Source organism: Lemur catta, chromosome 8 (genome assembly GCF_020740605.2).
Source record: "Lemur catta isolate mLemCat1 chromosome 8, mLemCat1.pri, whole genome shotgun sequence".
NCBI classification, from domain to species: Eukaryota; Metazoa; Chordata; class Mammalia; order Primates; family Lemuridae; genus Lemur; species Lemur catta.
Window position 1 is genome coordinate 73,290,027 of NC_059135.1, and position 288,358 is coordinate 73,578,384.

General features: G+C 35.8%; 2 protein-coding genes across 7 annotated transcripts; one reads left to right on the plus strand and one right to left on the minus strand.

Moving 5' to 3' along the window:
• Positions 1-25,250: 25,250 nt before the first annotated feature.
• Positions 25,251-150,547, minus strand: MBD5 (methyl-CpG binding domain protein 5). Of its 6 annotated transcripts, none has more exons than XM_045559493.1 (12): positions 150,426-150,547; positions 90,599-90,772; positions 79,140-79,812; positions 75,565-75,667; positions 74,348-74,528; positions 67,896-70,031; positions 54,625-54,951; positions 52,130-52,338; positions 47,443-48,651; positions 36,936-37,009; positions 28,696-28,771; positions 25,251-25,846 (listed from the first exon to the last, which is right to left on the minus strand). In XM_045559493.1, the coding sequence occupies exons 3-12, from the start codon at positions 79,250-79,252 to the stop codon at positions 25,775-25,777; spliced, it is 4,500 nt and encodes a 1,499-aa protein (XP_045415449.1). In that variant the 5' UTR covers positions 79,253-79,812; positions 90,599-90,772; positions 150,426-150,547; the 3' UTR covers positions 25,251-25,774. The 6 variants fall into 6 exon arrangements, with proteins under 6 accessions (XP_045415449.1, XP_045415448.1, XP_045415446.1 ...); XM_045559492.1 differs by having other exon boundaries at positions 36,936-37,048; XM_045559490.1 differs by having other exon boundaries at positions 53,926-54,951.
• A 27,709-nt stretch (positions 150,548-178,256) lies between these two features.
• On the plus strand, positions 178,257-178,579 carry LOC123644137 (zinc finger protein 320-like). The gene is given in 2 exon segments (XM_045560296.1): positions 178,257-178,385; positions 178,388-178,579. Coding segments are annotated over 2 exon segments (321 nt in total).
• The last annotated feature ends 109,779 nt before the right edge of the window (positions 178,580-288,358 follow it).

The following is a 288,358-nucleotide window of genomic DNA, read 5'->3' on the forward strand; positions in this document are numbered from 1 at the left end:
ATGCTCATAATTTAGATCAATTTGCCCATAAATAGCAATTTTAATTTCAAAGTATTTCTCCTTTTCCATCCTAACTGTAACTGTCATTACAGTTAAGGGAACAGAGACACGTGAAAGTAGAGGGCATTTAGAGGAACTTCTACTCTGGTTTTCCAGATGTAATTGTTCCTTCATTCTGTCTGGGTCTGATTCTTTTTTTTTTTTTTGAGACAGAGTCTCACTCTGTTGCCCAGGCTGGAGTGCCATGGCATCAGCCTAGCTCACAGCAACCTCAAACTCCTGGGCTCAAGTGATCCTTCTGCCTCAGCCTCCCGAGTAGCTGGGTCTACAGGCATGTGCCACAATCCCCGGCTAATTTTTTCTATATATTTTTAGTTGTCCAGATAATCTCTTTCTATGTTTTTAGTAGAGACGGGGTCTCGCTCTTGCTCAGGCTGGTCTTGAACTCCTGACCTCGAGCGATCCACCCGCCTTGGCCTCCCAGAGTGCTAGGATTACAGCCGTGAGCCACCGCGCCCGGCCTGGGTCTGACACTCTTAAGACGAGTGAGTCTCTTTCCAGATAATTGGCACATCTTCCATGGTGCCTGGCCTGGAGTAGGCATTCAGTAAACATCTGATGAATGAATGAATGGATGGATGAACGAGCAACTGAGTGAGTAAACTCTCATTTGGAGTAAAGTACAGATGTTCTTATTTAACACTCGGCCACCCAATAACTCAAAGTTTCACTTAGAACAGTGCTGTGGAAATGTTCTCACCAAGTGCCCCATTGGCAGAAGAGGCCATAATCTTGGTGCTCTGGGCCAGGGCTCAGAGTGTCCCACAGCAATGAAACTCTCTCCGAGGCCTCTCGTTTGATGCTAAAAATTTATGTGGATTGTGCATCTTACTCCCCAACATAGCCGTGTTCGTGTCTGCACTGAACTATTCTGAATTACCCGTCTCCGAGTACAGCTGATGCTCCATGAGGACATCATGGCTGTTGTGGCTCCCGCCCGTGGCTGTGGCCTTCCAGGTGTCTGTGCAAAGGGGTAGGCAGGGGGTGTAAGCCAGTCCACTGAGTGCAGGAAGAAAACAGTAGAATTCCTCTTGTATGTATCGTTAATGTTAGCATTTTAGTGTATATTTTATATTATTAATACGTTATATGTTATAGTATATAATATAGTACATGTATTTATATGTCACTAAATAAATATACACATAATGTGGGTACCTGTTCAAGAAGTTTTCACTAGATGGAGGGTTTGGCACTATCTGGAGTGTCTGGAGACCATTAGCCTAGACTAAAAACCAGCTGTCCCTGCTCAGCCCAGTTTTGGCAGCCAGCGCTGGGTCTGGGCTGTCCCCCATTGAGATGGGGAGCTCCTCCTTCCCTCCCTCCCCTACTACCTCCCTCCCCTCCTCCTTTCCTCCCTCGCTCTCTTCCTTGTCTCTCAGTGGTAGCGAGAGCTGGGTGAGAAAAGGCAAGGGCGGCACAGGGAACGCCATGGGCAGCTCTCCGGACGACTTGCTCTGCCTGTCCAGAAATCTAGAAGGGCTGCTCCTTCCCTGCAGAGGCAGCCCTCACACTCGGGGCCTCGGAAAGAAAAGGCTTTGTGCCCTCATGGCCCCCAGAGCAAGCCTGGGCTAAAGCCTCCTCATCACCATTCCCCTCTGCAATGCGGATCACCAGGAGGGTGGCCAGAAGGCCCCTGTGCCTGCCCGCATGTGGGTGAGGAGGGTGTCTCAGGCCTGCCCCACAGCAGCCGGTGAGCTGAGCCTCTTGGGGCTGGGCTCAGGCCTGCACCTCTGCCCAGCCTGTGCCGTGCAGCTGCTGCTTCCTGGAGAGCTGGGCCCAGGCCTCTCCCACCCTCCTGTCCTGACACCCCCACCCCCCACCCCCTGCAGGCCGGGGCACAGGCCTCTGCCCCTCTGAGGCCAGCATGACCCACTGCTGTCTTTGTCCCTCTAAAGTTCCAAGCAGGGTACCCACCTCTAGGCAGGGCACACTTTGGGGTACAGGACAAAGTGACTGAACTTTGATGTCAGACGGTTCTGGGTTCAAATCCTGCCTCCCAGACACTCGAGAGCTCTTTAATCGTCAGTGAGTTGCTGGCACTGAGCCGCCATCAGCCTTCCTTCCTTCCCATGAAGCAGGTGTGAGGCAGGACCTGGACCAGCCACTGGGCTCAGTGCCAGCTCTGCCACTCTCTTCCTGTGCTGGCCTCGCGAGGCCACAGAGCCCCTCAGTGTAATCACAGCCCCTGATGCCTTAGGTGGTGCTAGACTCAAATGAGATGACACTTCTGGCTGTCATAACCCTTAGCTGTCATCACTGTTGCTGCTGAGAGCCCCCGTGGAGAGCCTGGCACGCAGGCGGCATCAAACAAGTGCTGGTTAAGCGAGTGTGGGAGCTGCTCTGATGCCCGAGTCCCTGCCCTGGTCCTCCCTGGCATGCATCAGCGTCACCCCGGGGCCTTGGCCATGAGACCAGCATGGAGCGCGAGGCTGTTATGGGCCTGATTCACACTTTCTGAGGCTCCTTTTGGGGGCTGAGAAGCAATGGGGAACGAAGGTCTTGACCTCATAGAGGGTGGGGGAGGGCATTCTCCATTCTCCACCCACTGCTGGGTTTCTGACTTGGGTATCCCTGTGGGATTGCAGACAGTGGCACTGCCCTGCCTTAAGCCTGGGCAGTGGGACCCAGTCCTTGTTTGTGACACCCAGAGGTCACCAAAGGAGGCAGCTGACTGGCAGGAGTGTGCACGAAGGTGGGAAGAGCTTAATCTTAAATTGGGTGCATCCAGTTGTGTTCTTAGTTCTGTATCAACAAGATTCTGGAGGCACAACCTTCCCTGTGGGTGCGTTCCCAGGGCCCAGACAAGGCCAGCTGGGCTGTGGGAGAGAGAGCGCCGACAGGACACACACACGCATACGGACATACGCACACACACACAGACACACAAACACAGACACATGCACATTCACACAGAGACATACATGCACACATATACACAGATACTCATACATGCACACACAGACAAACACCCACACACGCACAGGAAGAACAAAGTCAGGGGCTCCCAGCAGCTCTGTGCAGCTCTCTGGCGTCAGTGTGCATCAGAATCCCCCGGGCTGGGCAACTTGCTACAGACACAGGTTTCTAAGCCCCAGCCCAGGGACTGTGACCTGGTGGGCATGGGGTGGTCCCAGGAAATCTGCATTTTACTTGAGCTCCACAGGTGGTGCTGAGGGGGTGATCTGTGGGCTGTACTTTGAGAAACACTTTTTTTTTTTTGAGACAGAGTCTCACTCTGTTGCCCAGGCTAGAGTGCCGTGGCGTCAGCCTAGCTCACAGCAACCTCAGACTCCCAGGTTCAAGCGATCCTCCTGCCTCAGCCTCCAGAGTAGCTGGGATTACAGGCATCCACCACCATGCTCAGCCAATTTTTTTTCTCTATATATTTTTAGTTGCCCATATAATTTCTTTCTATTTTTAGTAGAGACGGGGTTTCGCTCTTGCTCAGGCTGGTCTCGAACTCCTGAGCTCAAATGATCCACCCGCCTCGGCCTCCCAGAGTGCTAGGAATACAGGCGTGAGCCAGAGAAACACTTTTTTAATGTCCAGAATTGTGGTGAGGAGAGTTAGGATTGAGAAGCAAGGGAACTAGGTAATTTTGGAGCCTGGGTCGCTTCTGGGGGAGGAAGGTCTATCCCTCCCCAGTTGCTCTGGAACACTGGGAGGGGGCACGGGGCGGGGTGTGTTAAGGAGATGGGGTGCCAGGAGGACTAAACAAGAGGAACCCAGTTTGGGAGTCTGGGGATGAAAAGATGGCCTCTCCCAGTCCTTCGATGTGCCCTGCCCTTCTCCCTGTCCCTCCCCCATCTCTGGGATCGCTGTGGGGGAAGCAGGGCTGGGACCCACCATCCCACAAATGGCTCTGAGAGAGAGAGGCCAGGCCCGGCTCCCACAGGGCACTTCCTCCCTCCCCCCCGAAACTCACCAGGCCCCTCCACCTCTCCCCACACACCCCTGGTTCTGGTTCTTTCTTGAATTTTCCACTCCATCTACCATGCCATCTACTGTGCCTGACTCACCTACCATCTTCCCCCCTGGAAAGGCCCCCAATGGATACTTCCTGGCCTTGCTCTCCTGGGGACAAAGGCGGGTTGGGAGAGAGCGGGTGGGTCACGGGCTCCATCTTTACCAGCTGGTGGCCTTGGGCTGACCGTGGGACAGCCGGCCTAGCCCAGAGTGGTGCTGTGGGGCATCACATAGAGGAGGTTTGCTAAACAGCAGTGGGTACAGGAGCATTTCAAACACCTTCTGGTAACATTTTCCATGTTAGATGCCTGTGGTGTGAAAAATTTGGGGGGAAAATATTACATTTTTCTTCCTGTTCTATAGAGTCTCCTTTCTCTTTTCTTTCTTCTGTTTTTCAAGCAGGTGGCCAAGCTCTGTGCTTTTGTTTTTGAAAAGCCCTTGGTATACATATACCACATTTTACTAATCCACTCATGTATTGATGGGCATTTGAGTTGTTTCCACATCTTTGCAATTGTGAATTGTGCTGCTATAAACCGGGGGAAGGAGGGAGAGAAAGAGGAGAGAGAAGTGCCTCCCTAGGAAACAGAGAGGCCCACGTGCAAAAGCAACTCGCTCCTTTTCACCTGAGGGGAGGAGAGGACGTCTGTGGGTTCTGTGAGTCCCTGATCTCTGCCTTCCCCTGGCAACACCCGTGGGGTGGACACGACCCCACAGAGGCTCCCAGCCCCAAGCTGGCTTAGAAGAGATCCACAGACAGGGGACCACACGGGGCCTCTCAAGGAACTTTTCCAAGCCCCCCAAAAAGACTGGATTGAATTTCCCACCAGTCCTGCAGAATTTAGGGATGGGGTGCATTCAAAATTGGGTAAATTTAATGAAAATAAAGGAATGCTCCATTGCTACTCCTCCTGGGTTTGTGGTCTGAGAGTTACACCTACATTTGCATTTTAACTGTTAAATTCTAGAGATACTATATCTTCAGTCAAACAGTCCTATTGGCAGAGATTTCTGAGGGGCAGGCGGGAATCAGCTCACTGTGGGGGGACGTCAGGGGCTGGTGTCTTCCTCACCCATCTGAACTGGTGCCGGCTGGTTTTCCTCCTTAATGGGGTGGCCATGGGGTGAGGCAGTGTGACCATATGTGAAAAGGGGCCCTTCTTCTAAATGAAGACTCAAATATCCTTCCTCCAGGCCACCTTCCTCATCTTCTGTCCTCTCCTGAGACGGGGTGCAAGGCCAGCAGGAGCAATCTCTCAGGTAAATGAGCAGCATGGAATTCTGCATGTCTGTCCCCCAAGCTTCTCCCTGTTAACCAGGCCGAGGCTCAAAATAAACACAAATCCATCAACTTGGCCCTTTCTGGCTTCTTTATCTGAATAAAGAGCTTTCCAAAGTCAGCCTTGGAGCTGTGGGAAAAGTCAGGCCTGCATCTCTGAAAGCAGCAAGGGGAAGCCAAAGCCAGACGTACAGGAAGTGGACCCACAGGTAGACAGTGGAGCCCGGGGGTCTGGGGTCCGGGCAGCACCAGCCTGGGCCACGGGAAGTGTTGCCGCAGAGCCTTTCCCTGCAGTGAGTGCATTTCAAGGACGCCCATTTGGCCCTGGAAGTTCAGACAGGCAACCAAAGGACTGGCTTGGTCTGTCCCCAGAGGCGTCATTCACAGGCTGGTGTAAGCGGACCTGCAGGATCCCAGGTCAGGCTGCCCCATCACAGGTGCTGCTGGCAAACCACGGCCAGACACGGCAGCCAAAACTCAGCCTTAGCTAAGCCAGCCCCGGCCCGCGCACCACACACAGCTGGTTAATGGCAAGGTTTCTTATGTGTCTTTAGAAATGGTTTGGTCTAATTAAAAAGAAAGAAAGAAAGAGAGTGGTATATGAAACAAGCAGCCTTGCAAAAATAACAGGAAAATACCTAACCCTACAATTTCCCCAGTAGCAGCTACAGATCAATCCTACCAGTCTCTCACTGACAGCTCCCTGCAGGAGTTCTGTTTTGCACAACTTCTGAAAGGAGCTGAATGGATGGAGAAGAGATGTAAATCTCTCTCCCTCAAAATTGTTTTTGAGAATCTGCTTTTACAGAGTTCCCGAGTAAACAGCGGAAGAACCAGCTACAGCCTCAGCCATATCTTGAGGACAGAGTCACATCTCCTGTGATAATCCCTTCTCCAAGGAAAGGCAGGAAGCCAACTCTTGGACTTTGACATCCTGCTACTGCTTTTGTTATCAACTGGCAGTCATCATTATTTTTTTTTCTCTTCGTCCCCCTTAAAATCAGCGAGCCACTTGGCCTCACTGCTGGCACCCCCTTCTCTTTCTTTGGGATTCCAGGCTGTCTCCTTGCTCTCCTTCTCCCCACCCACTCCCCTGTCCTTCTAAAGGATAAAATAAGATTTTTTACTATTATGTCTTAATTTCTGCATGAGAAATCTTTCTCCACCTGTGCTGTGAGCACCTACCAGGCTTTCCACCCTAGCAGTATAAAAAGTGGAGGAGATACAGGGGGCAGAAAAAGATGGCTGGATAGAAAGTTCTGGCGATCGTTCCTCTGCCCAAACATGCGATGCAACAACTATCCATGCAAACAAGAACCTTCAGAAGAACCAAAAATCAGGTGAGCAATCGTACTGCATGGTTTTACATTATATCAAGGAAAGAGGCACTGGAGAGGGCAGAAAGACAGTCTTGCGTTGCCTGCGCCACCCCTGCCCACCACCTGGCAGGCCGTGCCAGCACGCTGAGTGGAGAAGCTGAGTGCCCCGGGGGAGGGAGCAGGAAGTGATTGTGGGATTCACATTGAAACTCAGGGCCACCCTGGCACAGGGGACCACAGCACAGAGCAGTGCTGGAGTTTTTTATTATTATTATTACTTCAACCTCTCTGTTAAATTTCTCTGATAAATTTCTGAATTGATTCTATTTTCTTGAATTTTGTTGAGCTTCCTTGTAACAGCTATTTTGAATTCTTTGTCTGATGGATTGTACATTTCCGTCACTTTAGGGTTGGTCTTTGGTGCCTTATTTTATCCATTTGCTGAGGTCATATTTCCTTGAATGTTCTTGACGCTTGTGGAGGTGCAGTGATGTCTATGGATTAGGTGTTTATTTTAGTCTTCACAGTCTGGCTTTGTTTGTGCCTGTCCTTCCTCAGAGGGCCTTCCAGGGATTCTAAGTAGACTGACTGTTTTATTCCCTGAGCTTCTACACACTGCAACCATCTCAGCACTAGAGGATGCACTAAGCCCAGGCTTGCCGTAGGTCTCACAAGGGCTCTGAGGTTGATGTGGCTTTCAGGCCCAGGTGGACCTGGGGAAGACTCAAGGAGGGTACTGGGGCTGTGTAGGAATGCTGGCCAGGACTCTGAGTCTAGGAAAACATTCCACTGCCCCCGACAGGCATGTCTTCCAGCAGGTCTCTGCATAGGCAGAATGGGTCCCTGACTTCAGTGAGAGGAGCTAGAGTTGAGAATGGGCCCCTTAGGAATCTTCGGTGTGAAGGAGGCTGGTGGACCTATCTTGTTGGCTCAGATGGATGTGTTTCACCCAGCTTGTCCCTGCACAAGTAAGGTAGTTTCTTGACTACAACAGAAGCAGCCAGAGATGAGACTGGGCCCCCTCAGCATCTGCCGTTGATGGAGGCTGGTATGCCTGTACATTGGTGCAGATGGGTGTGTGTTGCCTAGCAAACTCCTTTGTAGATAGAATAGTTCCCCGACTGCAGCAGGAAGGGCCAGAGCTGAGACTGGACCCCTAGGGATCTACTGTGGGATGGAGGATGGAGAGCCCATCTCATTGGCCCAAGCAGATATGTGTCTTGCAGCAGATTTCAACATGGAGAGGACAGTTCCCCAGTAAAAGCAAGAGGGGCCAGAGCTGAGATTGGGCTCCTTCAGACTCTGTTCTGAGGTAGAGGTTAGTGAGCCTGTCGGGAGGCCTAGGGTGAGTCTCCCTCTGGGGCCTTGTGTGAGCAGCTGTCAGCTGGGACCTCAGGTGAGGAAGGCTGGAGCAGTACCTCAGAGCAACTTTCAGGTTCAGGTGAGACCGATGTCTGTGGGCAGACGAGCTTTTTCACCAAGGCACTAGTATGTGGTTCCTTCTGGACCCTGAAGATCTTTTTGTTCAGAGTTTTGTTTGATCTCTCATGAGGAGAGAGACACATTTGCCTGCTGATTGGAAAAGGCTGGTAGAGAAGGAGAGGCTAAAGGTGGCTGGGAGAGATAACGCACCTGGGGAGCGTCTCCAAATAGCTTTGGTCTTGGGAGGTGAGTGAATTTTCATCTGCTGCTTCCACCTTCTCTGTGACAGGATGTGCCATGTTTTGACCCACCTCTCTTGTTTTTCTATGGAGGAACTGCAGGGAGCCCACCTGCCCTGGCCTCTCTTCTCACCTAGCCCTGCCCCCTGCTGTGCTCAGTGTCAGCAGACAGATGAGCTTGGAGAAGGAGCTGAGGAAGCCTGCCTGGGCCCAGGCTCTCTAACCTCCCTGGGGAGCCCCTGCACCTGCTCCCTGCCTGGGGGTGGAGGTCCCCATGCTCCTGGTGACTGGCCCTGAGCTGACTGGCCAGGTTACATCTGGGCATGTGAGAATATAACTTTTCATAGAGCCACAGACAGGAGGCTGGAGGAGCATGTAGGAGATGATAGTAAAATGCCTTTTAGACTTGGCTCTGCAAAGCCCCACGTGATGTGGCCAGGATTCTGGAACTCAACCTTTTCTCCCCTTTTGATCCAGGCAGCTCAATCCTTACATACCTCCCTTGTTTCTGCTTCCTGGTAAGATACTTTTTTTTTTCTTGCAGAAAGGTTTCTTATAGTTCAAAACAAAACCAAACCAAACCCGTTTTGTGAATCACTGCACTCTAGCCTGGCTGAAGTGATACCCTGTCTCTAAAAAACAAACAAAAACAACTTTTAAAAACCCACAAATCTAGTGCAACTGCCTTATTTTTCAGATGAGTCTCAGAGAGTCCAAGTCTTTCACCTTCTTAGTTTTCAGTTTTGATTTAGGCATTGGAAATTTTCTTAAATTGGATCACACTTTTTTTTTTTTTTTTGAGACAGACTCTCACTCTGTTGCCCAGGTTAGAGTGCAGTGGCGTCATGATAGCTCACTGCAACCTCACACTCCTGGGCTTAAGCAATCTTCTTGCCTCAGCCTCCTGAGTAGCTGGGACTGCGGGTGCACACTAGCAATGGGCTAATTTTTCTACTTTTAGTGGAGACAGAGTCTCACTCTTGCTCAGGCTGGTCTCAAACTTCTGAGCTCGAGCAATCCTCCCGCCTTGGCTTCCCAGATTACAGGCCACCGCGCCTGGCCAATTACTTTTTAATCTAAATTCTGAACTGGAACCAAAAGAATCACAGTGAAACAAATTTCTTTTGAAAGCTGAATTCAGGTCAGTGACATTGGCAATGGCGAAGCAAGCCAGCAGTGGGACCGAGGAGGCCCCTGTGCGAAGCTGCTCTTCCTCCCTCCACTGCAAGTTCGAGCAGCCAGCGCCAGGCCAGCAGCTGGTGTTTGCCGATGTGCAAAGCAACCCAGGAGGTCCTGATTTCTGGCCTTTAACATTTATTTGTGTGTCCAGAATTCATATTTAGCCTTGGAAACCTGCCTCTGCCAGGCGTTCCTGCCTGCTGACCAGCTAAGCCCCTCCAGAGTCCGACTGTGAGTCAGGAAAGAGAAGAGAGACTAGGGTGAGAATGCACAGGTTGGTTTTGCTTCCAGCACCAACCTTCTTGCCCTGCGGGGGGCCTGTCTCCCAGTCTTAGCTCAGGCTGCCAGAACGAAATCCCACAGACTCGGGGGCTCAGACAACAGTGTCAGCAGGGTTGGCTTCTCTCAAGGCCTCTCTTCTTGGCTTGCAGACGGTGCCACTGAGAATTAGGGCATCAGCGTGTGACTTTGGGGAGGACACGATTCGGTGCACTGTGTTCCCTGAACCCCCCGAGGTGAGGACGCTTTGGGCAGAGGCCTATTGTCTCACACATCTCTTCCTGTGCTACCTGAATCGGCCTGGCACGGTTCTCAGCGACTCCACGGCTCCAGGCATGGGCTGGGAACACACGCGCCTCAGACAGCACCGTCCTTCTGTTTTGCTCTTTGGGGTCAGAAATCCTCAAAACCCAGCCGGATGAGAAAGCTAAATGCTCGTCTCATACGGCACTTTGGCCTCCCTGCCCTTCGGAGATTTAGGTTAAACCGATCGTGTGGCCTTCCTACAGCTCCCTGCCTCGTTAGCACAAGCTTCTCTCTGACTCCTCGCTAAGTTCCTCGGGCTTCCAGGCCTCAGGCTCAGAAGTCCATCCCTTTACAGCAGCGGTCCCCAACCTTTTTGGCACCAGGGACCGGTTTCATGGAAGACAATTTTTCCCCCAGAACGAGGCAGGGGATGGTTTCGGGAAGATTCAGGTGCATTACATTTACCGTGCACTTTATTTCTATTATTATTACATTGTAATATATAATGAAATAATTATCCCACTCACCATACTGCAGAATCAGTGGGAGCTCTGAACTTGTTTTCCGGTGACGAGACCAGATGAAGCTGCTTGCTTGCCAGCCTCTCACCTCCTGCTGTGTGGCCCGGGTCCTAACAGGCCACAGACTGGTACCCGTCTGCAGCCCGGGAGTTGGGGCCCACAGCTTTACAGTTTCTGCAAGCTCACGGACAGACACATTCAGCATTTTCACAGGGCACTGAACTTCCCAATGGTTTCAGGTGGAGACAGAGCAGGATCATATCAGCGATCTCTTCCTGGCTCCTATCAGCCCCCCATCTTCTCCAAGGCCCAGGCTCCCTACCTTATCTGGCTTCTGAAAAGTGTGGTCCCGCTCTCGGGTGTAGTTGATGCTGTGTGACGTGCTGCCCAATCCCTCCTTTCAGGACCGAGGAACTCATCCCCTATCTGCGTGGGGTACTATTGCCCCCTGAAGCTTGCACAGTTGAGTTCTTCGCCAGGAACTTCCCCGGACTGAAGGGAGCTGCCTCACCCAAGAGGGCGTCCTAGACCCAGTGCCTTCTCCATGGAGTGTGGGGTACAAAGACATGGCCCTTATGCCTCAGTTTAGGACACTCTGAAGGGCCACCCCAGCTCAAGTTCCCTGTGGAATTGGCCGATGACTTTGCTGCAACTTCTCCCTCTGCTCGGTGTCCTGCCGCCTCACTCCTCACAGGTGTTGGCCCTGAGAACATTCCCTGATAAACTTCCTGCACCAATCTCCCTCTCAGAGATGTCTGGGAAAACCTGCCTCAATTCTCTAGGTCTGGCTGCTTTTGGGGGTGATCTGCATTTCCCCAGCCTCCGTAGAGTCCTGGTAAGTCCAGTTCTCTCTGTCTTTTGTCATCATCCCCGTTTTATTGACAGAGAAACTAAGGCTTAGAAGGAGGAGGCATGACAGGCCCAACCTCACTCATTCCACTAGTGGCTGAGCCAGCAGGACAGGCACAGACTCTGGGTTATGTGTCACTCCCTGTGAGTTGGTTAATTAGTTGACTTACCAGGTGGCACTGTGAGTGCCTGACGGTAAAACTAAGCCAGATAGTGCTGGCTGTGAGAGAAGACAAATCTCTCCCTGTCCATGAATCCCATCCCTTTGTGCTTCCTCGTGGGCAGCTCTGCTTCATAACAATCCTTACTCTAACATCTTCGGTCTTTCCCACCCAGAAACCTCAATGTCCTCATCTGGTTTGGTTAGGGTTTTTTGGTTGCCAGGAAATGAAACCCATTTGGGATAAGGAGCTCAGATAAGCCCAGGTGATTGTAGGAAAGTCCAATAAATCCATAGCACCTGAGCTTAAGAAGGGCTGGATCCCAGGTGCCTTCAGGATCACCTCCCTCTCATCTCCCTTTTGAGAGGCGGTGATGCATGGTGGCTAAAAGGAAGACTCAGGAGTCAGCCTATGTCGTTTACATCACAGCTTTACTGTGTATCATCTTGGGCACAACTTCTTTGCACCTCAGTTTCCTCATCTGTAAAATGAGGATAATCATAGTACCCATCTCATAGGATTGCTATGGAGTCATAGGAATCTAAAGGACTTAGTATAGCACTTGGCATGTATGAAGCACTATGGCTTAGTTATTGTTACCTCTCACTCCTGGTTTCTTCACTTTTCTCCCTGTCTGTCGTTCTCTTCTTCTCTCTTTCCAAGACCCTTCCTGTGGGTTCCTGTAACGTATGCACGCACACAACCCAACGAGAGTCGCTTTATTCTCATCAATTTGACTTTCAACTCAAGGATCCATTCCTTTTAGGGCATCTCTTATCTGTGCCTCTTGGTTCAGGGATCCTATGGGAAGGAATCTGATTGTTCTGTATTCATCTTTTTGAATACAATCAGCCAAGTGACATGTCACTGGAAACTGAGGTTGACACTTCTCAAATCAGGTGCCCACTTCAGTGCAGTCATCTGAGGCTGGAGAGTGGGGATAACCCTCACTCTCTCCACTCAGCAGGCCTTGGGTAGGGTAGACTCTGTGAGCGGGGCGAGCAGGGAGGGCAGAAACCCCTAAATATGCCTGCTGTATCGTCCGTGAAGCAACCTCAGTCCCTTGCCTTTCCCATCATTACGGTTTCTTTCACTGCACGGCATGTTGCAGAAATAGTCTCCTTGGATGGCTTTGCTCCCTCTCTACCTTTCTACCCCCCTGTGTCGGACTGCTCCCCCTGCCCACGCGCCTGGAAGTATTTGCTTGTCGTGCGTATTTATCTCCCGGAAACAAGTTCACACACAACTGTCCAACCCCTTTTCTACTTGAACCCCCTGCATCACTGTGCTCTTCCTCTATGCACCTCCCCTCTGTGTCCAGGCTGCTAACAATCCTCACTCTCCTCCTGCCTGTCTCTTCAGCTTATCTACTTCTGCTCCTTCAGCACACACTTGGGTGTCTAATCTTCTGTCTTAGATTGTAAGCCTCTAGAAGACAGAGACAATATTCCACAAAGTGGTGAAACAGTGCAGTTTAAGTGACCGAGGGCAGGGAGAGGCTTAAAGGTATTGTGTTGCAGTGTCATGGCACCCATATTTCTACACAGTGAGGGATTCATTTTAAGTTGTGACTCCAATCTGTACATAGCTAACTCTTTCCACAAAAGAGGGTATAAAGCCCTTGTTATTTTTGGTGCTGTGAATGTTCATCTGTTTCCAAAGAGAAAGCACAACAATCATCACAATGTGTAGGTGACAGAGACAGGAAGCTACAAAACCCACAATACCAGCAGATGATACTAGAAGAGAACAGCACAGGGAACCCAAAGTTGGCCTAGATCCAAGTGGAGCTATGCCTTCAGCTGTATTGCCAGCCACTTTCCTTATGAAGGACAGCCAGAGACAAGTCTTGAGGTTCTTTGTTGTTAAGCACAGAGAATAAAATTTATTTGGTTCTAACCGTGGAGTGTTGGCTTAGTCTCAATAAATACTTGGATTTGGTTTCATAGACTCATCGAGGAATTGTTATAAACCTGGACTATTAGATGCCTGGTATCCAGAGTGGGCAAAATAAAGCAAACAATCCCTCTGTGCAGAACTTAGGCTCACTGAGGTGTGTTTACACCTGCGAATGACAGGTGTTATGGGCACTCAGTGAGCCGGTGCATGATGGAGCAGATTCATTCTTCCTGGAACAGACTGGGCCTGATGCCAGTTCCTGGGAAGGACCAACGGCTCCTACCGAGACTGAAACTAGGTAATGAACTTGATCACTTTGTCAGGAACATGAACTTCTTGTTATAGGCTGTGATTTAAGAGCCCAGAGGTCAGCTTCCCCTTTATCAGTACGGGCTGGTTCTGAGTCATCCTTGATATAAATAAAACTCAGCCCCTAAACTAGCTACAACAACAAACCCAATCACAGTAAACCTATCATGATTTTTTGCAATTTCAGTGAAGATTTTCAGGGGCAAAGGGAGAGTTTACGTTGCACAGTACATAGCATCTTTCTTATAAATGTCTTTTCAAGAAAGAAATCTCTTTTAGGTAAGTCTCTTCTCCCCAAATCTCCTCCTAACCCTCCTGGAGATGACAGGGTGGGTTGGAGAGTGGAGGAACTGCCCCCTTTTCTCTTCCCCTACAACACCCAGTAACTCCCTTTTCCTCCAAGAAGCTCCCTCCTTCCGTGAAACCTGGCTAGGGAGGCTCCCTTTTACCCGACAAAGGAGTTATCCCAGCATCTTTCCCTCAAGTCCAACCACCTCTCTCCAGAAACCTTCACATAATAACTACCAAGAAGAAGATACTTTCTCCATATCATTATGAATGTTTGGGTTTTTATTGTGAGGTTGGAAATATCATTATACACCCACTTACTAACTTTGAGAAATCTATTTCATGCACCTGAACTTCATCCTACATAAAAGAGCCTGAGGAAATGTGACAATTATGGCTTGGTGTATAGGTGCCTGTACCCTGAACCTGCCTGGGCTCCTATTCTGGGGCTACCACTTTCTACCTGGGTAACGTGGGCAAGTTACCTAAAATCTTCAAGCTTTAGATTCCTGGTATAAAATGTGGGAATAACTGTACCTATCCCACAGAATGGAGGAGCAATGTGTCATTTGACTCAACATGTAGAGTGTTTAGCATTGTTCCTGGCACATGATAAATACTACAAAAATATTAGCAATATTTTTATCTTAATACTTATACAAGCAAAGAAAATATGATCCAATCACATATTTTGTTAAGCACTTGTGTGGTGGTTTTAAATATCTCTGCAAATTTTTTTGCTACTCCATGAAGAGATGAACTCCCCCTCTTCTAGAGTATAGGCTGACTGTAGGGCCACGCTTCTAATTAATAGAATTTGCCAGAAGCAATAACATATGACTTCTGAGGCTAGGCTAGAAAAAGCAATACAGCATCCACTTGGCCCTTTCTCTTGGGACACTTGCTCTTGGAACCCAGACACCATGCTGTGAGGAATCCCAGGCCACATGAGAGGCCATGTGCCAAAGGTGCCAGTTGAGGTCCCAGTGGACCAGCATCAACCAGCTACTGGACATGTGAGGGAGGAAGCCTTCATCTTGACTCCTCTGTCACCATCTGACTGCACCTGAGACCCTAAATGATGGCCCCCTAGCTGAGCCTGGGGTAGGTGCACACAGGTTGTGTGGACATAGAGGTAGTGAATCATAACAGGAGTTGCCATTATGTTCTTTGTTTTTATTTCCTATCACAAAAATGGGTAAATGTCACTTTTGCAGAACAATGTATGAGTTATGTGTCACCATCTAAGTGGCCTCACTGCGTGGGAGGCGTGTTGACAGGTCCACCACCTGTTTGACTTCTAGAATGACAAGGTGTAGCCCTGGGATATCCCACCCCCATCTTCCCTGCCATCTTTGCTGCAACTGTCGGGCCTTCAGGTAATTTCTTTGGCCTTACAGGAGTTTGTAAATCTTGGCCAGGGAAATTACAGACTTTGTGATGGGCCGTGGAGAGTTTCTGGTTCCCCTCAGAGCTCATCCTACTCAGCATTATCTTCTTGCCTCAGGAGTTTTGCCTCAGGTAATCTTTTGCAGTAAAAAAAAAGAAAAACAGCAAAGTCCATGAGGTATAAGGACAAAGTGTACACATTAATTGGGCTGTTCCTTGTTACCTCATCTATTTAATTTAATTCAGTCCCACAAATAGGACAGCGTTTTGTGCAGGGCTCAGGGCAGGGGAGAATGGAGTTACATGGAGAAAGTGCTTCAGGAGGTGGTCTCTTCATTGTCAGCCCATGAGTAGGTAGATCTTACAAAGATCAACACAGAAAACCCCAGCAGAGGTGTCCTTAGTAAGCACGGATTGGCTAGAGAGCATGCTGATTACTAGTCCTCATCAAAAGAACTTTAGAATATGAGTCTGGAAGGAACTCTATTGTCTCCTTAAAATCTTTAGCCCAGTGAGTGGAGTGACTTGCCCAAAGTCACATGGATATCAGGAACAGAACTGAAACCACAGTGCAAGCCTTCTGACTTCAGTCTTACAGCCCTGGGTTCTAAATATAACTCTATTGCTGACTTGGTCCTGGCCACTGGAACACAGTTTAGCTCCTGTTCCATGACCTTAGGAATGAGCTGCCTAGAACCACACTCCTTGGGTCCTTGTCAAGAAAGCTCCAGAACTATCCTGAGGCTGGGAGTGAATGGAGTACACATGCACATGCACAACTAGGGTGCTTGCCCCAGGTTTGTGGACTGGAAGTTTGGCAATGGCTTTGGTGTGCCCTACCAAGTAGAAGTGCTGAGTCTATGGCCATTCCCTTGCATACTGGTAGGTGACGCTCCTGAGCAGGTGACAGAATGTGGCACTGACCTTGTCTCAGATCCAGAGAGATATATTTGGATAGAAACTTTGAGCTTATAGAAAGATCAAGATTATTCACATAACCTAACATAAAGCACAGATTCCATGTTATCTATCAGATTTTCAGGAGTTCTTTCCTTCTATTCTTTTCTTTATCATTTAATTAGAATTGAGCATACAAAGTTAAATAGGAAAAACTGGGTCCCTCTTCCAGGAGCTCTCTTTGATGGTTTGGTTCCACCACTGCCTCTGCTGATTGGAGCAACATATTAATATTATGACCTTCCAATATCTTGTCACTCAGAGCAGGCATCTCCAAAGTTGCATGCACACTCCCCAGGCATGATGCAAGACAATCCACTGAGGGGAGGGAGGGAGATATAAAAAACTTCTATGAGTACATCTCAGGACTTCCTAATTTCTATTTTGTGTGTTTATAACACATGGTATATTAATTCAGTAGGACACATAAAGTACACAGGCACATATGTATATGTATATAGTATGTCTTCAATTTTATTTTTATTTTACTGATAGGAATTTCTGATAAAAAGGTTGGAAACCATTGCCTTAGAGAAAGGAAAGCTATGCTCTGAGGCAGGAACCACACATCTTTTTCATTTTGTTCTCCACTCAGAAAGTGCTGGGCACCTCATGGTGGCAAGTGCTAAGGCTTGATTTCTTTTGGCCACCACGGGTGCCTTAAAAGGCACAGTGCACACACTTGCCCCTCCCAGGATGCCTCACCCCCTGCATGATCCCTTGGACATTTGGGAAGAGCCAGCAAGCCCAGAGAAAGGGGAGGAAGCAGTCCCTCCTTGCCTTGCCGACTCCTGCCCAGACAGATGGCCTGTCCAGAGAGAGCCTGGTGCATTTCTTCATTCCAATTCTTGCATGCTTTTTTTCCCCCCAGCTCCTGTGAATTTTTTCTTCCCATTCTTTGCCAAATAAATAAGAACAGTGAAATCACCAGCTCCTGACTTCCATGCTTATTTTGGAATTTGAAGAAATCGACCGATTCTAAATAATCCCCATTTGATTGGAAAAGGGGGACAGAGACTGTAAAAGGTCACAGGAGATTTCCTAAGGATATCTTCTTAACCAGGAAAGTGATTTAAGTAAGATTAACTTGGCAGGGAAAGCTATGTTCTGAGGGACTCAGTCACAGTTCAGAGACCAAAGCCTCAGGCCACGAGTCCTCCTGGCAAATGTTCCGCATTTGCAGTGTTCTGCCAGCAGTTCTGCCAGTCGCCCAGGCTGGAAGGACAGGAAACCCCGCAGAGGCCCTGCCCCTGGGAGCTAGGCATTCAGCTAAACCTACCCCTCCATCAGTGTTTAACACTTTCTGCCCTCTCTTTTAGCAGGATGTGCCTAAGTCTTCAGTTTGAAAAAGTCTAGGTACAGTATTTGGACACAAACTTCCAATTATTTATTTAAGAAATAAATAACAATCCTTAATAGCACTTAAAAATACCACCATTTGAGAATATTCCTTTCTTCTCCGTTTTTAAAAGCATTCCTCAGTATATTATCTCTTTTCATCTTCATGCTAGTCTTTTGAGTACAGCTAATCCTAGGATAGTTACAAACACCCCTCCTAACCCCTCACACTCTCGAGTCTTCTGGGAACTTCCTGATTCTTGCTTGGTTCAGAATCTTACTCCTCTCAAGAGTACAGATTTTTAAACCACAGAAGGGAACTAATAATACATGGTTAAATGTGAACAGCAGGACCCTCTTCCGTGACCATTCCACAGAAGACTGGTTGTCTCTTTAAGGTACAGGAGGGCTGTGTCATTGCCACCTATGCATGAAGGAACAAAAAGTAAGACTCAGCCTCTATTATTAACACTAATAATAATAACAACAGCTAAACTTACATAGCACTTACTGCTAAATATATGCCTGACACTCTTCTAAGTGGTTCGTCTATATTCATTTATCTAATCCGCCAACAATTTTATGAGATAGTTTCTATTATCATCCCCCACTTTTCAGGGGAGAAAGCCAAGGCACTGAGAAGGTAACTGCCTGAGGCCACACGGGCACTACATTCACAGCCAGAGTCTGGCTCCAGCATCTTTTTAGTGATTTGTCCTAAATCCCAGATCACAGAGCCAGTCCTAAGACCTTGAATTTCAACGTCTTAAGTCAAATACACTTTTCCCTGTACTAAACTGTGCATTATGCGTTGACTGATTTTAGGTTGTTTATGCCTTTCAAGTCTTGAGCTACTTATTTGTAGAGCTGGTTCCAACTTTACTCTGAGGCTGAAGGTTAGAAATTCTCCAGTTCTACCCAATTCAGATTCTGCCCTGGTTACCAACAGCCAACTCACTGACTTAACTTCTTGGAGAAATAATTTTCTAGACCAGCTTATTGAGAAATAATTTTGCTGATCCATTTCTGCACGTGGCATCACGGACAGTGGAAATAATCTAGGAAACACTCTCGATAGTAGATCCAGAAACTCGGGCTAGAAGGAAAGACCCAGAAGAGGCCTCTACAATGCTGTTCCCTTTTGGCAGAACTGCCCTGAACAGGTAAACTACTCTCCTACCTTGAAAGGCTACTCAGAAAGATACTGCAACTCCAGACACAACCGTCCTTAGGTTTGATGGCCTTTCACTGGCAGCAGGTTCCCTTTGCTAGGCTAAATCTTTCCTACGCAGTTTGATGATAAACATTCCTGAGTGCCTGCCACGTGCCAGGTGCAAAGAGCTTTATCTGCATTATTTCATTCAATCCTTAATCAACCCCACGAGAGAAGTGCTGTCATTACTCCCCTTTGGTGGATGAGGAAGCTAAGAACAGACAGGCTGAGTAACTTGCCCAAAGTCAGGCTGGCACAATTTAGATGTGACTGTATCTAGCCTGAGACCCTCAGGGCCCAGTTTGTACCCACTACAATGGGCTGCTTCTCAGGTGAGGGCCCATTTCCTGTGGGCAGGACCCTGTGCTAGAGGGAAGGGCTACTTGCTGGGCTCAGGATCACAGGATTGGAGGCCTGTTATTGCATTGCCTCTGTTTGTTTGTTTTTTAAAACTGATAATTAGCTTTAAAAAGCCCTCAAGTTCACTGTTCATTGAGTGTAGGAGGTGGCTGATTGGGATGCTTTGGAGAGCATGCACATAATCACAGGCTGGAGTGGATGATGAAAGGCCACTGTGGTCTCCCCTGCTGTGGGGCAGAGATCCCGGGAGCCAGCAGGCCTTGTCCTGGGCCTGACCCCTGTGGTCCTGCTTTCCTGTGCTTTCATAATCCTGTGCTCACCTGGTACCTCTGGCATCTCCAGTGCTCCACGGAAGCTTCCTGCTTCCCGGGGAGGTGTGAGGATGAGGTGATCACATCAAAGGCCCATACCTGACCCGCACTTACCTGTGCGTTCTGGTTAGCAGGCCTTGCTTCCTACCACTTCAGCAAGATGCTCCGGGGTTTTCAACCTTCCAGACCTTTAATCATCAAAGCAGGAACATGGTTGCTTTCCCATTTGTGTAGAAGAAATAGAGAATGATGTTCTTGGCAGTGACTCTAAGTGTACCGAATAGCATTTCTTCACGACTATTAAAATGAATTTACACATATATATTTATATATATACCTCAAGACTGGGATGGAACTTGCTCAACAAATATAATATGAAGAATTATGGTGGACCTGAATTTTTTTTTTTAATTTTTGAGGAAGTACATGCTTTTTAAAGATGCTGTACTTTAAATAAGATATACGTACTGTATGCTTTTCAGTCTTATCTCCCCCCAATTGCCCACCCTTAATGCTGCAGCCAGAATAATATTTCTAAAACGCACACCTGATCATATCACCCCCCCCAAACCCTGCGATAATTCCCCATTACCACCGCGTGAAGCGTGTGCCCTGCCCCGCAGCTCTCCAGCCGGCCCTCTCGTGCCTCCTCAGACCTTCACTCGGATCACGCTCTTCTCTCTGTCTCTGACACATTCCTCCTCACCCGCCCCAATGCCACACACTCCTCCTTCGCCTGACTGATGCCTCTTTGCCTTTCTGTGATCCTTGCTCGAGCTGCCCCCCCCAAACTGAGCCAGCAGCCCTGAGATGTGCCCCCCACCCTGAATCATCCTTTATTGCACTTTGGAATTTGTGTGGCTCTTTGTCAGCTCCGTGAGGGCAGAGATGGGCCTGTCTTAGTCACCCAGCTGTCCTCATTGCTGCACACAGGTTGTGGCACACAGTGGCACTCAGTCAATATTTGCCCTGTGAATAAATACATCAGTGATATCTCCAAGATTGACTGAGCTGCTTCTGTCAGAACTTGTAAGAGGATCACACGGAAACGTCTGATACCTGGACCAGGCTGCTATAGAAAGCTGTGGAAATAGATACATAACGTGGTCCCCGTAGTCAAATTCCTCATCGTGGCCCCATGGAGGCAGCTACACTATCATCTGGAAGCCTTCCACTGCCTGATGCTCCTCGTGTCGCCACCTTGCAAAGTGAGCGATCCCGTGCAAATTCTGAGCCACAAGAATTCTGGTAACTCTACAAAAGCCACTACCTGGGAGTTCTCGAAACGTGATTGCCCTGGTCTTATGATCAAAAGTGCCAAATGTGTTCGAAGTGAAGCTGACACTAATGTATTTACTTCCTTAGCTACAGACTGAGAAGCACTCCTTTGGCAGAGATTTTGGCCATTTATAGGAATCAGTTTCCTGTTGATGACAGCAGGCAAATATGCCCATATTTCACACAGGCATACCTGATTCCCTACCTGATTCCACTAAGGCAGTGGTTTTCAAATCCCACTGTGTCCCCTCCATCACCACTCACCCCAGGGGTAATGTCTGGAGTCATTTTTGATTGTCGTGACTTGGGAAGGGGTGCTATTGGCACCTAGTGGGTAGAGGCCCGGGATGCTGCCAAACATCCTATGATGCACAGGACAGCCTCCATGACAAAAAGTGATCCGGCCCCAAATGTCAATATTGCCAAGGTTGAGAAGACCTGGTTACCCAAGGCAGTAGCCCAAGGTTGAGGTAAAACTCTGTAGCCACCTTGGCTCACAAAAACTAGGCCCTATTTATCAGTGTGATACTTTCCAGGACATGTGGAAACAAAGAAAACAATAAGTGAAAAAGCAATAAGACGGCTAGGGCTCTTCCCTTGCCTACTATTAGCAAGAAAGATGTACAGCCTGTCTCTCAAGAAGAATAATTAAGTTTGGGGAGCTTTCCCAGGTAGATCCCTGTTGTGGATCAATGAATCTCCTATGGAAATCTCACAATGTAAAGCATTTAGCATGGAATTGAACAGATTCTTGGGCGTGAAAAGGAGTTTTGGTGAAATCAAAACCATATTTGTTTTTCACATTGAAAATGTTCAAGTTATTTTCTTTTCCTAATAGTATAACCATTTAGACAAAGACATCCATTTGAAATGCAGGTGAAATGTAAACTGCTACTCTTCTACATAGACAATCAAGTGTATTTATACTTAATCCATAAAGGCATGATGTTACAAAACACATTTGTATATTATGAAGCCATCTGGCATCAAATTTTCCAATTTATAGACAACTTTGTATTTACATAACAAATTATTAAATCAACCATTTTTCCGGTTTATAAAAGGTCACTGAGGTACACACACAGTGTGTATAAATGCAGATAAGGCTGATAATACATATTTACAGTAGATACAAATTAATTTCATATTTGAAGATAATGCTTTTTATATATTTTTTCTATATCAGACTCCCCACTGTTAGCAGGATTTCCCATGCTTGAGTTGTTTATTGCTTTTTGGCTCACTGATTTAATATTCATTTCTGGGTTGTTTACACATATGAATTACTAATGTTCTTATCTCTTTGGCTAATGCAAATGTGATAGAGTGAATGAAAGAAGAAGATAAACTATTTCAATATTACAATTCTGGCTGGTTGATATTTTTTGTTCATGTCTCCCAAATGGATCAAGTAATGCACTACTCATTTCATATACTGCACTGAAAAGTCTTGAGTCTTACATTACACCATTTAGGCATAAATGGCAAAAGTAAACGAGATATCAGATTTTGGATAAGGTCTAGTATCTTGGCTTTCTTATCAGAAACAGCAATGCCACAAACATCCTAAGCATCTTAGATTTTCAAATCTTAATGCAAATATGCTTGTGACTTGCAAGGGAACACTGCAAGCTGCATGGAAGATTACCAGAGTTAACAACAATGTGCTATCGTGGTCTGAAATGAAAAAGGAATCACCTCATTGGATATGAGAATCTTCATAAAACTTACAGAAAGTGAAATAACTGCCTTCTGCTCCTCCCACACTTCTACTGTGTTATGTTCAAATAAGAAGGCTGTATTTACTCAAAAAGCAGACATAGCAAAAACTCAAAGTTAGGGTCCAAATAAAAGACTAACAGTGGCCCATGATATCACAAGGGATGAATGTTCTTCTTAAAGCATTTTCATACATAATGGTATGGAAAAGTACAAACCAAAAATGTTCCTTTAAATAAGTAAAAACCCTGGATTGCTTTTAATGCCACAAACATGACAAATCACACAAGAGCTGCTTAGCTAATTTTCAATCATTGGAAATAATCTTTAAAATCTAAAAAACTACTTGGAGGTGTAGTTTATTCTCCTTGTGCTTCCTAGGACTGTTAAGGGACACAAAAATAAAATCAGATTTACTTTTCCAGCAGAGAGACTATTATATTCTTTAAAGAAGCAGAAAATTTTCATTCTGTTTCCATTCTTGGGTTTGTTTTTTTTAAAAAGGTTTATTTTAGGGAATAAAAAATTTACTAACATAGAAGGGCTAGCCTTCATTTTGAAAAAATAAATTGGCTTCAATACAAAGAGAAAGAAATGGCTCTATGGGCAAAATAGAAGCGTGAGTGACCAATTTTTTAATTGTAATGTAGGTGCAACATTTTAAAAAATGTTACAGCACTGCATGACCTGTAATGCTAACAATATTTACATTAACTGCTTACATGAAACCATATGGCTCTAAGAGAGAAAAAGAAAAAACCCATGTGGACTGAAACAACTACACCTAGCACCCACATCAAAGCCATAAGTAACCAGTGAAATCATGGGCACAAACATACTTTACATGGGCTACTGATGTAAAGTATACAATGCTGGGGAAGCACAAACCGAATCAGCTCAAAATATCAAAAAGAAGCCTTGGTCAACACACACTCAGTCTGAAGACAAAAAAGCAAAGGCTAAAAAAAAAATCTGCCTATCAACATACACACACACACACACACACACACACACACACACACAAGCAGACACATCCAACATACATATATACGTCTGTGTGAATAAACACAACTGTGTTGAAAAAAACAGTAGAAAAGCAGTTTGGTGCAAAAAAAATGGACATTAATGGTTTAAATATACCAAACACAGCAACTTGTAACAAAAATATGTCAACTAAACTACACAAAAGATTACTTCGTGTAACTACATGAAGAACTGGGCAGGCAATCCCCATTACAAGAAAGACAAATGAACCTACCTCCTGAAGGAAAGGTTCCCACTTCCAGGCCATGAAGCCCAGGGTGGCCAGTTGTATTCCATCAGGGTGGGGGGTAGGGGTGAGGGTGGGAACGGAAGGGACAGAGAGACACAGGAGACCTAGGGGGATAACTAAGAGCTGTTGCTATCAAAAGTGAGCCCAGGTGGCATGCTCTGTGCTGTGGCCCCAAGAAACCAACTCGAGGAATGACCTTGGTCTCCTTTTTCCTGAGTTACTGGAACTCTGCTACATGACAGGACTGAGGAGCTTGGGGGGTAGGTGGGAGAGGAGGAGTGCAGGAGGTGGTGGGCATGTGGGGGTCCAGAGCCTGCTACTGGAGAACCTCCCAGCAGCCTGGGCATTAGGCTGTCATGAACCCCAGGCAAGAGGACAAGGCAGTGCTCTCCAGAGGTTTACGGGTTTGGGGTAGAGGCTGGGGAACTGGTGGCTCCAAAAATAAAGGGATAATGGATCCCTTCTTTTGACAATCCATCAACTGAAGCCAGGCTGGGGGCCTGAGACTTCGCTTAACTGCCTGGAAGATCAGGTTATACCACCACCACCAAAATTGTGAAAAAAAGACGGAAAATTATGTTGTGCTACATTTCTTATTAATTACCTTGTACTTTACAATGGCTCACAGTTTTAGGTTTGTATACTTGTAGTGTAGTATTTTCTCTCTACATTTGTTTCACATTTTTTTCTTACTTAATATAATATAAATAATTTGGTTAATAGATTTAACCTGCACATTTCAGCCACATTAATATATATAAGAATCTGTTAATGGTATAAATAATTCTTTAAATAAAATAAATCTGATATGTTACACAATACTGATAAAAAATTACCATTGCTAATAATTTTGTAAGCCACCTTTAACTTCTGGGTTAAGTAATACTGAAGAATGGATTATGAAACTTGTTTTCACGATTTGTATTTAGTTTTGCTACTACAAAAAAACTGAATTATAATCAACCTTACCTCGGATAATGGTTTCATAGTGAGGCTTTTGCCTGAACACCAGTGTTGGTGCAATAGAAGCTATCTGGTTCAACAGGTGGCTATCAAATGTTAACTACAGAAATGGCTGAGTAAAATATTCCATCTAAGACTTTTTTTTATAAAACCTATTCTATTTTAAAACTTAGGTAAAAAAAATATGCAACAAATGGTTGCAGTTTCTGAATTCTTAATTTAGACCTGTGAGCCCTCATCCCTTTAGAAATCTTCAAGGTTGCAATTTCCTAGACACCCAAAATTGACTCCAGTGCTTCCAGGCAAGGTTCGTTCCAAACAAACAATATAAATGGATACTCAGGGGTGCGCGGTGTATGTCATAATTCAAATATTACATCTTCATGCCTTTTCTCTGCTGTTAAATACAAAAACAGCATCTTTTACATTATCATAGAAAAGCATTTAGATTGTATTTTTATTTATCACTTTACACTGGTAGTCTCTGGTAGGTGTACTCCATAGAAACCAAAGAATTTTGTACACTATTTCTTTGTACAATAAAAGATAAAGTGTGCATTAGGTACGCTTGTACATGACAATATTGTACAATATTTACATTTCTGATATCACCATGAAATTCTGTATTTTCTATATACAACATTGAAAAGTCTTCAGAAACATTTGGACTATTTCATATAATCACGATTTTAGTATTATAGAAAAAAAGTTTCTCAGTAATCTCTGGACCATTTATCACTCTCATCAGACAGGAATTTTGATTGGTTTTTCCAGCATTCATTATCCTTCCTGATCAAAAATTTTCTATCACTGTTCTTTTAGCACCCTGTGGTGGTGGTAGCTATCTGCCATAGTGTAAATATTGATATAACAGTGGCTATATCAATACCTATATACAGATACATCTGTGCACGTTCCTTTGATAAACACTGCGCATTACTGGAGTAGTCTCTGTTATCTGGAGATCTTCCTCCTCTTGGGCTTGGGGGGTCTCATTTGTCTGTCTCCTTGTGGGATTTGGTGTACCTGGAAATAAAAAGGTGAAAAAAAAAAACAACAACAACAGAGGATGAAATTGCAAACACCATATGATTTCTGACACAGAGCATGGTAGGTAACAGACTCCTGCTTTTGCTTTCAATTATTGATATCCTGAGGCATTTAACATTTTTACCAAGACCCCAGATCTCAGTGTCACTACAAAGAATGAGGAATACTAGAAAATGATAAGCAAAGCAACCTTCTGGGTTCTCCAATAAACAGTGCAACACAAAGGATGAACTGGAAACAATCAAGTGTGAGAAACACAATGTGCAGTTGCTACCCCCACTGTGCATTTGAAACACAAGTAAAGCCTTCCCAGAGATCCCTAGATCACCAATTTCACTGTAGCCTGGAAAAGTGGATAAATACATACCAAACATGCTTTTTTTTTTTTTTCACTTTACCACCCTACTTACTTTACAACTACTAAGATGGGTCAAAGATTATGAGAACATGCACACATAGCTCAGCCCAAGGATGCTTGTTCATAAGATGAATCAGAAAAGAAAATATTAACAGCATACCACTATCATCTGTTGGCAGATCTGTGCTTATACTCTGGGAAGGGCAATTAATACAACTCATCCTTATATACTAATTCAGGAACTAGTAGCATTAAGTGCTGTTCATCAGATTGAACAGGGATTGAGCAGTATCAGAGCATTAGTTCACAGGTGTGGTTTTGAAAGGTGGCAGGGAGGTGTGATCAGGAGCCCCACATTGTATTGTGGCTACTGATAGGAGCGGACAAGAAGGCTCAAGACCCAGGAAAGGCAGGATGGACACAAGGCAGTGGTACAGCAAATGCTTCATCAGCATTTGGACACACGCCCATTTGCCAATTTCTGTGGTGTAAATATTTTCACCATGGCCAATTTCAAGCTACTGACCTGAAGTCACAGAACTTACAGTTAGGAAGAGATGTACACAAGCAGCTCTCAAGCCCCACTACGAGTTTGCCCAATTATATGTTTTAAAAATAATGTTTTAGACAATAGCAAAGGCCAATGATATTCAGAGTCAAATGTAGAACTCTTTTAAAAAATAATATTTAAAAATTTAAAATAATGTTTATGAGTTTCTCAATCTGTCTATTACTCCTAATCCTCTCTATATACATTTTTTAAAACCACCAGTCTCTGGTAAAGAGCCATAACTTAAAACTTTTTATAATTAAGGAAACAAGTCTCTATCCAAGACTGCAAACTAGTAATTTGTAGACCAAATGTGGCCTGAAAAGGCACTTCGTTTAGCCATATGGCATTTTCATATTTTAAAGAGTAGTTGTCAACACCTAAAAATGAGAAATTTTACCTTCAGACTTTTATCTTCTCATGAAAAATGGGAAGATCTTGCAACACCAGCGCAATTTCCCACATGTCTAAGATCTGCTGGAGCATGGAAGAAGAAACTCCTGGAGAGAACACATGCACCCCTGCCCCCAGGTTGCTGAGATCTTTATCACTCTTGACGGCCTGCTGGCCACAAAGGCCAAATGTCCCGAGGCAGAGACTAGTCAGATGATTGCCAACCCCTTTTTCTCTTTTTCCTGGGCAGGCACATTCTATACTACATTTCCTAGTCCACTTGAGTTAAGGAGGCCATGTGATGGGGTCAGGCCAGCAGAAAGTCAACAGAAGTAAAAAGCTTCCAGGCCTCGTGCATAAAACCTATGCTGCCAGTCTTCTGCACACACTCTTTTCTTTCACCTGCTGGGCTGAATGCAAAGGGTATAAGGGAGCACTCTGAGGTCCTAAGGAAGGATGGACACTAGATATAGAAAGAATCTGGCCTCCTGATTCTTCCTGGGGAAGGAAGCAACTCCTTCCCCAACCAGCACCAGACTCAAGTGAGCAATGGCCTTTCACTGCGCTGAGCCTGTGAGACTGGCAGCCTACCCTCCCCCCTGCATTTTCATTGGCATTTCTCAGTCCACTCAAATTGCTGTTTTTCTCATGCCTGATCCACTTTACTTATTGACATTATTTGCCTGGCCCTAGAAGACATTTGAGTTTATAACCCATTCCCAATCTAGACTTTTCTTAAAAATTTTATCAGGAAATTTAATGCCTCCGGGCTTCATTTCACCCATCTGTGAAATGGTAAGGTTGGATTACAAAATCTCTAAAGCCCATACCAATCCCAACATTCTGTGAATCTATGACTTATACCTATTATTCAATTGCCATTGGATGGATTGTTGGGATTCAGATAACCTTGTAACACAAAGTGTCAAGTGAAAAAAATTATTTTTCATTGCTAAATAGCCTTAGATAATTCACATTATTTAAGAGATTACCAAAATTATTTTGAGTGTCTGCATCAGCCAATGTGTGAATTAGAGGATAATGATGAAACTTCTCACATTCAATGCTATTATTAATATATGCAAGCTCAATAAAAAGGGGAAATGAGAGCTCTATACACTCTTGGTCTTGACCCTACTGTTTAATTTCACTTTTTTGTTCAATGGACAGAGTGAAATTTGCATTACTGTATATTTAGGCAACAGTAATGGCCACTGCTATTCCCAGAGTCAATTGCAGAAAGCTGTGGTCTGAACTTCAATATTTTGCTGCTCACATTTTAAAAGAATGTTATGTGGGAAAACAAAAGTTACTTATCTCTGAAAAAAGACATAGTTAATACTGCTAGGTTATTTTTTCTTAAATGGCTTTAAATCTTTTCTGATATTAATCTTTTTTTTCCCAGCTTAGTAATTTAGTATTGCTACGTGAGTTGCTTGGCAATATTCAAGAGACTTTACCAAAAAGTGTAATACAATTTATTTTCAAAGAAACACAGTATAATGGAAAAATAAATTAACTTACAGTCCCAGACATTTTGTCCAGTTCACTCATGGCCTCATGAATAGCAGCTTCTAAATGGTTATTTAGCTTTCCACTTCTGGAATTAATGAAAACAACACACTCGATTAATAAATTAAAGAAACAAAATCTCAATTTAATTCCCTAATCGGAAAACAAAAGTACCAATTCCACCAGAGACAGCCAATTTATATTCACATTTGGAAAATTCAGATGACAAAACACCACTCTAGGATTCTCACCACTGAATACTAATGATTAAAGTCACAGAACTACTAAAAAAAAAAAAAATGAACAGATTGGGGGACGCGGAGACGGATTCTCTCCCCTTCCACATGTTTCTTCCACAACCGGTGATTTGGGAAGAAAGCTGGGCCTCGGGTCCACCTCCCCCCGGTGCAGCCTGCCCGGACTGCAGGCTCCGGCCACTAGGGAGCTCTCTCTGCCCTCGCTGGAGCGTCTCGGCTCTGGAGTGGAGCAAGCGAAGGCTGAAATCCTGGTGCAAGTTCCAGGTGGGAAACAGCTTAATTCACGGCACCTGAGCCTCCGAGCCTGGCCGCCGCCCCCGCCCCCGCCCCCCACTACGTGTCCCCAGACACCAAAATGACGTTACTATTTGAGCAGAGACAGAATGCCGGTCTCGGGGTCTCAGGGTGCCTATCGCTCCTCTGACCTTTCCTCACCACTTAGCATTGCATGACACTTGCTTGGCTTAAATAATACACAGGGTACATCTGCTATTTTTTGAAACTTACATCTATGAAGCTGCTGAACTAAAATCAGACACATCTACCCTGCCCACATCTGTGGTTAGGTACCCTTTGCTCATCCCGAGTGTTAACTTGTTTTTCCTCCTTTGCGCATATAAATAATGCCCAATTATTCTGAGTACGAAGGTGATTCCTTTCACTTACACTGTCAGGACAATTACTAGAAAAGCTGCGGGAGCAAACAGGCTATGAGCATGGTTTTCTAAGAGTTAAGTCCTATCTCCGCCGCATCGACATGGAGCTTGGAAATTTGCAGTTGTGGGAGAACCTGGCTCATAGTTTCAATTAGTTTGGCTAGCACAGTGTTTAAAAACATTTTTTAACTTTAGTGGAATGCCTTTAGACAGGCCTTTCGGTTCCTCACAGCCTTCACTAGGTCTTATTCTCATACATCAGGATAGGACAATTCCTACATTTAGTTCCTGTCTACAGCTTAGGGAACTCTGAGTTTCCCACCCCGGAGTACTTACACTGCTAGACATACCACACATGCTCTACATATTTGCTAAATAAAAATATTTGTCCAAAGCTGGCATGGATGGTCCTATGTTTTGAAAAACATATAGGTACATCAGTTAGTTTAACTGAAAGGAGAGATTAGTGTATTGGTTTTAAACAAATTGTAAGGGTAATATGGCACCAACTCCCTTCCCCTCACCTTTTTTGGGCCTTCTAAGCTAGCCTCTAGCTTTCATATTTATCCCATTTATACTTAGAAGTTTAAAAATACCGAGAAGTACATAGAAGAAAATAAAACCTAACATCCCACTTCCCAGCATGAAATGTTAATAAATGACATATTTCCTTTAAGTTTTTTTTATGTTTAAAAAAAGCAAGCTGTAGTTCCTATTTGTTATCAATCCTGTGTCCCATTCTCTCCTCCCCTCCTCCCCAACTTCTAGTCTGTTTTTACATTTTATATGATATCTCCATGAATAGTACCTAGTATTGTTTTCTGTGTTTTTATATATATACACACAAAAGGAGTCATGATATACATACTTGCTTTGTTTCCCTTACTACTGTTTTTGAACAGTGTCCTAGTTGATATACTGTATTCATTCCTTCTAAATGGTATATAGTAAGTATTTCATCATATATATGCCGTCTTTAACTTATTTACCCATTCCAGTTTTAAGGGTCCCTGGTCATCTTTGGGAGTCTGAATTGTTTTCCCAGTGAGGAGTCTGCTAAGCAAGACCCTGGGTGACTGGGTAGGAATCCAATCCCAGGACTGCAGGGCCATCTAAGTTTCACTGAGGTTGGGCTGGGGCTCCTTTCGTGGGCTGTTTGGCGAGAGTACTGATGGTATCATCACTGCTGAGTTGCCCAGGAATATCACACTTTGTGTAATGTGTTAAATAGGTTCATTGCTACTATTCTTTTGTATTGAGATGTATGAACATAAGTTTTAAAAGATATTTGTTATGTATTTTGATAAGACCTTTTGAGTTTAAAATTGACTAAATTTCTAAATATCTAAAAAGAAGTCACAATGTCTCAAAATTTTTACCTAACTATACAAAAGGGCAATAACATTACCATCAAAGTACAAAAATTATGGTCGGGTGCAGTGGCTCACGCCTGTAATACTAGCACTCTGGGAGGCCAAGGAAGGAAGATTGCTTGAGGTCTGGAGTTTGAGACCAGCCTGAGCAAGAGTGAGACCCTGTCTCTCCTAAAAATAGAAAAAATTAGCCAGGCGTGGTGTCCCACCTACTCAGGAGGCTGAGGCAGGAGGATCACTTGAGCTCAGGAGTTTGAGGCTGCAGTGAGCTAAGATGTCGCCACTGCACTCTAGCCAGGGTGACAGAGCTAGACTTTGTCTCAAAAAAAAAAAAAAAAAAAAATTCAACATTATTTGTTGAAGGAAAAGATAGAATTGTAAGTGTTTTGTCATCTCATTCTTCAACAAGATATTTAAAATATTTGTAAACATCTTACATTAATTTAAACTAAATTAATAGATTGTTTTATTTTTAAAAAATTTAAATAGTTAATAGAGGGAGAAATGACTACTTCTCGGAGAGAAGACAAATAAATAGATGCGAGGCATGAAAGTATTTGTATACATCATGAGATCAAGAGGTAAAGAGAGACTCTCCCTGGTTTCAAATCTGTAGATCAATTTTTATAGTAACTAGTCAGGTCAGGGGAGAATGAACTTAAAAGAGGAAGACAAAGCTCCATGAGCTCAAGAAATGAACAATTAGTCAAAATTCAGTCTTCCAGTCCAGAGGGCCTCCCTGTGGAGTTTCTTCTACTATTTTCTATTCCCTGCTGACATTTAATGATAAACATTTTTACTAGTGGACACTCTAAACCCTACTTGATTAAGCAATAGATGTTCATATAATCACATGTCTAATTATTAATGGAGATAATTGCCACTTCTCATCTTCATTGCCTATATTGTCACACATCGTCTTTATCGTCACTGATTTAAAAAAAAAATGCCAGGTACGCATCTGTGAATGGTACAAGGAATAAGAGGGAAACAAGAAACTGCATTTTGTTTACACTGTCAATTTGGAATTTAAGGGACTCACTTCATGTAGAACAGAACAAATTTGAATGAGACCTAAAAGTCAAGAACCCTACACTCTGAAAACCTAATATAAAGTATGCAGATTTAAGAAAATTTAACATGCTAAGTATGATTTCTTGGTTTTAAAGTGAAAGTATGAATTAATTAATCTCTTTATCATTTTCCAGATTCATAAAAAATCAGTTTTCCAAAGAAATTTATATGTACATATAGACAGAAGATTTGATCCTCACATGGAAATCATAAAATATCTAAAAGCTATGGATTTTTTCTTTTAGTAAAGCTATTTTGCTTTTAAGTACAAAATTACTCTAAGTAATGTGTTAAATATGTTAATATTTCTTATGTGATTAGGATGTAATTAGAACATCAATTTAAAGATATTTATTTACCGTACAATTTGATTGAGGATATTGAGGATTAAAATGACTAAAGTTCGGCCGGGCGAGGTGGCTCATGCCTGTAATCGCCTCGGCCTCCCAGAGTGCTAGGATTACAGGCGTGAGCCACCGCGCCCGGCCGAACTTTAGTCATTTTAATCCTCAATATCCTCAATCAAATTGTACAGACTCTGTCTCAAAAAAAAAAAAAAAAAAAGACTAAAGTTCTAAACATCTAATATGGTGGTAGAATGTTTCAAATGGCAAAAATATCAGATAATTTTGTTTCTTTCACCTGTATCTTTATAGTAAAAATGGCTATTTACTAAATACCATGTGCCAAGTACTGTGCTAAGGCGTTCTCTCTGTTATCTGTAACGATCCTAAAGTAGGAATTATTATACCCATTTTAGAAATAAAGAATTTATGCTCGGAAAGATTAAGCAACATACCCAAAGACACACAGCTATGAGGTGGTAGAAACAGGATTTGAACCCAGGTTAAAAACCAATCTCTTTATTTATTTATTTATTTATTTTTTTGAGACAGAGTGTCGCTTTGTTGCCCGGGCTAGAGTGAGTGCCGTGGCGTCAGCCTAGCTCACAGCAACCTCAAACTCCTGGGCTTAAGCGATCCTACTGCCTCAGCCTCCCGAGTAGCTGGGACTACAGGCATGTGCCACCATGTCCGGCTAATTTTTTTTTTATATATATATTTTAGTTGGCCAGATAATTTCTTTCTATTTTTAGTAGAGATGGGGTCTCGCTCTTGTTCAGGCTGGTCTCGAACTCCTGACCTCGAGTGATCCACCCGCCTCGCCTCCCAGAGTGCTAGGATTATAGGCGTGAGCCACCACGCCCGGCCTTATTTATTTATTTATTTATTTTTTGAGACAGGATCTTTCTCTGTGGCTCGGGCTAGAGTGCAGTGGCATGATCATAGCTCACTGTAACCTCAAACTCCTGGGCTCAAGTGATCTTCCTGGCTCACCTCTAGAGTAGCTAGAACTACAGGCATGCACCACCACTCTTGCTAATTTTTCTTTTCTGAAGAAATGGGGTCTTGCTATGTTGCCCAGGCTGGTCTTGAACTCCCTCCCTCAAGAGATCCTCCAACCTTGGCCTGCCAAAGTGCTAGGTGCCATTGCACCTGGCCAAAAACCAATCTCTTAATTATCTTGTTCCAAATGCCACCTACCTGCTTCAGCCTTTTCCTCTTTTGTTCTTCCCCTCAGTAAAAGCAGTCAAATCTTTGTCATCTTAAAATTCTCCTATTGTTATTTTTTAGGAACTTTTCACATTGAGGGTAGAAAGAAGAGTAAATAATCTACATCGGCTCTCTCTACTTCCTTATTCTTATTCACTCCTCAACCCATGGCCACGTTGTCTACCCTTCACTATACTGGAAACTGTTCTCACTAAGGTCACTGGTGGCCTGCAAATTGTCCAATCCAATAGAGACTTTTCAGTTCTTGTCTTACTGGATCTCTGTTGATCATTTTATCACCCTGGAAATTTTCAGTCTTGACATGAAAAACCTTTCTTCCCATCTTCGTTCTCCCTATTAAATGTTCAATTATCCCGGCATTCAATCCTTAGCCCGCTGTTCTTCAAATTGGTCAAAGTATCTGTGTGACTGCAGCCATTTGTACACTGTTGAACCACTTCTTCCCAGATTCAGGCTCCTGTGTCCAACCTATCCCACAGGCACCCCCAGCTGCATCAACAGCACCCCCCCATATTCTCTTTTCAGTCAGTGTTTCTACCACCCACAAAGTCACCCAAGCTAAAAACCCAGAGTTGTCCTTGATGGTTCCCTTTCCTTTACATTCTGATCAATTACCATGTTCTGTAAATTTTACCCCCTGTGTATTTCTTGACCACATTCCTTCTCTTCCATCTTCATTGACCCCTCTTGGTTTGGGTCCTCATCCTCCCTTGTCTTCTGCCATGGCCCCTAAATGATCTCCCTGACTCCAATACTGTTCACTTAAAATGTGTGCTCCTACACAGCCATACCTAAGGTGAAAACCCAACCCCCAGCCTCTTTAGGAAAATAAAGGACAGGCCCTTACTAGGCCTGTCACGATCTGCTTCCTGCTTACACCTCTGGCCACATCTCTTACAACTTCCTATTTCATACTTTACAGTCCACCCAACCCAACTGCTGGTCTCATCTAAACACTGCGCCAGCCCACCTCATCTGGGGCTTCATGTCCTTTGTGTGGCTAGTAGCTGTGCAGTGTGTAAGGCTTGGCTCAGATACCATCTCCTCTGGGAACACCTGCTTTGCCTGGGAATGCCATTTCATTTCCCTATGATCCCCAAGTACACTGTACACACACACACACACACACACACACACACACACATGCAAACACACACACACGCAAACACACACACATGCACACACAGAGCTGTCACTGCAATTTTCACATTTTAATTATTTGTTTCTGGATCTGTCTCTTTCACTAAATAGTGAGCTCCAGGGACTATGGCCCTGTGCCTGGCACAGATTTTTTTTTTTTTTTTTGCTAAATTAGTCTCCTTAAATTGGGAATAAATGAATAAATTAAAAAATGATTTGGTCCAACATATCATTTATCAGTTATGTGACTTTCAACTAATTATTTAAGCTATTTGGGTCTGAGTGTCCTCATCTGTAAATGGGCTAAGTAATTCTGGCCCATCTTGTGATAGGGAGAATAAAATAATGAATTTGAAATCACATGTGCAAAATGTGGAGCATTCTACTGGGCGTCTACACGGCAAGTCAGTCCGGATGGCCAACAGTATGGTAGATAAAGCTGTCTTTACTAATGTTTGCTTCATCTTTTCTTCTTTTACTTCTCCAATCCATACTCTAAGTTTATGGTTATCATGAGGAGAATTTTTTTAGATAGTGCCCACATTAATTCACCACAAATAATAAACTGGCTTTGAAGAAAAATTTTTTAAAATTGTGGTTTGCTACTCATTATCTTAATAGCAAGCATACAGGAAAAATAGCTCATTTCAAGGTAGCTACCTAAATATTTGGAGGAGTCATTTTATTTTTGTATTATCAGCTCTGTTTTGCAGGTAATCCAAGTAACTGGCATACTTCAGTGAAAGAAACATTTTAGGGATCTTTTACACCAAAAAAAATGGGAACTGCTGAATATTCTATAGCAACTGACCCTCTACAAATTTGTGATGTAGGTAATTTGCAACTTTCTTCCTTTCATCTAGACCTTGTATTAATTTTACTGGTTTTATCCTGTTACTTAGGTCTGCTCAGCAAATGTCACTTAAGTAAGAGTAGAACAGACTTGCTCACTGTATTACTTATCAGATCTAGGAGGAAGTTATCTGGCAATTCACTGGCCCTTCCCACAACACCAGTGCCAATTTGCTACCTCCCAAAGGAGTCCTGGACAAAGAGGCACAAGAGTTTGCCCCCTGTGGTTGTCATCTCTCTATTGGGGTGAATAGTCTCCCCAAAGTTTGTTGACTTCTAAAATTTGCCCTCTGGCAAGAATTATTGGAAACAGCACAAAGGGAACGAGAATGCCTTTGATAGATATTACTAATATCATCATATAAGCCTTTTATGCAAAATACACTACTAATCATTCTGATCTCCACTTTATAAAACTTGATATACAAACATAAGTTAAAGAGACATTTTTACAAAGATGATAATGTATAAAACATTAAGCTTATGTATCAATATTTGAGGGGAAATGTGAGAACCATTTTCCAAACGAATAAAAATTAATTAGTATTTAATTCTTGGTTGTTTGCTAAAGTGGAAATTGCAGTAACTGAATAGGTATGTCAATTATATATTTTAAAATAACTTTCTATGTAGATATACAGAAGCACATTTGTAATTCTTTACCTTATCATTAAATAATAGTCACGATATATAAAACTACATTTATAACAGCAAAAATTATGTTTCTAATAGTATCAGCTTCTCCACACTACATTTACTCAGAAAATAAAGATCCAGAAAAACTTGAATAAAAATGGCCCAAAGTTCAACTTTTTGATATAATTCTAAAAAAAAAACACCCTATTTTCAAGTCCACGCCCCCGCTGCAACAACAAAATCATTACTTAGCATCACTTTGACTAACAGTTAATCTGCAAAAATTATTTACACGTGTACAACTGGGGTTATTTCCCCACCAAAGTATTTAAGTGCAAATGTATAGACCCACTACACTTCCAGATCCTATTTAGTAGCCACATGTTGAGAATATTAATCCTATTTTCTCTCCCGCTAAATGAGAGGAAGAGAGATGGAGGGAATGAAGAAAGAGATGATGAAGAGACAAATCCAACACACAGTGTAAACATAAATTGCTAAGACAATACTTTCTGTAATAGCTACTTTGCCTTATCTGTAATGATCCTCTTTGGTGCTAACTATTAAGCAGTACTCAGGCAGCCCACAACATGGACAGAATCAGCAGAATCAGTGAGATATATTGTCCCTTTGAAGGAAAACCAGTAAATTATATCCTTGAAAAATAAAATGGGAAAAAAAAGTGCTTACTTTCTGTTTCTTTTCCGGACTCGGCTGTAGGCTTCCAAACCTTCTGTTAGTGTCTTCAACTTCTCGGGCTCCACCTGAGTGAAGGTATGAAGACCAAACCACATTACCCAGACCTGCAATCGTTAAACACGGTTTTTACTTTGCTGCTGTACAAGCGGGTGATGCACTGGGGGGAGGGGAGCTTTAACCTTCACTGGCCTGTCAAAGGTTCTGTCCTCACTCAGTCATCAGAGGCTGATTCTGTGGCTCCAGCCTGTGACATCAGTGCAAAGGAAAGACTGTTTTTGAAATAGTCAACATTTTGAAAATAATGTTTTGGGAACAAAACCTGGAATTTAAACAAACTTCAATTCACAAAATCATATAAATCAGATTCTGGCTCACTTTCTTCCCTGCCTGCTGCTCAGCAACTGCAAATCTGTAGCATCCTGTCAAAGGAAGGCGGACAGCGGTGGTCAGTGAAGGGGTGGGCCTTGGAGCCGACAGGCCAGAGTTGGAATCCTACCTCTTCACTTCCTTGCTTGAGTAAAACACCTAACATTTTCTGAGCCTCAGTTTCCTCCCTTTTAAAATGAGGACAATAATACCCACCTTCCTGCTAGAATTGCTGTGAGAGTTAAAATGTGACAAGTCGCGTTGAACACTTAGCCTAGTGTAGAGCAACTGTCACGACCCGGTATGCATTTGGCTCTGCAGAGGACACAAAGCAAGAGGGGCACGGCCGTGCATGACCCGCCCTGCTGTCGGAAGAGGGTGTTGCTAGACCTATGAGTGTGTCCTCTGTCCTGTCCTGCCTTATCACTGTCAGTCTGTGTGAAGTCCGCCATCCCAACGGAGTTTGGCCACCAAGTGCGGCTGGGGAATTTGTGCGTGTGTGTTGTTGGGGGGGTGTGCAGCTTTTGCCACCCCCACCCTCCAATAATCTCTATCATGGTTCTTGAAGCCACTCCCCTCAAGAAAATCAATTAATAATTAGCAAAACTTGTATAAGACTTGTGACTAAAAACACCTTTAGGAAAAACATTACTATTTTGATTGATCTGTAAAAAATTTTATAAGAAAAAACAGTGTTGCCTGCTGTGTAAACACGGCTTCAAGGCAAGGACCCCAGCGTTCCTCACCCCAGTTCCCCCCCCAAGCCACTTTTATATAAAATTTCAGTGTTCACCAAAATGCCTCATGGGTAAGAGCAAAGAAATTATTATTAACTTTTGTCTTTACATAGCTTCATGACTGATGCATGAACAACATTTATACATAATTTCTCTATGACCCCTTCAAATCTAGTATACAGTGATGATTAACAAAGGGTTTCCATTATCAAGTCTGAAAACAAGCATTTCTAAAAATAGTCAAATGATGGAAATGTTTTCCTGTTCATATATATTTTTAAAATTTATTACCTTTACTGGTTCGACCTTCTCATATTTTTGTATTTTTGTCCTAAAGAATCCAAATATCTCACACATGTTCATTGGGGATCCCTGATGCCTTGTGTGCTAGAACAAGAGACAACTTTGTTCCAGTAACACTTCACATTAAAAAAAAAGTGTCCTATTGGGCTATAGGGATGACTAGAAAAGCTTAAGTAAGCTGAATGTATCCATGTGTTGTTAAAAAAATAGTGCCTGGATACATGTTCACATTTCATGTTAGAAATGTGTATTCACATCGTGTATTCACTAACACGAAGGGAGTATGAAAGATGTTTTGCATGTTACATGTATGTAATCAATAACTAATTCCACTTATATTTAAATGAACTTCTTGGCAGTAGGAAGGAAGCTGTCCTATAACATAAAGTTCTATCAGACACAAACTGGTGTAGTGAGAGATCTCAGAATGTGTTGATCAGGCCACACAATTCAGATTCACATGGAAACAAAGCAAGACAGCAATGAAAACTTACCCCATTGGTCTTAATTTAAAAAACAAAGTTAGATCAAATTATTTTTTTAAGTCTTCAATTTTTATTTTTAATTAAGGGATAAGGGACAGTAAAAACATTTCTTGTGCATTTATTATGTAAAAGGCACTGTTTTATCATTTAATATGATAATACTGCAAACTGCTATTATTTGTGTATTACAGATGGGACTCAGTGAGTTTAAGTGACATGGCCAGAATTGAAACTCAGGTCTGACTCCAAAGTACTCAACCTCTCTCCACTATACGAGCTCCAACATACATTGAAACACACAGTCATTTTATATATATAAAGCTTATATATATAAAATTACACCCACATATATAAAATATACACACACAGGCACACTTGAAAAATGAAGTCAAACTATTTAAAATTAAATTATATTTTTACAGAAATTTAGATGACAACTTGCCCAAATTCATCTTCAAAATTTTTTTAGGCTTGGATAATTTTCCAGTTATATTTTTCTGAACAAATTCTCTACCATTTTTTCTTCATTTAAATCTGTCTCTAAGGTTTTAAGGTATTCTCACAATGAGCTATATTATTTATAAAGGATTCAATGACCTCAAAACAGAAAGCAATGATGTTGCTTTCTGAAACTAAATATAAGATATACAACACTGTGCATTTCTGGTATGACAAAATCATATATATCTGGAAGAAAATGTTTAGTTTGTTTTAGAATTTTAATACTTCACTGTATTGTAAAATATAAATATATATGAACAGTGTGTTGTTTTGGGGGAAATACACTTGACCAATATGTAAGAAATTCTTTAAAGATACCCCAAAAAATGGTATCAGAGAACAAAATAAATTCAATTTCTAGTCCAATAGAAATCATGTTTAATAATCTAATGAACATTCCCTTGTAAATTACTTAGCTAACTTGTAAATCAAAAAAGTACTGAGAAATCAAATACATAAATGTAACATTAAAGGTCAGACACAAACAAATATTTTTATAAAATTTACACTGAAAGAGGAATTTAAGATACATAATACTTTTATCTGTAATTATAATCTTGCATTCTCGTAGGTTCACAAGCCAAGAGTTCCATAAATTATTTAATTACTATCTTCGTGAGAATTTGGGAGAGAACTTTATAATTTATCTTTACTCATAATAATCTCAGTATTATAGTTTCATCCTGATACTAATAATGCTAATAGTAATGGCCACCATGGTATAACTCTTTACACATATGTCTTTTAAGAACTATAAAAAGATAACTGGAATTATATGTACTTATAGTTCACATATTACCTCATGTCTCAATACACACATGTTAATATTTTTTGATTCCTTAAACTCTTGTTGAATTCAAATTCTTTATATATAATAATTCTTCAACACAAGTAGTCTCACAGGTGGTTCAGTGGGGTTAGAAACATACTCATAAGGCCAGACACTATTATATGGGGGAGGATTAAGAGTTTTCCTGAATATGGCTGAGTCTCTGGTTGCTTATTTGCTTATTTTGTTCACAAAGTACATATTAAACATTTGAAAATTTAATTAAGTTTGATTTGGGGTCAGAACCATGACACCTTGTGTATCTCAGAAGTAACTTAGAGTCTGTGACAAAAGGAGACACAAATCTTTCAGAGAGCCAAAGCAACCTTCTACAGTGAAGTATAGTACATACTAGAAAAACCTGCATCAATGATAGAGCCAGTTCACTAGAGATGATGCTACAATTTCCTGCAGGCTTTAATCCTTTAATCTTTGTGAATCCTTTGCTGCTACTTAGTGTTGAGGTAAAGCTGTCACACAAAGGTCAAATGATGGAGCACAAGCTACATCACAGATTTCATAACAGAGATAAGACGTTGACCTCAAGCTCCCCTTTTCATTCTTCACTTCCCCATTCCTTTTCTACAATGTCCTGTTGTGGGGGAACAGTATATTGCAAGGAGTGTCAAGCTTAGAGTTAGAAGACCAGGACTGGGGCCTGGCTTAACTGCCTGTGATCTGTGTCCTTAGGAATACCATTTCTCCAAGCTTCTGGTCTGTCATTTATAAAATAGCGATAATTCTGAACATCTTTATGGGTCATTGAGAGGATCTAAAAAACCATGAACATGAACATGCTTTATGAAACACCAAAGCAGTCTTTGCTAAAGTGCCACTGCGGGAATGTGAAGTTATTTTAGGTGGAATATGGACAAACTTTTAAACATTTTTAATAGTTATACAGTCACCTAAATTTATATTAGAAAAATATAAATAACATAACTATGATTTCATACATAAGATCTTAGGATAAGACTAAAGAAGTTATTTAAACTTAAAAAGTGGTATAAATAGCATCCTGTACATATATGCCCAATAAATATTTGTTTGTTGACTAAATTAACAAATGAATTTAAAGAAAAATTTTAAGTGAATAATAATATAGGTAATATGCAGCTTAGCTGAAGTCTGGGAAATATAGCTCTGAAGCAATAAGCAAATATGAGGTATTTATTAGGTTCGTTATTATCAAACATTTATTAAATAGTAAATACTAAAAATGATAGTAAGTTTCTCAAAAAAGTAACATCTTTAGACTGAAAAAATCCTAACTTAATTGCAATATTTTAATACTTTTTAAAGAATGGGAATTAATGACAATAAATAATTTAGGGTAAAAAGCTGATTCACCTGTGACAGAAAGAATGAACCTAATTTTCCAACAACAGTACAACAGTACTCATGGAAAAGTACTAATCATTCCCTTAAATGAACCGTAATTTTTGCAAATGAACTAACCAATTCCTATTATTACAATTTTAGTCAGTGGCACCATCTGAGACTTTTTTTTTTTTTTTTTTGGTTTCCTCTTAACTTTGGATAGCAGTGTTTTTAAATGCTAGAAAACTACAGGACGGGGGTAAATCTACTCTAAATGTGACAACAAATTGCATACCAATCCACAACACGTAAATAGAACTAAATATTTTGGATAAACTTGTATTTCTAAGGAAACTGTTTAAAAGCTCATATCGCAGAAGCATGTATTTGCCACAGACGTGAGATTCCATTTGCCACTTTCTGTGTGAAAATAGTATCTACAAGTGCACGAACTCTGTGTTGGGGCTCAGCTACCTGTGTGAATGGAGACAGGCTTCCCATCCCTCTTTAATCTCAGGAAAAAAAAGTTCACAATATTTCACAACTCACTAGTCTTTTTACTTAGGTTAGTCTTTTCCTTGATATTCACATTTTTGGTCTTATCCAGTTCTTCATCTTTATTATCTTTCAAATTCTGATCAGGAACTGACTTTGTTAGCCTGGATTTTATCTTTCTTATTACTTTTCAAAAACTATTTTGCTCCCTTTTCCAGGAGATGCTGGTGCTGGCGGGGTACTGATTGCCCCTGTCACACCACCAGCCAAAATGTAGCCCAAATATTGCGAATATTGCGGTACAGAGAAAAGGATTCGTTTTCAACAGTAGTTAAGAAAATAGAAGAGGCAAAGTGAATACACAAAGAACACTGTCGACAGAGAATTATAGTACCAAAGAATGCAGACAGCTAACACTGATAATCAAGCACAGAAAGAATGTTCTTCAGAGTAAAATGTTTAAACATTACTGGAGGGTGCACCTCCTAAAGTCAGTCACCAGGCTCAACTTCTTAAGTTACACACCCACAGAATGCAAGGCAAGCTGTCTCTGCTCAGGCTCCACACTGTCAAAACACGTGTGCGTGTGATGCTGAACCGACATACAGAAAGTGTATTGCCCCCAAATAAATTTGGTGATGAGTTTTAATAATGATGAGTTTTGTCAGCTTTGAATGACTACTCAGAGAGCTATTTTTATCTCTGCCTGACAAATATAACTACGTGGAAAAAAATAGAAGTGTGATTCCAAAGAGGGAGCACCCTCCACACCGACGATTTTAAAAACATGTCTTCATTTACTCAGGTGATGTTGCATGGAGAGGCAGAACTTTTCTCAGTAATGAGGAGCTGTCTCTGTACCTGCCCAGCAACAAGTGTTTCATTGAAAAGAAACATTTTGGTGCAGGTCTAGTAAAAAGTCCTTTCTTAAATTTGGCTTGGGTTGGAATACACATCAAAAGTAAGAGTAATGAAATATGAAGACCAATGGGACAATGTTCAAAAAGAGGAAAAAAATCTATGCAGGAAAAAAAATTTATTTCTGATTATTATTGCTTGAGAGGCAACACTTTTAGGCTAGTTAATGTAAAATCAAAGATGACAGATGACAATTATGAAATAAATTTTAGAAAACAACAGCATTTTCCCTATTTTTAAATAATTATTAAAATAAGTACATAAAAATAACCATTTTCCCCCATAGTCACATAGGCTTAAAAATGTTTGCACATTAAGGCATATAGATATAAAGCCAGGGGTAGCCATTTCCCTTTCCAAGAATTCCCCAACGCTATGCCAAGAGCTGGAAGTGCAGCTCTCTGGCCATGACTATGTTCCAGAGCACAGCACTGAGGTCTTATCCTTGCACTTGAACCACAAAGGATAAGGGGTATATGGTTCGGAGAGAAACCTGCACTATTGATTTAGAACAAGAGCTATCTCCCAGAATGCACTTCATTACAAACTGTTAACCAAGGGAAAAAACATACTAGTAAGCACTTCCTGAATGGTATAATACAAGGCACATAATAATCTCCAGTGCTGTCACATAACTTCAAAATTAGGACAGTAATACATGTAGGCAATTCAGCCCAACTCTTCACAGACTGTTAAAAACATCTCTACTAATAAATATTGTTGTATGTGTGTGGAGGGGGGTTAGGTAGGAAAGTAGAGGAAGAAAGTTTGAGTTGATATTTTTAGAAACATTGGGGGAAGAGGGGCTTTCAAGTTCACTCAACAAACTCAGTGCTTTAATATTAACTTACAATCAGATATGCCAATTTGTACATTATATGCTGAAGATCATAAAAATAGTTATGAACTACTTTATTCATTGAATATATTCCTTATAATCCTTTTACCCTCAACCCTGGTTAGTCAATCCTTTACACATGGATGATGCATAGGTAAACAATAATGAAGGTCAAATTACCACAACTCTATAATGGTGGAATCCAAATGAATAAGATTGTCTAACATAGAGAACAGAGACCAGGAGGCGAATATTTACTGAGCCTCTTTGGTATGCTAGATAATCGATCTGTGGTATCTCATTTAATTCTTAAAACATCTTTCTGAGTAGAAATTAATATTCTCACTTGAGAAGTGAGGAGACTGCAGCTTCTGGGAGCTTAATATACCTACCCAGGACCACTTAGGTAACTGGCAGAGCTAGGATTAGGCTCACATCCAAGTGCCCAAAACCCATGCCACATCCTGCTTTCTCCTTATTTCTCTGTAGACCGTGTTCACATAGTATTTGATGTCAAGAAATCATACTTTTCAGGAAATCATCTCAGAAACTACTGAACATTCCTAATACAGACCAGTAATTCTATTACAAAATGCCTTTCTAAAATCATAAGTTGACCTAGTCATTTACTGTCATGACCAACAGGGTCTGCTAAAACATTAACTTATGGACAAGGTGGAGGTCTCAGCCCTTGGCAAATATCAGTGCTCCGGTCCCAGCATTGGCCTCTCTGATATCAGAGATGACTCATGCCACCTGAAAACAGGAGAGGCGCCCAGCTTGCTTTGAAATAGTAATCTGCGATCCTGTCAATTAATTATTTATATTTTCTACTTGGCCCTGTTTCCAAAAAGAATTTGAAGTGGCTTTCTGAGAACAAAGACCGTAATTGAAAATAATAAATGATAGGTTGTGGGATGGAGGGGCATAATAAGTCTATTCTAAAACTTGAGTTAACGTGGATTTTATCTGGTGGGATCTGACAGAATCTTGGATTAATTTACTTTGGTGGACACAGAAATAGGATAAAAGCTGAAAGGCTAAGAAGGTTTGATGACATGTACAAAAATTATTTGGTAAATCTTTTCATATGAGACACTACAAAGATAAACACTGTGGGAAATGATCCCACAGTCCACATCAACAAGGTAGAATTAATAAGGTTTTACTATAATAAACAAATTGTTTATGGGGTTAGTTTCTGTCTTTCTCTCTAGACTTGTAATGTTAGGCATTGCCACACCATATAGAAGGGAACCTAAGTCACTGCTTATCTTTTTAAAAGCAGAAGTCTGGTTATTAATGTACAAGGCTTTATTTATCCAACATTGCTGAGCATTAAGGGGTTCTATGGAAATAAAATTTACACCATAATTGGTTCACCTGAATAAGAGTAAACATTTTTAAAAATGTTTTACTAGAGATCTTTCTGGAAAAGATCGTGCTCATTGTCTTATACAGAAATTAAACATAGTTTAATGTTTTTCTTGATGAACTAAGGTTACCAGTATACCAGGTAGTTGGCTTGGAGTCAGACAGACCTGTGTTTGAAATTTCACCTTTTCTGGTATTATGAAATGAGCACTCTGGCTCACTGGGCATCATTAAATAAGGTATGAGGAAGTTCTTTGTTTTATGAACTATCAGAGAAAAAAGGGTGTTTATGAAGTAGTGCTTTGTGTTTTTATGTGCAAAAGTGAGGTGAGTCCTGAAAGGACCAGAGGTTTTTAAAAATGTTAAGGGGCTTAGAGCTCTTAATGCTGTTATACCTTGCTTTTTAATGATGGATAAATGTTGCATGTATTATCATTAATACTTCATTACATGTTTTCAGTTTTTCACTTCTAAATGTGTGCTTTAAATTATGTTTTCTGAATAACTAAGAATCCTTTTAGTGTATCTTGATATTAAGGTTTTTCTTGAGAATGCAAAATTACAATGTCAACCAATGGGAGAAAGAATATTTGAATTTATGGAAACAATTATTTGCTCCCTATTAGGAATTCATCTATTGCCTAAAATAAGGAAGAAGAATCTGGATTTTAAAAACACTATGATTTTGTAGTGAATAAATACCACTTTGCTTATTTAAATGAAGCAAAATAAATGTTTTTTGGACTCTGAGATGATTTTTTTTTAAAGTATATCTCCCCTAACATCAGTGAATAACTCAATCTCAGGAGATTTCAAACACAGATTAATCAGAAAATTCAGATCATTGTTTAATGTGAAATGTGTTAAAAATACATGCCTTTATTCTCCTAAGGACATAAAAAGATATTTAGACACAGCATTTAGGACAGGAAGAATGTTTCCGGAGAAGGGAGGCCATAATCTTTTCTTTAGTTAAGCTTTTTGTAAAATGGCACATAAAAAAGACTTGGTTCGTTTGCACAGAGATTGTAAAACAGTTCAATGTCTAGATCTTGTATTTGTAGCAGTTCCATTTATATCATAAAAGCCCACTTTTGCTGTTTCTAATTATTGCTTGAATAAACTGTCAAGAATATTTAGGTTTATCAAACTAAAGAATGTTTGTCTGGTCTCAGAGAATATAGAGAATAAAATGTTTTGTGAGTAGGAGTATGGAATTCATTTTCTTATCAAACATAGAAACATTATGCCCAGAGTATACCCTGACAAGTATATATTAGGCAATATAAGCAAGGTTTAAGGACCTCCTGGTCGTTTGGAGAAAGACAATCCTTTTATTGTGTTGGCAAAAATGCTTTTGGTTTCCTGCCATTAAACCTAAGTGCCAGTGAAAGTTTGAGCAGAGTTGAAATAGCTTTATACAATATACTCTTTAAGAGAATAATATATACCTGTAAGAGTAACTTTTATTACCTAAGAAGATGAAAAATCATATGCTTCTTCCCCATATAGGGGAATGTGCATAATTATCTCTTCCTGGTCAGATATAAATTTTTCTATCTACTTTAAACAGTCTGTGTGTTTCTTGCTTAGTGAGCCAATTTTACCATTTATAAGAGGGGGCAGGGGAAGCTCAGAAGACCCCTACTAATTTCTTTTAAATTGAATGGTAGTTTCATGGAGAAGTTTTCATTTAATTTATATGATCAGATTGTGTTAAGTAGAACCAGACTATGGGGTTAAACATTTCCATATGTTATAAAGGCCTAGAATTTTCCTGAAAGGAGACACCATTGTTAACTCAGACATTACCTGCTGCTTCCAGAAAAGGCTGCAACTCCACCCAGATTTTACCCCCTCCCCAGCTCTGTGTGTCACATGCAAGCACATGGAAGAGACACTGTCCCCTGGTACTTCCAGTTGCCTGGGAGGACCCTACTCTGCCATGCTCCTGGACCTCCAATGGCTACCAGATTTTTTTCCCTAGTCATTGACACTTGCCTTCCTCCTCTGTGTATGGAATGAAGAATTAGGTAAATGCAGAGAAGGAAGGCAGAGTTGACAAAATTCTGGAAATCTGGTTCCTGGCTCAGAGCCACCCTGAGCCCTAGTGTGATCTATAAATGCTTCATAACTCACCCCTTGTCGATATGACATTTTGGTGACTATAACCATCCCCTCTTCATTTTATGCTCCAGAAGCTTGTGAGACCTCAATCAGTCATGGAGAATCCTAATTTCAAATCCAAAGAATCCAAAGTGATGATAACAAAAAACAATAATTGATATCTGAACAAAGGTTAGTATTTGACAATGGATAAAGATTGGTATACCTTCCCTTCCTCGGGGCTTTGTTGACATGAATTGTGAACGTCGTCTTCTCTTACTAATTTTCCAGGCCAGGAAGTCAGTCCTTTGATTTGGCCCCAGACCAAGTCACCAACATTGAACGTCCTTGGTCTATAATGTATCAACTCATTTGAAGAGGGGGAGTCTGGATTCCTTAGGTCATCTTCACTACTAATGCTTTTAGCGTCTGAAGGGCTAGGCACACACCCATTAATGCTTTTGGCATTAAAGTCTCCATTGTAATGGATGTAGTCTTTGACCAGAGAACTTTCCAAACTATTTGAGGAACTTGGAGACTGCTCCTCTAGGACCAGGTCTTGCTTTGCAGTGCTTAGCAGCTCTCCAAATCCCCGACTCTGTCGAGGTCTATTCCCATTAATGTGTGCACATCTTTCCACAGTGTTCTCTAGTCTCTCCTTAAAACTCATCATAGTTCTTTTGTAGTTATTATACCTGAAATTTTCCTCCAGAATTTTATCCCCTTGACAGTTTCTTGGTGGTAACAGTATTGGGTGCTGTTCCCCAGGCAGAAATGGCAGTGTAGAGACATTGTTGGACCTTTCATGACAAGGACTGTTGTGGATATGGCCTGGATGATCTAAAAATTCCTCATACTTCCACCTGTTTCGCTCCCCTCGGGGGCTTTGTTCCCCGTCCCACTGTTTTTTGGACGTGTGGCAACTTGCTGACTTGAAATACTCAAACCCATCTCCTTCATTTGAGGTTTTCCCATGGTCTAGATTCTTGGGCAGCCGAGCCCCTCTTGCATTCCTCAGCCTACCATCATGATCCACACCTCCCATGTTTCGTCCATGAATGACCGCACTGACAGCACTGGAGAGATTTAATGGGTCACCAATTGAGGCAGTGAAGGCACTCATGGCACTCAGAGCTGGAATGGGGCTGATCTGAGTTGTACTGTTGACTGCAGTGGTGATGACAACCTGCATTCCTTTGCTGGCTGCATCCACAACTGCTTTGTAAATGGCATCCACAGAAGCATCGCCTTGGCCACCCACAACAAGGCCATCCTTCACCTGCTGACCAAGAGATGGGTCAATCCTTGGTTGCAACTCACAAGGTGTATCTTGGAAAGGTGGAAGTGTAGCGTTTGGATTCTCAGGAAGTGCTGTGAGCCCCGGCTGAGTGCTTATTCTTTTGTTTAGGAGAGCTGCATCTTCTTGCATTCTCACCTTAAAGAAATAGACAGGAAGCAGTGAGAGAAAGGGAAATAATTTTAAAGGCCTCAAAGAGAAAGACCATAATTTTAAGATTTCCCAAAGACAGACAGATAATCGCTTCTTGGCCTTTTGGCTAAGATTAAGTGCCAAAGACAAACAGACATAACAAGGAAGGAAATACAAAGAATGAGACTCAAAACTGAAATAAAAAGTCACTGTATAGAAAAGCTTATGTCTTGATTATATTCGGGCACTGTTTCTTTGGTTAAAATCATTCAGAAGACTTTTTAAAATAATTATCATTACTAAACATTCTCTACAAAAATTAAACTTGAGGTGGTTGGACACAAAATGTTCTCAGGTGATGACTCCACTTATTTAGTGTCATTACAGGTCTTTGCAACTTAGGATTCGAAGAGAAAGTCAAGTCACAGATAACCAAATCAGCACTGTTCAAATTACAAAGAAAACTAGATTTTGAAAATGATTTCTAACTCACTGATGTTTCTACTTAACTAAGCGAAATACAATATAAAAAATAAAAATATATATATTCCTTTTTTAACAATAATATGACACCATAATTTTGAAGTCTTCACATGGGGTAGTAATACCTGCTCCTCAGCTTTATCAGGCTACAGTCTAAGGGACATCCCCATGCTGTCAACAGTGACAATGGCTCTCTATAGAAGTGATTCTCCACTGGGAAGTGGTAAAGGCAGGAATGCCTACCAGGGGAGCATATCAAAATTTCAGTACAGGAAGGATGAAGGCAGTTTGAAAAAGTGCCCAAGTTTATTCTGATTTCACCAACCCCATCTAAGAATTAGTACTCCTGACCCTTGATACTTTGGATTTTCCACCTGGTGATCACTCCCTTTCTGTCTTTACATCTCTCCCTACTAAACAGGAACCTGGGATCCATCAGCACACATCAACCTCTCTCTTGCTATTATTCTCTTCTTTACACCTACCAGATAAAATCCCAATCTGGGGTCAAGTCAATTTCCTGCCTCATCTGTATTGACAGTGAGGATGCTAAATATTTGTCTAGAGGAATTTATGGCTTCCACCCTCAGCTGGGGGCTTACTCCTGCCTACAATCCTGTGGTCTTCTAGTTAGATATCACTGTCATTCTCCACAACTATTCAAATCTTCATTTATTTCCTCAAGCCATCTCCTGCACTATTCTTAGTAGATGACCTTACTTAACAGAGAAAATGGAGCACATCGGGTAAGAATTCTCATGATTTCTTATGCTCTGATACTCCCTGCTCTTGTCAGTACACACTTCTCCACAACTATACCTATCCTAAATCCTTTCCTGCTTCCCAGTGTAAGAGGGCCCCTTCTGCTCTCTGAGCGTAAGCCCCCCATTTATGCTCTGGATCTCAACTCGCTCCTCAGGGATCTTGCCTCATCTATTACCGCTTCTCTTCTTTATGGTCAATCTCTTCCCCTTTTTTCACTCTCTCCTTTAGCAGATGATATGTGCATGGCTTCCATATATTAAAAGTTTGCATTCAACCTAACACCACCTCTGGGCACTGCCCTATTTCTCTTATGTCTTCATAGTTAAGTTTTTTAAAAAATAAATTTCGTTGTGTGTATTTGAGATTAACAACATGGTTTTATAAGATTCACATAGATAGTAAAATGGTTACTACAGTGAATCAAATTAACATACCTATCATCTCACATAGTTACTTTTTTTGTATGTGTGACAAAAGCAGCTAAAATCCATTTATTTAATCTACACTCCTTAATTCCTAACCTCCCATTCATTGTTCCATCCCTTGAAGCCTGGCTCCTGCTCCCAGCACTCCACCAAAACTGCATTCTGCCAAGTCACTGGTGACGTCTTAATTGCTAAATCTAATGGATTCTCTTCATGCTTTATCTTGTTTTCTCGGTGACATGGTTGGGCACTTCTTTTTTTTCAAATTATTTTTTTACATAAGAGATATATAAATATTTTATCATTGTCAAAAAAAATAAAGTTTTTCTTCATCACTACTCTCCACCCAAAACCCACACTTTCCCACCCCATTCCAATCCCATTTCCTTTCTCAGAAGTAACCAGTGCTGGAGTGCATCCTTTTAGACACTTTTTAATACATTAAAGTGTGTAGGTGTATAGTTAGTTTCCCTTCTGCCCTTCCTTCCTTCCTCTGTCTCCTTTCTTTCTTTCACCATGAATGGGATTGTACTGTAGTACTGTTCTACAATACTTTAGCAGTGGAGTCTTAAAGTCTTACAGATTTTTCCATATTAGATAATATAAGTTGACCTAATCTTTTAAACTGCTAGGAAGATGGATATAGTGTACCATATAACATATTTTACTATTTCCCTGTTGTTGGATACTTAAATGGTTCAAAAATTTTTTTCATGAGCTTCCTCACCAAGATTTATAAGTGGTTCATAATTTTTGACACTACAAATCATGTTGTAATGAATGTTTTGATATGTGTTCTTTTGTTCACATTTGAAGATTTTTCTAAAATAGATACACAGAAGTTGAACTTCTGGGTTAGAAGGTATTTATACTTAAAAATCTGATATACCATCAAATTATGCTCCCAAAGGATTGAATCAGCATACAAACAGACCAACAAGCTGAGAGATCCCATTTTCTGCACCCTTGTCAGCCACGTGTATCATCAATCTGATGGACACATTCGTGTTATAATTTGTGTAACTCTGATTATTCTTTTCCTACGTTTATTAACAATCTTTCCCTTTCTATGAATTGTCTGTTCATCTATTGCTCATTATTCTAATCAATTTGGCATTTTCTTCCAGATTTGTAGGAGTTCTTTTTATATTTATAGGAAGTAATTATTTGGTATGTATTATGCAAGTATTTTCTACCAGGATGCCATTTGTCTTTAACTTTGTTTAGAATATCCTTGTCAATGAGATTTAAAAGTTTTAGGTATTCAACTCTGTTACTTCTTTTCCTTTTGGCATCTTTGGTTTTGTGCTGTGCTCAAAGCGCTTTCTTTACCCCAAGGTTATTTTCAAAAACGTTCCATCTTTTCTTCTTATATTTATTTAGTGTTACTCTTCTCATCTAGCTCCCTAATCTGCCAGGAACTTAGTCACTTTGAAGAACTAAAGAAAGACCATATGGCTGAAGCCAAGGGGAGAGTGGTGGGAGCTGGGGCTGGAGAGGAGGGCCGGGCAGGCATGTTAAGGCTGTGGGTCTCAATCACGAAAGCAATGAGAAATGACAAAAAGGTTTAAGAGGGTCACATTATCCGTTTTTACTAACAGCTCCAAAAGAACTACTGAGGTGCTTCAGACAAAATAAAATAAACTTCACACAAAAGACTGGAATATTTAACAATATTCATGATAGAGAAATAACAGTATAATAGAGGTGAAATGGCACATAACCTACTTTTTTCGCCCATTCCCCAAATTAAGTGCTCAAACAAACCCAGACATTGTTTTCTTCTAACATGACCCGGGGAAGGAGAGTACCTGAAAGTTCTGAAACAGACAAGCCATGGGGTTATTGTTAGCTGGGCAAGGAATTGTGGACTGCCCTTGGAATGCCTGGAGGTTCTGGTACCCCTGGAGAAGTTGCTGCTGTTGCTGATTTGGAGGAAACATCTGATTGTTGTTTAACAGCGACTGTAGATGAGTCAGTTGATGGTTATTCAAAGTATTGTTTATTGATGACATATCACCTACAGTTTGAAAACATAAAATATAAGTCAATATGATTCTTCAGAGATTCTATGCCTCTCTTTGTACCTGACAATTCCTGAAACAAAAACTAATAGCTAGACCTGATTGGGTAATTATTTTCTTTTTTTTCTCCTCAAAGTCTTACTAACTGGTAAGGAAATAATATCTTTATTATTTAGTTTTATCTTGCATAATTAGGTTTTTGGTTTTATAGCATGGAAAGGCTATGTAGTCCTTGTTCTATCCATTAACAAATCTTTATATACTGAGCTTTAGTGTTATATGATTCCTTGAATCTATTTTTGTTAGAGTACCTAAAATTAATCCTAAAATGTTTTAGCAATTATATTTGACCAAATGATTAAAATGAGTGGGCCTGATCAGGCCTTGTTTAAAAAATTTAGTCCTCAAGCCATGATCATCAACAAATACCAACAAATAAAATCAGAGATTTGGTTTAGAAATATGCATTGTGTTTTGGAGCTAAAGGTTGGTCACCTAAAATTAAAATTGTAAAAAAAGCTAACAACACAAAAGAATTCATTGTAATAATCATTAAAAATAAGTATTATATAATCAATAAGATTAATTAATAACTAAATTTATATTCAAAATTCAAAATTGTCTTGAAATTACTCTGACAGTATCTTGAGGACCATGTCATAAAAATTGTCCTATAACTTGAAGCATCTAAATCTGTAATGCTTTTTAGGTTATTTAACTCCAGTGATTTCAATGACAAAAAGAACTAATTACAGTATATTATAAAGGTGTCCATAAAATCTAAATACATAAATTAAAAATTATTTTTTACATATTGAAGATGACTTTGACAACATCATGTATATCCTCCTATGTTTCCAGACTTTATGAACACCATTCCTGAACTATAACTATATTATAGTTACCTGCATCTATCAGTTAAATATACTTGGCATTATTTGCCAACTTTTTTGTGACAGGATAATCTATATGAAGGACTCTGTTTTTAAGCCACAAAGGTCTAAAAGAGCAATACTTTCTGAGGAAATATAGCAGCAGCTAGAGGGGCTGTCTGTTTCCTTGAGCTTGGGCAAACTTTAGCTTTAAGTGTTTTTACACCTTGTTTCTTATTTTGCTGGACAAGCATTTAGTTTTATTTATTTAAGGTTCACCTGGAAAACACTTTCTCAAACTGTTTCCATCCACGGTGCAGCTGCTCATACTAACCCTGTGATGCCACACCAACTAAAATTCAAATAAAAGTTATTTTTAAGATGTACCTGTGCTTTATTATTTGAAAAATAAGACTCTACTTGGGTTAAGAAATGATGAGTAGGTTAGGTTTAGGTGGCATCAGAATTAGAAGAGAAAGCAGATTAAAATGATATTTAGTATTGCTAGCACAGGGGAAAAGGAGAAAGTCATTTTCATGTTTGTATAACTATGGTTGTATGTGGGTGTTGTTATATTTAGTTCCTTAAGCAAGCTGTGACATAACAAAAACATTTTTAAAAATAGTGTGACAAAATGGAGTTTTTAAAAAGGAGAAAATAGAATTAGAAAAACGTTTCTTTCGTAAAAATTTGTGAAAAAATGTAACTTACCAAGCAGACCTGTCCCCAGTAGAGGGTTAAGTAGCTGTGGCACCACAGAGTTACTGTTGAGTTTAGCTGGACCAGGTGTATTCCCAGCATTATTAGATATATTCAGCAATGTTTCTGCCATTGACACCACTGCTGTCCCACCAAGTGTTGAGACAGTCAGTGCTGCCACTGCTGATGATGTAGTGGTTGTGGTAGTGGTTGCCTGGGAGGAGGTTGCTATGGAAACCTCTGGATGATTAGCAGAGTTGGCCGATGCCGAGTTCAGGACACCTCCCAACAGCTGGGGATTCAAGGCCATTAATCCTGAGGCCCCAGTGACAGCTGGGAGGAACAGGGGGTTAAAAGTAGTGTCACTGCCTGCAAAGCTTGGTAAAGGGTTCCCCAGGGGGCTGGTTAAAAGGGTCTCAGCTCGGCTGTTGTCTGACTGATTGCTTGGCAAATGGTCTGGTGGGGCTGTCATCTGTGTTAATGAGGGTAAAGGGGTATTTTGCTGTTGCAAAAGATCTGAGATGGTCAGATTGAAAGATGGCAGGGGAAGCATGGCAGCTGCCGGGGCTTGGTTCTGAAGCAGGGCTGCTAAGAGCTGAAAGTGAACAGGCTGTAATACCTGCCCATCCATGTCACTGGAGAGAAAAGCTAAAGCAGCGTTTACATTCGGGTTGAGAAAACCTAAAGGGTGGAAGTTGATCTCAGACTTGCCTTCTCCTGCTGAAGGCTGGAGGATATTTAATAGATTCTGGTTTAGGAGATGCTGTTGATTCACTGGCAAAGAGATAGGTAGAGAACTGAGGAGGCTGGGGTTCAAGGGGTGTGGAAGATGGTTGTTTGAAGTGCTGTTGGATGGAAAATGAAGTGCGTGCTCCTGGCCAACAAAAGGAAAATCACTCCCAATGGGCAGCTGACTCTGCAGTGGGTTTCCAGCTGCGGTGGTGACTATGACGCCATCTTGAAGAACAGACGTTGTCTTTGTGATGGCAGGGTGGTTGGTGCCTGCTATGGCTATGGAAGATGATGGTCCTGAACCTCCTAAAATGAAAAAAAAAGTCATTAATTATGGAAATTAAGCAAGCTAGCCATTAAAATTCATTAAGATACATTTCAGTTTATTTGGTACACGGTACATTCATTGACTGTAACCAAATTAATTGTAATCAGAGATGATTTGACATCTAAGTTAATGGGATTTAAGTTTAAATTTATACCTCCTAACCTACTTAAAAACCAAATGTATTGAAGAAATTCAGCATATTAAGAAATAGCTGTTGGTAACTACCAAAGAGCTTGTTTTTCATAGCTAGAGAAGGTGAAGATGGGAGAATCTGTGTTGTAGTTCATTTGCAAAGATAAAAGTAACAAAGTTTCATTTTTCAAAATAAATATTTTTTTTCATTTTTAAAAAAGTTTTTGGTCTTTATTTATAAAAATAGTACTTGCTTTTAGTGGAATAAAAAGCCCCACAATATTAGAATGCACATGAAACTATAAAGCAGAAAATAAAAGTACCTATGGAGATAATTATCAATATTTAAGTGTATAGTTTTCAGAGTTTTCCTCACCTGCACGTATGTACATATGCAGACACATATATTTACATATATCTACACACACATATTACATATATTTTTAAACAAAAATACAATCTTGATATAATGCTATATTGTAAATTTCTCCATTTATCAATATATTGTGACTCTTTCCATGCTAACTTATATATAGCTATAGAACCATTTTATAGTATTATGTAGGGATAGATCATAATTTAATCAACCCACAGTCATGGATATTTTGCTTATTTACAATATTTTACTATTGTAAGCAACACGTACTATTGTAAGCAACACTATAATAAACAGACTTATTAGCATATCTTTGCCAGTTTGCCTAATTGTTTTCTAAGGATAAATTCTTGAAAGTGGAATTACAGGGACAAAAGAGTTTATATATTTTAAAACCTTTAAATACATATTGTCAAACTACCCTTCAGCAAAGATGATCAACACATATTCAATTTACATTCCTGTAAACAGTGTATTACAGTGCTCATTTCTCTCACCAATACTCCATTTTATCATTATTTTTAACAATGAATAAAAATAATAATAATCTTTGCCATTCTGATTGTATATATTTTATACTTATGGTTCCTTAAATTAAACCAGTTTTTACCCAAATTGTATTCTTATTCTTGAAAGTCTCACACTAGAGATGAAAATTCGGGGAATTTAATATTTGAAAATATAAAACTTTACTTATTTATAATTGCATTACTGGTTCTCAACCCAAGTTGTACACTAGAATTATCTGGAGAAATTAAAAACAAAAACAAACCAATACCTGGGCCCCAACCCAGACCAGTTGAAAACTCATCTCTTGGGATACAGCCTGGGCAATAGTGTTCTTTGAAATCACCCCGTTGATCCAGACACGCCAGGGGTGGGGCAGGAAGGGTGAGAATCATATTCTATTGAAAAGGAACATACAACCACTTTTTTGTAAAAGGTCTTTCCCTGTAGAGAGGCATTGTTTCACGTAATACATGCATTTGACAGATATCTTATCATTATTATAAATATATGCATTTAGCTCGGTGCGGTGGTGGCTCACGCCTATAATCCTAGCACTTTGGTAGGCCGAGATAGGAGGATCACTTGAAGCCAGGAGTTCCAGATCAGCCTGAGCAACACAGCGAGACCCCATCTCTACTAAAAATAGAAAAATTAGCTGGGTGTGGTGGTGCACGCCTGTAGTCCCAGCTACTTGGGAAGCTGAGGCAGGAAGATCAATTCAGCCCAGGAGTTTGAGGTTGCTGTGAGTTTTGCTGATGACACTGCACTCTAGCTGAGGCAACAGAGAGAGACCCTGACTCAAAAAAAAAAAGTATATGGATTTAATTTTATTTTAAAATATTAAACATGTATATGGTATAATGAACAATACCAGTGTCACTGAAAATCTAAAATAATTCAAACATTTTACTGCTATGCTATGCCATCATAACCAACTTTACATTTGACCATGTTACCATTGGGGCTTTGTTCAAATAAATACACAGAAATGTTTCCAGGAGTACCAGTATAATTTTATATTCTTTTTGACTTCACTTAATAGAAAAACACAAGAATTTTCTGTTTTGATACACAGACTTTGTATTTGTGTTTTTAATGGTGTACAATATGTATTGACCATATTTATTGAACCATTCTGATAAAGTTTGGCATTTTTATTTTGATTTTTCATCATTATATATAACATAGTGATGAACATGTTTCTGCATATACTTTGCTACCTTTGAATTTTTTCCTTAGAAAAAATGCCATGATTGTTGTGAGGATCAAAAATAGGTAAGTGAAAGGTTTGTAATGTGTGCAAGTTTACACAAATAAGAGGAATTATCATTATTATTGACATTAGTGGTCACAGTAGTGGTGCTATGGTAATGGTAAGTATAAATCAGCACATCCAACACACCTGAGAGAATATCTTTGTAGCAAGGATTTGTAATTTTTGCCAGCTGTCATGGTCTGCTTTTTTTTTTTTAAGTTTTCTGTGTTTCATTTAAAGAATCAGATTAAAAAAAAAAACCTCTCTCTGAAAATAGATAAATATTTATGAAATATTACCATGAAATTATGACTGTGTTCACAAAGAGTAGGGTAAGAAGACATACCAAATGCTGAAGTGGCTCTATGGTATACAATTCTTTAAATATTAATTCAGATTTGTTACACAAAAACAATCAACACCTTAAACATTTCATTGCTTCTGAAGTCTTGCTATTTCCATAAATAGGTACTGTGAATTATTTGCATTTGGAAACCATCTTTTTAAATGAGCTAATAAAGAGTCTTATTTACGAGCAATCACTATCTGGCAATTTTTCCTATCTGTTAAATAATAATGGCATATTTAAATGTAGAGATCTCCATTTCTCTAACCATAGGCAAAGCACATTTTCAAAATACTCTACCATGTACACAGCAAGGCTTTGTAGAAGAAGGTTTTCCTTAGAGGTTATTATTATTTTTTTATCTTTAATTTACAACAGAGAAGTATACATATTTATGATTCAAGGAAGTAGCCATTTGGGGAGAGCATTATTTTTAAAAGCTCTCTATCTAAATATTCTTGTAGAATTATATTAGAGAAAGTATAGTTACTCTGGGTGTATTTTTATCTTACCAACAAGGAAGTGGTGAAGACCACTAAGGGTAATATGTGAATCAAGACGTATTTTTTTACTTTCTCTAATTTTCAACAAACCAATGCAACAAACAGGTATACTCTGCTGGACAGTAAGATAGAAATGGTGCTATAAATTTAAAATAAAAAAACCCCAACCTGGCTTTTTCCTGCAGGAACTTGGAGTTTAGGCAAAGTGATAAACACAGAAATCTCCCTGTCTTTCTTTTTCTTCTCTCAAATATATACTTATGTAGGGCTTATTATGAACTAGCGAATTTTAAATCTCTTTTCACATACTAGCTAGTATAACTATAATGCAATATGTTAAGACCTGTAACAGGTATATAACAAGGACACAATTATAAAACTGAAGGTGTCAGGGAAAACTACACAAGTGGTAACATTTGATCTGGGATTTGAGAGATGAAAAGGAGATAAAAAGGGCTTCTCAGTAGAAGCAAAGTCATTTTCAAAAAAGACAAGGCGATAATAAGGTGAATGAAAGGTAATGAAGAGTCCTGTGTTTCCCCAAAACAAAGAAAATATGACTGAAAAATATTGTGAGCTGTTTTCCCAAGCTCCCAGCTCCCCCTAGCCATGGTCAAACCTGCTGCCGTAGATAAGCAGTGAAGAAATTTGAAATCATCCTTCTAAACCATTAAAGGCAAGAATCATTTCTTACTTCCCTTTGTATTTCCAAGACCTAACACAGTCTCTGACACATGGTTGGTATTCAAAAACGGTTTGTTGGTTGAACAAATCTATTAAAAAGATCATAAAACTTGCACTCAGCTTTTAGAGGTCAGATAATTTGATGCTGTGTGTGGGTGCTTATGTGGAGAACAGGAAAACTAAATCTCTAGTATATTGGTCCGATGCCAGGAGGTAAGGGACACTGGAAAGGAGATGGCTGGAAGATGACAAGTTACCTCAGAAGGCTTCTAGATATTTTAAGTAGTTAAAATCACCTTATAGAAGGAAAGATCCACCCCAAAGTACTCTGAGTTCTTAAAGTCACCATTAATGCTTGTAGTTATTTAAAGCAGACCTGAATTTGTGTGAATTTGAATAGCTGGAGGGAAATTTGGAGATTGCTTATTTCTGAACCAACTGATCTTGAAAAGGCACTATCTGGTGAACCTATTTCATAGGTCTGCAGAAAAACTTTATGGTCCGTTGAAGCATGGGGGGAAAAGTGTTTTGTCAAAGCTGGGGTTTTTTGTTTGTTTGTTTTGTTTTTTGTGGCCAAGATGTTTTGTGCTTAATCTAATAAAAGGGGCCATTGCTGACTTTTTTAAAAAGCAAATCATTCATTAGATGTTTAGCAGTAAATAACCACAATGCAGCTAGGAGCTTGGAACAAGTTAGTAAGCTGAAGAAGTACTGTAATTGGAAAAAATGATTATTCCACACCAGCCAGCAGGACAATGAACTGGCATAATGTTTTTCTCATTGTCTCTGTTGCTTTTAAAGAGTAGGAGAGAACACTGGAAAGCCACCCAAATAAACCTAGCTGGTGTAAGATCACATGCCTAGTCACCCAGAGATTGAGACTGTCTAGTCCAATGAGGAAGCAACAGTGGCAGCTTGCCCGGTGGGGTAGATTTCTGGATATAAACAGTAGTCTGCACACACTTATAATTTATAATATATATGTGTATACAATGTGTGTGTATATAAAATAGCATCACTAAATTTTTTAAGAATATTTTCCTAATATTATTAATTCAATTCTTGAGATGTTTTATCTGTCTCATTTTTTAAACTGCTTTTCAAAACAAAGGTAATGTCTACCTTTTCAAATTTATTTCTCTTCTTCCTGGTCACCAAGTCATTGTTTATATTATGTTAAACTCTTACATGGCTGGTATAAACCCTTATACGGCTGGCTCTTGAATATTGGTAATATTGTTATACACGTCTTTGTATATGTACAAGATAGGGCATAAAGTTCATACCAAGGAGACCAATGAAGTGTTTTTAAAATGTCATTATACCAGTTTGATCTATATCTCCAGTTATGAATAAACACTACTTTATGTTAGAAGCTTTTTCCAAATTGATATGCCCCAATACTCATTTTTATCCATAAAATTGAAAAACCTAAGAAATGAGTCATATAGAAGGTATTCTTTCACCACTTGACCTTTATCATTTGCTCTGGTAAGTGTACTTTCATTGCAAACAGGGTCAATGGTATCCCTTAATAAAAATGAATGCTTCTTGAGATAAGAAAAAAATATCATGGCTTAGTGAGTCTAATAAATATAATTCACTTTTCAATCCCATTTAAATAGTGAAATTTTCTCCTCTGTATTTAAAGGACTGATTTTTAATGATAATCATAATAATATATTGGAAAAATAACAGTTTTAAAACTAGATCTTCCAAAACTTTATTTTCTCAAGCCTTAGTAACAGGGCACAAAAATACAGCAAATCTCTATCTTTGTGCTTTGGATTCTGATATAAATTGCTAATGGTCCTTTATCAGCAATAGAAAGAAAGCCCTAGGGACTAGTGGCTATTTTGTTCTCCATAGGAACGGGAAGGAGAATCCCAAAAGCAAAGCATTTAGGAGAAGGTGGAGAAGATGGGGAAGGGAGAAATGGCAGTACCTGAGCAAATGCTCTGCACACTCAAGGGGCCAAGCTGCTTGGGAGGAGAAAGAACTGTGGAAGGGAGGCAGCCTGAACCTTGGAATGTGAGGTCTGCACAGTGAGGACTGTATCCAGGAGGCCAGTATTTCAGTCTTGTGGTGGTAATGGGGTCAGAAAAAGAGGCTTTTTTTTTCTTTTAATTCTATCATCATGTTTTGTTTCCTTTCTTAATACATGGAATTACTCTGAAAACTGCTGGAGTTCATTTAAAATGCCCGAGATTTTTTTCAGTTTATTCAAGTAACAGGGTTTCCTGCCACTGCCCCCCACAAAAAAGGCCTCTTTTATAATTTTTCTTAATATTTATTGTGAGGAAACCAATGTTGAGAAAAAAGTATAAGTCCCTTGTTTGGTAGGATTTCTGTTCTTTGAATATGCAGTAGCATGCATAATAGTTAAAATGCTCCATCAATATTCCAGTCAGAAGTTTTATCTCATTTTGTTTAACGAGCAGAGCAAACTGAGTTTCTAGATTATTAACATGGTTAACTTTGTACACTTCCATTGTACCCTATTTTATCGGCAATGCTAAAACAGTGCATAGAACATTCTACGTGCTCAATATATATCTGCTGAACTAATTACCTCATGAATGTTCTAAAACAGTACTTAGACCTATTAATGGGCTGCAAAATCAATTTAGTATGCCCCAACCAGTATTTTTTGATAAATGAAATAGAATAGAAAAGAAAATGTAGAGAACATTATTTCGTGGAAACTCTTGTTAGCTTACACACATGAATGCTAGGTCATGATTTGCTAGTGGATGATAAAGTTATTTTAGTGAGTGATGACTGTCATTTAAAAAAAAGCAGAAATAGAATAAGATAGGATATAATAAAATGGGATAAAAAATATCAGACAACATCACATGTAATAAGTATTTTTTCCATGAAACTCTTACTTGTTATACATTAAAAATATATATCTAGTGGATTGTAATGCAAGTTAATTTCTTACTGTGAGAAGTAAAAAAAATTGAAAAACATTGCTTTAGGATCAGGCCTCTGTGTTTTTCAACTGTTTGGGAGATGGTCTATGGAGCTGTGCTTCAGGGAGCATATTTATCAGACTATAGTGTGAGAGGGGTCCCTGTGGAGTTGTCATTCTAGAGCCTTGCTCTAGAATATCTGATGAATACACTCTCTCTTATACCTGTACCCACAATCTGGTATAGATATTCTGGAGTTCTCTGGACTAGTTCCAACCCCAGGAATACCTCAGCAACTCCTTCAGACTTCTGTTGTCTAGGTCCACTTTTAATCTGTAAAAAGGTGAGTTGTTACTTTGAATTTTCAAGAAGTATAATGCTTAGAAAATAATTTTTACTCTACTCTTTGCTTGGCTGGTGTTTATGTTGTTTGATATAAGTTCCTAGAAGATACAAACTTTATTTATGACTTATTTAGTATTACATGCATGTGAAAATGAAATCCATTTTGATCACACCATAGGAATATTTTTTAGCATTATTTTTATCAGTCAAATTTTTGTAGAGTTAACATTACTCCCTAGAATCGGGGTACTTTTTGAAACTGCTTAAATGATTTTGGACCATTTGATTTCAGTAAATAATAACTTAGGCATCTCCTAGAGAACTGAAGGATTTCTAGTGGCTTTATAAGTGAATTTAATGTATTGCAATGGAATAAAATTCTCCCATTTGTACACTGGGACAATTTATTTCTTGAAAAGTACAAAATAGATCATTGAATCAGCAAACATATCACACCACTCTTGAGTTCCGTTATCACCTTTGATTACACAAACTCAATGTCTAAAGTCAAACATTTTTAACTCCTTTTTCTGTACACAAGAAAATGTTAAACCTGAAGTATGTAAACAAAATAAGTGGTGTAACCCTGATACTAGGAGACCTTCTTAAACAGCAAGACATTGTCTGCAGTAAAAATATCTTACAGCAAAGAAGAAATGGCTCATTTTGCAAAAATTTAACTAAATGAATAGACATAGATTTTTATCACACAATCCATAATTTAATATAGTTTGGTTAAAAAACAAGCACAGAGGGTGATTTTTAACCTATAAGCTTTGCACATCAGATGGGGAATAAAAACCAGGATTTAAAAACTTCGGTGGAATACTTTCAATAGCAACTCTTATTTATTCAGTCACAACCTTCAACAAACCTCTGCCTCTTCCTGCAGTCTACATTAGTCTATATAACTCTATTTCCACACAACCCTCCCATGTCCTGAGAGGGCTAACATACATAGTACAATCCACCCTTGAGTATTTTCATCCTCTGATCTTTCTACCCCTGTAGCCTTTTCTAGACAATGTAGAGATGACAACTCCCTTTATTTTGTTTACTGGCATGTTCTGAGAATAAATGAACACACAGAACAAAAACCCAAACTCATAACTTTCAGTCTTTTACCCAAAGTGTTCTTTTGTGGTTTCACTATGTCTTTGTCTTACACCTACCATATCAATGGCTGTCCTGAGTCTCAAGCAAGTGTATTTTGTGCTGAAAGAAAACTTTCTTTTGCAGAGTTTAAAAAAATATATGTATATAAAAATACCCATGAACATTTATTTGTAGGTTTATTTATATTCTTGTTATGTATATCTTTAAGAGTTAAGGCAAATAAATGTTTGAATTATTTTGTCTTCTGGCACAAACCCATACTCTGCCCCTCAGATGATAATATTTTGATGTGTTTAGAAGAGTAGATTAAATGTTTTTTATTTAAAAAAATAAGAGAATATAAAAATGATTTTAAGTTGAAAAAGTTATGTTGTATTTAATGACTTCATATTTGAGGAAGGTAGTGTTGTAATAAGTATGTTAGCAGAATAATCTAAATCTTTTTTCTTCTTTGAAAATTGTGAAAAACCACAGGGCTACGGAAAGGCTGGATTGTTGTGTGGATACTGATAGGACTAAGTCCTCTGCAGAAGCCCAGTTTACTGGCATATGTGTTTCTGATATCTGTAAGCAGGTAAGCAGTAGTCAGAGGCCTGAGGAAGTGTAGGTCTTTGAAGTATGCTAGTCAAGGGCACTTAATTTTGGATTCCTCTCTAAACCAGAACACTACAAGATATGTGCTGGAACCACTTACATGTTGAAATTTATCTCTCTTTAAACACTGCACTTTGGGAGGCCGAGACAGGAGGATTGCTTGAGCCCAGGAGTTTAAGACCAACCCGGGCAACATAGTGACACCCTGTATCTACAAAAAATTTAAAAATTAGCTTGGCACAGTGGCATCTGGCTGTAGTTCCAGCTAGTCACGAGGCTGAGGTGAGAAGAATCCTTGAACCCAGGAGTTCCAGGTTGTGTGAGCTATGATGATGCCACTGCACTCTTGCCTGGGCAAAAGAGTGAGACCCTGTCTCTAACAAAAACAAACAACTCCCCCCCACCCGCAAAAGAAAACCCCTGAAAGTTGCTTTACATGTACACTATTGGTGGATTTCCAGAACATACCTGCGTTTAGCAGTTTGAGTGTTTGGTTTGAGAATCAGGAACTTTGGGGTTTGGTTGCCAGGTCTGCCAGAGATTTGCTTTACAACTTGAGGAATGCCGTCAGGTATCCTATTGGTCAGTTTCTAAATCATGTAAACCTGTTACATGTGACTATTAAACTTTACTTGTAATTTCATATTCAAAAAGCCAATAGAAACCTGTAAACTTTACAAAGCAAAGTATTCAGACAATTTAGGGAAAAGACAATTTGAAAACACCAAATAGAATCAATAAAGCCTGTTGTTATATTCTTAGGTTTTAGAAATGGTTTCTAAGCATTTCACATCTTTTACCTGATTTTGTTACTATCTTTGCCTCCAATTGGTTGAGTTGTAGTGTGTTTTAAATGTGCTTCACAGAATTCACAAATAGCCTAAAAAATCAATATTTAGATTGTTTTAAGTAGAAAAACTCTCTTTAAAAAAACTTTTGAAAAATTATCAGTTGAATTAAGCATGTTTAGAGCAAGTTATTTCTTGTCTTAATTGATGTCTTAAGGTAGTATTTTAAAACTTCTGCTTAGGAGAGTGGAAAAAGGCACTGGATTGAGTAGGCAGGCACCTGAGTTGTGTCTAGGCTCTGTTACCACAGGGTACAGTCGGACCATGTTACCTGTTGGTCTCTTTTGCCCTCACCATGCTACCATGCTTGGAATGGCAGGACTAGCATCTGCACAGTCGCCTCTTTCAAGGGTCTATTGACACGTCATCCACTAGGAAACCCATTCTTATCTGAGTAACTGAGGTGATAATTCATTAAAAGAAAGGCCACCAAATGTGACTCATAAATAAGGGGCAGTTCTCTTCATATTTTTGACATTTCATCTGCATTGACACAAACATTCTAAATATCATATGTTGTGATAGCAGAGTCCAAAGAGAGAAGGCAAAACTGACTTTTGTCTAAAAATATACCAAACGTTTACAAATGTGGCTTCTAACATGCATTAATGTGCTCTAATTCATTACCTTTTGAACATTTTAAAAGATTTTGAAAGAGAAAACAATATTTTTGACCACTAAATGTTTCAGATGAAGACCTTATGCAGCTGGGAAGAAAATGGATTTTAGAATTAGAGGAACCTGAGTTCAAATCCTGATTTAGTTATGTATGATCCTGGACAGTTATTTAAGTTCTCTGACTGAGGCTCAGTTTCCAATTGTAAAATGGGACAATAATATTTTATACTTTGGAAAACTGCACATATTATAAATAATATAGGTAAATCACCTGGCACGTAATAGGTACTCGATGATAGCTATAAACATTTTAAGAATAAAATGTGTTTTTTTAATATCTTACTGGTATGATAGGAATAACTGGCAATACTCTTACAGGGAGAGCTGTGACTGTTATCTGCTGTATCATTCTGAACGCCCAGCCTTGGCAGTCAACGATTATTTGATGAATGAATAAATGTCAGTGTAAATAGGTATGTAGGCTAGGCAATTACAATGACAGTACATTCAGTTGACACAGTTCAGTATACAGCAAAAAGAAACATGGCATTAGAAACTGCTTCAATATTTAGCTCATCAAAAAAGTTGCATTAATTAGTAAATCAACCCGTTTTCATAACCAGCTGCACATCAGACCTATGCACATTAATTAGTATTTAATTTTATTAGGTTTAATATTTTTAAAATTCTTACTTAGATTTTCATTAAGCATATGCTTCCCGTTAGCTTACACTGATCGGTCACATCCATATTATTACTGGACATTTATTCTTGTCCCTTTTAGCTATTTATATGCTTATACTTTTCTTATATTAACAAATTCTTAACCTGTGTGCTTTGACGCCCCCGACAGTAGCAATACAGGTCAGGTGTTTTACAGAGATACACGAAACAAGAAAATAAATGACCAAGACTATATGAAATAAGCCTAAACTTGATCATCAGAAGAAACAAAAATATAAATAAATGTTGGTCTTTTCCATTATAGATGAATTGAAATACATCAATAAAATACATACATTTTGCACATACGAACTTAGACCTGAAATGAAATAAATTGAGGTAAAGGGTATCAAAATTATATAACACAATGAGACTAACAATGTCTCATCAAAATGATTGAAGGTATGCTCAATAAATATGGTATATTTTTAAATAGTTATAGACTTTGTATACATTTAATATGCTAAATGCATAAGATTAAATTTTCATTTGTGTGGAATTATCTAAAAAAAGGAATATGAGTCAGTGAAAAGTTGGAAGACCTTTATGGGAAAAGTATCCTGGCAAACATATAAAAAATAAAGTTTCATGAGATTCTTTAAACTAAGAATATTAAGAAGGCACTAGTCATTTCAAATATCTTCTAAACCTTATATTCTTTTAACACAAGAGGTCATTGAACAGTTCTTCATTAAATACTGACATCAAAATATAACACATAACACAAGATATGAAGGATGGCAGGTGTAAGTGGCAACACCAGGAAGGAAAATACTTGATTTTTACCATCAGCAACAAAGATATGTAGGTTATGATGTTTTTTAAGCATGGTGGTATTATACAGTCTATACATATCTACACACTAGCTTATTATTAAATGCCTCAGCAGTTTTCTCATTTCCAGTAGCAATCTGGTTTTCAAAGCACGCCGTTTTCATATCTGAATACTATCTTTACAATTGTCTTTTATTTCCTCCCTGTCATTTCCCACAAATCATTAGTGTTGGGTTTTGAGTATTTTTTCTAAAGTTTTCACGGTCAAATTTTTGGATGTCTTAATGTATATATGTCTTAAGTGCTTCTGTACAGTTTTTATAACAATTTCTGAGGACACTATTGCACAAAACATAGATCTTTTTCCAATACATTTACTTTTAAATACATCTGTCTCCTTCATTAATAGTGGATGAAGACATACAATAAATTTGGGTTCAAAACCTACTGTCAATGGTAAAAAGGGTTTAGTTCTACAAGAAAATCGTATAACAATTTCAAGATTAAAAATTCTGGAAATCAGATTTTCAAGCCTTTTTTTATTAGAAAACTTAAATTATTACTTTTTTTTTTTAAAAAAAGGGAGTAGCCAATATCCATTTTTGACTTTTCTCAAACAAATAATAATAAAGGATAGAAAACTAGGATAAGAAAACACATTAGAAGACAGCTTTCTACTTTGTACAACTTCTAGTTACCTTTTCCTATTCATTCACCTATTTCTGTTCAGCAGCAAGAAAAAAATATCCATTTATTTTTGCCTTTTTGGGTTTTCCAAGATGAACTTCATTTACCTGAATACAAACAAAAGCTAGGGAAACGGCTTTTATATTGGCATAGGCCAAGGACATGTCTCATGAACCAGGAAACCCTGCCTTCTATGGCTTCTTTTGCAGTTTAGAGTCCAATGGTTATACAACCAACTGAATATCGAACAATATCCAAAATGACACAGATTGACAACAAATAACGGAAACACATGGAATCCTCTTAGCTATTATTCTTTCCAACAGACAAATCCCTAGCATTCTGTAAATAAAATTATAAATACTAAAGAAATGAAGAGAATTTCACAACGGGGAAAGGACCATTTCTTATCATAATAAATATTTTGGTACAAATTTTTAAAAAAGTAGAAAAGTTTAGTACCTTTGGGTACTTTTTTCTAATAAAACCATACCTGCTTCAGAACTTGTTTGATTATAGCTGCTAACAATGCTGTTTGGTATCACTGGAGTGGAGGACGTTGAAATTCTTGACTGAGGTGGATTGGGATGTAATGAATTTCCTAAAGCCATGCCCGACTGACTGAGCATCCCACAGTTCCCGCTAGCCTGAATCTGATTTATTAAACCTGCAAGATGGTGGTTGGGGACTGGACTGTTACTGTGAACAAAGTTAGTGTTTGCGTTATGGCAGTGCACGGCTTCCCCTCTTAAAGGTATGTTCTGTGTCAGTGAATTCTGAAGAACACTGGAGTTCATATTGGGATCTGTAAAATGCAGCTGGTTAGCAGAGCAAGGCAAAGCAGGATTTGAGCCCCCGCAACCCGGGGTACTATTGCTACTCAAGTGAGAGCTTTGACAACTCATAGATTGTAGTAACTGAGACATTGAACTGATGGGAAATGAACCTTGACCCTGCTTCCTTAGCAAGTCGGGTCCAGGTTTAGGAACTGCAGAACTATCCATTTGAGACTGTCTGAGCAAACTCAACACTGTGGTAGGTGGCTGTTTTCTTTTCCGCAATGAGTCTTTTTGCTGAGACATCAGTTTATCTCTTAGTGCTGCTCGACCACTTTGCCCTTCACCTGATGGGAGAAGCATGTTGGCAGTAGGAGGGAACATGGTGTTTAAAGTGCTATGTCCTTCAGTGTTGCCACTGCCGGCAACAGCTCCAGAATTGCTACTGCTGCTACTGTTGTTACCAGCAAGTTTGTTTTGATTTGCTAGCTGTGCTTTGGCTGCTGCTGAGAGTAAACTACTTGCTGGAAAGGAGGCAGCATTGTGCTGGTTCAAGATCTGATTTAAAGGCATTCCCAGCAAACCAGGCTGACTCTTTACAGAACCACTTCCAGCAGATGCAGTAGGAAAAGCTGCACTGCTTGGGGTATTTAGTACATTACTCATTCCAGCAATTAATGGGTTAGGGATATCCTTGTATTGGTGATGTCCATCGGACTTGGTAGAAGGGCTTGATGGCACTGATGGCCTTGGGGACCCTATTGTTGACCTTGGTGACCTGGGTGGAACCTTAATACCACTACAAGTGGCCTGGGGTCCTACAGGTGGCATCATAAAGTTTCCATGGTCTGATGATGTGGAAGATGAGCGTGATCTTTGGGGCGATGCCTCAATCCTTCCAATTCCAGTCCCCATCATGTGCACTGGGGATGTCACTGGAGAAGGGGACAGGGAGGTTGAAGCTGAATGCTGTACTCTTTGTACGTGACTCCCATGATTCATGTGACCAGGTTTTACAGTTGGCAAAGGGAGATTACTTGGCAAAGGAACAACAGCAGGAGGCATGCTTACATTCATCACAGGTACCTGAGAGTGGACATTTGAATGGAAACTGGTTGGATTAATGATAACAGGGTTCTGATTCACTGGTTTACTAGGAATAGGGTCAAGAATGCCAAGTGGATCTTTCTCAGATGTTAATGGCTTTTTCTGAAGAGCACAAGAAGGTGGAGGAGGGGGAGGTGGGCCTTGGGGTGGTTTGTGGTGGAACATTGCTCGTGGTATTTCCATGTTAGTTGAAAAATTACACATTGGTTTTTTCATTACTGGACTCTTTGTAGTCAAGGTTGGGGAAAGAGGTATATTAGTCCTTCCAGCCATTGCACAGGATGACTGTACAGGAGAACCATGTAGCATTACTGAAGGTGGCGAAAGAGGAGTCCTATTCAGGTGAATAGGACTTGAATTGGGAGCTCCATGAAAACCAGGATTATTTCTTGTGAAAACATCAGGACTTCCAAGTGGGTCAGTCCTTGGAGAGATTGAGCCATCTCCATAAATCTGGGAACCTGATGACGCCGGGCTGGGCAGGCCTCCATGGCTGCCACGGAATGGAGACTTCTGTCCGTGTTCACTGCTGCCCAATCTCTGTCGGGGGTAGACAGGGTGGAGTTCTTGCTGTTGGCTTCCAGGCAGTTCTTGTACACATAGCCTTCCCATGGCATTTGATGATCCAATCATTAACTTGAAAGGATTCTTACATTCAGGCATTACAGAATTTGTAATTCCTTCATGAGACTTATTTCTTACGGATCTTGGAGTTGCTGCCCTTGAAGGTACTACTGGAGTTGCATCTGATGTGAAAGAGAAAAAGAGAATTCTGTTAATGTTCCAATTCTTTTGTGTTGGGAGGGAGGAAAGGAAAGGAGGAAATCAGGAAGAGAAAGAGAGGAAGGGCATCTGGAAACAAATTAGAAAATAAAAGCTGTGATTCTATGTAATTAAAAAAATGTTCTACATGCTATATTAAACTCTGATTTAAAAAATGTACATTATTCTCCTTTAGTTGATCAGTGGTTCTCAGTAACTACTCATTATGCTTGTTTACTTCTTATCTGTTGAGAAAGCATGGGCATCTAAATCAGTACATAATGACATTAGCCATTCTAATAATATTTAGAATATGCAAAATCAAGATTGGCAGCCCAGATAGAAATGGTGCTGTTACTATCTTGTTGGATTTGAAAATTTTAAGAACACAGTTACAATAGAAAATCGTAATCTGTATGGCATAGTATTTTCTTGGGTAATTTAAATGAATTGTTATTTCCACCAGAAAATTTGTACACTATAATGTTTCTGTAACCTTACTGAAACCTTCTTAGAACAGCTATAGTAATATTTCCTTATCTCAACATTTTCACTGTAAGAGTCAGAATCTTAATTTCTGTGAATTAAATGAAGGAGATTCCAAATCTTTTATAATTGGAGCAATAACAAGAATAAATGCAGTGATATTACAATCATGCTTATCTTCACATCATGTCTGTAACACTGTCATTTCTTTGCCCTTAATTAGTCATTATTGTTAAAAAACAGCCTTAGTCAACTTAGGTAAAATATTGCAATTCTTTTATTAGAATTCTCATATAAAATTTTGTGGGAGTGCTAAAACCTTTGGTACTGCATTCCAATTGAGTATTCTCTTTTTACATGAGTGCATTTCTCTTTCTCTGGCTTTTTGGAATCCCTTCAGTTTCTTTGGAGATCAGACAGAATACAGGCAACAAAAGAAAGCTGGCTCATCATACAGAATTTTTATTCTATCATGTCAGAATTCTAGTTTAAGTTTTCTAGCCCCAAAGGATGTTTAACTATTTTATAAAGTTGTGGCCTCTAAAACAGAGATGGCAAATAAAATTTATTTTGTATGCCAATTCCTATCAATTGGTGGTGGCTGCTTATAGAGTTGTGTTGAAAAGGATGCTGAACTCTAGCTGGGCTCCATGAGAAATTACCAATGAGTCTATTACACGCATAGGAGATGAGAGTGGCATCTTTCATATTATATATTTGCCATACCTATTTTGAGACTTACAATGTATTAGCAAGTTTAGTTACATTCATTTGCAATCAGAGGTATACTTACTTAAATGGATAATTACACATTTAAGATAAATATATTTCTCCTATCTCCTACAGAGTATACAGGTCAAATCATAATAATTTCCAAGATAGTTCTCAACCTGGAGTACACAGAAGTTTACATAGGGTGCATTCAAGTAGTTAGAGAATAAAGTGAATATATGTTTTTTTGGACTTTCTGATTCTATCATGGTGGGGGTTCTTTGATAGAGTGATTTCTGGATATAATATATGAAAAGTTGAGGGCCAATGATATAGGAGAATTGCAGCAGATAAACTCAACTGAAGTTTATTTTCTTGTTAAGGAGAGATTTCAGTGATTAAAAATATAGGCATTGGTATTTTTATATTCAACTAACAGAATTTAGGTAGTAGCTGTGGTTAGAAAGGATTTCTTTCATACCTGGGGAAAAATAGTTACCATCTTTAAAATAAGAGAAATACTAAATAAACAAACAAAAGCCAGGCTGATGTTATGTTACAGTTAGGAACTAAAGTATGCAAGAGTTGGCAAGTGTAAATACTAGGCACCCATCAAAGTGTTTTCATGGGCACAGCATGGTGGCTCATGCCTGTAATCCCAGTGCTTTTGGAGGCCCAGGCAGGAGGATTGCTTGAGGCCAGGAGTTCAACACCAGCCTGGGGAACAAAACAAGACCCTGCCTCTACAAAAAAAAAGTGCTATAATGTATATTCAAGTAGACCTTCCAAAAGAATAAACATAAACAAAATAAATGTTCACATATTTAAGTAAAGAGAGGTGAAAACTACTATGTGAGTCTTCTGAACTTTTATTTAACTCTCAATCTTATGATAACATAGTTTAAAATTAAGAAACTAAAATAAATGCTATTTCTGAAGCTAGTAGCTAGTAAAAGTAATTAATCAAATAAAGTGTACCATTTTAAAAGAGGGTGGAGATGTACTAGTTAAATATTTACCTTTAATTTCAATAATTAAACTTGTATGTATAGGTATGACAAAGTACCTAGATCTAGATTTTGCTGGGGTCTTTGGAAAGGCAATAAGGTAGACTCTGTAGAAATAGATAAAACCATTTGATATAATGTGATATGAAAACAGCCACAAATAAGAGTATGTGCAAACACATGTGTAAGGTAATATGCAAAAATGAAAACAGTTACATCAAGCTGGCAGGACAAAGGTAAATTTTAAGTAATTTACGACTATTAAATATGTCTTTAAATTATTGCAATAACTTTCAATTTAAAAAATGTAGCTTATTAAAAGAAAAAGAAAAGTTCCCTAAAAGATTTTTTTTTCTTACATACCTTAGTGGAGCAAATTTTTTCTGATTATTCCTGTTAAAGTTTAAAGGTTAGATGGTTATTGGAAAGGAGCTCTATGTTAATAATCACCAAATTTGTCTTTCCCTGCTTCTTCATATGAGTTCTAAGTGCAAATCTTTAATTACCTGTATGATGTGGCAACTGTTCAACTGTTCTTTGCATCCAAGGTGTTCAATAATTTGGCCCCAATATGCCTATACATTTCTAATCTTCCACTCAAGTCACTTTCCACATCATTCCTTAATTATACTACTCTCATTCAAGAGATTTTTTCTATTCCCTTTGTATGTCTAAATCCTATATTTTCCAAGGCTGGTCCAAATCTGAGTTCTGTCATGAAGCCTCTCTGATCACTATAGGCTACACTCATCAGCGCTATTCAGAATTCTGCAGAACAGTATCACTTATCCTTCATAAAGAGATGCTTTGTTATTTAGTCATGGTTTATTCTGAGTTATTATTCAAGTGTTAAGTAGATTATAATATTTTGGATGGAATTCATATTCTAGCTCTCACAAAAGAGGTTCCTCAGTCTCAAAGTATAATTCCAAAGAGTACACAATAATCATAAAGGGAAAATGTTACCTTAACAATGGAAAAATTGATGGATAAAATCTTAACCAAGCAATCAAACTTAATGTCATCAATGTGGGATAACCTGCCATTATGTGCCTCCTGGTGAGGACCTAACATCATTGATGCAGTATTCCTACCAAAATGTGTTTAGACTGAGCATAAATATGAGGAAACAATCAGGCATATCCAAATTGAGGAACATCTTGCAAAGAAGGCCTGGACTCTTCAAAAATTTCAACGTCATGAAAGACTTAAAAAGCCTGGGGAATTGATGTAGATTAAAGAAATTTAACAACTAAATGCAGTGCACAATATTTGATTGCGTTCTGGATTTGAAGAATAGACTGAATTTTTTTTTAAAAAGCTATGAGACATTATTGAGACAATTGGACAAATTTCAATATAAACTGCATATTAGACAATAACATTGTATCAGTGTTAAATTTCCTGAATGTGATAATTAGGTTGTTGTTATATAGGAGAATGTCCTTGTGTGCTGAAAGATTTAGGGGTTAATTGTCACAATATTTGCAACTTCTACGATACAATGTTAATTGGTGGATCTAGGTGAAGGGTACTCAATTAACTAGTCTTGTAATTTTTCTGCAGCTTTGAAATATTTTTAAAAAGAGTGTGTTTGTGTGTATGTGTTGAAGGGGCAGTATAAAAAACTTTGCAGTAAGATGACTTCTGTTTAGGACATGTCCAATAAAGAGATATTAAGTAACTGAAAGAATAATATCGCAAGCATCCAACAATATTGTTAGGTTGCTTTTGGGGACTTGATACCACGCATTCCAATCCAGCCCTGGGAAAAAGGCTACATTTGTTTCCCAAAAACCAAGGGCACTTTTTCTTTCCTTAGTTCAGCTCTACACACCTGCAGAGCATTTGTATGTACCAATCAGTGTTTATTCTGATTATTTAGCTAGATGATAAGGGTAAGAAATGAGGGAAATAACCTCATGGTAATTTTCCAGAACTAATTTGCTATTTGTAATAACATGATAGGACATACAGAATTTTAAAAGCATTTGCATGCTTGAAAAGTAGAATGGGAAAATGCTTGGCAAAGTGATTTCTAGCAACTCCTTCTCTAGAGGGAGGAGAATTCCTAAACCCTTCACCATATTACATACTTGTTCCTCCTCCGGGACTGGTGAGCACCAGAGAAGGATGTGGGGCTTCCATGCTTTTATGAAGTGTGGCCACTGCAATGATTTTTCTTTTATGTATGCATAGCTTTGTGACATCTTCATCTGCCTTAACATCTTCTGCAGTTCTCTGTTTCACAGCAGCTCCAGGATCAAAATTAAACACCTGGAAAAAGCACAGCCTTTGTTTAGAATATGTCTGTAAAAACATTTAATAAAAAGATCCCTTTATTTAAAAAAAAAGTTGTGCACAGATTAAGCCATAAATTCTCAAGTTTTTAAATTTAAGAAAGCAACTTTATATAACTAATAAATACTTCTGCTGAACTCATGGTTTTTAGTGGCAAAGTAAATAATGACTATTATCCTAACTCTAAGATAGCCAAGATTAATATATGAAAAGATATAGTATCTGATAAAGTTCTGAGACTTCCTGATGTTATAACAGTATAAAAACAGATGAGGTACAGTTAAAAAAATAAAAAGCTATGACATTTCTACATGCTTTTTCTTTGGCATCATTTTATTACTATATTAGTATTACCTTTTTACTGATTTTAAAAATCTATTAATTTACTTTTTAAAAAAATCTTATTTATTATGTAAATCCTTTCTTGGGAATGTGGTGACATACATATAAAAAGGAAAAAGTTGTCTATTAACCTTTTGTTTTAAAATTAGCATTATAATAGACATTTGGAGAATAATGATGTGTTTCTATAGCAAATAATGTTTTGCCATTTTAAATGATATTACTTTTTATCTTACAAAGGAGTAAAACAGCTTCATATTTTGGCTACGAGGGTTCAGCTTTGTGATTTCAGGAATATTTGTGACAGATTTATTAACACCAGTGCTAAAAATAACATTGCAGATTTGAGCAGTTACAGAAGTGAAAGAAAATATTGCACTATTAAATGCTAAGCATAGGTATAGCTCTAATAAAATGGTGCAAAGGTGGTTTTAATGAAATTTTTAATATGCATATAGGGTTTGACACCTTTGAAAATGACTCTTGGATATGCACTATTTTTCATAATCTTTAAGCATTCCAAAATGCATGCAAAAGATGTCTAATTAGATAAAGAATTAAAATGTATGATCCGAGAAGTAATAAAAAATAAAATGCCAAATGAGAAAAGCAAATATACAAAGTACCTAAAAAATAAAAAACTGCTGTAGATCTATTGTGAAATTGTTACCTTGGGAAGAATAAGAGGACATTCCAAGCCACACTTGCATGTTCCATCAGTAAGCAGGTATGTTTTAACCTGCTCCAAGCAAGATAACAAAGACCCACTGGGACTGTAAAAATAGTTTTAAAAAACATCAGGAAATAATTTTGACTGCACATATTATATGAAAAAAAGGCATAATTTATATTCTTACTGTCCTTCACAGGATAATATTTTCTTACTCGGGAAAAGCATTTTCTTTGTCAATATTATGTTAGCTACTAAATTATAGCCTTTAACAATATTGCTCTTTCTTTTGAACCAAAATATTTCTCAGAAAAATACAGATCTTCATAGAAAATTAAATAAAAGTATTTTGAAAGCCAAGAGTAGATTAAAGAGGGTAAAAATGCTATTCTTAAGAAAGGATAGAAGCAGGCAGAAAGGAAGAAGGTACAAGAAAACTACATAAAAGTAATCACTATCATTTTAAACTAGAAGATCTACTTTTAAAGCTCTTTGAGGAAAAACTGAAATTTAGGGACATATTGGGGTTCAAACCAGACATTTGGCAAGTCAACAAAAGTTGGAGCTAAGAAGTTCTTCCTGGTTTACCTTGGAATCTAGAACCAAGTTGTCCCTACGTAAAAACAGGTTTCTCTTTTCTCCCCCTCACCCGTGTGTTTCTTTGCAGATAGACCAGTGCAGCCCAACTCAAATTATTCTGAAGAGCCAAACTGTACAGAGAAGGACAGAGGAATCAAGCAGAGCTGACAAAAGATAGGAAACTTTTGAGGAAATGGGGTTTTAGGTGGCAGAAAGGTGCCTTGCAGGTCTTCAGTATGGTAACTGCGTAGGTGTGTCACTGTTACCACTCTTCAGACCACAAAAGTCAGTAAGATATGTGAATACTGATAAAGTTGAAGTCCACACATTAACTGCTAATTCAGATGACAGGTGAAGTCTTTGATTTTTATTTAAAATGGGGTTAGTTTAAAATGGGCAATTTGTGTTTTAGGACTTTTATTATTAACATGTCAATTTTATAACTTAAATGCATATTACTGCTTGAAATTATATACTTTTCATTTGAGAATATCTTTTATTTATGACTAGTCAGCAAAACTTTCACTTAAGCCCTTTGATCAAATTCATCCAGAAATAATACTCTCCATTTCATATACAAAGCAATATACTACTGGACATAGAATATTCTGTCTCTACAAAAACACAGGTATTCTATTCTATCATTTTTATCTATAAATGAACCAGCTTTAAAATGTAATTCATATTTTGTTTATGGACAGTCATACAAGTGACGTATGCTTATAGAATATCTAAATTAAATTCTCAACTTTGTCCAATTATTCATTTATTTGGCTACATTTTTCATATGATATGCAAAGAATAATAATTTCCACATTACGGACTGGAGTTCCATGGCACTGAGGGGCAACAAAATGTTTTTGGAGGTCTTATAATTTTAATAAAACAAAGTCACCAAAAAATTTTTTACTGATTTTTCATGTGAAGAATTCATGAATTTGAGGAAAAGGAAATACTCAACATTTTCACTTTAAAGAAAGTGTACGGATTGAATCTTAGAGGAATTTAATTATAAAATTAAATAGGAACGTAAGAATTCCTAAGTTGTATTAGAGTACTCCAGACATTTTAAAAACACTTCTCTCAATCAGTCAGTTGGGTTCTTTCCTTCGGTTGTAACTCTTTAATTAACTTTTTGGAGTAATAATTAATGTAAAAAATAGTTACAAGTCTTATGGCACAGACAAAGCTTAGAAGATTGGAAGTAGATGGAAAATTTAATATGTAGCCTCAATGCCACCCCGAGGCAGAAGCAGCCAGAGACTAACCTAAAAATTACTAGCAAACTGCACATTGAGAAGGGAGCTAAAAAGGAGGGCTATAGTCCTATAAATGTTCAAGTAGTAATTTAACCAGTTATATACAAACAAATAAAATCTAATGCTGGCTTAATTTAATTTGAAAGTATTTTACCTATTCTGGGAAAGTTAGTTTCTAAAATAATTTTCAGTGTACAGATTTGGATTTGGAGAACTCATACTAACAGGGTTATAAGACAGTTAAAGTCTAGTCAGACTTGGAAAATCATGACCTTAACTTTGTTTTTGATTCCTAGAATTAATTTGGTTTTTGTTCTCAGAAATCTGAAAAACTGATTTATCTTTCACAGAGATGAAATTAAAAAAAATTAATCAGATTTTAGAGTCATTTGCTCTAAGCTGAATACATATTCACTCTTTACAAACCAGAACAACCATAAATATAAACATGTAACACTGATACTTTACTATATTACATTTATAGCAAGGTATTTCTGGCACTTTGTTAATGGCACTGGCAATGGGAACACATTGAAAAAGTGATCCCATGTGTCCTTGCCCATCTTACCTACCATGGGATGAGGTCTACATTCCCTGCTTCCTTATCCCTTCACCCCAATTAATATAGAGCACATCTTTAACATTACGGAAATGAAATTTATGTGACAAAAGAATTTCAATTGGTAATTAATTTTGCCTTAGGAAATGCCTTACACAAAACAAACTCAACAAACTCAGAATAGACTCTGAACTGACTTTCTGAGTTGTTGTGGCATGAAATCGTTTGTGTTTATATAACCGAAAATACCTCATTTCTATAAATAACATCTTTGCAGAACTGGAGAATTCTGTTGAAGCTGGGATACAAATAGTCACACTGAAAGTAATGACATCAATTTAATGATGCAGTGTGATATCTTTTTAAAAGTTTGAGGCTATTTCTAATAGTTTTTTATTACATCACAAGGAAAATTTATGATATCCCAACCTTTCAGATACTTATTGAGAAACTATAAAGTAAGGAATTTGGATGCCAATTATTTAACAAATAAGACTAAAAATCCTTGTCAACAATTCAGATACTCTGTTCAACTTATTGTACAACATATATATGCAATCAGAATTTATAGGAGTAGGCATTTTATTTGTATGATTTTTACTTTTAAGATGAAGAGCCATCTCCATCATGTCTTTTTCATTTTTACTATTACCTGCAAGGAAATAGATTAAAAACTGTGCAGAAAAAAATGAGAAATTTATTTTTAGTTACTATCAGGCATTAAGAAGTCTAATAATCAAAACTTCTTATAGATAGAAACACTCAATGTTATTATCAAAAAAGTCAGGGGAAGTACCCTGAAGGACAGAGTGATACTGTCAAGTGATATTGGGTCTATTTCTAGTATTTTACATTCTACTGTGAATGTGGTAATGATGCTTGTATGTTTCTTTTAGAAATCATATTTTTCTTTATCCATGTTACAGAGATAAGCAGAATGACACCTTATGTAAACACAAACAATGCATACAAATTCTCTCTGGTAATCTAAGGCAATTTACCTTGCAAAACAGTACAGAATAAAAATGCATATTTTTCTAGCACAAAAGTCATTTATTCAGATTTATTTGAGATGCTGTGAGTCACAATATTTTGTTTCCTTAAGAAGGAAAAGTCTCTACCTCCTTAATCTTGGGACTGCAACTTTGGAGGTAACAAATGTAATAATAAGGGCTCACCTGACATAAAGCACTCCATTTTGATCCACACGACGCTGCCAACCCACAGGAACTTGTATAGCTGGAAGGCCTCCTTCCTTGTCCCCTCCGTCACACTCCTTGCCTCCATTCATTTTCTGTGTCTGCTTGGGACTCTCCAAAGATATCAGCAATAAGATGATATCCTTATATTACAGAGCATGATGGCCTTCAAAAATGGGCCAGTGCAGCATAGTTTTTCCCAGACCGTACAAAATGCATGGGGAAGCTTCGGCTCAGTTTGGAACCAAGTCCTTGAAATCTGCCATTGTGGAAAAAATCAGTTTCCCATTATAATCTACATTAAATAACCAATATTTAATTCCTAAGGATGGTCTACATGGGTAAAAATGAGTGCTTCCGACTAAGGAAAATCATAATTCACCAATGCTGGTACCTGTCTGAAGTGGGGGAGGGAGGAGTGTAAAGTTTTTAGTTCAACATTTTGTCTTGAACCTCGATGTTGGACTAAAACAACTTCTATTATTTAGAAACCTCTCATTTTTACAGTGTGAGTCGGTTAATATTTCCAGGTACTACCCGCCTTTATAGGCCACATTCTTTAAACTTTCTCTTTATCTTCCAATCTGAATCCAACGTGTTGCAGGTTGGTTCATCTGATGTTTTCATGACTTCAAAATTCCAATAATGTAGCCTGAAACATATGTAAATATGTAAACTGTATATTTAATGCTGAAAAACTAAGAAGCTGCAAAATTTTAAAACAGAATAAACTATTAAGTGTGCCCAACCACTTTGATGTCTTCTGCCATCAAAATCACATCAAATTCAACTTGTTTTCTTCTTCCAACTTAATCTACTTATGCCAGTTAAACCAATTTACTTGCTCTTTACCACATGCAACTTTCTAATTACTAGAGATAGACCCATAATTATGGCATTACACACACACACAAACATGCAAACTCACACACACACAGCCTCCTTCCAACCTGAAATAAAAATATATCCATCACCTCTTATGACTTGTAAACTGGAAAGTTGTGTGTTAATCCATTCACCTTTGGATCACTCCTTAATACAACATGACCCTTTGATTCTGTTTTCTTTTCTTTTTTTCCAATTCATTTATTTATTTTCTTTTTTTTTAAATTTCAGAATATTATGGGGGTTCAAACATTTTGGTTACATATAATGCCTTTGCAATGCCCAAGGCAGAGCTACAAGCATACTCATCCCCCATACAGCGCTCTCAGCACCCGTCAGTTAGGAGTTTACCCATCTCCTCCACCTCCCCCACCTGCCTAGCACCCGATGAATATAATCAGTATATGTAGCATTGGTCTAAAGAAGAAAAGGTTTCTTTTTTTTAAAAAAAAAGAAAAAGAATGAAAAGTAAATAAACCTCTAGTACATTTCCAAATACAAGAGAAGGTTTTCCCCAGTATTACTAAATATAATAATGGGAGTTGCTTCACAGTAAAGATTTTGACAAAATCTCTTATATTATGGGGTGCTCTCTTAATTATCTTGTTAAATCACAAGGTGCTGTTTGGGGAAGACATACTAGCTTGAAACAGCAGTAATCAATGATAGTGTGGAATGCTTATAGAGGCTACCTTGATAGAGCTGTTAAATAAAAAAAGATGGCAAGTAATTTTTAAGATTTAGTTCTTAATTCTGTGGGGAATGTGATGCCACAGTTGCTAGAATTATTTATAGCTGTTAAGAAGCCTTCTTATGATCAATTTAATATCTAGTATGTAGTTACATTGTGGGACTCATGAAAATACACTAAAGGATTAATGAAAAAAAATTACCCTAGTGTTAAAAGAGTGGGACTTGTGGTTCTGTGATAAGTATTTCCAGTGACAGCATCATCCACAGATTCAAAAAATATATCTCAAACAACTAAAATGGAAGTGAAGATGATATGCCATGGAAAACTATTAAATGACTTAAGATTCATATAGAAGTATTAAATTAAAGTGGTTTTATATAAAATTTAGATGAAAAAATTGATGTATTATTTTAGACAATATGTGTTTTAAGTATGCATGTAGAACTTAATTAACAAATTAAATAATATAAACAGACACATAACTACTTCATCTACATTCCTAAAAGTCTACATATTTAAGTTGGCCCAAAACCTTTATTTGGATCTTCTCATTAGGGAAACAGGAGATTGCCCTAAGGCCATCATGTATTCAAGCATATGTCTTATTTGCAGCCTTGGCTCTGAGACAGGTTAAGGGTGCTATAGGGAAGCATATTCTTGTTTAACTGAAAACCAGAAACTGTGGGTATGGGTGTGGCAAATGCTGGCAGGCAACAGGAAAAATAGCAAACATTTACTGGGAAAAATTCAGGGTACAAAGAAAAGTGACAAGTGGTAACAGTTCCAGTCAAGCTGGTAATTTGCATCACTGGGCCCACTCCACCATGTTATGCTTCTCTCAGAAATGGCCCATTTGCAGGTATAAATTCTTATTTCTGTCTTTCACTCACTGCACTTCTGACCATGACTCCTGCTGGCCAGGTATATGTTTATTCACATTTCGCTCAACAGTTAGTAACTACTATGTACTAGGTACTGTGCTTGGTACTAAAAGTACAAAGATGGTAAGAAGTATGATTTGAATGTTTGTATCCCTCCAAAATTCACAGGTTGAAATCCTAACCCCCAAGGTGATGGTATCAGGAGGTAGGGTCTTTGTGGGGTGATTAGGTCATGGGGGCAGAACCCTCAAGAATGGGATTAGGGCCCTTGTCAAAGAGGCCCAAGAGAAACCTCTTCCACCACATGAGGTTGTAGTGAAAAGATGACCATCTATGAACCAGAAAATGGGCCCTTGCCAGACACTAGATCTGCTGGTACCTTGATCTTGGACTTCCCAGACTCTAGAATTGTGAGAAATAAATTTGTTGTTCATAAGCCGCCTAGTTTATGGTATTTTGTTATAGCGGCCCAAACTCACCAAGATAGTAAGACACCACTTTATCCAAAGCCCAGTGTAATGCTTAATGAGGGGCTTGATGTGGAAGGACAGAAGGGACAGAGGAAAGAGGAAGATGTCAGTCAACGTTCTCAAGGAGTTCCTAATGGAAGTCCCAGTGCTTGTGAAAAAAGCACAACATAAACTTTGTGCCTTTCTGGACTCCCAGTTTTGTCAAATGGCTGCAGACCCTGCTGACTGACCTTGTTTTTTTTTTTTTTTTTTTTTTAACAGAATCTTTCATGCCTGTTTTATTATCTTGCTTTTCCAAAGAAATCTCTTCATATTCTCCAATCATTAGACTGCATCCACTCCCATTTTCCCTACTTTTGAGCTTTCTTACTATTTTGATGCCTTTTTTTGTTTTTGTTTTTGGTCTGCCTGCTCTTGCATGTGGTTCCAACTTTCTCGAGACTGGCTGGCTTGCTCCATCAAGTAATTTGTGGATCTGCCAGATAGTAACACTGGAGTGATTCCTGCCAAATGTCTCCCTCACATTTCAGTAATCAAAAATACTAATATCTGGGTTTTACTTAAATCAGCAGTTCTCAAACATGGTCCTGGGATAAGCATTATTATTGCCAGTAATTTGTCAAAAATGCAAATTCACAGGCCCAATCTCAGACTTACTGAATCAAAAACTCCAGGGACAATCTATTTATTTTTCAATAAGCCTGCTAGGTGATTCAGATGCCCATTCAAGTCTGATGCCTGCTCAAGTCTGACACCCTAGTGCTGGTGCCTTCCTTCCCAGGACAAAGCTGGTTTTACATTTCTACATCTTGCAGGCAGCCAGCCCTCTACTTCCTTTTGTCTGGGGTCAAGGGAGGGGGTCATCTCTTTTCTTGCTGCTACTTCAGTCTTTCAGAGGTGGTGCAATTGTAAGGGCCTTAGGGCCCCCTTATAGCAGAGATCTAATAACTATATAATTATCATTTATCTGTAAGTGGCATTGTTTTTCTCAACATTCATTTTGTGCATTTGGAAAATACAGAGAAGTTTGAAGACAAAAACTGAACTGTAATCTCACTGCTGAATAATAACGATTGCAAACATTGATATATTTTTCAATCATTTGTTTTCAGAAAGTTTTAAGAGCTTGCATAAAAAACAAGTTTAATATAATAAACAATGTACCACCACTCTAAATTTACAATGTAAGCATTTTGCTGTTTTTGCTTATTTTTTAAAATAAAAGACTTAGAAAATATCACAGATGAAGATAAATACTATCCCCCACCCCCACCACATTTCCCTTTTCAGCCGCACTCCACTTCCTTTCACCATCACGATTCTGTCTGTGTCCACCCAGGCCATGCTTTTATATGTTTATTTCCTATATGTGTATACATAAACAATTTTGGTATTGTTATATGAGTTTTGAAATTTTACATAAATACTATTAAATAGTATATATAATTCTGCAACTTGCTTTTTCAAATTCAACATGTTTTGGGAGCTATCTCTGTTGAGATATATAGATCTATCTCTGTTGCAGAAATATAGGTCTAATTCACTAGTTTTTCTTTATTTTTGAGATAAGATTAATATTTATTTATTTATTTTTTATATTTCAATAGATTCAGGGGGCACAAGTGTTTTTTGTTACATGGATTAATTGTATAATGGTGAAGTTAGGGTGTTTAGTGTACCTGTTACCAGAATACTATACATTGTACCTAATAGTGAGATTGCAATTCACTGATTTTTAACATCTGAACAGTACTGTATCACATTAGAAACTATTCACCTACTGGTATATCAATCTTACTAATGTTGGGTTTGGGTTGTAGAGTCTGCACATTTTCAACTTTAAAAGTACTACCAAATTGCTCTTTGAAGTAGTTGTATACTGATTCCAAATATTTTCTTTGTATAAATGTGTATCTTTTGTCTTTTACATACTGAATTATTACTACTTTGTATTTTTTTTCTTTCCTGGCCTATGACATTAAATATTTTTCCAAACATGACCTTTAATTGATGGCTAGAGTTTTTTGGGATAGATGTATATAATTTATTTACTTATTTCCTTTGGTGGACATAAAATTTTCTCCCAAACTTTCACAATTACAGATAAGTCTGAAAGAAATAGTCCTGTACATAAACTATGCCTGTCTTGATAACTCACTTAGAATGACTTGCTAAAATAGAATTGCATTACTTTAGGGCCTTTGATACATTTCTTAAAGTGCTAAGGAGGGTAGTTTTAGGAAAGCATCTCAGGCCATGTTTCTCAAATTTCTGAAACCCATGCATACCTTCTTCTGCTAAATAATCTTAAAGTCTATTCTACTTGCCTCCATGATTCTGATAACTTTATCTTCTATATAAACTCATCACCCAAGATGTAGTTAAGTTTTATTTTTATAGTTTGTATTATAAAAACTGAACAGTTTCTCTTGTTTTCGAAATTTAACACTTTAATATTACTATGCTTTTAAAAAACTTTTTTTTTTTTTTTTTTTGAGATAGTCTTGCTCTGTTGCCCGGGTTAGAGTGAGTGCCGTGGCATCAGCCTAGCTCACAGCAACCTCAGACTCCTGGGCTCAAGCGATCCTCCTGCCTCAGCCTCCCGAGTAGCTGGGACTACAGGCATGTGCCACCATGCCTGGCTAATTTTTATATATATATTTTTAGCTGTCATATAAAGTCTTTCTATTTTTAGTAGAGGCGGGGTCTCGCTCTTGTTCAGGCTGGTCTCGAATTCCTGAGCTCAAACGATCTGCTGGCCTCGGCCTCTCAGAGTGCTAGGATTATAGGCATGAGCCACCACGCCCGGCCTAAAAAACTATTAATACACATTTCACAACATCTTCCTCTCACTTACCCTAATGACCCACTCGGTTCATACGCCTTCTTTTATGTCCAATAAACACAAGTTAAAAACATAAAAGATACTATGATATAAAAGGCACCCTCCCTCTCACTAACACTCAGGATCTGGATAGATCTTATACTTAGGACTTAATTTATATTTATTTCACAAACAGTTCTGTAGCAATAATAATGAAATCCAAAAATGTGTGTGTGCGTGCACATGCACGTGCATGTGTTTGAGGGAGATATCTGCCTCGATTGCAGCAATGTTTTCATTTTTCCTGCTTCCTTTCAACATACAAATTAGTCTCTGAATATTGGCTTTTGGTGAATTGAATTTTAGTGACCTGATGTTCTTGTTTGCATTGGCTTCTTCAGAATTCAAATTAGGTATCACTTCCTCAAAGAGACTATAAAGTAAACCCTAGGTACTCTCTCATACTTCGTTAATTCACTGACACTTCTCATTATCTGATTATTATTATTATTCTTGCTATCATTTATTTGTGTGTTTACTGAGTATCTCACCCCACAGGAACGTACACTCTCAGAGCAGGGACCTTGTCTCTCTAGGTCCCTCCTATATTCCCAGTTCCTAGGATAGTCCCTGGCATAGAATAGATGCTTAAATATTTCACGAAGATTGTGCATATTCTAGTTAGGCAACATAATTTACATTCTAATTTTTACCATGTATGCTTATAAAACTTTACAAATACATATATCTAAAATGAAAGAGAGAGTTTTAAAAGAAGCTACTCAGTATGCACGATGATAAAATAGAAAAAGGACCTTTTGCTCTAGATTTTTCCCTAATGATCTCATAATCTTTTTGTGATAATTTCTGTGCAGAAAATGTGTGATAGGCCTTCTAAGAAAATTAGTATGCTAACTTTAAACTTTATTTGTAAAGTGTATCAAGAGCTTTATTTATTAAGTGGTTTATATACACATTTTAATTGGATTAATAAAAGAGCCCCTAAAATAAATGCAACAATATAAAAATTAAACTTATGTTTCAACAGAATGTTAATTAAAGTAATAGATCATTTTTCTTGATATGCTTTACTGACATTCCCAGCAACCTAAGGAAAAACTCACTACTTTATGCAGTGTTAATTATGTATTTTAAAAGTTACACTCAAAACACCATGAAGACTAAATACTAGAGACTACAACTTCATGTAAATAATAGCCAATCCTCATAAATCTTTCTAAGTAATGTCACGTCTTAAATTCTTCTGAATAATGTTAAACAAACTTGAATTGGTCTTTGAGTCATGTGATATTGTGAGTTAATTCTATTAAAATGTTGATAATGACATCACACATTGATCTTGTGCTCAGTGGGGATACTTGGATACACAGTGCGACAAAATTAACACACTATGAATTATTGATTTATTAAGATAAGACTATGCAAATTTAAGTAAAACATGGATATTTGATGTTATATAAGTCTAAATCATCATTTATCCTTTTAAATTATGATTATAAACTTAGTTCATAAATTATTCAAAGATAAAAAGAAGTCCACTCCATTTGTACATTTGCAAGAGTAAATACCTCATGTTCTCCAATTGAGAACAGGTCCCACATAAGACTTGCCTCTATCATTAAATTCCAAAACAATACATACATAGAGCAACAGATATGATTGGATTAAAAGTAACATTAGCATTAGCATTTTGGAAAGTAAAGTCTGAGTGGCTACAACATAATTATCATTTGATCGTATAATAAATGAACACACTCATAATCTTTCCATCATTATTGGTTAAATTATGCTTGTTAGAGTAACCCTAAATGACATTTCCCCTTCGCAATTATCCTTCACCCACATATTAACTATTCAAACAGCTCCTTCACGGCACCTAGTCAGTCGCCCATCCAACCTTCCCCCATCTGTTTCACCTTTCACCTATTTATTCAAGTCATGTATTTTTATTTATGAGCATATTTATTTTATAGTTATATCTTCTTTCATTTTTTTTTAACCATGCAATAGACTAGCCTCATTTTTGCTATCATTTCCATTTGCTTATCTTCACTGTGCAGTCACTTCTTCCAAAACATACCTCTTCGTAAGAAGACCCTTCGTAAGAGACCCAATCACTCTGCCAGGGTCCACTTATTCACCCAAACTACTCCAGCTCATTTACATTTGTTTTATACAGTTATATCTGGAGACCCTAATTAAGCATATCTTTCCTGCTCTGATAACTGAAGTTATCTAGTTCCAGATGTCCTTGCCCTTTCAGTGCAGAAGACCGAAAAAGTTCACAACCTGTGAATAAGGGATCATCACATTCGTGTAGGAAGGTTATATTTTTCACGAACTCTGAAGGTGTAGAGACAGGCTCCTGAGGGTGAGGCCAGTGCTCAGAGTCAAGCTAGCAAGCATCCTGGCCTGTGCTTATGTATGGTCATGAAGATTATTTACACCAGGCCATTTTTTGCTACAAAAGTTCAGCAACTTACACATTCTAGTCACATAAAAGTCTTCAGAGAACTAAACGCTAAGTGTGGTAGATTGCAAAAAGGCCACAAATACTTGGCAGTTCCTTTCATCCAGAGATGGAATTTATTACTCCACACCTTGAATCTTGGCTAGCCTTGTAATTTGCTTTGACAAATATAATTCAAGGCATATGATAACTGTTCAAGTTTTGAGCCTAAACCTCAAGAGACCTTGCATCTTCTAGTCTTCTTTCTTCTAATGCCATTACCATGCGAACAACCTGAGCTAGCCCTTTTGAGGATGAGAGACCACGTGGAGACAGACGTCCAGCTGCTCAGCCAGTCCAGCTGCGACCCCAGACGTGTATGTAAGCCTTGGCAACACCGTGTGGGACAGGAAGGAGCTGGCCCAGCTGAGCTCAGCCTAAACTGCCAATACACAGGATCATAAACATTATTTCAAATAGCCAAAAACTATACTAAAAACATTTTGAAAGTCTAAAATAGGTGTTAACTTTAATTATAGTATTTGGAGGCTATATAGCACTATTGGTTAAGACTGGGAGCTCTAAAGGCAGACTGTCCAGGCTTGAACCTTGGCTTTACTCTTTATTAGCTTGTGACCTTGGGGAAGTTTTAAAATTTCTTATAAAATGAAGATTATAACCTTATATGATTGGGAAAAAATAAGTTAATGTGTATGTGCTTAGCACATAGTAAGTATCCAAATTGTGATTAGTTATATACAGGTATTAAAATTATGTTATAGAAATTTTAATAGCACTGGGAAAAGATTAAGATATTGTTAAGTGGAAAACATACTATAAAAGTCACATGCAATTATGATCTTTTTAAAACTTTAAAAAAATTTTTTTAGGGACAGGATCTCACTCTGTCACCCAGGCTGGAGTGCAGTGGTGTAATCATAGCTCCTGCAGTCTTGAATTCCTGGGCTTAAGCGATTCTCCCACCTCAGCCTCCTGCCACTTGCTAATTTTTTATTTTTTGTAGAGATGGGGTCTTGCCCAGGCTGGTCTTGAACTCTTGTCTTGGTTTCAAGCGATCCTCCTGCCTTGGCCTCCCCAAGTGCTAGGATTACAGGCTTAAGTCACTGCACCTGGCCCTTAATTTATAAAAATGCTACTATTTACGTAGACATAGGACTAGAACACCGCTATCCTCCCACTAACTACTATATATTCTCTGGTAGTAGGAACACATTTTCTTCATTGCTTTTCTGTATTTTCAAATTTCCTAAAATAAACATGTATTGGCTCTGTAATCAGGAAAAATATTACTTCCAAAAAATTAAGTGTTATATCTAAAGAAAGGCTAGTAAATGTTGCCCTGATCCTTAAAAGCATTAGGGAAACTTTTTATTGGAAATAATCACAACGTTTGTGCCCAGTAATATGCTATTATTCTTTCTGTTTTAGTCAAGTGAAGAAAAAGATATGGAGAGTCAGAAAGAACACTGCATTAACCTGGATGATCTAAATACTAGACAGAAAAATTGAGGCTGTCCTTTAGATTGGTTTTAAAATGCCTCCAGCTGTCATTCCTACTTTTCTGCTTGAAATACCATCTCCCATCCCCATCTCTTGTTCTTCACTACACTAGCTCTTATTTATCTCAGTTTAAATGCCACTTTCTCAGAGGGGTATTCCCTAGTTTCCCCAACCTTTATTTGACTTTTTGTGTCTAAATTAGGTCTCTCTTGTAATTCTACCTTATAATATCCAGTTCTTTTCCTTCATACAAATTATTACATACAGCTGAGATTTCTTTTTGCCCTTGCTATCCTACATGATTGCAAAGAAAAAGCAGTTGAGACAGAAAACTTCAAGTTAAAACCTCCCTTTGTGCCTTTAAAAATACATAAGGAAGTGGTAAGTGAGGGTCTGTTTGCATATGTAGAAAATGCTTACTATAAAACATCTCCTTTCTTAAAAGCCAAAAAGTGAAAAATCCCCAGCTCTCAAACACACATCCTAAAAAAATTTAGAGAATTGTTTTAACAAATAGAAATAGGTCACACCAGAACATCTACGAACTAATTGATAAACTTACTATAATTCTGAAGGAAAAATTATTTATGATTTATTTCTGTATACTAGCCATCAGCATAGTTTGTTTCTCACAGGGAATATAGATTAAAAAAATACTTGTCTGCATTTACATAATCTATTTTAGAGTATGCTAAGCAAGTTTAGGGGGTAATTTTCACATCTTATCCTTGCATTGTTAGCATTTTGGCTCAGGACACAGCAGACAAAATTTTTTCCAAAAATTATACTGTGAGATTAAATTAATTATAAATTAGATCTATTTGGGGCTGTGTAATATATCAAAACAGCTAATATTTATATACTCTGTTACTATAAGAATGTTTAGCACTCTTCAATTCATTTGGCAGTGGATGGCAAGTTCCTACTTAGAGTAATCAGTACCAAACAGAGATAATATAATATAATGTTCCCCCAGTGACTTTGAAGATCAAGGTTACTCTTAAAGTGAAAATCGAATAGCTCCTCAGCCACTGAAGAAACCCACCCAAAGGCACTGTCTCTGAATGTGGATAAATATCTAAGAACACTCAAGTCCAATCAATCTCTCCAACAAACATAATTAAATGTAAAAGAATAATTATAGTCTAATAAAGTATCTAATAAGGTCTGTCAAGAAACAAGAGGAAAAAATTGTCTCTGTGTAGGTTTTAGAAAGGGGAGCCCAAAAAGCACTTGTATTGTGTTTATGCAGCTCACACATTAGGAGTGAAACAAGTAATAATACCCACACAGATCCTTAGTGGCATCACAGGAAAAGTATCTCAAGGACACTCCATTTACCATTTGATAACTGCTCACTGGAATGCTGAGGTTGGCAGAGAAATTGTAGCAGCCAAAGAAAATATACGCACAAAGTACTCAGGTTGGAGAGGAAGGGAGTTTCAATATCACAAAATGAGGTATAGAGTATTTTAGAGATGTACTGAAGAAAAGCAAAAACTGTAGAACATAAAGTCTCTAACACACAGATAAACAAAATATAAAACCAATTATAAACAGGAGGACTTTGGGCCCAATCTTATCTGCGTAAGTGTTTGGCGTATACATGGTATAAGAATAATGATACAAGCAAATTAACTGACAATATTTAAATCAAAAGATTGCACATAAAGATGTTGATTTCCTGCTTTACCTGAGAAACTGGACAATGTGGTAACACTAGGTCAACATTCCTGCCTTGCAACAATTATCTGGAACGGAGCAGTGGCTGCTCCTCCAGAAAGGGTTTGGCTCTCCGGCTCACTGCAGTGGCTTCCGGCTTCTTTCCCACCAGCCTGGCCTCTGTAGGCATTTGGGGTCCCAAAATCTGGAACAGAAAGGATCTTGAGATAAAGGTTGAAGGACTCACTGTAGCCATTGACAAGAGGTACAACTTACTTTTTTAATGACAATTTATCCTACATTTCATAGTTTCTTCAAAAGAGTGGAGGATGAACTTTCAGTAGATCATCATGCATTATTAGCACGTGTACAAGTACCAGTAAGTTCGCTAAAACCATAAGCACGCAGGTAACTTTCTTAATGAAACTGACTTGACCCTGAGATTGTGATGATTCCTAAATTAGAGGAGGTAAAGTGTACAGAGAACCCATATCCCATTTCAATCTTCTGTCTTTCTTTGTTTCTTAGCACCATCATTGGCAATACTGCATTGTCATTATCTCAGGAGCTCATCCTGGGATCAAAGAATTGTGGAACCCAATTGTACAATTATTCATAATTAAGAACATATAAAATGCCACTGATTTAAAAACTTTTTTTCTTTTAGCAAATTAGGAAAACATTTTATAAGGTCATTCAAAGGTATCCTTGAGACCTATGACCCCTTACTCTATTTTCTCCTAGTCTTCAGGGAGATACTGCTATACTCTGTTGTGTGACAAGGTTCTTCCTCAGCCTGGGTAAAATAATCCTTGCTATAGTCTAACTTATTTTTCTCTGTTTCCATGGCCACTGGACAACCTTCTGATTACTTGACAGATTTCACAGGTGCTCTGATATCCTTAAGTTAGTGACTTGGATAGCAGGTACAAGCATCTCAGTTACTGAAAACCAATAAACACACACACACACAAATAAATAAATAGGTCACCTGGTATATAAATTAAGTTCTTGTAAATACTGATGGTCTGTGTTAGACCCCGGAAGCCCATCACTCTTGAAAGAACTAGCAAAATCAAGTTTTTGACATGGCAGCGCTACGGACCACAAATTGCACCACAGTCACTGTGCAGGGTATTCCTGAAGCCAGCCTACTGTTTGTTCCCTTGATTGTTTGTTTGCTTTTTGGGTGCCACCTTCCCCTGACTACATTGTTACTACACAAACTAGAAAATGATTTTGCGCCAGAGGAGAGGGGAATGAATGTACAGGACAGCGGCAGCACACTTGAGCCTCATTGGTCCTCAGAAAGCAGCCAGGAGAGACAAAGAAAAAACGAGGGACTGAACCGAGGTTAAATGACATTTCTATAGTCCTGATATACAAAAAGTACTCCAGGCACTATGCTTAAGGTTTTAAGTGCTTATTGGGCACCAACTATGTGTGAGGCGCTGTGATAAATACCGGGATCCAAACATGACGAGAACACAGTCCCCACCTCAAGGAGCTTACTGCCTGGGGAGTGGAGGGCTGGAGATTTCGGAAGTCAGGTAAATAGGTGATTATGATGTTGAATGATAGCAGTTATGATAGGGCCAAGGATGCAGTGCTAAGTAAGCATAAAGTTAGAGTTACTCTAGTTTTCAAGGACTGGTGGCCAGGGTGGGCAGGATACATCTAGGGATGCACAGAAGTGTTAGATAGGCAAAGAAAGGTTAGTAGGAGACCTGAAACTTCACCTAATCCCTGCAAATGATCTTAGTTCCAAAAAATTAATATTGAAGATTTTACATTTCCGTCTGTTAATAACATTTCCAATACTGGACTCATTTTTAGCTGGTAAGCAAACATAAAGGTCTCATTTTGTCAGACCTTTTAACCTTGAGATGTGATAAGTGATAAAGTATTAATGAATATTTTCTGCAGGAAGATGTGGATGCCTGCCTGATGCCTGAAATAGAAATGATGACTGGACATCTAGATAAGCAAACATTTTCTAGAAAAAGTACTATCAAATAATAATGATTCACTTCAATAAGAGAGGAATATTAGATGTGAGTGGATTGGAAGCAGAAGCCAAAAAGAGCAAGACATGGGTGAGGGAGTATTCGCCTTAGATAAAGCAGTTTAAAACTACTGAAAAGTGTATCTCCTAATAAAAGAAGTTCATAAGTGACTAGAATAAGATGACTATGGTGCTAAAGTTATTTTAGCCAAATGTATAGATAAGATTAACTAACATTATCTTACCATCTTCTAGGAACTGCACTGAACAATTTATATTATTTTATATATATTAACTCATTTAATCCTCTTTGCAACCCTGTAAGGCAGGTACCCTTATTTTTTCTGTTCTAGAGTTAAGGAAACCGAGACAAGAGAAATTAAGTAACTTTACATTCTTTTTCTCTCTCTGATAATTTATATCCACTTTTCCTACTTTTTTCCTCCTTAGTATTTATCAGTATCTACCATATGTTTTACTATTTATTCTATTATTGTCTGGTTTGTCTCCTCTGACAGAAATGTAAGCTCTGCGAACACATGGTATATAGTAGTTACCATAACAGACAAAAATCCCTGCTATTTTTTGCTTTGGGTTCAATAGCTATTTGAAGGCTGGCTTTGTATCACATTGTATTTTAATTTCCTATAGCACAAAGAACAGAACCTTGCATATGTTGGAGCCAAAAATGTTTGTTGAGTGAATGATGGACACAATCATTAAGCATATACTGAGCCCTTTGCCATGTTTAGCACTGAGCTAGTCACCATAAGATAAAGAAATACAAAATATAGTCCCTGTTCTAAAAGAACTTAACAATTAGGAATAGAAATAAGGTAGAACATGAGGAATACCTAGGGCGTAAAATAAGTTCTTACATTCTATTATTTCCATTCTCAATCATCTAATGATTCCTAAAAACGTCTCCTTACCACTCCCCCCAGGACACCATAGTATTCTGCTGCACTAAACTTTCTTAGAAATGCCTGAACAATGTATTCACAACTCTATGCCTATTCATGTGCTGTTTCCTCAGCAGAGAAAGATTCTCCCACTTTCCTAAAGCAACGCTTTTTCCTCCTGCCTAGAGTTACTTGTTCATTCCCCTCTCATCCTTCCTGTATGTGACAGCACTACCCACACTCATACACACACTCCTTGTTCTATTACCTTTGTGTTTGTGGGTTACAAACATATTATCAGACACATGCTATGCAAATCATGTGCTTTATGTTGAATTACTCATTTTTCTCACCTTTCCAAATACTACGAAAATTTATTTTTTTTACTCCCCCAAAATATAACCATAGATAGAAAAGTTCTTGTTAAAAATAAGTTAAAATCACTCAGCGGTACACAAACACATACATGATGGCTAATTGCAGGTGTGCATTGAACCAAAATTGAATGGAGGCTGAATAGAATCTACTTTTCTTACTTTATTTTCAGCACAATTTCCAGATTCAGGGGATGTCCCCAGTGCCTAGAAAAGTGCCTGGCACACAGGAAATGACTTGCTGAATAAGTAAACAAATGCCTACATACAAGCCATGTCATTACATACTAAATGGCATGGCATGAACTAGACGTATTGTAGGAACTCAGAGATGAAATTAACAAATCATAGACAAGCAGCGAACTAAGAATTAGAAAATTTGATATCTCCAAGACACTTAAACTGAGTGTTAATCTCTTAATTTGTAAAATTAATAGATTGGACTAGATCAGTAGTTTTCAAATTATTTTATCAGTAGTCTTTATTGCCAAATAAAATTTAAATGGAACCTCCATTATATAAAACAAAAAAAGATTTGTTAGTACAAATTCATTTCATAAGACCAAATTATAATATTACTTATTAAAATTTATCAATAAGAATGAGCTATTTTGATTAATAAAAAGTATGAAATCAATAGGTGATAATCACAATTTTAAATCATCTTCATCCATAAAGTAATTTCTGTATTTTTGACACAATTCTGATTACCAGAGATATGCTATTAAAAACAGCAACAGTATTTTTAATAGCTAATGTGGCAATATTAAGATTTCTGCAATTAAAACAGTCTTGAAGTTTGAAGGAGTAAAGAAAATCTTGTTTCCAAAACTGAATGACTATGTTAAATCATTATTCATGTTTCTTGTCATGAATACAAAAAATGAGCAAGAACTACTCAAAACTTAAGCAAGAAATTTTCTTTAATAGATGTTATTACATAAACTTGCCACTGCAAAACTGTTGAAGAATGGTAAGGATACACGGCAGGCAGAGGCCCTACATCTTGATTGTACGTGCTCAATGTGGCACACAGGTGCCATTCATAATTCCCAAAGACACAATCTTGAATGCTACAGTTCTGAATGCTGAAATCCTAAAAGATCAAAATCTCTAGAGTCTAAAATCTCAAAAATTACAAATATAAATGTTAAAATTCTGAATGTTGAAATCCTGAAAACCGAATTCTGCTTTAGTGCATTTTCGTTTGTACACAGAATAGTTGCATCATGTTAGTTGCATCATGTTAGGTGGAACTATTACCTCATTCTTGTCTTTATTTGGAAATTAAGTATGGTCTAAGGAGATGCATATAGGTGCCAAGTTAATAAGGGGTGGGCTGGTGGACTTAATTTTAGGTGTCACCTTGACTGGATTAAAGCATACTTAGAAACCTGATAAAGCATTATTTTGGGTATATCTGTGAGGATGTTTCCAAAGGAGTTTAGTGTGTGAGTCTGAGTGGACTAAGTGAGGAAGATCTTCCTTCAGTGTTGGTGGGGGCCAAGAGAGAACAAATGTGAGTTGGTCTCTCTCTAAGAGTGGGGACAGACTTTGCTTCTGTTGCCTTGGATATCAGAACTCCAGGCTTGGTAGCCTTTGGACTTGAGGATTTACACCAGTGGCTCTCTGGGTGCTGAGGCTTTTGGCTTCAGAATGAGAGTTCCTGCTTCTGAAGCCTTCAGACTTGGACTGAGCCACACTACACCCCAGGGTCTCCAGCTTGCAGACGGCCTACTGTAGGACTTCTCAGCCACCATAACTGTGTGAGCCAATTCCCCTGATAAGTCCCCTCTCACATATCTGTATACACATCCTATTAGTTTTGTCTCTCAAGAACCCTGATTAATACAGATGTGGTACTGGGGAAGCTGAACATCATTCCTTCTTACCGTGTTGGTTATCACACAATGGAAGAGAGCTGCAAAATTGTTCCCTTGCAAAAAGGCTGTGGTAAGTTAAATACACAAGGCTACTTAATGGTGAAAGAGAAAAGTTTAAAAGCTAATTTTTATTGGTGCTGTGGAAGCAGAAAATTGCTTAAGTGCAATGGCTGAGCAATAACCAGACTTTCAAATGGATAGCATGCACTTACAAAATTTGTAGACTACAACCACTCTCCAAATACAAGGGCAATGAGTGGTTCGAAGATCACAGAAGTGAAAACGTAGGCAAAGTATTTTCCCTGCCAAATTATTCAATCATGTATGACTTCTGCCCCTTCACATATAGTGCTAATTTGCTATGTTATGTGTTTAATTTTTGTGTTATTTCCAATACTGGAGGGATAAAGTGTGTAAAAACTTTTAGATAGTTCTAATTTGTTTATGCATTTTTTGCAAGTTTTGACTCAATGGAAGTACATTATCACAAGTTGATTTTGTTTGTAGACATTATTTTTTTTGCCCTCTTCTTTTTTTTTTTTATTCAGAATAGTATGGGGGTACAAATGCTTTGGTCACATAAATTGCCTTTGCACTGCCTGAGTCAAAGGTATAAGCATGCCTATCCCCACGACAGTGTGCACCACACACATCAGGTGTGAATTTACCCGTGCCCTCTTCCCTCCTCCCACCTGCCTGATCCCTGATGAATGTTACTTCCATATGTGCACATAGGTGTTGATCGATTAGTACCAATTTAATGGTGTGTACATGTGGTGTTTGTTTTTCCATTCTTGTTTATGCACATAAAAACGTTGAAAATTCCTCAATAAATGAAGAGAGGTCCTTTTTGTACACCTGTATTTGTGAAAGAGAAAATTTCTTGATATCTTGGCTCATTGGGTGACTGCATATGCAATGGTGACTCACCAAGGGTTTTGGTTGATCTCATCAAAACACAGGTTGTCTGTGATGGTATTTCAGATGACCACAGTTATAAAGCAGGGTGCACACAATTACCAACCATAGTGATACGTGTTTATACTTTAACTTTTTGACCTATTTCCTTAGGAATACAGTTTGTCTGTTCATAACTGTTATACCCTTGTGACTGTCATTAGTATACCTGAGTGGTTATGCTTGCAAAAATATGTACATTATTATTGCCTAGTTTATTGTGTAAAGTGGCCTATGAAGTGTTCTGATGTGTTTTTATGTGTTTCTCAAACAAATCCCCTTATAAAAATGTAAATAAATGTTTTTTAAAGAATTTTAAAAATTATATTTTTCAGAATTGGCTGGGTGCAGTGGCTCATGCCTGTAATCCCAGCACTTTTGGAGGCCAAGGCAGGAGGATTGCTTGAGGCCAGGAGTTCAAGACCAACCTGGGCAACATGGTGAGATGCCACTCTACAAAATACAAAAAAATTAACTGAGCATGGTTTTACATACCTGTAGTCCCAGCTATTTGGGAGGCTGAGGTGGGAGGATAGCTTGAGCCCAGGAATTCGAGGTTGCAGTGAGCTATGATTATGTCACTGCACTCTAGTTTGGGTAATAGAGTGAGACCCTGTCTCTAAAAAATAATACTAAATTTTAAAAATTAAAAAAAATATTTTTTCTAGAATTATATTTTCAGGATTTTGATATTTTAGGATTGTGATTTTCAGGATTTTAGACTTTAGGGGTTTTGATCTTTCAGGATTTCCATACTTGGGATTATGATATTCAGTATTCTGTCTTTTGGGATTATGGCCCAAATCTGTGGCATACATATGCTGCAGCAGAGTTTCTGTTTGCACAATTTGATTCATATATATAACATCAGACCCAAATTTTACAAAGGCCAACTATAAACTTAAAAATAAAAACACATCCTCATAAGTAATTTGAATATCTACATAAAATTTAGTAGGAAAGCTTTAGTCAGCAGTTCATAAAAATATCAACTAGCAGAGTTGAATTTTTGTTTTATGATCTCTGATGTGTCACAATTTGGTATAACACATTTGGTGGAGTGTGCATGTTATTTTTATTACAGTTTTAAAATACTTAATATATTTAAAAAGTTTAAATGTTGTGTCCAACATTCAGAAAACCTTCAAGAACCTCCTGTGAACTGGATGTTCTTTCTGGTCCTTCCAATTCTATCATTTCTACATAAGCCAGAAAAGCAAGAAAGAATTTATAAAGATGACTTCAATTTTTTCAGATCAATCTTGTACATGTTTACTGAGATTAGACACTCGTGAGACAGGGAAAAGCCTGATCAGACAGAAGTGGAGAACTTGTGTTACGGAATATCAGGAAATATAGCTTTAAAAATACATGTCAATCTTCCTAGCACAGGGTAACTCCCTATGCACATAAGATAAAAATAGCTTTAGTATCACAGATCCATGACACCTCTAACATAAGCATGGTTGGTCTACAGATATCTTAACTTATAAATGTAATTTCATTCCTACATAGTTGTTTTCTGATAATGACATCTGTCAAATGTGGAATAACTTTTCAGTGATTTTGCCTTTATTTACTCGAAGAACATATTCTGATTTGAACAATAGAGAAAATTCTCTTAACGGATCTCCATTTAAATAAATCACTGAATTAATAATAAAAGCTGCATTTCCTTTTCAGAAAAGATGAAATGTTTACCTCTGCTCTTACCAGTTGTATGATTTTCTGTATTAGTTGTATTGTTTCCAAAGCTGAGGCAATAATATTTGTTGGTTCAATTTAGAAATTTAATAAAATATTTTGTAAACTGATGAAATATGATTATAAAAAGTGAATGATTGTTTCCACGAAAATCAAGTTGAAAGCAAAGTTTTAACACCAACCTTTTAAAAAATAAGATTGAATGAGATGACAGAGAAGAGAATCCTGGGGGGAAGAACCCTAAAAATTGAATAATTCTGTATTCAGATAACTGTGCAAGTGTCTTTGAGTTCTTGTTCCTCTCCAAAGTGGAAAAAAAAAAAGAAAAAAGAAAATATTTGCTGTTATATTATTGGTGTAAAGACAAACTAACCAGTAAACTCATAAAAGGCTTTGATCTAAAAAGACCATTGACTGAATATACATTTATATAAGTTTAAAGACAATGTTTAATTGTAAGTATTTTTATGATTCTCTGCTTTAACAAATCTTTCCAATCAATAAACCTACTATAGGTTCAGATTGTGTTGGATAAGCGGACTTTTCTTGCTGTTACAAAAGTAGTATCTGTTTGTGACTGAGAGTCTGAATTTCATGTTGAAATGATGAAGCTGTTTAGGGTCTAGGGCTTATTTTTATTTTATCCTCTTATTATTTTAAAAAAACTGATAAAAATTATTAATTATTAAATGGAAAATATACTAGTGAGACATAAAAACTATGAAAATAGATATAACAATATCCTAAAAATAGTTAAAATTTTAAAATGACAGAATTACAATGAGAAATTGACCAACCCACAGTTGAGAAACATTTCTCAGAAACTGATAAATCAAATAGGCAATAAATTAATAAAGATATACAAGATCTGAACCATACAACTAACATGCTCAATCTACTAGAAAGACACAGGGAACTACATAAATCTATAAGAATTATAAATACGTATTTTTAAAGAGAAACATATAAGACTGGAAAAATTAGTGCAGTATGTTGGTTTAGAACATGAATTCTGGATCCAAACTGCTGAGATTAAAATCCCAGCTCCTACTTGATCAGTGAATTTAGGGCCAGCTACTTCTCTGTCTCTCAGTTTCCTTATCTGCAAAATGAAGGTAACAATAGTACCTACCAGAAAGGGTGGTTCAGAAATTGAATAAATGAAGATTTGTGAAGTGCTTAGTGCCTAGTACCAAGCAAGCCCACCAAATAGTAAGCACTAAATACATTATTGGTAAATACATACAAATAGGTAGCCATAAAAGAAATCTTAATGATTCTAAATAAGTGAAGTCACACAGAATATATCATCTGATCAAATTCCCATAAAAATAGAATGCCATAAGAAAATGAAATCTCTAAATAACAAGATGTTTGCAAATTTAAAAAATAGTTATTCATATACAGGAATTATTGAGAGCCAATGTGAAGTCAGGGATCATGAATTTATGGCAGAATCCAAAGTGTGACCTTATCTAACAGAACATAATTTATCAGACATGAGAGCAATATGGGTATAGTTGGACCTCTGGCTTACTGAGCATAGGCAAGGAAAAATCAAAAACAAAACATCATGTAATGTTTCCAATTTAATATCAAAGCGTTTTAAAAAAATGTACATAAATGCATACACAGAGGGGGCAGAGAGGAAGAATAATAAAGAAACTGTGGCAAAGTGTCAACAATTGCCGAGTTTGTGTTGAGTTCTTTGCACTATTGCAACTTCTCTGTAAATAAAGTTTTTAAAATATAAGAAAAACACCAGAGTTTTGGAGGTAGGTGGGCAAAAGACAGGGGCAATGACATTTGAGATATGGCAACTGTGTTATTAAAGAATGGAAAACAAAATCAGTCTAAGCTATAATAAAGGTAAACTTGAAGTTAAAGAATGCGCAGTAGGAGTCTAAGGGGAAGAAGGAAAGGAACTCTGGGTATATAAGAGGCAGGAGAAGTAGTCTGATATAAAGCAGATAAAATATTGGGGAAACAAACATAGACCCATGAAAAGCACAATGAAAAACTAATTAAATGGTCATATAAATAAAGAGGAAGGAAAAATAATACTATATTAGGTCCTAAAAGGTTTAATATCATAATGGGCTATTCTATTTTTCCATGGCTTCCCTACCTCCTCCAGCCTCACATAGGGGTTGGAATAACTCAAGCTTTATATATATATAATATAAATTGGGAAAAATAAGTCAAGTCCACCCTGGATAAATGGAGAAGGACTGAATCTGGGTTGGGGATGGGTAGGGAAGGATAAACCTTTTTGAATAAGTTGATAGAAATGGGTCCCTCCACAGGTGATTATATGGAATTTGATTAGTCTTGAAGGTTTAGCAAGATAAATAACTCATATGAGTTATAATTAATAGAAATAAAAAGATAAAATTGTCAGTACTTAAAGTCAATATGATTATTTTACCTAGAAAACCCAAACTGAAAAATTATTAGAACCAATGAGAACAGTAACTAGAGGGTGGCTGGATATAATACTAACATAGAAAAACAAGGGGAAATTGCCCTATCCAATAGTAAAATATATTTTAAAAGTTGTAGTATTGCTTCAGGAATAAGCAAATAGTGTAACAGAGTGGCCACAAACTCATATATATGCAAATTTAGTTCATGATAGAGGTGACATTTTAAAAGGTGAAAGATTTATAAGATCTGAAGAAAAACCACAATATAGAGGTGACATTTTAAATCAGTGGAAGATGGATAGCCAATTCAATAAATGATATTGGAGCAACTGGATATCCACTGGAAAAAAAAATGAGTTACTTCCATAACTTATGAAATTCACAAAAATGCATTCCAGATGATTCATGACTTGAAAAACAAACAAAAAACACACTAAAATATAAATGTATTGAGAAAATATAAAAGAATATGTTTATTTGTAGCATATTTATGAAGATATTCTGAAAGAGACATAAAAAGCAAATGCCATAATAGAAAATCTTGGTGAATTTAACATGAAAATGTAAAACTTCTGTTTGGCCAAAGAACCACAAAAAACACTTAAAATTCAATTTATAGCTTGGGGAAGACATTTGCAAAATTTATAAAAGTCAAAATATTAATATTTGAAATGTATAAAGAATACCTACAAACCAATAAGAAAAGATTAAAAAGCCCCAAAGAAAAATCAACAGTAAATATGGACAGACTGAGAATAGAAAATGCAAAAAGACCAGTAAGCAAAAGAAATGACGCTCAATCCTTAGTAGCAATCCTAAATGCAAAATAAAGTAATAAGTATTGCTTTTTACTCACAAGATTTGTAAACATTTTAAAAAGATTTCTAATATCAAGTTTTGTCAAAGGTGTGGGAAAATATCTAGTGTCATAAATATATTCTTTTGGGAAGGTAATTTATCACTATATGAATTTAAAGTGTACATATCCTTTGAAACAACAATTCCTCTCTTCACCATGTCTGAAGAAATAATCAGATATATGTACAATGAGTTATGTAAAATGATATTCATGGTAGCATTGATCATTAGAGAGAAAAATACAAAAGAACCTAAATTCCTATTAATTAGGGAATGAATACATAAACTATAAAACATTCATACTACAGAGAGAAAACAACACTTATAAGAAGTAGTTCTATAGTAATCTGGAAAAATTTCCAAGACATACTGGCAAGTGGAAAAAAAATGAGTTGAAGAACATGTTGAGTGTAAAAACATTTAAGTGACATTTAAATATCACACATAAGACTGTAGTATTTTAGTATCTATATATGGTAAAATTGGGTTCTTCTTCACATAAAATCCTATCAATTTCCAACCTTTTCTTCCTTGGGTGGCCTTAAAGTTTTCTTTGTATCTTAATCTTCAGACACTACAATTACATGTAGTTCAAAAAAATTATACTGTGCATCTATTGTATGTCTAGGTGCTCTAAAAGAAATAATACATGGTATGTTCCCTCAAAACCTGTGGAATAACTTTTGGAAACCACTTCGGAGCTACATGTAGGTGGCACAAAGCAATCACACTACTTAGAAAGAACGAAATTATGTTTATTCTAGACAATATACAAAAGTTGAATACAGTCATCTCTTGGTATCCATGGGGAATTGGTTCCAGGATCTCCCAAGGATACCAAAATCTGTGGCTACTCAAGTCCCTGATATAAAATGGTGTGGTATTTGTATGTCCTCCTGTATACTTTAAATCACTTCTAGATTACTTATAATACCTAACACAATGTAAATGCTATGTGAGTAGTTATTATACTGCATTGTTAATAAAGAAAAAAGTCTGTATATGTTTAGTACAGATGCAATTTTTTTCCCGAGTATTTTTGATCCAAGCTTGGTTATATCTGTGGATGTGGAACCCATGTATACAGAGGGTCAACTATATTTACTTTTTATTTTTAAATTTTATTATGATTATTTTTTTAGAGACAGGGTCTTGCTCTGTTGCCAGGCTGGAGTGCAGTGGCTCTATCATAGCTCACTTAACCTGAACTCCTGGGCTCAAGCTATTCTCCTGTCTTAGCCTCCAAAAGTACCTGGGACTACAGGTGTATGCCATGATGCCTGGCTAATTTTTAAATTTTTCTGTAGAGATGGGGTATCGCTATGTTCCTCAGGCTGGTCTCAAACTTCTGGCCTCAAACGATCCTCCTGCCTTGGCCTCCCAAAGTGCTGGGATTACAGGTGTGAGCTACTGTGCCTGGCCTATATTTACTTTTTAAGGACAAGTTTTAACACATAACATAGAAGTGTATGAAGTCAAATTACTCAAATTAAATACTGTTTTTCCATGTTCATTTGTATAATTTTGATATTTCATAGCAAAAAAAGGCTAGAACACTAAATAGAAGCTTTTAAAAAAGCATTTGACTTTCTTTCTTTTTTTATTATGTAAATGTCCTTAGAATTCTTCAGTTTATAATTCAAAGTTTTTCTCTGATTACTTAAAATGCTTAAAAAATTTTTTTGCACCAGTACAGAATGAAAACATGACAGCAACCTTGATACTAACATAGAACATATCAGTGTGTCTTATTTGAGTTTCAAAAATACTTAGCATGGCAGAAACTCTTGGGATCTGGAATGACTTACAGGTTAAAACACTAAAGTTGGCTTTAGGAGGCTTTAGGAACATTAAAAGATAAAATGATGCGAGCAATTTTATCTCTGGGCAAATCAATCTAAAGTTAATGAAGAAATTTCCATGGCAACCTGACACAGAAGGAAAGGTGCAGAATAAAAAGATAAAGATTTCTTTATTTCTAACTATAGGTACCATTTTAAAATTTTGCTCTTTACTGAAGCTTTTTGTTTTTAAACATCAATAGGGATATGTTTTAAAATTTTTATTATTATAGTTCTCAAGATGAATACTGATGAATGAGACTAAGCAATCAGCTGATAAACTAGGCTCTAATAATCTACACAGTCTCTGAAATAGGTTACATAACGTTTGGGAGCATATATATAGCTCGTGGCTAAGCAGTATTACTAGCTATTGATTCATTGTTTCTGTCAGAAAAATATACAAAATAGAATCAGAAAACAGATGTTGATGTATAAGCCATCTATTAAACCCAGTGGGCAACTGCAAAATATAACTATGCATTTTTATACTAAAAACAAGAGGGAAAATGAAAGGAATTTAGTAAATTTCTAAGAAAATAATCCTGAAACCCTCAATAAACTAAATTTAGACTATCAGATTATTTCTTACTAGTAATAAACAATTAAATAAATCCAAAGATATGTCTGCAATGATAATTCTAACGTTTGAAGTACATACACTTCAACAGACAACTGCAGTGGAAATTTGTATCTTTTAAGCATGAACACTTCAACAGACAATATTATTTTTGGGAAAAAAAAACAGGATATTGTAATATAAGTGCTGTGATTTACAAGTATTATGTGACTAATGCTTAATAATGAACAGAAAAAAAATCTCATGCTATTTCATAGTTTCAACCATGGTTTTATTATACATCAGGCATTATCAAACATCTTACTATCATATACATTTTATTTTTCTAAGAAAATTCCTTGCAGCTTCAATCTACTTCAGGGATCAGAGCGCCACTGGTAAATTTCACATTATCAAGTCTTTACTAATCTTACAGAATACAAAAGGAAGATTTGTCATAAACAATTAAAAATGAAATTATATTTAGTAAAATGCATGAACTAAGACAATAACATTCATGTTAATCTTTTTCATCTCGTTCAGCAATAGATTCACAAGAGTAACTGGGTCACACTGAATCAGTAATTTGGATAATGAGGATTTTACAACACTGATATGTCCTTTTTCCCTTACTGGACTTTTAAATACTTCAGTATTAAAGAAAATCTTCACTGAAAAGTCAATTTTATTCTAAGTTTTATGATTTTACTTCTAACATGTTTATTCATTCATCCATTCAAAAACACATAAACCAGGTATAAACTCAAATAAAATTATGTAAATCTTTCATTAGGGCCTACTATATATCAGACATGGTGCTGGGCACTGGGGATACTGTCAGGAACAACGGAGATCTGGATCCTGCTCTCCTGAAGCTTGCATTGCAGTGATGGATATAGATCAAAACCAATAAACAAATACATAAGTAAAATAACTGCAGGTCATGTTAAGTGTTATGAAAGAAATAAATAAGGGCCTAAGAAAGACTATGGGTGAGGAATAGGAAAGACCTCCGTTAGGCGGATGGGAAGTCCTTTCTGAGGAGGTGACATTTAAGCAAGACCTGAAGGATGAGAAAGAAGTTGGCCATGAGAAGAGATCAGGGGAAGAGCATCCTAGGTAAAGGAAACAGTATGTGAAAAACCCCAGAGCTGGACAAAAGTTGGGTGTGTTATAGAAACTGAAGGAAGAGTTCAGTGTTAGGGAGTGTAACAGGGGGAAGCAGGAGTGGTATGAGACATGGTTGGAGGAACAGGCAGGGAGAGAATCATGTAGAGCCTTATTAGCCACAATCATGTTTTGATATTTATTTTAATTGCAATGAGAAGCCATCAAAAGAATATAAGCAGAGGAGTGACAAACTTTATTTGCACTTTAAAAAGGTATCTCTCATTGCTTTGTTGAGAATGAACCGGGAGAAGCAGTCTCCTAGAAGTCCTTGTGATAAAAGCTGGCAACCTGACAAAATTTTGGATGCCTTGTTCACAGCAAGTGAACTTCAAACTACTTCTTTGTATATAACTCTGACCAATAATAATATACATAATTGGAATAATGGGATATATTTTCTTGGAGTTTGTAGCAGCCTAGGAAGTGTATGCTGGAGTGGTCACACAATTATCTTACACATTGGAAAACCATATTTCAAAGTATTCAAAGTCAGATAAAAGTACATGGCCAGCACCTATTATATGGAAGACAAATGAGGTTTTGAAGTTATTTTTTTTTCAAAAGGACACTCTGAATATACAACAAGCCTAAGCCTAAAGGTGAAGACACCAGAGGAATATGTGTACAGCCTCAAATGGTTGCCCAGGGAGATTTCTAAGTGTCTCAGGTATAAAGAAGCCATGTTTCAAAAGTAAAACGCAAGGCGCATAACCTACGATTCAGCCATTTAGGCCTTATGTGATTTTTCTACCACTCTTCTCTTCATGGATGACTTTCTAGTCATGCTGTCCTTCTTTCTGTTCCTTGAACATGTCAAACTTATTACTGGCTTTGGGCTTTTGCAGTTGCTGTTTCCTTTTGCTGGAATGCTCTCCAGCTCTTCTCATGGCTGCTCTTGTTTATTACTTCATAACTCATGAGGTATAGGATAGAATATTCAGAAGTGCCTTATTCAGTGGTGGGGAAAAAGCAGACTTATACTAAACATTGTTCTGGTGCTCATTACTAATATTTCAGCTCAAATATCACCCCACAATGCATGTTATTTTCCTCATACCACATATTTTTAACTAACATAATTTTGTTTATGTGTTTATCTTTCTCTCATCACTAGAACATAAGCAAGAGATCAAGGATTTTTGTCTGTCCTTTTCCTGGCATTATTTTCAGTGCTTAGCATAACATGTGGAACATTATATGCCCTCAAAAAATATTTATTGAATAGAAAGAAGGAAGAAAGGTAGAAAGAAAAGGTATATGAGGACAATATTAAAATGTTTATCAAGTCCAGAATGAATGATATAAAAGAAGCCTTTAAAATTATGATTGGAACAATTAGAAAAGTAAAGGAAAGACTTTTACTTGGATGAACACTCTAATAGCAACATGAAAATAAAAGACCATTAAATTTCAATTTTGGTTCCATATTCTTTATGAAAGAGAATAAACCTCATGTCAAAATGATCAAATAAATTTGATTCAAAATAAATAATGAGGACTTTGGCTTCTAGTCAAGATAGAGAAATATGGGTCAGATTTGCCCTCTTGCCTGAGACAACCCCCCAAACAGGCAAAATACATGAAACAATGGTTTTTAAGACACTGGACAGCAGTCAACGAAGAACAGAAATCCCTCAGAAACAGGAAACAAGTGAAATGTGCCCTAGAACTTCCATAGCTTATTGTCTTGATTTTCCAGGCTGCATGCAGAGAGGGTGAGCCTAGTAGGAGTTCAGCAGACACTCTAAGTAGAGAAAATGTATCTGAGGAGTCGGGGAGACCAAGGCAGCGTGAGCCTGCAGGACAGGACACTGGAGAAGAGAGATCCACACACAGAGAGAAATGCAGGCGTCTAGAGAAGGTTCCCTTTGAGGATGCAGCAGGTTACTGATCAGTGCATACATGCGAGGAGACTAACCGAATCTGAGGAAACAATGACCTGAAAGGACAGAGGGAACAGTGCTTGGTATTCACACCAGGCTGGGAACTAAAATACTGCATAACTCATGGGTATAGGGTAGAATACTCAGAAATGTCTTGCTCGGTAGTGGGGAATAAGTGGACTTACACTAAACACTGTTCTGATACCACCTAATAAGTCTTAGAAGCAAAACTCGAAAGGATCAAATTGTTTTTTCTAAGCAATTTAACTGGATCCTAGAACAAAGCTGAAGAATATTTAAAGGCATAAACAAATTCCCAGGACCCAAAAAGAAAAAAAACCCCACAATATCTAGCATCCAATAAAAATAATCAGGCATGTAAAGAAGCAGGAATATATAACACATAGTGAGGAGAAAAATCAACCAAATCTTGGATGAACCTCCAGGGAATTATGTTGAGTGAAAAAGCCATTCTTCAAATGTTATATACTCTATAATTTCATTTATATAACATTTTTGAAATGACTTTTAGAAATGGGGAACAGATTAGTTGTTCCAGGGCTTAGGGATGGGGGTGTAGTGGGGGCGAGAGAGAGGTGGGTGTGCTTATAAAAGGGTAACATGAGAGATTCTTCTGGCAGTAGAACTAATCTATACCTTGATTGTGAAGGTAGATACATGAATCTACTATGGGACAGAACTGTATTGAACTAAATATACACACACGCACACAAATGAGTATAAGTAAATAAAACTGGGAAAATCTGAGTAAGATCATTGTATTGTATCAATATATCCTGGTTGTGATCTTTTACTAAAGTTTTACAAGATGCTATCATTGGAGGAAATTTAGTAAAGGGTACACAGGATTTCTCTGTATTATTGCACTACTTCTTATAATTGCATGTGAATCTACAATTAATGAAAATTTCAGTCATAAAAAAATCAATCAATTAAAACTGATCTAGAACTAACACAGATTTTACAATGAGCAGACAAGAACACTTATATACTAGATGGGATTAACAGCAGATTAGACAGTACAGAAGAAAAGACTGGTGACCCTGAAGACATAACAATAGAAAAAAACCCAAATTAAAACAGAGAAAGAAAAGAGATTGAAAATAAAATGAACAGAGCATTAGTAATCCATGGAACAATTCAAGTGCCCTATTCTATGTATAACTGGAATTGCCAAAGGAGCAAAGAGAGCAGGGAACAAAACAAGTTTTGAAGAAATAATGGCTGAAATTTTTCAGAACTTGATGAAAACTATAAATCCATATTCCAAGAGACACAAAAAGCAGAAAAAAAATACCCCAAGGCACATCATAATCAAATTGCTCAAAACCAGTGATAAAGTAAAAGTCTCAAAAAGCAGCCAGAGGAAAAAACACACTATGCACAGAGGAACAAAGTTAAGGATGATAGCAGATTTCTCATGAAAGCAATGCATATGAGGAGATAGTGGCCTCCCATCTTTAAAGGACTGAAAAACAAAACCAAACTTTGTCAACCTACAATTCTATATACAGTAAAAATATCTTTCAAAAATGAAGGGGAGATAAAGCCTTTTTTGGATATGCAAAAACTGAAAGATTTTATCACTAACTGATCTGCTCTACAAGTAATAGTAAAAAGAAGTTCTTTAGGCAAAAGCAAGATGATACCAGATTGAAATCTGGATCTAAGACAAAGGAATAAAAACACCAGAGATGGTAATCATATGGGTAAACACATATGATCTTTTTCTTATATGTAAAATTTTTACAAAGAGAATTGACTATCTTAATTAAAAAATAATAATGTAGTGTAGGGTTTATAACATATAAAAAAGTAAACTATATCATACACATAGCACAAAAGTCAGAGGGGGAGACATGGAAATACACTTAATAAGGTTCTACCACTATAAGTGAAGTGACATCATATCACTTCAATATATATAGATGGTGAGAAGTTAAAGATGTATAATATAAACCCCAAATAACCAATAAGATAACAAAACAGTTATAGGTAAATAGCCAAAAAAGGGAATAAAAATTGAATCATAAAAAGTACTCAATTCAAAAGAAGGTAGAAAGAGAGGAAAAATATAACAAAACAGATGGGACAAATACAAAATGGGAAACATGGGACAAACAGCAAAATGATAGACTAAACTGAACCATATCAATAACCATATTAAATATAAATGGTCCAAACAGTCCAAATAAAAGGCATAGGTTGTCAGATTATATTTAAAAAGCAAGACTCAGTAATATGCTGCCTACAAAAATTGCACTTCAAATATAATGACACCACAGGCCCAAAGTAAAATTATAGACAAAGGTAAATTTTGTTAACTCCAATCAAAAGAAAGCACCCAAATATCCATCAACAGGTCAATAGATAGATAAACTAGTTGTGGCATATCCCTAGAATGGAATATAACTCAGAAAGCAAAATAACTATTGATCCATGAAACAGCAAGAATAAATCTCACAATAATTATCCAGTGTTAAAGAGGCCAATTGAAAAAAAGAATACAGGCTGCATTGTTTCATATATATAAAATTCTAGAAAATGCAAACTAATCTACAGTGACAGAAAGCAGTACAGTACTTAGGGACAGGAAGGAAGATGGGGAGAAGTTAGAGGAAGGGATTAGAAAGAAATATAAAAAAAAACTTTTGGTGGTTGTGGGTATTTTCATTATCTCGATTGTGGTGATGGTTTCACATATGTTAAAAGATCAAAATATACTCTTTAAATATGTACATATTATATCTTAATAAAGCTGCTAAAGAGAGATAAATAAATGAAGAAAAAACCCTTCCTTACAGAAGAATTCCAATTAATAAATGGAGAAGGAATGAGGGAAACAGAAAATCACTATTAGAACCCCACAGTAATAATTATAGCAGGCATGATCTGTTAATGAATGCTAAAAATAGTTGGTGAAAGTTTAAGAAGGGGATATTTGCAGTCTTAAAGTATCTCCTTCCAAATACTAAATAATTACAAAAGGGAAAATAGCAACTTTACAGTACAGAAACCTGACAGACACCCCTGAAACAAATTGTTCAAGGTTAGTATCACCAGTAATAAGACACATTAACATCATCTGCCCCCTGGTATAATGCACTGAAAAGGGCACATCACTTCCAGTATTTGTTCCCAGAATGCATAATCTCAATCTAATCAGGAAAAAACATCAGATGACCTCAAATTGAGGGACATTCTACCAAATTCCTGGATAGTACTGACAGTGTCAAGGTCATGAAAGATAAGGAAAAACTAAGGAATTCTAATAGATTGGAGGAGACTAAGATGAAAATTAAATGTAATATAGGATGCTAGATTGGATCCTGAAACAGAAAAAGTATATTTATGGAAAAACTAGTGAAATCAGAAGAGAGTCTGTAGTTAATAATCTTGTATCAATGCTATTTTCTTAGTTTTGATAATTAGATTATGGGTGTGCAAGGTGTTAACATTAGGGGAGGTTAGGGAAAGGATATACAGAAATGTCCTGCACTATTTTTGTAACTTTTCTTGAAGTCTAAAATTGTTTCAAAATGTAATTTTTTAAAAAAAAGAATAGATCACAAACTCAGGTGAAGAAACAGTAGCAAATCTTTTACCTGCTTTAAATTAGGCCAAGCATCTTGACCCATATGATTTCCTGAAAGAAATGAATGAGAGAACGTAGAGATGAAATAAATGACTGGATTGATGATGGTATCATTGAAGAACAAGAGAGACAAAAGTGATGCTGGAAGACTAGAGAATAAAACTATTTCTACTATTTTCAAAAAGGAAAAGAATGTGGAGAACTTAAATTATAAACCAACTATGCTTTAAACTGTGCTGCTAAACTTTGCAAGATTTCTAGAAGGCATTAATAGTTTTACCTGTGTTTAGAAAGAAAGGCAGTGATAACTATGAGCTAGCTTGGCTTCACCAAGAACAAGACATGTCAGACTGACTTCAATCATTTTCTGAAAATATTACTTGGTTGGCATATCTGAAAAATGTGCTAGTGATAGTTAATGTGATTTTAAGAAGGCATTTGGCAAAGTCATTCAAAATCTCCCTGTGGCCAGATGTCAAAATAAGAGCTAGATGGTTCCTCCAAAGTCAGATATACTTATTATTAACTAAATGACCATTCACAGATTTATGACTCAATGTCCATGGTCAGCCTTGTAATAGATGGTGTTCTCTACTGGCAGATCAAAAGGCTTTCTCTGCAGTTCTATTCAAATAAACACTATTTTCCATTAACTAGGATGAAGACAATATCAGCTATACAGACACACTGAGTCAGAAGAATGGATGCAGAACAGAATTAGAATCCAAATATCCTTAAACGGGTTAAAAAAATCACCTTAAAAATAAGGGTAAATGAAAGATGGAAGAGGTATCATTTATAGTAAATGATGTAAAAAAGACTTTTTTGGCTAACTGCAAGTTCAGTAAGTCTAGTCATACAATATAGTTGGTAAAAGGGCTAACAGTATTATACTTATCAGAGAATGATATTCAGCTTACATTAGAATGGGAAATTCTTTTGATAAACTGGAAGTTTTCCCACATTTCTTTCATTAAATTTCTTTAATTCATATAGAAAAATGAGAATAAATTAATCTTCATGCTGGATGGAAATTCAAAATGCCTTTGAAATAAGAACATTTCTTGAAAAATCAACCTGACCAGATGGAATAGGAGCCAGGATCTCATGACAACCAGTTTTTGATTATGTTGGTGAATACGGGTAGGACAAACTCTCTGTTAGTAAAATGGAGCAGACTATTTATTAGTGTATTATGGCTAAGGTTGAGTGAGAATATTTCATACATGCCAATTTGGCACAGGGCCAGGATAGCAATAAAGTTGAGCTGGAGAAAATAAATGGGAGAACACCAATACTTGTTTTTATTAAGCACTGGTAATAGATGCTGAGAAGTAATTTTCCTATTGTGTCTTAGGTTCTAAGACTGCTTTAACTTGAACTAGCTCCACTTTCATTTATTTTATGTTAGGGTTCCATTTGAGATTCCACAAGATAAAAGCATTCTATATTTATAAATAAAACAAAACTAAAAAAAATGATCTTTTAAAATATAAGGATTATAAGACAGAACCACAGGGGCTACAAAATGCACATTCATGGATTCACCAGAGAATAATAAAACCAAATATAATCAAGTAGACCATGTAATCAGTTTGCTAGGGGTTGATGACCTTTGCTAAATAGTTTACCTCAATGTCAATCCTTTTCTATTTCACACATTTTTTAATTTCACAGAGATACAATGAGAACCTCTAGGATTTTGAGAGTGAGAATAGAGAGAAGGCATATACTTGAGTAATATTTGGAATCTGAAATCAGCAAGTCTTAGTAATTATATGGCTATGTTGGGCTTGAAGACAATGTAAGGAGTGTAGGAAAGGGATAGCCAATAAGTTTTAACTTATATGCTATGAGTCAGGATCCTGGCAGAAAATCAAACAGTACACTTAAACTGGGCAATTTGCATAAAGTTTATCTACAAAGATATGGGCAATATTTTGGGAAACTGACATAGGATATTGTGTGATCCCAGGGCTGGCAATACTGGGGTTATTGCTATTATTACACCCAAGCCAGAAAAGAACACTTTCTGGGTGTTGACAGGAGTTGTGCCCTTCAGTAAAGGGATGTAGCCAATCAGTGGCAATCCTGTAAGATTACCCCAATCTTACTCTCCTCCCACTTTCTGATCTCCAAATGCCTCTCAATGGGCCAAACCCAACTGGAATCCAGAAGGCAAGAAGGCTCTTTGATGTAGTTCTAAAGGTGACTACACAAAGAGGAAAATGGAGAATAAGCGGGGCACCAAACCTAACTGATTGACAGTGGTTGCCTGAAACACCATGTAAAAAAAAAATTCTGTGACGTTATCCAGTCTCATTAGGACTGGCAATGAATGACATGTGCCTATTCTGAGAATGGAATGAGGTAGCCACAGCATGGGTGTTCAGGAGTCCTATATCTGTTCTGAGCACAGGATGGAGAAAGGTAGCATGTGTGTCATATGTTTTCCAACCCTGGACTATGAAGATTTCCATACTTCTAGTTTGCCTGACTGGTGAATGGCTAAACCAACAAATGAAACAAAAAATGCAGGAGGTACAAATTTGGAATTGGGAATAATAAACTCAGTTTAGGACATGTTGACTTTGAGATGCTCAAAGACCATCCATGGCTATGTGAATCTTAAGTTCAGTGGGGAAGTCTAGGCTGGAAATGCAAATTTTGTAATCAACAGCTTATAATGTGATAGTTCAAACTACAAAAGTGGAGAGTACACAGAGTAAAAAGAGTAGGAGGTAATTATGTAATCTGAGGAATATCAACATTTATGTGAGCAACATAGAACAAACCTACAAAAGGAAAAAAAAAGCAAGGATAGCCAGAGGTTATAACCAGAATTGTGGATTCATAGAAACCTAAGGGGTAGAACATTTCTAGAAAATAGTTTTCATGAATGTTAGATGTTGAGAAAAGGGCAATGCAATTGTATTCATAGCCACGTTGGTGCTGTGGTTGCCAGCGCCACCTATGGCTGGCTGAACTCCAGCTGAAGAAGCCGTGTATACAAAGAAGTGTCTATAACAGGGTTCCTAGACCATGGTTCCTAGAAAGCCCACTACCCACAAATGCACTGGAAGTAAAGCACCCAGGAAGCAACTGGCTACAAAAGCCGCTCGCAGGAGTGCGTCCTCTACTGGAGATGTTAAGAAACCTCATAGTCACAGGCCTTGGTATTGTGGTACTGGTGAAATCAGAAGTTACCAGAAGTCCCCTGAACTTCTGATTTGCAAACTTCCTTTCCAGCATCTGCTGTGAAAAACTGCTCAGGACTTCAAAACAGATCTGCACTTCCTGAGTGCAGCTGTTGGTGCTTTGCAGGAGGCAAGTGAGGCCTATCTGGCTGGCCTTTTTGAAGGCACCAGTGTGTGTGCTATCCATGCCAAACATGTAACAATATGCTAGAAGACATCCAGCTAGCACATTGCACAAGCACACTGTAAATGCTTAAGAATCCACTGTGATGGGAAACATCTCATCTAAAAAAAATTCTTTTTTCTCTTCTTCTTGTTATTGGTAGTTCTGAACGTTAGATTTATTTATTTTTTTGCCATGGGGTCAAAAGGTACCTACCTATATGATTGAAAAATAGGGGACAGAAATCAGATTTTGTCAGTTTTTCCATTTTCATTTGTATGTTAATTTTTAATATAAATGCAAGGATGTAAAGCATTAATATAAGTCAAAATGTTTCAGTGAACAAGCTTCAGCTATTGAACTTTGTAACAATTATAAATAAACCTGTTAAGTTTTTCTGGAAAATGCCAGCATTGGGACTTTTAAAAAACAAGTAAATTTCTCATTGATAGCAACTGAATAATATTTGCACCATTTTTATCATACAGTACTTTCCTACCTCCTTTGTCCTACATACATGTTTTAAATGTTGTCAGTCTTCTGTGCTGTTCCTGTAAGTTTGCTATTAAAATACATTACACTATTTTTAAAAAAGAAAAGGCAGTCAAATAAGGACTGAAAAATGTCCACTAGATATGACAATTAGAATATCACCGATGCCCTTGGTAAGAGCAGTTCCAGGAATATAATAGAAAAGCAAGCCCAATTTTAATGGGATGAAAAGTTAATGAGAGGTGAGGATGTGAACACAGCAAATATTACTCTTTTGAGAACAATGGATGAGGTAAAAAGAAGAATGAGTTGAAATATTAAATAGCTAGCCAAAAACAGGATCAAAAGAGGATTTTTGTTTAGAGTGACAAGACAAAATTAAAGTATGAGGTGAAGGAACTAATGGAGTGAAACTGTATAAGAATGATAGGTCCATTATAGAGTGCTGGAGCCTGTTCTACCAGTATGTCTCTAAGGGGAAATGCCTGGCTCACAACCCTGGCCCATGACAGCATGGCATATATGATGTGATTCCTCACCCCTCAATACAGGTAACTGACAAATGGTAGGTGTATAGATTGGTTAATGATCTGTTACTTATTACGAAAAGATGAGTTGAACCAATTAGATTCTCTTTGTTAGGAATATGAACTAATAAATGTGGAAATAATTGGCTGGTTAGTGGTAGAAACTGAGATGTAAGCGTGGGGTATAAAAAAAAGGATAGTGTAGCAGTAATGAGCCATGTTAAAGATGAAGTCAGACAAAACAAAAACTATGAGTGGCTAAAGAAGGCATCAGTAAGGCAGAACATGAGGAAGCTAGGTTTTAGAGAAAGCAGAACAGGGCAAGTATGTGTGGAGAGAGGCAGAGGCTCCATGAGAGAGAGATGGGTCCCTAAGGAGAGAAAGACAGAAAGAGAACTGCTTTGGTATCTGATAGCTTTTCAGTTATGGTTCACTAGTCTTCTTACCGTAACTCCTCTTTTCTTTTAGCATGAATGGGTTTTCTGCTCCTCACATCCCAAACTCCAGCACTAAGACTAAGACTAAAAACAAGGCCATAGAGGAGACAGGAAAGGAAAAGTCAAAGTGGAAAAAGGTTGGCCTTAAACAGGAATAGAAAACCTAATCTCCAGTAATCTTAGGAAAGAAGGGACAGATGTTGATGTAGGAGTTGGAAGAAAGTTAAAAGCTCAAATATACTTATCAAGAAACAAAAAAGGTTAAAATGTTATGAGTTAAGCACACAAATAAAGAAGTTAGAAAAAAGTCACAGAGCAAGCTCAAGAAGGAAAGAAATAATAATGACAGAATGACATAGAGAACAATATTAACAGTGACAATCATAACAAATAGGAAACAATAGCAGCCCAAAAGTTAATTATTTGAAAGGATGAGTAAAATAAACAGATTTCTGTTGAGACTGAAAAAAGACAAAAGAGAGAATGTACAAATACAGTATGGAATGCAAAAGGGGAAATAACTGTAGACACTACAGAGATAAAGGAACATAAAAATGGTTATTATGAACAACTACATACTAAAATGTTTGAAAACAGAGATGAAATGGATAAATTCCCAGAAAAGTATCAAATATCAAAGTTACAAGAAGAAATAAAGAGCTTAAATAAATAATAAAATATTGAAGTAATAGTCGAAGACCACCTCTCTCAAGATACCCCAGGATGACTTTGATAGTAGGTTCTACCAAATTTTCCAAGTATAGTTAATTCCTATTTCAAGTTATTCCAGAAAATATAAAAAGAGCAAAAGCTACCCAAGTTATTTATGAGGTGAATATAATCTTGATTTCAATACAAGATTAAAATAATACCACAAAATATTACCACAATTCAGCCACACAGTGAAATTAGGATGTCAGAAAACAAGAAGACCCCATATGCTTACTGACTGCAAAAATGCAGTTGCTATTTTTACACCCTTTTTTTTTTTTTTGGTAAACACAGGGTCTTTGCTATGTTGCCCAGGCTGGCCTTGAACTTCTGGCCTCAAGCCATCCTCTTGCCTAGGCCTCCTACAGCGCTAGGATTACAGACTTGAGCCACCATACCGGCTATCTGTAAATCTTAAGTCAGAAAATATGTAACGTAAACTAATAAAAAGTGTAAATAACATATGAGACAGCAATATGTTAATATTGCCTAAATGTCTACCTTAGTTATAAGCATGACCTCTACCTTCCAATTCAAAATTACAAAGTATCCTCAGTGATTGTCAACTAGTTTTCTTCTTACTCTCAATTTGCCAGTCTCCTTGTGTCACTGCTACTAATCCCTCAGGTGTGTTAGAGTTGAACATGAACATCAAGCACATCTGCTCTATCTGCAGTTCATCTGGTTAAAGCCTCTACTTTATTAGAGTTGGTGAACTTGAGGCTAAGATGAGACTTCCTGAACCAGGATAAAAGTGAGAAGAGACCAAAGTCATGGTCAAGGAGATGTCTGCTGTTGGCCTCTCAAATCTGGTATGTCTTGTTAATTTGAGTTAGAATAATTTAGAAGCACTGGTTTCTAGCATTGGTGCCTGGGAACCAATATAATCAGTAGTTTGTTCTTTTTGATTTTGGGGGTGCACAATCTGTTTCTCAATATGGTTTCAACATCAACTCCCTGATAATCTGTTAAGATATAAAGTGAGAGATGTCTTTGGAAAAAGTGTCAATTACAGACTATGTTACTTTAATATTTTGTTATTCTAACTAGTTAGGGGAACAGAGAAGTCTAAGGAATATACTGTTTAATTTCCTTAATTTCAGACTGTTGACTACTGGAAGTGATTTACTTCTTCATATTAATATCATAGGAAGTTGAAAAGGAGATTCTGCAATCTATGGAAAACAGATCAAGTGGACACAAATTTAAAAGATTACAAAGAAATACTTTCCCACAGGATTGCCAAACTACTTTTCAATTTCTCTAAAATATGCTGGTAGTTTTCTTTTTTCCTTTATCCAGAAACTCTTACAAGAATGAGAGCTGAATAATTTGTTAGAAGGCCTTTATCTTTAGCTCCCTTGGGCTCTATATAACAAAGGGAATATCAAAAGGCCTGTAGCCTATAATGTTTCTGGAACTAACTAAATTCCAGAAATTCAGAACAGAAATAAACTGTAAGTCCTAGCAGAGAATTACAGGCTATATTGAAGAGACTGAAGGACAGTGAATTTTTTTAAACATCTCCCATTTGCAATTACATTGAATAAAGGAATGAAAGTGAATCTTTCATTGTAACTATTATCCCCTAAGTTACTAAAGGACTGAAATAGTTCTTAAAATAAAATATTCTCGACAGAGAATAATAAAGCTCATTGCAACAAAGAAACATGAGTTGGATTTTATGAATGCTGTTTATACTCTAAGCCTGATGAGGACAAACACAGGGTAGTAGCAGGTTGTAAAGTATGGAGAGAAGCTCCTCAGGTAACTAGAGCAGAGAAGGCCATTTAGCACAGAGCTAAAGCTGAGGCTGGTTCTCCTTGGTTTAAGTTGCTATTTGATTTAAAACAAGGCATAAAAGAACTGTCAGATGTAATATTTTTAAGAAGTGATTTGGAAAAGGAAACACACCAACAGAGGCAAGGAACAAAGCTTGTACAGTACTCAGGCTATAGTGTACATTAGTGGTTCCTGAACTGTAGAGTCCTTAAGAATCACTGGCATTGCTTGTGAAAATGCAGACCTCCAGGATAAATTGAAAATATTCTGATTGACTAGGTTAACGGTAGCATTTAGGTATCTGTACTTTTAACAAGCATCTCTAGGTAATTTTGATAGAAGTGGAAGACTAGATACAACATATTGAAAAACACTGATGTACTGTATAATACCAAAAAGTATTTGGCAGTTCCTCAGTTGATTTTGTTATAAAAACCAATAAAACCCTATAACAAAGATTTAGAATTTGGATTCATGCTATGTTATTGTATATTGTCTACATTGTTATTCTAGAAATAACTATGGCAATAATGAAATGTGATAGCATGTCTTCCAAAAACCCTATTCTAATATGAGCTTTGTCTATATTACTTAAAAAAATAGACATTTGCAATAAATAACACTACTGATATTCAGAAAAACAATTAACTAATTTCTGTTTTGTGAGAAAAAAGTAAAACAGAAATTTACATAATGTACTATACCATACTATGAGGTAAGATACAACAAAAAATTATTAAGTGTTCCATTTGTTTTCTAATAATTCAATACAAGTCAGAGAGAACAGAAAAAAAAGTGGATACATATAAAGGTCAACAGAAATATCCTTATATAGAATACATGTTGTATATCTTTATTCCTTGAACAAAAATGTAAAACCTAAGACAAATGAATATTAACTTATCTGTTTCCAGAACAATAATTTGTAAATATTTGCTTTTATCTGACAACTTTATCAACATATCTATTAGCTTTCAGGCTCTTAAGCTTTGATAAGATACAGAATTGAAATATGCATATTGTAAAAACATCTGGAAGCTCCTATTAATTCTTACATACTTTCTAAAATCAGGAAGATGAACATATTAGATGAGAATGCTGTCTGCTGATAAGAAACCTGTTCCTTGTTTTAGGTAACTCCCAAAGTACATTACTTGTGAAATACGTGATGTCAAAAGAAAAGTATTCTAAAGTCAAACATTACATTCAGGCAGGAAAAAGGTTTAAATAGTATAAATTACACGAAAGCATCCTGGTATTTGATAAAATCCCTAGTATTTGGTGCAGACAAATATTAAGTCATTGAGTCATTCAGTCTGAGTAAAGCAAGAAAATGTTAAAAATATAGTTGTAAATTAAACCCGTAAATTTTTTTGTGTGCTAAAATATAAACTCATGTGATAAAACTATTTTTAGGTATGTATTTTTTCCCTAGTAAGTACTGTTCTTTAACATTGTTTTCTAAAACATCTAAAAAATAATCAACATCTTTCTAAGCCCTTTATGGAAGAAAAAAAAAAAACCTTGAAATATAATTTGAGACTATCTAAGATTAAATAAAATATTGAGAAACCTCAGAACATTTCCTTGTCTCTTCTATTACAAGGTTTATTTAAAAGTCCTGGGCGTTTCAATTCACTGGCTTGAAATGTAGACTTCAGACTTATGCAGAGTGATTTGTGAATATGCCTGTTAAATGATGTTACCATTCCTACCCTGTAAAGGCCTTTTTAATTGCTTTTCTTAAAAAAAGAAATTCTAAAAGGAGTTAATATTAAGAACTTCAGGACACCAAAAAGGATAAGTGTGGGGGATGCATGTTCTATTTAAAATTTTAATTAAAAATTATTGTTACAGACTAAACTGAGTAACCTCAAAATTCATATGTTGAAATCCTTACCCACAAAGTGACTATATTTGGAGACAGGGCCTTTAAAGAGGTAATTAAGGTTAAATGAAGTCATGATGGCTTGATCCTAATCCAATAGGAGTAGTGTCCCTATAAAAAATAGGAGCAGACAGCGTGGGTGCCCACACACAGGGAAAAGGCCATGTGAGGACACACTGTGAAGGTGGCTGTCTACAAGCTAAGGAAACAGGCTTCAGGAGAAACCAAACCTGCCAGCACCTTGATCCTGGACTTCCAGTCTTCAGAACTGTGAGAACAGAAAATATCTGTTCTTTACGCCACGCAGTCTGTGGTTTTCTTTATAGCAGCCCTAGAATTGAACTAATATATTATGTATAAAATACGTATAAATACATATGTGACTTATGAAGCATAATAATATAAATGCTTCATGAACCTATACTAACTATAATCTCAAACTCCCTGCCCCAGAGGGAATCATTATCCTAAATTTTCTATTCATCATTCCTTTGCTTTGGAAAAAAAGTTTTATCACATATTTAGGTATTTGAAAACAATACATTTTATTCCTTGGTCAAGCTGACTGTTCTGCCAATGTCACACTTTCTTAACCCTAAAGCTTTATAACAAATCTCGTATTCTGACAAAGCAAATTCATCCACCTTATTCTTCTTTAGGAGTCTCTTGGCTATTGTAGGTTCTTTGCTTTTCCATATAAAATTTAGACATAAGTAAAATTCCTCCAAAATCCTGTTAGGATTTTTCACTGGAATCACATTAACTTATGAATCAATTTAGACAGAACTGATATCTTCACTATATTGAATCTAATATATTAGTGTAAACTCCATTCAAATCTTTAACGTTGCTCAATAGCTTTTTCATAGAGATCTTGTATACTTTTGTTATTTTTATTTCTATGTACTTTACATCTCTGTTGCTAAATAATACCTTTTCCAACTTTTTTTGTATTAGGAATGTAACTTTTGTATATTGATTTTACAGTCACTTTTCCAAACTCTATTTTTTCTAATAATTTACCTGTAAATTATTTTGCATTTTCTGTGTAGACAATCATGTCATTAAGACAAGTGAAGGTAGTTTTATTTCTTCCTTTCCAGTGCTTATACTTTGTATTTTCTTTTCTGTTCTTGTTGTGGAGACTCTGAGCTCCATCCACTAAAATATTAAATTGTATTGCTCTGATTTTAAAGAAAATGCTTCTAGTATATCATTGGGAAGAACGGTATTTGCTGCATGTTCTCGACAGACACTCTTTATCATGGTAAGGACTTCCCTTCTATTCCAATTTTGCTAAGAGGTTTTTTTCTTTTTATTGTACCCTTGAATGAGTCCAGTGAAATTTTAAAAAATTTGTTGAGATGATCATTTTTTTTTCTCCTTTATGCTAACATGCTAAATAACACTTACAGATTTCCCCCAACGTTAAACTGTACTTGCCTTCTTTAGATGCTCTCCTTGATCATGATGTATTTTCTTTCTTTCTTTTTTAATATACATTGTTGTATTCAGTTTGCTAAGGTTTTACTTAGGATTTTGTATTAATGTTCATGAATGAGATCAAATTGTACTTTTATTTTCTCTTGCTGTCTTTGTCCAGTTTGACTATTAAGGGTTTGATGTAGACATATGTACCTTACTGAGTTTGGAGGTATTCTTTCTTTTTCTATTCTCTGGAAAAGTGTGTAAGTTTGAAATGACTTTTATTTGAAAGGTCAGAGGTCAGTTGTAAGCATGTAGGTCTAGTGCTTTTTTATGAGAAGATTTTAAGTAAATATTTGATTCTTTAATGGTTACAGGACTATTTTGGCTTTCCATATTTCTTGAGTCACTTCTGGTAAGGTATAATTCTTAAAAGTGGGGACATTTCATCTAAGATTTCACAATTTATTGGCATGGAGTTGTTCATAGTATCCTTTTATCTTTTAATTCTCTACTTAACCTGTAGGTATGTACCCCTTTTTTTCTTTACAATATCATTTATTTTTGCTTTTTCTCTTTAATTTTTAACTGATTAAACTTTGAGAGATTTGTCTTTTTTATAGGTCTTTTAAAAGAACTAATTTCAGGTTTTGTTGATACCCCTGGCTGAATGTGTTTTCATTTCATTAATGTCAACTCTTAATTATCTGATTCTTAATTTTTTTTAGGAAAAAACCCTGTTGTTCACTTTCCAATTCATTAAATCGAAAGCTTAAGTCATTAATTTTCAGCCTTTCTCTTTTTCTAATGTAAGAATTTAAGGCTATCACACAAAACAATGGTGAACCCTGTTGTTCACTTTCTAATTCATTAAATCGAAAGCTTAAGTCATTAATTTTCAGCCTTTCTCTTTTTCTAATGTAAGAATTTAAGGCTATCACACAAAACAATGGTGAACCTCTTGTGTTATCCTGCATGGTGCTGGAGCCCATTCTCCTAAGTGAAAAGTATCACAAGAATGGAAAAACAAGCACCACATATATTCACCATCAAATTGGTATTAATTGATCAACAGATGTGCACATATGGAAGTAACATTCACCTGGTGTTGGGCAGGTGGGTGGGAGAGGAGAGGATGGATATATTCATACCTAACGGTTGTGGTGTGCACTGTCTGGGGGATGGGCACGCTTGTGGCTCTAACTCCAGTGGTGCAACGGCAATATATGTAACCTAAACATTTGTACCCCCATAATATTCTGAAATTAAAAAAAAGTTAAAAATAAATAAATAAATAAAAGAATTTAAGGCTATATATCCTATAAGTTTTATATGCTCAGTTTTAGTTCAGCTAAAAGTATTTCTTTTTTGGTTCAAGAGTTATTCAAAGGTCTTTTGAAAAAATTTCCAAATGTATAATCATTTAAAAACTTATCTTTTTGCTACTGACTCTCATTTACTTGTTAGGGAATCTGGTCTTTCAGACAATTCTTTGAAATAAACTGACTTTTTTGGTAAGACTATGGCCAATTTTTGTAAATGGTTAATCACTTGAGAAGAATGCATATTCTCTAATTGCTGGATGCACAGTTCTATACAAAGGTATGTTAAAATTTATTATGATATTGAATGTGTCTTTTTTTCATTTAATTTGATTGAATTGCATATATTTTTAGGCTATGGTATTAGAGGGGTATAGAGGTTTACTATTATATTTTTCTAGTGAATAGAACTTATGCAGTGATCCTCCTTGTCTCTAGTCATGCCTGTTACATTAAAATTGATGCCCACCTTTGGTTTGGTTGGTGTTTGCCTGGTATAACTTTTTACTATCCTTTTATTTTCAAATTTCTTGTATCTTTATGTTTTCAGAGTGTTACTGACTGCAATTGCTAATGTATTTAGATTTTCTTCAAGTATCTTATCTTTTGATTTCTATTTGTGCCACTTTTAAGCTTAAAAATATTTCCCTTATTGTCTTAAAAATTGACTAATAATTTTTATTTATTTGAAACATTTCATTTTCTCTCTCTTTTGGATTGGACATCATACATTTCTTTTATAATCTTTTAGTAGGTTACCTTGGAAATTTTACTTGGGATCCTTATGATTCCTGGTATATCCCTACCCCTGGCTTTCTTGCTATTGTTGTCTAACATTTTATTTTTGTCCCTCTTATCAACCTCTGAACTAGATAAAATAATAATACTTATTATTAGTAGTAATAACAGTAATGTTATTTTATATAGATTTTATTGGATTTACTCAAGGTTGCTAATTTTTTCACTTACCATTCCTTCTAGCACCTCAGACTTTCCTTTGGAATTATTTCCCTTTTTTCTGTCACTTTACTGAATTGTTTTCTTAATCATTACCTTTTAGAAGTTCCTTTAATTTATGTCTGTTGGTGGTAAACTCTCTGCTTTTATCTATCTTTTTTTTACCCTTGGCTTGAAGGCAAGTTTTGCTAGGCATCCAATTTTAGGTTGATCAAGTATTTTCTATGAGCACTTTCAAAATATTATTCCATTAATTTCTAGCTTCCATTGTTGCTATAGAGAAGTCTGTGACTTATTTCATTGTTTCTTTTCAGATTATCTGTTCTCCCCCCCTCATCAAGCTGCTTTTAGTATCTTTTCTTGTCTTTGATAACCTGCAGTTTTATCACATTATCTCAAGGTACAGATTTCATTTTATTTCTCTTGTTTGTTACGTACTGTGTTTCCACTGTCTGTAGACTCCTGTTCTTTACCATTTCTGCAAAATTATCAGCCATTAGATCTTTAAATATTATCTGTCCTTCATTTCCTCTATTTTGTCTTTGGGGGTCTTTGATTAGTCTCAGAATTTCACATTTTAGTGTACAAATCTCTACCTTTCTTTCATATTTTTCACGTATTTGTCTTTCTATGCTGTATTCTGTGTCATTTTTAAACATATCTCTCTTTCAATCCACTAATTCTCTCTTTAGTGTTTCCAAACTGCTGTATAACCTACTCTGCCAATGATTAGTTTACTCTTAAAGCCCTTATTCCTACTGTTTTAGGCTCTGCTATATATTGTATGGGACTAGGAGTCTTCATATGCCTGGCTCCTCTGACAGTTTCCTATTCAATTCTTCTAATGAGAGGCACTGGAGGGAGAGTGTAAGGAAGGAATTGCTGTTCTAGAAGTAGGAATAAGGTGATTTTAGAATCTAGTAGTGTGCTAAAAGGCAGTAACTTTTGGTTGTTCCAGCCCTGATTGAGCCGACACTACTTTGGTTGATCCAATACTGACTGTAATCGCATTTCAGAGGATGTAGGCTTGTGGAGTCCAACCAAGGAATGTTAGCAGCTTCTGAGCTCTGGATATTACCTCTTTTACCTTTTTATTTGCTGTAACAGTTCTCCTCTCTTTTACCCTCCTAGTTTTTTTTAATAACCTTTGTAACCAATTCCCTGTGTTAAATTTTCCATGTTTAAAATAATCAGAATAATTTCTGTTTTCTTGGCTAGATACTGACTAATATATTTATCCATTAAGGCTTTCTTTTTCACTTCAACAATTATATTGTCTACTTTTATAAGTTCAAATATGCCTGATTATTTCTTTAAACATTTCAGATTTGTTTTTATATATTCTATATCAGCTAATTTCAATATCTGTCCTTGGGGGGTCTAAATCTATAATTTATTATTTCTATTCTCACTCATGGTGGCATATTTCCTTATATGTTTGTCGGCTTTTGTGAACTCACACGTGGTTGACATAATCTGTAAAAAAAACAAAATAAGACAAAAAAATCACCGCCTGGGGGCCTAAAGGGAGAATTATTTCTTTCATCATGCTACTGGCCTACAGGTGTCTTTCAGGATTAAGTGTTGTTATTTTCATTTGCCATTAAAATGGCTTCACCTGTCTTGTATACTTATTGCTCATGCTTCAGTTTCAGTCCAAGTTTTTTTCCCCTTTCCTCACTATTGAGATTTTACTTCTACCTGTGGAAACCAGCAATGAAATAATATTAAGTTCTATGCAGGATTTGGTAGTTTTGAATTAGGACAGCCCTTCAGAATAACTGTGTTATACTGCTGGAGATAAATGTCCTGATAGTGATTTTCCACTTATTCCATTTCTGTGCTACTTGAATATTTTCAAAATGAGTATTATTTTTATAATAAAATTTCTAATTGTTTAAAAATATAATAATACAAACTTTAGCAACATTATATTATGCCATCTTCCTTCCAATTAAATATTTCCTTTAACTTTAACAATATAGTATAAATACCAATTTCTTTTGTTTAAATGTAATATTTTCAGATGATGTAACTCAATCTCTCTACATTATTTCCACTTGGTGCAATAATGCAAAATTTAAATCACACTTAAATTAAAAATAGTAAAGCTGAGCACATTGGTGTGTGCCTGTAGTCCCAGCTACTCGGGAGGCTGAGATGGGAGGATTCTTTGAGCCCAGGAGTTTGAGGCAGCCTGGGTAACATAGTGAGACCCTGTCTCTAAAAAAAAATAATAATAATAAAATAAAGATTAAAAAAATAGTAAGATTGAAGGCATAAAATATTTTGTTACATTCCAAAAGAGTCAATGGAAAGCCAGTAACTGTGTTTGTAATTACCTAATCACATATTTGTAAATAAGTATTTTTACTATATGTATATATATAATTAAAATACAACCTAAGATGCACCAAAATGTAAGTGAATTTTAATTAGAATAATGGGCACTATGTAGAGACATTAAAACAAAGCTAGCCAAATGAATAATTAAAAAAATTACTGATTATAATTAATAACATTTCAAGACAGAATAAGATAAACATTTTGTTTCTCTATCTTTTTTTTAAATAATGTAAAAATCTTGAGTATTTCTGGTAAGGAAAAAAGTTCTCTTTAACATAGCTGATGAGCTATTTATGACACAGTATAAAAACTGAAACTACTCTGATAAAAAAGTGAATCATTTATACTACTTAAAAGCAAGAGGAAAAAAACTTAATCATGCCCTCATACTTGCAAAGCTATAACTTATTAAGCAGTAAAAGAAATGTCTAAAATAAGGAAATGAAATGTTACTCTTCAGTTTTGGAAAGGCATGCTCCTAAACTTTTAAAACAAGTTACCAATTTTGGAGGTTAATATAAAAAAGTAGCAATAAGATTCAGGTCAACTTTGAAATTTATCAGGGAACCAAGTGTGATTAAACTGACTTTTTACTATTTTATCTTTGCTTATAATAGTTAAGGATTAACATATAAAATCATTTTACTCATACAATGTCATTTTTAAGGAGCAAAAATATGTATAAATTAATGAATACTACAAAATGCATTAAAAGAAGAAGGAGATTCATATAGCTTATCTACAGTTCCCTGGGTATACTCTGAATTACAAAACGAAACACAAGAAGGTTATTGGTTTCTAGGCTCAATCCCAAATCTTGACTACATAATAGCTAGTTTCTCTATACGGGGAACACCTTTTCATGTAAAATTAATGTAATGACAGAATGAATACTTTTATTTCATTTGTTCCCATGATAACCTTAAGAAATATGTACTCACTCAATTGACACCAAATTTCTGAAGTACAAAGTTCAAATTCAAAGTATGAACTCAACTTTCCTTCTCCTCCTTTCCTTCCTGTAGGTCCCTACCATCAAGACTATCCTTGAAGAAGGAAGAGGATGTGGAATATTTATACTGTACATAAGGGGTAGAGAACAAATAGAAGGGAAGTATTGGAGGAAGCAGAGTGAATTACTGGAGGCATCCACAGAAGAGATAATTTTTTAGGCTCCTTTTTAGATTTATATGATTCCTTATGTTTTGATAATAAGAATTTAGGGGAAGCAGTGACAGAAACATAATCATAACATCAGTGGTCAAACTCTAAGAAACACAGGGAAAGTAGTCAAAGGAGTCATCTATTTATTTGCTTAGTTGTCCACTAGGCAAGGACACAGTTGTTCTCAACCAGCAGTAATTTGGTACCCTAGGGGACATTTGTCAATGTCTATAGATAATTTTTTTCTTCATAAATACATTTTGTTGAGATATAACATGAACATTTAAAAGGTGTACATATCAGGCCAGGTATGTTGGCTCACACCTGTAATCCCAGCACTTTGGGAGGTTGAGGTGAAAGGATTGCTTGAAGCCAGGTGCTTGAGACCAGCCTGAGCAAGAGCAAGACACTGTCTCTACTAAAAATAGAAAAATTGGCTGGGTTTGGTGGCTTACACCTGTAGTCCCAGCTACTCTGGGAGGCTGAGGCAGGAGGATCACTTGAGCCCAGGACTCTGAGGTTGCAGTGAGTTTTGCTGATACCACTGCACTCTAGCCCCAAGCAACCAAGTGAGACCCTATCTCAAAAAAAAAAAAAAAAAATTAATTGAATTAAAAAATAAAGTGTACAAATCATACACATAGAGCATGATGAATTTTTATGAAGTAAATACACCCATGTACACCCATGTAACCAGTATAACCAGAATTTTTATGAAGTAAATACACCCATACACCCATGTAACCAGTATAAGATCAAATAACAGAATAGGACCAGTACCCTGGAAACTTCCCTTAGAACCCCTCCTATGAAGAGTACACGCACATGAGTGTGCATGTACTCTACTGGCATCCAGTGGGTAGAGGTGAGGAATGTTGCTAAACATCCTACAGTGCTCAAGAAAGCCCCTAATGACAAAGAATTATTCGTTTCACAATGTCAGTAGTGCCAAGAGTAAGAACCTGTGTCATATAACTCCAGATGTGCTTCTCTCTTTCAGTTCAATCATGAATGATAATAGTTAGAGGGGCTAAACTTTGGTGGAAGTGATTCACTGAGAAAATAATTTGAATGATTACTGAAGGCAAAAATTGGGGTAAAGTTCCTAAAGAAACACAGTGACCTGTATATGACCCCTAGAAATTTTAAATACTGCAATGAAGATTTAAGATGAAAATTAATCTAGTTCATTGGTATTTGTGGACATCTGTCCCCTGTGGCTGCCCCAAAGTTTTGATCATTTTTCTTATATTTTGGTAATGTTTTACAAAATGACTCCAATGTTCTTAAGGTAGAAATCAGAAAACTAGCATTCCCACATTGTTTACAACAAGGCAGGTACCCTAGGTCACAGCAATCAACCCCACAGAGTATGGTTTGAAATTGGAAGCAAACAACCTGAGGATGCAACTCTTCTTGGGGGACCTGATTTGTTGGAGGGGTTGTCGAGTTCTTTGGGGATGACAGTGGTATTCAGACACATGCACTGTAAGTGCTGGGTACAGTGGAAATAGTGTTTTTGCTAGAGCAGCTCCTGGAAGGCACTTGTACAATGTTACCGACTGGGCAACTTCAGGACAGCTCTCTGGTCCTGTTGATGTCTGTTAGCTACTTAACTGATAGCTTTTAATATGTCCCTTTTATTGTTAAACTAGATAGAGAGAAATATGTTTATAATAAAGAATGTTGATCAGTAGAAAAATATAAAATGTAAGAAATATTTCTTCCCTAAATTCTTTTGTATATAGTTACTAAAGATTCAGCAGTAGGCCTATGACATGCTATTAAACGAGGGTGTTTTAGAGCTGGTGAGTACAGTATTTTAACTAATGACATGTATTATACTCTGAAGAGGATGCTAAAATATGAAAAGTCCAGGGTTGTGACATTCAGGATCAATATTTAACATAATATTTATACATAGCAGGCATTAGATAATGTTAGCTAAGAAGTTAAATGAATTCAAAATAATATCACTAAGTTGGATGAATGATCAATTACTTAAAATAATATTATTTTCTAATGTTAAGAAAAAAGCACACAAAGAAGTAAAAAGAAAAGAAATAATCTAAAATGTAAGTATAGTCATATGCATGGCAGAAAGGAAGCTAGATATGATAATTCAAGAGGACAGTATAATTTGGACTATTATTATTTTGTATTGATTGTATCAATTTGCATATCTGCCTGAAAGATCATCGTCCTCAGTATCCCAGAGTCCTGAGAAGAGCTACTCTGTCCTCCCCACCTTAACTTCAGGGTGAGGGAGCGAGCAGACTGGTCACCTTCATGCTCTCCTACTGTGGGAAAACACTGAAATGGAAGGTCAACAGGGGCTAGGCCTCGATTTTCTTCTTTTTAGTATCACTTTAAATTTTAGATTATACTTAGAAAGTGTTCAATAAGCACTTATTAACTAACTATAATTTATGGCAGTTAAAAAAAAACCTAGTGGAGATCTTAGAATCCTAGCAGTTAAAAAAAACCTACTGGACATCTTAGAATCCTAACAAGAAAAATAGAACCTAGTCTCATATTGCTCAAGGGTCTTTCACATCATAAGGGATAATTAGATGACTGAGGATTGTTAAACATCTACATATACATTCAGAATTGTTCCACCCTCTGTCTGACTTTGTATTAAAAGATATGTGGGCATATGCATTTTCATGTGTATGTATACAGACAGACATAGACATATTTACTTTGGAACAAGTAAATGGGCCTTGTGTGCAACATACTGAGTTCTGTACTTAGTACTTGTACTTGTGTGCAATGTGCAACATTTTGAGTTTGGCAGATTGGCATCTAGTAAGTCACTCTAACCCAATCAAACATTGCAGTATATAGGTTGAGTATCCCTTATCTGAAATGCATGGGACCAGAAGTGTTTTGGATTTCAGGCTTTGGAATATTTGCATTATACATACTAGTTCAGCATCCCTAATCCAAAAATCCAAAGTCTGAAATATTTCAATGAGCATTTCCTTTGAACCTCACATTGGTGCTTTAAAGTTTCAGATTTTGAAGCATTTTGGATTTTCAGACTAGGGACACTCAACCTGTATTATGTTACTACTGAAATCAGGTAAGCCTAGATTCATTACTTAAAAGCAACACACTGAACAAGGAGAGAGGGTAGAAGGCCACAAAGTCAGATGAAGTATTATGAATCATTCTAATTTATAAACATAAAAAAGGATAATAGTCCCCTGATCACTAATGAGAGTAGCTTATTTGATTTGTGTTTTCATTAACGATCTTTTAATAAATGTCACTCATCATAAGAGTCTCTAAAAAAGATGTACATATAGACAGAAGGCTGTCCATTTTTTTGGTTTAAACCATCATAAATATTTATGCCACATCTGTACCATTAGTTTGAAATTTTGAAAATCTTAAAGACTCTAACATAGTATGGTCCAGACAGTCTTATGGTTTATCTATTACTGAAAGGATAATATATATAATGTAAGATAAATGAAAGCTAAAATGGTATTTGTAAAACTTGTCCTTTCAGTAACAAATATAGAAGGACATGTCTGTATTGTTCCCCACGACTGATGCAAATCAGCAAAGATCATTACTGTGTTATGCCATTATCTCATTATCCAATATATACTTCTCACTGTAATGCAATGTTATCACTGAACAAGAACTATTATACCCTGAATTGACTGAAATTTACCAAAATCATGAGTGGAAATAAAATATAAATCAATAAAATCTTATCAAAGATATTGATTCTGTTAGCTCTCTGAAAGCTTTGAATATTGATGCCTATTCAAAAATAGGCCTTCTTGGTTTCCTGTGGTATTATAGAACTGATTTTTCATTTTTTACTAAAGTCTGTTTTTTCACCAAAGTTAAAATTCAATTTTGTAGCCACGTCAAAATATAATTCGTTAAAAATGTAGATAAGGAGTATATACAGGTAACTATGTGTTTATTACAACATGTAACCAAAAGAAAAGATGCAGGTCTTTGTTACATTACAGAGAGCTAATTAGAACAACTGCTCAGAGGCTAAATTACTGTTCCTCAGTTGCCTTGCTAGCAGAGTTAGTGGAAAAATCAGAGGAAGAATTATAGAAAATAACAATGACGGTCCAACATCCCAACTTTAAGAACAAGTGACTTTCTATGAAGTCTTTTTTTCATAATCTTTAACTATTAAACTATCCAAGCTTCCTAAGCCCACTATATTGTCTTCCACTTACCTCATTTCACTTAAATTCACATTCTCTTTGCTCAGCTTTCTCAACCTCTTATCTTTCATCTTAATTCTACATTCCCACTGTTTCTTATATTTGGCAATCTCCCTTTCTGTTCAAGGTCTTTTCTCCAAGGTCACCACTACTACCTTTCAGAAACAATGCATCATAACGCTTTTCCTACTGGTGAAGGCTCATGGTATAAGCATGAATGTACTGTTCTTGTCACACAAGGATGAAGCTAATGATCTAACAACCATTTAGTAGGCCATGAATCTGAGTTGTGTTTCTAGTAGTAAAAGATGGATTTTCACTAATAAACCCATATTTTTTCCCCTGCATCCTTCTGAAAGCCAATGCTATGTTTGTGTGGCCTGAACTGGTGTATACCAGTTAACCCACAAAGAGCCCAACAATCAGAAGAAATAGAAAAAATATTTTCTTAGGAAAAATACCTTTGTTATTATTTTAAGTATCTAATATAAATAAGATTATATTTGTTGTTAACATTTTACGACATCCTGGACATTCAATGAACTGGTAAGGTTAATAAAACTAATGTTTATTTTGACCTAAGCTGATGTGGATCACAAAATTCACTTCATATTTTTCTAATCCTATCTTTGGTAATCTAAATCACTGACTTCCACAACTACCCAGTATGGGTTAGGAGTTCTTACTACATATCTCCATAGTGTATTTTGCTTACTTTGATCACATTTATTATATTGTATTGTCATGGTTCAGTTTGCTTGTCTCAAAAAACTTGAGAATGGGAACTGTATCTTCCATGTGTATAACTTTAACCACAGTAGGAGGCACATATGTATATGATTTAAGCTGAATGAATAAAAAAATACAAGCCAAAGCAGCTTTCTCAACAGGGCATTCCATCACCAACACCAAGGGTAAATTTAATATGTTCATGTTTTTACAGGAAGGCCACTAGGTGTATAAGAGAATCATACTATGGGTAGAGGGAAAAAAATCATTTTTCTATTCCTGATGGAGTTATTTTTTTGGACTTACACAAATCAGGAGTCCAGAGAACCAAAAATAGCTCTCTCATTAAGTGAAAGAAGATGATGAAACCATCTGATACAATAAACAGGCTTCAACTTGAAATTCTGTGCCCTTCTTACCCACTCTAAGTTATACATTTCTTACTAAAAGATCATACAGTTTAGGGAAGCTTTAACAAAATCTTGAAAATCTTGGAAGTTCTGGAATTAACCTAGTATTTATAGCCCAGCTTCCTAGAGTATTCTTTTTCTCCATCTGCTGGTTGTTGATATGGTGTAACTGTATAGCCAGATTACAGAGAAAGAGCAAGAGTTTCTCCCTCTTAACATGTTACAATAAAAATTCCAGCTTCATCTCCTCGTGTGAGACAGTCATTCTCTTGCTAAAAAAAAAAAAAAAAAAAAAAAATCTAATTGAGAAAAAAAAAAGTAGGTCAACACTGATGCTTAATTCTTTCTATTGTAAATAAGAGCTCCAAGATTTAACTCCATATAATAATTTTACATAATGGTACATGACCATTTTCTCATAGAAATTATATGGTCATTAATAGGGAAAGAATATTAAAATGTTTTGTCCAGTATATTTTGAATGCAGACTTTAAAATTCTTGGTGGAATTTAAAAAAGTAAGATACAGTGGAAAATAAAAATATTCATTTGTGATTGTAAAAGAAAAAAGAAAAATTATTAAAATATTTATTTGTTGAAATGCTTATACATTTACTTTTTGTTGGAAAGCTATTAAATTTTCCATGAGGAAACAATCCTTTATCTCTTTTAACATTTACAGTGTTAACAATAATAATATTCCTTCTTACAAAGAAGCATCAAAACAATTTTAAAATCCTGCTTCAAATATACTCATATTCACAATGACTTGGTTCCTAGTTTATCCCTCTTACATACACTTTTGCTTTGTTTTAGAGGCTCATTCAAAAATAATAGCAGGTGATATATGAATCTATAATAATATTTTTTCTGTGGATTATCTATTAAATGGTAAATGTCTTTTTAAAATTAGGTTATAGTACAATTTAGTCATTTGGAATTTACTTTGACTTATCAACCCGCATTGTCAAAATAACCAAAAAGTACTATTTGACTTCTAAACAGAAAAGTATAATACCACATATCTGGGAATAAAGGCCAGATAGCTCCTAAGTACAAAGAAGGCAGAATTTATATTTTGAGAAAGGTAAAGGAAGTAAAACATAATGTAAATATATATATTGTGCCAGGCTTTTAAAAATTGTGATATACTTAAAATATTTAAAATTGATATATTAATAATTATCCCATTTTAAAAATAAAAACATACTATGGCAATTTATGACACAAAGCAAGTATCAACAACTAGGCAATCTCTGGTACACAGAAAGTCTTAAAAAACATGTTTCTCAATTTAATACATAACTTATCACTTTTCATACATTTAACACACTTATCACCTTTAATATGTAACTCTATAACTTTATAGAATGGTGACAATGATTTAGTATAAAATGTAGAAGAAAAAAAATGTTCCTGGATGAAGCTTTTGTTACATTTGAATTAGCCAGGTAAAGTGAGGGATGAAGAATGAGTAAATGTGTAGTAGGAGGCACGGGAGTTGGGGAGAGAATGTATATAGCAGTTTTATGTATCTTTTGAAATAACTATTTATTGTGCATCCTCTAAGTGCATTCACTTAAAATATTAGTATTCTGAATTCATATGGTATATTGAACATAAAGAATTTAATATGGCTCACAAATATACTATAAATTACCTTTTCTTGAGGGAGGGAAATTAGTCACCATAATAATTTGCTTTATAATTTTATTGATTTGGACAAAGACTAAGGGATAAATTTCTAAGGTTTGGCCTTCTAATATGAATGTTCTTTTCTCACATATCTGGAACAATGTGACCCAGTACATTGAAATAGATTCGGGAAACACTGATTTGGAAGAAACGAAGAGCAAATTCAACCAGCAGCTGGAAACAAACCAGACCTAGATTTACTATTCAATTCTAGGAAGTTTCTAGTCCCAATAACTCTTCCATGCCCACTCCCAACAAGGTATTACTATGCTCTGTCCCATACTTTGTTTAGAGACTTCACTTTGGGTTACTCTCTTGCATTTGTTTATTGTTTATTTGCTGGTTGCATCTGATTCATTTCAGCTTCTGCCTCACCCTGGTGCATTCCTTACTTATTTCTGTCTCTCCTTAAATTCAGATTTGATTCTGGGCTCTGAGTTTCCAGCTTATGGCCTTAAACATCTCAATACTGATTCTGGTCATCCGCCTTTTTACTTTGCATTTCTCCCTGGCTAAACAAAGAAACCTATGAATTTCTTTGGCAAGCTAATCTTCTTTCTGTCATCAAGAGTACAGACAAAACTACAGAGTTGATCCTTAGCATATCTGTGCTTTAATTTTCTCATCTAAGAATTGTGACATTATCATTTTTATTTTATAATTTTTTGCAATAAATAAAGAGAAAAAATAGATTCTTTCAGTATATATATGATTCTCTACCTCAAAGTCAATTACCTGTGCATATGCCTTAACTCACTCAATGCTTTCCTTTCAGGGTTTTATTTTTCATACAGAAGTATTAAAGGATGAAATAGCTTTCCATACTGGGAGAGTATGACTTCTTGATGTAAAAGCTGATTTTTAGAAAGAGATGTTGTACTCCAACAACTCCATAGGAAAAAATAAAATAATCCAATTAAAAATGGGCTACAGAAATGCAAAGACATTTCTCAAAAGAAGACAAACAAATTGCCACAGGGATATGAAAAAGTGCTCAACATCATTAGTCGTCAGAGAAATGTAAATCAAAACTACAATGAGATATCCTCTCACCCCAGTTAAATTGGTTTTATCAAAAAGACAGGTAATGCTTGAAGCTCTGATTCGGTGAGGGCAGGGGCAAGGGCAATATACGTAACCTAAACTTTTGTACCCACATAATATGCTGAAATAAAAAAAAGAAGAGGAAAAAAAAGACAGATAATAACGAATGCTGGTGAGGATGTGGAAAAATGAAACCCTCCTACACTGTTGGTGAGAATGTCAGTCAGTGCAGCCACTGTGGAAAACAGTATAGAGGTTCCTGAAAAAACTGAAGATAGAACTACTATGTGACCCAGCAATTGCTGAGTATATATCCAAAGGAGAGGAAATAATTATATTGAATGCACACTCATGTTTATTGCAGCACTATTCACAATAGCCAATATTTGGAATCAACCTATGTTTCCATCAATGAATTTCCAACCTATGTTTCCATCAATGAATCAACCTATGTTTCCAGCAATGTTTCCACATTTCCATCAATGTGGTACATCTATACAATGGAATATTATAAAGCCACAAAACAATGAAATCCTGCCATTTGCAACAACATAGATGGAACTAGAGAACATTATGTTAAGTGAAATAAGCCAAGTGCAGAAAGACAAATCTCGCATGTTGTCACTCATGTGTGGGAGCTAAATATTAAAAACAATTGATCTCATGGAGACAGAGTGGAGTGATGGTTACCATAGGCTGGGAAGGGTAGTGGAGAGTGGGGGATAAAGTGGAGATTGTTAATGGGTGTAAAAATATAGTTAGATAGTTAGAATGAACAATATTTGATAGCACAACAAGGTGACTATAATCAAGAATAAATAAGAGTATACTTTAAAATAACTAAAAGGATGGAATTGGAATGTTCCTAACATAAAGAAATAATAAATGCCTGAGGTGACGTACACCTCCAATTACCCTGATTTGATTAATTCACATTGTATGCCTATATCAAAATATCACATGTACCCTATAAGGATATACAACTATTAGGTACCCATAGGAATTAAAAATAAAAAAAATTAAAAAAAAAGAAAGACACTTGAGGTCAGAAGTTCAAGACCAGCCTGAGCAAGAACAAGACCCTACCTCTATAAAAAAATATAAAAATTCATCAGGTGTGATGGTGTGTGCCTGTAGTCCCAGTTAGTAGGGAAGCTGAGGCAGGAGGATCGCTTGAGCCTAGGAGTTTGAGGTTGCTGTGAGCTATGATGACACCACTGCATTCTAGCTAGGGCGACAGAGAGAGAGAAACTGTCTCAACAACAACAACAGTGAAAGATGCTCTATACCAATTTGAGAGATGATAAAATTAGCTTTTCTTGATGAATATAATTTTACAATGCAGACTCTGGATAATATTTTATTTTTTAAAAATTCAACAGAATACAGAATTCACCTCAAATTAAGAAATGGCAACAGATCAATTGTGCCCTATTGTGGTCAAATTTCTAAATTTAGCAGATTAACATAATTCAAATACAAAGTAAATAGTGAGGGGAAAACCCATAAGTCTTCCCATGATTTAAAACTAAAAAATGAACATTGATTGCATATGCATTTTAACTGAAATATGAAAGCATTACATTTTTTATGTAGTTATTTTTTGAATATTTCTAACAATATTTTAATGCCAGCTTAAAAATGATTATATAGACTATCAGAGACCTTTTAAAATACCAGCAATATTAAACAGTGTGCACCCTGCAATTCTAGCATGTGGAACCAGAATGTTTCTGCGGTTTCACAGTAAATATCAGCAATGCAGCACACTCCACCTAGATTTTCAATATCTAGGTCACATGAACTACTTTGAATACTGTGAATAGGAAAAAAAAAAGCAGGAATATTTCTGTATAGCCACCAAAAATCATAATAATATTGAAATTATGAAAAAACCTAGCATACCATGATTTTTAAAATAATAATTTTTACATATAAATGAAGATAGTAGCCTAAAAAAAATGAACCTCTCATCTATTATGTAAACTGAATAAAACATTTGAGGAGTGTTATGTACTTACTGAAATGTTTTTTATTTTTTCTGCTCTCTCAGATGTGTATGTGTATACTGAATGAATGGTCAGGAGCAGATAAGAAGTACATATCCTAAAAATAAAAGTATTGTTAATCAAAAAGCATATGCAATTTAGGGGAAAATCCTGCAATAGTTAGCAGTAAACAGAAACTATAGCTTGCACTTAAAGGCAAATAAATATGATAATATTTGAAATTATAATCTTTTTTATTGATATGAAAGAGACATAGAAGGTTTATAATATATTTTAATTATGAAAAATGCACAATGCTTTTATAATTTCTTTTAGTCATAATCACATAATTACAGATATTTGCAGACTGGACTGGTCTTTAGTCTAATTTTGTTATTTTCCTTGAAATTTACTGAATTTATTAGGTTACAGATTTAAAGTTTCTCCTTGCTCTTTCTCTAAATTTTCATGTGAAGGACAGGAAGCAAATATGCTTTTCAGCAAAACAAGAGTCCCTAATAGTCTATAATAAAACTGCTACCACATATAAGTTTTACAGACATGTAGTTCTCTTTAAGGGAGATAGAAGTTAAAACAACTTGTCCAAGTGCACTTTTCTTAGTCTATTTGAAAGGCAATAAATAAAGGGCAATCATATGTCACTACAACAATTATGATGGGTAACAATGAAAAGCCACATTTAAATGAGTAAGATTTATAGAGATAGTACTTTGATAAAGAGATTATCTATATTATCAAAAAGATCTACACAACTGGCTATAATCAATGGCTGTTTCTTTAATGGCATGAAAACTTTCAAGTTTCTTTTAATCAAGTACACAAAGTAGCTCCTTAAGACTGCAAAGTCTTAAGACTTAAGAAAGCAGGAAAAATACTTTTTTCATGTAACAATCCATTAATTGGCAATGGTTTCCTTTTAAAGCACCAAAATTTTCATATAAATACAAGTTAGGGGATTTTGATTAGAGAATTCACTCTAGTTATGGAGATATTTTAGAGGTGGCTTAAAAACAGGTATATTGGGCCGGGCACAGTGGCTCATGCCTGTAATCCTAGCACTCTGGGAGGCCGAGGCGGGAGGATTGCTAATGTCAGGAGTTCAAGACCAGCCTGAGCAAGAGCAAAACCCCGTCTCTAGTAAAAATAGAAAGAAATTAGCTGGACAAATAAAAATATATAGAAAAAAATTAACCGGGCATGGTGGCGCATGCCTGTAGCCCCAGCTACTTGGGAGGCTGAGGCAGAAGGATTGCTTGAGCCCAGGAGTTTGAGGTTGCTGTGAGCTAGAGTGACACCACGGCACTCTAGACTGGGCAACAAAGTAAGACTCTGTCTTAAAAAAAAAAAAAAAAAAAGAAAAGAAAAACAACAGCAACAACCAAAAAACAAAAACAGGTATATTGTATATAGAAAAGGGCAAAAATGAACATTATATATTTTATCTCATTTTAGTCATCACTGCCACCCTATGAGATAGAATTTTGATCTTCATTGCTGTTAACTAACTGTAAGTAAAAGACTATACATTTCTAGAAGCCCAAGGCTGGTTTAATGCTAATTTTTTGCTATTCAGTGCAAAATAACATTTATGTTCAAGGATAATAGATGGGCTGGAATCAAGTGATAGGCAGAAAGCACTGGTAAAGTAGGTAGGGATTAAATTATTTCTGAAAAAAGTCACTTTGGTTTTGGCCTGGGGAATAATTATATTTTGCTTTCAATAGGAGAAAGTACTGTATTTAACTTGTTCCTAGGTGACTGCATTATTTAAATATTAATGCACTTATTTGTTTATATCTAAGAATATATTAATAATGTCATTATTTTAATAAATAGCTTAATTAGCTATGTCTTGTGTGGTGTTGTAAGCATCACATAATTACATGCAGGAAAACCAAGTTTGTTAGTGTATGCTGCTATAATTAAAACCCTATTTAGAGTGATTTTTGTGAAATGCCATTTGATCTGGTCATTTTTCTGCTTACAAACTTTCAATGATTTCTAGTTAAAGATGGCAGGTAGACTGCACGTGTTTTTACTTTTTTAAAGACCCATTAAAATGATAGTACAGGAATAAAAAAACAAATTATAACACAAGAGAGGGAGGATAGGCCATCAACAGATGAGACATTTCAATACATTAATGTGAGCAGGAAAATAGAGAGGAACTGCTGACATGGGCACAGGAAGCCTAGGTCTATAGTAGACAGGACTTGTCAATCTGTAGAACCTCAGAGAGGTTCAGGGACTTAGAGATGCTTGGTTAGAGGGCAGCAGTGAGAGGTGGGGCCAAAAATGGGGAGATTAACTGAATATTTGTATTAATATAAGGAATAGCATCTCCATCCATTGGAGTAAGGCATTTATTTCCCAAGCAAAAATTAAAGGGTTCCTTTTGGAAGAAATCAATCCTAAAGTAAAGAATAACTTGGTGTCTAGCCTGGAAAGGACTCTCTAATGTCTATAATGGCTAGTTCCCTGGCCCAAGCACCCCAAAGCACCTGAAACCAGGAAAAGCTGATTTTGTATGCAAAGTTTCCAATCAGCCACTTATTGTTTCACTGTTAAATATGAACCTGTAAGTAAGGGTTGCCAGATAGTTCAAGAAAGCCTCCTGCATAAAAGAAAGAGAAATAATGATAAATAAACAGAAAAAGAAGATAAACCATAAGAAAAGTTTTATTTAGGGGAAAAAAGTGAACTTTAAAAAGAACTCTATGGGACTTGAGTGTGCATGGATTTGGGTAAAAAGAAAGAGGAATAAAAAGTAAAAAAAATAAATAAATAAAAGTAAATAAATAAATAAATAAAAGTCTACTATTATGTACCCATGATAAAAAAACAGAAGAAGAACTCTAGCTAGTATCTTCAGGAACAGTGAGAAAATATCAGATGCATAAAATAATAATGATGATGGGGCCAGGCGCAATGGCTCATGCCTATAATCCTAATATTCTGGGAGGCCAAGGCAGGTGGACTGCTTGAGGCCAGGAGTTTGACACCATCCTGAGCAAGAGTGAGACCCCATCTCTACTAAAAATAGAAAAAAATAGCCAGGTGTGGTGGTGCACACCTGTAGTCCCAGCTATTGGTGTGGCTGAGGCAAGATCCCCTGAGCCCAGGAGTTGAGGTTGTAGTGAGCTATGATGATGCCACTGCACTCCACCCGGGGCAAGAGAGCAAGATTCTGTCTCCAAAAAAAAAAAAAAAACAAAAACACGATGATGATTGTAATAGTAACGATAATAGCAAATACATACAAGGCCTACTACATTCCAGTTATCATCCTTAGTGTTTTACATTTATTAACTCAATTCTCAGAATTCTGAGATAGGTATACTATTATTATCTTCATTTCAGAGGAGGACAGAAACAGAGAATTTTAAACTGCTCAAGATCACAGAGATGTGGGAGATGGGTATTCAAATTCAGTCAGTCTGGCTCCAGAAACTGTACTTTTAACCACTACCCTCTTCTTCTTAAAACAATCAAACAAACAAGTGACAAACAGGAACCAAAGAGAATATTAAAGACTTTTAAAAAATGAAAACATAATTTTATATTTCAACCCTTCTATGAAGCTTTTTTTCTTTTGCTTTGGGAGTTGAGAACATTTCCAAGAAGTAGATTAAAAAAAAAAAGGAAGAGAAAGTATCATTGAAAAGATGAGACTTTAGATGGTCATTTCATGTGCTCCATCATAGAATAATGGAATTTACAGAAGGAAAGAACAAGAAAAAGGTGGGGGGGGGTGGGAGGAAATTACTAATAAAATAATAAAAGGTAATTTTCTAGGGATGAAGGACACAACTTCTTAGAAGAAAATACCCACTGAATAAAACATGAATGGAAAAAAGCCTACACCTAGACACATATTAGGGATTGCAAAACATCAAGAAAAACAAACAAGAGTAGACCTTAAAAGCCAGAGGAAAAGAGCAGATGATCTACAAAAGACTAAAGCTAGTATCAATGAATTTTAGAAGACAATGAAGCATTAACTTCCCATTTCAGAGGGGAAGATGATTTGTAACCTGGAATCCCAGAGAAACTAGAATTAAGATGACAAATACTTAGATGGTAGTAAAATCATAGTCTTTACAGGTGTTGCCTTTTCTACAACTTTTAACAGAATGGTTGTTAAGACTATACCATAAACAAGAAGTCAGCAGTTTTTAGACAGTCTCTGATATAGAGCAGGTAGCCAAAAATAGCACCTTCTAAATGTGTGCTAAAATTTAAATTAGAAAAATTGAAAAATTACTTAGGTAATAAATATAACCAAAAAAGACTACTTGGCACTGTAATTAATCATTAATTAAAATAATAGTTCTTGCCAGCTGGGTATATGGCACTGTTTTAGCTACTAAGATTACAGTAATGATGAGAAAAATAATAAAGAAAATCAAACAAATTAATTAGAATAGATAATCCTACCTTCTTGAATCTGACAGTCCAGTGAGGGAGAGTGACAATCATTTCATTAAGTAAAATAAAAATATGTAATTTATATTAACAACAAGGACCATGAAGAAAAATATAACATGGAAAGCAGAGCAAGAGTCCCAGGTAAGCGAGTTGCTATTTAAAATAGGATGGCCAGGGAAGGCCTTACGGAACAGCTACCATTTGGGTTAAGAACTTAAGAAAAAGAGGAATCAAGTGATGTGATCATCTGAGTGAATTTATGTTTCAGGTAGAGGGAATAACAAATGGAAAAGCCCTTTGCACATGTAAATGCTTAATTATGGTTATAAAGTAGATATAAATGGCATAATTTGAGAAATACAGAAATGAAAGAACTGATAACAAAGCCATGAAGGGAGAGCAGCTGAAGAAGAAGGTGGGTTTACTAATATCCTCATCTGACAGAGGGGATAATCACAAAGCAGCATTGATAGTTAATGGGACAAATAATAAAATAATTATTAGTTTATAATTCATATTTACAACAGAGAAACTAAAAACAGAGATAAAACTAAAGGGAGATTGATAGGGACAGAAAGGTGGAGGTGGGGTAGGGTGAGTCAGTGTATAATACCTCCTTTATGTGTCTGTGTTAATATATGATGTCTAAAAGTGATAAATAAAAATTTTGAGGTAGAAGCAAATTACTTTTGCCTGGATAAATGAAGATAAATAGCAAAGAAAAAGTGGCAAGAAAAGTGAACCTTAAGTGGGAAAAGCTGGGTCAAAGAAGCATTGATTTTTTAACCAGGTGCATATATTAATTTGATTTAAACACACACCTACTCACACACACACCCTCCATCACTCCTAGGATAAAGGTCAGAATCCTAAGCATGGCCTACAGGGCCCTGCCTACCTCACCAGCCTCCCTCATGCCACCTTCCCCTGCACTCTCTCCTGTAACCATGTTGGTTTCTTTTTAATTCCCCGAGCAAGTTAGGCCCTGGAAGCTTCCCTATATGCTATTCCCTCTATCCGAAATGTTCTTGGCCCAATGTTTCCCATCTCCAGTGCCAACTTATCCATTAAGCACAGTAGGCACAGTGCCTAGGGTTCACAATATTTTAAGAGGCCCACGAAAATGTTTTAATTTCTTTTAAAATAAGAAGGAAAAAAAGAACTTTTATGTCAAAGGAAAAATTTTTAGTATACAATATTAATATGTTCATCTTTATACCACAGAAGTTACAAAACATAATTTTTAATTTTTTTATGGAAGGGGCCCATGAAGGCGAAGTATCTAGAGCCCGTAAAAATCATAATGCAGCCCTTGCCTATACTACTCTCCACTGCTACTTTACCTAATGAAATCCTACTCATCTCTCAGGTTTCAGTTAAAATTCCCCTTCTTCAGGGATGCTTTGCATGACTCTCCCACATTATGTAGGTCCTTCTCCCATCACCTTGTACTATGCAAGTGAAATAAGTAATTGTGTAATTTTGTGTTTAATAAAATCAGGAACTGTGACTACCTTCTTTATCTCTACATCCTTAGCATGAAGGATGCTTTGTATGGAGTGATATGAGACCCTGAAGGACTGAGAATTTTCCACTTTGACTCTCTCACATCCTGTCTCCAGTGGTTGTTCCTCCCCATCTCTTCTTGCACATAACTTTAGCCTCTATTTGTTCTACTCCTCCCCTCTTGATAAAATCCAGATTGCCCAAACAGTGGCTACAAATCTGCAAGAACAATTCCTTCCTCTTGCAAGAACCATCCCTGGTCAACTCTTTCCAAAACTAACTGAACTTTGGCTGAACCCTCCTATTAAAGCCCTATACATTCTGATCCTCCTCCAAATTAGAATACACCTTTGAAGGCTTCTCATGCCCAGCATTTTCAAATAAATGCTGGTCAATTTTCTTCCACAGTGGCCATTCAACGAAGTTACATAGAATGAATGGCTGCTACTTTAATTATAGGCTTGGTGCCTTGGAAGAATTAAGAAATTTTTTTAGAGCAGTCTTGCAAATCTAACCATACTAAGTAATAGTTAACATGACAGTGAGAAATAATCCTAATAATTTAAATCTGAATAGATCCAACTATTTTTATTTGTGCTAGCAGAAGAGGATAGTGGTACAGGCATTCCCACATTGTGAGCAATATCCACCTAGTTCTGCAATGGATTTTTTGTTCATGCATTTGAACTTGCATTTGAAGTTTTGGGAAGACTTTATAAGTCACTAGAAAGTTGTCCAGTTTTCCTGTCTTGCTCCTAGTTCAGAACTAATTTGTTTTCAATTTAAATAACAGCTCCTAGAATAATGTTTGACACACAGTAGGCCCTCAGTAATTATTTGCTGAATGAAACTTCAATCATTTCAAACTAGTGAGCCTCAACTAGGAACAGAAGGAAAGAGGGGTAGTTTAGGAGACATCAGTACTCTCTACCATTGCTTTGATTTAGTTTTAGTCATTATATTTGACTTATTGTAAAAACTGAATAGAAATAGAAATGATGAGATTTTACGTTTTGTCAAGGAAAATAGATTTCAAAAGGTCAAGAAAAATGGTATTAGCAGATAAAAAGCACTACCCTAAATTCTAAGTTTTTATATGTAGGGTACATTTTGAGTACAGTTTTCAAATCCTGGATTTACCAATTACTACTTAATCTCTTACATAGTCTCCTATGGACTTGGTTCCTCTCTGTGAAATTGGGGATAATAATGGAGTTGTGAGTTAGAATATGAATCAGAATAGTACTGACATATAGTAAACACTATTTCAAGCCTAGTTATTCTTCATATTATCAGATGATTACTATTACACTGCTATTTTTATTACTATTATCATCATTATTATCCCATAAATTGGGTGAGTTAAATAGTGTTTTGGTTTGTTAATTTCCTCCTTTTCACTATTTATTACGTAACTGTTTTTAAAAAGGGAGGGGATCATTCATACAACTCAAGTCAAAAAGTTTTCATGGAAGACTTACAGAAGGAAATAGCTATAAAGAGAGAAGGAAACAGGTTTTGATAAATAAAAATACATGATTAACCATGATTTTCAGACTTTAGGGCTTTTAAAATATCCCCACTAACCAGTTCATAATTTTGTATGATAAGATATGGCTAGAAGAATATTTTTGTCAAGAGATAGTAAATCAGAATTCTCTCAAATAGAAATTTCCCATGAAAATCTAACGAGAGATGAAATTTATTCTCTTTTTTAAAAAATCTTACCTTACCTCCCTTGAATAGATGCTCAGCACAGTGGAACATAATTTTCAATAGTGATTACTTTCTTGGGGTTACCATTTTCATACATAATTCCTTCTGCAGGTAAATAAAAATATATACCCAAACAATAAAAATAACAAAAAGTAGTAGTAAATAAAAGTCTACTAAGGCTTTTTGTTTAGGTAAACATTTTTCTTACCACTAAAGCTTCAGACTCCTGAGATGACCCTTGGGATAAAGTGACAGACTTAGGTTTAATTCCCCCTGGCATTTCAAACAATATCCCATAACCTAAGGATCATTTTTTGAGGATAAATGACTAGCTAGGCACACTAATGTCCCGAGGCTTTGCCTGGGGCCTATAATCTCACCTAATCATTATTCACAATCCCCCGGAAAAGCCTCAAGCTAAAATTGTGATTGCTATTTAGAACTAAACTTGCAAATTCATTTTTGAATTTCCTTTCTTCTGTTTTCATGGCTTCATTTTTTGTTTAATTCACATGCACTTTTACATACCAGCTGCAGTAAGCATTAAAGCCTAGAGCAATAATCAACCTGTTTTGAGGGTTGGCTTTCTTTACCCATTTATAAAAAGATATTCTAATAACAAAAATGCCTAAGGACTACATTGTATAATATATGCAACTGGATATATAAAGTCCTTAATGGGGATATGAGAAGCAATGATAATGGAGAAGAGTTCGGTAAAAGAATTTTGTAACACAGTTTTCATAAGCCAGCTTTTATTTGAAAAACCAAAATAATTTTTATAAATACTAAAATGAATTTAGGAATGCAATGGTCTTTGAAAACCAGGCGGTAAGTTCAAGTCAAATTATACCATAAATTTCTTTAATTAGACCTTTAACTTTTCTTACATAGGATGTAAAATATATTATTTCTTGCTTATTATTATAACATAATAATATTGCTGGTTATTATATAATATATTATTTCTTGTTCTGTCCTGCTGACATTTTCCATTCTTGCTTTATTTCTGGGATTGACCATTATGGTCTTCTTGTTCTTCTACCAACTGTCTGCTTCAGCTGACAGTGAAATGCAATTTCTTACTGATTATCACATTTAATAATTTCCTTTCTCAAACCGTAACGAGCTATCACCTCACACTTGTTAGGATGGCTATTATCAAAAAGACAAAAGATAAAAAGTGTTGGAAAGGATGTGGGAAAAAAAGAACACTTGTACACTGTTAGTGGGAGTGTAAATTAGCACGGACATTAGGGAAAACAGTATGGAGATTCCTCAAAAAATTAAAAATAAAACTACCAAATGATCCAGTAATCCCACTTCTGGGTATATATCCAAAGGAGATGAAATAAGCATGTCAAATAAAGCCTTAGTGTTAACTGCAGCACTATTCATAAGAGCAAGATATAGAATAAAAGTATCCATCAAAGGATGAATGGAAAAGAAAATGTGGTGTATATACAAGGTGGAATACTATTCAGCTTAAAAAAAGATTTGTGACAACATGGATGAACCTGGAGGACATTAAGCTAAGTGAAATAATCGGCACAAAAAGCCAATATTGCACGATCACACTTATATGTGGAATCTGAAAAAGTTAAACCACAGAAGCAGAGAATAGAGTGGTAGTTGTCAGGGGCTGAGGGTATAATTGTGGATGAGGAGATGTTGATTAAAAAGTACAAAGTTTCAGTTAGACAATATGAATAAGTTCTGTAGATCTGTTGTATAGCATCGTGACTACAGTTAAAAACAATGTATTATATACTTGAACATTGCTAAATTTCTCACCACAAAAAAAAGTATGTGAGGTGACAGATATGGTAATTTGCTTGATTTAATCATTTCACAATGTATACTTATATCAAAACATCATGTTGTATACTATAAATAATTTTTATTTGTCAATTATACATTTATAAAGCTGGGGGGGGAAGAGAGTCTCCTCTCTCAAGAACAGTGATTAAAAGTGAGAGTTATGTGTCTCAGACTGCTTGGGTTAAAGTCAGATTCCTTTCTTTCATAAAAGGGATATTAACAGGAATATTAATAGTTGTTACCTAAAAGAGATATTGTGAGGATTAAATGAGACAAATGATTTAAAATACCTGTATTTAGTAGATTGTCTCATACATAGTAAGCACAAACTTTTTTTACTTCTCAAATGTCTTCTGAGAATATTGGAAAAAAAATTTGTGTGATTTTGGACAAATGAGTTAAACTCTCTGCTGTTTTGTTTTCTCAATCATAACATGAAATGGTTTGACTATATTACCCCAAAGGTTTTTCTTAACTATAGAAACTTACATGATTTTATATAGCTATGAATAAGGTTCAGACTTATTTTCCCTCCTTATTTTTCATATGTAATGCCAATTCTTTCTGTAGTTGAGACTAATTTTGTTTTTGTATCTTTCCTCTTAGTATCAAAACAACAACTCATGCTATTTTGAACTCTTTCTGGCATTAGTTATCACAAAATATTTTCCTAATTTCCTATGATGGGCTATTATTAATAGATTCACTATCACCCCATGGAAGGCCTTGAAAAGGTATTGCCTTCTTTTGAACTGATACCTTAAAAATCAATCAGATATTAGTCACATATAATAAAACATGAAATTTTATATTCTATCTAATACAAGGATTTTTTTTTAAAAACCCAAAACCATTATGTTTCTAGAGAAAGCATATACAAAGTTTTACTCAAAACTCAAAAGCCTTGGGAAAGTCCATGGTAGTATAGTAACACAATTGAAAATTTAGGACAGTACCTTCTGAAGATAGAGAGATAATGGTGTAAAGAAGAATTATAGTTTCTAATAAGACATAACTTCAGTAAAAAAGCAAACTGAGGCTTTTTGTGTATGTTAAACATTCTGCTTTTGATCCATGAGAGATATGCAATTCTTTCTTGGTCATAAGTATTTAGTATAATTAAATTCTTATAGAGACCATTTAAAAATTATAAATTAAGTAACACTAACCTTAGCTAATGCTAATGTTTGATGTAACGCTGTAAGTATGTTGTAGTGGAAGTCAGTGATTCAGCCAGACAAATTATGGCAGATATAAACTATGGGTTAGGTAAAATTACATCTAAAGTCAGTGTACATGCTGAAATATTAACAGATGAAATGATATAACGTCTGGGATTTGCTTCAGAATAATACAGGTGGTATACATGAAACAAGAATAGCCAAGAGTTCTTAATTATTAAAGCCAGACTGAGGTACTTGCGGGTTCATTTAACTATTCTGCCAACTCCTCTATGTTTGAAACTTTCCATAATAAACAGTTAAAAATAAAGCCAAGGTACAGAGAAACACCAAAACCAGAAGCCATGAAAAAAAAATGATAGATTTAATCTCATAAAAATGCTAACCTTATATGGCAAAAATAAAGCACACAAAACATCAAAACAAAATATAAAAAAAACCATAATTGATGTATGACTTACATATCTAATATTTTTAATATGATTCCTGATTTTTATCAATCAAGAAAAAAAAATCAAAGACCCCTGGAAAAATTTGGCATGGCTCATGAATGGGATATTCATAAAAGAACTTAAAATTCAAATAAAAATATAAAAAATTCATCTCATTATTAATAATGTAAATGAAAATTAAAATGCCACATAGTCATATCAGATTTATTTAAAAATAAAACAGTTAATACCAAATATTGACAAAACTATGGAGAAAGTGGCAATCTCATACTTGCATATACTGTCAGTGCGCATGTAAATTGGTAGAGCCTTTCAATTTATTTATCCTTTGATCTACCAATTCCATCTTTAAGAATATACCATAACAGAGGGTACAATGATGGTTACCAAAGGCTGGGAAGGGTAGCAAGGAGGAGGGGATAAAGTGGGGATGGTTAATGAGTGCAAAAATGTAGTTAGATAGAATGAACAATCTTTGATAGTACAACAATGTGACCATAATCAACAATAAGTTAGGGTATACTTTAAAATAACTAAAAGAGTGAAATTGGAATATTCCTAATACAAAGAAATGATAAATACCTGAGGTGAGGGATACCCCAATTACCCTGATTTGATTCACATTGCATGCCTGTATCAAAACATCACATGTACCCTATAAATATATATAACTATTAAGTACTCATAATAATTAAAAATTAAAAAATTAAAAAAATACTAGTTTGCCAATTGATCAACACTATTATGCACATATGGGAAGTAACATTCATAGGGTGTCAGGCAGGTGGGAGGGGATGGGTAAGTCCACACCTAATGGATACGGTGCATGCTGTCTGGGGGATGGGCATGCTTGTTGGGCGGTGCAAAGTCAATTTATGTAACCAAAGTGTTTGTACCCCCACAATGCTGTGAAATAAAAATTTTAAAAAAAGAAACAAGGGGGAAATATATATATGTATATATATACACACACACACACATACACACACACACACACACACACAAACACCGTAAGTTAGCATTTTCAAAAGTGTTCAGTGGGATGTTGACAAATGTTATTTGTGCATGTGTATGTATAAATCTAAATGTAGTTTTAAATGTAAGTTCACACAATGATATTTAAAAATTTTTTCCTCTTTTTAAATTTTTTACGTTGCTTTTTCAAAAAATAAAGTTTATTTTGCAGAGTGGTGTTAGGTTCATGGAAAAATTGAGTAGAAATTATAGAGATTCCCATACACCCCTTGTTTCCACATTGCCTTCACCATTATCAACAACCTGAAGACAGATGCTATTTTAAGAAAGGATTCTATGGCCAAGTAAGTTTAATTCCTAAGACCTTGGTATATGGTACTAGTATACACTGGTACATACATCTCTAAGATAGTGAATAACAGTCCTTCCTTATGTCATGGAACCCTTTCATCAGAGAGCATGTTTAGGAACTAAGGTTCTGCAACATTTACTTTAGAAATTGTCTTTAAAAAATCATCAGACATGAGTACACATATGTACATACAAGGGTGTTCACTGAAGTCATGTTTACCACAAGGAAAAATTGGAAATATCCTAAATATTTAATAATAGTAAAATGGTTGCATGATTTATGCTATGTCTTTATACTAGAATATTATACAACCATTAAAAATGGTGATGTGGATGATATTTACTGACATAAAAAATGCTGCAATAAATTGCTAAATAATAAAAGCAGGGTAGCCACGGGGCATTCATATCCTATGGTTTCTAGTCATAATTATTATAATTATATGAATGTACATATTATGTATAATACACATATATATCAACAAGTTCAGAAAGACATACAACAAAATACATAGTTACCTCAAGTTGGTAGTATTACTATATTTTTTTGTATTATCTTTTTTAACAGTGAACAAGTATCAATTTTATACTAGAAATATTTTTTAGAGGCAATGTGTTTAAGCATCTTAACCGTTGGAGACATCTGGCATTTTAATTTATAGATGTCAGATATATTCCATATTTAATAAAAATTAAGTCCAATGACAAGAAAACTATAATTGTATGAAGAAAACACAATTCCTACCTTCTGGAGAGAAGTGATGAAAACATAACCAATGTTGTGTGAGATCCAGCAGTGTGATGGAAGCAGTAAATCTCCAGATGCTCTATGCCTTTATGAGTCCCTGTAAAGGATTATCTCTGCTCTCTGTAACAGAAATAACATAGGTACCCATATTTATTTAAAGGTTGAGTTTCAAAATTATTTAATAATATTATTTGGTATTTTCCTATTTCTAAACATCAATAAGTCTCTGGCAAAGAACCAGGGAGGATTATGGTACCAGTATCTTCGTATTTCAGAACACTATAACTACCTATTGGGAATAACTAAAGCAAATTTTATACTTTTTATTATCAGGTGTATTAATAAAACCAGAAGAAATATGTTTAATAATTTAAAATGTATCAATATAAATAGAAATGCAATTTTTGTTTATGTACTATCTGCTAGACAGTGTGCTAGATCCTTTACATCTCATTTAATCCTCCCAACATATTTTTCATTCAAAATTTATTCAACATTATTTATTAGGTGCTTACCCTGTGCCAGGCACTGTGGGGAGCACTGGAAATACAAGGGTGATCACAATCATGATACAAGGTAGCCATTTACATCCCCAGTTTCAAATGCGGCAGTTGAGGCTCTAGGATATGATCCTACATAGCCTAACTTCAAAGCTATTCTATTATAGCCCAATTAAAAAGAGTTTGGCTAACTCCAAGTCTTACCACCACTGCCTTCGCCCCATCAAAACTCCAAAACTCCAAACCTTTTAAATTAAAATGGAGAAAATATCAAAGAACAATAACTCATTTAAATGTAGTATGATATGCACATAAAATATCTATATGTAGCCTTTATAATTTGCGACATCACCTAATTTAACCCTCACACAGTCCCATGATATAGGTGTTAGTATTCCCATTTTGTAGACAAGAACACTATGGCTTAGAGAGATTAGTGGCATAGTCAGATTAAATCTGGGTCTGCCTAATACTAAGGCTTAAAAATCTGAAAAGGAAAACAAGAAAAAAAATCTTATATATTAAAATGGAGAATGGAACAAAGTAGTAAGACTAACAACTCATTTAAGCAGTCTGATATATGTGTACACACACACACACACACACACACACACACAATCTACACAGACAGTCACACACCTGCATGGCTTGTAGTATTGTCATAAATAATCACGCATCCACCATTGTATGGTAAAATAGTCTGGGCGTTGATAGGGGGAGGCCACTATCTAGGAAGGAGAAGCTGAATGAAAATCATCCTCAAATACAGATCACAGTTATTCAGGCTGCTTGCTTTCAAGTGGGGTCTCATAGATAAACATGAAGAAATACTTGCTCATTTACTTGCTGTGTGATGTGAGGAAAGTTATTAATACTTATCCTCTCTGGGCCACAGTTTCCTTATCTGTAAATGAGGATAACAATAGTACCTAACTGGTAGGTTGTTATAAAGATTAACATTCATAAAGCACTGTAAGTACCAGGCACAACAGTAAATGATATATGTGTGTGTGTTTAACCTGTGTAGGGTTAATTATATTCATAGAGCCCCTTCACAGAGCATATTACTGTCAGTTATATCTCATACCTGTTACCATCACAAGTAATCCTCACCTCAACCCTATGTGAAATAGATATTACTATCACCTGGCTTTGAAAGTCAGAAACTTGATTTTATCAGCTCCCCAAATTGTTAGAAACTGATTAATTTAAAATGGAAATATTTTTTTGTTCCAAAATGATAGCTGATGGATTGGATAAAACACTATTTACTGATATTAAGTCTGTATTAAGTACCAAAGCAATTAGAAATTGCTTCACTAGTATAAAATTAAAACAAGGAGAATTGAAAACTCAAATTAGACCTTCCATCAAGCCATAGTAGTATGCTTGTCTATTGTGTTAAGAATTTCCTCTTATGTGACAGGATACCTTGAGAAGACACAGCATTACCAATGTAGTATTCTTGCCAAGAATGTTTAACCTAAATTTAACAATATCATCACCTGCAGTATTCAATTACAAAAAAAAAAATAAAAAAATTCAGAAAAATCTAAATTAAAGGACATCTTGCAAACAATTGGTCCAGACTCATCAAAAATGTCAGCGACATGACACAAAAAGGCTGGGTGTTTTTTTTTTTTTTTTAGATTAAAGGTGATTAAATGGATATGAAAACTAAATATAATGTATGAACTTTGGATCTTAGATCAGGGCAAAAAAAAGATTATAATTAATGGACTAGTGGGAAATTTTAAATATTGACAAAGAATCTCTACCAGTAACCTATTTAAAACTCTCTTAGGTGGGTTAGTCCTATAGATAAAATTATTCATTCATGAATTTATAGTCATAATTTATTAAATGCCTACTCAATGTGATAACCCACAGGTAAAAACTCTTACAAGTAACAGACCCTAAAATATAGACTTGGCTTGGCCAAGGGGATTAGGTGAAGAGTAGTGAGGACCCCTTTATCTCAGTCTGGCAAGTTAACAAAATGTCTAAACTATCATCTGTTACATTTTGGTACTCAGACCATCTGCCTACTGAAGTATTTTCCCTTCTAATGGAAGGGAAAAATTCAGAATGTTGGAGCAGGTTGGCAGCTTTATGTAGCCTTCAGTAAAGTCCTACAAGAAAGAGTGGAAGGTCAGCAAGCAATCGGAAGGAATGAAGGAAAAAAAGATGGCTTTGCCAAAAAGGCAACTTTCTGTCTGTCACCTAGAACCAAGTGATCTGGAGCCTAGCAAGATTGAAAAAGTCAAATTATAAATGCTTTATAATTATCTTGTGTTTAGTTTTTGAATAGGTTATTCACATGATGTAGAATTTGAAAGATATAAAAAGGCAGAGAAAAATCTCTCTTCCAGTCTTGTCTCCCAGCCACCTCTTTTCCCAAAGGCAACCCCTGTTACCAGTTTCAGGTGTCCTAGAGATGTTCAGTGCATTCCCATATCTACACACATATTTACACAAATGGAGCAGGCTATACATCCTCTTTTATACCTAGATTTCTTCATGTAATAAATGTTTTTTTAAGTGATCGTATCAGTACATACAGAGCTGCTTTATTATTTTAAGAGCTTCATTGTATAAAGCTTACATGATAAAAACATAGAGTAGATAAGAATGCAAGGAGATATAACTACATTCTTTTATTTATTTTTTTATTTTTATTTTTTTTTTTATTTCAGCTCATCATGGGGGTACATAAGTTCAGGTCATATACATTGTCCCTGTCCCGCCCATCCCCCCGAGTCAGAGTCCCAAGCGCGTCCGCTCCCACTCTCCAGACAGTGCGCCTGGCACTCACCATGTATTCATACCTCGATCCCCTCCCCCCCCCACCTCCCCGGGTCTGCACCCTCAAGCATGACCATTCCCCAGAGGGTGCGCAACGCACTCGTCATGTAGGCATACACCCATCCCCTCCCCCCACCCCCCCCATCCCAGTCTGATATCCAATTGGTATCATTCCCTGATGTACATTTAGGTGATGATCAGGGAAACCAGTTTTCTGGTGAGTACATGTGATGCTTGTTTTTCCATTCTTTGGATACTTCACTTAGTATAATGGGTTCCAGCTCTCTCCAGGAGAACCAAAGAGATGTCGTATCATCGTTATTTCTTATAGCTGAGTAGTACTCCATGGTATACATATACCACAGTTTACTAATCCATTCGTGGATTGATGGGCACTTGGGTTGTTTCCACATCTTTGCGATTGTGAATTGTGCTGCTATAAACATTCGGGTACAGGTGTCTTTGTTAAAGAATGACTTTTGTTCTTCTGGGTATATGCCCAATAATGGAATTGCTGGATCAAATGGTAGGTCTACTTGAATCTGTTTAAGGTATCTCCATATTGCTTTCCATAGGGGTTGCACTAGTTTGCATTCCCACCAGCAGTGTATGAGTGTTCCTGTCTCTCCCCATCCACGCCAACACGTGTTGTTTTGGGATTTTTTGATAAAGGCCATTCTCACCGGAGTTAAGTGGTATCTCATTGTGGTTTTGATTTGCATTTCCCTGATGATTAGGGATGTTGAGCATTTTTTGATACGTTTTTTGGCCATTCTTATGTCTTCTTTTGAAAAATTTCTATTCATGTCCTTTGCCCATTTTTTGATAGGATTGTTTGATTTTTTCTTGCTGATTTTCCTGAGTTCTAAATAGATTCTTGTTATCAGTCTTTTATCTGATGTGTAGTATGCGAAAATTTTTTCCCATTCTGTAGGCTGTCTGTTTATTTTTGTGACTGTTTCTTTGGCTGTGCAGAAGCTTTTTAATTTAATCAGGTCCCATTCGTTTATTTTTGTTGTTGCTGCAATTGCCTTAGGGGTTTTCTTCATAAATTCTTTGCCTAGACCAACGTCTGTGAGAGTCTTTCCTACATTTTCTTCTAGAATTCTAATCGTTTCCCATTTAAGGTTTAAATCTGTTATCCACCGTGATTTGATTTTTGTGAGAGGTGAAATCTGTGGGTCCTGTTTCAGTCTTCTACATGTGGCTATCCAGTTTTCCCAGCACCATTTATTGAATAGGGACTCTTGTCCCCAGAGTATGTTTTTGTCTATTTTGTCAAAGATTAGATGATTATATGAGGATGGTTTTATATTTGGGTTTTCTGTTCTGTTCCACTGGTCTGTGTCCCTGCCCTTGTGCCAATACCAAGCAGTTTTAAACACCACAGCTTTGTAGTATAGTTTGAAGGCTGGCAAATCAATACCTCCCATTTTGTTTTTATTGCTTAAGATTGCTTTTGCTATACGGGGTCTTCTCTGTTTCCATACAAAGTGTATAATTATTTTTTCTAAATCTGTGAAAAATGATGTTGGTAATTTAATAGGAATTGCATTGAATCTATAGATTACTTTGGGTAATATAGACATTTTAACGATGTTAATTCTTCCAATCCATGAGCATGGTATGGATTTCCACTTATTTACGTGTTCTGCAATTTCCTTCCTTAGCGTTTCATAGTTCTCTTTATAGAGGTCCTTTACCTCTTTAGTTAAATATATTCCTAGATATTTTATTTTCTTTGTTGCTATTTTGAAAGGTATTGAGTCCTTAATTTGGTTCTCCGATTGAATGGTATTGGCATATATGAATGCCTCTGATTTGTGTGTATTGACTTTGTAACCTGAGACATTACTGAATTCGTTAATTAATTCCAGGAGTCTCTTGGTTGAGTCCTTGGGGTTTTCCAGATACAACATCATATCATCAGCGAAGAGTGAGAGTTTGATCTCTTCTGTCTCTATTTGGACACCTTTGATTCTGCTCTCTTGTCTGATAGCTCTCGCAAGGACTTCCAATACAATGTTGAAAAGTAATGGGGACAGTGGGCAGCCTTGTCTGGTTCCAGTTCTGAGTGGGAATGCTTTCAATTTTTCCCCATTCAGTATGATGTTGGCTGTGGGTTTGTCATATATGGCTTGTATTATTTTTAGGTAGGTCCCATTTATGCCTATGTTGTTAAGTGTTTTTATCATAAAAGGGTGTTGAATTTTGTCAAATGCTTTTTCTGCATCTATTGAGAGGATCATATGGTCTTTATTTTTGCTTCTATTTATGTGGTTAATTACATTTATAGATTTTCGTATGTTGAACCACCCCTGCATCTCTGGGATGAAGCCTACTTGGTCGTGATGAATTATTTTTTTAATCAGCACTTGGATACGATTTGCTAGGATTTTATTGAGAATTTTTGCATCTACGTTCATGAGAGAAATTGGTCTGTAGTTTTCTTTTTTTGTTGCATCCTTTCCTGGTTTTGGTATCAATGTTATATTGGCTTGGTAGAATGTGTTGGGGAGAATTCCATCCTTCTCAATATTGAAGAATAGTTTATGTAGGATGGGCACCAGTTCATCTTTGCATGTATGGTAAAATTCAGGTGTGAACCCATCTGGACCAGGGCTTTTCTTTTTGGGAAGGTTTTTTATTGCTGTTTCAATTTCAGTTCTTGATATTGGTCTATTCAGGAATTCTATTTCTTCCTGATTGAGCTTGGGAAGGCTGTGTGTTTCTAAAAATTTGTCCATTTCCTCCTCATTTTCCAATTTGTGTGCATAAAGATTTTTGTAATATTCATGGATAATGTCATGGATCTCTGTGGCTTCGGTTGTGATTTCTCCTTTCATGTTCCTGATGGAAGTTATTAAAGATTTTTCTTTTCTGCTCTTGGTTAGTCTAGCCAGTGGTGTGTCTATTTTATTTATCTTTTCAAAGAACCAACTTTTTGTTTTATTAATTTCCCTTATAGTATTTTTGTTGTCTTTTTCATTTAATTCTGATTTGATCTTAACAATTTCTCGCCTTCTGCTGGGTTTGGGGTCAGTCTGTTCTTCTTTCTCCAGCTCTTTGAGTCTATTCATTAAGTTGTCTATTTGTAAGTTGTCTGTCTTTTTGAAATAGGCATTTATGGAAATGAATTTTCTTCTCAGGACTGCTTTAGCTGCATCCCATAGATTTTGATAAGTTGTGTCACCTTTGTCATTTAATTCAAAGAATGTTTTGATTTCTGACTTAATTTCTTCCTTTACAAAATTGTTATTCAGAAGAAGGTTGTTTAGCTTCCATGACCTTGAGTAGGAATGAGAGTTCCTGTTAGGGTTCATTATTACTTTTATTCCATTGTGATCTGAGAAGATGCAGGGTATGATTTCTATTTTTTTAATTTTTTTAAGACTTGCTTTATGGCCTAGGATATGGTCAATCTTAGAGAATGTTCCGTGAGCCGATGAGAAGAATGTATATTCAGTGGATTTAGGGTAGAATGTCCTGTAGATGTCAGTCAGGCCCATTTGTTCTAGCCTTCTGTTTAAGTCTACTATGTCTTTGCTTATTTTCTGCTTGGAGGATCTGTCCTGTGCTGTCAGTGCGGTGTTAAAGTCTCCAACTATTAAAGTGTTGTTGTCTATCATTTGGTTTAGATCGAGTAGGATTTGCTTTATGAATCTGGGTGCACCTAGATTGGGTGTATATATATTAAGTATGGTTATGTCTTCTTATATCAAGCTTGTACCATAAAAATACAGAGTACACAAGTATGCAAGAGAATATAATAGATGTTTTCCCATGCAAAGGAAATAAGATACTGGCTACCAGGCAGGAAAGAGCTTATAGGGGTTTTGTTTGAGGTATCCATGTATACGGTACCAAAGACAATAGCCGAGAAAGGTACATGGGAGGATTTGTCTGAAGATACTTTTGGATCCTAAACATCCTAGTGTACTGTGGTAGAAAATCTGAAAAGTTACTGAAGGCTCCGGCGTAAGAGAGGTGCAAAAGTGGCTAAGCCTGAGGTAGAAGACATAAAGGAGACAAGGGTTTGAAGAAAAAGGGTAAGGAGTACATCATTCTCACAATTGGAAACCATAGCAGGGACCATGGCAGGGGATCCAGTGCATGAAGTCCAGAGACCAGGCAAGGGGACCTAGACGTAGGTGGATGCTGGCACGGGGCGCCAAAAGGCCAAAGGCCAAGCAGTAACTCAGCAGAGGCCAGCAAGGACACAGAAGAGTATGCAAACCTCTGCAGAATGATGATATCTGATGATATGTGAGTCTCCCCCAGGAACTTGAGGAAGAGTAGAAGGGAAGAAAAGAATGGATGGGGTAGAATCTTAGTTTAAAGCCTAAATTGACTCAATTTTAATTCAGAAATGACCAAGTAAATTCAAATTAATCTGTGGAAATGGTGGTGGTGGGGGTGCCAGGAAAAGAGACTTGTGTGGTAAATCAATTTTAGATATAGGCCAACAGTATTTTATACATTTGAGAACAAGAACTATAAAACTTAAATCTACATAGCCAGCTCTTAGGGGTGTTACAAGGATCTAATGACATGGGTATGTGAAAATGTACAAACAATAGAATGGTGTGCTTTTCTGATTACAATTTCTGGTAGTAAACTACACATCAGATAAAGGACTGATAACAAGAATCTATTTAGAACTCAGGAAAATCAGTAAGAAAAAATTGAACAACCCTATCAAAAAGTGGGCAAAGGACATGAATAGAAATTTTTCAAAAGAAGATATAAGAATGGCTAACAAACATATGAAAAAATGTTCAACATCTCTAATCATCAGGGAAATGCAAATCAAAACCACAATGAGATATCACTTAACTCCAGTGAGAATGGCCTTTATCAAAAAGTCCCAAAACAACACATGTTGGCATAGATGCAGAGAGACAGGAACACTCATACACTGCTGGTGGGACTGTAAACTAGTACAGCCCCTGTGGAAAGCAATATGGAGATACCTTAAACAGATTCAAGTAGACCTACCATTCGATCCAGCAATCCCATTATTGGGTATCTACCCAGAAGAACAAAACTCATTCTATAAAAAAGACACCTGCACCTGAATGTTTATAGCAGCACAATTCACAATTGCAAAGATGTGGAAACAACCCAAATGCCCATCAATTCATGAATGGATTAGTAAAATGTGGTATATGTATACCATGGAGTATTACTCAGCTATAAGAAATAACGGTGATATGGCATCTCTTTGGTTCTCCTAGAGAGAGTTGGAAACCATTCTATTAAGTGAAGTATCCCAAGATGGAAAAATAAACACCACATGTACTCACCAGCAAACTGGTTTCCCTGATCATCACCTAAGTGCACATTTGGAAATAACACCAATTGGGTATCAGACAGAGGTGGGGGCTGGGGGGAGGGGATGGGTGTATACCTACTTGATGAGTGCGATGCGCACTATCTGGGGAATGGACACGCTTGAAGTTCTGACTGGGGGGATGGGGGTGGGGGGAGGGGATGGGTGTATACCTACATGATGAGTGCGATGTGCACTGTCTAGGGAATGGACACGCTTGAAGCTCAGACTCGGAGGGATGGGGAGGCATGGGCAATATATATAACCTGAACTTTTATACCCCCATAATAAGCCGAAATAAAAAAAAAAAGAAAAAGAAAATATTCAGGGAACAAGAAAATGCTTTTGGGAAACAAAATTATGATAGAAATGAAGACTCAATAGAAAGATTGGAAGATCTCCCAGCAAGTAAAAAGACCAAGAAAACAAATATAGGAAAGAAAGGACAACAAATTTAGAAGACCAGACTAGGAAGTCCATCATCCAAACAACAGAGAGAACAGAGGAAATGGTGAGAAAAAAATAATGGAGAAATAATTCATGAAAATTTCCCTGGACTACAGAACATGAATTTTTAGATTAAAAGGCCTCACTGAGTGCCTAGCTAAATGAATGAAAGCAGGTTTCCAACAAGGCATATCCTAATAAAATTTAAGAACTCTAATATATATAGAAAACCCTGTAAGCTTAAGGAAAAATAGATAAAACAGAAATAGAATATCTTTCAACTTTTCAATACAGGAAGCTAAAAGACAAGGGAAGGAGGCCATAAAAATTTAGAGACAAAAAATGAATTCCAAACCAGAATTCTATACTCAGCCATAGTAGCACTCAAATCTCAATAAAGAAAGACATTTTCAGATAGGCAAGATGAAATCAAGAAGGAAAAGATATGAAAACAGGAGATCCAACTCAAAACAGGGAAAAAAAAAGCCTCAAGTTGATAGTGAAAAGGGATCTGATGGACACAGTTTGCAGCTGAATCAAAAACAGGCACATAGGGAATGAAGCAAATGAAAAATAAGATAATTATTAATTTTAGGAGAAGCACAGAGTTAGATACAGAATATGGTCCAGCCACAAACTGAGTTTAATAGTTAATATAATGTGTGTAATTGAATATTAAACATACCAAAATCATAGAAAACTATACAGAAGCTATAAACTATATAGAACAGATGGTGTGTTTGTGATCATGAGGTATGATATAAGAGATTTAAATCTATAATTTCCATAGTAAGAAATTAATAGATTATCTGTGAAACTGAAAAAAATCAAGAAGTAGATATATAATCATGTGATTCAGAGATATTCTTTTTCACAAATACTAAAAGAAATTGCTGAAAAAGAATTGAAAGTAATTGCCCCTGGGGGTTGGAAAATGGTGGAAGGAGGTACACAGCAGGGAGTGCTGTTTTTTTATAAGAAGTCTTATAGGACTACTTGATTTTTTAAATAATTTGCATGCGTAACTTTGATAAATAACAACAAAACAAAACAAAAATCAAACAATTAACCTTAATGATCTGTGGAAATGTAGTAGATATTTGTACATTTTTAAGTGTGCTGCATATGAATTGCTGTATTATACAACTTTCTGGGGTAAGTTTCTAGAAAACAGGTGTTGCACCTGACAAATACCTGCCACAGAAGCCAGCACATGGCAGGTATCTAAGCATTACTACTTTAATCAGTAACAGTGATAAACAGAAACAGGCACTACAATGGGTAGGGTAGGACCCTACATGGGTTCTAGACTTCCTAGGTTCATATCCTGGCTCTACCACTTTCTAGTTATATATTCTTGGACAAGATATTAGACCTCTTTTTGCTTAAGCTTCCTTATCTATAAACTCCTCATTTCACAGGAATGTTGTGAGTGTTAAATCATATATGGACAGTGCTTACTCAACATAATGTCTGAGACAGAGTAAGAGGTAAACTATTTTATTTAGTTAGCTATTTTTATTTAGTATTCCCAAATTCCTAACTCTGGACTGTAAGGATCATACCCACTTTGGGTTGTAAGGACGCTGCCTTTCCCAAACCCCCATGGCCACAGACCTTGGGACACTTTGTTTCCCACAAATGTCTTGTTCAACCACTCACAGAGATCAGGCTCAATTACCACCTTAAACACAATCATGTTTAATTCACTTCAAAACATAGATCAGAAATAAATGTCGTAGTCTTTTCCTATCCATCCCTTTTCCTTTAAGGCAGCCTAGAGCAGGATTTGTAATCAAAAGACCTAAGTTTGAGTAGCTCATTTAGTCTCTCCAAGTATCCATTTTCTCATCTGTAAAGTGGAGATGGTATTACCTACTAGAATGGATGTTTGTTGTTTGTCTTCCCCCCATTCTTTTCTGCTGCTTCTGGTAACCATATATTGATTTTCCTCTGAACAACACACCCCAGCTCTAGAGGTGGGCCTAAATGCCAAAGGCAATCAGTATATCCTCCTCTTCCTCTCTCCACAGTGAGGGGTCCAGGGATGGATAGTTAACCCTATCAGGGCCAGTCACAGTCAAAACTGTCAGGGCCACCAAGGGTGGAGCCAACAATGGATCTAATCCAAAGGGAAAGAGCTGGGCACCCAAATTAGCCTATCTGAACACCATTCCATCCTAAGAACCTAGGCCTGTGTGTGTGTGTGTGTGTGTGTGTGTGTGTGTGTGTGTGTGTGTGTGTGTGTCTGCGAGGAAGGCAAGAGGCAAGGCAGGGGTTGGGGTGGGGGTAGTGTTCTTCCCTACAACTAAAGGAATCTTAATCCCTTACCTTATAGGTATTATTTCCAGTGTTTCTGAGATCAACTGAGATTATAAATTTAAAAACATTTGGTACACTTAAAGCAGTATGCAAACAGTAACTGTTATTATTATCATTATAATTTTTTAATAACATAAGCCCAACTTCTTCACAAAACAAGGAATGTTTTGTAACAATTATAACTAATTTTACAGAAATCAAAGTACCCTATTAAAACTCTGGACACGTAGGACATTATTTGTGAATATACATTTTGTATAAAATATAAGAATGTGCAATTCCTGCTCAAATCATTCCAGTTTATGCACCTGACAGTAGTTCATTTGGTTTCCTTATCCATCAAACATAAAAGGTTAGGCTAGTAACTCCCAAATCTGTTTACCCTTTGATATTTATGCTCCATAAACCTGCTTGAACCTGTATGAAAATATGTATTCTGTACTAATTACTTACAAGTGAATTTTATCAAGCTTAATAAGTAAAGTCTGGAGTAGTACAATTATTTTATTATTTATAAATAAAACACTAATTAAAGGGAAACTGAAAAAAGGCACCTAGTCTATATAAAAGCTGATTTTATAAGCTTGTAAAATAAAATACTTTGAAGTCAGAATAAAAATTGGAAGCAAACGGATATTCCAAATGAGCTCACAGGCTTTAAGGACGCATTTGTTTTCTTAAATAGGTCTGTCTATGTCTTCATGTCTACAGAATTAATTTGACTGGCAATTCTTTTCTTTCTGGTAAAGCAGAGGTAAACTTCAGTTCAACTTCTGTTCCATTTCTCAGAACCTAAATAAGTGCAGCTGAAATAAATGTTGTTTTATAGTATTTACTCCACAGATATGTCCTTGGTTTTATCTCCAGATTAGGCTCCTTTAGGTAAAGGATCAGATAATCAGTTAGTAAGACTGATTTTTGGTCTCACCTTCTATTATCATTACCCGATGACAACATGCATATAATAATGTGAATGAAAATCATCATGAACATGAATGTAAACATTTTCTAATAATAAAAAACATCCAATGAAAACTGAGCTATAATGGCATTTTTTAAGAGAGAGAAAATAATGAAACAAAGATTATATTCTTTAAGAAAAAACAAGTTATAAAATCAGGGGCTCTGGTAAATGTTTAATGCCAATTCAAAACAGTATTAGACTAATTATTAGTAAAGAAACATAATAATACATTTAAATTTCCATCCAATAAAACCAACAACTTTTCTTAATAAACCAGAGTTACAAACTAGAACTATGAAGAGACTGTGTTTTAAGAAATATACTTTTAATCAGTTTGTCTTTCAAAATGGTTATTTTTGGAGGCCATAAACCAATCCCAAAAATGCTGAAATTGTTCAAAAATATTTTTGGAATTTCTCTTTTGTAACTGCCTTTGTACCATATGATATGCTTTGTTGGTTTTGACCCAAAAAGGCATACATAACTTTTGACCCACTAAACTTAGTTTTAGATAACATTTAGTTGGTTGCAGAATTCTGATGAAACTAATGTGTATTCAAAATACCATTTCATAAATATTTGGTGCAAAGGTAGTACCCATGGAATAAGTCTACAGTTTTCAAAGTGCTGGGGAGAAAGAATCAAATAATAATCCAGATATGTAAGTTTTGTGTCTTGTGTCTTGTGTCTTACAATTACATCTTGAACTAGGAAAAAAATAGGAGTTTGAATATGAAGATATAATATATTCACTGCAGACTATCAGATCAAATTTCATAACAAGAGCAACTCCTAGGAATTAATTCAATTTAACAAACATTTACTGAGTTTATTCTAGGTACCTAAAGTAGAGTTAGGTACAATAGAAAACAAAAATAAATAATACATAGTCCAAGTTCTCAAGGCACTTACAAGCTAATGGAAGACTAAGTTATGTACGAGAACAACTATAACATCCTACTTGAGATTTGAACATTCTAAATGAAGCTAAAAGCTCAGTTGTATTAGCCAGTTAACATTACAATATTTTAGCCTGTATTTTCTCATGTTGATCCTATTATCACCAGTATTGTGTACCTTTACAAATACATATTACATTAAATTGTATAAACTCATTTATATTAATAAATCTGCTGCCTCATCTAGCCTATGAGCTCCTCCATAGCAAGGAAGGACTAGAGGCCATAGTGCAGAGTTCATCCACAACTGCATGAATCAATGCGGCATGATGTTAAATGTGCTATCATTGAAATAAATGCAAACTGGGATGAGAAAACCAAAGAAGAAATAGTTTAATTCCCACTGGAGAGCTTAAGGAAAGTTTCAAAAAGAAAGTGGCATTGAAATAAAATTGAGATCTGAATATATAGAAATATAAGAAGGAAGAGAGAAGAATGGGCAGATCAAACAGGAAAGGTTTGCAAAAGCATAAAGGTAAAAAAAGTAATGAGGATGCTTTAAAAATATTCATAATTTGTACCCTTGGAGTTCCAAGATTTTGTGATTGATTGATAGATGTATTAGAAGAATGAGAAGTAGTCTAGGTGTTTCTCCTAGGCAAGTCAGTAGGGATCTGAGTGGGTCTGCTTTCTCAGACCTGTACAACTATGCGACCAATACAGGCACCACAGTCATGGCCCTATCCACATGACTGAACACAATTCAAATATCTATAATAATTTAGAATAATGTACAGCACTGTTCACCAAATGGTGCTTCATGGAACAATATATCGTTAGAGAAATGCAATGCATGCTTGCAGAACCCAGTTCAATCTGGTATATTTTCCCAAATTATTTTGGCCATGGAATCCTTTTATTATGAAATTTATAAACATTTCAGTTTAGAAAAATAATAATAGTTTCTCTACACTTAAAATGTAAGGTATCACTATGCTTTAACTTAAAATTTGAGTCATTTAGTGGATTTATTTCAAGCATTATAATGTTTTATCACTGCTAGGAACAATTACTAAATGCCCACTAATTTGGTAGCAAACTGAGGATATGAGATAGGATCATAATGAATAAGAAATTACCAACACACTTTCACTTTCATCTTATACACCCAAATGTACTCTGCATGCTTTCCTGCATCTTGAACGCTTACTTAAAAAATTTATGTGTAAGACCTAGTCCTACAAATATAAAAAGTATAATCTGTTATATAATAAGCATCAAGTAAGTGTTACAGGAATTCAGAGTCCTGAGTGGGGCAGTAAGGAAGAGCTAGTATTAGAATTAGTCTTGTAGCATTAGCACTTTAATAGATAGAAGTGAGGAGAGAAGACACTCTAAGTAGAGAGAAAGGACAATAGCAAAGATACATGGGTGGCACATAGCGCAAGACATCTTTAGAAGGCAGTGCCTGGTACAGAGTTGTGTATGTGGTAAATAATTGTGGATAGGTAGATGAATGGATTTATAAGAGGATTAATTCAGGGAAACAGCAAGTTCCCAATAAGGTGGGAAGGTTGAATTGGGGCCATATAATTGACGGTCTTAAAAAAAAGTAAAGTTACCTAAAAGCTATTCTATACAACTGGGCTCTTCAAATAGGATTATGTATACCTTATGGCGCCTGGAAGGCCCAGGATAAACAAGAAGCATCTTCCTGACTCATTAATTTTATTGGAAAATTTGAAGAATTAAGTGAAGTAATTTAAGTGATATCTAAAACATTTTATTTATTTATTTATTTATTAGAGACAGGGTCTCACTCTGTTGCCTAGGCTGGCTGGGGTGCAATGGTGTGCTCACAGCAGAGAGTAGTTAGGACTACAGGCATGTGCCACCATGCCTGGCTAATTTTTTAAAAAATTTCTGTAAAGATGGGGTCTTGCTATCTTGGCCAGTCTGGTAAGGAAGTCCTGGCCTCCAGTGACACTCCTGCCTTGGCCTCCCAAAGTGTTGCATCACAGGCGTGAGCCATTGTGCCCAGCTTAAAACATTATTTTTATATTAAAACAAACAGATGTATTTTGCAGTGGAATGTAAAATTTGTGTGAATTTTTAATTTAAACATGAGACTTTAAAGAAATGTTGAGTTTGTGGTGAAGTGCTTTCAGCTATGCTAATAGATCCTACTGGGTGCTTATTTACATCCTTTGCTGGCAGTGGATATGCAGAGCCACAAAAAGGATTCAAGCAAGGTAGTAATAGGATTAAAGTGATGATTTCCTTATATTAATCTAGCAGCGTGATACAGGCCGGCCTAGAATAGCAGAAGATTAGAAATCTATATCCTAGCTAGAAAGAATTAATGAAATAGTTCCTTTGACTAAATTTTAGTCGGGCTCCTGAGTCCTCTTTCTAACTAGGCCCCAACTTCGGTTCTGTTCTTAGTTTAGTGACCCTGCCTAAAATAAAAATGAAAATACAAATAAGATGATGGCTAGCTTTATTTAATGTTTCATGAAATTTTCATGAGAAGTTCAAACACAATTGTTAAGAACAAGTGAATTGAATGGATGTAAGTGGAATAAACTTTTAAGAATGATATTTTTAATAATGATCATGTTCTATATAAGTCTGCCTAAAACCAGGTTCCGAAATCTTTTTGGTAATGTGAAACCTTAGAGCTATAAACTAAGAGATATTCATTGAATATCTTTTATTTTTTTTGCAGAGACAGCATCTCACTATATTACTCAGGCAGGTCTCAAACTCTCAAACTCCTGGCCTCAAGTGATCCTTCCACTTGAGCCTCTCAAAGTGCTGGGATTTCAGGTGTGAGCTACTGTGCCCAGACTCACTGATTATCTAAGTAATTTCTAAGTAAGATGAACTACTGAAATATTAATTACTCTACATGAGTTTACATTTATATACTTTTGGCATCTTGTTTTCATATAGAATAGAGAAGCTAAAGATAATTTGGGTATGTTAAGAAACATGTTCTTTTGCCACAATTCCTTTAGGAATTATGAGATGGTATATTCCTAGAATGCTGGTATGTGACACACAATTCACAATTTTCTACTTCCTAGTTTTGTCTGTAAAAGAAAGGTTACTGATGGTTAAAAATTATAACCATTATATGTAATTAAAACTACTAAAAATAATAAGGGTAAAGGGAAACAATTTTGTATGCAAAGTATGCAAAAAAATAAGATGTGTTTTTAATAAGCAAAAGCATAAAAAATGTGTTTTCATTAAGGGAAAAAGGGAGTAATTTTATACGAAAGTAAGAGGATTGATTGTTCCAGAATGAGGAAGATAAAGGAGTAGGACAAAAACTGAATCCATGTAAAACAATTGTAAAAGGTTTGTGGAAAAGAAATTTTGAGTATTTAAGCTGCTAAGATTAGATGAATTTATTTATAAGCCTCAAAAAAAAAAAGAGCTCAACAATGTACTGATGCAAACCTAGAATTAGGTTTCTCTTTGTTAAAAGGATGTTTTATTGGCTTTATCATATTTTTATTTTTATTAATTAATTTATTTATTTATTGAGACAGAGTCTCACTCTGTTGCCCGGGCTAGAGTGCCGTGGCGTCAGCCTAGCTCACAGCAACCTCAAACTCCTGGGCTCAAGCGATCCTCCTGCCTCAGCCTCCCAGGTAGCTGGGACTACAGGCATGTGCCACCATGCCCGGCTAATTTTTTCTATATATTTTTATTTGTCCGGCTAATTTCTTTCTATTTTTAGTAGAGACAGGGTCTCGCTCAGGCTGGTCTCGAACTCCTGAGCTCAAATGATCCACCCGGCTCGGCCTCCCAGAGTACTAGGATTACAGGTGTGAGCCACGCTTTATCATGTTTTTAATTACTTAAAAAAAAAAAAAAACCTTGTGCTCTCAATATTAAGAGATCTAAGTTTGTTTTTTTTTTCATAACTATGTAACCTTCTATATTTGTCCTTAAAAATTTTTATTGTCACTGGTTAAATGACTAAGTATTGTTTCACAATGACCTGTGATCCCCTTTAATCAAGTGTTCAAACTTTTGACATTTTTGACAAAATTCCCAAAATTAAACCCTGTATGTTCTCACCTTGTAAAAAGAGTGTTACATTAATTAGGCTTATTTGAAATGTTAAATAACATAGGAAGCCTTATCACATGAAAAGTGATGTTTAACTTTATATTTGCATGGGTACATGTTATTAATATAAGTATTCCAGAAACTATATGAAGTTCATAAAAATTTTTCAATACCCTCATTGTCTGGTTATTATTATTGTTGTGTTTCACAGAAAGAATCAAATTTTCTTGTCAAATGAACTCTTACCAGATCTTTAGAAGCTGATGGATTCATAAAACTGTTAATCAAAAATCAAGCAGAGTAAGAATTAATTACATGAGATTGAATAAACTAATTTTTATGAGTTTTTGTTTGAAACATTGCTGGTTCTTTGTTCTTTTATCTTCCACATTTAAGGAAACCTTTTTTCTCTTTTCTCTTAAGCTATTTATAACTTATAGCAATTTGGTAGATTATACATTTGTAAAAAACACAAAACATTTATTTTTCCTCCCTGCCTAATCCCTCCAATATATGGATATTATTACTGAATGTGATGTTGGGAAATACACAGTTAGTCTTCACACCTCCCCCCAACTCCCAGGGCCTTCTCTGTACACAACTCCTAAAATCCTTGGACTCTCCAAAGTGCTGTCTTTTTTTGAGACAGGATTTCCCTCTTTTGACAGGGCTGGAGTGCATTGGAGAGATCATAGCTCACTGCAACCTCCAATTCCCATGCTCAAGTGATGCTCCCATGTCAGGCTCCTGAGTGGCACATGCTACCATGCCTGCTAGTTTTTTGTTTTTTGTAGAGACAGGGTCTCACTATGTTGCCAAGGCTGGTCTGGAACTCCTGGCTTCAAGGGATCTTCCTGTCTCAGCCTCCAAAGTGCAGGGATTACATGCATGAGCTACCAGAGTGCTGTCTTTTTGTATGTTAGTGTTGACTGACTGCTTCAGGTTGGGGCTGGTCAATGGAAAGACCAAGGCATGATTAGAGGGTTGGGACTTTCAGCCCTTCCTCTCAACCTCTAGGGAGGGGAAAGGGGCTAAAAGGTCTAGTTGATCACCAATGACCAATGGTTTAATCAATCATGCCCACATAATGAAACCTCCATAAAAACCTGAGAGGCCAGGGTTGAGGAGCGTCTGGATAGCTGAACATGCGGAAGTTCCTGGAAGGTGGTACACCTGAAGAGTCTGAAGAGTCATGGAAGCTCCAGGTCCCTTCCCCCATACCTCTCCCTATGCATCTCTTCATCTATATCATTTGTATTATCCTTTATAATAAACCAGTAAACATAAGTGCTTCCCTGAGTTCTGTGAGCTGCTCCAGCAAATTGATTGAACCCAAAGAGGGGGTTGTGGGAACCCCAACTTGAAGCCAGTCGGTCAGAAGTTCTGAAGACCAGATTTGCAACTGGTGTCTGAAGTAGGGGACAGTTTTAGGCACTGAGCCCTCACTCTGTGGGATCTGACACTATCTCCAGGTAGGTAAGTGTCAGAATTGAATTACAGGACACCTAGCTGGCATCTGCTGCTTCGTATATGGGAGGAAAAACTCACATTTGGTAACAGAAGTTGTCTTCTGTGTTGATGATTGTTGTGTGAGAACAGATTAAAAAAAACCAGTTTGATCTTTTTTCCCCAAACCCTGAGTATTCTTATTTTCATGGCAATATAGTTGTCCGTATAAATTAAATAAGAATTTGTACTCCTCACAGCAGGACAAAATTGGAAGCATTGATTATATTCCAAGTCTTTGACTGGAAAGGCATGTTTGAGAATGATGTGCACATAATCAGATATGACCAGAGTTAAGGAATTAGGGTCAACTTTATGAGCCAATGCTTACAAAGCCCTCTTGAGATATCAGCCTGGTACCTGGCTTACAGGGTTTCGAGTCTTAGAATTGATTAAAGAAGTCTCTTCCTGGCAGGCCCAGGAACCTCAGGATTCTTTTAGGACATAGAGAACAGAGGAAATCACTTGAATCTGTAAGTATTACAGGTGGTGAGTGGCCACCTGTACAGGTGGAAAAATCTGGTGGTTTGAGTTCTTGGTTTGGCTTCCTAGCCTCGAGTGGCTTTTAAAAGTTTAATCTGAGATTCCTTATGAAAAGTTCCAACAAAGCAAATTTAAAAAGGCCTATGTGATCAGTTACCATTCTTGTTATACCTATGTAAATAATCAAGCCAAAGCTAATGAGACCAGACATATTTTGTAATCAAAAACTAAAAAGGGAGGAGGTGACTGTAAAAAACAACTTTACTATGGGAAAACTGTACTATAGGAAAATTATACTACAGGAAAACAATTTTACTATAGGAAATATAGTAAATACATATTTACTATAAATATACAAAAATAAGAACAATTTTACTACAGGAAAACTACAGTGCACCTGTTATTAGATTCTAGCCTTGTTCACTGTCTTTGAGGTTTGGTTATATACCTGTAAACTGGATTGGATCCTGAATTATTCTAGTTTCCTCTGATATCTGGCTATAACTCTCCAAATTAACACTTTGAATTTTCTTCCCGTCCTCCTGACTTGGCATCATTAAGAACTAAAAATGCCATTTTCCCAAAGCCCTGCAAGCTGAAGCTGGAAAACTTGATATAAACCTCAAAGAAATTACCATAGAAGATGGTGTACAAGCAACCTTCAGACCTGCTGCTGTGTGGGCCACTCAGAAAGTTCACCCGATGCCATTATTAAATACATTCAAACTGCAAACCAGGAAATTCATGGGATTGCCTCTGCTTTCCTCAGTCTACCATCTAAAGATACTTTGAGTCCAACATCTAGAAATCTTCTTGACTGATTGCCCTCTGGCCTCAGAAACTGCATTTCTAGCCATTAATCTTTGTTTCTCTCTTTTTTTTTTTCATTGAAATTCCCCTCATTAAATGCCTAACTGCTCACATCATCCAGCAAATACCCTCTACCAAAAGAGAAACGGACTGTTAATTGTTCAAAGAAAAGAAGATTCTCTCCTTTTAACAAGAGGGAGAATTGACAAAAACTCTCTCCTTGGACCAAACATTTCTTTTTCGTCAGACTCCTCTGAGTCCTCTTTCTAACTAGGGCCCAACCTTGTGTTCTGTCCTTGGTCTAGTGATTGCCTGTTTAATTCAGTTTCAGCAAGTGCCCTGCTGGATCAGTTTAGAGAAAATCCCCCATCCTTGATAGATGACCAAATTCCTTATTTCCCACACTCAAGATCTTATCATCCCGGTCTGCCTTTTTCAATAATCCTGTCAAGTTGGTTTAGCCAGAACCCCTCTTACCCCTGATATTTCCTCTTAGTAATTCTCCATGCACTGACCCCCCCCACCCTATTGCTTGGTTATAAATTCCCACTTGCCGTTGTTAGAGTTGGAATTTAGCCCAAACTCTCTTTACCGCCGCAAGTGCCCATTGCAAGTGTCCCTTGAATAAAGTCTTCCTTATTGTCTTTAACAAGTGTTGTGAATAATTTTTTCTTTAATGCAGTCCAGAATGGTAGCTATTAGAACATTAGATAACAGTAAATATTTAAAGAAGCTTCACAAGCTCCATTAAGGAAATTAGTATTTCAACTAATTTTGCAATCCCACAATTTATTATTAGAATTGATTCAGTGATACCAGGCCTTCTTTATATTGAGAAGCAATTTACTGTTCGTTAAGTACTGACTCTTTTGCCAGAATGTTTGGGTTTAGATTTTGGCTCAGGCATTTACTTATTATATGATGTTTGTGTAAAGTACTTAACTGTTCAGTACCTCTATTTCCTCATCTATATAATGGAGATGATGATAATACTTACGAACTTCATTGGACTGTTGTGACGATTAAATAAACTAATATCTGTAAAGCACTTAAAACAGTGCCTGGTACAGTAAATACTATTTAAGTGTTAGCTGTCATTATTATTATTACTACTACTATTTATATCACCTTTTCTAAGATTTCAAGCTCTTAGGAATCAGGGAGATCTGCAGTGTGAGTGTATGGCTGTCGAAAATCCCTGAATCTTAGAATATTAGCTGAGAGATTGATGAGGGAGGGCATTAAAAACATAGGTTGGATAAATTCATCAATCTCGGGGTTTGAGTTTATTCATACTCTGTTGTCCCTTCATTACTATTAAACATTTCTTTTGGTAATCTCTTTAAAATTGTCTACACCAGGTATTTCTGGCACCTAATAAACTTAAATTTATTTGATAAAAGTAAACATTTTCTGTTACAAATAATTGTTGATAACAAAAAACAGGGAGAAAAATGTATTCAAATCTACTTAGAATGAGCAAACTGTTTAAGAGATGCTGTACATTATGGTAAATTACAATGCATTGATAGCTTTTATTAGGTTGAACCACATGAAATTGACTCACAAAAATGACAATTTCAAATTGTTTAATTTCCTGAAATACACTTTAGATAAAGAATACATACTTTTATTTTTCTTAATCAAATTCTATACTTTTATTTTCTTATCAGTTAAAGTGACCAAGAAATGATGTGGACAAATAAGGTCAACAATAGCAAATAAAATCACTTTTTTTTTTTTTTTTTTTTGAGACAGAGTCTCGCTCTGTTGCCCGGGCTAGAGTGAGTGCTGTGGCATCAGCCTAGCTCACAGCAACCTCAAACTGCTGGGCTCAAGCAATCCTGCTGCCTCAGCCTCCCGAGTAGCTGGCACTACAGGCATGTGCCACCATGCCCAGCTAATTTTTTCTATATATTTTTAGTTGTCCAGCTAATTTCTTTCTATTTTTAGTGGAGATGGGGTCTTGCTCTTGCTCAGGTTGGTCTCTAACTCCTCAACTTAAACGATCCACCCGCCTCGGCCTCCCAGAATGCTAGGATTACAGGCATGAGCCACCACACCCTGCCCAAAATCACTCTTATATAAAACCCTGGAACTTGGAAAATTCCTCTGTCTTTGCCTTTAACCTCTGATTCTTCCCTTTGTCCCTGCTGTGCAGTTGTGGTGAGCAGGTTGGTTGATAGGTGGCCATACAGACTTCTCCCTGCCAACTCTGCATATATTAGCCATCAAAAGCTGTGCCTTTGTTTAGGATATTGCTTTTTAAAGTACGCCTGGAAAGATTTTCTGGGAGGGTAATCTTATTCTTCAGAAACTTAAAGACCTTTGACTACAATAATGGATGGAATAAATCAAACAAATTGCTTGTTTGATTTATGACTGAATGCCTCTTGCAATGGTTTGGTGGATTTGCTAAAAATTAGAAGGTTATACTTATTAAAAACCAGTAACAACTCCAATTATTTTGCTGACCATCTGGAATCATTATTTCACTTTCTGAGACCAACTAAAAATACAGAAAACATCTTCAAAATTTTATTTTTTGAATAGCTCTTCAAGTAAAGACATTATATACAATAATGTATAGTATATATAAGGTATATAATAAGATAATCTGATATAATGACATGTATGTTTCAGTGTGGTATATCCTTTTTACTTCTCATGTTTAGTTTTTTAAAAGAACAAGATGAAAACAACCCTGCTTTGAAAATAAAACACAATTGCTTTAATATCTGGATAGCAAAATAATCCAATCTAAGTTATACATCTAATATGAAATTAAGTGGACTTGATAAAAATTTAAGCCTTTTCATTAGCGACAGCTATTACAAACAAGAAACATAGAGAAAATATTGCCCTGGCCTGTACTGTACCTTAGCTTCAAAGGTTAAAAGGCTATCTGATATGCGAGGGAAAGTCTTCATTCTAGACTGTGCCAAAAGAAAAACTTTAGGATTAGTAGAAGGTATGGTCTGGATGCAGTGATCAACTTGGAACAATACAGTACCTCTTAACACTATCAGCAAATCTCAAGTCCAAGTAAAATCACTAGTGTTTCCCCACCTCCAATTTATTCTTCACGCTATTAAATTTTTTTTTCAAAATACAAATCTGAGCATAACATCTGCTGGTTATAAAGCCTCAAAACTTTACACTGTACTTGAACTTAAAATAAAAATAGAAATGTCTTCACATGGTCTTATAGAGCTAGTACAATCCAGTTACTTAATTCTTCTAACAACTTCATATCGATTGACATACTTCACCAGTTCACTTTATCTTCAGGACAGTCACCCTTCAGTTCCTGGTACTCTATGTTCCTTCCAGCTACACAAACTTCTGCTATACTTTCTGCCTAGAATGCTCTTTCCTTCCCTCTTGACTCAGTTAACCCATACTGGCAATTAACTATGAAACTATGATTTATTGCTATAAAGGCCTATGAATGAAAGGCTATGTGGGCACAGAGAGATGATTGTTCTATTAGGTGTCCTTGCATTTCAGTTACCAGCAATTCATAATTTCAGCAATTCATAATTGAATTATATGAAACCAATTCATAATTTCAGCAGAAAATGAATTTATTAAAGGATAGGGAGAACCTCACAGAATTTTCCAGGAGGCTACAGAACGAGCTTTGTAGGCTACTCAACCAGGATGGAGCCTCCAGCGTGCAATGCTACTGTCTGCAAGCTGCTGGATGGATGCTGCCACTCAGAATAATTTTCTGTTATATTTGGAAACTGGAAGTAGCTGCTGCTGCTACTTCAGAAATGAAGACTCCAGAAATGGAGTCTATACTTTCTGTTTTTTCATGTCTCTAATTTTTGCTTTAAAGTGGATAGTGGGTATGCCTGATTGTCAGAATCTGGTTTATGGACTCATGCTCAATGTGTAAGGGAGGCTGGGAAAGTAAGTAATTGTCATTTTAAGCCTCTAAAGTAGGAAATATCTCTGACTCAGAAGGTAGGGTACTCCCTAAGCACAGAAAGAAGGCTCTACTACTAATTAGCTAAGAATAACAATAACTATTCATCAGATTAGGAATACTAGACTTGAGAAAAACTTTTCAAAGAAGGTAATACTTTAGTTGGGTCTAATTTTGTTTGTTTGTTTGTTTCTTTCTATCTTTCTTTCAGTTTTGTTAAGCAAGATTTTGTCAGGCAGACTGAAAACAAGTGATAGCAAGGACACTGCAGAGAGAGAAAAGAGAACTGCAATGGTTCTTAAGTAGCTAATCAACTGAAGAGCTTTAAAAAAAAAATCCTCAAATATAAGGTGACTGATTCTATAGGTGTAGATTGGGTCCCTGACATCCCCCAGGCTATTCTGTGACAATCACATGGTCAAGCATCTGTGAAAGCAAAAGCATGGACATGTGAAATAAATGGTATGTTTGGAGAAAGCAGTTAAGTTGTTGGCCGAGTATAAGTGGAGCACAGGGAGAAAATCAGAGATGAAGCAAGAGAGTAAACTGAGGGTAACTAGGAAAGGTCATGAATGACTTCTTGAAGAGTTTGAAGTTTATTCTGCAGCCCCCCCCATTTTGAAAATGGAAATGATATAGCATAGAAACCTATTAATCCTGCATGTAGGTAATGTAAAATATGACACTTCAGTAAACACAACAGGAAATGACTGGATATCAGTTTTTAAACAAAAAGGAAATATCCCCAAGTAAATGGAATAAAATAAGTCTTTTATGTATCTTATATACAGGTGCCTGAAGGCTTAATCAAGCAATAGATCCATAAGGTCTGTGTCTTCTTTTTTCTTAGATAAATTAGAATGGAGGATTAGTAGTCAATGGATATTGGGTGGGGAGAAATGAGGATTGCAGGAGCAATGTAGAACTTTTAAAGTTCTAAAGAACTTTCGACCAAGCTCTTTAAAGAAAGTTCTTTAAATAGAGGACAGAAAGAAGATTACCTTTTGCCAGGGAAGTTCTGGGAAGAAATTGTTTGCTAGAGAAGATATGTGGGCCTGGCTTGGCATGGTATAGCCTGGTTTAACTGGGAACATCTCTCAGAAAATGGGAAAGTTTCCTCATCTTTGCTTTGTCCCATTGGGTTTGGAGGCAGTAACATGACTACAACCAAGATTGGCTGTGGCCAAGAATTGCTTATTCTTTTCCTTGCATATGACTTACAAAATGTCACATATATAAACAGATGGACTTCAATTAGGTTGTGCCTAACACATTTATTACTGATATATGAGGATGCTGTAATTCATTATCATGTAGTATACAAAGTGGTTTATGTCATGATGATGCTGATTTCTAGAGCTATAACCAATATATTGATAAACTATAAATCTTACAGTAATAAAATTCCTTTTGAGAAGAATAGAGGGGTTTAGGGGATACTGTTCAAAAGTTAATAGCCCAGATCCACTTCTGGAATGGATGAGGAATGAGGACCTCCTTAGTGAATCAACAACCATAACTGGCAAAAAATTATAAAAACATAATCATTTAACATTTCTGAAAATTGCCTTAATGGCACATAGTAATTGAGGAAACATTTACGTGAGACAATTTACTAACTCTTGGAAAGAACAGTGAGAGTCAGAGGCACTTGAGTCAAAATTCCCTCCCTCCCTTTCCCCCACTCACGAGCTGAGCAAGACAGAGGCTGCACTCCAGGTAGGTGTAGCCAAGAAGAATACATGGCTCCTTCTCTCCCCAGCTACCAGCCAATGGCAATGATATCTTCCAGAGAAAGGTAAGCCATCAATACTTCTCATAACCCCACCTATGTTGCTGAAGTTAAATTCCAAACAAGTATGGGTGAGAGGGTAAGGCTCCCTTCATACAGCAAGCCCTTAACTGTAGAACGAAAGTTCTACTCCAGGCAAGGAAGACTTAGAAAACAAGCTGAAATCGTCTTTGCCACAGCTCACTCGTGGAGGCAGAGGTTCCATGCTGGGAGAAGCAAGTCAAGAAGACTAGAGGCTACCGCCTTGCACATTGCCCTGTTCATAAAACAGGGGTGGCACTACCAGAAAAGTGGGCCACTGTTCCTGACATTAGCTTCAGAGCAGTGGATTAAAGATTTTGCCAGGGAAAGAAGAAGGAAAATGAAGAGACCTAGCCCAAATAAACCATTTTAAAAAATAAGAACAAAGCTGGAGAACTCATACTTCCTTATTTCAAACTTATCAAAGCTACAGTAATCAAGACAGTATGATACTGACATAAAGACAGACATATAGATCAATGGAATAACATTGAAAATCCAGAAACAAACCCCCACATTTATGGTCAATTCATTTTTAACAAGGTTGTCAACTCAATTCAGTGGGGACAGAATAGTCTTTTAAACAAATGATGCTCAATTTCATTTCATTTTCATTTGAACAGAAAGGAATGAAGCTGGGCCTGCAAGTCACATCATATGCAAAACCTAGCTCAAAATAGATTATACACCTAAATATACAAGCTGAAAGTTAAAAATATTAAATGAAAATATAGGAATAAATCCTCATGATGCTGGGTTAGACAAAGTTTTCCTACATCTACAAAAATCACAAGAGGCAAAAGAAAAGAATAGATAAATTGTACATCCTCAAATGAAAAACTTTTGTGCTTCAAAGAATACCATCAATAAAGTGAATAGACATCCATAGAGTGGGAGAAAATATTTGCAAATCATGTATTTGAAATGACTTTGTATTTAAAATATAAAGAACTCTTAAACTCAATAATAAAAATACAAATAACACAATTAAAAATGGGCAAAGCATCTGAATAGAAATTTCTCCAAGAAGATACAACAAATGGTCAATAAACACATGGAAAGATCTTCAGCATCATTTGATGATAGGGAAATACATATCAATACCACAATCAAGTACCACCTCACACTCCTTGGGATGGTTAAAGTAACATATGTCCGAAAATAGCAAGTGTTGAAAGTAGAGAATTGAAACCCTCATACACTCCTAGTGGGACTTTAGAATGGTGCAGCCACTTTGAAAAACAGCCTGACAGTCCATCAGTGTTAAACGTAGAGTTAACATATGACTCAATAATTCTGTGCTTAGTTATATACCAAAGAGCAATGAAAACATATGTTCATACAAAATCTTGTACACAAATATTTATAGTATCATTATTCATAATACCTAAAAAGTAGAAATAACTCAAATATTCATCAATATGGTATATACCAAAAGTTGAATATTAGTCGGTAATAAAAATGAGTGAAGTACTGATACATGCTACAATATTGATGAACATTAAAAATATTGTGCTAAGTGAAAGAAGCTAGTCAAAAAAGAGCACATATTATATGATCTCATTTATTGGAAATATTCAGAATGCACAAATCTATACAGATAAAACATAGCTTAGTGGTTGCCTAGGGTTGGGTGAGAGATGAGGTGCAATCTGGGTACATGCTTCCTTTTGGGGTGATGAAAATGTTCTAAAATTCATTGTGGTGAAGGTTGCACAACTGCATGAATATACTAAAAACAACTGAATTATACACTTTAAATGGGTGAATTGTATGACATATAAATTATATGTCAATAAAGCTGTTACTCCCACTGTTCCATCTCCAGGAGCTCCTAAGTGTCTCTTCCACAACCTCTGTCATCCTGTGACTTGCAGATACTGGGAGATCCATAGGGAGAACACCAGGACACCCCAGAAGCTGGGAAATGGGACTGCCGACCTTCAGAGATGTGGCGATAGAATTCTCTCTGGAGGAGTGGGAATGCCTGGACCCTGCTCAGAGGAATTTGTATAGGAATGTGATGTTAGAGAACTACAGGAACCTGGTCTCCCTGGGTCTTGCTGTCCCTAAGCCAGACCTTGTCACCTGTCTGGAACAAAGCAAAGAACTGTGGAAAGTGAAGACACACAAGACAGTAGCCAAACACCAAGCTATGTCTTATTACATTCAAGACCATTTGCCAGAACAGAGCACAAAAGATTCATTCCAAGAAGTGATGCTGAGAAGTTATGGACGATGTGGTCTTGAGAATTTAAATTTGCCCAAAGAGTGGCAAAGTGTGGGTGAATGTAATATATGTTATTACAATGGATTTAACCAATGTTCAAAAACTACCCATTGCCAAATCTTCCAATATAATAAATGTTTGAAAGTCCTTAGAAAATTGTCAAATATAAATAGATATAAGATAAGACATGTTGTAGAAAAACTTTTCAAATGTAAGGAATGTGGAAAAGCCTTGAACCAAAGCTCACACTTTACTGAACCCAAAAGAATTCATACTGAAGAGAAATATGACAAATGTAAAGAATGTGGCAAAGCATTTAACCACAGCTCGAACCTTCCCAAACACAAGATTATTCATACCAGAGAAAACTCCTGCAAATGTGTAGAATGTGGCAACTGGTGCCCAGACCTTACTAAACATAAGATAATTCATACAGGAGAGAAACTCCACAAATGTGAAGAATGTGGCAAAACCTTTAAACGGCCCTCACACCTCACTGAACATAAGAGAATTCATACTGGAGAGAAACCCTACAAATGTGAACAATGTGGCAAAGCCTTTAACTGGTATTCCTACTTTATTAAATGTAAGAGAATTCATATAGGAGAGAAACCCTACAAATGTGAGGAATGTGGCAAAGCTTTTAATGGGGGCCAAGACCTTAGTAAACATAAGAGAATTCATACGAGAGAGACCCTACAAATGTGAAGAATATGGCAAAACCTTTAAACAGCACTCACACCTCACTGAACATAAGAGAGCACATAGTGAAGAGAAACCCTACAAATGTAAAGAATGTGGGAAAGCTTTTAGGCGTCACACAAGCCTCTCTAGGCATAAGATAATTCATAAAGGAGAGAAACCCTACAAATGTGAAGAATGTGGCAAAGCCTTTAATCATTGCTCATACCTTTCTGTACATAAAAGGATTCATAGTGGAGAGAAACCCTATAAATGTGAGAAATGTGGCAAAGCTTTTATTGGGTGTGGAGACCTTACTAGACATAAGAGAATTCATACTGGAGAAAAACCCTACAAATATGAAGAATGTGGCAAAGCCTTTACCAGGTGCTCTTAACTTACCATACATGAAAAAAAAATGCTACAAATGTAAAGAATGTGGAAATACCTTTAACAACTGCTCACATATTGCTTGACCTTGGAGAGTTCATACTGTATAAAAGTGATATAAATGTAATTACTGCTGTAATGCCTTTCACAAAATAAATGCCTTACAATGCTTCAGGGTATTACTACACAAGAAATATCTAGTACGAATATAAAGAGTATTATAATATGTTTACTTATAACAGAGATCTTATGGTACACAGGAGAATTCAGGTAACCTTCCAATAGCTGGTCAAACTTTATTCAACTTCAGAGTGGAGAGAAACCCTACACATGTAATGAATGTAGAACATTTGTTCAAAAAATGTACCGTAGGGCCAGGCACAGTGGCTCATTCCTGTAATCCTAACACTCTGGAAGGCTGAGGCAGAAGGATCCCTTGAGCACAGGAGTTCAAGACCAGCCTGAGCAAGAGTAAGACCGTGTCTCTACTAAAAATAGAGAAAATTAGTCAGGTGTGGAGACATGCACCTGTAGTCCCAGCTCATTGGGAGGCTGAGGCTGCAGGATCGCTTAAGCCCAGGAGTTTGAGGTTGCTGTGAGCTAGGCTGATGCAACAGCACTCTAGCCCGGGCAGCAGAGTGAGACTTCGTCTCAAAGGAAAAAAAATGCACCTTAGGAAACACCAGAATTAACACTAAAAGATATTTTACAGATGCAGTAAATGCAAAAAAATAAAAACTTAATAAAAAATCAAGTCTAAACAAGCATGAGAGAATTCATAGTAGAAAGCACTGATGAATTAAGACTTTCAGATATTACTCTAAAGCAGAGGGTTGATTATAGAGAAAAATCCAAAGTTAAAATAGTTACATGATTTATTTGTATGTAGGTTTAAAAAGAGCAGACTGATTTTGTGGATAGCAATAATTACATTCAAAATATACTTTTTTGTATTGAAATAATTTCAAATATTTTGAAAATTAAATATTGACATAATTCAACCTTCTAAGTAGTTGATGTTATGTTTTCTTTACTAGTGTTTCTTGGAAAGAATGTGGTCAATTGTTGCTACATCAAAGATATGAAAAGTTCTTCTAAATTGGGTGGGCATCATTTACGTACTCTTCCATGGGAAATTAAGTACAGTAAAAATATAAGATACAGAACAAAAATCTAGGTGAAGAGGCTCTTTGTGAGTGAATTATAACAATTTTGTAAGTAAGGTGTGAGATGAGTGTTCAGAGTAATATTAGAGACGTTTTGAATTTTATAAACTTTTTTACCAGTTGAATATTAAGATAATAAAATACAGTGGATTTTGAAATGCTTTTTTAAGACTTCATGTGAACTAAATTTGTGTTAATAAAACAAAGTTTTCTAATGTGAAAAAAAAATAAAGCTGTTACATATATTTTTAAAAGTTAATGGTCCAAGCATGCTAGTATCTGCAGAATATGAACAATGCCTGAATTAGGACTCTGACAGGAGTGGGGTTTCAGAAAATGAAGCTTTGTGCCAAAGTGTCTTTAAACACCGTTAAGAGAGATCAAGGAGTAGTTCATCTCAAACAGAAGTAAAACTTTACATTGATGGTTCACTTAAAATATGGGATAACACTCAGCACACAGACATTCTGGATGGTCTTATAAGAAGGAAATGAAGAGCAAATAATGGGTAGGACAGAGTCTGGGTTTGCCACACTGAAAATGGACAGGCATTTGGCTTAGTCTTGATAAGTCAAGAGAAGGTCTGTTAAGGCATGAAAAGAAAACTGATTATTTGTATTGAGGCCTGTTTCATATTGAAGAAGAAAGAGTCATGGCAGGGTAACTGAATTTGATCAGGTGCTCAGTACTTTAAACTAGTTTTAGTTCTTTTTTATTTTGAAGTTCCTAAAACTTATTAAATTTTTTTTTTTTTTTTTTTTTTTTTTTTTTTTTAGACAGAGTCTCACTTTGTTGCCCAGGCTAGAGTGAGTGCCGTGGCATCAGCCTAGCTCACAGCAACCTCAGACTCCTGGGCTTAAGCGATCCTACTGCCTCAGCCTCCCGAGTAGCTGGGACTACAGGCATGAGCCACCATGCCCGGCTAATTTTTTTGTATATATATTTTTAGTTGGCCAGATAATTTCTTTCTATTTTTGGTAGAGACGGGGTCTCACTCTTGCTCAGGCTGGTCTCGAACTCCTGACCTCGAGCGATCCACCCGCCTCGGCCTCCCAGAGCTAGGATTACAGGCGTGAGCCACCGCGCCCGGCCCCTAAAACTTATTAAAATTTAAGAAGTATGTCTTTCCCAAAAGAATTATTTAAGTATTCATTGCTTCTTGGATTAAAAAAAGAGCAGCTTGTTTTTCAATTTTAAAAATAATACATGATTTTTATAGTATTAGGGAATACAAACAAGTGTAAGAATGAAAACAGTCCTACCACTCAAAAACAAATAACTGACAAATTGTTGATAGTGTTGCATATCATTTTTATGCTTCTTTTTGAAAAATAGTGATAATACTAATTTTTCCAAATTTTTTAAAAAGAAAGTCCATGTTTAAACAGATTCTTTGCAAACATTATATATAATAACATCATATTACTGCACTATAATTTGCTTATTACCATTCCCTAGTGTTTATCATTTAGGTTGTTTCTAAATTTAGTTATTATAAATAATATTACAAAGTTTCTTTTGGATAATGCTTTTTCCATGCTTCTTTAGAATAGATTTTTAGAAATTGGGCCAAAGGATAATATCTTTAGGTGTGGTATACATATATTTCTTAGTTGCTTTCCAAGAGTCGTACCAATTTATATCTACTAGCAATGTGAGAAAATACCTGTTTTTGCACACTATCACAAACATGTCATCTTACTCTCATGAGCCCTATTGTTTTAGAAAGTCTTTAGAACATGAATCTGAAATTCCACTCATAACTTACATTGAAATAAGAACTCATTATAAGTTCAGTAGAGGGATAAATGGTTAATATCTATTATAAAGGCTTTGTATAATTAGATAAATGTACTATACATTAAATAGGAGTCAAGTCATTCTTATTCTGGAAAAGGATAAGAATATCTGTATCTTGTATCTGTTTGGGTCAAATCATGAAAGTATTTTGGCCATTTCTACTATTAACAAGGCACTGTAAAGAATGTCAGAAAGTATGAAAGATTATAAAAAATTTATAGTTTGTTTGGAAAGGTATAAGCACAAAAGTAGTTGAATAACAATATGTGATTTAAATAAACAGTTTCAGAAAATAGCAAAAGAGTTGTTCATTGTCAGTACAAAATTATCTGTCAAATATGTAATATAGAAAATGAAGCATCTGGCCTGGGTGCAGTGGCTCACACCTGCAATCCTAGCACTCGAGGAGGCTGAGGTGTGAGGATTACTTGAGCTCAGCAGTTCAAGAGCAGCCTGAGCAAAAGCAAGATCCCCCTCTCTACAAAAAATAGAAAAATTAGCTAGGCGTGGTGGCATACACCTTTAGTCCCAGCTACTCGGGAAGCTGAGGCAAGAAGATCTTGTTTAAGCCCATGAGCTTGAGGTTGCAGTGAGCTATAATGATCCCACTGCACTTTACCCAGGGTGACAGAGTGAGACTCTGTCTTAAAAAAAAAAAAAAAAGAAAGAAAGAAAGAAAAAAGAAAATGAAGCCTCTGAAAGTTCACAGGAGAGAAAGATCACTTCAGATTAGAATGAGATTTATTTCTTAATTACAGCAATTACAAAATATATAGAAAACCCAGAAAAGTCTTTGTCTTAATATTATTCCAAAGTCTTTAAATAGTAAACATCATTTAAAAAAATTCTAATTAGCGTTTATAACATTTGACCATTAGAAACCTTTAGTATCCCTCATTTTTTGATTACTGTTTTTTTCTTTTTATTATTTCTACCTCAAGACTCACTTCTAACAAATTATCTTATGATAGATTATACTAAATTCATCCCTGCATTAAGTCGTTAATTGTACCTGTGGTTCGCCTGGTTCTGTCATCAGGGATTTCTTTTCTTCGGTATATATTTGTTCTTGGGATATCTACAAGGGTGTCTCAAAAGTCTCCATACAAAGGAAAATTTTTGTAATGAATATTTTGCAAATAAAGTTACATTTAGCTACAGTTTCCCATTTCCCCTATGTATGGCCACTTTTGGGGCACTCTATTATAATGCAATGGTGAGTCGTGTGGTACTAGGTTCTTTTGTTTCACAGCTATCCCACAGAAAAATATCTTTCATGGAGAGCAGAATATTATTCATGCTAAATAAATGTCACTATCAACACTGCCAGCCTACTTTAGTCAATGCTATGAATGAATTTTCATCTTATTACTTTGAAGAAATCACTTCACTTTTTTTTAACGTCTGAAGTTTCTATACACACACAAACATATACGACACACTTCTGTGATATTTTTAAAAAACGTCAGAGTTGATGAGTTTATGTAAGACGGGAAAGCATTTATAATAAATTTGAAAATCTTTAGAATCTGCTACCCAGAAAGTCACAGTTCCTGCTATAGTTTGAATGTGTCCCCCAGAGTTCATGTGCTGGATACTTAATTCCCAATCCAACAGTGTTGAGAGGTAGGATCTTAAAGAGGTAATTAGGTCATGAGGGGTCTACCCTCATAAATGAACCAATGTTGTTATCAGGGCAGTGGGTTTGTTATTGTGAGAGTGAGTTTGTTATAAAAGCAAGTTCAACCCTCTCTTGCTCTCTCTTACACGCATGCTCTCTTGCCCTTCTGCCACCTGCCATGGGACGATGTAGCAAGAAAGTCCTCTCCAGATGTGGGCCCCTTAACCTTGGACTTCCTGGTCTCCTGAACTGTGAGAAATGCATTTCTTTTCTTTATAAATTATTCATTCTGTTATAGCAACACAAAATGGACTAAGACAATTCCCATACTCAGAAGACTAAAGACAAGACAAGAGAGTTTCCATTATATGAATATTCACTACCCAATCAAAAGTTCTCTTAGCATAAAATACTGACCAATGCACACATCATTCACTAATTGGTTCCTACTCAAATATCCTTCCCTGTTCAACACTAAACAGTCTGTTCTTACCCTTCATGACAAAAGTTTTGTTGGTCAGTTTTTCCCTAATCATTGATGGTGTAAATACATCTGTTCTTTTGGGATGCTATTTATGGCTATAAATAATATAATGAAAATTTATTCAAAGTCAGTATTAGGAAAGATGCAGGATTTCATGGAGTTAATGAAAGTGACATTTGAATGCACATAAAGCCAGTAAGACCAGTTAAAAGTGAAATAAAGAAAATCAACAAGAAATATGATGGAATGGATGTTGGAAAGGAGAATAATATCAAAGGATTGAAGAGACTCTTAGGAAAACTGAAAAGCCCTCTGAATATTTTTGCAAAAAAAGTACCTCTTTAAAATCATGTTAGAAAGTTAAACACTAAAGGCAGGATGCTATTTTGTGTTATTATCAAATTTGTTAGAAATTACAAAAATGAAAATCAAAATGCCATTCATTCTTTTTTGCTTTTCATTATTCCCACAGTTGAAATCATTACCTGTATTTAAATTGCCTTTTAAAATATTTTTTATAATAAAGTCCCACTAAATTTTCCCTCCATACTCTCATGCCCCTACTATTTACCACAAATCTTTGGTTCCTATTTTATTTAGATTACTTGTCTTAGTAGCAATTATTCTTAAATAACAACAACAATAATGCAGGACAAGTCATAAAAAGAATTCTTGTTCTTAACAATGGGTACAACCAGATTCCATGAATTCCTTTTTAACACAGATTCAAACCTTAATTATATGTGCTCATAAACAAAGCATCCATAGTTCTGGTACAGTGTTAACAAAGAAAGCAGTGTTTATTATCTTCAATCTTTGTTTATACCATGATAGATTTCAGTGCAGAGCATGTAGGGAGTAGGATGAACAAGTGATTAAAGCTCACCTAAATAAACAGGGGTCTGCAAAGTCTGGAAAATTAAAATCAATGAGAAGTTATATGGTAAGTCAGCTCATCAGCTTAGGGATCGAAATGCAGAAGAAATATGAGCATAACTCTGATTAACCTTGCTGCAACATTTCTCAGCAACCAAAGTTTTTTGGAGATATATATTAAAAGTCAAATGACATGAACATGGAATAATCAATATATCAGATGAAAAAAAGCAAGAATCATTCAGAAAGTAATAAAAATCAATAATGGTTTCCCAAGATGGTAAGAAAATATGTTCATTTATTAAAGCGGAAAAAAAGCTTTATGTTAACTAGTTCAACCACTAAGTCAGATGGCAGATTTCAAGTTTTTAAGAACAAAACTACTTTAATCATAACAGCTATAAATTCTTTTAATGAAATATTATTGTTAAATACCATATGGATATCTGAAAATATTGGTATTATGAAAAAATATTTGCTCTTGTTAAAACTTATTAAAACTTTAACTAAATTATATAGTATTCTAAAGAATAAGAAAAAAATGAATGAAGTGGTCAGGTATAAAAATGTAGTGAATTAGAGTAGCATGTCCCAATCAACAGTTGTGATGTAATAATAGGGGCAATTGTGGCCAGATGTTCTCATTATTCAAGAGAAGCCAGAGATTTGGATGTGAATTTAATATTTCCCGATTTTGAAAGATTATCTGAAGCCAATGATACAAACCTGCTGGCTGAATCTGGCTCATAGTTCAGAGGTTTGCAAATATGATATTTTGGTTATGCATGGCTGATTTACATTTACAATAAAGAGAGAAGATATTTCAAACACTTTAGTCCAATTTTCTCATGTCAATCCCATTAACACCATTCTTTTAGTAAGTTTACAAATACAAATTCAAAATTGTAATATCTTCTTAATCAACTTTCATTTCCAAATGTTTTGACATTAGGTAGGAGGCAGAAGAGAAAAGAGAAGTTATATGTGGAGTAGAACTTGTGAACATTTAGCAAAGAATGGTTACCATCTCAGAGGTATACAACTGCAATCGAGACAACTTTTTCTGCCTTCCTTCAGTGATCCCTTAGTTATTCAGAATGACAGAATGCTGTAAACTAAGCTGTCTATTTGTTCTAGGAGCAGATGGGGAAAGTAGCTGCTTTAAAATGTGATTAAAATATGAGGCCTCTGTTTAGTATTTATTTTTCTTTGTAAGCTTCAGATTTTAGGCTTAAGCAACTTTAATCAAGAGAAGAAGGACCAGACAGCTGCTGCAGCCCTAGTCCACTGCTTATGTTTCTACATGGGGAATGCTATAATAACAAACACACACAAACAAATAATCAGCTCTATCATTTGCCAAGGCTGTGAGGGAAAAAGGCACTCATATACCGTTGGGGAGAGTGCAGTGTGGGTATACAACCTTTATGGAGACCAATTAGCCAATATCTATTAAAATTAAAAATATATTTACTATTTTGTATCCTGATTATGGTGGTAATTACACAAATCTATGCATGTGTTAAAATTTATGGAATGGCACATGAAAAGAAAGAAAACGTCATTTTAATGTATGATAATTAAAAAAAAGGCAAGTGAGCATAGCATGTGGGAAGCAGGGTTGCAGCTATTTTCATGTTAATAATCTCAGCATCTTAAAGGTAGGCATTTGTGGACAATTCCCATGGATTATCTCATCTAATTTTATAATTATTCCACTGAGATAGGGACTAGTCTCCAGTTGTTATAGTGGAGGACTACATATACCAAGGCTCCATGAGAGGCAAAGTGATTTGCCCAGAGCCATGTGCCAGAAGAATGATGAAACCTAGATCAAATCCAGGCCTGACTATACTACTCCACCAGTAGGTTTCATCCCTGATGCCCTATCTGTTTTGAGGTGGCTGAAACAATAAAAAATTATTTTTAAAAAATGCATTTTCACTTTGATACAGTAATTCTACCTTTGGAAATTTATCCTAGAGATATCTTGCACACGTACAAAATAATAATATTTAAGATTATTCATTGTACCAGTTTTTATATCAGCAATTGACTGAAAACAGCTCAAGTATTCCTCCATGAGTGGCTGGTTAAATAAACTATGGCCTATACTTCTAATGGAATATAATGTAGCTCTAAACAGGAATGAAGAAGCTTTCTACATATGTTAAAAAAACCCATCAATTTAATATAAGTTGTTGTGGTGGGTGGTGGGGAGTGCAAAATAGTATATATAATATGGTTCCTTTTGTGTAAGAAGGGGGAGAATACATCTGTATCTACATTGTCATGTTTGTATTTATATAAGCAAACACCAGGAGGATACAAAAGAAACTAGTAACAGTAGGGACCTGGAGGAGGTAGTAGTTGGGGCAGATGTGAACAGAGTAGAAGCAAGTTACTCAGTGTGTACCTATTAACACTGTTTTGATTTTTGAACCATAGGTGGAAAATTAAGACTGTTAAGGAATAAACGGGTTAAAGGGCAGCTGAGAACAGCTATACGTCTATGTGCTAACTTTTTTCTTGGCTCCCAGAGCAGCAATTTTACTTTATCTTTTTTCCTCTCTAGAAAGCACAAAGCATGTTCCACTTAGAGAAGTTTCTGCTACATTTCAGTGTGGAGAAGGAGGAGAAAACTGCACTGGGGACCTGGGCAAAGAACACATTTTTGTGGCTTAAAATAGGGCCACCAGCTAAGGATAAACAGCTTAGTTCTTAGATTTGTTCAGCACAGTCCACTAAAGGTATATAATAATTTTATCTGAATAGGAAAGGAAATGTCTACTCTACTTATTTCAGAACTAAAATTAGATTTCCTTTATTGCTGATTCAAATTGCTCAAAACTAAATATTGTATTCTGTGGCTGAAAGAGCAAAGGATTCTAATACTTGGTCTTAGCAGTTAAACTGTCAAATACAAATACCAGATAATGTACATGTACTTCGCTGTCATCCCTTAAGAATCATTTTTCATAGAACTATCACTGAGGGTTTTTCCTTACCGCAAAAAAGTGCAGGATGGATTGGAAATGCAACAAACTTTCCAGGCTCAGGGTTACCTGCTTTCCACTGAGCTCTGTAAAGCTGCTATAAGGAAGACAGGCAATCACAGCATATACATCTAGTGATTTACAGTTTGGAGACTGGATTCTCATACCTTATTTCATTTAATCTTTACAAAACTATGGTAGGTGGTTATTATCACTTCTGTTTTATAAAAGAAGAAATTGACATTTGGGAAGGTGAGGTGATTGGATAATGGAAGAGGCCAGATTTGAACCCAGATTTTGTGATTTTTGAGCCCAAATGATTTTCTATTACTGCACAGCTTTATATAATTATCAATGCCTGACATAAAAGTACACCTGACTTGCATAGCAGTAACTAATAATAGTTACATCTGATGAAGGGACTAACGTTTAAAAGTCAATCTCAAAGGAAAAAATATCCAGTAGTTAAAATTACCTTAGAAGATCATTTAAATTACCCATAAGGTAAAGAAACACAGTGTGGGGGGAGATTACCAACCCTGGTAATATTTCACTTCAAAGTATAAATTAATATATCACATATAGTAGGGTACATATCTAAAATATAATTTTATGCTTCATGTATTCCACAAAAGAAAATGGCTATAGGTGAATTTATACATTAAATGCGTACATCATGCAGTTCCACTGTACAGATAATGGTTAACATTCACTGAAGTCTTACTATGAGTCATGTACTATGCTAATGTTTCGTATATTACCTCATTTAATCTTTTAAAGATGTCTATGAGGTAAATATAATGCCATAAATACAGATGAGGAAACAAAAGCATTGAAAGGTTTAGTCATATAGGATGCAAATGTCAATGCCATGATTTGAATCTATTTACTTTGAGTCTAAAAGTCACATCCTCAGATTATGAACTTGTGTTCATATGCTTGTTTTGATTCACTGTATCTGTGTATTGAACAAAGCAGTAGAATGAACTGCATATATGCCAAAGATAATATATTTGACAAAGATTCATATCCTAATTTCCAAATTCTTATGTGAAAACTGTATTAACAGGACTTCTGGACAATATGGTACTGGGAGTAGACACTTTAGAGATTTTTCTGTTTCAAGCAGTTCTCAGCAATTATAGATAAAGTATATGATAAATTATTATTATTATTATTATTATTATTATTATTTTGAGACAGAGTCTCGCTCTGTTGCCCAGGCTACAGTGCTGTGGCATCAGCCTAGCTCACAGCAACCTCAAACTCCTGGGCTCAAGCAATCCTTCTGCCTCAGCCTCCTGAGTAGCTGGGACTACAGGCATGTGCCACCATGCCCGGCTAATTTTTTCTATATATTTTTAGCTGTCCAGATCATGTCTTTCTATTTTTAGTAGAGATGGGGTCTTGCTCTTGCTCAGGCTTGTTTTGAACTCCTGACCTCGAGCAATCCTCCCGCCCAGGGCTCCCAGAGTGCTACGATTACAGGTGTGAGCTACCTCGCCCGGCCTGTAGTATATGATAAATTATTGATAAAGTGTAACAGAATAAAGTATAACAGATAAAATAACAAAAATAAATGTGACTTAATTAAACTAAGAAGCTTTTGGATAGCAAAAGAAATAATCAACAGCATAAATAGACAACCTACAGATTGGGAGAAAATATTCACAAACTATGCATCTGACAAAGGACTAATATCCAGAATCTATAAGGAACTCAAACAACACAACAAGAAAAAACATAAATAACCCCACTAAAAAGTGGGCAATCTAAATGAACAGACAATTTTCAAAAGAAGATACATAAATGGCCAAAAAAGATATGAAAAACTGCTCAGCATTACTAATCAGAGAAATGCAAATTAAAACCACAATGAGTTACCACCTCACCCTAGTTAGAATGGCCATGATTAAAAGTCAAAAAACAACAGATGTTGGTGCAAATGCAATGAAAAAGGAATGCTTATACACTGTTGGTGGGAATGTGAATTAGCATAACCTCTATGGAAAATAGTATGGAGATTCCACAAAGAATTTAAAGTAGGTCTAACATTGGAGCCAACAATCCCACTTCTAGGTATCTACCCAAATGATAAGAAGTTATTTTATCAAAAAGACACTGGCGCTCGTATGTTTATTGCAAGCAGAATTCACAGTAGTGAAGATATGGAATCAACCTAAGTGTCCACCAACTAAGGAGTGGATAAAGAAAATGTAAATGAAACAATGTCTTTTGCAGCAACTTGGATGGAACTGGAGGCCATTATCCTAAGTGAAGTAACTTAGGAATGGAAAATCAAATACCACATATTCTCACTAGCAAGTGGAAGCTAAACTATGGGTACACATGGTCATACAGAATGGAAATAAACAGTGAAAACTCCAATGAGGGGGAAGCAGAGAGGGAGTGAAGGATGAAAAATTACTTCTTGGGTACAATGTACACTATTTGGGTGATGGGTACACTAAAAGCCCAGACCTCACTGTTATACAATATATCCTGTAACAAAACTGCCCTTGTACCCCCTAAATATATTGAAATTTTTAAAAAGAAAAAGGAGACAAAGTAAAGAGAAAAAATTACCTATTTATAGGTGTACTAAAAATAACAATCATCACATAACAGAACACAAAGTAGTAAGAAACGCTGACATTATAAACTTGTTAAACTTCAGATCTGGGAGCAGTTAAAGGTACCAAGAGTTAGTATTGCATGGTAGTGAAGACTAAAAAGAACCACCTGGCAAAAGACTTGACCAAGTCCTAGAACATGAAAATGGCACTAAAATGTGATTTCCTAAACTGTGAAAAAAGGCTGAAAAATATTTTTGTGGCTAAGTGTTATATAAAGACAGGAAGACAGAGGAGGCAGACAAAGCCTAACTCCAAAAACTTAAGCCAAGCCACCCATTGACTCAGGGACTGGGATAAGCAGGAGATAAAGATAGAAAAGAGTTTCCCTTCAGGATGAACCTGAAAACTAATTTCCAAAGCACCTGAGGAAACAAAAAACAGCTAAGAAAGTCAACAACCACAACAATTAGAAGAGGATGTAGAGTTAAAAAAAAGAAAAGAAAAATGCAAGAGGAAATACATATACAGAGCAATCAAAATATTGTAAAAATAGGAGTTTGAGATCCACAAAGATGTAAAGAAAGAAATAATGTCTTGTTTTTTTATAGAAAAAGGAACAAGAAAATTTGAAACAAAATCAAAAGAAAAGCAAAGAATAGTTGTATATGAAAAAATGCAACAAAAATTCTTGAAAATTAAAATTTATGTGTTAAAAAAGAAAATCCCAGTAGATAGGATAAATTCTAGACTGGTTATAGTAGAAAAGACAGTGAACTGAAAAACAGGATTGAGGAATTCACTGAGAATGAGATAGAGATATACAAAGAGATGAATTCCCAAACAGCAGTAAAAAGTCATGGAGGACAGAGGCCTTAACATATAATATATCAAAACAAATTTCAGAAATAGAATATAGATAGTGTGGCAGACAAGAATGTTTAGACAGATAATGTCTAAGATATTTCTAGTACTAAAGATCAATATACCTTAGATTAAAAGCATCATTATCTTTAAATTCAGAGAAACATACATAAAAATAAATCCAGACCTCAAGGTAGTATCGAGCAAGTATAAAAACCCAGGTTAATAAGAAATCTTAATACTATCAGATAGAAAAAGATTATCTGTTAAGTAACAATAATTAGATGGCAGATTTCTTATCTATATCAAAGGTGCTGAAAGATAGTAGAGTATTATCTTCAAAGTGCTGAGAGAAAAATGACTACAGCCTGAACACTTAAAACTAGCTAAATTACCATTATGTAGCGAGGCCAAAATAAAGATATTTTTACAACTATAAAAACTAGTTTACCTGCTAGACATTTGTTGAAATAACTACTTTTTACATCAAGAAAACTGAACATTGGGGGAAGGCATGGTACATAAGAAATAACTGTGAGCACAAAAATCAAACTACTGTCTCCTTTAAAATAAAGCCAACAAAATACAAAGTTGAATTTCAATTCTTGAAACAATTCTGAAGAAAGATGGCAGATTAAATGTGTAAGGATTGTTTAGGAAAAGGATATATAAGTGATTTTAAACTTTACAAAAAAATACTATAGTAAATATGTATATTCAAAATTTATGGTTGGCTGGGCAGGGTGGTGTGTGCACTGTAGTCCCAGCTATTTGGGAGCCTGAGTCAAGAAGATTGCCTGAGCCCAGAAGTTCAAGGCCAACCTGAGCAACATAGATCTTATTTCTAAAATTACAAAAAACAACTATGGTTCATTTTTAAAACATATAAATACCAATCTATAGCTTCCAAACCAGCAAATGATGGGGGAGGGAAAACCCAGAAGAAGAGGCCAAGAGAAGTGTCAGGTCAACAGATAGCATAAAACGAATGAAAAACTGCAGGAGAAATTAAATAAAGAAAATCTAAACCTAAAATGACAAAAATGAGTCCAAAGCTTGGAGCAGTAGTCCACAGCTGTAGTCCCAGCTACTCAGGAGGCTGAGGCAGGAGGAGCCCTTGAGCCCAGAAGTTCGCGGCTACAGTACAATATGATTGCCACTGCATTTCAGCCTGGGCAATATAGCAAGATCCCAACTCATTAAAAAAGGAGTCCAAATGTGTAACTATAATAAATACTTAAAAAATCAATTAACTTCTTAAAAGAAAAACACTATCAGAATGAAATTAGAAAAATAAATCCAGCTTTATGATGTTCAGATAAGACATATCTAGAACTAAATGATTCAGTAATATGAAAATAAAGAATGAAAAACATATTCCAGGCACATATTGGTTAAAAGAAATGTACTAAAGCAATGCTGTAATGGTTGATTTTGGGTGTTGACTGGATTAAGAAATACTTAGATAGCTGGTAAAGCACTAATTATTCTCAATGCTTCAGCAGGCACTGATTGTAACCCTCTTCCGCTGAAAGGAAAACCTGGGTGGTTTTAGTTTTGATTAGAATAACTGGGCTGCCCCAGGTGTGTCTGTGAGGGTGTTTTCAAGGAAATTAGCATGTAAATCAGTGGACTGAGGGCAAAAGATCCACCCTTAATGTGGGCAGGCACCATCCAATCACTTGGGGGCCCAGATGGAACAATAAGGTGGAGGAAGGGCAAATTCTTGCCTCTTTCTTCAGGAGTCAAGATGCCCTTCTGCCTTTGGACTTTAGAATTCCTGGTTCTCCAGCCTTAGAGCACCAGGACTGGTATCAGTGGCCTCCAAGGCTCTCAGGCCTTCCTGGTTGGTCTGAGAATTACACCATCAGCTCCTTTGGTTCTGAGGCCTTTGAAGTTGGACTGAGCCACACTACCAGCTTTCCTACTTCTCCAACATCTGTCTATCGTTGGGACTCCTCAGAGTCCATAATCAAGTGAGCCAATTCCCCAGACAAATAAATCCCTTTTCATATATCTCTAGACATATCCTATAGGTTCTCTCTGGAGAACCCTGACTAAAACAAATAAAATAAAAAATGTAGGGCAAATAAATACTAAAAGAAAAAAGTGGCATAAGAAAACCCAATATATTAAGATTTTAAAATATGGCTTTCATATACTTAAAAAGATACAAATTACCAAAAGAAATAGAAAAATCCCCACAAATGTAGTGGGAGATTTTCATGTACACAAATACACACATGCAACCCAATCAAAACCTGATAAAGCATATAGATAAAAATTAATAACAAAACAGATCTGAACAACACAATAAGCTTTCCAAAAGGTTACATAAAGAAACCTGTATTAAAAAATAGAAAATTCCTTTAAAGCACACATACGGACCTTTCATGACACCTGATTATACACTAAACCTCAAAATAGCCTCTAATAAGTGTTAAAGAATAGAATCATATAAACCAGACTTCTGATCATAATGACCTATTGATTCACATAACAATATGGATGAATCTCAAATGCATTATGTTAAGTGAAAGAAAACAGAATCAAAAGGCTACAAATGTTATGCTTATACTTACATGACATCTGGAAAAGGCAAAAATATAGGGATATAAAACAAATCACGAGTTGCCAGGGGCTGAGCTGAAGAGAGGGGCTGACTATAAAGGGGCATAGGAAAATTTTCGTGGGTGATGGAGGTTCTGGACTACGGTGGTGGTTAAATGATTGTGTACACATGCCAAAACTCAGAACTATACGCTAAGGTGATTTTACTTTATGCAAATTACACCTTGATTAACCTAATTTAAAAACTCTGTTCAATTAGTTAAAATATTGAAAGGCATTGCCTCAAAATGCATTTATTAAATTAGAAAAACAAAAGATTAAAAACTAATCAATTAAGTGTCCCAATCAAAGTGAGAAAAAAGCGAAAGTAAATGTAATAAAGAGGGAAGAAAATGATAAAGATAATAATATAGAACAATCTCTAGCAGGGCTGCTGAACAAAATGAAGCAGGCACAAACAAAAGATATTATGAATGAAAAAGGGGACATAATTACAGATAAGGTAGATATAAAAATAATATTAATAAAAACTGTAGGACATATTTGATAGCTTGGATGTATTAAACAATTTATACATACATTTATACTTATTTATATTACATATAATATATAATAACTATATATTTCTGTTTGGATTTTCTTTGGGAAAATTCAAGTAATGGAATGGATTCTACAATATGTTTCATAGTGTTACACTAAGACCAAATTTTAATGATTTGTATTTGTCCTGAACTCTCACCTGGAATGTTTTCCCTATCACCCAAATCTTATTCATGTTTTCAGGCCCAAGGCTTTCAGCTTTCCATAAACTCTTACCATTTCTCATAACTGCTCTTTAATTGCCTTACCTATATAATTATTGTTCATTTGAACCAGACCTTATACTTACTTTTCATTCTCAACCGGACTTAACATAATGCTATATAAATACTGTGAATGACAACTAAAAATTGCTCCTTAAGGGTAATGTTGAAGAAAGGGAGAGACGATTGTTCTCCGAAGTTATAGAGCCCAAAGTACCTTATTTGAGGATGTTAAAACTAGAGAAAATATAAACTTTCCCTTTCCTTTTCTCTGGGTTTAAACTGTTTTATTTTTTCAGACAGGGTCTTGCACTGTCACCCTGGCTGGAGTGCAGTGGCATGATCATAACTCACTGCACCCTTGAACTCCTGGGCTCAAGGGATCCTCTTGCCTCAGCCTCCCCAGTAGCTGGGACTACAGGCACGCAGGGTTAATTTTTTTATTTGTTGTAGAGATAGGGGTCTCACTATCTTAATCAGGCTGGTCTCAAACTTCTGGACTCATGTGATCCTCCTGCCTGGGCCTCCCAAAGTGCTGGGATTACAGACAGGAGCCACGGGTGCCTGGCCTAAATCTTTTTTTAGTAAGGATGAATATAATCTTTCCCCAAAATTCTGAAATCCTGGTGATGGATGCATATAGAACTGTTCTTGAAAGATAAGAAAATAAATAAAGTAAAAAGAAGAGGCTCTTTCTAAGGAGTCGTATCAAATATTTCTCTGTGAAACAGATTTATGTCAAGAAAAAGCAGATTAGTTTAAATAATCTCTTACATCCGCGGTCCGCGATCCCTGGTGCGGCCCTGTCCATGTCCTGTTAGGGAGTGAGCCTCAGAGCTCGCCGCTTCCGCCACCGTCCCTCAGTGGCACAATTGTCTTCCGTGAACCTTAGGAAGGGAGCGTGGGGGCGTGGCACACAGCAGGAAGTGAGTGATCAAAGCTTCCTGTGTGTTTGCAGCCGCTCCCCATAGCTTGCATCATGGCCTGAACGCCAATTCCGCCTCCTCCCCAGCCCCCGGCCCCAACTCTAGAAAAATTTTCTTCCATGAAATTGGTCCGGGGTGCCAAAAAGGCTGGGGACTGGTGTCTTACGTGATAACTAAAGGCAATGTATACTTTTTGAGTGGAACCCAGGTTGGAAAAAAAATTGCTATAAAAAGACATTATTGAAATAATTGGAAAAATTTAAATATAAATTGTATGTTAGACAATAATATTGTATCAATGTTAAATTTTCTGAATTTGATAACTTTTTTAAATCATGTAAAAGAATGGCTTTGTTCTCAGGAAATACATGCTGAGATATTTAGGTAAAAGTTTGTAAGGTCTGCAATTTGCTCTACAATGGGTTAGCAAAATAATTAAGTGATGCATGTATCTGGTATGATATAAACCCAATATGGCAAATGTTAATTGATCAACCTAAATTGATATTAGTTTTAGTATTCTTGCAAATTTTCCTTAGGTTTGAAATTTTTCATAATAAAGTTTTAAAAAATATTCATAACAGAAATGTAAATGCCCAAGAAATATTTCAAATTAAAACATATTTTCAATAAAATAAGAGAAAACTTTGAAACTATGAAAAATATGAAATCAGAAAACATTGCTTTTAAATGAAAAACACAATTATCAAAATTATAATAAGCAATAAATGCTGCAAGCATCAAATAGTAGTTTTTAGAAGACTGTTCCAAGAAATTCTCCTAGAACTCAAAAGAATAAAGAAATAAAGGGCAAAGAGGAAGTGATTTCCAGGCTGCGATGGTTAATTTTCTATGTCAACTTAGCTAGGCTACGGCACACAGTTCCTTGGTCAAATACCAGTCTAGATGTTGCTGTGAAAGTAACTTTTAGATGTGATTAAAATTTAAATCAGTAGATTTTGAGTAAAGCATATTTCTCCCAAAAAGTGGATGGGCCTCATCCAATCACTTGAAACCCTTTAGAGAAAACACTAAGTGCTCCTGTGAAAGAATTCTCCCCAGAATGCTTTGGGATACAAGACTTCAACATCAACTCCTACAGAAATTTCCAGCCTGCTGGCCTGCCCTGCGGATTATACACTTACCAATACCCACAAATCAACATGAGCCAATTCCTTAAAATAAATCTCTCTATGTAGATATATATCCCATTAATTTTGTTTCTCTGGAGAACCTTGACTAATACAGAGGATAAATCCAGGCGGTCCAACATAATAAAAATTTTAGTGGTGAAAAGGTACTAGATGAAAAGGAAGCAATAATCAAATAAATAATACTGGGGATTTTCCTGAGATAAAGGAAAACATGAATTTTCAGACTGAAAAGGCTTATTCAAACTTAGGCAAAGAAGACTCATACCTAGAATAACCTGTTGATACTTAAAAAATTAAAAGAATTTAAAGAATAAAGGAAAAACAAAATCTTATAGGGGTCTCAGCAGAAAAAAATGTCATTTAAAACAAAAAAATAATCAGGTTGACATCAGACTTCTCTCACACAACCACATGTAATAGAAGACAATAGAATATTCTTGATTTATTTTTAAAAGTGAAAGATTTCTATGTAAGAATTCTGAACCCATCCTAGCTTTATCATTTATTTCCAAAGATATAAAAGTATTTCACAGTCATTCAAAGACCCAGTCATACCATCCTTCCTGAAAAATATAACTTTAAAAAAGGCAAAATATTTTAACTATGAGGAAGTATTAGCAGTAAAATCAGTAAAACTTGGCGTTATGCCTAAATTAAAATAATTAAAAAAAATTTACATAGTATAAAAAATAACAGTAATCTAAAGCTAAAAGAAAAGATTAGTTCCACAAAAAAGTGGTATGTTTGTATGTTTGTTTGTGCATGGCAAGGATAAGAACAGGAGGAAGTAAAATCATGTTAAATCTCTTATTGTACATATGGGAAACTATTAGATGATTTTATTCATTATACTGAAAAGGAATGAAGCACTAGTAGAATAATAATATGATGTAAAACTTCCAAATGGGAACTAGAATAAGAAAAGATCAAGAAAAACTTCATGGGTATGACAAAATAAAGGAAGAGAAAAATAAAAGGAAATAACAAAGAAATATTGGAAAACCAGTCCAGCATTTATATGTACATACGATGAACATAGACTCCCCGTGTCAATAAGGGACACAGGCAAATTCAAGTGCTCTTACTTTCCAGGACATATATGAGTTGAGATAATGAAAAAAAAGAGAAATGTTTTCTAAAAAGAAGTGTTAAGAAATGGAGAGCCTAAAAGGAGAACAAATATGTTTCTTCTCACAGTAACAGTGAGATCATTGCCTAGAAAAATATGACCTTTAGCCTTGTTTTTTAGAAAACAAAATCCAATTTTATGCTACTTATAAAACTTGCATCTGAAAAATTTCTAGGCAAAGGTTAAAACTAAAGGAATAGGCAAAGATATATCAGGCAAATACAAACATAAAAAAGCAAGAGTGGTCTGGGCAATGATTTTTTGGCTATGGGCCAAAAAGCAAAGACAACAAAAAAGTAAAAATAGACAAATGGGATTTGGCTAAAAAGTATGTGAAAAAGTGCTCAGCATCACTAATCATCAAGGAAATGCAAAGTAAACCCATGAGGAGTATCACCTCATACTTGTTAAAATGGCTATTCTAAAAAAGACAAAAGACAACAAGTATTGGCAAGGATGTGGAGAAATGGGAATCCTAGTACACTGTAAGTGAGAATATAAATTATTAATAGTATAGCCATTATGGAAAACACTATGGAATTTCCTCAAAAAGTTAAAAACAACTACCATATGATCCAGCAACCCCACTACTCAGTATTTTCCACAGAAAATGAAATCAGTATTTCAAAGATATCTGTACTCCCAGGTTCACTATTCACAATAGCCAAGATATGGAATCATCCTAAGTGTCCATTAATAAATGAATGGATAAAGAAAATGTGGTCCATAAACACAATGCAATACTATTCAGCCTTAAAATGAAGGAAATCTTGTCATTTAAGATAACATGGATAAACCTAGAGGACACTACGTTAAATGAAATAAGCCAGGCACAGAAAGACAAATACTGCATGATCTCACTTACATGTGGAATCTAAAAAAGTCAAACCCATAGTAGCAGAGAGTAGAATGGTGGTTAGCAGGGACTGGAGGAGAGGAGGGGAATTGGAAAATGTTGGTCAATGAATTAAAAATTTCAGTTAGGAAAAATAAGTTCAAGGGATCTATTATACAACATGGTGATTACAGTTAATAAGAATCTATTGTACACTTGACACTTGCTAAAAGAGTAGATTTTAAGTGTTATCACCACAAAAAAATGGTAAGTATATGAGATAATGCATGCTAAGTAGGTTGATTTAGCCATTTCACAATGTATACATATTTCAAGACATCATGTTGTACAGCATAAATATATGTAATTTTTGTTTGTTAATTGAAAAAATAGTAATAAAAAGCAAGCATGGGAACATTAATAGCATTCCTACAAAGATGAAAGCAAAATGTATTATACAGGCAAAGTGAATTATTTTAAACTGATTAAGTATAGATTTACAATGAGGATATATGTTTTATAAACTTTTATATAATACCCTTAACATAGCACTGAAATATGAAACATATCTACTTGAAATTCAAGGATAGCATGAAAAGATGAAAATAATTATTTTGAGAAAATAACTTACTTCTCTTACACGGTCATTTACAAATCAAGCACCCAAAAGTAAATTAAAGAATTAACCAGTATAACAGATGTACATAACCTTGTATATAACAGAGAATATAATTCTCTTAAAATGTCCATGGAATGTTTACAAAAATTGATTTATATTCTATGCTACCAAGAAAACGTCACTGAACTCCAAAAATTAAAACTTTATAGGCTAGCCACTAATCACAGGGCAATAAAACTAGGAACCACGGACTAAAGATAAAGAGCATAAATAAAATTACCTAGAGACTCAAAATCATTCTTGAAAGAGGAAATCAAAGCATCAATTACAGATTCCATATTTTAAAAATAACAATAAATGCAGCCAAAGCTCTTAAGATGGGCTTCTGTTATGAGATTGAAATAGGAGATACGAAGCTGAGCTCATATGCCTATCTCTTCTCTTTTGAGATCTCATTAAAATACCAGTAAAGAAATAATTTTTTAAAGGGCAAACAAGCAATAAGGAAAAGGGAGGTGGGGTCAACTATCAGTGGAAAAGAGAGTCTTAACACTTTAAGAAAAAAGGAAATTAGGAGTGGTGAGTGATAAAGCAGCGAAGTAGAGGAGGAGATGGCAGATGAGGAGGGGGCCGACCCGCTGGAGGAATCCTAGCAAGGCAGGGAACTCAGGAACACAAAATGCAATGAACTTTAGTAGAGAAGTGTGGGGCTGAAAACAGTATATAATTGAAAGTCAGAAGACAAAGTTGTGGATTTCCCAGCTACTCATCACCCCCAAATGCTCAACATACAGGCAAGCAACCTCCACCCCTACTCCAAGCAAAAAAATGGAGGTTTCTTCTCCAAAGAAATTGAACACCCGTTCTGATGAGAACCAGAGTGGCTAGAAAGAGAGGCAAAGCACCTCATCAGAGACATCAGCATTTTGATATTTAGGGTTGCAAAACATCTTGGTTAACCTTATGCATACCTCATCCAAGGGAAGCCAGCCAATATACTAGCTTGTTCACCTATATAGAAGTCAGAGCTTTTCTATTACTCTATTTAGAAAGTAAACAGAAGCCAGATACTTGAGTAACATTTACCACAATAAAGAGAAAAAGAAAGATAACAAATGGGAAAAAAAAATGACCACTGAGAAAAGGGAGAATATTTATAGAATGTAAAAATAACTTTGAGAATTTATAATACATTACTTCCAAAGAACAACCATGCAATAAGAAAGAGCTCTTGGAAAATTAAATATATGATTGCCAAATTCAATAGAGAATTTGGAAAACAAAGTTGGGAAAAATTTTCAAAAAGTAGCATAAAAAGCATCAGGTAGTTAAAATATGAGAAAAAAGTTAAGAGTTACAGAAGACTAATTCTAAAGGATTAATATTCAACTTATCAGGATCCCAGAAATATGAAGGGAAATATAGAGGTAAAAATAATCATAGAAATAGAAGAAGGTAATTTTTCAGAGATAAAAAAGTATATAAGACTTCAGATTGAAAGGCCCTGTATGCCGAGTATAATAGATTTTTTAACAAATTAAAAACCAAAAAATCCACTAGACATATCTTTATGAAATTTTAGACCATTAGATAAAGAGATCTTAAAGGCTTCCAGAAAGAAAAAACAAGTCACATATCAGTCATCTCATCAACAACAATGGAAGAAATGAAGGAATGCCTTAAAAGTTGTAAGGTAAATAATTTTGAACTAATGTCTGTCAAAAGTTGTTCTCAAATACAAAAGTAAAATAATGATATTTCAGAAACATAAACACTTAAGAAGTTTACCTCCTATGTATGCTTTCTTGGATGATTATGTGAGCTTTAGCATCTACTCTATCAATAGAAGAGAAGAAATAAGAAACAGGAAGACCAGAGGACCTAAGAAATAGCATATATCACTGAAGAGAGTTAATTACACACGTTTCAGTGTATGCCTAAAATACAGCGTAGAAAGGGGGGTAAGTGACAAAAGGAAAGATGAGTAATATAAGAAAGAATACTGAGCAAAAAAAAAATTATGTAACTATCTGTAATGGTAGTGTGGGTAGAGAAATGTGAGAGAACATTCCAGCACCTTAAGGTTTTTGCTTTATTACGGTGGATGATATAGGTACTAATTATCTCCAAATTTTATTAGAAAATAGAAGTTTATATATAAATGTCTGTGACAAAAATTAGAAAAACAAAGATAAAAAGAAAATTAGAACAGTTCAACAAAAAAGCAGGAAAAGAAATAAGTTGAACAAATATATACGAAAGTAATAAATAGAAAACCAAATAATTAAGGGGCAGGAAACAGTGTAAATACATCAATAGGCTGTAATATTATACATACTAATGAATATTATTCCTCCACTAAAAGATAAAGACTCTGGCTGGCTTAAAGAAAAATCCAGTGTTATGCTAGTTAAAAAAGACACACTTAAGTCAATATGATGGAGAAAAACTGGAAATCAAAGAAAAAAAAGGTAAACCATGAAAATGCTAACAAAAGAAATCAGATATAAGAATTAAAGACAAAATTCATTAAATAGGACAAGGATATTTAAATTGACAAAAGTAAAATTCTAAGAAAAATAAATAATGTTGAAACTTTAGTCATTTAAAAATATGTTCTATGTAATATATGCACATATATACACTGTTAACATTAAAGTACACACATATACAGAAACATAAATACTATTAAATAATACACAGAAAAATAGTCATATCTACAATTATAGTGGAAAACTAAGTATAGAGCCCCCATAATTCTATAATCGAGTAGTCAAAATACATGAGAGAAATAACAAGCTTCCTCAACAGAAAATATATGTTATTGTGATTATATATTATCCCATACAGAAACTTTCAATGTATTTCCAAAGGTAGAAATTATGCAGACCACATTATCTGCACTAAGAAATAAAATTATAAAACCATAGCAAAAGAATAGCTAAAATCATATCTTCTTGGAACTTAAAAAAGAATTTTCCTAAATAATGCCTGGATTAAAGGGGAAATAAAAAATAAATTATAGACTATTTAGGAACGATTGGTCTCAGAAGAAAACTTGGTGCTTCAAACACATTTATTAAAAATGAAATAAAGTCTGAAATACATGAACCAAGAACTTAAGTCAGGGAACCAGAAAAGAACAATAACATAAACCTAAAGAAAACAGAAAAATAAGAGATGAAGAAAGATAAAAACAAATAAATGAAACAAACAAAAAAAGGTAGACTTGGACAACCACAACAAAAGTTGGCTCTTTTAAAAGACCATAAAATAGCTGATTCTGGTAGTATTTCAATATTTTTGATGATTTCAGAGAAAGAAGGAAAGCCTTTAAATTCATTTTATCAAGTTAGTGTAGTTTGCTACAAAACATGACAATGACAAGATAAAAATAAAAACTGAAACCTAATCTCATTTTTTCTTTCATTCAGTAAATATTTACTGTCTATTCTATGCCAAGCACTATACCAGGCATGAAGGATAAAGCAGCAAATAAAAAGACAAATCCCCAACCCAATTCCATATTAGATTTTAAAAATAAGCAAATCAAATATATGACCAACAAGAGTTTAAATGAGGAATATAAAATGTCTATGTTGGGAAATTTGATAAAATATATCATTAATAGATCAAAAAGGAAACTGAATGATTATCACCACAGATGACTAGAGTTATTTGATAATGTTCAATATCCACTTCTATTTATTAATAAAATATTCCAAGTAAATTATAAACTGTACATGGTATATTTATTTAACATTATGCTGTAAGAGTTAGCCACTGCAACCAGATTAGAAAATGATCAGATACATAAATAATGCAAAGGACTTAGAATTACCATTATGTGCTAATGATAAAAGTAGCTACATTAAAAAAACCCAAACCTACCAACTAAATTAATAAAACAGTTCAGGGAGATGGCCTGTTAAAAATAAATATACAATAAAAATAAAAACAAGGCGAGTCTCACATAAATAGAAACATAATAGAAAATGTAATAGAAAGAAAAGAGAAATAGTTCACGATAGCAACAAAAAATATAAATACCTGGAATAAATTTCATAGAAGATATATTATTAAAATCAGTGGGATTTGGATGGTTCTTCTGGATAATAGGTTATTTATATGGAAAAGTAAAATTAGATCCCTACCTCAAATTATACATAAAGCAAATCCAGATGGATAAAAGACCTATATATAAAAGCAGACAACTATAAAATTTTAAAGTTAAGGAACACTATATATTATTTAAAAATAACTTATTTAGGCTGGGCACAGTGGCTCATGTCTGTAATTCTAGCATTCTGGGAGGCTGAGGCAGGAAAGGTCAGGAGTTCAACACTAGCCTGAGCAAGGCGAGATCTGAGATCCCGTCTCTACAAAAAAATAGAAAAATTAGCCAGGCAAGGGGGCATGTGCCTGTAGTCCCAGCTACTCGGGAGGCTAAGGCAGGAGGATTTGCTTGAGCCCAGGCATTTGAGGTTGCAGTGAGCTATGACGATGCCACTGCACTCTAGCCTGGGTGACAGAGTGAGACCTTGATTTAGTTAAAAGTGACTTGCTATTATTTTCTGTACTTTTCAGTATGTTCAAAATATTTCATAATGAAATGTAAAATTAGTAAGATGTAAACATCTTTCATCCCTCTGATCTTTAACTTGGCTGACACCAAACCATGAGATCATTGTACTAATTTTACTCTAATTGTCAGAACTCTTGAATAATCTATCCTTTCTCCATTTTAATTTGAAATGCCACCTGTACCAAGTTGTAATTTTTCTATACCTGGGTCTATTTCTGTCTTTCCTATTCTGCTCTTTTTTAATATTTGTCTACTGTGGTTTCAGTATTACTGTTTTAGTTATTAAAATCTTTATAATAATTTTTTAAATGGATACATGTCAAAGCCTGCAGTACTACTCTCGCTCTTCACACTTTTCATCACCTCCCAAATCAGCATTAGCTTAGTACCTCCTGCATGTTTAATGTTCTTCACAGCATTCAAATGAAATGTTAGAAGATCTTGAATGATTCCTGATGAAGCTTGTTTCACACTTGGCTTTATCCCAACAGCCTCCATAGAGTTTTTAGTCACTGAATAAGTATCTGTTCATCTGTTTTTTTAATTAACAAAACAAAACAAACAAAACTCCTAAAAAATTAGGATTACATTATATTTAGAGACTAATATGGAAGAAAATTTACATTTTATTGTTCTTACCAATGTATATGTTAACATATTTTTAAATGTCTCTCAACAAAGTTTTATATAATAGTTTTCTTTAGATAAACTGTTTATGAAATTCCTGTTATGTTTATCCTTGGTAGTTTATACTTACTGTTAATGGTATCCTTCTTCTTTTTTTAGTTGATCTATATAGGAGAGTTTTTGATTTTACAAGTTGATTTTTAATCCAGCAAATTTGTCAATATCTTCTACTAATTCTACATAGACACTAGCAACATCTGCAAATAATGACAGTTCTGTTTTGCTAACCAGTCTTGTATTTCTCTTCTTTCTCCTTTTCTTACAACGTTGGGTAGAACTTCTGGTATAATGTGGAAAAGTTGGAGTGATAAAAGGCAACCTTCTTTTTTTCATACTTTAAAATAGCATGCTTCTTGTTTTAAAAAAATTTTAAGTTTTTATAGATACCTTTTTTTAACATACTAAGAAATTTTCCTCCTATTCCTAATTTGCTAAGCATTTTTCTCATAATTATTGTAGAATTTTATTGAATGTTTTTGATGCATCTATTGAAATGATCATATGGTTTTTCTTCTTTAATTTGTCCAATATAGTAGATTGTATTATTATAATAGTTTTTTAAAAAGAAAGACATTGAACAATTTTTGAATTTGTCAAATAAAGCCTATATAGCCGGGAGATACCAACACACACTACTTACTTCAATTTATCAATATTTTATTTAGGATTTCTGCATCAAAGTTTCTATGTAAGACTGGTCTTTAATTTTTCTTTCTTATATTATCTTTGCCTCATTTGGGTACTAAAATCAAAGGAGGGAGGTGCTCTCTCTTTTCTTGAAACACTTCTCTACTTTTCCACCCTAATCTAAGCCACCATCTTAATCATCCTCTTAATCCTCCTTCTCTTTTCAAATTTATTTATTTATTTTTTCTTTTCCCTGACCCCATTTTCTTTCCAGCCAGCCACCTCACACATTCTCTAGAACATAAGCTCCACAAAAAAAAAAAAGCTGCTAGTCTCTCCCCAGAAATTTAGGACTATGTCAGAAATATAGCAGGAGCTAAAAAATACTTGATTAAATGAAAGAAATAAAATCCTATTTTTCATTTATCAAATTAGCAACAAAAAATGCTTGAAAAACCCATATTGGCACTTTGCGGGGAAACTTACATGTTTATATGCATATATTGATTTAATGTTTTAAAAGAATAATTTAAAGATTACAACTAAAAGCCTTTAAAATGTCATCTTTTGCCCAAGCAAGTGTACTTTTGACAACTTGCTTTTCTGAAGTAATACAATAATGTAAAAAATATATGAAAAATATTTCTTATCAAAGCATTGTTTAAATCATACACAACCTGTATGTTTAATGATTTTTTTTGTGATGTTTGAACAAATAATGATATATCCATACAGTGTACATACTTCTAAAATTGCCACAGAAAAATATTTAGGATAAATTGTGGATTTTTAAAAGATGGTCATGATACAATATGTACTATCATCATGATTTGGTTAAAAAGTTCGCTTCTATGTATTGAACAAACCCTAGAAGACTATACATAAAAATGCTGCTGCAGTTTATCATCAGGTATTGGGATTTTAAAAATTGGTTTTTCTCTTTTCCTTTACTTGTACTGTTTTTCCTTTCTACCATGTAGATTATGTTTTTAGTAGCAAAACATAAATTTAAAAAGAAAAGAATTCTAACATCTTGTTGCTACCATTTTAATGAAACATCTTTGACATTGGGAAGTAATTATCAAAGTGTGTGTGTGTAAATGACATATGTTGATGGCTGCCCAGTATCTGAACAAGTTTCTTATTCTGGAGAATCTCAAAACAGGTTAATAGAGTCTGGGATAGTCTCTTTCCTAGCTCATTGGTTATTGATGATCAGTCAGATGACTTTACTTCCGTCAGACTAATGCTCCTACCCAGGATACTGAATTCTGTGAGTGAAGCAGAGATGTAGAAAACCAGTAGAAATTACTCATGGAAGCTGAAGTCAAATTGAAACACCAAAGTTCAACGAGTGTCCAAGGGCAGCAGAACCCAATAGCATGATAAAGAATGTCCATTGCAAACTGTATCAGCAGCAGCTCCTAAAACAGAATTTTCCTGTGGGCATGGTATTGGGGGGTTTTATCTTTTTGGTTTTCTGTTAGTTTGTTAAGCCTGGTTCTCCAGCATCCGTATAGATTATGTGACCTCTATGATATATTTCCAAAATATTCCTTTTCTGATTTTTACAGAGCTGGTTTCTATTGTTTAAAACCAAGAATTATTGGTACAATGCCTAGCAATTATCACCAATAATACTCTTGCATTTCAGAAAATTGTTACTATTTTTCTAAACAGTTCAAAAGCTTATTAGAAAAGAGAATGGGTTTTGAAGCCAGACTATCAGGTTTCAATCCCAGCTTTCAAATTTACTAGTTGTGTGACCTTGGACAATAGACCTAACTTCTCTGAGCTTTAATTTATTAAATCATTGTGAACATTCAAGGAGATATTAAAATTTCACATATTCCACATTTACCTCAAATTCCTAAATCTGATCTGGTATCCATGATAGATATTTATATCTGCACTTTGAACTGATGCGCTTGCCACTTGAACTTGAACACTACTTGCCAATACTATTAACTCTTTTTATCTCAACAGGCTATATGAAACGCCTGTGAATAAACCTGAATGTCTGCTTTCTTTAGTACCGTACATAGGCTACAAGAACACTGCCAGAGAGATTAGAAGTAATCCATATAAAGCCAAGCTGCCTTTTGGCCAGACTCTTGTACTATGTTCAGATAAAAACAAACAAAACAAGCCTATATCTAACAAGCATTGAAAAGTGAAAAAATAACTTACATCGTTACTGAACTCTAATGAACAAGCACTAATGTAGGATTTCATCACTAGTAAAAGATCATCAACTTCTTTTGTCCTCTCCCTAAATCACACAGCAGGGTAGCTGTCCCAGTATCCCATCTCACATCCCCCAAATGTCCCTTAAACTCTCTCCGAGCTCCACCCAATATGACTCTTTCCTTGAATATATCCATTCCTCCAATCTCTCTGGATTACTTTGTCCCTCTAACTAATGTAATCAATCATGTCAATCTAGCCTTCCTGGCTTTTTCCATTTTTCCCACTTCCTAATATGGAAAATTGCAAAAGAATTGGCAGTGAAGTTGAGCAGGCAAACAGGGAAGGATTAAGTTTTCAGTACTAATAACCTTTTATTCTCTTTGATCCTTTACAAAAAGTTTTCTCCTTTCTTCATCTCCCTCCCTGTCCCTACCTCCCAACACATGGAACAGAATTATGTAGATTTGCACCATGATATATTTTGATCTAAAAATCTCAATTGTCTTTAAAGACAATTGAAAGTTCTACATTTCCCTGCTTAGTACTTTTCTCTATTTCTTAGCCCAAATCATTCCCTTAAGCTGGACTCACATATTCCACTGCCTTCTGGACATCTTCATTTGGATACCTTATGGTCTTTGCAAAAATGAAATAACAAAAGTTAAAAAGAATAAAAAACTCATCAACTTTCCCCCTAAATCTTCTCTGTCCTATATTCTCCATCCAAACAATCTACTTTTCACCTAGTCAGTCAAACAAAAAGCCCTGGAGTGATTCCTGACATTCTTGTTTGCATCATACTCAATAGTCATTAACCTCAAACTCCTGATCTTCCTAATTACTATCTATCTCTTAAATAAACTACTTTAGATCCATGCTTTCCTCTATTTGGTCTACCTGCCTCTTTTTAGTCTGTCCCTTTTTAGTCCACTGTTTTTACTATAGTCAAAACAATCTTCTGTCTTTGGCTTAAGTCTGTTATCAATTTTGAATTACTTTTTTGAGTGGTGAGACGTAGGGGTCCTGTTTCATTCTTCTACATGTGGCTATGCAATTTTCCCAGCACCATTTATTGAATAGGGATTATTTTCCCCAGTGAATATTGTTGTCTGCTTTGTTAAAAATCAGATGGCAATATATGGATGGTTTTGTATCTGGGTTCTCTGTTCTGTTCCATTGGTCTATGTCTCTATTTTTGTGTCAGTACCATACTGTTTTGGTTACTATAGCCTTGTAGTATAGCTTCAAGTCTGGTAAAGTGATGTCTCCAGATTTATTCCTTTTGCTTAAGGTTGCTTTGGCTATTCAGGTTCTTTTCAGGTTCCAAATGAAGCGTGGAATTATTTTTTCTAGATCTGTGAAAAATGAAATTGGTATTTTGATGAGGATTGCATTGAGTCTGTAAGTCACTTTGGGTAGTATGGACATTTTAACAATGTTGATTCTGCCTATCCACCAGCATGATATGTATTTCCCTTTGTTTATATCATCTGCAATTTCATTCCTCAATGATTCCTAGTTCTCTTTATAGAGATCTTTTGCCTCCTTGGTTAAATACATTCCTAGGTATTTTATTTTCTTTGGAGCTAGGTATTGAGTCTTTGATTTGATTCTTAGTTTGACTGTTGTTGGTGTATAGGAATGCTACTGACTTGTATACATTGACTTTGTAATCTGAGACTTTGCTGAATTTATTTATCAATTCAAGGAGACTCTTGGCAGAATCTTTGGGGTTTCTAGATATAAGATCATATCACCAGTAAAGAGCAATAGTTTGACCTCCTCTTTCCCCATTTGGATACTCTTAATTTCCTTCTCTTGCCTGATTGCTCTGGCTAGGATTTCCAGCACGATGTTGAATAGAAGTAGTGACAGTTGGCATCCTTGTCTTGTTCCAGTTCTGAGTGGAAATGCTTTCAACTTTTCCCCATTCAGTATGATGTTGGCTGTAGGTTTGTCATATATGTCTTTTATAATTTTGAGATAAGTTCCATCTATGCCTATTTTGTTAAGAGTTTTTATCATAAAAGGGTGTTGGAATTTGTCAAATGCTTTTTCTGCATCTATTGAGAGGATCATATGGTCTTTGTTTTTGCTACTGTTTATGTGGTGAATCACATTTATGGATTTGTGAATGTAACCATCCTTACATCCCTGGGATGAAGCCCACTTGGCTTAAACATAAGATATGAAACCATAATAATTCTAGAAGAAATGTTGGAAAAACTCTTCTAGATATCAGCCTAGGCAAAGAATTTATGAAGACAACCCTAAGGGCAATCACAGCAATAACAAAAATAAATAAATGGGGCTTTATTAAATTAAAACCTTCTGCACAGCCAAGGAAACAATCAGCAGAGCAAAAAAACAGACAACCTACAGAATGGGAGAATATATTCATATGCTATCTATCCAATAAAGGGCTAATAACCGGAATCTACAAAGAACTCAAGCAAATCAGCAAGAAAAAGAAATCAAACAACCTATTAAAAAGTGGGCAAAAGACATGAATAGAAACTTTTCCAAAGAAGATAGACTAATGCCCAATAAACATATGAAAAAATGTTCAACATCTCTAATCATCAGGGAAATGCAAATCAAAACCAGACTGAGATATCATCTAATGCCAGTGAGAATGGCTTTTAGCAAAAAGTCCCAAAACAACAAATGCTGGTGTAGATGCGGAAGAAGGGAACACTTATAACCTCTTGGTGGGACTGCAACCTAGTGCAACATCTATGGAAAACAGTATGCAGATTCCTCAAATAATTAAAAGTAGACCTACCATATGACGCAGCAAACCCACTGCTGTGTATTTACCCAATGGAAAACAAGTCATTTTATAAAAAAAACCCAAAAAACAAAAAACACTTCCACTCTAATGTTTATAGCAGCACAATTCACAATTGCAAAGATACGGAATCAACCCAACTGCCCATCAATTCATGAGTAGATTAATCAAATCTGGTATATGTAAACCATGGAATACTACTCAGCCATAAAAAATGGAATTAATACCTTTTGCAACAATCTGGATGGAACTGGAGAACATCCTCCTAAGTGCAGTAATGCAAGACTGGAAAAGCAAACAACACATGTAGTCACTATTAAATTGGAACTAACAGAGCAGCACTCATGTGAACTGATAGAAGTAAAACTCATGGAAATCAAGCAGGTGGGAGGGGGAAAGAGGAGATAGGTGAAATCATACCTAACGGGTACAATATAGACTATCTGGGTGATGAGCACACTTATGACTTTGTCTCAAGCAGTACAAAAGCAATCCATGTAACCAAAACATTTGTACTCCCATAATATTCTAAAATAAAGAAAACACCTTTCTATTAATAACATGCCAATGGCATTCTGTCACTTAACAACGTAGGTTCTTGGTTTGACTGTTGAGGTTTAAATCAGGCTTAATGATCAACTATGAAGAAGAGCCTACTGTACATCATAGCAAAATTTTATTGTACAAATAAAAGAATGACTGCATATAAAATACCGTTCTCAATGCCTAGGAAAAAGGATGTAGTCAACGCTCTTTATTAATTTTTTCACGCTGGGGTGGGGATGGCGGTACGACAATCTCCTATTATTAATAGCATTTTCTCTGCTTTTTATTGTGACCTTTTGCAGTAAGTACCAGACCATTAAGTGAGCCTTTTTACCTAGATCTAAGCCAACTATTATTGCTAAAGTTAAGAACCCAAACCTCAAAAAGGTATATAATAAGAGATTAAGTCTCTATTTCCATTTCTGTGCCTTATTTTAAAGGGTCAACACTAGAGAAAAGTGTCTCTAATAACAAACAGTTCAGGATACTTTCTTCAAACACTGCAATGCCACGGTGACATGGGTAAACTCGATTCTTCCAGTAAACATCTTCATGGTAGAGATTTGTTAAGTATTAAGATTTTTCCTTGGAGATCCAGTAACTCTCAAAGATTTTCCTTCAGGATATCTGGTATTTTACACATATTCATAATTAGAATATAAATCAGTTATCTTTCAGTGTTTCTTAATTGGGACACCTCAAACATTTTGGATAGAAATCTTTGTTATATGGGCCTGTTCCCTGCTCCACAGAAATCTAACATTCCTGGACCCTTCCCGTAGCTCTCTACAATGGCAATAGCTCTCTCCAATCTCTGTGGCAGTCAACAATGCCTCTACACATTACCACCCTCTCTGTGGCAGGGGTGAGGGTGAGGGGGAACAAAAATTACCACACTTGGTTGAGCATGATTTTCAGTTACATCACTGACATGACTTCTAAAATGTATCCATTTACTAATATAATTATTACTTTGCCCCTGATATCCCACTGATGAAATCACGGCAGGGGAGTTGTGAAGGATTATGATTATTTCTTTCTCTTCTCAAAATGACCTGTACTTTCTGATATATAGAAATAAAATGTTAGGTGAAGTCAACAATTTCATTAATTGTTGATCATGTATTTAATATACATTTGTTAAATGTTATCTTTGAATTGCTTTTACATGTACTCAGTTTTAAGCTAAGCATGCAGAATTTGGCAATCTTTAAAACATGATGGAATTCCTGTGAAAAATGATAACTCTTCCAGAATAATGGCCTAGAAAATAAATTGAAAAGAAATTATATAAAATGTATGCTTTGAATAAATTTATAGTAACCATTCTACTGTATCTTATCTGGTATAAGCTACTGAGAAATTTTTAAAAATATTATGAATAGGTATTAAATATTTTTCAAATGTCTTTTTGTCATTGAAAACTAAAATTATTACGAAAATGAAGACCAATCATTTTTTATTTTGATGATAAGAATAAATTACAGGTAAGTTCATAATGCATGGGAATTTTTGCCTTTTTTAACATGACAACCTCACTGCAACAAGAAGAAAAAAAATCATTTATTTTGTGAAATAAATGACTCAAATACATCAAGAAATGGGCTTTTGAAGTATGGTATTTCTTGGTTCAAACAGAAATGTAAACAAAATCCTAATTTACATTGAAAATCTAACCTTTTGTGTTATGAAATAACTGCTCTGCCAAGTTTCTGACATTGTTCTGAAGAGGTCAGACATTCCTAACTTTCCTCCTTGTAACGTTCTGGCCATCACCCTTTTATTCTTTTTAAAGAATACTGCATTTTTTGTACATATAGCACTATACTAGGCACTCTGAATTGTGTCAGGGTGGAAAAAGAATTTAAGGAAAAAAAGGACACATTAAAAAACCCAGTGTTTTTCAAATACTTTGTTTTCTAGATGGCAAACTAAAGTCTGTAAAAAGAACTAGATGAAACAGGCATGATGCAAGTAATAAAATATAAAGTGTCAGAGTTGGGCAGTAGAAAGAATACTAAACAAGATAGAAAACTTGGGACCAAGTCCTTCTGTGTGAAATTAGGCAAGGCATTTACATTTAATTTTTCTAAGTCTCAGTTTTATCTTCTGTAAAATAAGACTAATAATATTGCTCTTAGAGTTGCTTTAAGAATTAACGAGCTAAGTCTCTGAAAGAACCAGCATAGTAAAATGACAAGCACACAAAACTGGCCGCCCATTAAATGTTTCTTTTCCAAGTTTGGAAATGAAAAACAAGGCAGGATTACCATCTGGTGAGGTTTTTCATCCTGTTTCATTGATTTGTGTAAATTTCATAACCTATAAGGGGGAAAGCCTCTGTCTGATATACAAGAACAAAAAACCCTAGCTGTCATCATTCAAAACTATTTCTGTCAATCCATTTTCCACTTCTATACTATTTTTTGGGGCCCAGCGAAGAAAAAGCTGTATCTTATGGCTAGATATTAATTGTAGTAGCAGAACTGAGAATGTAATATTTACTACATTAGGAAAATGAGTCAGTCTGCAAGGGCAGGTATGTTAGGAAGAGCCAAAAGTAGAAAGAAGACAATCATGATAAAAGAGCTAAAAAGGCAGTTATAGAACAGGGTTAAACTGTGGCACTATTTACATTTTACATAATCCTTTGTTGTAGAGGATGCATGCATACATTGTAGTATGTGAAAAAGCATCCCTGGTTTGGTATCATACCCTATCCATAATGACAGCCCAAAATGTCTCCAGATATTGGCAAATGTTCCTCTGGGGGGCAAAATTCTGGCTGAGAACCACTGAATTGGATAGTAACAGAAGGGTGGGGCAAAGAGTGAGGTAAGGAATAATATTTCCCATAAGATTCACAGTTAAAAAGAGGCACAATTTTAAAAGATTTATCAATGCAAAAATAATATATACTTATATGAATCATGTCACGGAAAAATTATCAGTAGTGATTCTCCAGTAGATAATATAGTATCTATATTACAGAAGAAGAATGAATGTAATATAATGACTATGTCAAAGTTAGAAGCTGAGAGAAAGGAAAAATGAACTCTGTGGGGATAGAGAAAAAAATACGGGAATTAGTAAGCTCAGGGGTAACTTTTTCAGTATGTCAATTTTAATTTTCTTCTTAATAATTTTTATTTATAAAACAGTAAGTGAGGAACACATGGCAGTAAATTTTGCCCCTTTAGATGAGTGTGTAGGTGGACAGATTGAAAACATCAGAAATAAAGGGTCACTGGAATGCAAAGTCAAATAAAGACAATTTTTTAAAAAGTATTTTGACAAGTTTTCCATTTTGTCTTTTTCATCTTGATTTGTAGTAATTCTTTTTCAATTATATATGTTGCAAATGTCTTCTCTAGTTTGTAACTGTCTTTTCATTCTCTTTACGGTGACACTTGAGGAAAATAAGATCACAACTGCAATGCATTAAAATTTAACAATCTTTTCCTTAATTTTTTTTATTTTGTATTTTAATTTTTCCTTATTCTGGAGATATTCTAAAATTTTCATAGTTTTGCCTTTCATATTTAAGTCTTTATGCCACATAGAGCTGATATTTACATATGGGATGAAGTCAAATTTCATTTTCCCCCTATGGATAATTGATGATCTCCATACCATTTATTGAAAAGTCAACTCTTATTCCAATGCTAGCTCTGTTATACACCAACTTTCCACCTATGCATAGATATTTCTCAGCAATCTATTTTGTTCCACTAGTCAATCTATCTTTCACCAGTATAACATCGTATTAATTACTAAAGGCTTATACCAAATCTTTGTATCTGGTAGATAAAGTCTCCCACTTTATTCTTCCTTCTCAAGATTGTCATATCATTACCTTAATCCCTTTTATTTCTTTGTTAAACAGTTATTAATATTTGATATTCTGCTTGATAATTTTTATATCTGAAATGTTTCTGAGTCTGCTTCTTTGGAATATCGGTTCTGACACTCATTCATAATGCCTTGTTTTGTAATTTTTTATTGTAAATTCATATTTTGAGGAAATTTTACCTGTGGGAAATTTTGAGTCCTGTATTAAAGGTAGATTTATTCAAATAGGATTTATGTTTGCCTCTGCCAGCTACGTGGAGGATCATAAGCTTGGGATCACCTTAATTGTTGACTTTAATTGTTTTTTTTTTTTGGTATTACTTATGTACCTTGAATTTCAGTAGCAAACCCACAATACTAGCTTGTGGTTATACATGATATATTCTCTTCTTATGCTCAGGGCCATCGTTTAAACTAACCAATTTTTCTTGCAGTACTAGGGAGGTGACATGCTAACTATTATATACTCTTACAGTGAAGTTGCAGAGATTTGGAAGTCTATGCTGAGGGGACCTTACGTATAGATTCTCTACCTTGGAAGAGTCCAAGACTTTGACTGTCTCCAGTTTCTCTTTCAGCAAGAGGCCATGAAAACCATACCCAGAGTTTAAGAGGCTCACCAAATGCCCTTAAGGCTTACCTCTCGGGATCTGACTTCTATCTAGGTTTTTTGTTTGTTTGTTTTAGCCTCTTAGTAGTCACCATCTTTCTAGCTCATAGTTGTATGCAGACACTATTTTTATGTCTCACATAATTTTTAGTTGTTTGCCATGAGATGTCAGGATACCTAAGTTCACCATGCTAATAAGACATAAAGGTTAAATTTATTTTTTTCTTCTTAGCTTTATCCTTCATCTTATTTCTTTTAAAATGTCTCTATCCCTTTTTCTTTCTGGTTTCAAAAAGTAACAAATACTCATTATGAAAAAAATTCAAATAGTATGGGAATATAAATTAAAAATCATATCCCCTTACTGTGCCCTCCATATGACCACAGGAAGACGAAACTGCTAATAGTTTGCTCTTATATAATATTTATAATTTTATAAGTCATTAGGTATAGTGGGCTTACAAAATGTTATCAATAAGCTATACAAGTTTTAATTTCAAATGCCCCTATATAGATTAAAAATAGCTGGAATAATCATTAAAGGAACTCAATATTCTAATTAGCTTTAGGCTTCATCTTCTCTGGCTATGTGCTGAAAACCCATACTAAAGTACTTATTTAAAGTACTTACTGATTAAAATAAAATACTGCCCCTACCATACAGATTATTTATTGTGAGAAGTAGATTGTAGATCTTTGTTTTAAAACTTGTCTATTTTAAAAAAATGTTGTAAACGTGGCTTCTGAATAGCTTTTGTAAAGAAGGGCAGAAGCTCTTTAAGAATTAGAATAAATTTCTGGCAGAGATGGTTTGCAGAGTCTGTAAGAAAAACTGCTGCAAAATTTAATAAAGAAACTAACTGAATAAAAATCAACACTTAGACCAACCATGGTTTCAAAGAGTAATGATGCAGACAGTAAAAGATGAAAGAAATTTCTTTTAAAATTATAAAAAGCTTTTAACAGAGAATGAGAGAAAAATTCTAGGCAATAAGAAAAGCTGAACAGTAACGGAAATATAATTATAGTATAGTATTTGATTTTGTAGTGAACAGTATTTATATAACATCAATAAGGTAAACACTTGTTTGTTTAACTAACTATATTTGGAGGATGGGATGATGGAGAGGTACTAGGTGGTACAAGTATGCTAAGTCATCATCTATGATAACAAATTATCTGTAATTTCTATTTATAATGTCTAATATTGGTAAATCTAGAGATAGCAGTAAAAAATATTTAGAAATAGGTGCTGAATAGTAGGGAATAGTTAAAAGCAGTTATTTCTAAACGAATTCCAAGGGAAGGGACACTTAATACTATCTGATTTAATATGTGCATATAATACATGAATAAAAATTTAAAAAGGAGAAAAGATAAGGCTATAACAGGTAATCTAAGGTTGCATATACCTTCTCACTCCACTTCTGTGTTTTAGCATCCAAGAGAAAGGCAATGTGGTACAGTGAGTGTTGGATTCAGATCCACACAAACGTGGGCTCTCCAACTGACTAATTTGAAAGTTCTTGGGCAAGTCAGTTAATGCATTTTCCTTTATATATTATCAGGAAATAATGATTCCTATCATGTAGAGTTATTATGAGGTCTACTGACAATCTAAGTGTAGCACAGGGCTCTTAAAAATGCTCAATTAATAGTAGTTACTATCATTAATCTTTATCTCTCTTCTTGCCAATAAAAACAACAGCTAACTGTATCAAACTTTCTAAAGCTTCATTCTCATTTTGAAATCTGAATCACACAATAATCAGGTGAGTTTTTTGTTTTTTTGGGATTTTTTTTGAGACAGGGTCTTGCTCTGTTGCCCTGGCTAGAGTGCAGTGGCCTCATGATAGCTCACTACAACCTTGAACTCCTGGGCTCAAGGGATCATCCTGCCTCAGCCTCTCACATTGCTGGGACTACAGGCACATGCCACCATGCTCAGCTGATTTTTCTATTTTTTGCTCAGGATGGTCTCAAACTCCTGGCCTCAAGCAATCCTCCTGCCTCAGCCTCCCAGAGTGCTACGATTACAGTCGTGAACCACTGTGCCCATCTCCAGAGCTTTATCATCTGTGTTTTATAGTTGGGCAAAAAGGTCAAGCAAATTTGCCCAAATTCTCCTATCAGTAAGAAATTAAAACTTGCAACAAAACTCCATATTCTTAGTTTGCTTGCTCTCTCTCAAAAATAGTTATTCTCATGCAAACAATAAGCATGAAAGTAGAGAAAATAAGAACCCATAGCCTTATCTGTTTAGTACAATGTTTCATCAATGAAATTCTTTCACTGTAGTTAGCAAGAAGGTGATTAACAGTGGGAAAGATAGAAGAAAACTGCCAGACAGAAAATAGCTATGAACCTATGTACCAGCCCAAGGCCCAAGATTTTCTAATACTCAAAAGATAAGGAAAAATTTAATTCTTTTTATTTAAAGTAGAATATTGAAAACGAGTTAGATTTAATAGTGATCATGTACTTTATCTAACTTTGTTATTCATTTGTATCTAGGCCCTCATAATTTTGTAAACTGTGCTTTAAATTTTATCTTTCCTTTAAGATCACAGAGGAGAACAATTACATATAACTTCCAGGAATGTGGGCTATGTAACTTCTCAAGCCTGACTTCTGGTCTGGTTATGATTCATGGGTCATACAAAAAAAAATCCTCATTCATGTGACAGCTACTCCCTAAATCAGAAACACAGTGTTTAGGATACCATCTGTGAATCAGCTTTGAAGGGCTGAACTTGCAAATCCAGGTCTGTGAAAAATGAACTAGAATTCCAACTAAATGTGAACTTCTTGAAGGCCGAGACTTTGTCAGTCTTGTTTACTGCTATATCAGCAGTGCCCACCACAATGCCTGGCAAATAGCAGATATTCAGTAAATATCAGTTGAATGGATAAATAAATAAATAAATAAAAGAGTAAATAATTTCTAAATACTTATTTGGGTTTTCAATCTGCAAAGATAAATAATCAAGTATGAAGTTAAATAATGAATTAATATTATTTGTAAGTCATGGCACATATTTCCTTAATTCCAAAAAATCACACAATATCAACTGGATGAAGTGCTACCCATTTGAAATGAAAATTCTGCTTCACACGCAAAGTCAATGTTACGGTTTAACTACTACTGTTTCATAATGAAGTACTTTCACCCACCCCTTATAAGTAAAAATAATAGGAATAGTAACTGTAACAATGTTTTCTAACCTAAACAAACTATCATAGCCATTGTATTATAATACAGGCTTTATACACATTATCTTATTCACTCTTCACAACAAGCCTATAAGATAGGTATTTAACATCACATTTTACAGATGAAGAAACTGGAGTTTACAGAAGTAATTTGCCCATTTTATTCCACAAAAATGGTAGAACCCAGATAAAATCAGTCTAATTATAAACTGCCTTGTTTACTTGCAGAGACAGTTAACACGCATATACAGACTCACACTACATCAGGCCTGCTTTCTGATCCCAGGCACACGAGAATGTTCATCCATTCCTTCAGCATTTATTAAATACCTATTATGCTCCAGGCATTATCCTAGGCTCTCTTAAAGATCACTTGTAATTCTGAAACACAATTAAAAAATGGTACATACCAAGATTCTTCTTGGGAATCTTAGTGTTTGGAGCTACACTCTGAAATTTTCTCCACTCTGCACATATCCATGTGTGCTTTTGTTTGTCCTATTAAACTATATACTTTGAGGCAGGGTGGTACCAGATTCATTTTTTTTGATCTCATAAAAATGCCCTAGCCCAGTGCTTTGTTCATAACAAGTTCTAAATATACACTGCTAAAAATAACAGTGTGCATAAATTGAACTAATTTTCCTTGACTGAGAGAAAAATAAGAATTTTATCTTCAAATTTTCTGTCATTATGTCATAACTTAAATAAAAACCACATAAATGCCAAAAATAAGACAGCTTTATTATTTTAAATATTTGTTTTATTGGTAAGTTTTAATGAAATTGTTAGATTTTCATGGAAACAAATAAAAAAATCTATTCTGATAAATTTCATGTTTTATGTAAATAGGCTTTGTTTTTTCCATATATAACTTTAGGTAATGTTGTTTTTATAATATGGCTTTCTCTTATAATCTATGTTAGTGCATGTGATTGAACAAGGATAAAAAGATTTCATCTTAAAAAGTATAATAATAATGTTTCTATTTTCTTTCAGAGTTATTATTATGATTACAGAAATATATAACCACTTGATTCTGTAAGAATTATATATAAAAAAAAGAAACCACATCCTGACAGGAGTTATTTTATTTCCTCATCTGACATTGCATTTTGCTTCTTCGTCTAGATAAAAATAAAATCAATTTGAAAGGACAGATTTTAATCTCAGCAGCATTTTTTTTGGTAGTTAAAAGATATGTGGCAATTCATGCTATACATTAGCGATCAGAACCTGGACCTAAGTTTACGTGATTGATGGGTTTCTATTTGAGCAAGCATAAGTGTGAATAGCAACTGTAATAATGCTGACCAGAGAGAGAGTTAATGCAATCTCAACCAGTTTCCCCTTTTATCTTTAGCATTAAATTGCTTCCACTATAGCAAAATGTTTTTGAAAACCACACACAAAATCCTATGCAATGCTTAAATATAACACAAAACAGCATATATACACACATGCTAAACATGATTCTAATAGGACAGACACTGATGTTAACTATTTATAGAAAAGCCCATTCTATAACCAATTTCAGAAATTACATGTTTGCCCAGGGTATAAATCACCTATTTTTGAGTTGTAAGGAAACTCTGAGGATAGACTAGCTCATTACATAGTGGTGTATTTTTTATTACACTCTTTACTGACCATATACACAAATGCTATTTATTTTACTGGGCCTGAGTATTCTCACTGGAAATTCCATCTCGCTCTAAAATCAGAAACTTCCTTAAACCCATTCTTGTTTGATAGAAAAAAAATACTACAGTAGTCTCTTCTGGTCACCAGACAGTTAGCTGGCTCTTAAGTGCACCCAGAAGAGAAAAAGGACACCACCCAAAACACTGACCATGTAGTCTTGCTGTTATTAATCCTGCTGTTTTCCTATTCTTCCTCTGAATCACAGTCAGGCAGTTTATCCTTCTTACATGGGATAATACTGAAACTGGAACTTCTGGAAGGCATAAATTTATCTCACAGGATTAATTTCACTAATCTGCACTTCTGGGTACCTAGTAGTAAGATCTTAGGTAAGTCATCCACACAGTAATATCTGAGCTTCCAACATTATAGAATAATTATGGTAATAAAGAGAAGTAGTATTTATGAGTGTCAATTAAGTTCTAGGCCCTGTGCCACATGCTGTATTTTCACATTTAATATTAAAAAGCAACTCTTTGAGATACATATAATCATTTCCACTTCACATATGGGGACACTGAAGATGAAGTAACCTAATAACAAATAGCAGAGTCAGGAATCAAACCTAAGTCTAAGTGACCACACTGATTATAAAGTGAAATAATATAATATATATGCATGTGAAATAATAAAGTGAGCAGGTACAAAGAGACCCAGTGATTCAAGAAATGGTGAAGTAACTTAAATCGCATTAACTCTCCCACTGGTAACAATTATAAAAACTGTGGAGAAACACTAAAACAAATAAGGAAAAAACCCCCACTATTTGAACAGAAGAGTGAAGATTTGACCCTTGAAAGAAGAGAAAATCACTGAATAAAATCTACATTTATATGGCTTTCTCCTGAGGTAAAAAGTTGTGAGAAGAGGTAGAGCTTAAGAAGAAAGTCACAGTCTTATTGGTTTGAGGCATCAGAGGCCAGAATTGAGGGTTGAGAGAATGGCTGAAAATTGAGGAGGGGAGAGGAAGATTCCAGAAAGAAGGAAAAACAAAGAGGGGGAGTTATGAAATTTGTGTATAAACTCCCACCTAGGTTATCCCCTACACTGTACATGGATGGAGAAGACTCCATGAAACCAAGCGGAAAGTGATGGCCAGAAGGCTAAAATAAGGATTTCTGCTACTGCCCATTGCACGAAACAAAGAGTTTCAAGTTGAAATCCCATCAAATAAAAGTAGGTTGGTAACATCTCATGATTTCCATAGGAGTCCTTGAAGAACATTTTAGGAATAAAGATTATATCTCTGCTCACCTAGGATTAAGGGCAAAAGCAAAACAACCTGCTCTAGCAAAACATAAAACTAAGCCTCACTAGATAAAGGCAAATAGTCAGTGATTTAATCGTTAGGAAAAAAGTCAATAGTCTTCTGAGGAAAATAACAGAATCTACAATCTCTAAAATATATCATCTACATCCAATATACAATAAAACATTTCTTAGACATATAAAGAAACAGAAAAGTATGAACCAAATCCATAAAAAAAGTTGGTAATAGAACAGAATCTGAGATGACTTGTACACATATTTTCAGGCAGCTATTTTCAGGAACATAAACGAAAAGATCATCATAATGAATGCACAAATAGCATTTCAGCAGAGAAATGGAAACAATAAAAAAAGAATCAAGTGCACTTAAAAATGGTTAAAATAGTAAATTCTATGTTATTTCTAGTTTGGCATAATACATTTTTTCAAAAGAATCAAATGGAAATTATACAACTGAAAAGTACAGTATCAACATGAAAAATTCATTGGATGGGCTTAACAACATATTGAGGATGGAAGAGAAACCAGCCATTGAACTTGAAGACAGAAATTTCTAAAGAATAGTTAGTTCTGTGTAAGCTTTGTCACATGAAAAATCTCTGACAATTGCCTAAATACTATACATGGGATATAATCAAAAAAAGGATATAATGATAAAAATCTACAACATACTAAGTTATATATTAGAAATTTTCTTCATTGGATGAGCTTTACTAGAAGAAACAGTAGATTTAATGTTAAAAATATATAATAAATTTGTTCATTTTGAAAGGTCAACCACGTTTCTCAATTCCAATTTAAAGTAAATATCTTACTCATAAAAATAAAAAGGAGCCCTGGTTAAAAAAAGTATAGCAAAGGAAATATTATCAAAGTTCATTTACGAAGTATAACTACCAGGACAATTACAAATATAAATGCTATACAATCTCTAAAGTCTTTAGGTCATCTCATTTGTTGATACATGTAATATGTTATCCTTTGACAATGAATCTGTAAGGCTACTATTTGGTCTCCGATCTCAAACAAACAAAATGATAGTTATTGTTTCACAATCTTAAAAAATAGAGCTATAAAGTAGATGGGAAAGTGAATTACCAAGAAACTATCTACGTTCAAGAAATGGTGCTGCCCAATATTCATAAACAAAACATGTATATCTACTCATAGACCATGTCTTGTCACCAGTGAAACAACCTCTTTCCAGAGGTTGAACAGAAGAAAATTATTTTTAAAATCCATTTTTCTTCCCTAATTCTATTCTCAGTTAAAAATATATACATATAAGATGGAGTTATGGGTTGAATTATGTTCCCCTAAAAGATATGTTCAAGTCCTAATTTGCAGTATCAATGAATGTGATCTTATTTGGAAATACAGTCTTTGCAGATGTAATCAAGTTAAGATGAGGTCATACAGAATTAGGGTAGGCCCTAATCCAATATGACCGTGTCCTTATAAGAAGAAAAGAGACACAAACAACAGGGAGAATGCCACGTGATAATGGAGGCAGAGATTAAAGTAACATGTCTATAAACCACAGAATGCCAAAAATTGCTGGCAACACCAGAATCTAAGTGAAGGCATGGAACAAATTCTCCTCTCCAGACTTCAAAGAGCATGGCCCTGCCAACAACTTAATTTTGGACTTCTAGCATCCAGAACTGTGAGAGAATAAATTTCTGTTATTTTAAGCCACCCAGCTTGTGGTAATTTGTTACAGCAGACCTAGGAAACTAATATAACAAAACTGCCTGTTTACTTTTATTTTTCTAATGGAAATATCAAGTCAGTTTCTCAGATCAAATAAATGTCTGATCAATGGATACATAAAAGGTATGTAATCTCAAGCAGATTCTTCGAATCACTCTGTTCTGTAAATGGAATATTTCTCCAAATAATAGTGGTTGACATAAAGTTAAAATTTTAGAACAAGCAATGACTCCATGAACACTCTAAATGTTTTTTACAAAATTTGGAATGTACATAGTTTTCATGAGCATCAGGTTAATGACCATTGGTATAATGTTTTTTAATCATGATTAGTGGAAAAAATTGCATTTTCACATTTTTAAACATGAACTTTAAATTGCTGATTTAGATACTTCAATGTGAACAGAATTTAGTAGCATTACAACAGACAATGACATTAAAGAAATTTGGCATGAACACAATAGACAAATTCATTGTTTTTTTTGTTTGTGTGCAATAACTGTATCACCTATTTATTGAATTATGTGCTAGGCAAGTATTAAGTACCTAAGCTTTTTACTTGTATTATCTATCCCATAGAATCCTCACAATTACATTATTAGCACCCAAATTTTAAAGATGTACAAACTGGGGGTCAAAGAAAATAATTAATTGGGCAAGGTGACACAGCTAGTAGGTGGCACTGTTGTGGTTTATCAGTCAGTGTTAATCTGTTCTGTGAATTTGCGTTATGTGTATAGGCATACCTTGTTTTATTATTTTTTGCTTTATTGAGCCTCAAAACTATGATGTTTTTTATAAATTGAAGGTTTGTGGCAACCCTGTGGCTAGCAAGTCTATTGGTGCCACTTTTCGCACATCATGTGCTCACTTTGAGTCTCTGTGTCATATTTCGGTAATTCTCACAATATTTTGAACCTTTTCGTTATTATTATATCTGCTATGGTGATCTGTGATCAGTGATCTTTGATGTTTCTACTGTAACTGTTGTGGCGCAACACTAACTCTGCTCATATAAAACAGCAAATTAATTGAAAAATGTGTGTGTTCTGACTGCTCCATTACTCAGTTGTTCTCTCATCTCTCTCCTTCTCCTTGGGCTTTCCTATCTCCTAAACCCAACAATATTAAAAATAGGCCAATTAGTAACTCTACAATGGCCTCTAAGTGTTCAAGTAAAAGGAAGAGTCACATGTTTCTCATTTTAAACCAAAACCTAGAAATGCATAACCTTAGTGAGGAAAGGATGTCAAAAGCTGAGGTAAGTCAAAAGCCAAGACAGGGAAAAAGCTAGGTCTCTTGTGCCAAACACTAAGCCATATTGAAAATCAAAGGAAAAGTTTTTGACGGAAGTTAAAAGTGATATTTCAGTGAACACATGAATGGTAAGAAACCAAAACAGCTTTGTTGCTGATATGGACAAAGTTTTAGTGGTCTGGATAGATTAAATCAGCCACAACATTCCCTTAAACCAAAGCATAATACAGAGAAAGACCCTAAGTCATTCTATGAAGACTGAGAGAAGAGAAGAAGCTGTAGAACAAAAGTTTGAGTACCAGAGGTTGGTTCACGAGGCTTAAGGACAGATGCCATCTCCATAACATCAGAGTGCATGGTGAGCAGTAAGCACTGGTGGAGAAGTTGGAGCAAGTTATCCAGAAGATCTAGCTAAGATAATTAATGAAAACGGCTACACTAAACAATGGCTTTTCAATGTAGATGAAATAGCCTTATACTGGAAAATGCCATTGACTGTTATAGCTAGAGAGGAGAAGTCAATATCTGACTTCATAGCTTCAAAGGACAGACTGACTCACTTGTTACGGGCTATTGCAGCTGGTGACTTTAGGTTGAAGGCAATGCTCATTTACCATTCCAAAAATCCTAGGGTTCTTAAGAATTTTGTTAAATCTACTCTGCCTGTTCTTTGTAAATGGAACAACAAAGCCAGGATGACAGCACATCTGTTTACAACATGGCTTACGGAATATTTTAAGCCCATGTTGAGACCTACTGCTCAGAAAAAAGACTCCTTTGAAAATATTATTGCTCATTGACAATATACCTAGTAATCCAAGAGCTCTGATGGAGATATACAAGGAAATTAATGTTTTCATAACTGCTAACACAATATCCATTCTGCAGCCTATGGATCAAGGAGTAATTTCAACTTTCAAGTCTTACTATTGAAGAAAGACATTTCATAAGGCTGTATATAACTGCCATAGATATGATTCCTCTGATGGATCTGGGCAAAGTATATTGTAAACCTTTTAGAAAGGATTCACCATTCTAGATTTCACTAAGAACATTCATGATTCATAAGAGGAGGTCAAAAGATCAACATTAACAGGAATTTGCAGGCCAGGCATGTTGGCTCACACCTGTAATCCTAGCACTCTGAGAAGTCAAGGCATGAGGACCATTTGAGGCCAGGGTTTGAGACCAGCCTGGGCAATAGGGAGACCCTGTCTCTATAAGAAACAGGAGTTTGGAAGAAGTAGATTCCACCCCTTATGCATGACTTTGAGGGGTTTAAGGTTTCCATGGAGGAAGTAATTGCAGATGTGTTGGAAATTGCAAAAGAACTAGAATTAGAAGAGGAGCCTGAAGATGTGACTGAATTGCTCCAATGTCATGATAAAACTTTAACAAACAAGGAATTCCTTCTTATGGATGAGCAAAGAAAGTGGTTTCTTGTGATGGAATCTATTCCTGGGGAAGATACTGTGAACAGTATTGAAATAACAACAAGGAACTTAGAATATTACATAAACTTAGTTGATAAAGCAGTGGCAGGGTTTGAGAGAATTGACTGCAATTATGAAGTAAGTTCTACTTGGGCAAAATGTTATGAAATAGCATTGCATGTTACAGAGAAATCTTTCGTGAAAGAAAGAGTCAACAGACGTGTCAAACTTCATTGTAGCCTAATTTTAAGGAATTGCCACAGCTACTCCAATCTTCAATCTTTTAGCCCCTAAAAGTTTTTACTACTATAACTTGTAAATAATTCTAAAAATATGGGCAATAAATGAAATTGTACTTGGATTAGAATTATAAATATCTGTGGTTTATTAATGACATGATCATAAATAGAATGAAATTAATAAAGAATACAGGCCTTTGTTCTTAATATAATGTGGATGACAGATAAATTAAAGCTATCTGACATAGATATATTTCAATGGTTAAAAAATAATTGAATTGAAAATACAACATATGTGGATGAGTTAAAAAAGGAAATGTTAGAGAAAGAAATTTAATAGTATAGTCAGTTTACCATATCCACAGATTCCAAGCTCAAAAACTCAACTAACCTTGGATCGAATATATTCAGGAAAAAAGGAAATAAAAAGTAACAAGACAACAATAAAAAATAAACATATAAAAACCACTATAATCTCTATTTATACAGCATTTACACTGTATTTGATATTATAAGTTATCTAGAGATGATTTAAAGGGTAAGCAAGGATGTGCATAGATTATATGCAAATAATATGACATTATATATAGGGACTTGCATGTTCTCAGTCCTGGAACCAATCCCCTGCAGATACAGAGGGACAAATGTAGGTTGTTTATGGAGAAGCCTGGTTTATGGGAACTATTTCCACTAATTAAGCAATGGTCAACTTTTAGCAGTTTTAAAAAACACTTAAATGGTTTATATCAAACTAAGAAAATATTTAAGTTAATATTTAAAGAGTAATTCTGGGAAAAGAAGTTTTTGAGACAGAAACTTAATAAAAGTGCACAAAGTGTTCTAAGAAAGAATTTTCTACTCCTGAGAGCTGTTATACTAAATTGGTTTGCTGAAGGAAGCAGTGGAATCTATTTCTTTGAAGATCCTTACAGACAGAAGGCATATATTATCAGCAGTTTGGAAAGGTTTAGGTGTATCTCTGCCAGAAGGCAGTTGGTGGATAACCACTTCATGGTTCTATAAAGCCCAGTGACTGCATAATAATACTATTGTTATAACTGTGAGGCAAGGGCAACACAGCTGCTTTTTCTTTGGTGATCAGGATTTGCTGTCCAAAGAGTTGCAGAATAAATTGAATGTAATTAGATGAAATTTTCCCCAACAGAAAAGCAAGAATTAATTTTGACTCTAGTTACTAAAAGAAAACTCAGAATCTCTACACTGGGCTTTTTAAACATTTATGGTCTCCTTTACTTATATGAAGTATTCCTCTTATGTGAAACTTAAAAAGCAGACATGTTTAATGGATGACCTTAGGCTGATGAGTTGAATTAGCACTAAATAAAAAATTTTGAGCATATCCACACTTTCTTTGTATAAAATCCTTTGAAAAATTTAATTTTAGTGAATTCTACTTAGATTTTTAAAAGTTTATTTTTATTTCACTTTATTTTCATCTGAAGTCTTTATTTTTCATAAATGTGGAAAAGAATGCAGATTCCTTATAATTTTTTTCTTTTAAATATGGTTGATTTCTCTCCAAGCAAATTTTTCTTTTAAAGGTAATGTTATTAATTTCAATTTTGAAGGTGGCACCTGTGGTTCACAATCATTGTCTAACTGCTCTTCTTGGAGCAATAGCAGCTGTCATGAAATTAACTAAAAGTTCCATAAAATCTTTTGATGAAGGATTTTTACAAAATATAAAGCTTTAGTAAGGGATGTAAAGGGATGGCTTTCCAAGATTTTGGAGCACTTTAGAATAGTTGTTAAAGATAAAAGAGAAAAAATGCTAGAACTACTAAAAAAAAATCATAAATGGCACAGATAATTCTAAAATAAATATAAAATAATTCTCATTTCCAAATCTATTTAGTATTTGCAGTTATGTGATACATGTGTCCAAGATAGATACAAAAAGCTCTTTTTTCAAATAAAGGTTCTTAATTTCTGTTATTTAAATCCTTATTTTTTCTTTAGGGATTTAAGTAACCTTATTCTATGTAATACTCCAGAAAAGGGCAAAAGCATCTTAATGTAATTTTTGGCATGAAATAGTGCTACAGAAAAAAAATAAGAGAAAGAAATAGGTCGACTTATATAAATATCTACATTAATGGGTGTTTTTCATTTTTTTCATTAAAACCCAAGATAATTCCACTTGTTTCTGCATTGTTAATATCAGAAAACTCATAGCACAAATATTTCATTGCTTGCCTCCAAAAATTTGTTGACATCCTCTGTTGCCATCTGTCAAGGTGATCATTCCTCTGTGTTTGGTGGAACTAGAGAAGTAGCAGGGTTATATGGATTGATGAAGGAAAATATTCTGTGCTCTTGGTTTCTGGTAGTATTTCCTTGGTCCTGTTAAAAAGGAAACCAGGGTGAACATACCAATTTTGAACACATAGCCAAAATAGGTACTTTTTGGATTCATATTTAAGAAAATTTTGAGATTTTTATGTGGTCTCATTTAGAATCATAGAATTTTAGAGTCTAATACAAAGGACTTGCTAAATTTATGGTTGATGGTAAAAAAGGGGCCATATCAATCAGGTGATTCAATCTATTTTACAGCATAGGAAACTGAAATCCAGACAGGTTAAATAACTCAACCAATGTTACAGCCAGTTAGTGGCAGATCTGGCAGAGGAACCAGTTATTACTATTCCAAGTCTAGAACTCTTTTCCCTAGTTGTTTCTCAGCAGGTAGAAGAGAAGCATCTTTGAGAACAGGGAGGGAGACTGGGAAGGGCACTATCATGACCAAGCTAATCAGACAGCCCTAATGCTTAGGGAAAAATCTAGAACAAAACCCAACAAACCTGATAGTTTAATAATATTTAGATCATTACTTCATAGTACAACACTTGCTCAACGGAAACCTAAGAGATATTATTTTATTAAAATATTGGCCGGACTTGGTGGTTTATGCTTGTAATCCTAGCACTCTGGGAGGCCAAGGCGGGAGGATTGCTTGAGGTCGGAAGTTCAAGACCATCCTGAGTAAGAGTGAGACCCCATCTCTACAAAAAATAGAAAAAATTAGCCAGGCAGTGGTGTACACCTGTAGTCCCAGCTACTTGGGAGGCTGAGGCAGGAGAATCGCTTGAGCCCAGGAGTTTGAAGTTTCAGTGAGTTACGATGACACCACTGTACTCCAGCCTAGGCAATAGAGCAAGACTTTGACTAAAAAAAAAAAAAATACATATATATAAATAAAATTAAGATACTTTATTAAAAAACATCTATATAACCAGATACCATTAAATTTCTGAATTTCATCCAGATCATTTATTTTCTCCAATCCTTACTACTGCAATAATCTTACCCACATAGCAAAAGAGTGATATTTTTATTACCCACAGAACAATAGAGTGATATTTTTAAAAAGAAAATTGAATTTAAGACACTCCCTTGTTCAAAATCCCCCAAAGACTTCCCATAACATGTATGATTAAATTCAAAGGCCTGATCCTTGCCTTACATGAACTGGCCCCTGGTTACCTCTCTGACAGCCTATCTAATCACTTTTCTCCTTGGTTGGTATTCTACAGCCTTAGTGGTCTTCATGTTCTTCTTCAAACATGATAAGCATATGCTTGGTTTACGTCTTTGACCTTGATCTTCCCTCAGATTGGAATACTTCCCCAGATAGCCACATGTCTCTTCCCACAGACTGAAACACTCTTTTCCCTTAAGAGCTCCATGATATGATTCTGGAATCGGCTCAGATTTCACTTCCCAGAGAGGCTTCTCTTACCACTCTAACTAAACAATCTCTGCCTGCAACCCTGACCCTTCTCTCCACTGGCCCTCATTCTCTATATTCGTACCTGCTTTATTTCCATTCCCAGTATTTACAATTCCTAGATATTATGCAGCCCCACAATCCCTTTGTGGGCCGGACATCTTTAGAAATGAAGTATTTTCTGAGTTTTTAAAGGTAATATGGTACCTGTACTATAATTATGTAACATGCTCCACTCTCTGTCCCCCATCCAAAAGGTCTAGGACGGCATCTTGAAATCAAATTTGTTAATATCCTTACAGCAAAACATATATTCATTGTAAGTAGGATTTTTAAGAAGACTACAAACCGTCTTTTTTTAAAAAACTTTTTTTTTATTTCAGGAAATTATGGGGGTACAAACATTTTGGTTACATGTTATGACCATGCCACATCCCAACCATGATTTGAGACATGCCCTTTCACCCCCTACAATGCTCACCGCGTCCGTTAGTTGTGAGTTTACCCACCTCCAACCCCCCTACTCCCAAAGAATATTACTACTATGTAAGTACATTACTGTGGATCAGTCAGTGCCAGTTTGATGGCGAGTACATGTGGTGTCTATTCTTCCATTCTTGTGATACTTCACTTCGAAGGATAGGCTCAAGCTCTATCCAGGAAAATATGAGGTGTTAGATCAGCATCGTTTCTTATAATTGAGTAGTATTCCATTGTATACATATACCATATTTTATTAATCCATTCATGGATTGACGAGCACTTGGGTTGTTTCCACGTCCTTGATATAGAGAATTGTGCTGCCATAAACATTCGAGTGCAGGTGTCTTTATTATAGACTTTTGTTCCTTTGGGTAGATGACTAATAGTGGTATCACCGGATCAAATGGTAGTTCTACTTGTAGCTCTTTGAGGTATCTCCAAATTCTTTTCCACAGAGGTTGCACTAGTTTGCAGTCCCACCAGGAGTGTAAGAGTGTTCCTATCTCTTCACATCTTCACCAGCATACAAATAGTCTCTTATATGCTTTACTACCAAATGAGTTAAGATCAGGTCAGGTTTGACCACTATATGAGTCGCAAAACTTCCAGTTTTCACAGCCTTTTGATTTTAGAATTGCAGATAAGAGATTATGGAACATACTACATATTAATTTGTTAGTTGCCTATCTCCCCCATATACCGTATGCTCATGAGAACATAGATGTGTTTTATTTTGGTTTTGCTCTGTATGCCCAGTGCCTAAGAGATAACAGTGACTCCATAAATATTATTAAGTGGATATATGAAGGCCTCTGTAAGGATTAGTTGGTTTTTCTTCCCCCATTTTAATTAACCCTTACAGTCATCTGTCAACTGAAGGAATAGTTGGAAAAAATCTTTTAAAAAATTCTTAAAATTATTTCTTCTTTTAAGGCTTAATGAAAGGCAGAAGGATAGAAAAAAATATGATAAGCAGCATTTATATAAACTATAAGGAACAACACCTGGGCTGTGTGATAGAGTGGGAAGAGTCCTCAACTAGAATTCTAGAGATCTAGGTTGGCTTCCTTGCATTTTTTTTCCTATTTAACTACTTGTCTATTTATCATTTATCTATGCATCTTCCATTCATCCAGTTCATTCTCTTTGACTTAGATATCTCACCATTTTGGCTCAATTCATTACCTATAAAATGAAAGTGTAGAACTTTATGATCTTTAGCAGTTCTATGATTCTACTAACAGTTAAACAATTGTGGCAATAACCAAACTATCTTAGAAGTTGGCTGATCAGTTTGAAAAACTATAATCTTTTTTATCTATTCTACAATTAAAACAATAGCGACTAGCTCTTTGATTAAATTTAAGCATATCTGTTTGACTCCAATAAAGTGACACATTTGCCAAATATGTATTTCATGTTATAGTTATACAATACTGAATTTTTGTGTGTGTTTCTGCATAAAAGTATGCCTAATAAGAACAAACATATTAAGCATTTGATACGTGCTAGGAACTATTTTAAGGTTTTTCATATATTAACCTTACAACAACTCTATTAGGTGGGTACTAATATAGTCAAGTGCTGTGTAGTTTCGTTTCAGTTAACTATGGATGGCACATATGACAGTGGTCCCATAAGATTACAATGAAGCTGAAAAATTCCAGTCACCTAGCATTTACTATACTATACTTCAACATTATTTTAGGGTATACTTCCACTTATGTAAAAAAAAAAAAAAAAAAAAAAAGGTACCTGTAAAATAGCCTCAGGTATGTCCTTCAGGAGGGATTCCAGAAGAAAGCATTGTTATCCTGGTAGATAACAGCTCCATGTGTGTTATTGCCCCTGAAGACCTTTCAGTAGGACAAGATGTAGAGGTGAAAGATAGTGATATTAATGATCCTGACCTTGTGTAGGCCTAGGTTATTGTATGTGTTTATGTCTTAATTTTCACAAAAAAGGTAAAAAGTATAAAATAAAAAGATTTTCAAATAGAAAAAAGCTTGTAGAATAGGATAACAGTTATACAACATGTTTGTGCTTTATGCTAAATATTACTATAAATGGGTCAAAAGTTAAAAAATTAAAAATTTATAATGCAAAATAGTTCTAGTAAGTTAAGGTTGAAGAAAGAATTTTTTAAAATAAATTTAGAGTAGCCTAAATGTCAGTGTTTATAAAGTCTACAGTAGTATACAGTAATGTCCTAGGCCTTCACCCACTCACTACTCACTCATTGACTCACCCAGAGCAACTTCCAGTCCTGCAAGCTCCATTCATCATCAATGCTCTATACAAGTATACCATTTTTTATCTTTGATACCATATTTTTACTGTACCTCTTCTATGTTTAGGTCTGTTTAGATAAACAAACACTTATTGTGTTACAATTGCTTACAGTATTCGGTACGGTAACATGCTGTACAGGTTGTAACCTAGGAGCAATAGGCTATACCATATAGCCTCACTGTGTAATAGACTCCACAGGTGGTGAACCTGCAGCCTCAAGGCCACATGTGGCCCTCCAGAGCCTCAAGTGGAGCCCCTTAACCGAATCCAAACTTCACAGAACAAATCCTTGCAATAAAAATTTGGATTCAGTCAAAAGGCCACACTCAAGGATCCAGAAGACCACATGTGGCCCCAAAGCTGTAGGTTCCCTTGTGTTAATATACTATGATGTTCACATAATGAAGAAATAACCTAATGATGCATTTTTCAGAAAGAATTCCCATTGTTAAGTTATGCATGTCTGCATTATCCTCTATGGTGGATTAGATTTACTCTTCTCTTCCCTCGTCATACCTCCATATAAAGTGTGCACCTCTCTATGCTCTGATTTTGGGCTTAGCCGTGTGACTTTCTTTAGCCAATGGAATAATAGCAGACATCACCCAGGTAGAGCCTTGAAATATGCTTGTGCAGCTGGGCCTGTCCCCTTGCAATCCTGCCTTTCATTCTGAGAAAAAAATGCCTCAGGTATCTGTTGGTCCAAGGAAGATGAAAGACATGTGCTATAGACCTAAACTCATTTTCCATCTAGAACCAAGTCCAGCTGAGCCCAGCCTGGATGAGACTTACTCCAGCTTACACACAAATTTCTGAGAAAGAAATAAATGCTTACTGTGCCATGCCATATGCCAGTGACATTTTTTTGGTTGTTTGTATTGCAGCAGCTTCTTTCCTTTTTACAGATAATGAAAATGAGGGGCAGAGACTGAGTATCTTGCACAAACTGTCACAGCTAGTTAAATGGTAGAGCTGGGATATGAAGCCATGCAAGTCTGGCTCAAGGGCCCACACTCCTAAGCCCCATACTCTATTGCCACTATAGCTATACAATACTGGTTATATTATATGATATTAAACTATTTACTAATATGCTAGTGCATCATCTGGCATATAGTAAAATCCACTGTTGTAAATATAGTCCATATAATTTGTCAGTGGATAAAGCTGTCTTATAGTTTGGAGTAAAATATTTTATCTTGAGAAATAATACAAAAAAATTCACTGTTTCTAAGACTACAAAATAGACATCACTTGAAGTGGCTTCCCAGATCACCCTAATACCAAACAGTGGCCCTCAGTGCTAACAGCTCTACTACATGACTCCCTCTGTGGCCCTGGCTGACCAATTCAGGCACGCATCTGTGATCTAAGCTGGATCAACCAGGTTTTTCTTCTAATATCTCCAAATTTGGACCCATGATTGGGACCTTCCATCAGTGGATCTACTCTGGAGAAAAATAATGTCCCTAGAGCTACCTTTGTTCCTTTCCTTCCCACCTGTCAGTTCTATGAGATACACCAGTATTTTCCCAGAAACTGCCCTTTTTGTATAAGCTTATTAAAATCTGTTTTTTTTATTGTAACCTTCAGAAATTTCACCAAAACAGGCTAAAAAAAATCCACTGTTCTGTGTTATAATTTAAAAGTGCAGAGGAAGGATTTCTTAAAGAAGACACCACATAAAGCTTGCATTTGTTTTATAGCCTAGAAAAGTAATTTTGCAATTTATAGTTACGGATAGTACGTCCCTGATACTCATTAAAAATTCTTCTGTATTTTAAAAAATAAGGTTCATGGACCCTGAAGGAGTCTGTGGACATAACTACATTTCAGTAAGTTTGAATAAAGTAGATTTCCTTTGTAATACTATGTATTTTATTTTATGCATTAAAACATTTTATTTCTAATGAGCTTTCTATATTCCTGGTACGCAAAGCAAATGAACATATGGTATTATTTATGTCACTGATTTATTCAGAAACTATTTATGAGACCCAAATATATTCCAGATACTATTTTGGGTGCTAGAGATATAGCAAGGACAAAATAGACAAAATTTCTGCCCTCGCAGAGTGGTGATAAGAAAGAATGCGTGGAATGTAATTTGAAAATTTCATAGTACTGTTAGTAATGAACCTGATACATTTACCACAGTGAGGAGATAAGAATAGCTTGAAATGTGAGGGTAATAAATACAAAACGCCTAGAGGAAATTAATGTGCAATCCTTAACCTATACCGAGTTTTCAAGTGATATATCAATACATGAAGGGAGCCCCACCAGAAGTCATATGTAAAAGCAATAATAAAGTGCAACCCACCACCACAATGGCAATAAAGGTAAATGGCAATGGTAAGGTACAAGTGTTTTTACCTTACCAGTGATTTCATACCTGCTACTGTAACTTCTTAATACTCCTTTACAATGAGCAGGTGAGAAAATGGAGCCTTTAGAAGTTTAAGAAACTTGACCAATTTGATTAGTCGTAGAATCAGAGACATAGCCTGGCTTCCATATCTCCCAGTTTTATTTCCATTGAACCACACTACATCATTACAACCAAAGACAAGTTTCAAGGCAGTGTTGAAATTTATTTTTATTTAATTCCATGAACTACTTGTCAAGTGGGACAGAGAGGCAACATTACTGGGGTCACACAGAAGCTGCTACTGGTAACAAATTGAACATCCTTCATTTGAAGGCATAAGCACAGATCAGTAAGGACTTTGGGATGGTGTGACAGATGTGGTACTGCAGAAATTTAAGACTATATTACTGAAGCAGATTTTCCCAACCAGTGGGTTTAACTATCTAGAGCAGAAGTTGGCAAACTTCAGCCAACAGAACAAATCCACTCTGCCACCTGTTTTTCTATGGCCTGTGAGCCAAGATTGGGTTTTACATTTTTAAATGGTTCAAAAAATGTCAAAAGGAGAAAAATACTTGATGACACCTAAAAATTACATAAAATTCAAATTTCGGTGTCCATAAATAAAGTTAAAACACAGCCATACTTATTTATGTATTGTCTATGGCTGCTTTCACACTATAACAGCAAAGCTGAGTAGCTCCAGACAGACCTGGCTCTCAAAGCCTAAAATATTTACTATCTGGCCCCTTTTAGAAAAAGTCTGTTGACCTCTGATCTAGAAGATTGCAAAGTTAATGTTAAAGGCAGTAATGACATCTGTCTAAACTTATAATTTAAGAAGTGAGTAACTGAATAGTTATTTAAATATTTCTTCCCCTTAAAATGGAACGATTTGAGAGCACTCAAGGCACAGGAGTGAATAAACTAGGGGACCAAGAAGCATGCTCATATTTTAGCCACTCAGTCAGCTGATCACTTGGATGATCTCCTAGATACCATGTATTTTTTTAATTATTATATAGGTTTAAATTATTTAACTCACAGTTTTACATTTTAAAATTTCCTGCCATATAGATTGTTGGTTAAAGATAGCACAAGAAAACTGTTGGTGACATATGATTAAGGGGAAGCATAAAAATTCTTTGAAGTCTGTGAATCTGCCTCAAGATGACCTTCCCACATCTATAAGTTGCATTTATGTAATTAAAAGGAACAAGTCCCAAATACTTTAAAAGTCAGCATTTAAAAAATATGGTGATGATCATAAACAAAATTTTCTTATTTAGAATTTAAAATCAGTTGACTAAGAAAGCATAAAATATAAAGAACTCTAAAATATAATATAAAGAACTCTAAAAGCAGTTTTGCATGTATTTTTGATGATATAACTTAGATTTACTTTTTAATATTCATTTAAATACTCATTTGGCCTTAAGTACCATTTAAAATAGTGCTTTATTTTTATATTTGCTGTTGGTAAGTTATCCTACCCCATACCACCTCACACATAATGTAAAAGTAAATTAAATAGCAGGTCACTTACTACAAGTGAAAAAAGTTTTAATGTCTTCATTTTGCATATAAATATTAGTATACTTAAAATAAACTTTAGTAGTATGATTTTTGACAATATAGTTCCTAAAATTTTTGTAACTCAAAAATAGTGACATCTTTTTTGAAAATCTTAGTATGGTTTACTTGGTAAAAAATGTCAAGAAACATTATACTAAAGAAGAGAAAAAAAATTAAGTGATAATATTCATTCATACCACCCATTCATCATTATTCCTTCAGCAAACACACAAACTCTTTACTGGCCACTGTGGAAAACAGCCAAGAGATAAATGACAGTTCTTGCTTTCAAGGAGCTTATATAGGCTGGAAGCTTAGAAAAGAGACAAATATAAAGATCGTTAAAATACAGTTTGATAAGTTCTCTAATAGATGTAAAGTAAGCTGCTGGTAGATGTAAAGAAGCTGCTCCATATGGTTTAAAACAAAAATGAACTCAGTATCTGGTGGTGAGAACAGAAAGGAGAGAACAAATGGGAGATTTTAACACAATGGGCATACTGACCAATTAGATGAGGTAAGTAGGACAAAGATTTAAAATTGTTGTCAATATGGATGCCTTTTATTTAGAGATACAAGGAAAAGAAAGGAAGGATCTAATGCATGTTTACTTAGAAAAAAGGCCTAAATTGAAAATTCTCCTCTACAAATGACCAAATCCTCTAATAATTTCCAGATATTAAGATTAAGAATTTTTTAGAATTTTGAAATGCAAGCTTAAGTCCATGACAACTATTAACTTAACATACAAAAATTAAAACACACACACACCCACACATAGGTTTTCAATGGCTAAAGTACAGATCAAAGACTTCTCTGTACCAAATTATAATTTCAGGCTTCTTATTCCTGAAGATTCATAACGATTAAAAAAGAATGGTCACTGATGAATTATATTCATATAATTCATATATATGCATACAATGGGATCTTGTTGGTCATAAATAGGAATGGAAATCTGATATACACTACAACATGGATGAACCTTGAAAACATTATAGTAAAGGAAAGAAACAAAAGGCCACAGATTGTATGATTCCACTTATATGAAATGGCCAGAATATGTAAATCTGGAGAAACAGGAAGTAGACTGAGTTGCCAGGACTGGGAGTAGAGGGGAATGGAGTGGAGAATGGGTATAGGATTTCTTTTTGGGGTGATAAAATGTTCTAGAATTGGACAGTGGTGAGTGATGCACAACACTGTGAATATTCTAAAAAGCACTGAAATGTACAATATAAAATTGTGAACTTTATGACATATGAATTCTTTCTTAATAAAGCTGATATTCAATTTTTTCCTTAAAAAAGGAGTGGATTCATATTTTATCAGAGAAACTTCAGATTTTAAAATATTTATTATAAAATAAGCTGCCAAGATGAATTATTATAGGAAAATACTTGTGTTTGTGACTTTGAATAACTGCATTGATCTCGTAAGATCCACTGGAAACAAATGGTAATAGAGTTCTTTGGACATTTCATATTTAAAAATCTAAACACAAAAAATTAATCTAAACATGGAACAACTATAATTAGTATGGACAAAAAAAGAAACATAGGAAAAGAAGCAAATAATAGAACAAGGCTAAGCTAGATTACTCTTATTCCAAAGATATAAGAAAAACTGAAAATTTCAATCAAATGCTGAAAATAGTTATAAAGAGTTAATCTTGAAATTTTTTCTGAGCCCAAAGTACAAATTTTTTATTCCAAATGAAGCTAGTGAATGTTTGTAAATGAATCTAAAGCCCCTACAAAAGGATCACTGTGAACCATGAGACTTTTGAAAACTGGAGAAAATTTAAAATCAAAGATTCAATAAGAAGAATGAAGAATGAACAAACTGGAATCTGATTTTGAACAACCACCAGTTTTAACATGTAAAAGATGAATTACAGAGGAAAAAAGAAACCAGGAAAGAAAGGGACAACAAAGTCCACCAAAATCTGTGATTATTCATTTGGTTCCTAGACTGATGTGCTAGCAGGCTTGAACAGAAGATGTTACTCAACAGAATTTATATATTGGCTTGATGATTTCAGGTACAAAGATCTTAATGATCCCTTCCAGTGGCAGATCACAGCTAGTCAGCAATGGGTAATGACAGAAATTTACTTTAGCAGATTGGGGAAGTCTACACTAAATTTACATTTGACCATGAACTAAAATTAATCATCTGATAATATTTACCATAATATGTGGTAAATCACAAAAAACAATTTTTAAAAAAGTTTTTTTATTCCTTTGGCCTTTTAAGATTGTAAGTTTAATGTTATCAAAAAGTTTAATAGTGTAAAAATAAAGTATAAGATTTAGATAATCTAGCAAAATGTGAGCTTGCCAATAATCTTATAAAACCTACTATCTTTTGAACAATAAAATAAATGTGGTATATTTGAGGTATTAGGAAAAAAAAGAATTAAGCAGTCTTTCACAAATGGTGCACCTTTAACATTGGAGGTAGAAAGTGGTAGGGTACACATATATGAATATAGCTTAGCAATAGCAACTAATTTGTTTGAAAATCAGTCTTAACCCTTATTTAAAATGTAGAAACTTGGCTAATACATACAGCTTGAAATAAGTAGTTTGATAGCTTCACTTTTTGAAATGAAAATGAAATTAAGATCTATTATATAACATACTGTGATCAAATAGTATTTGTTAGGCTTCTTAAATAAGGTTCACATTAGAATTTTAGTTGGAACTGAAATGCAATGAAAACCGAATGCCTTCCTTCAATAGGTGGTAGCGTTTGTCTTATATTTGTGTTACTCAATGACTTAGTCTATTTTGCTATTTTGCCTGCTATGATACAGTACCTTGGATCAGGTAATTTATAAACAATATAAATTTATTCCTCACAGTTCTGGAGAATGGGAAGCCCAAGTTCAAAGATCTACTGGATTCAACATCTAGTGAGGGCTTATTACTCACAGATGGCACCTTCTATGTGCCCCTCACATGGCAGAAAGGGTGAATAAGCTACCTCGGGCCTCTTTTTAATGGTACCAGTGGCCCTACCTCTTAATTCTATTGGATTGGGGATTAGATTTCAACATATAAATTTTGGGTGCACAGAAACATTCAGATCATAGTACTAAGTAATATGTAAAACTGAAAATCTCCAACAACACAATACATATAATAAAACAGTCATATGTGGCAAACTCAACTAGATGGGCTACTCCTATATCAACATAATCAGTATTAGAATGTAATAAAAATAGGTATTCATTATAAAATCAAATGAAGAAGTTACAATATATTATGCCAATGACAATAAAAAACAGAGGTAATAATAAAGGTTAAAAATAACATTTGGGACTGGGCACAGTGGTTCACGCTTATAATCTTAGCACTCTGGGAGGCCGAGGTGGGAGGATTGCTTGAGCTCAGGAGTTTGAGACCAGCCTCAGCAAGAGTGAGACCCTGTCTCTACTAAGAATAGAAAAATTTCGGGAGGTAGGGGGTGGGAAAAAAAATTAAGAAAAATTAGCCGGGTGTCATGATGTGCACCTGTAGTTCAACTGCGGGACACTGAGGCAGGAGGATCACTTGAGTCCAGGAGTTTGAGGCTGTGATGAGCTATGATGATGCCACTGCACTCTAGCTAGGGCCACAGAGTGAGACTCTTTCTCAAAACCAAAAAAATCTGGATTTGGAAAAATTTTATATTGGATACAAAGATGTTTAATAAATTCCATGCAGAAACATAACTGGAGATAATTAAAATTTAATTTGCTTCATATAAATTCCTTTGATTATAATTTATAGAACAGAGGCACCTGGTAACCCTATTTCTATTAACTTCATAATTCACGGAAATATTTGCTTTGTTATTAAAAGTTAAAGTTTCTAGTAAGTAATTAAACAGAGGAGAAAACCTGGGGAATGAAGAGTCCACCTTGTAGTCGTCAAATGATGTTCACAGACAACTTTGCAAAAAAGAAAAACAGATAATTAAAAATGTAAAACAAACCACAGAGCACATATTCTTCTCAGCACATGGAACATTCTCAAAGATAGACTACATGTTAAGTGGCAATACAAGTCTCAATAAATTTTAAAAATTGAAATCATATCAAGTATCTTCTCAGAACACAGTAGAAGAAAATTAGAAATAAATTCCAATAGGAATCTCTGAAAACATATAAAACATGGAAATTAAACAACATGCTCATGAATGATTTTGGGTCAATGATGAAATTGAGACAGAAATTAAAAATAATTTTGAAACTAATAAAAATGGAGAGACAACATATCAAAACTTCTGAGATACAGTAAAAGCAGTGCTAAGTGGGAAGTTTATTCCATTTAATGTCTACATAAAAAAAATTAGAAAGATCACAAATTAACCTAACATCATACCTCAAGGAACTAGAAAAACAAGGTAGAAGAAAAGAAATAACAAAGATCAGAGCAGAACTAAATGAAATTGAGAATAAAAAAACAATACAAAGGATCAACAAAGGAAAAAGTTGGTTCTTTGAAAAGATAAACAAAATTGATAATTCATAGACTGCTAGGTAGACTAACCAAGAAGAGAGAAGATTCAAATAAACACAATCAGAAATGAAAAAAGAGACATTAGAACTGATGCCACAAAAATATAAAAGATCATTAGAGACTACTAGGAACAGCTCTACTCTCACAAACCAGAAAACCTGGAGGAAACGGATACATTTCTGGAAACATATAACCTGCCAAGATTGAACCAGGAAAAACAGAAATCATGAATAGACAAATAATGGGCAGTGAGACTGAATCAATAATGAAAAAAACTCCTCTCAAAAATAGCCCAGGACCAGATGGATTCAATTCGAATTCTACTAGATGTACACAGACGAACTGGTACCAATCCTACTAAAACAGTTCCAAAAAAAAAATCAAGGAGGAAGGATTCTCTCTAATTCATATGAAGCTAGTGTCACCCTGACATCAAAGCCAGGAAAGGATGCAACAAAAAAGAAAATTACAGACCAATATACCTTATGAACATACATGCAAAAATCCTCAACAAAATACTAGCAAACCAAATCCAACAGCACATCAAAAAGATAACACATCACAATCAAGTTTTATTCTGGGAATGCAAGGATGATTCAATATACTCAAATCAATAAATGGGATTCAAGAACTAAAAACAAAAACCTTCTTGCTTGGAGGGAACTGGAGAACACTATCATAAGTGAAGTATCTCAGAATGGAAAAACTAATACTACATGTTCTCATTTATAAGTGTGAGCTAAACAATGAGTATATATGGTCAAAAAGTGATGTTATGGACATGGAAAACTAAGAAGTGGGAAAGCGGTGGGGATGAGCAATAAATATCTACCTATTTGGTACAAGGTACACTAGTCTGGTGATGAGTACACTAAAAACTCTGACTTCAGCATTATATTACTCATCCGTGTAACAAAAAACACTTGTACACCCTAAATTTATTGAAATTTTAAAAATCATAAAAAATAAAAAAAACAATAATTAGAATAACCAAAAGAAAAAAGAAAATAAAACCCATATGATCATCTCAATCAATGCAGGAAAAGCATTTGATAAAATTCATGATAAAAAAACCTTCAACAAATAGGCATAGAGGGAACATACATCAAAATACTAAAAGCCATATATGAAAAACCCACAGCCAACATCATAATTCATGGGGAAACATTGAAAGCATTCAACCTAAGAAATGGAAAAAGAAAAGGATGCCCATTTTTGCCACTTCTATTCAATACAGTACTGGATGTCCTACCCAGAGCAATCAGGTAAGAGAAAGAAATAAAAGGTATCCAAATTGGAAAAGAGGAAGTCAAATTATTGGTTTGATGATGACATGATTTTGTACCTAGAAAACTCTAACTCCTCCAACAGACTCCTAGATTTGATAAATGAATTCAGTAAAGTTTGAGGATACAAAATTAACATATGAAAATTGGTAGTATTTCTATACACCAATAACAAGCTGAGAACCAAATCAAGAAGTCAATCTCATTTATAATAGCTATAAAAAATACCTAGGAATATATTTAACCAAGTTGGTAAAAAATCTCTACAAGGAAAACTAGAAAACACAGATGAAAGAAATTTTAGATGTCACAAACAAATGAAAAAAACATCCCACGCTCACGGATTGGAAGAATCCGTATCATTAAAATGACCACACTGCCCAAAACAGTCTACAGATTCAGGGCAGTTCTTATAAAACTACCAATGTTATTTTTCACAGAATGAGAAAAAACAATCCTAAAAGTCACATGGAACCAAAAAAGAGCCCATATAGCCAAAGAAATCCTAAGCAAAATGAAAAAATCTGGAAGCATCACATTACTTGACTTCAAATTATACTATAAGGCTATAGTAACAAAACCAGCATGGTACTGGTATAAAAATAGACACATAGATCATTGGAACAGAATCAAGAACCTAGAAATAAAGCTACATTCCTACAGCCAACTGATCTTTGACAAAGCAGACAAAAACATACACTGAGGAAAAGAATCCCTATGCAATATATGGTGTTGGAAAAATTGGATAGCCACATGTAGAAGACTGAAACAGGACTGGCACTTCCCATCACTCACAAAAATAAACTCATGGTGGATAAGAGACTTAAACCTAAGGCATGAAACTCTAAGAATTCTAGATGAAACTGTTGGAAAAACTCTTATAGACACTGGTCTAGGGAAAGAATTTATGAAGAAGACCCCAAAGGCAATCACAATAACAACAAAAATAAATGGGACCTGATCAAATTAAAAAGCTTCTGCACAGCCAAGGAAACTATCATGAGAGCAAACAGACAACCTACAGAATGGGAGAAAACATTTGCATACTACACATCTGTAAAGGGCTGATAACTAGAATCTATAAAGAAGTCAGGAAAATCAGCAAGAAAAAGATCAAACAACACCATTAAAAAGTGGGCAAAGGACATGAACAGAAACTTCAAAAGAAGATAAAGGCCAACAATCATATGAAAAAATGCTCAGCATTTCTAATCATCAGGGAAATGCAAATCAAAACCACAATGAGATATCACTTAATTCCAGTGAGGATGGGTTTTATCAAAAAGTCCCAAAACAATAAATGTTGGTGTGGATGCAGAGATATACGAACACTCTCATACACTGCTGGTGGACTACACACCAGTACAACCTCTGTGGAAAGTAATATGGAGATACCTCAAAGAACTAAAAGTAGAACTACCATTCGATCCAGCAATCTCATTACTGGGCATCTACCCAAAGGAAAAAAAGAGATTCTATAAAAAAGACATCTGCACTAGAATGTTCATAGCAGCACAATTCATAATTGCAAAGATGTGGAAAAAACCGAAGTGCCCATCAATACATGAGTGGATTAATAAAATGTGGTATATATATACCATGGAGCTCTACACAGTCACCAAATACAATGGTGATCTAGCACCTCTTGTATTATCCTGGATAGAGCTGGAACCCATTCTACTAAGCAAAGTATCACAAGAATGGAAAAACAAGCACTACATGTACTCACCATCAAATTGGTATTAACTGATCAACACTTCTGTGCACATATAGTAGCCACATTCATTGAGTGTTGGGCAGATGGGAGTAGGAGTAGGGAGGAGGGGATGGGTATATTCACACCTAATGGGTGTGGTGTGCACTGTCTGGGGGATGGGCACACTTGAAACTCTGACTTGAGTGGGGCAAAGGCAATATATGTAACCTAAACATTTGTACCCCCATCATATACTGAAATAAAAAAATTAAATAAATTAAAAAAAAGAAAATTATCTTGTATTTTATAAAAGTATTACTAAACTTTATCTTTAAATATTCATTCTTTCCTATTTTTTTTTTTAGTGTTTCTATCTCAATCTATCTATACACATTCACAACATTTTCTCTCTAATCATTTTATTCTTTCTTTGGTTTATTTTATTCATTCTTCTCATTATATTCCTTAACGTGCTTTCTGTAATGTCTAATCACTCTCGTCCTTCTTCCAGTTTCATCTCTGAAAGAAAAACTTCTTTCCTCAGTTTGGTTAGCTCATAATTCATTTTGTCCTGTCGTTTTACAATGTCTTTTCCAGAATTCTTGCTTTCTCAATTGTGGGTTTTTCTAACACAGATGATTATTTCATTCATTTTCTCTCTTCTCTTTTATTCTCTTCTCTTCTCTCCCCCTGCCCAATCTCTCCCTCCCTCCTTTCTTTACTTCATGGAGAAAAGCAAACACTATATTTTCAGCAAAATTAGGATTCAGGTTTAATCTTCACACTTTGAAATAGTAAAAGTGGATACAGGCCCAGCAGGAGCCATGTGAAAGTAAGTGATGAGACGTCTTTGTGAAATTTATCAGTAGTAAAGGATCCTGCAGTGCAGATCCCTAAAAATGATGGCAACAATATATGCCCTGAAGGTATATAACATACCCTAAATGGCTAAGTATGAGACCGAAGGTGAGCTGAGTTGTCAGCAGAATCCTACGAGAATCAGCTTTAGAGAAACAGAAAAGATAGGGTTACATAAATAATCCCAAGACAAGCCATTATTATAGGAAGTATTTTGTGTCTGTGGCAGCACAGATTACCTTCTTGCGAAGACTAGCAAAACTGGAACAATGCTCTGGACCTTTCCTTACCTTGACCCTCCTTTCTAACACACACATATGCCTCTTGAAAACAGCCAGGTAAAACCACTACATTCAGTCATGAGAAACACAAAAAGGAAAGAGCACAGCAATAATAACAAAGATACTTTAAGAAAAGAATCACAAAACATACAGACATCTATCAAGCACTAGAAAAATGTCACCACAGTGCAAGGGACAGGTTGGACAATTGAATATTTTTATATATTTATTAGACATTTGCATATCTCCTTTGATGAACTGCATGGTTATATCTGCTGAATACTAATTCTTAGGTTTTCCAAGTGCCTTTAAATTTAATTTGTGGATTTTAAAACTTATTTAAAAATTGTTAAAGTAAAAAATTGTAAATCTATTATTTTATGGTTTTTAAAGAGTTGCTTTCAAACAAAACATTTTATCATTCAATTTAGTCATCTTAAATCAAATATGTGTTACAAAAATGTTTTAAATTTCACAAATCACAAATCAATCCGATGTGTAAAAGTTACCAATAGTTTCTTTTCATGGTTAAAATTAAACCTAAATTTTAATTATTAAATTTTAATTTGATATATAAGGCCCTTACATGTCTGGCCCTTGCAATCTCTTCAGCCTCATTTCAAACCACTCTTCCTTTCACTTTCTCCATACGACCACACTAGATTTCTTACTGTGCCTCAAATATAATACATTTATTTTTGCTGACTCAACTTTTTATTTGCTGTTCCATTTTGCTGCTTAGGCCACTCTTCTTCCAGACATACCTCAGCACTTCCATCATTCAATAGGTTTCTACTTAAATATCATAATCTCAGGGAAGTTTTCCCTGACTGCCTTATCTGAAATAGAACTTCCACCCAAACCCCCCATCACCCTCCATCTACTTACCATACTTTATTTTTCTTTTTAGAGTATATCACATTTTAAAATGGCATTATGTAATTATTTACTTGTGTATTGTTTTTCTTCCCTAATAAAGTAGTAAGCTTCAACAGAGCAAGGACTTTCTCTCCTTCACTATTTATGCCAGCTCCTAGAACAAACCCTGGCAAATAATTGGTACACAAATATACTTTTTAAATGAATGAATTAACAAATAAACAAATAATTATGTTTTCAGTGAATTTAAAAATGTTTTATAACAGCTTTTAAATAAATTGCCCTAATAGGTTAAAACAAAAAAAGCATATAAAGTCAAACTACTTAAAAGAGCATTTTTAGAAGCTTTTACTTTTAAGGTTTTCTTTATTGATGTGCTAAGTATTTTAAAAACTCATCAGTAAATGTATAATATCTCATTTTTTTCTGTGGTAAAACCAGATCACATTTCTGTGTGAAAACAAGATTGATTTACACTTGCTTAAAGTGTTATATTTTAATAAAAACTGAGATTTTTTTATCTACAAACTTTTTGAGAAAGTATCTGTATTAGATTGCAAAAACCCCATCTTAGTGTTACTTAGTTTCTAGTGTGGGCAGGCAATAAATATGTAGATTATATATGCATTAGAAAATTTAAGTGTTATGAAAAAAAGGAAGCAAGGTAAGGGGAGAGGGTTGCAATTTAAAATAGAATGGTCAGACTAGGGCTTATTGAGGAGGTGACATTGAGCACATGTTTAAAGAAGGTAAGAGAACTATCAACATAGTCAAAGAATGCATTTCAGGCTCAGAAGGTAATTCAAAGAGATGATACCCAAAATATTAAGGAGAAGATGGCTGACAAGAGACTGTAGTTGCCAGAGTGGCTTGGAATTCAGCAAGAAGGGTAGGTGGAGTAGTTTGTTTCTCCCTCCCTTGCATCTCTGACAGTTGGTAGGTTACCAATCTGCTGGAGAGACTTTCTGCCCACACGAGCCCAGAGGCTGCTGCAACCAGTGAGCTGGGAGCTTTCTGTGGCCAGGGCAACAGGCTCCCAGGACAACTAGGGTGCTTTCTGCACCATAGACCTGAGCTGGGACAGTAGGCAACATATTGCTTCCCTGCCCACTATGCACCCCTGTCTTTTCCAGGGGGCTTCAACTCCTCAGGTTTCATCTTGCTCATTCAGGCTCATTTAGACTCACTCAGACTCAAGATGAAGGGATGGAAAACAACATTCCAGTCAAATGGAAACCAAAAGAAAGCCGGGGTAGCCTTTCCATATCAGATAACATAGACTTCAAATCAACAATAGTAAAGAAAGAGAAAGATGATGAGTATATAATGGTGAAGGGAAAAATCCAACAAGAAGACATAACAATCTTCACAGGTGCACCCAGATTTATAAAGCAAACCCTACTTGAGATAAACAAAATGAAAAACAGCAGCATTATAATGGCCAGGGACTTCAACATCCCACTGACAGAACAGGACACATCCTCCAAGCGGAAGAAAAGCAAAGAAACAGTAGCCTTAAACGGAACCCTAGAACAAATGGGCCTAACAGACATTTACAGAACATTCTATCCAAAAACCACATTTATGGAGAGGATTGATATTTGGGGTAGATTTCTGTTCATACTGTTGGGTAGATTCTTATTGTTTTGTTTTACCTCTCAAGACATAGTGTAATCCAGGTTCTGGTATTAAACTCCTTAGTGATTTTTACTTTGGTGAGTGTCTGTTACGCTGTTCAGTGTATAATGCAGGTCTCAGTACTTCCTGCAGGGCAGGTCTGGTCTTTGCAAATTCCATAAGTGAATGTTTGTCTGGGACAGTCTTTAGTTCTCCCTCCTAGATGAAGCTTAGTTTTGATGGGTAAAGAATTCTAAGTTGGTCATTATTCTGTTTTAGAAGATTGAGGATGGGTCCCCAGTCCCTTCTGGCTTGTAAGGTTTCATTTGGGAAGTCTGCAGTTAGTCTGATAGGTTTTCCTTTGTAGATTATCTGTTGTTTTTGCTACTGCTCAAGGGATTGCCTCTTTTGTGTTTACTTTGGCCAGTCTGATAATTATGTGATGTGGTAATTGCCTCTTCACTGTGAGTCTCCCAGGAGTTCTGTGTGTTTTTTGTACCTGGATATCTAGGTTCCTGGCCAGGTCAGACATATTTTCCTCCAGTATTCTAAGAAATAGATTTTCCAACCTTTGTGTATTTTCTTCTTCTCTCTCCAGATGCCTATAATTCTTATATTTGTTTTCTTTACATAATCCCACATTTCTTGTATATTGTTCTTGTTTCTTGCTTCTGTGTTCTTTTTCCTCATCTGATTTGTTTAGCACATAGGTATTATCTTCAAGCTCTGAGATTCTTTCCTCAGCGTGATCCATTCTATTTTTAAGGCTTTCCACTGTATTTTGAAGTACCTTGAATGCCTTTTTCATTTCCAAGATTTCTGTTTGTTTTTTTCATAATATTTCAATTTCTTTAGAGACTTTTTCATTCATTTCTTGTATTGTTCTCGTGGCTTCTTTGTGTTGGGTTTCTATTTTCCCTTCAATTCCATTGAGTTTCCTTACAATCCATATTTGGAATTCTTCCTCCATCAATTTACTCATTTCATTTAAGTTAGTATCTGATTTTGAGGGTCTCATGATTTCTTTTGTGGTGACTTTTCTCTTTCATACTCCCTGTGTTCTTTCTCTGGTTCTTTCTCATCAGGATAACTGATTGAGAACTGGGAGTGCTAGGACTGGCTTGTGCCCTTAACTTAAAGCCTCCACAGGATGTTCCTTCACAGTGGTGGGAGGAGGCGTGCTGGTCTTGTATTGCCATAGAGGTATTTTGGCAAGTTGGGTTACCTCTGACCTGTTGTCTTCACCTCTTGCCAGTGGAGATTAGTGAGTCTGGTACCCCAGCTTAAGCTCCCATGTGGTGAATCACACCTGTGTGTATAACTCCACTGCTCTCTAATAGCTTGAGATGGAGGGCACTGTGTTTAGCTGTGGGGTTGCCTTCTCTGTTGTTGGTTGTAGATTGTGTGGAGGAGCCAGTTATTGAGGTAATCTGATGTCACTGTGTTGGCTTCTGGTCCACGGGTGAGGAATACTAACGCCCCGATCTTTAGGAAGGGTCTTACCACTCCTGAGGGTTACTTGGACCCTATTCCCCCTTAAAGTGTTGGTAGGAGCAAGGCAGATAGCAGCTGCTGCCTACCAGCCTGGATGTGTACTTCTACGGTTGCTTGCTCTCCTGCTAGGGGAAGTCGCTAATAACGTTCAGGGTTCTTCCACCACACTTGGGAGGCTGCTCCTGATGGGAGGAGTTACTTGGTGCACCTGCTGGGGCCTCTGGCCAGGATTTTCCTTCCCTGACCATGAACCCCACTGTTGGCAGCTGCCTGGATGCAGACAGCAGGCCCTAGAGTTATGATCTTATAGGTGACCTCAGGCGGTCTGGCAGGCCAAATCACTGGGCTGTCAATTATTGATCTGTGTCAAGGCCCCACAGATTCATACCAGTCACACAGAGAAAGTGTTCTTCTCCCTACCTCCAGGGGCTGAGCCCACCACTCTTGGTGTAAAAGTCGTTGTGCTAGGAGAGGAGTGATGCCCGAGACCGCCCAGAGCCCCAGTGCCTGGGAATCCCACAGGTGGTAGCCTCCCACAGCTGGGGAACTAGCATTGTGGGGAAACATTCAAAATTTGCCTATCAATACAGGCATGGCTAGCCGAATCAATAGGCTGTGGAAGGGCGGAGCCTGTTGTGCCCAGTGCGAGAGTCCCCAGGCTGGACAAGTGGTGCTGCCCAAAACCACAATGCACCACAGCACCTGGGTTGTGGACCCCCAAAATGGCGGTAACCCACCTGCAGAGCACTAGTGCTTGGGGCAACTGTTCAGGAGTTGTCAGATGCTGGATCGGGGAACTGAGTCAACAGGATGCGAGCGGGCTGTCTGTCGTGTGTCACTGTCCTGCAATCTCATGCCTGTCCAGCAGGAGGTCTTGCTCTTTCTGACCCACCCTGAACCAGCCTAATCATCAGCAGTATCCAGGGTAGAGCCCCCTTTTCAGTGTTCATCTCGTTTGTTCTGGACCTGCTGACCACCAGAGGTGAGATGCCTGTCTCATAACTCCCTCCTGCGGTGGGGCAGACCAGTCCCTCCTCGGCCCAGTGCAGTGCTAGCATAGGGCACCAAGAAGTTCAAGATGTTTCCTGCTATTGTCCTCTCTCCACAGAGCCCGCCATCTTGTTCCACAATTTTGCACCAACTTCATGCACATCCCTGTCTGAGTGGGTGTGGACATCAGTGGGGCAAGGAGGACGTTCTCCTGTGGCTCAGATCCCACTGCACTAGCTGGTGGGGCAGGCATAGCCATCCAATGCTCTATTCTCTATTGTTTACCTCACACTCTCCAGACTTTGTGATAGTCTCTCCCATTCACCTTTTTTCCCCCCTGTATTGTGTGTCCCACGGTGTTTCTCTGTAGTTTCATAATGCTGTTGTTGTGGGGGAGCGATTCATTCGTGCATAGCTGTCCAAGTTCTTGACCTCTTTCTCTGAGAGCAGACAGCCAGGAGGTCACTTCTACTCTACCATTTTCCACCGCATCTGGTTCTTATTTTTTATTGTTTTTTATCTAAACAGTTATCTTTTAAAAAATGTAAAAGATGAGAAATGAATTGTCTTTTATGTTTACCCACATATTCACCATTTTGGGGACTCTTCATTCCTTTGTGCAGATCAAATTTCCATCTAGTATTTTTCTTCTGCCTTAAGGTTTCATTTAACATTTCTTATAACATTGGTCTGCTAGCAATGAATTCTCTTGGTTATGGGTTGTTTTGGTCTGGAAATGTCATCATTTTAGATATTTTTACTAGATATAGAATTTTAGATTTATACTTTTCTTCTTTGAATGCCAATCTCATTCCATTATCTTCCCAGTTTGCATTGTTTCTGATGAAAAGTCAGCTCATTTTTATCTTTTGTGCTTTGTATGTAAAGTGTCTTTTAATTTTTTGGTTTGTTTTCATAATTTTTCACTTTCTCACTAGTTTCTGAAATGATATGTTTTGGTGTGGTTTTCTTTCCTGCTTGGAGTTAGTTGAGTTTCTTGGATTTGTGAGTTTCTATTTTTCATCAAATGTGGAAAATTTTGGCCATTATTTTTTCAAATATTTCTTTCTGCCCCACACCCCTTATGGAACTCCAATTACACATTTCTTTTAAATTAATTAATTAATTTCAGAATATTATAGCGGTACAAACATTTAGATTATATATATTGCCTTTGCACCACCCGAGTCAGAGCTACATGGATGCCCATCCCCCAGACTGTGCGCACCAATTACACATTTCTTAGACCACATAGAAAACTGAGGTGCTCTTCTTTTTTTCTTTTTTTTTTTAATGTTCCTGTACTTTTCTTGTTCTGCTTTTTTTTTATAAATTTCAGAACATTACAGGGGTACAAATGTTTTGGTTACATAAATTGCTTTTGTACCATTTGAGTCAAAGTTGTAAGTGCGCCCTTCCCCTACATAGTGTGCATTCCATGTTAGGTGTGAACTTACCCATAATTTCTTCCCCCCTCCCACCTGCTTGATTTCCCATGAATGTTATTTCCATATGTGCACATTAAGTGTTGATCAGTTAGTTCCAATTTAATGGTGCGTATATGTGGTGTTAGTTTTTCCATTCTTGTGATACTTCACTTTAGAAGAATGGTCTTCACAGGAACACTCATACACTGCTGGTAGGACTGTAAACTAGTGCAACCCCTGTTGGAAAGCAATATGGAGATACGTTAAACAGATTCAAGTAGACCTACCATTCGATCTAGCAATCCCATTATTGGGCATCTACCCAGAAGAACAAAAGTCATTCTATAAAAAGGACACCTGCACCTGAATGTTTATAGCAGCACAATTCACAATTGCAAAGATGTAGAAACAACCCAAATGCCCATCAATTTATGAATGGATTAGTAAAATGTGGTATATGTATACCATGGAGTATTACTCAGCTATAAGAAATAACGGTGATATGGCATCTCTTCTGTTCTCCTGGAGAGAGTTGGAACCCATTCTGTTAAGTGAAGTATCCCAAGAATGGAAAAATAAGCACCACATGTACTCACCAGCAAACTGGTTTCCCTGATCATCACCTAAGTGCACATTTGGGAATAGCACCAATTGGGTATTGGACAGAGGTGGGGGCGGGGGGAGGGGATGGGTGTATACCTACATGATGAATGCGATGCACACTGTCTGGGGAATGGACATGCTTGAAACTCAGACTCGGGGGGATTGGGGGGGCATGGGCAATATATATAACGTGAACTTTTGTACCCCCATAATAAGCTGAAATAAAAAAAAAAAGAATGGTCTTCAGATCATGTTTTACAGTTTTCTTACTGTCTGCTTCATTTTTTAAAGATTTAATATAATTTAATAAATTGCATTTTTTTTAGAGACATAATATTGCAATGTTGCCCAGGCTGAAGTGCAGTGGCTATTCACAAGCACAATCATATAGCCTAGAACTCTTGAACTTAAGCAATCCTTCCATCTCAGCCTTCTGAGTGGCTAGGACCACAAGTGTGTGCCAGCGTGCTCAGCAGTGCTTTAGTTTTCATACCTTCTTCAAGTCCATTAATCTTTTTATCTGCAATGTGTAACGAATGCACCAATAACCCCATTCAGTGGATAATTCATTTGAGATGTGGGAATTCCTACAGCTAAAAATATATTTTTCATGACTTCCCTCATTATTTTGATATTCTTCTTTAAATCCTTGAATATGTGCACAATTAGCAGTTTTAAAATCTTTGCTAATTACATTATGGGTGTCATTTCTTAATCTATTTCTACTAACTGCCTTTTCTCTTGGCTTTGGGTCAGATTTTCCTACTTTTCCATATTTATAATTCTTGACTGGACACTAGTCACTATCAAGGTTTTCTTACATGTTTGGATTTAGTGGTCTTCTCATCGGGCTCTTTGTGTCTACACCCAATTTGATTAAAATCTCTAAGAAAAAAAAGGTGACTTTCCTAAACCACAAGAGCAAAATATTCTGCTATTTAATAATCACAAGTCTCTATTTTAATTTAAGTCTCTCTTCTTCATAACTGTTTTAGTTTCTCTTTACTCTTTTGAGGACAATTTGATTTTGGCAATGACTAGAGCCCTGTAAAGTTTTTCCTCCATGGTGCTGCATCTACCCTCTTTTTGGCAAACTACATAAAAGGATTGTAACTGCTTCCACTTTGTTTCCTTTTACTCATTCTTCTCTGACTTTCATTCTTGTGCTATACTGAAACTAAACCAATGATGTAACTGCTAGCTCCAATTATCCTTTCCCAGCCGTAACAGTCTATGTAGTAGATATGAAGATACATGATCAAGTAGGCATAATACTTTCTTCATAAGGATGTTATAGTTGGAAACAAGGAGGTAAACACATAATTACAGTTTGGAAAGTACTTTAATAGAGATATGCAAATAATGCTAAATATCCATATATAAGAACTACTCTGTGCAAACCCATCTAGTCAAGAATTACAAGATGTAAAGAAGTAGGAAAATATGACCCTAAACCAAGAGAAAAGACAGTCAATAAAAAGAGACGAAGACACGATGTAAATATAATAATGTAGTTAGCAAACACTTTGAAATAGCTAACTGGACATATATTTAAAGATATAAGGAAAAACATAAAAATAATGAGGAGAATCATGGAAAATATATTGTTTCCATAAATAAGATGTTAGGAAAGACTTCTAAATAAATAGTATAATCTACTGTGCTACCCACTATTCCTTACATCACTAAGAAAAATATCTGACCATTCAGATGAACTAGTTTCCTTATTTTGACAAGGCAATGAAAACTATATAAACCAATACTGTTTCCTTTTTTCCTTGATTTCAAACTTTCAGATAAAAATCAAGTGAACAAATAGAGAAGAAAAATGTAGACTACATGCTTGGCACATCCAAACCCCACATTCCAGCTGATTGCTTCTGCTTTAATAAAATATATACTTGTTTGTTCACTACTTTGGAGTACAAAAGGAATACGTGTTTATTGTAGAAATTCAGGAAAGTACAAATGACAGCAAAAATAAATTCACCCATAGTTTTATGCTAAAAGATAAGCTCTGTTACATTTTGGTACGTGTGTGTGCAGACATTCATTGCTTTAAAAAACAAAAATGAATAGTGTTATTACTCAGAATATTTTATTCCATGAATATACATTTATTAAATAACCCCCACTGCTGAACATTTAAGTTGTTTTCCAACATCATGATCAAATAATTGTTGATAATACTCTTAGAAGAAATTTTGCGAATGTGATTTGTTGGTCAAAGGGTATAGACATCTATAGCTTTTGTTAGAGTTTCCTAAAGAAAGATAGTACCAGGATGTTGGACTAGTACAACTGCTGGGTCCCTCTCTAAAGATCAACTCTTATAGAAATTATTAGGTTATTAAGTATGAAGTGTCTGATTTCCTTAAGAACTAAGTTTGACAGTTGATCTCTCTGACATTTCACTTTGACACTTCTTGTTTTATGTTTATTGTGAAGGCACATCTTCATTCTTTCAAACACATGATTTTACTTGTTATTACCTTTCAAATTTTTTTAGAGCAATTTTTGGGAAACCATGGATAAGTCAAAAATTCGGGTTATTTTAAAGTATGAGTTCCATCATGGAACCAATGCAGTGCAGATAGCTCAAAATATCAACGAAGTATTTGGGAGGGATTTGGCTAACAAATGCACAGTATGCGGATGGTGTGAGAAGTTCCATTCTGGTGATTTTAATCTTGAAAATGAGACATGTGGGTGACCTGAGACCAAGGTGGATAATGATGAGCTAAAAGCTATAGTGGAAGAGAGTCCATTTCAACCTACATGTCAATTAGCAGCAAGATTTGACGTTACTATTACAATAATATTGGACCATTTGAAACAAATTGGCAAGGCAAAGAAGCTGGATAGATGGGTTCCACATGAATTAAACAAGCATCAGAAGAGAAATTGTCTCAAAGCTTGCCTTTCTTTGCTGTCATGACATAAAGGGGAACCATTTCTTTCTTTTTCTTAATTTCAGAGTATTATTGGGGTACAAACGTTTTGGTTACATGAATTGCTTTTGTGCCATTTGAGTCAAAGTTATAAATGTATCCATCATCAAGATAGCGTGCATTATACCTGTTACGTGTGAATTTATCCATTCCTTACTCCCCCCTCCCACCTGCTTGGTTTTCGCCGAGTTTTACTGCCTTGGAAGACAGTTTTCAATAAAATGCCCAAATAGAAAGAAACAAATACAGAAAATATTTAAAAGAACTATGAAGTAATGCTCATAAAATATCTTGGCAAAAATCTGCCTTTCAAAATAGCTAACAGTAAAGAAAAAGAAAATATGAGCACAATAGTTTAGAATTTAAAATAAATAACAGCAACATGATTGGGTAGGAGAAGGTGAAGGAGACAAAGGGATGTCAAAATGAATGTTTTTAGAGGAGATATATAAGTATCAAGGTTTTTTTTTGGAAAGGAAAACTTAAAAAGAAGTAAACACAAAGTGTAGGAAAAACTGATATAATTAAGATGACAGAAACTCATTCAAATGTGTAAAAATTATAACTGTAATATGTTTATTGACCATTTAATTTTTTTGTTAGTGTGTCTATAAACTTCCATTTACTTATAATCTCTACTCCTTTTTCTTTTCGTAAGTGGAAATACTTTTAATTTTCATTCTGATTTTACATGGTTACTATAAGGTTCATACTCTGGAGATAAGGGGAAGATCTCCTAGAGTTAACTACAACTTGATATATATTATAAAAAACATTAGACCAGATAATTACTAATTTTACCCCCAATACTTACTTTGATGAACATAATGCTTTACTTATTCTTTTATCAAAATATTTACCTTTTCTATAACCTTAACACATGTCATCAGAAGTATGGCATTAGTTTTAAGAGCTGTAAGGAAGTCAGTTCAGGGTATTATTAACCTACGTTTGTAATTATAGAAAAGCAGAATACTGTTGCAGTGCAGGATTAATGTAGGTATGTAGTAGTGAGAGTTTAACGAGCAGATCAGAGCCCAACAGACACGGTTAGGACACTAAATCCCTGGTCACTCCAAAAGGGGAGTGACCATTACATGGCTCAGTTGAACGTGGGCAAGGAGATTACTTAGGTATTTCCTGACTCAAAGGAAACTGGGTATGGGCTATAACTGCAGGTGGGGGAACACCAGCTGCCATCAATAGCCATAGGACGGGGAGTGGAAGGAGATGACCAGAAAACTTGAATAGAATGATAAACATTGAAGATATATATAGTTGTCAAAGACATGTCCTCACAAAAATTCCCAGATCCAGATAGTTCACATATGAGTTTTAACACACATTAAAGAAACAGTAAATTCCTATCTTACAAAGTTATTCCAGAATATAAAAAAAAAGAACAAGCTGCCCGTCTTATTTCATAAAGTTAATGTACTCTTAATTGTAAAACCACAGAAGGAAATGAAGAAAATTATAATACATTTCACTTAAGAATGTAGATTCCAGAATCCTCAATAAAAGATTTGCTAACCAAATACAATAGTGTAGTAAAAATAATACATCATGATAAAGTAACACATCATGATGTAAAATGGGAATGCATGGATGGTTTAACATTAGAAATTCTATCCATATAATTCACATTAATATACTACATGATAAATATCACATTATTATTTTAACATATACATCATAAAAAGCATTTGATAAGGTTCAATGGCTATTTATGATAAGACTGCTTAGCAAACTAAAAATAGAAGAACCTTTCTTAATTTGGTAAAAATTATATATTAAAAACCTTCAACAAGTATTATACTTAACTGAGAAACTTTAGATGCATCTCCTTTTTGATTGGCATAAGATGACGATGCCCCACTGTCACTACTACTCTTTTAACATAGCTCCAGAGGAACTAGCCAAAGATATAGGAAAGAAGAAAGAATTTTAGGTATAAGAATGGGAAGGATAGAAATACAATTGTCATTATTTGCAAATGACTAGAAATTGTCATTATTTGCATCTATATATAAAGAAGAACACTCTATTAAGAATAAGAGGATTCAGTAATGTTTTTGGAATAAAGATCAACTTTGAAAAAATTAGTAGTATTTCTATACTCCAGGTACAGACATCAAGAAAAAATTTTAAATTGAATATTCAAAATATGGATGCCTACTTAAAGAATATGAAGCACAAAATTGAAAAGTTGAAAGAATGGAAGCAGGTATTTTATAATATCTAAAACTAGTAGGAAATTGATATCTAGCATATACAACAAATTCCTACAAAATGTTAATCAAGAGACAGGAATTCAAATGAAAAAGTGAATAAAGAATACGAACAAGCAATTTCAGAAGATGGGAGCCAAAGGCTTACAAGCACATGAAGAGATATTCAAACTCATTAGTGACAAGAGAAATCCAAATTTAAAAAATGAGCTACAAAATTATATATAGTAGACTGAAAAAATAAGTAAGCTAGATAACGTTAATGGTTGGCAGGGATAAGAAGATTATTGTGGGTGGGAGTATGGACCAAAGTATCTAGGGGAGCATCTGATAAGAGTTGGTCAAATTAAGTATAGATATATAGGCTATTAACTCTCAATTCTGCCCCTCGGTATGCATTCCAAAGAAGTCTTCGTAATATTCCATGATAGGACAAGTATGAGGATGTTCATTATGGTGGTGTTTGAGGTAAAAGGGAATTAGAAGCAACCTGGGTGGTAATCCTTGGGGAAAATGCATAGTTAAAATATGGCAGCTATATGCCACAGACTATTATGTAGCAGTTAGAAGCAATGTAAACACCACGACATAAATAAAGGTTAACACATAAGGTTATATAAAATAAAATAGTAAGAAACATAATGAGATACATGGCACAACACTACTTAGGTGCATTTAAATTTCAGGTACATAAATGGGGTGAAGAGAGGGAAGAGAAATAGGTAACACAAGCTTGACCATGAGATGAGAACTGTTGAAGCTGAGACATGGACATATGGTGGTTCATAACATTATTCTCCCTTTTCCTTTGCATTCATTTGAAATTTTTCATATAAAAATTTTAAGGATATATGTATACAAAACAATACTCATACAAACACAAACAAAAGAGAACAGTGCAATAGATATTATTTTAGAATATCATATTAGAATAGTTTCCCATGGGCCAAGGTCAGGAGAATGGGGGGATAAAATATATAAATGACATAATAAGTGCTTTGCATGAACCAATGATGATAGTGTACTATGAACTGAGGAGTGTGATTAACTCTACTTTCTCTCTATGCAAAAGATCCATTAAAAAAAACCAAAAAACAGCCAGGGAGTGCGAGAGTGCATGGTGGTCTCAGCTACTTAGAGGCTGAGGTCGGACAATTCTTTGAGCCTAGGAGTTCACATCTAACCTGGGCAACATAGTGACACATTGTTAAACACACAAAGAAGGGTATGTATATTTCTTTTTTCCAGAAGGATCTGATTTAAACTGTGGAGATGAAGGGACTATAAAAATAATTACCTAATCATTATAACTCAGAAAACAACTGAATAGCTGTTCCAAGTAACCGATTCACCATATATAACTATATATGAATGCATTAGAAATAAGTAATATCACTTATCCTTTCAAGAGAAGTCATTCTGACAATAATATTCATCATAGAAAACTAGCAAAATCACTAAGGTGCTAACTACAAATTAAGGAGAAAAAAATAGACTCTAAGTGCTTGCACTCTAAAAGAATAAAGAAAAACAGAACAAAGGAAAAAACTCCTGCAATAGAGGCTATAAACCATTTTACTTGGTTCATTCAGTGGTAAAAGTGGATTTTTTTCAAAGGTGAAATTTTATGCTGATATTGAAAGATAAAGATGTTCAAATCTGTATTTCTGGGTTTTTTTTTGAAAAAAATCCTAAGAATTGATTTTATGGCTTCTCATTCCCACTTAGAAAGGATCCTAGAGCTGAATAGAAGTGCTCCATTTATAGGTCACATACTCTTCAGGCTTCCATTGTCCCCATCTGGCCAGCAATATTACTTAAAGTACCTTTTGTGTTTTTTTCAGGTTTATACAACTTGTATCTCACTTGAAAGTTTACCAAAATGTAGTCAGAAATTTACTTAGCCATGTAAGCAGTCATGTGTGGCATGAACAGAAGGATAAGTGAAAGGATATGGTAGGTCAAGAGAAATCTTTAGGAATTCAGGAAATAATGAAAAGAGGTTTGGTGTTCAGAGGTAATCATACTATGAGTATATGAAATTATGACAGAGTTTTTTGGAGTGAACAAAGAATAAGCTCTTAATATGGTTAAAGGAACTGATAAATGATTACATTAAAAAGAAAATGGTACGGTGGGTGATAGTAGTTTCGTGTTTAATTATTTTTTTCCAAGTTAAATTCTAATGACTGAGTTGTAATAACAGGTTTGATAGAAACTACTTCGTTTATTCTCCACTCTTGGTTGGTTTGCATTCCTCCATAATAATATATCATTTTTTAATCAACTGCCTGTTACAAATGAAATCTGATACTTCCCATCAAGATGGTATTATGGCATTAAAATTTGTGTCTGAATATGAATGAATGTGATTGTGAGGTCACCTAGGGCCAGTGATAAAAAGTAAGCAAATTTAGCAAGTCAAATTACAATCTGGCAACCCTAACAATATAAATGAAATTATTTATGAGACTATAGTTATTACTTACGTTGAGTTTCTAACTTCTAAAGATTTTGTCTGTAAACCACAAAGCCTTCAATATCTACTTTCCACATGTAGAAACCGACATCTTTAATGTACATCTAAAAGGGAAGCATGAGAAAATATCATGAATTTGAAGTTATAGACATTGTTTCATTTATTTTAAATATAAGAGAACACTTTGAAGTTATTCTTTATGATTTTCTTTAATAAGTTTGAACAAAGGGAAGTGGGTATTATAAGACATATTTTATGTAAATAAAATAGCAATAATATTAAGATTTTCCCCTTAGAAGAATCAGAAAGATCTTGAAACGTATATTATGATCCACATCATAGAGCTGAGTACTTTCTATAGTACTAACTTTATCTGACAACCTAGTTTCTATGCAAAATTTTTAATAAATATAATTTAAAATACATTGATTCTGACATCCTACATGAACATAGTCCCATCCCAGAAAATAATTTGCTTGTGCAAAATTATTACAAAAATATATTCTTGAATACATTTGAGTTGCCTATTACAGCCAAAATCATAGAAATCAACTAGTTCAATATTCCATCCCCATGAAAAAGTCAAAATTCTATTCCTCTTATCACTTAAACTTCCCAATGAGTACTTTACACCAACGTAGGAAAACTTAGCAGAAAAGGCCTTTTAAGAAAAATTGCCCCTAACAGACAAATGAGATTATCCAGAGTAAATGCTCTTTGCCTGCAGAACTTGATTCTGACTTCCTTGACAATACAGTTAGGGAAACAAGATTTGGATGCTATAGTGCCATACTTTTAGTATGTGGTTTTGAGTACTAAGAATTCTCAAGCCTAACATAAATGGTTTTTGGAATAGCAACATCATTGTCCCTTTTGCTCATCAGTGTAGTTCTGTTTCTCAGTTGCATTTGCCCATTAAAAACACTTGAGACACTTCAGAAATATATTCAGACTCAGCAGATTCCTTGGATATTCTGATTTAATTATTATGAGGTAGGGACAGGGCCTAGATATTTTTGGAAAGCATGAAGAGTCCCAGGTATGCCATGTGCCTGTAATTCCATCTACTTGGTAGGCTGAATCAGGAGTATCACTTGAGCCCAGGAGTTGGAGACCAGCCTGGACAATACAGCAAGACTCTGGCTCAAAAAAAAAATAAATAAAAAGGTGTGTGTATGTGTATATATACATATATATATGTATGTGTATATATATATATATATATATATATATATTTTTTTTTTTTTTTTTTAAAGCATGAAGAAAGGATATCTTTTCCTCTGGTTGAGAAATAATCTCACTGAAACTATTTAACTTAGTTTCTATACATTAATAAGATATTAACTTCTAAAAAATACTGTCTACAGATGTCTATGAAAAACATGAAGTTACTTGCTAATCTGACTATTAAACATTTAAAATGACTTCAAAGTTTCCATGACACACACAAACATACTTCAACAACTATGTAATATCTTAGATTACATGGATCCAAGCATGATGTAATTGGCAGTTACAGTGAATCTCAAACTATAATGCATTTAATTACCAAAAGTAGTACTTTAAAATATAGAACCCGAGGTGTCATGACCAGAGATTCTGGTACAGAAGAGCTAAGCTGAAGTCACAGATTCTGTATTTTTTATACACATCCTAGGTGATTATAATGCAGGTCTATAGTCTGTGTAGAACAGTGCTCTAAGCATTTATGAACACTATTGTTAGACTCTCATTATTAGCATATAAAATACTTCTTGAGTTTTATTCTAAGACTATATTTCTAATGTTAAAAAACAATCCCAAGAGCCACTGGTTTAGGAAAAAACTTTAAATGTACAGTGAATAAGACTTCAGCAATAAATCAGTGTAGATAAACTAAAATAACGTTTATGGATTACATATTTTGTAAACTTCGCTATCCTACTAAGGAAACTCTGTGGGTAGATAATGAATAAAATAATTGTGGCAAAAAAGAGAGAAATAGGTTATATAATGAAGAATTTACTTAAAACCTTAAAACTAGAAACATGTCCTCAATATCTCAGAATTTAAATATTTTTGTCCTTAGTGGGGGCAGGGTGAGGAAACACTTGTAGCATCATTTTCTTTGTTTAAACACAAAGTCAAAATTTTTATGAAGAGAAAGTCTTGAATTATTTCCCTTATGCAGACACACACTATATAATGACTAAAAATAACATGAAATAGGCTGTTGACATTTTGGTTATGAACAAATCCAGAAATACTTTGCAGTAAAAATAATATATTCGTACACATACACTCCTTAAGATTCTTTCTGAAAAAGAAAATTCTAATAAACAAAGGTAGGTATCTGAGTCTTTGCTATATATAATAAAGACAGTGACCTCAATAACTACTAAACCTTAGCTCTTATCTTCCTTATCTAGTTTAGATGTGTTATTAATAAAGTATCTGTTTTACATGCATGTGCTGCTAAAGACCTCAGATTTTCTACAAGTTAAAATCAATCTACTGTTTATCACCACAGTTGATTTTTTCCCTATATATTTTAATAGCAAACAAAAACACTGTAAATCACACATAATACTCTACATCACAAAAGAATTCAATCATATTAATATTTAATAATTAAAATATACGTTTCTAGCTAATAGACATTGTTAAGTATCACTAATATATGTCATATAAATTACTGAAACTTCTTCCTTTTAAATATGGTAATAATAGCTAACAGATATTAAGTTCTAAATCCTAACTAGTATAATTAATTTAATCCTCACAACCCTAGGAAGTGTTATTATCATCTACATCTTACAGGTAAGGAAGCTGAGGAATAGACAGATCCAGTAACTTGGCCAAGGTTCCATAGCTAATAACTGGCAGAGCTGGGTTTCAAACTCTAGCTGTGTACAATTAACTATGGTATTTCTTGAAGGCCTCATCCATTAAACTGAAACCTCTAATAGCTCTGGAAGCCTCACTAATATATCTTCATATTAATTTCTGTATTATACCCTCCACTCTTTTGCAAGGTTTGTCAGATTTCCCATCTGCAAAGAGACTGCTATGGTGCTCCACTTACAACTTTTCTTCTTCCTCACAAAAAAGATGGTTTCTAAGCCCCAGTTAGCTCTAATAATTCTATTATTTATATACAATTTAAATAATAAACTCTCTGTGATACTAAGGGTTTATCTTAAAAAACCATAGTCTTGCATCTGAATGTAATATTCTATATGCCTAATTACATTAACATCCATTAAGTATGGTACAATACTGGGATATAAATGTGTTAACACATTTTTAACTCTCTTATGAAAAATTATGCCTTCTTAAAATATTACTGCAATCTCAATTTTTAATTATAAATTCACAATAATTATATATGTTTATGGGTACAAAGTCATGTTAGGATTTATGAATACAACGTGGAATAACTAAATCGATCTAGTTAACATCTCCGTCACCTCAAATACTTAACATTTTCTGTGGTGAGAACATTTGAAATTTACTCTCTTAGCAATTTTGAAATGTATGATATTCTATTATTAACTATATTCACGATGCTGTGCAATAGAACTAAGAAAAATTCTTACTAAGCTTTTATATCTTTGACCATCATCTCCCCATTCCCTCAACCCCCTTGTCTCTGTAACTACTATTCTGCTCTCTGTGCCCATGAAATTTGATTGTTTTAGATTCCACACATAAGTGAGAACATCTGGTATTTGTCTTTCTGTGCCTGACTTATTTCACTTAGCATGATGTTTTCCATTTCCATCTGTATTGTTGCAAATGACAGGATTTCTTTTTTTAAAAGGCTGAATAGTATTCCATTATTTATATAGACCACATTTTCTTCACCCATTCACCTGCTGATGGACACTTGGGTTGATTCTATCACTTGGCTGTCGTGAATAGTACTGCAGTGAACATGGGAGTGCAGACATCTTTTCCACAAACTTACTTCAAATCTTTTGGGTAAATACCCAGAAGTGGTATTGCTGGATATACTATGGTAATTCTATTTTCAGCTTTTTGGGGAAGTTCCATACAGTTTTCCATAATGGTTTTACTAACTTATATTCCCACCAACAGTGTAGAAGGGTTTCCTTTTCTCCACATCCTCACCAATACTTGTTATCATTTGTCTTTTTCATAGTAGCCATTCTGAGAGGTGTAAGATGATAGCTCATTGAGGTTTTAATTTGCATTTCCCTAATGATTACCAATGTTGGGCATTTTTTCATATATCTTGTCGTCATTTGTATGCCTTTTGAGACATGTCTATTCAGGTCCCTTGCCCAAATTTTAATTGGGTTTTTTAATATTAGTTTCTGGTCTTACATTTAAGTCTTTAATCCATTTTGAGTCGTTTTTTGTATATGGAGTGAAGTAAGAGTCCAATTTCATTCTTCTCCATGTGGATTTCCAATTTTCTCCAACACCTTGAAGAGACTATCCTTTTCCCATTGTGTATTCCTGACACCTTTGTTGAGATTTAATTTACTGTTTATGTGTGGGTCCATTTCTGGGCTCTCTATTTTGTTTCATCTGTTGATATATCTATATTTTTGCCTGTATCATGCTTTTTAAAATTACTATGGCTTTGTATTATAGTTTGAAATCAGGTGGTGTGATACCTTCACCTTTGTACTTTTTGCTCATGACTGCCTTAGCTATTCAGGTATTTTTGTGGTTTCATATAAATTTTAGGATTTTTTTTCTATTTCTATAAAAAATGATGTTGGAACTTATTGCACTGAATCTGTAGATCACTTTGGGTAGTAATGGTAATACTTCTCCCAAACCATGACTGTGGGATAGCTTTCCATTTATTTGTGCCTTCTTTAATTTCTTTCATTGACTTTTTTTTTTAGATTTCAAAATATGAAGGGGGTACAAATGTTTTTGTTACCTGGATACCTTGTGTAAGGCTTAAGTTGGGACTTTCAGTACACCCACCACCAGAATAGCACCCAATAGGTAAGTTTTTACCCCTTACTTCCTCCCACCCTCTCCCCTTCTTGGTTTCCAATGTCCTTTTCATCTCTTTGTACCCATGTGTGCCCATCGTTTAGCTCCCAATTATTAGAGAGTACACATGGTGTTTGTTTTTCCATTCCTGAAATAATTCACTTAGGATAACAGTGTCTAGTTCCATCCACATTGCTGCAAAATACATTATTTCATTCCTTTTATTAGCTGAGTAGTACTCCATGGTGTATACATGCCGCATTTTCTTTATCCATTCATGAATTGATGGGCACTTATGTTGATTACATATCTTGGCAATTGTGAATTATGCTGTGATAAACATTTGGGTGCAGGTGTCTTTTTGATAAAATAATTTCTTTTTCTTTGGGTAGGTACCCAGTAGTGGGATTGCTGGATCAAATGGCAAATCTACATTATTTCTTTGAGGAATCTTCACACTGTTTTCCACTGAGGTTGTACTAATTTGCAGTCCTACCAACAATGTCTAAGCATTCCTTTGTCTATGCATCCACACCAGCATCTATTGTTTTATAACTTTCTAATAATGGCCATTCTGACAGGGGTAAGGTGGTATCTCACTGTGGTTTTAATTTGTATTTCCCTGATGATTAGTCATGTTGAACATTTTTTCATATATTTCTTGGCCATTTGATAATTTCTTACATTGACAATTTACAGTTCTCAGTATACAGGTCTTTCACCTCCTTGGATAAATTTATTCCTAAGTATTTTATTTCATTTTTTTGTGGCTATTATAAATGGGACTGCTCTTTTGATTTCTTTTTTGGATAGTTCATTGTTAGTGTCTAAAAACACTACTGATTCCTGTGTGTTGGTTTTATACCCTGCAACTTCACTGTATTCTTTCATTAGTTCTAACAGTTTCTTTGGTGGAGTCTGCAAGGGTTTTTTATATATAAGATCATGTCATCAGCAAACAGTGACAATTTCACTTCTTCCTTTCTTATTTGGATGCTTTTTATTTCTTCTTCTTGACTAACTGCTCTGGCAAGGACTTCCAATAGTATGTTGAATGGCAAGAATGGGCATCTTTGTCTTATCCTGGATTTTAGAGGAAAGGCTTTTTTAATTTTTCACCATTGAGCATTGTTAGCTGTGGGTTTCTCAATTAACATCATGTTGGAGTACAGTCCTTTTGTACCTAATTTGGTGAGAGTTTTTAATCATGAAAGGATGTTGAATTTTGTCAAATGTTTTTTTCTTTATTTAATGAGATGATATATGGTTTCTGTCCTTCATTCTGTTAATGATATATCACATTTATTGATCTGTGTTATGTTGAATCATCCTTGCAACCCAGTTGAGCATGATGAATGATACTTTTAATGTGTTATTGAATTTGATTTACTAGTATTTTGTTGAGGATTTTTGAATATATGTACATCAAGAATATTGACCTGTAATTTTCTTTTATTATAATGTCCTTGTTTGGCTTTGGTATCAGAGTAATGCTGTGCTTGTAAAAAGAGTCTGGAAGTATTCCCTCCTCTTCAATTTTGTGGAAGTTTGAGAAAGACTATTATTATTAGTTCTTCTTTAAATGTTTGGTAGAATTCAGCTATGAAGCCATCAGGTCCTGGGATATTCTTTGATGAGAGACTTTTATTACTAATTCAATCTCCTTATTTATTTATTTATTTTTTTGAGACAGAGTCTCTCTTTGTTGCCCGGGCTAGAGTGAGTGCCGTGGCGTCAGCCTAGCTCACAGCAACCTCAAACTCCTGGGCTTAAGCGATCCTCCTGCCTCAGCCTCCCAGGTAGCTGGGACTACAGGCATGCACCACCATGCCCAGCTAATTATTTCTATATATATTTTTAGTTCACCAGATAATTTGTTTGTATTTTTGAGTACAGACGGGGTCTCGCTCTTGCTCAGGCTGGTCTCGAACTCCTGACCTCGAGTGATACACCCTCCTCGGCCTCCAACAGTGCTAGGATTACAGGCGTGAGCCACTGTGCCTGGCCTCAATCTCCTTATTTGTTATTGGTCTCTTCAGATTTTTTATTTCTTCATGATTCAGTCTTGGTAGGTTGTATGTGTCGAGCAATTATTCCATTTCTTCTAGGTAATCCAATTTGGTGGCATATAATTGTTCATAGTAGTCTCTTATGATCATTTGTATTTCTGTGGTATGAGCTGTAATATTTCTTCTTTCATTTCATTTCAATAAAATTTCATTCCAATTTTAATATACAACAACTTATAAAGGAAGAAAATATGCTTTCTACTTCCCTGAGCTATCAAACTATATCAAAACAAACTTTTACGGTGATTGTTTTCACAGCATTAGCATTACACAACTTTCATTGCCCTCAGGATCTATTCATTCCAATCTGATAGGTGACTTAAAAAAATTCTAGTTCACAAATTTCATTTATGGTTGAATGGAAACTGATCAGAGCAAGAAGGTATAAAATAGAATAAAACCTAACAGAGCCTTTTATTTCAACACAAATCAAACATTCAAAGAATTAAAAATTATTTTTAGCCTATGTTTGCTTTTTAAAAGATTCTAAATTTCTTCAGTATAACAAGAGCTCCAATCATGCAAATCTATGGAAGATTTGTTTTTTCAACTGTTTTTGTCACACAGAATAATTTTAGCCTGAGCATATTCAAGCTACTGCTTAGTACTAGTTTATACCATTATTGGGTTTATTCCAGATAACTCTCTTAGTGAACCTTAAATTACTTTTACTTATGGTTTTAATGCAACTATTATCTTTTTGTGGCAAAGAGCAGAAGAATCCCTTATTGGGTACGACCAAGTCACTTTCAGAACCAAAGAACCAAAGGTAACTCTAAATCCTGTCCACCAAATTAAACCTTGTCTTTAGCTCTCTTGCAATTTGCCCAGACAATCTATTTTCAGTAAGAAGCTGTATTTAACATACAAAGAAACTAAAGCTCTCTCTGTGAAAGCTGATAACAACCAGGCTACTCAAAGTATTAATAGTAAATGAAACATTTTCATTAGAGAAAGAAAAAGAAGGAATCCTTTTATTTTCTCATTTGTTCCCACAAATATTTTCTAAAAATGTCCATCTGATCTGAGCAGGGTATTTCTTCAGCAGGAATAAATCATCAGTTTGGTTCTGAGAGCTTACTTTTGTCATACCCATTACTTGGGGAATACTAGTGAGTGTTTTTTGTGTACACTCACATGCAAACACCTTGTGACTTTTTTCTGAGAGAAAGAAGTACAATGGTTTGCCAAATATTGTACCAAGAATATGTATATTAGCATTATGGCAATAATAAATTCAGCTTTAGCCTTGTTATTAATTTATTGGGCTTGTTTATGAGAGACAATGAATGAACTAATAAGGTTGGAACCCAGTGAATGAGCTGGCAGCTAATTTATAACTCTAATTCTATATAATCTGTCTCTGACCTCCAAAATAAGGTTATTGAAAACTTCTCTGGATTGAGAACTCAAGGTTGGGAAAACGAATAAATTGTGGGGAAATACAGAATTGGGAGATTGAGATCATGTGAAAATGAAAGTCTATGTTAATAGGTTTACAGTCACCGAAAAAAATTTAAAAAACGATAGCAAACTAAAGGCATGATCAATGACAATTTAATGTATATTAACTTTAGTTATAATTTCTATTTATTTTTCCATGCTTGCTACCTTTCAAGAACTTCCTCTGAGGCAGTGTCATGGAACTACTTATAAAGCTATTTTACTTTTAGAAACTATATGTATATATATGAATATGAATATGAATATGTATATACTAGTGACCTTGCTGTTTGCCTCCATCTAAATGCTGACACCATTAGAAGTTTATGACTAGTGTTATGTTTATGCTACCTTCTCTTCATATCTTCTCAGGTTCTGTTTCTTGCTATTCTGGAGTCCTAACTCACTGGTCTCCGTCACGAATTTCTAGTGGCATATCCCTCCTCACTAGTACCAGTGGAGTTTGAAATCCCAGGTTTACTCTCCCACAGTAGTAGCCTTTATCTTTTCTACAACTTTCTTAAAAAAATCACTACCACTGATATCACCTTTATGTTTTCCTCGAACATCCTATTTCTTTTTTTCTCATTATAATCACCAACAGGAGTTGCCTACATTTCCAGAATGCTAGCAATCAAATATTTATCAAAGCTAGAAAGTTCTAAAGAGGAGAAAAAAGAAGGGAAGAGAAGAAAAGCCATGGTGACAATTACTGCTGATTTCACTCTCTAGGATTATGCTAAAATTATAGATGGAATTACTGAATAAAAGAGAGGGATATCAAAGAAGGAATTTAAGCAGAGGGTGTACTTAAATTCCCTCTGAATCATGGTAACCTTGAAGGTCTCTTCCAACTCCATGGTTTGATGAAACTATGATTAGTAATCACTAGAAACTGTATGAGCAAACAAGAGAAGAATGCTTTGACAAAAGCATTCGCAAATTAAACACCGAAGTTGTACTGCCCCCTTTTGGAAGCAGCTAAAAGAAATCTGTAAGTATTATATGTTAAAGGATATCATGAATTTTAAAAAATTCTAAAGCAATATGGCAAAAACAAATAAAATGTCATACATTGGTGGTAGGCCAACATGACAAACAAAACAAACAAAATGTCACTTAATAAAATAAAAAACTGCAAAAGAATTGGGATTTGACTCAACTAAAAAAAAAACAATGTTCCTGCTGATGATGTAATAGAAAATGGGTCCATGAACCTAAGCAAGTGGGGAAGGGTGAGGGGGTGGGGAAAAGAGAGAGAGAGAGATTGTTTTCATGAACAAAAATTAGGAGATCCTAAAGAAGGTCCATATATTTTCAAGTATTTTAATGGTGCTATGATAACCATGATAACACTTTTGGGTGCTGGACAGATAAGATACTACCATCCCAAAGAAAAGCACTATGATAAAGATAAATTTCATCAAGCTATCATAAATCTACTTCAATGCCTAAAAAGAATCCAGATCCAGAATGTAACTATAATCACCTATTTACACGGTGGTAGTGAAGATAATAATAGGTCTAAAAGTAATCCCACTGTATTGAACTGCACAGATTACTAAGGTGTTGTATGAGCTAAAGCAGAAAATACTGAATTAGAACTCAGCAAAAGTCTTCTTAGAAGATGTTCTCTATATAAAAACAAAAGGAAATCATGTCAGTTTAAAAAATTAATAAGATATGGTAGATTCATTAATCAGTATTTTTTAATTAAGACTAATTTGAGGGAAAACTAATTAGAAGATATATTTGAATTGACTTATAGGACATTTTTAAATAAATACAATTTTAAAGTATGTGCATACAGACTAAAAATTGATCTCCTGTAGATATTTCTTAAAGGAGTAGCTTCAAAATGCAGCATGGATTATTAAAATAAAGATGATAAACTGCTTATATATAAAGATCAAATTTATGCCATAAGACTTAAAATGTTTTGTAATGTGTAAATACCCTCCTTCCAATATTTATGACATTGATAATGTAAAGCATAATCTTTTTATATAATGCATACTTCAGCCAAAGTGACTTTCAAAATTATCAAAAAATAAAAATAAACCCCCAAATAAAGAGTCCTTATTAATGGAAATAAATCTGCAAGGGATGAGACTTTAGCCAGCATAACTGGCAATAAAAAGCAACAAGTAGCTGTAACTTGGGAAACTATTAAAAAGTCATAAAGCAAACAAAGGTAGAAAAAAATGGAAATGTCCTACATAGCTAAAACAAATTCTACCATAATTAAATTGGTATAAAGTTATAAAATTATAAATTTTGTGGTGATGGATACCCTAAATATCCTCACTTGGTCATTATACATTCTATGCATGTAACAAAATTTCACATGTACTCCATAAATATGTAAAATTATATCGTATCAAAAAAAAAGATGAAAGAGGAATAAATACTATCAGTGATTTGTGTTGCTTCCAAATTATGAAATGAAGAGATTGGATCTTTCAGTAAATTTGGCATATAATATGTTGATTGTTAGGTAAATTCTACCATAATTTGTTTTGGTTATGCAGAAAATATACAATAGGCACAAAAATAGGAGGGAGAAGCGTTAGAACTCTCTGCAAGGAAGTGAAAAAGTCTCCACATGTCAACATCCTGACAGAATAAAATGAGAAACAGCAAAAATGCAAATGCACAGAATAGGAGTATTGTATCATCCTTAGTGATGATAGAAAAGGAGGTAGGTAAATAAGACTAGAGCATCAAAACAGTTCTGACTTTCTGCAGATTTTTGGTACAGGCATTCATAACAGTAAAAGAAACCATATTAGATGAGGAATTCTGTGAGCCAGCAGTAATTTCTGATTTTATCATGTCTAGAAACGGCTATCTTTTACCAAAAGTAGAGAACGATATTTCAAATCCTACCAAGAGCAGCACAATATTATGCCAACCTACCAAATAAGAGTTTATACAGAGAAAATAACATTGACACAGAATAAAATCCTTATAAACAAAAAAGTATGTCTGGATTACACAAATTATGTGCAGGAGTAAACAAGGTGGGGTCATTACTGACTTGGTGTTAGATAATTCGAAATCAAAATACAAAATCGGAATATGAGCAAGCGCAACTATAAACAGCTTATGAGTCATTCTTGTTTATTAGAGATTTTTTAGGTTAGAGGATTGTCCTAACACTTTTTTTTGAGATAAATAAAAAATGAATGGAATATCATTTTAGATTTCATAGGTGACAATTCAAATGCTATACAAATAAAATGTGAAGTATCTCCAGAAACTCACTAATATTCTCTGTGTTTATGATGAACTGAAATGACTATGCAGAAAAATCACTATCTGGATGTTTAAACAAAAATATTATCAACCATTTTGCTCTATATGAGGGATTTAAACCTTAATATTACCTCTCACATAAACTTTTAAGGGCTACTTAAAATTAATCAAATATTAAATGTTCCTTATGTTGCTAGCATTTATTAAAACGCTGATTTTCTTGTGATTCCATAGCTCTGAGAATATAGCTGTAGACACTGTTATAGATATAGATATGGATACTATAATAAAATATATATAATATAGAATTTCAACTTAGTATAGAAAACTGCAAATCAACATATGGAATAAAACTTAGTATGGTGGGTTCATTTTCAGTAAAAAATTAATATACAATATATAAAAATATTTATTCATTGTCTGGTTGCAATAGAGAACACCTATCCATTAGGAAATGAAGCAAGAATAAAATGAAATATTCACTTCACACACAGAGAAAATAATAGAAACAAATGTCCTCAAAGAAGTCAATATTTTGGCAATACATGCCTCTATATTGGGTTGAACCAGGTGAAATTGTCCTTTTTATTGATAAAAAAGGTTGAATATTGGTAATTTCATATGGTTCAAACTAAAAGCTTTAGAGTTACATATTCAGTTCATTTAGTTTTATGAAATATTATAATACAAATGAAGAAAAAATATATTCATTGCCTAACATCTATAATTCATATGTTTTTTCTACCACATAAAAAAGATGAAAGAGGATATGATTCAGCAATTCCACTATTACGTATTTATCCAAAGGAAATCAATATATCAAAGGGATACACGTACGTTTATTACAGCACTATTCACAATAGCAAAGATAATGAATCAATCTAAGTGTCTATCAATGGATGAATAGATTAAAAATGTGATATATATACACAGTGAAATAGTATTCAACCATTAAAAGAATGAAATAATATTAATTGCAGCAACATGGATAGAACTGGAGGTCACCATGTTAAGGTGAAATAAGCTAGGCACAGAAAGACAAATATCATATGTTCTCACTCATGTGGGAGCTAAAAAAGTTGATCACATAGAAGCAGAGAGTAGAACGACAGACACCAGAGACTGGGAAGGGTGGATGGGTGAGGGGAGTAGGGATGAAGAGAGGCCGGTTAGTGGGTACAAATATATAGTTAGATAGAAGGAATCAGTTCTAATGTTTGACAGCAGAGAGGTGACTATAGTTAATGTATTGTCTACTTCAAAATAGCTAGAAGAGAGGACTTGAAACATACCCAACACATAGAAATGATAAATTCTCAGGTGATGGATACCCTTAATACCCTGGCTTGATCATTACACATTCTGTGCATGTAACAAAATTTCACATGTACACCATAAGTATGTACAATTATAATATATCAAAAAAAGATGAAAGAGGAATCAACACTATCAGTGATTCCTGTTGCTTCCAAATTATAAAATGAAGAGACTAGATCTTTCAGCAAATTTGGGCATGTAATATGTAGATTTTTAGGTAAAAATCATTTTTGCTTTATTCTTCTTGGATGTGGATAGAGACTACATAACAAGAGGAAAGTTACAAATAAGAACAAATTCACATTTGGAAAACAAGCAAATCAACACAGCTCTTTATAATATTTACAGAAGATTAAGAAATATATTGCCCAGAGTTCAGTAACTTGTGAGCTTCTTCCTTTCTAAATTATTACCAAGTTCATAATTTTTTTAAAAAACGACTAAATATAATAAAGGCAATCTGTGTTAACTGGTGGTATGGTTTAATCATGTCCCTCAAATTTCATGTATTGGAAACTTAATCCCCAAATTCATATGCTGATGGCATTTGGAGGTGGGGCCTTTGGTAATCAGGATTAGGTAAGGTTGTTGGGGTGGGGCCCCCATGACAGCACTGATGCCTTTATAAGAAGAGGAAAAGAGACCTGAGCTCTCTTCATGTAATGTCTCTGCCATGTTATGATGCAATAAGGTCCTCACCGGATGCTGTCCCCTTGATCTTGGACTTCCTAGCCTCCAGAAACTTAAGAAATAAAGTTCTTGTTTTAATAGATTACCCAGTCTCAGGCATTCTGTTACAGCAACAGAAAATGGACTAAAACAACTGGCCATTGATCAATCAATCAATGTTAGTGAAACAGGAACATATATTTATATAATAGTTTAGCAAGAATCACAAGGAAGGAATTCTAAGTTGTGTCTTATTCTAGAAATGTCTTTTACAAAAAAAATACAGTATTTAAAATTTTTATATACTTAGTTATAACCCTAAGTATACCAAAATTTTGATATGGCTAATGTTTGGTCAGAAGAAACAATGTGACTGTGCTAATTGTCAAAATACTAAATAGTAAGATTTCCATACTGGTTGGAAAAAGTCACTACTCCAAGCTCTCCACATGCTACCTTCTCTAGGGATCCCTTCCCCACCAAGACTCTTCCATGTTCCCTAAGAAGGTTAACACCTGGTACAGGAGGGGGCTTCTACTCTGGTTGGTTGGTGCCTGTGCCATACCAGTTGTTATGGATTTCAAACCTATCTCCTGTTAATAAGACAGGGATAGTAGCAGAAGCTTTCAGCTTGGAGTCGGACAGAGTATGCTATAGCAGCCCTACTATCTGGGTAAATCACTGGACCTTTCTGAAATTTCAACTTCTTCCTTTGAGATAGAGTTATTACTAGAGGAGTGTTTTTGGATTATATGAAATGATATAAGGTGTTCATTTGCACATAGTAGGCATACCGTTTGCTTTCCTTTCACCTTATTAGAAACACAGTAAACACTATATGGAAAAATAAGTAAAAATTATAGTCCTTTATTCACAAATGAGTTGTGTTTCAAATATTCATTTTAGAAGTCAGTAGTCTGGTAATTAGAATGTACTTTCCCCACAAAAATTATTATATAAATTTGGTTATATATCTCGACAATTTTATAAATTATAATTTTACCTATGATGTACTGTTCTCACACATGAAAAAAATCTAACATGTATTGAATATTCATATATGCCAGTCACTATTCTAAATATTGTACATTCAAGTCATTTAATTCTCAAAACAACCTTATGGGATAGTATGTCTGATCATCCCCAGATCAGGAAATCAAAGCTAAGAGGTGATGTGCTCTCGGTCACATAGCTAGTAAGGGACACGGCTAGGACTGGACCCAGCCAATCAGGCTCTAAGACCCATGATTCTATTCACTATTCTATTCTCTTTGGAGTTATTAGAAATCATAAAACATTAACATTTTAAAAAGTCAAAACATTTATAAAAATATGTGGTAGTTTCTCAACTTGTCATATAAACAAAACTGGTCAAAGTAAGCAAAAGAACAAAAACATATACAGAATTTATCTTACTGGTGGCTTGAGGAAAAGCTGAGACAGATAAGATTTGAGGAGATACAAAGTAGACTTGTCTACTGTCACAGGCTTTAAATGCTATCACTGGTTTGTCATCACAGCAAAAATGTTCCTGAGAGTTTACCTTTCCTTTTCTTATTTACATACCTATCCGTGACTTTTACAAATGTTACTTAAAGGGTGGAAAATGCAGCAGGAAGCCTGGGGTCCCTGACATGGGCTTGATCTTTCTCTCTTCTTTCAGAAATCCTTTTTAAAGACAGGTTGCAAACAGGACTTAGTCTAACAGGCCTTAGTCTGGTAGTGGCCTGAGAGCCCAAAACTATCAACAGCTGCTATCAATATCAACAGTATCACCCTCTTGACTGGCACCTTCTCTGCAGATCAAGAAAATGGGCCTATTTGTTCCAATGGGGTAAAGCTCAGCCACCTTCTGACTCCCATCTCTTTTAGACTAGACACAGGCCTTCCTTTCACTCTGAGACTTCTAGTGCTTTGTGACCACTTCTGGCTTTGAAATATTGCTCTTTAAATTTAGTTTTTGGTGTGCTAAAATAGTTTACATTCCAATGCTCTTAGCAAAAATTTTTAGGTTGCTCTTAATACTTTCATTTGAGGATTTTATTACATCTTCCTTTTAGTATCAAGGTGGCTGTTAAGTATTTTATTAGTTTATTTGGTACATTAAGTTCTCTGAATATTAGTTTTTAGTGTCTTAGGATCTTATTTCTCTATTATTTTTATTGTTTTCAATTCTTTATAATTTTTAGGTGCCCCTAAACATTTATATGCAAGCATTTTAGAGATATTAAGATTTGTTTTGGTTTAGACCATAGATCTCAGTAAACTTTTTGTTAGAATTATATTCATTTTTGGGGTTAAAATGCATTTTTTCCTTACTTCCAGTGTTAAGACTTTACCACTTATATTGATTTTAGTATTTTAAAATTATGTTCAGAATTTTAATGAAAGGGTGACCACATAAGACCCTTTTACTCAAACATCTTTGCTAATTTTTACTAGTATTTGATAGCTAGTAATTTTAACAGTTTTGAGTCAAAAAAAAATGGAAAGGGATCTATCATCCTAAATATTTTAAGTCCTAAATAAATTCAAGTAGATCGTCCTTATAGGTGCCATTTTTTTCTAAACAATTTATCATAACAGTATGAAATTAATATCACCAACCTAAATGTGAAGGATTCTAATCCTTAGGTTTGTTACATAGTTGTTTTAGTTGGGGTTCCCCCAGAAGCATTTGGGAGCTTCAGTGTAACTGGCCAGGGGAGTGGGAACGTGATAAGAGAAGGGCAGGCAGCTAATATAGCACACATTATTAAGCCAGCTATCACAGAGGCCAACTAAAGCTAAATACCATGGACAAACTCTGGCAAATGGTGTAAGACACATTCCTTAGAATTGCCTAAGCCAGGGTCAAGGAAACTGGTGTATTCATATGGAGGAACCTGCCAACCACTGCTTAATAAGGTCTTTCTCTAGTGGCTTCCAGCAGCTTAGAGGCAGCCTTGTAGCTCAGATGCAGGAGTTGGCCTGTGGAAGGCTGATGTGCACAAAATGGCAAGGGGCTTCAAGCCATACGAGCAGAGCACCCACATCAGACACCCACAATAACCACAGTGATAATTCTGCAAGTAAATTTAGCCTGAGTGTTGGCGAAATTTTGGCAAACCAGTTTTACCTGGAAGCTGAAAATATACTAACAATAGCTAACTAAGTATTATTATAATAAGGTAGAAAAGCTAACAAAATAGGAGACTGGTACAAGGACACTAGGAAACACAGAAAAGTTCAAAGAATACTATCAGCCTAATATCTAAGTCTTTCAAGAAATAATCCTGACCACCAGCCTCCCCCCCCCCACCAAAAAAAAATCCTTACAGTTCCTGCAATGGCCCAAAATATAGCAAGAGCAATTCTACCAAAACAAGAGTCAAGGATGTGAAGCATCATCCCAAATAATCAGTCTGGCTGTTCCCCTAGTAAATGGCTACATTTCTGCTGCAACTTGAAGGTAGATGCTAATAAAAAAACAAGTATGGATTAAAGTCATTTGGAGGATCCACAAATATTTTCTCTGAGTAGACAATACTTCCTCAACCTAAATAAAATTTCTATTATTCAGTTTTGAATTTTTCTTTAGCTTTACAGCTTTTCTTGTATTAGTAGTTTTCTCCTTTGAATTTTAGGGCCTTTCTTTTGGATGGTTCCATAGAATTTCTGATTCTTTGGGTCAGGCAATAGCTGCTGATGAGGAAGGCTCTGGTCCAGGTCTTAGCATCACCATAATGCCAGAGCTTCTTTGGTCAATGAGATGTCAAGTCCAATGGATTATTATTTCTGGCTCTTTACTTTGCTCTCTGCCTCACTCTGGATTAGAATTTACAGCTGAAAGGATGGTTAAAAGAGACTGGATGGCTAAGTCCTTGAGCCTTGTGGGACAGACAGCAGTGTCTCTGGTCACATATTGCCACTGATGAGAGTTTATCAAAGAGTAGTGATTTTTCAAAAGCTAAACATATCAGTGAAAAATCTAAGTGTATGTAAACCACATATCTGTACCAAGACTAATATTTGTAGCTGTGAAACTGATTTGTGGTTGTGATTACTTTTTGCAGAGAACATAGGGAAGAAAAGGTGGAAAGCAGGTGTGTGTGTGAAAACGAAGAAATGATATTTCCCCTTAAACTGTGCTATGCCATAAATCATACTATTTGGGTCAGTTATGCATGCATTTACTTCCTCTGACTTATACTTTCACAACATACTTGCCAAGCATTGGTCTATTGCTACTGCAGAGAGTAGTGTCCCAGAATCTGTCAGGGTGCCTTTGTTATTACTCTGTGTGTTTCTGTGATTGCCAAAGTCACTTTTAGAGTGTGGGAGTGGGTCTAGGGGTGGGTTTCTGAGGAGAGGTAGTGGGGTTGGTGGGGGAGAGGTAGCAGAAAATGAGAAGGATAGATTTACCGAAGAAAATATTTTCTTTCTCAAAATGAAGAGATATGGAAAAGAAATATAGTGTATTAAACAGTAAACAATTAAGAGAAAAGAATAAAATTGAATTTTTGTATATTCTAAAAGACCAGTTTGCAATATAAAATTATGTACTATTAATAACTCCTGAGTAAAACAATCATTTTATGTGGAGTATGACTAAGTTCTCATTATCTCAAATTTTAATAACAACAGAAATGTATAGCTGGAAGGAACCTTAGCAATCCCCTAGACTTTGCCTTCTTTTCAAGGGGAAAAGAACACAGAGTTAAAGACTGAATTGCTGAAGGTCATAGTCAGTGACAGAAAAAGGGCTAGTTTCCAGTCTCCTCATTTCCTCTCAAATGTCCTTTTCACAAATAATTTAAAAATATTAATATAGTTTTTTTTTATAATTTGCAGCTTTTCATTTGAGCTCCATAATACCTTCAACATAAATAATACGGCAGGAGGTATTATCAGTATTGCACCACCTCCCAACATGAACATATTTCAAATCTGTTTATCTCTACTTTTAATTCCTTTTCACTAACAGAATACCTGAGGAAAGATGTTTGGATATGGCTATACGTTAAGAACAAGGCCTTGAATGTATTCTTAACAATTCCATTAATATGTAAATACATCTGAATTACTGTAATTCTACTTAAATATATAGCAAGTCACCAGTCTTAAAGACAAAGCCATGTTCTAAAAGGCATACATTTCAAAATTAAGGAAATTGAGGAAAAGTGGGGAAGTGGACATGAACCATCTTTATAAAAGTTAGCCCAGGATGCTAACTCAAAGTTTTTCTTGCTAACTCAACTGTGGTTATTTTCTTTATAAAGTTTTTCACTCCTCTCCAAAACTACATACAAATATGAAAAAATGACTTCTATGGTTCTTCACTAATTCATAAAAGGTTTTTAAGCAACAGTATAATCCCACTTCATTAACAAATCGTCAAGGTATAGGGTTTGTTGGCTTGGATGTGAAAGAGATTGAAGGAAGTTCCAATCTCAAAATGCTGGCTCAGAATGAAGGCCATCATGGAGATAGATGACAGATCTCCATAAAGTAGTCTAGATCCAGCTGGGGGAAAGGTCCATTTGCAGTAAGAGAAGTAGAGAGTACAGTTATACTCTCACAAATGCACAGTTGTTTAATTATGTTCAGAGTAAAATAGCTTTTGGGGAAAAACCATGACAAAGTAATCCTATTTATAACACAGCTTCTATCAGAAAACATGTTTTATGTTCCTCCACAGGCACAGCGTGCAACTGTGGCATTCATCAGGCCTTCACCAATCAGATGCTCTGAATTCAGAGAGTCCTGATTCATATTCCTAATAAATGGGACAAACTATAACAATTTAGCCACAAGAATTACAGATTTTGAAGGAACAAAAAAGAAAACGCTTTTTCCCAACCTGTGAAAACCTGATCTAGATTCAACTAACATTTACTACTAAGTTTCTGGTTTATGTCATATTCTTTCTCAAATATAACGTTATTTAATCATCATTAAATCTTAGGTATAGGTGTTATCCTTATTTAGCAGATGAGTGAACTGAGACTAAGGGAGGCCAAGGATCTGGTGGAAAATGACAGTGTTGGAACTTGAACTCAAGTGTAGTGCTCTATGCCATCTTTCCAGATTGCTTTGTGCTTCCTCTGAAAATGGCTTACAGTTGTGTCAACATTAAAATTTATCACACAATATCACATGTTATTTGTCTCTGCTTTATTCCAACATGATCAAACTAGCTTATAAAATACCAGTACCACACATTAAATTGAAAATAAGTGAGGAAATTAAGACAAAGGAAAATTATAAATCGCAAAAGTTTAAGATTAAGAAAGAGCTGTAGGAAATATTCTTAATATAACGTTGTGACAATGGTACGATGGCATATCAATATATAAGACTGCCTTACCAAAATAGAGCTTTGTTAAAAATACCATTACCAAAACAGAAACTGCATGAGAGGGCCAGAGATGTTGTAAGGTGTGACTACACTCTGGAATTCTCTTCTCCAATGGGCTCCTCTCATTTCTAGTGGTGTAGTTCTAAACAATGATCCAAAATCAGTCAATGCCCCACTTTTCCCTGATGACTAGGATGGTGCGATCTTTGGCAACATTTCCCTAGGAATCTAGTTCCATTTAGTACACGGTTTTTGTAAGTAGAAATGTATTCCCAATTTCAAGAGACTAAATTACAAAAGAAAAAAATCTATATGTAAGTCGGGGTTTGGGGGTTTCAGTTATTTCCAATTTAATGGAATAATACAGAAAGTCTATGGGACAACTACTGTAATGACCAAGAGACTGACACAGATGTTTCCAGCTCCTAACATATTCATGTCCAGAGATATTTTAATTCAAATCAGAGCAAATTCAATTCAATAAATTATATTAATACCCAATTTTGGTCCTATTATATAAGGAAAATGGAAGGAAGAAATCATTAAAAAGTCAAACTTCTAAGTATTAGCTCTTTTCCAAAATAACACCTGAAAAATGCATTTTGAACATACCTTTTTAATTACTTATTAACTACAAATCAAACCACAGTTTCCCCCTGGGAAAAAGCAAAATGTATCCACTTAACATAGTACAAAAATAGTGTACAGTATAACAAGAATTACTACTAGCCTGGCTTTATCTTATAAATGTTCTTAGATCTTGTGACATAAATTCCTTGCTATTGTGAAGAAAGCTGACCCACCTCTCAATTGGGCTAAAGGATAAAATGTCCAGTGTGTCTGTCAATACTTAAATTCAAGTGCTTCTTATACGACTGACATGGTGGAAAAGTACAATTCTACATCTGCTCAGTACCATCTGCACGGCACATTCATGGGCAGCACATACTTTGGTTTTCTGAGTAGGTGTGATGTGTCGTGGTTTACTGAGAACCTGACATCCAGGTTGGTCACTGTAAGATCCTGTGAGGGGACAAATAATTTATTAGCTCTATTTTATATATTTCTGTATATAATTGGATTTACATTTGTTATTTAGACTTCTATATTATTAGCAACATAGCTCTTCTATGAAACTAACATTAAAGAAGAACTGGCTCTTCTCCCTGAATTCAATATAACAACATTTTGAGCCCCTACTATGTGCAATACATCTTTTAGGTACTCTCAGGTATTTTCAGGAGAACAAAGAGTTGGGGATATCAAATACATAGAAATCACCACAAAAGCAGAGTACAAATAAAATGCCATATAAGCTAAAAGGAGGGAGAGATCAATAATTCCTTTGAAATTCTTATAGAACTGATATATATTTCCAAATGAGGTCACATTGAACAAAAAGAAAAAAAAAAGAACTGATATAAAGCAAATTAAATTTTGGTGGACTAAGATTTAAAATCCAATACTAAGGAATTAGATGCAAGTCCATCCCTAAATATAATTTTCAATAAAAAACACATAAACCTCTTCTGCTTATCCTTCTCAAAGATACATCCTGTGCCTTGGAAGGATTCCACTCAATAACTTCCTGTTGTATCTCATATGACTTCTGAAAATGCCATCACCCCTAGGAAGCTTTCTTAACTGATTCCAAAAGCTGTGGTTATTCTCTACAGCACGTAATGGCCACCCTATCCATATTACTTACTGTAATATCAGTGTACGTTTTCACATTTACATAACCACCTTATGTACTACACCAAAATTATCTGTGGAGCATCTTAATACAGATTTTCACAGTTGGGTCTGGGTTCTATATAGACATATAGAAAACCCCACAGGTGTTTCTGATATGCAGCCAGGGTTGACAGCCAATGTATACCACACACTTTTAGAACACAGACAAATTTTAAATAGCAAACAGATTTCTTCTTGGGTGCCATTTTTGATTGCTCAGAAGTGGCTGCCTGAAACACCATGTTAAGAAGAATATTAAAGCATGTGCAAACTCAGACCTCCTGGATTCAAATCTTGGCTTTTGTACTAATTACCTATGTGACCTTGTACTTCAGCTTCCTTATACAAAAAATAGGGATAATGCCCATATTTACTAGCGTTGTTGAGACGATTAAAAGGGTTACTATGTAGAGAATTTAGAATGGTGCTTAGCACATGAAAAGCTTGAATAAATATTAGCAATTGTCATGGGAATGGCCTTATGAGTATTGAGTATATTGAGTATTTGCCAATTTAGACCTGAGAAACACTCTTAGGGGTTGAATCTTAATGAGTATAATGCCATACCTATAAGAAAAAGCATTACATATACATACTTCTAATTTAGAAATACAATTAGAACACAATTTATTTGAAAACCAAGACCTGTCTGTATTTGAGGCTTTGTGTTGGTGATGTCTAGTGTGGCACTGAGGAATAACAGTTACGTGGTATAGGAGAAAAAGCATGGATTTGGAAACAGGATGCTAGTGTTTGAGTCTCAATTACCTACTTGTGTAACCCAGAGTAAGTCACTGGCCCTTTTTGTTTCCCCATCAGTAAAGTGAGTATAAAGGGAGTTTTTACTTTACAATATTTCCGTGAGGATTACAGGAAATAATGGATGTTAAAGTATACAGTATATGGTCAGACACGTGGAAAATATTCAATAAACTTGATGCTCCAAGCTAGGCCCCCAAATCCAATTTAACCCATTTATGGCTAAATGACAGTATAAACTGCTAAGTTTAACCTCGCTTTTAAGGGCTTACATATTCATTTTGGTGAAACCATTCTTTTGTCTATGATAAAACACTATGCTCTTAAAAATTAATAAACAGAAATGAAAACTTTAAGGCATTATTATAGTAAAACAAAAATGAACATATATTTTGAATCAAATAATATTAACTTACAAAATTATTTAAATATTTAATGATGACCATATCACTCTATGTGACTGAAAGTAAAGGAATTCTAAAAATCATAAAAATAATAATGTACCAAGCATGATATGGACAAGTACTTATGGAGCACCTTTCTATGTGTCAGAAACTGTGCTATCTGTGGAGACAGATAAGCTAGATAAGCTTTCTGTCCTCAGAAAGTTTACAGTATAATAAGGCTGGTTGTCAATCAATAAATAACAAATGTGCGGAGCACTATCACAATCTTATGATTTAAATGGGTTATAAATTTATGTTCTTTCCTATAAATAATTCTCATTGGTTTTCTATCAGAATTAACCAAGTCTTCCTTTATATTAATGAAATTCACTATTTATTAAGTTCAGCTAAGTGACAGGCACTATCCTAGGGGCTAAGTATGCACAGACTAAAAACAAAAAGTATCCACAGACTCTCAAAGAGCTCACACTAATGGAGAAGTTAGACACAGAAGCAAACTTTATAGATGCAGTAACTGCAATGAAAAGATCACACAGAACTGGGTGGTAGCACAGAAGAGGAAATGATTAGCTGTATTTGAATTTTCAGAGAAAGATTCTTATAAAAGATAATATCTGAGATTGATTTTAAGGGACAAAAATGAATCCAGGAGGTTGGCAAAGGCCAAAGAGCATTCTTAGAATCTGCAATGGCATGGAGAGTTAAAATCTCACTTCCAGGGGGTAATTATAAGAAGTTCTGTGCCAGGCATGGTGGCTCATGCCTGTAATCCCAGCACTTTAGGAGGCCAGGTGGGAGGATCGCTTGAGGACAGGAGTTCAAGACCAGCACAGGCAACACAGTGAGACCCCATCTCTACAAAAATTGTTTAGAAATTAGCCAAGTGTGGCAGTGTGCACCTGAAGTCCTAGCTACTCAGGAGGCTGAGGAAAGAGGATTGCTTGAGCCCAGGAGTTTGAGGCTGCAGTGAGCTATGATGGCACCACTGCCCTCTAGTCTGGAAGACAGAGAGACAGATTTTTGTCTCAAAAAAATAAGTCTTGCACTGTTTGTGGACAGAGGTTAAGAGTAGGGCCTATAGGAGATGATGCTGAAGAAGCAAAAGCCAGATTAAAGCACCCATGTGCTATGTTACATTGAATTTAACACGAAGTCAATGTAACCAATAGCAGATTATTGGTGAGAGATAAATGATTATATTCACATTTTTAAATTATTATTTTGGGGCCGGATGTGGTGGCTCATGCCTGTAATCTTAGCACTTTGGGAGGGTAAGGCAGGAGGCTTGCTTGAGCCCAGGAGTTTGAGGTTGCAGTGAGCTATGATGATGCCATTGCACTCTAGCCTGGGTGACAGACATCCTGCCTTGAATAAATAAATAGATAGATAAAATTAAAAAAACACAAAATGATCATTTTGGTGACAAATGGATTAACTGAACACTTGTAATAGGACCTAAAGATATTGTGCATGATCTGAGTCCTTTGGACCTCTCCAGTCTGATTTTGAGCCACTCTCCTCTGTCCTCTATATGGTATCACTAACCTGCTTTCTGTTCCATTTCCTGGGCATTTGCACAAGTGGTCCCTTTGTTTGGGCACTCTTTCTTTTCTCTTTGAGGGTCTAACTCCTACTTATCTTTTAGATAGCAACAGGAGTATAATTTCTCCAGACAGCTTGCACTAACATTCATAAATTGGAGCTACCTACCCCTTATGTGCTACTAAGACTGTTCTCAAAGTACTTACTACCCTGCTATGTTACTAATTGCCTATATGATTTTTTTTACCAGTTACTATGAATTTTGTAAGGGCAATGATCATTTCTAGTTTGATGACCACTATATCTACAATGCCTAGCACAGGGCCTGGAACACAGAATAAATATCTCTTGAGTGAGTGCTAAATATGGCACATGAGTCTAGCAGCAATGATAAAAGCCTGAACTAAGGCAAAAGTATTAAGAATTATAAGGATAGGCAGGTGAGTAATACAGGAGTTGGAATCAATGAAATATGATGACTTACTAGATGTCAGAGAAGGAAAGGAAAGGAAGAGAACAATAGAGATTAAGCAGTGAAGGACAGTTCCCAGTTTTTAAGAAAATGGGTAGACAGGCCTAACACAATCATGTAATATTTCCTATTATCTGTCTGAGCTCTCTCCTACTGCTCTCCCCTTCACACAAGCCAGACACAATGGTCATCATTTCTCCAAAGTGCCAGGCACAGTCTTGCCTCATGCTGTGCAGTTGCTGTTTCCTCATCCTGGAACAGTCTTCCCTCAGATATCCACATGTCTTGCTCCATCACCTAATCAGATCTTTGCTCAAATGGTAGCTTTTCAGTGATGACATCCTCAAGCATCCTTAGAACTGCAACCCTTTTACTCATCTTGCCTCTCCTTAGTAATCGTCCTTGCTTCATTTTTCTCCAAAGAATTTATCAATAACAGACATACAACACGTTTTATTTACTTGCTTTGTCTCGTTCACTAGAGATATAACTTTCCTGAGAGGTAAAGATTTGTTTATTTGCTTGTTTACTTCACTACTGCATCCTGAGGCCTAGAACCTCCTGGGCACTCAATAATAAATATTTGTTTAATTTCTTAGGAGCAGTAGATCACACCTGTCATCCTAGCACTTTGGGAGGCTGAGGCAGGAGGATTGCTTGAGGCCAGGAGTTCAAGACCAGCCTGAGCAACATAGTGAGATCCTTGTCTACAAAAAATACAAAAATTAGCTGGGTGTGGTGGCACACGCCTGTAGTTCCAGCTACTTGGGAGGCTGAGGCAGGAGGATCGATTGAGCCCAGGAGTTTGAGGTTGCAGTGAGCTATGATGAAGCCACTGCACTGTAACCCCGGCAACAGAGCAAGACCTTGTCTCAAAAAAACAAAATGCTTAATTAATGACTGAATAAAGGAATGAACAGTGCCCATATGGTCATAGAGAGAGAAAAATAAATGTAGAAGATGATCGCAAGTTCACTTTAAGATATGCTCAATTAGGGGATGTCTCTGGGACATTCAACTGGTGCTCCGGGGAAAGGTTTCAGCTGGTGCCATCAAGCATGTCATATCAAGAAAAAATGGATAGAAAAAAAGAAAATTTATAAAACCCATAGAAATTTGGAAACACCAAATATTTAAGGAGTGGGAAAAGTGAGACAATGAAGCAAGGCAGCCTGAAAAGAAATAACCAAAGGGGTAGAAGAAACTCGAAAAGGAAAATAAAGAAATTCAAAGCGTTTAATAGTAGCAAATATAATAGAAATTAAAACAAAGCAAGAGAAGGACCCAGGGAGTTTCCTAATTAGGTCACTGTTGCCTTTAGGCAATGCAGTTTTAGAAGAGTGTAAAATAACAAACACAAGAATAACCACCACTTATTGAGCACCTACTTAAATCAAGCAAGGCGCTTCATGCTTAAAATGTACTATATCTCTAATCCTCTCAATCATATTGCCAGGTAGTTATTTTACAATCTAAATTTTAAGGAAGAAATTTAGTCTCAGAGAGGTTAAGTGATTAGTGGCTGTTTAGATGGCTAACAAGTGAGAAAGTTAAGGTCTGAGCCATAAATAAAACATACATTAAAATATTTTGTTAATTTGACACTCTTGATATAAATTGTGTATAAGTTAATTTTCCAGGTACAAAAAGCTTGTCACTTTAAGCACCTATATCAGTATACTTTAAACATCTATAAAAGAAAATTCTTAAAAATCTTGTACTTGAAAACTCAAGAATGTCACTATGAATTATTAATTGCTATATTTACACTTTTGGGAACTCCTGAGTTATTTAGAGCTTCTGCTTTTATAAAGGGCGCTAGGATAATTTTTTTTTTGAGTATTTATGTCTTCATTTTATAATTTTTCAGCCTATAGGGTAGAACCATGCTAAGTGCTACATATGCATTATCTCAGGTCATCTTCACTATATCCTTATGATTTCAGTTCTATTATTAAGGCAAAAAAGGCATAGTGAGATTAAAGAACATCCAATGTCACACACCCAGTCCCAGCAGAAGTTTTAGGTCTCTAGGCCAACTCCAAAGCTCACATTCTAAATTCTGACTAAGTGGCTTTCTGTGCCAACTTTCCAATGAAGTCCTTAGTCACTTTATACAGAGTCCAGATTTCCAGATAAGTAATTGCAGATAGAAAAAGTATTTCTTTCCCTAAATGAACTCTTGTCAGGCAGGGATCAAATCTGCAGGTGGCAGATACAGGCCAGGAGGGTGGTTTCCAGGGCTAGAGAAGCCCAGGACCAATCAGGGGAAGGGGCTGCAGGAAAACACAGAACACCTTACAATCATGTGTATTAATCATCTGGTAATATCCCACACCTCTCGTAAGCCCTCCTCCAGACCAGGCCAATAAAAGGAAACCACCTGGGAGTCCTTAACATCTTTCTCCACTTATGGAGACATACCATTCCTCTTTGGAATGTACTGTCACTTTGTATAGATCTTTTCTTTTCTGCAATAAAAGCCATTTGTGTGCAATTGCTTCCTGTCTGTGGTCACTCCATAGCACTGGCCCTGCTTGTGAATTTTATAAGCAAGAAGCCAAAGAACCAGAACAACAGTCCACCAAGAGGCTGGCCCTGACATTCTAAGATATTAAACTTTCAGAAAATGTAATGTTAATTGAAAAAAAAAGGTTAATCTTTTGACAAATCGTAACAATTTGAGGAAAAAATGGAAGTATATAGCATATATTAACTTTAATTGCATTATAGTAATATAACTTTAATTGTCTGTTAAATGTCTGCTAACACACCAGGGCTTCAATATTTTGAGTGTTCTGTCCTAATGATTTAATAACCATATTAATTTCCTATTTGCTGCCCAAAC

Bases quoted from the DNA above. Each gene is read 5' to 3' on its own strand.
- MBD5 (XM_045559488.1), bottom strand. From the start codon at position 79,252: ATGAATGGAGGCAAGGAGTGTGACGGAGGGGACAAGGAAGGAGGCCTT. The intron at 70,032-74,347 runs GTATGTAATATG...CTTTCACATCAG, and splicing joins CAGTCCCGGAGGAGGAACAA to ATGCAACTCCAGTAGTACCT. The intron at 48,652-52,129 runs GTACTCTCCTTC...TATTTCTTTAAG, and splicing joins GTCTGTTTCAGAACTTTCAG to GTGAGAATGCAAGAAGATGC.